We start from the raw sequence: 210,984 nt of genomic DNA, 5'->3' as shown, positions 1-210,984 counted from the left end.
ACAGACAAACCAGAAACTAGCATCGTTGAGCAACTTGCCCAAGGCCACCGAGGTAAGACGGAAGTCCACTTGTTCTGGAGACTAAGACGGGCTCATCCTGGACCAGAGTCGGGAGGCAGTGCTCCATCCCGCGGGATGCTTCTACTTGCCCTTTCTTTTTCTATCAACTTCTGGCAACTCTCCCAGTTTCCCTCCAGGTGTGAACCGAGGCCAGTGGATGATGCTCAAGGTGTGAGCCTTCCCAAGGCTGTCTACCTTTTCTCAGGGAGCCCTCGAAGGCTGAGTGCATTTCAAAGAGCAAAGAAAGGAGCTCTTGGAGTTGCTGGTGGCAAGCGTGTTCCCCCCTTATGGGCCACAAAGTCACAAAGTGTACCCGCCCAGGAGACCCTCCACGCTGGAGACCATCTCCAGACAGAAACCCCTCCTACCATGTCAACCAGTCGACTTTTGCTTGGTCTAAAGGACAGAAGCGAAAACCAAAGAGTCACCTTTGTGCCCAGGACTCGCCGACATCAGGATGCATCTGGTTCTGTCTGAGCCATCTCCCCATTAGGCAGCAGGACCCCTGAAGAGATTTTGTCCCTCTGTTCTTTGCGCCCAAATAGTGTCAGTAAGTGAACGGTTTCTTGACATTTGCTGGAATACAGTCCAAACACTGCCACCAGGTGGGACTTCTTTCACTTAGCAGGGCAGATATTTCCCGCAGCACTTCCAAGATCAAGATTTAAGACCTCTTCCTACCTGAGCGGGGAAAATGGAACAATTTGAAACCACTAGAAAAAGGCCTGGTTGTCCACTGCCTTTTGTTGGAACTCACATCTGATTTACTAAATTGAATTCAAATAGCCTCTTGCACATGATTCAAGGAGAAAGTGGGAAACAGGAGCTCAGGGGCTGAGGTTTGCTGTATGATCACTTGCATATCTTTTATGATATTCATCATTTAAAAATATGGGAAGAGGAGTTCCCTTTGTGGCTCAGCAGTAACAAACCCGACCGGTGTCTGTGGGGACGAGGGTTCCATCCCTGGCCTCGCTCAGTGGTTTGGGATCTGGCGTTGCCGCAAGCTGTAGTGTAGGTCGGCTCGGATTGAGGTTGCTGTGGCTGAGGCATAGACTGGTAGCTGCAGCTCCTACTTGACCCCTAGCCTGGGAATTTCCATCAGCAGCACATGCAGCCCTTAAAAGACAAAAAAAAGGGGCAGGGGAGAAGGTAGTGAAGGTAGCCACTCTTCTGTTATATAAAAGTGCCGAATGCACAGAGAAAAATATTGAATTTTTTTTCTCCTAATCGTTTCATCACTGGAAGAGAAGTATTAGTGCTTTCCTCCAAAAAGGAAAGAATGTCTGGCATCAGTGTCAATTTCTCTGTATTTAATGGGCTGCGGTAATAGACTATCCCAGGTTTAAAAAAGAAAGCCTCACTTCTTTGTATCTCTCCATCATCTTAGGTGACAGAATTAGGGTATCATTATTTGCGTCTCAGTGTTCTTATTTCAGCTGCTTTTCTTGAGGGTATTTACAGAATACCTACAGCAGGCAAAGAGCTCTCCCAGGTGCCACACAAGATTCTTGTCTTCAGGAGGCTGTAGTATAAATTGAGATGCAAATGTACACAAGTGCCCTTTTTTATAATCAGTTCTAACTTCTCCTGTATTTATATATCAGATAATAATGCCTAGAGTCTCCAGAAAAGCTTTATGGAAAACAGCAAAATTTGAAGCGTGTTGATCTGGAGAGGATTCCCATTTTGGTTTGGGTTGGGTGTCTTATCTTGAGGACATTTGCACCAGAGTGTTTTAGAGCAAGCATGACTGCTGCAGGACAGCAGCGGTTTCCTTGAGGGGGTGTCTTGTCATTTCCTTATAATTCAAAAACATATGCTGGACTAACTACAAGGGGAATCGCGAATCGTTTTAATTATTTACACTTCTTTCAAAACATGGATTTTGATAAAAATGTATTATCTACTTTGTATAGGTGTAGGGATGACAAGGGGGGGAGCAGCCTTTGGTCTTGGTGAGTTTAGGCTCTGTCAGTTTCCATTCAATTTCAGTTCCAATGGAGCCAAATCCGAGGCAGCTGGCCCAGCCCTCCTGGACTCTCCTGCTCTGTTTACAGCTCAGCAGTAGTTACCAGGATTGACAACATGGATACCTGAAATATTTATACAGCGTTTATGCAATCACTCCTCATGGCCTAATAAAAGACTGGTTTGCAGGGGCTGGCCCCTTGCCAGAGTTATCTAGCTCTTAATTTTATAAGGCAAGAATTTACCCACAGAGTTCAAAAATTGAAAACCAGGGTGGAGGAGTTGCTGGTGGTGATCATTTGTGGTCAAAGAAAGCTGTTTGCTTTTCTGTGGGCAGATATCCAGGGGCAGTTTGAAATGACTTCCCTCAAGGAAGAAAGGGCAGAAAAACACCTGGAAATCCTGAAGCGAATGTGCAGAATAAAACTTGTTCCCAGTGGTGATATTTATCATTTCTACACACCTTCCCCCCCACACACATCTGTCCGTATTTTTAAAGCATTCGTCACCATACCTAAGCAACCTTAATTGATCCTGTTAAGGTTTTTACATGGGTCGTCTGAGCAGCTACACCTGGAAATTTATTTGCAAGGTGAAAAGGCAGATGCGTGCAGCCATGCCCGTGATTGGACCCCTGGGCTGCTGTGGCGACAAATGAGATCACCTCCCTCCCGATACGGGAGGGTCAGCAACCTCTTCCACCCACAGTCCTCGTGCCAAAATCACCTCGAGGACTGCGCTTAGGGCTGGGGCCGGTGGGAAGGAAGAGCAACAAAAGGAGGTAGAGTCAAGACAGCAGGACAGCAGAAATGGCGCAACATCGTAAATCAACTGTAGTTTTTTTAAAAAATGAAAAAAAAAGAAAGAAAGAAAGACAGTGGGAGAAGGTACAGCGGTGTGAGCCTGAGAGCAGGAGGAGGAGGAAGGCAGCAGCCCCAGGCATTTCCACCTTGCCGGGATGGCCTCGCCTCTTGGGGCTTAGAAGCATGACTGCCTGGGAGAAAGTGCTATGGCACCACAAATGGAAGTGGCTGAACTGTGTACGGAGCGATTGCTAGGACACAAAATAATGGAAGTGTGATGCTTTCAGAAACTCAGTTTAGGAACAATCACCAAGGGGGAGGGAGAACAGAGAGATAAATTCTAAGAAGAAAATATTTTTTTTAAAGTAACAACTTTTCCCCAAAGAATCAAACTCAGTTAGCAGGCATGTCCAGAAATGGCTAAGTCCCAGAGAGAGAAATCTGCTGGTAGAAAGGTCTTTAGGAGCCATAAGATTTTTTTTTTTTTTTTTTTTTTGTCCTTGCACTGGTTTTCTTTCTTTCTTTCTTTTTTAAAGTACAGTTTATTTACAGTGGTGTCCATTTCTGCTGTACAGCATCCTAACCCAGCTGCACATATATATGCATTCTTTTTCTCATACTCCCTTCCACCGTGTTCTATCCCAAGAGATGGGATATAGTATCCATTCTAAATGTAGTCGTTTGCATCTGCCAACCCCAACTCCCTGTCCATCCCTCTCCCTCTCCCCTCCCCCTTGAGGGAGGCCATAAGAATTCAAACACAAATTACAGAGGAAGGATGCCACCTGAACTGCCTGCAGGAAGAAACGGGGTAGGATGGACGGCAGGTAGAGTTCCACACGCAAATCCTGTAAACCACACTCGGAAAACAAGAGGAGGAGAGAAGCCACTTCGACTGTCAAATCACAAGGACTAGATGAATAGGCAAGGAAAGCTTCGGGCAGGCTTGCAAAATTTCTCAGGGTGTGATCCAAGCACGGACACAAAACATTCTACCAAGGGAAAGAACATCAGTTGTTTAAGAAATATCCTTTCCTTTTGGGGGAAGAGGGTTGGGAGTAAGGGAAGGTGGAGTGGAAAATTTTCATAATATTGTTATCAGCTGACATTTTCGGTATAAGGGAAATTGAATAAAGAAGGGAAAATATGACCAGGCATGTCAATGACATAGAAAACCTTAGCACACATGTCGTTCTGGTATGTTGATGATGAAGCAGAATCAACACAGTCAAGCACGATTATTATTATGTTTAATAATAATACATACATAATACATAATAATAACTATATTATTCCCAGCATAATACAATTTATTTCTTTATAAAGCAGAAAAAAAGTCAAAATATTGAAGGATTTTAAAGATAAAACGAGCACGCTCGACGCCCTGGGCGTAGAAAAAGGGAGACTGAAAAGATTTATCCCAAGATGCTAATTTTAGTTTTGTTTGGGTCCTATGACGACGGGTGATATGAAAATATATAAAATACTGTTTCTGCCCTCAAGGATCTGACTAATTCTTTTTCCTTATTATATTTGTTTAGTCATCTTTCATTTTCATATCATTCAAATTTTAAGGAATGTCAATTGAAAAACAGATCAAATGAATTCGGAAAAAAAGGAAACAAGGAAACACTGAAAGTTATTTTGTATTCTAGGAAGATAAACATTTTTCTTCTCTATGTTTATTAGAAAACAAGTGTGCTTGGTGGGGGCTACCTGGTGCAACACCCCTTCGGCTTGTCGCTATTAACTTGGATTCTGTTCACGAATGTTATGTTAGGCGTGTGATGATGTGTAAGGAAATCAGAGGGAGGTGGTGAGGATAAAAGACGGATGACGACCCTGCACACCAGGTCTTTGCATCTGTTAGGAAGTCAGATCCATGTCAGGACACTGTACCTCTCCCCAGCCCCAAGTCTATGCCTTGACTTCTTGTCCAGCTTTCTCATTTAGGGCAGAGAAGAGGGGAAATCCTCTGAATGGCCGGTTATTCTCAGGGCAGATCTTTGAGAAAGTGTGAGATCCTCAGTCACTGCAGAGCCCTCAGTGGACTCTCCTTTCTGATTTTCCCCTAGTGTTCGGACCCTTTTCCTTCCAGGCCTTTTCCAGCATTCAGATCTCAGTTCAAATGTTGGTCAAAGGCTCAAAGAGATGTCTCTTGACTATTTCACCGTCCTGGGACACCCCGCCAACCCCAGCATCCCCTCCAAACATACACACCATTCTGGATCCTCTTACTTTGTTTTAGCAGCTTTCTGATACCTATGTGAAATTCTGAAATGGTTTGGATTTAACGTCCATTTCCCTTGGAATATAAACTCCATGAAGGCAGGACTTCAGTGGTCTTTTGTATGGCTAAATCCCCAACTTCTAGAATGGTGTATGGGCCATAATGTATGCTCAGTGAATACTTATGGGTTAGGGTTAGGGTTAGGGTTATGAAGAAATGAGGAATCACCTGCCTCGGCCTCTCCGGGTCTTACAGTCTTGATCCTAGATTCAAAAAAAACAAAAAACAAAAAACAAAAAAACAAAAAAATAAAAACCATCACTTTGTTCCCACTGCATCTCTAGCACCTACAGGGATTTCTGATTCATCATAGATGTTCGGTAAATAATTGTTACCAACAATGATGGTAGGACAGGAGCCAGGAACAAAAAATCCCAAGAGCAGAAAATCAACATGTGGTGAAAGCCAGATTAGGGAGCTATGTATTGATCTCTGTGTGTTTATTTCCATGAGCCTTTAGTCAATTATTGTTTGCAAGTTCCGGGCTTGCTTCAACTATGGGACAAAAACCCCGAATTACATTAGTTGTCTATTCAAGCTCAACCAGAGTGGGAGCGAAAAGGCATGGCAGAGTCCTTTAGTGCAGTGCAACAGTAAAGACGGGAATCAGCCCGAGAAAGATGGGGCAGGTGGAAAATCTAGGGGCATGAAGAGTCCAACAAGAGGTCCAGCCTTTGTTCCCAGGTGGAAGTTCTCCCACTGCTGCCAACCCCGAGGGAGCTGGGTTTTCTTAGAGAAGCAGCTATGTCTTTATCAAAGTAAACACAGGCAGCGTGCGACAGAATTTCTTAAGTGCTAGGAGAGGTACTAGATGCCGTGAAGCTTTAAAGGATAAGAACTTCCAAGCCGTTGGACGGATACGGGATCCCTGCTCAGGAAGGGAACATTTTCAGGTGGGTCTTGAGGAGCCCAAACCAGGCAAAGGAAGACTGTGAGTGAAAAAAAGAACCGCCTCCTGTGGCTAAAGCACAGAGCATATGTGGGAAATAGAGAGACACCAGAAAATAAGGTCAAGGACAAATTGCGGAGGGCCGTGAATATTGAACTGTGGATTTATTTTGTTTAGCTTAAATTTGGTTGGTAATGAGCAACCACTTACTGGCTTTTGAGAAAACGTACAATGTTTCTGAACTAATTTTTAGGAGGCTAAATCTAGGAGCAGTATTTGGATGGTTACTATGGTGGACAGGATTCTAAATTGACTCCCAGTCATCTGTGTCATCTTCTCTGTCCTCGGTGTAAGAGAAAGCTGCAGATATGATGGGCCATCTCTTTGGTGATGGGCTCATGCTGTTTGGCAAAACTGAGTTTAAGACAGGGAGGTTATGCTTAGTGGGCTTGGCCTCAGGCAAGTTCTTTAAAAGGATGGGGACCCTTTCTGGATAAAAAGAGCTGAAGTACCGTACTTAACATGCAAGGAGTTCTCCGTTGCTGGTTTGAAGATGGAGGGGACCACACGGCAGAAGCCTCGTAGAAGCTGATTATTATTTCAGGCCGGTAACATAGCCAATAAGGAGGTAAGACCGCAGGGATCTGGGACCTACACCACAGCTGCAGCCACACTGGGAGCCTGGGATGGCACCGGTGCCTCCACAGAGACAACCCAGATCAATGCTCTACGGTGGCACCAGGGGAACTCCTTGGAGGTCCTTGTTTTGAATAGCTACAATATATTGATACAATATCAGGGTATCAGGTATACCAGATGCTCGGCCAGAATTCTGGATCCTACCATGAATCCTTTGGAAGGAAAGGCATCTAAAGATGCCAGGATTCTGAGACAACCTCATCCGTCCAGATCTGAGATTCTGTGAACTGTGATGAAAGCAACAGTGTGCCAGGGTCTTAGTATCAGAGGAAGGCGTCTCTAGGCGATGAGGAAACTCCTACTCCCAATTCAGTTTGCTCTCAATTCCTTTCCCCGGGACGTCATTCAGAGGGTCTGGCGTGAGTGCCATTTCTTTGCCGTTGCTGAAAAACGGCGTTGCAGGCTTCATCTGTCTCATTCCTTGCTCCACCTTCTTGGGTGTGGGTTAGCTGCAAACCACTTTCAGTCCAGGATTTGGCTGTTAAAGGGTTTTTCAGTTTCCTGGTTTCCATCCACACTTTTTTTGTTGTCGTTCTTTTTGTCTTTTAGGGCTGCACCCGCGGCATGTGGAGGTTCCCAGGCTAGGGGTCCATTCAGAGCTGTAGCCACCCGCCTGCGCCACAGCCACAGCAACAGGGGATCGGAGCCCTGTCTGCAACATACACCACAGCTCACAGGCAATGCCAGATCCTTAACCCACTGAGTGAGGCCAGGGATCGAACAACCCGCGTCCTCGTGGATGCTCGTCGAGTTCGCTCACCGCTGAGCCACAATGGGGAACTCCATTTACACTTTTTTATCCAGCCTTGCAAACTCGGGTGAGAATCCTGGCTCAGGATTTTTGACCTGATTAACATCTTCTCTGTCACTTTGTTGACTCTGAATGTGATGGCTGGTCCCTAAAATATAAAGATGGGTATGGTCAGACTTCAGCTTTAGACCAAAACATGCAAGTAGTTCTCTTAAAGCTGTTTAAGCACCTGTTACATGCCAGGCAATGTAGTAATGACGGTCTCATGAATTTTTACCACCCTGTGTGACCGACACTTATTTTAAACTTATATTGCAAATAAGAAAACGGAAGCACACAGAAGGGAAAGTGTATGCATCTAGAAAGAAGGGTAGGCACTGAAACCCCAGCAGTCATAGCACTGTTTCTACAAATGAAGAACTATGTGGAGGAGTTCCTGCTGTGGCTCAGCGGGTTAAGAACCTGACTCGTATCCATGAGGATGCGAATTGGATCCCTGACCTCACTCCCTGTGTTAAGGATCCGGTGTTGCTGCAAGCTGTGGCATAAGTCACAGATGCAGCTCAGATCTGGTTTTGCCAGGGCTGTGGCGCAGGCCGGCAGCTGCAGCTGCAACGCCTGGCCCAGGAACTTCCATATGCCACAGGTGCAGCCATAAAAAGAAAAAAAGAAAGAATAACGTTGGCAAACATAGCAATAGAGCCAGTTAGCTATGCACCAGAATTAAAGGGAAGGAAGGTAAAATTTTAGCAGTGCATCCTGGGAGAGACCCAGAACTAGTATATAAATGTCACAGGTCACCACCAAAGCAGAAGATTTTTTTTTTTCTCAATTTGACATCCTTCCAGGGCAGCGTGGAAAGATGTGAGAAACTCTGAAGGCAAGCCTAGAAAGAGGAGGCAGCTTGCAGAACTGAGAGCAGAAAGAAGAGGGGAAGAGCCAAAGACTCACATAGAAAACTCCAGAAGGGGGAGAATTTCCAGGGCCTGCGGAATGTTGCAGTTGGGTCTTCATCACTAATCACAAACGCCGTCATATTCTTTACGCCAAGCGAAGATCACACACTGCGCCTCACAACCACCCTGGAGGTGCGTGTATCTGCAGAACAGTTGCAGCGATGGCCAAGGGCCAAAGCCCAACCACAGTGGGTTGAAAAGCGACTCGGTGCGGCGAATGTAGTCTGCATGGGGATAAACCTGGGATGTGAGGGGATTGAGCCCCCACTAAAGACCGGCCCGTGCGCCAGCCTCTTCAGCACTGTTTTCTGTCGTCATCCAAACAAAACTCTAAAAGGGATGTGGCCTTTTTCATCTTCAAAAAAGAAATGAAGATGTGGAAGCTCAGCGTGATCCCACAGCCTATATGTTCTTCCCCCAAACCCCATTCTGCTCCTGCCGAGGGGACAGATAAGCTGCAGGGAACATCACTGAGGTGTTTACTGCAGAGGCCAGGCTCTGTGCTAAGAACGTTTCCATGGATTGTCTCACTGAAACTCCAGTTCAAATGCTAGTTTCCTTAACAGTGTCCGGGTTAACGGCCTAAGCCCAGGAATCAGACCCCTTGCGTTTGGAGCCCAGCTCTGCCATCTATGAGTGTCCTTTTGTCTCGGTTTTCTCATCTGTAAAATGGGCTTCCTTGTGAAACCCCTTTGAAGATAACACACTTGAAATCCAAGAACAGCGAGTACCTAGGGTGAAATGAGTGTGGGGTAGAGTGTTCGCTGGTAATTTCATCACGATTTTACAGCCAGGAAATAGAGGGCGAAGAAGTATCCCAGAGTTAGCAAGGCTAAGAGCCCCCTCTGGATTCCAGCGACTCCCGGAGGTCCTCCTATTTACACCGCGGCCACAATCCTGCAGAGAATTCTGTTGAGGGGCAATATGAGAACGGGTAGGTGCTTGCGGTGCCCTTGCTTGTTCATTTGTTTGTTTTAAGATGGGGTTGACTGGACTCGCGCATCTTTTTCTCCTGGGGCCCGGGGTGGGGGGATTTGCAAAGTGAAGATGCGATGCAGAAGAGAAGGCTCTAGGACGGATAAGCGCCCAGAGAGGGGAAGGGGTGGCAACCCCGCACAGGTGCAGGGTCCACAGCCTCGACCACAAGAAGCGCAGGAAAGGAAGCGAGGATGATGTGCCGGTCTCCGTTTCGTTAGGAGTCAGAGGAGGAAGAATTCGGGAAAAAGTCTGTTTTCCCTGCCCTCTTGCTGGCCGGGACACAGCCAGTGCTCCTGCGGGGATTAAAAAATGATGCCGTGCCCCTCCTGCCCTTTCTCTCTTCCTCGACCGCCTCCTCCCCTCCCTCTTCTCTCCCCCACCGCCCTCGGCCCTACTTCCTCTTCTCTCCCTCCCCCTGCTGGATGCGGGTCATTTCCCCCTTCCCGGCTCTCCGGGCTCTAGTGGGGTCCCGGCTGCCTGGCAGCGCGGGGAGGGAGCGAGCTTGGCCTCGGACGGCACAGATCGGCCAGAGAGGGAACTTCTCTCTCCCCCGCTCTCTCCCTCTGCCTCTCTCTTTCTCCCCCTCTCTCATACTTACACACACACACACACACACACACACACACACACACACACACACACTCCCTCCCTCCCTCCCTCCCTCACTCACTCCCTCACTCAAAACTCGGACCGGCCGCACCGCGGCAGCTCCGATCCTTGCAAAAGGCGGACGAGCGCCCTCCGGCCCGCGGCGCTCACCCGGCTCCGGCTCTGCGCCCGCCGCAGCGCTGCTCCCCGCGCCCGGCGCGGCAGCCCCGCAGCGTGTTCCCGAAAGCAAAGGCGGCGGGGAGGGTACGGTCAGATCCGAAAACACTCCCGCCACACGCGCCGCGACCTCGCTTCTTGCTCGGCGTCAGAGCGGAGACGGCGCCGGCAGCGCCCTGCGCCGGAGACGCCGCGCCGCCGCCCGCGAAAAGCCCACCTGCCGGGCGCGATCGGCCGGCGCGCAAAGGGGGGCTCGTCGCCGTCCTCCTCCGGCGGCGTCCGGCCTCGGGCGCCCCCGCCCCACCGGCTCGGGAGTTGGGCCCTCGGCGCTGCCGCCGGCGCCCGGAGCCCGGGAGTGTCCCCGCAGGACGCAGCGGCGGGCGCGGCGCGGCGGGACCTCGCTATGGCCGCGGCGCGCGCTCTGCTGCCGCTGTGGCTGGGCTGCCTGTGCGGGAGCCTGGCGCAGGGGCTGAGACGCCAGCAGCCCTTCCCGGAGCTCCGCGACGCTGTGCCCGGCCACCGCGCGGCAGGTGGCGGCCCAGACCCCCCGCTGCAGCCGCTCGACCCGCTGTCCGAGCACATGCTGCGGCTCTACGACAGCTACAGCGGCGGCGCCAGCGCCGAGGCGGCGCGGACCCCCGGGTCCCCGGAGCCCGGCTCGCCGCCCTTGCGCCCCCAGCCCCGGCGCGAGGGCAACACGGTCCGCAGCTTCCGAGCCGGAGCGGCAGGTGAGTACCCGAGGCGCTCCTTTTCCGCGGCCGGCCCCAGGGGTCTCCCTGGACCCGCACAGCTCCCTCGCCTGCCCGGTGCTGCCCAGAGACCTCCCGGCTCCGCCCGGCGGCCCTTCGGGCCCCGCGGTCCGCGACACCCGCCGCCTTCGGCCGGAGAAGCGGCCCGATGATCGAGTCAGTAGACAGCTTGAGGGAAGGGAGAACTGCGAGGCAGAAGTGGAGAGCCGGGCGCCCGGCCCTGGAGGGGGTCGGCTGGAGGAAGCGCGGGCATCGAGGGACGGGTGCCCGCCCTTGCGCAGCCCTGGGCATCGGCGCCCCTGTGGCGGCCTTATGCCAAGACTTCTTTAAGTCGGTCAGCGGACATTCCCTTGGACTGGAGCTTAGGCGTGTTTACCTAGACGCAGCTGTCATTTTATGCCAACCCCGGGCACCAGAGAAAAGAGTCACACTCCCGGTATCCCTTTAGACGGTCGCTTCTCCAGACCCCGCACCCCCTCTTTGCTCGCGTCCTCTGTGTTCCTATAGTTGACACTTGCTACTTGATAGCCCCTTGGTGGCAAACACACCAGCTATACCAGGTGCTCGGATGTTTGGATGATTTCAAACCCATCTGGGCAAATAGGGGCTGTACCGCCCACCCTGGGAAGGGCTGGGAGGGAGGGGAGCAGCCGTGGATGTAAACACCTCTTGGACTCTGGGATGAAAATCTGCTCATCCCATTTCGAAACACACAGATCGCTGCGGACTGAAATTCAGGGCTTAACAGGGCTTCTCCTGGCCCCTGCGGTGAAGCGAATAACTTATGCGAACAGCCTGCCTCCCGCGTGCTAACAGCTTGAGGGAAAGTTTCCTGGACACTAACTTAGTTTCTCAGCTTTGAGGATGCACCCAGGCTTGTTTGTTCAGTCCGTGCACCACCATCAAGGGAAACGCAACTGTACAGCCTGTCTTCAGTGAACCCCTGAAAAATAGCCAAGAACCTTCAAGTAAGGAGGCCATGCTTCATAGGCTCTATCAGTCTGTCAGAATCACTAGAAAGACATACATCTCCCAAAGCTTTGATAGGTAGGACTCCTGGAAAAGAGGAACACGAAAGCATCCATCAAGGAAAGCCCTAGGCTGACGCTGTAAATATACTCCAGAGCTCGGAGGCATGATGACATTTACAATAAATGTGAATTATGCTTTCTAAGGCAGAAGTCTTTAGCTAGCGTCTGAGCTGAACCAGATTGCACTTGCTTCTTAAAACCACGAGCATGGCCTATAAGGAGCTGGCCTCTGCTCAGGGAACCGAAACTGGCTCTGGGTTGTCCACAGTGTGTCAGCCATCTGACAGCCGACCACACCCGTGAATGCCCTGTTTAGTGCAACTCCGAGGGCACAGCTCAGGAGCAGCGTGGGAAGAACAGGAGAAGTTGGGTGGGCAGGGCAGGAGGCAAGGATGGAGATAGGCTGAGTCTTCGTTGATATTCATCTTCCTAGTAATATTCCTAGGGAGTAGCCGAGGCACCCAAGAGAAGAGTAGCATTTTTGGTGTCAGCAGGTTTCATTGCCGTGTGACTCCGAGAGTTTGGAGGTGGTATGTGAATTTGTTTCATTCACACCTATTGTAGAGTGTTTTGTGTGTCTGTTTTAGACAGAGGGAACCATGAGTGGGTGGGAAATGGATAAGGATTTGAATAACTCAGGCCCCCTTTACTTTTTCGGCTTCAACTCCTTCCATGCGTTATAATTTCAGCGTGTCCCCTATCAGCCGCTCTGTGGTCTTACACCATCAACTGATAAACTCTGCCACACAGGCCAGAAGTTCCCTTGAAATGATGAACTGCAGCTTGCAGCAGAGATACAAGGCTGTGCGCCCTGATAAGGAAAGTAATTTCTTGAGCATCCTAGAGGCTGTCTTAGTGACTTATTCATCAAACCATTAGACCCTGGTTTTGTGGAAGCTGAGGTGTCCTGTCACTACATTGGAGAGGCAGTTCGTCTTGGAGCCCTTCCAAGACTGTTTAGTTACTGATACACTAAAAAGACCGCATTATAAGGTGGTTCTGGCTTTAATAAGGCAGGACTCCAAGAGGCTGCTAAGGCTTTCTGGTGCGTCTCTCTCCTTTATCCGTATCAGCATTTCCGGAGCACCCTTCACCTTGTGACGTGTTCTGATGTAGGTGAAAGATGCTGTCTGCGGTGATGCGTTAGATAGACTTTCTAGTCCGTGGTCCTTAGGTGCCACAACATACGGGCTTCTCTGGACCGAGGATGGTACAGATGTTCATGGAATGTCAGGTGTGTGTTGGCATCGTGGAGTAGCTGCTGATCCGGCAGACATTGCCAGTGCTTATTCAGGCTGAGTTACAGCCTTAGAGCTCTAGTTGCTCCTTGGAACATACCTGATTAAAATTATTTATTGTTCTAAACCTAGAATGTCTTTGGTTGAAATTTAGCTGCTGTGGTCTCCCTCTGATTACTTTCTACTTAAGCCATTACTTGATGGTGGGTGGCATCCATCCCAGATGCACTTTCTGCTAACCCCTCTCTCCTCCCTCTGCGCTCTGCAGCTGGTGTGCCAAAACCGTAAGTCGGGAGTGTTCATAAGTCGTTTTGTGATGTGTAAGGGTTTGCATAACGATAGGTTTCAGCCTTCCCTTTGTAAAAGGTAATTTACAAAATTATTGGTGACAGAGAAGCTCAGCTTTAGGAAAGCACATCGTCTTGAAAGAAGACAAGAGGGATGTGAAATCAGCTTTTACTTTAATCTCAGTTTAAGTTGCCCTTGGCATCTGTGTAATCCAAGAAGGGTATTTTGCGTGAGGTTTTCTCCTGGCTGATCCTTTAAGATACATAATTTGTGTTCATTAATCTCTCATCATGTCCATAGTCACTTAATCTTGCTTTTCTCAATCATAAATTTAACCTCTTTAGGAAAAGTGATTAAAGCACAGATGTTCTTATTAGGAGACTATCATTATTTTAGTTTATGACATACAGATACAAAAAGGTTGCGTTTCAGTGGATATATGCCACCTTTTTTTTTTTTTTTAAAGAAAATCACAAGACTTCATAGATAAAAAAGAAAGAGGAAAAGTCAGACCCAAAGGTGAATATTTTCCTTCAGTGAGAAAGGGGAAAGTCTTTCCTACTATAACCAAAAATCTTTAAAAATCAAGAATTATCATTTGACATGTTTTTGGGGTGCAAGGCTGAAATATAAGCCTTTAGGAAAGATATCATTATGGGCTGAACAATCATTCCAGTAGGAGCCGGTGCTGTGAAATGCATAGGCCAGTGGGAAAGCATCCTTTTGGATGGATTTGATAAGGAGGAGATATGATAACTTCATTAAAACATAGTTACCTTGAAATTTCTGGCACCTAAGAACTAGGCTTGAAATTAAAGCGTATGTAGATTATGCGATGTTTTTATTCAAAGAGCAAGAGTACATCTGGAGAGGGGAGCTGGATGTGCAGCTGCTTTGAATTACACACTGCTTCGAATACATGATAGCCCTTAATGAAGTTTTTACTGTCATGGGCAAGACAGCTTTACTGTCTCTGACAGCGAACAATCCACAGTACCATGAAGTCTTGATCATCTACGCTAATGGAAAGGAGAAAGAGAGAATGAGTTACATAAAAACAATTTAAATTTAGCTTTCTGGTAGAGTCAGACATACTCAAAGAGACCAAGAGACCATGAGGTCAGTGAAAAAAGAAAAAATATCCCCCAAGCACACAACTCACTCAGAGGTATTTGTACAGTGAACTATATATACATACTTAAGAATATGTTAAGCGGGTTACAAACATATTATCTAAGCAGTGGAAGTTTATAAGCACTTTATTGACCTAGTTCAGATATTTCTAAAAATTAAATAGGGGCATGTATGTCAAACCTGCTCATGCACATCGTGGAATTTGGAAGAGGCTCCAAAGAAAGCAGTCCGACCCCTGATTTACGTGGAAGAAGAAATAAACATGATGGATTGGCCACACAATTTTTCAAACACACTGAGCTCATCTCAATACCTATTATTTCTAATAATCTCATCTAAGTTTCATAGGAGGAGATTTGATAGAAGAAAGCCTTTAAAAGATGTTAACAGGCGTTACATGACATTGCGTTCCTTGGTTAAGTCCATGTGGAAGAAGTGGTCAGTTTTCTTTGCTTGGGGAACTTCCAGGGCCTTTGACAGCTAGGGAACCCCCTTAAGAGTCGAGCACTGTCTCCCTAAGAGAGCACTTTAGAGAATTGTGGTGCTAAGATATCCATTTGGGGAAACTGGTTCAGAGCCTTCCTCGTGTCTCACGAAAGAAGAGAGGCCAGGTTCAAGTGAATTTCATGACGGAAAACCGTCTCATTTTCTCATTTGTTTACTCAGGATGTTTACTCACGTCGTTAGGTTTCGGACTCGGGGCCCATGGCATTGTACAGCTGGCCGTCCACAGATCCAACCCCAGATTGAAAATATTCAGAGGGGAAAATTCCAGAAACTTCTAAAAAGCAAAACTTGGATATTTCTGAGCTATAAGTAATCTAGAGGTGTTTGTTTGTTTGTTTTTTAGGACCGCTGGTGGGACATGTGGAAGTTCCCAGGTTAGGGGCTGAAAAGGAGCTGCAGCCTCTGGCCTGCGCCACAGCCACAGCCACAGCCACAGTCACAGCAACCTGGGATCCGAGTGGCGTCTGCGACCTACACCACAGCTCATGATGCCGGATCCTTAACCCACTGAGCAAGGCCAGGGATTGAACCCAAGGCCTCATGATACTAACCGGGTTCGTTACTGCCGAGCCACAAAGGGAACTTCCTAGAAGTGATTTAAAGTATACAGGGGGATATGTGCAGGTTATATGCAAGTCCTCTGCCATTTGTGTCAGGGACTTCAGCATCTGTGGTTTTGGTGTCTGTGGGGGCTTCTCCCTGCGGATACCAAGGGCCGACGGTACCATCTTTCTGATTTCCTGTTTTAAACGTCTCTGAATGTACTTTTAGAGTCTCCGTCACTAAGTTTCACTTTGCCTGTTTCCTTATGAATGCTCCTTCATTGTTTTTCTCTCTAGCATTAATATTTATTATTTAGCATTTAATCTGGTATTATTCTTTTCAAGAAAATCTACTTGATTTGTGGAAAAATTCACTGGCGCTCACACACATCACTTTGTTAATGTTTTATCGCCATTAATCCCTTGGTTGTAGAAACCTATCAAATCCCTCACATAATCCCCATTGCTTGCTGTATTTAGTACATACCATAAAACTCACACGTATCGAAAAGCCTAGTGAAAATTATTGAGCAACCTTGTATTTGCTGTGCAGGATTTTTTGCTCCAACGTTGTAACTTTTCTCCTAAACTTTTGATGGGTTTCCCATCTCTTCCGTTTGCATGTCCTAGTAGTCAGCATCTTAATGACTGCCTCTCCGTGGTGTGGTGGAAGGAAGCTGGGCATCACTAATAGTCTCTCTTTGAACGTTCCTATGCCAGTTTTCAGTTCAGAGTGGACTTTTATGATTATGTTATGAACCCAGGAAAATAGAATTTTGTCGTGGACACACTGGCGTAGCCCTAATAAAGTGACACAGGAATACCAGGATAATATCTGCCTTGGAGGGTAGTAAACCATGGCGCGGGGACCAGAAATCCATGAAACCCCTCGTCTATGCACGTGTCAGTAGTGGTGGTTTCCTAGAATCTTGGCACCTACAGCAGTCCTCTAGGCAGTGTCTCTTCAGGGATGATGTTATGAAAGGCAGAGATGTCTTTTTATTTATGTGAAACATCCACATGGAATGAGGAAGCCAATCGACCCTGGGGGTTTATTGACTCCTTCAATGATCTGCCTTCTTTTAAGAGCCACCATTTCTTGGCAGTAGAACCACAGCAAAGGCAGTGCCTTGACTTCATTTGGGCACATTCTGGTAAAAGCGTTTGAACAAAGTAATCCCACTGTGTATGCCAGCTTCGCTGTTCTTCTTTATGCCGCCAGTAAATATTACTATTAAATATTATAGTGCGTATTAAATATTCCCTTCATAAAATAATTGCATCCAGTCGTTTCAGCAATGAAAAGTTCTTTGCCCAGCTCAGATTTTACAATTAAAACTACTGAGGCCCAACATGATCTTATTTGCTTTTCCTTCAAAGAAAATTTTAATTTAAATACTCGAATTAATCTAAAGACTGTTTGAATTGAGTGTAATTGCTGCACTTAAGGCATGAGTTAAGAAGGGAGGAGAGATTCCTAGAGTTGCAATTTCTCTTACCTGAGGCTAAGCATGAAGAGTTAAATGCTAGTCTTGGCTAAATACACACAGGTTAAGTCACACCTACTGTGCTGGTCCCACAGAAAGATGCTGAAATAATGAGAAAAATGAATGTGAACCTGCATGAAAAGTTTAGAAGCCCTAGGTAAATGAGATAGTCTTTTTTTTTTTTTTTTGCTTTTTAGGGCCACGCCCACAGCATATGGAAGTTTCCAGGCTAGGGGTCCAGTCAGAGCTGCGGCTGCCAGCCTACACCACAGCCACAGCAATGTGGGATCTGAGCCACGTCTGCGACCTACACCACAGCTCATGGCAACGCCGGATCCTTAACCCACTGAGCAAGGCCAGGGATTGAACCCACAACCTCATGGTTCCTAGACAGATTCGTTTCCGATGCACCACAACAGGAACTCCCCAAATGAGATATTTTTTAAGGTTTTGAGAGATTGTCTCTCTCCAGCTCCCCACAAAACTTGAACCATACCTAAAATATGGATCATGTACAGTCATTTTAGCACAAAGGCTATATCTGGTGGCGGTCTTTTTGTAACACAATCTAGGATATCCCAAACCTGCATTTCTGTCCTGACCTTGGTGGCTGGGTGGAGCAGAGTCGTTCCTTTTTATTTATTTTTTATTTTTTTGCTTTTTAGGACCTCGCGTTGGCACAGGGAGGTTCCCAGGCTAGGGGTCGAATCAGAGCTGTAGCCGCCGGCCTGCACCACAGCCACAGCCATGCAGGATCCGAGCTGAGTCTGTGACCCACACCGCAGCTCATCGCCACGCTGGATCCCTGACCCACTGAGCGAGGCCAGGGATCGAACCCGCAACCTCATGGTTCCTAGTCGGATTCGCTTCTGCTGCGCCACGACGGGAATCCTAGTTGTACACTTTTATAGTGATTTCTTCAAGTTAGGTTTTCGGCGAAGTATGGTCCCTGGATGAGCAGCCTCAGCCTCAGCTGGGAACTTGTCAGACCCTCTCCAGCCCTCCCAGACCATCTGAATGCGGCTCCAAGGGTGGGGCGCAGAAATCGGTTTTCTCAGAACATCGAGGTAACTCTGATGCGTGTCTGAGACACTCTGCGCTAAGCCCCCGTCCCTGGAGTTTCGGGGATCTTATAACCAGGGCCTGAAATCCAGGATTGATTAACGTTCTGGTCCTGCTCTCATCTGGCCCTTTTAGTGGGCCTTTCCCCAGACAAATGGTTTATTAATTTATATCAGGGTACGCTTCTTTTCACTTTGGAAGGTCTACGAATGTCTTTATGACAGTTTTCCCCTGGGGAGGCGTTCAAAAGTGAGTTAATAAAGACGTCTTGCCCTTCCTTCCCAGCTGCGGGGAGTCTGGGGCCTGGGAGGTTTGCTAGAAAGAGGATGATGAAGCAGAGGCCAGGTCTCCCGAGGGCAAAGAGCAGATCTCATTTCCTGCTTGTATTCTGAGGACCTGGCATAGTTTGCCACAGAGTAGGCTCTCAGCAAATATTTCACTTGAGCTGAGTTAGATGTTCGGGGGTCTAGAGAAGAAAAGGTAGTAGAAAAGCTACCAACCAGGCAAAGAAACCTTCAAAAATAGACTTGCCGTGGGAGTTCCCGCTGTGGCACAGTGGGTTAAGGGCCCAGCATTGCAGCAGCTGGGGCACGGGTCATAGCTGTGGCTCAGATTCGATCCCTGACCCGGGAACTTCTAGGTGCGGTGAGTGTGGGAAAAGTCAATCAATAAATAAACTTCCAGGGCAGCGTTTCCCACAAGGCGTTTACCAGTGTGTGTGGGATGGCACACACTCTCCTTTGCGCACCTCTGCTCTGGCAAGGCTTCTTTTCTGCTGAACCGAAAGGAAGCTCCGGAAGGTACTCATATCCCAAGAGGCCTTTCGCCGACTGTGGGAACTTGAAACTGCTTGGACGTTTGTTCACTTTGGTGGTAGGTAGGAACCACTTTGGAACCGGGTCAGTGTACACAGTGGCTCATTGGACCCACTTAACAAATATTTTTCAGGGTATCGGTGCTCCAGATGGTGCACCGTGCTAAGCGTGCAAAGATTGCCTGGAACGTGGGTCTGCCCTCCAAGGGCGCGCAGTCCAGGAGCGCCCCTGGCTGGAGGCTAAGAGTGGAGACACCCACTGGCCACCATTCTGCTGTCCTAGGGAAACACACGTGGCATCATCTTTGGCCTTGGACACTTTGCCTGGAAACTGAAGGTGGCGGAAAAGCACTGCGGCCTTGACTCCATCATCTGTGGCTGGGGTTCCGCCCATGCCGACGGGCGTCTAGGGCCCTGTTCTAGGCACCCCTGGTATTCCCAGCAGCTGTGCTTTGTTTGGAGAAAGAGGTGGAACAAAGGAGTTGTTCTTAGTTACATATTTTCTGTATGACGAAAATGTTTTCCCTGCTTCCTGGGGATTGAACTCATCCTCAAGATTTCATTGCGTCTATTTGTTTTAAAATCAGACTTTACATAGACAGCTTTCCATTGTACGATCTAGGTCCCTTTGCAGACGTCCTGTGTGGGCCAGCGTGAAGGTGACCTTCCACCTGCCGCGCCCCCGGCACCACCCGGCTCCTCCCTAAGAGGAGCTGAGCTCTCGCAAGAGTACGGCTGGTCCCAAGTCGGGTCCCAGGTCGCAGTCTGCCTGCTGAGTCCTTGGTTCCATGACGTGCAGGTGCTTTCTTTCCAGATGAAAACAGAAATAAGGCCTCTGCCTTTATCTAATAATCAAGCTTCTAAAAAAATCCATGTAGGTGATAGAAGACCTCAGAAATCGAGGCTCCTCTCCAAAATCAAGGCTCCTTCGCTGGCTGACTTTTATGGTTACGTGTTTACATTTCTACAATGAATAGGTTGGACTACATCTGTTTATTCATAAAAATTGCATTTATTGAGCACCATTTAAGAGGTAGGCCCCAGGCGAGGGGCTGGAGAGTCTGACGGGATGCCTACAGGGCCTTGCCTTTAAGGAATGTATTGCCTTAGAAAAAGGAGTAGCAGTATGATGAAAATAGGAATAGAGGCAGCGTCTGAACGGAAGGACCCTGGCTTCTCCTGACAAGCTTGCCTCTTCTTTGCCTTAAAAACCACATCTGGATAAACCAAGAGACAGAGGCTGGGTGAAGGCATTTCAGGGAGAAGTGGCAGCAGCCAGTGTCCTAACAGATGCGTAAAGGAAAGTATGGCTTGTTCCGAAATTCACCTGAGCCCTAACCCCTTTCCAATGCACAGGTACTGTGACTAGAAAATTCGAAACAGAATTTTCATGCCAAGGGCACCTCCTAACTAGGTGTGGTCTCAGCAAGGAAAACCCCGGCCTTTGCGGGCGCCAGCAAACCGTAAGAAAACAGCACCACCTGTTGGTGGTTATATTTTGGCATCAAAAACATTTCCTTGCCAAGAGCTGGAGATACAGCCTCTTGGATTTCCTGGCCAGGGGGTTGAGAGCCCTCGATCGAGTTCGCCTCTCACACCTTCGCTACCGCGAAGGGTCTGGAATGCGGACCGTCTCTCTCTGCCCGCCTGGTCCCACAGGGGGTCTCACCGCCAGGCCAGACACTTAGAAAGTCAGTACGCACAGCGACCTGGACTCTGCCTCCATCCAACCATCGCCTTGAGACCCAGTTCTCATTTTTGACCCTGAAAAGAAAAATCCCCGTCTCTCTGCAGGTATTTGCAAACAGTTCTCATGGCACTCCTGACCCTTTGTTTCCTTCCTCCAGCCCAGGTATATTCTCTGCTACTCGACTCAAATTTGGAAGAGGTAACTTTAAGACCAGCATCTCGGTCACTTTCCCAGCTGCTCTCTTCTGTAGCCGTAGAGTAGTGAAAATGAGAGCAGCTAGAAGTAAGCATGCAGCTCTGGATATCCCTGGATTAGGGTGGTGTGCAGCTAATGTCTTCCTGGTACCCGAAGGCTGCAGACAGCCTAACACTACATAAACTGTTGTTTTTTAAATTGATAACAACCACCATTGTTTTTTAATATTATTATGATGTCAGTTTGTTCTCTTTTTTGTTTGTGTTTGTTTGTTTGTTTGTAGGGCTGTACCTGTGGCATACGAAAATTCCCAGGCTAGCCACAGCACCACAGCCACAACAATGCAGAATCTGAGCCTCATCTGTGACCTACTCCGCAGCTCACGGCAACGCCAGATCCTTAACCCACTGAGCGAGGCCAGGGATGGAATCTGTGTCCTCATGGATGCTCGTCTGGTTCGTTTCTGCTGGGCCATAACAGGACCTCCGAGAATTGCCTTAATCTAATATGTCCTTTCATGAAGGACTTCCAGTGCATAAATTCCGAGACAATAATCTTTTGCACAACTTACCTTTCAGTTTGCATATTTATGTTTAGCAGATTCCTCATTCTTCACTGTTTTTAGAGAAAAACGTGCCTATTTTTTCCTTTTGGATTATGTGCCCACAAAAACAGTGGTCGTCCCACTGCCCAAGAGAAACTGACTTTGAACCACAGATGTGAGCCACATATGTAATTTAAAATTTTAGTGGCCACAGTCAATAAATGAAAAGCGAAAGGTGAAATTAATTTCAATCATATTATAGTTTAAATAATCCTGCACCCGTTTCCTGTGTGGCGTGGGGGACCCCACACAGCAAGCAATCCTCAAACAGCAGCGGGGTGTTTAGAATTCGATCAACTTGGACAGGTTCCACCCAGAGATCGCATCGAGTCCCGTAGGGAAAGGTTCAGGCCCACGAGACTGTCTTCCACTGCCGATCCCAATGCAGGTTGGTTCCTGAGCCTCTAACTACTGGCTGGAGATTGGAGGTTCCCACAAACCCATCCTTGGGTTCGACTAATTTGCTGGAGCGGTTCGCAGAACTCAAACCCGTTTTCTCACTAGATTACCAGTTTACCATAAAAGGATGTAACTTAGGAACTACCAGACCCAAGAGATGCACAGGGCAGGTGGGGGAGGGCTTGGAGCCCACGCCCCTCTCCCCAGCCCTCCCGTGTTCACCAACCCAGAAGCTCTCCAAACCTTGTTTTGTTTTTAATTTTTCTGGAGGCTTCGTTAGGTAGGCAAGGCTGATTAAATCACGGGCCATTGGTGAGTCATTCAGTGCAGCTCCTCCCCCAATCCCAGAGGCTGCGGGCGTGGAGCTGAAAGGACCACCTCTGTAATCACAGGGTTGGTTCCCAGACAACCAGTCCCCATTCGTAGGTGACCTCCAAAAGTCACTTCATTAACTGAACAAAGGACAGCTTTATGACTCTCATCACTGAGACAATTCCAAGGGCTTTAGGGGTTCTGGGCCAGAAACAGAGAAGAAGACCAAATATATATTTCTTATTAAAAAATCACAATATCACACTATTAACCCAGTGTGTCCAAATACTATCATTTCAACGTGTAATCAGTGTAAAATGCTTTCGTGTGCTGCCGTGGGCTCGTCTTGCACTGTCTTCAAAATGCGGTGTGTGTTTTCTTACGCTGCCAGCACATCTCCATTCGGATGGCAGGGACCAGCTGCTGTGCCGTCAGACTTCGCCATGCTAGGCAGTTTCTACTGAGTTTCCTGTGGGCTCCGTGCAGTACCTGCCTTCTTTTCAGGAGTTCTCACAACGCCTCTGGGACGGATGCTGCTGAGCTCATGTCACAGATGAGCAAACAGAGACAACGTGTTCAGGTACCTTGCCTGAGGACAGCTGTTGGATGTGGCGGAGCTGAGACCAGGCCGTGGGGCTCTGGCTTTAAACGAAGGCACTGAATTAAAGTTAGAGCCATCGGAAGGGGCAGTGTGCTGAATTCTGGGACCTTTATGAGATGATATTGAGGATTAGACCCAGGAGGAGCCTAGTTAACAGCAGGGCACAAGGATGCTGGAAACATGTTTGAGAGAAGGAAATATTTTGAAGCAAAATGTAGGCGGAAGGAGCAGGGTTGGTTTCCCCAGTGAGACACCAGCACCACACCCCTCGGCGTTCCCGTCTCTTCCCCGCGGTGCGTTCCTGTGGCAACTATCTGACTGCCATGACTTCGAACAAATGACTTCTCCTGCTTCCACTTTTTTTTTTTTTGTCTTTTTAGAGCTGTACCCGTGACATATGGAGGTTCCCAGGCTAGGGGGCGAATCAGAGCTGTAGCTGCCGGCCTCCACCACAGCCACAGCAACACCAGATTCTTATTAACCCACCGAGCGAGGTCAGGGATCGAACCCGCGTCCTCATGGATGCTCGTCGGATCCATATTCGCTGTGCCACGATGGGAACTCCTCCCTCCTTCCGTTTTAAACTTCCATCTGGGTAAAAGTATAGGTTCTGCTGACTGGTGCGAATGAAAGCTGGAGTCTCTGAGCGAGCCTGATGCCATGGCTTTGTTACAAAGGTCTGTAAAATATTATCCTGGTGTCATGGATTACACAAACGCTCACAAACGCCGTTTCCCCCTTTCCCCTCACACCATGTTAGAAATGAGTAAAACATGTTTCCCACCACAGTCTGCTTGTACTCGGGGCCTCCACGAACTCATTTAAAGTTTCCAGCTCTTTATAAAAATGTTTTGTTTTTAGCGAAATGTGTTTTTGATCAAGAACATAATTCCACCATTGCGTGTATGTTTCTGAATTAAATATATTTAAGAAACAGGTGCATGGAGGAGGGCCCAGGCCCTGGTGACGGATCCCAGGACTGGAGATTCTTGGGTCTAACCTCCGTCTTAGCATTAGCTCATCAGGGGATCTCAAGAGCAGGAACCAACTTCTGCCCTTACTAATTCACCACCCATTCGGTGTTTTCTCTCTCTCATTTCTGCATTTAAAGAATTGGAAATACAACGACCCGGGAGTTCCCACTGTGGCACAGTGTGTTAAGAACCTGACTACAGCACAGTGGGTTAAAGGATGCCGGGTTGCTGCAGATGCAGCGTAGGCTGGATTCAGTCTCTGGTCTGGGCACCTCCTTATAATGTCGATGCAGCCCATTTTTATATATATTTTTTAAAGGGAAATACACTTGCTTGGTTTTTGTACTTTTGTCAAGACCACAGCATTCGACGCTTGAATGTCCTGTCCTAAGCTGCGGACCAGCTCTGCAACAGCATTAACTCTTTATGACGCTGTTGAATGTGTGGCTCATTTTTTCAGATACGTTACCCGAATCCAAAAAAGCATTGCTTCCCTGCCTCCATCCTGCAGCCCTCACTCTGTGTGGCCGGGAGATGAAGCTGCACATGCCCAGGGTTTGCACGAGCACTGATGACATAATAATCAACTTGAGAAACCCTCACTGGACGCTTTGTGGACGGCTTTACACACATCTCCTGTAGTTCCGGGGGCAGCAGTGTTGCTCCAGTGAATGGAATTAAGTATTTTTTTAAAATTAAAAAATTAAAATAAGCAAAAAATAGTTAACTTTTTTTTTAAGCCAGAGCTTTCAGCTTTCTCTCTCTCTTTTTTTTTTTTTTTTTTTTTTTTTTTTTGGCTTTTGTCTTTTTAGGGCCACACCTGCAGCATGTGGAGGTTCCCAGGCTAGGGGTAGTGCTGTAGCTGCCGGCCTACACCACAGCCATAGCAACACCAGATCCGAGCCGCGTCTGTGACCTACACCACAGCTCATGGCAACGCCAGATCCTTAACCCACTGAGCAAGGCCAGGGATCGAACCCGCAACCTCATGGTTCCTAGTCAGATTTGTTTCCGCTGGACCACGACAGGAACTCCCTCAGCTTTCATATCACTAAGTTTATGATTGTGTTTCAGTAGAGGAAAGAGCCAGTTAGTGAAAAAGACTGCTCCTTGCTTTCATCTTTATCCAGTGTATCAAATCAGTCTGTTATCTTTTCTTTGCTTAATTGCGGTGAAGATTACATAATTTAAAAATAGTTATTTTTAAGGGAACAGTGCAGTGGCATTTTGTACCTTCAACTCTGTCGAGGAATCACCAAGCTTTTCTAGTTCCAAGATCTTTCTAGCCTCCCGAAGTACACCCCGCTACCCGTTCAGCGGTTTCCTCCCTCTCCTCAGCCCCTGGTGAACACAGTTGGCTTTTGTGTCTCTGGATTTACCCGTTCTGGATGTTTCACATAAATGGATGCCTACGACGTGGCGCCTTTTGTGTCGGATTCCTTTCATTTGGCGTGATGTTTCAAGGTTCGCCCACGTTGTATCCGTTATCATCCCGTCATTGCTTTTTATGGAGGACCACTATTCTGTTACGTGCTGTATCCATTCATCTGCTGATGCCCATTGAGTTATTTCCATCCTTGGACTATTGTGACAGGGGTGCTGTACTTGTTTGACTACCTGTTTTCCATTCTTTTGGGTTTATGCCTAAGGGGAGAGTCGTGGGGCCATGTGGTATTTCTACATTTAACTTTTTGAGGAACTATCCACCTGATTTCCATAGCAGCTGAACCACTTTACATTCCAGCTCGCAATGCAAAAGGGTTCCAGTTTCTCCACAGCCTCGCTAACACTTATTTTGTTTTTATCATTAGAGCCGTCCTGGTTTGTGTCAAATGGTCCCTCGCTGTGGTTTTGATTTACATTTTTCTTTTTTTGGCTTTTTTTTTTAGGACCGCACCCAGGGCACATGGAGGTTCCCAGGCGAGGGGTTGAATGGAGCCATAGCCACAGAAACGCCGGATCCTTAACCCACTGGGCGAGGCCAGGGATCAAACCTGCATCCTCATGGATACCAGTCAGATTCGCTCCTGCTGAGCCACAGTGGGACCTCCTTGATTTCCATTTTTCCGATGACTAATGACGCTCAGTGTCTTTTCATGCGCTTGTCAACCCTTTGTAGATCTTGGAAGAAGTGTCTGTTTGATTCTTTTGCTCATTTGTAATCAGTTTGTCTTTTTTATTGTTGACTATAAGCATTGTTTTTATGTTCCGGATACTAGATCTTATCATATATATGAATTAGAAAGTATTTTCTCCATTCCTTATGTTGTACAGACTTTATTGATAATGTCTTCTGATTCACACAATTTTTAATTTGATGAAGTCTGATCTATTTATCAATTTATCTATTTTTTTTAATTTATCTGTTATTCTCTTTTGCTATTTTACTTTGGGTGTCTTATCTAAGAATCCGCTTGTCAAATTCAAAGCCATGAAGATTTTTACACCTATATTTTCTTCTAAGAATTTCCTGATTTTTAACTCTTATATTAAGGTCATTAATTCATCGAGTTAATTTTTTTTTTTTTTGTCTTTTTTTCTCTTTTAGGGCTGCGCCTGTGGCACATGGATTTTCCCAGGCTAGGGGTCAAATCGGAGCTGTTGCTGCTGGCCTACACCACAGCCACAGCAACACCAGATCCAAGCTGGGTCTGCGACCTACACCACAGCTCACGGCAACGCCAGACCCTCAACCCACTGAGCGAGGCCAGGGATCGAACCCACAACCTCATGGCTCCTAGTTGGATTCGTTTCTAACGACGGGACCTCCCCACTGAGTTGACTTTTGTGTATGATGTAAGGTAAGGGTCCTGTTTACTCCTCTTTCTTTTTTTTCTCCTTCCTAGGAACCCTTGAAAACAAGGAACTGCATGTTTTTAACCTGACTTCTCTAACCAAGTCTGAAAACGTTTTATCTGCCACACTGTATTTCTATATCGGAGAGCTAATCAATGCCACCCTGAGCTGCCCAGCCTCCCGAGGATGCTCACACCACGCTCAGAGGAGGCACATTCAGATCAGTCTCTCCGCGTGGGTCCTCCAGCTGAGCAGAAACCAAAGTCAACTCCTGGGTCATCTGTCAGTGGATGTAGCCAAACCTCATCGAGACATGGCGTCCTGGCTGTCTAAAGACATCACTCAACTTCTGAGGAAGGCCAAAGAAAACGAGGAGTTTCTCATAGGATTTAACATTACTTCCAGGGGACACCAGCTGCCAAAGAAGGTGATACCCTTTCCCGAGCCTTATATCTTGGTATATGCCAACGATGCTGCCATTTCTGAGCCAGAGAGTGTGGTAGCCAGCTTACAAGGACACAGGAATTTCCCTGCTGGAGCTGTGCCCAAACTGGATCGCCACCTTAGGGCTGCCCTTTCTACGGAAAGGCGGAGGAAGCGTTCTGCTGGGCTGCTGCTGCCTCTGCAGAACAACGAGCTTCCTGGGGCAGAGTATCAGTACAAGGAGGATGGGGTGTGGGAGGAACGAAAACCTTATAAGACCCTGCAGACGCAGCCCCCTGAGAAGAGTAAGAACAAAAAGAAGCAGAGAAAGGGACCTCACCAGAAGAGCCAGACGCTCCAGTTTGATGAACAGACCCTGAAAAAGGCAAGAAGAAGGCAGTGGATCGAGCCTCGGAATTGTGCCAGGCGGTACCTTAAGGTGGACTTTGCGGATATTGGCTGGAGTGAGTGGATCATCTCCCCCAAGTCCTTCGATGCCTATTACTGCTCCGGAGCCTGCCAGTTCCCCATGCCAAAGGTAGCCCCTCTTCTTTGTCCCACTTCCTGTCTCTTTGTAGGAAGATACAAGTTGAGCGTGTGTTTCATTTACAGACTCCGTCCAGACCTTCCTTCCGTGCGTTCTAAAGCCTAACAGGTAACATGGTTGTGCTTGGTTTTTCTTTGATACTTATTGAAGCGAAATGACGTCAATATTGGCGTGAAGAAGAACAGGAGAAAAAAAACGTGTGTGTAAAACGTATTTTCTTTTGCGGTGCGTTTTCAGCTGCATGGCCACCTCTGCATCTGAATCTGTCCACAGCAAGCCCCAACTGCTAGAAGGCTGATCTCTGAAGGGCTTCAGGGAACGAGTGCATATATGTCAGGAGGGAAAGATGAGCGGGTTTGATGCAGAACATTCCTGAGAGTCTCTCGTGAGGTGAACCGTCGCCGCAGGGGTCAGGATCCGGCTTGAGCCAGGTCCACTGGCCTCGTGAAATGTACTTATTTCATTTGCTTCCTGGGTGAATATCAGAAAGGAAGTCAGAACAGGATAAGACTTGTTTCACCCAGCCAGAGCTCACCTGAATCTCTTCTAAAATCAATAGGGACTGAAGGTTATCCAATAAGTACTTGGTACCTTGACAAATACACTCTCAGAAGCCTCCCAAACCCCAGCAATGCGTGTCTATTCTCTTTGAATTTAGGGCTAATAAAACACAGTGGTGACTCCCGGCCTTCAGTTAAGCTATGGCTACACTTTTATTCTTAGCTTGTAACAAATTGAATCTCTGTTATACAAAAAGTGACCCTAAGCAATAGAAACCAGAGGAAGAATAGGAGCAGGGGGTTTTGTGTGTTTGTTGCAAAACTTGAAGGGAATCAGCTTCTGCTATTGTACGTTAATGAAGGGGAGAAAAAAGCTTTGCCACAAAAGGGGACCAGCTTCAGATAATAGATCTTTAAAGTGGCATGTTCATGCTGCAGTCCTGTGGTTTCTGGGAAGCAAAGGGAAACACAGGTAAAGCAAGGCCAGGTCAGCCTCAGGGCCAGGAGCTTGACTAAAATCCCATTTTCCTGTTAGAATGTTTCGGGGGGATGAGCTTTCTACATGTGGAATCTTGTGGAGTCCATCTTTTGTAAACTCAAACCCAAAGTAAGGGTTATATACATTTACAATGGTATAAACAACCTTATCTTGTCTAAATATTTATAAAGGATATTTTACTGATCAAACGAAACTTGCTCAAACGGGGATAGCATTTAAAACAACGCAACCAATAAAATGGGGAGTGACGAAGCTTTCTTTTCCATTGTGACTAGCTCTGGGGCATGGAGAGGCGACGAGGGATTCAAAACATTTCTAAATCTGGGGTGACTGATTTTAAGTGGGTCTCTGAGTCTTCCAAACAATCCCTCTGACTGTCACAGACAGATTTCTCCCAGGTCACGTCTTCCTCTTTCCTCTTAACTCCAGATTTGAGGATCAGGGAGCCAGATAATGTGGAGCTGCTCAGACAGTCAGTCCGTCAGTCAAGATCTGACCTTGCTCCACAATCTCCCGTCCCCTGTTGGCTTTGCTTGCTTTTCCTGTTCAAAAACCTCGCTGTTGATTCCACAGGTCTCTTTCACGGTGCTCAGTCATCTAATGAATCATACTTTAAAACCAAAGAGGAGTAAGTTAAGGAGCGTGGAGATAAGTTTAAGGAAAGAAGCGCGTTTGTGCAAGTTTCGTGCTCAGTCGTAGCTGGGTGTCTTAACCTTGACGCGCCTGCACATTGTCTGGCGAGCTTGTTAATCCATAAATTCCGATCCAGTGGCTCGGGCGGTAGAGCCCAAGCTTCTGCATGTGTAACAAGCTCCTAGATGTTGTCGATGCTGCTGGTCCACACGTCGTCAAACCCCTTTGGCTTAAAACTTGATTCTCCCTCTTATCAGCTATGGTTTGGGGAGAGACGTTACTCAAACCCTCTGTATCTTAGTTTCCTCATCTTTGAAACAGGTGCAATGATGAACAGAAACATTACAGTGCGTACATAAGAAGAATGGTGGAAAATGAGATTCTAGAGCATCTTGTGCTTAGTAGGCAGTCAATACATTTCTTGCTATTGATGGGACCGTGAACAATCATGGTTGAAATGAGCAGAAAATCAAATGTATGGTCTTAAAAAAAAACCATGTAAGAAAAGGGATCGAAAGAATAAAAGACTCAAGACAAGAAAGCGTTTTGTAAGATGTTTCTTGTCCCCTTTGGAACATCACGAATTCTCCATTTCGGGTCCGACAGTCCCCAAGCTCTTTGGAGGGGGAGAGAATCAGGGGTGCGTAGAAGGCAGGACTGGACTCATGACACGATTTGTCGAGACTTGGTGTCAACGCTCGGGGGAGACGTAACAGGAGTGCGTGTGGAGTTTTCTCTCGGAGCTTGAGATGGGTCTGCATGCCGAGTTGAGACTGGAAGCTTGGCGGCGACCTGCAGTTCTGTCTCTCATCACCTTGTGTGATCTGCTTAGCTTTTAAAGCTTCCTGGTGGCTCCCTTTATGCCATCCAGGCTTTGTGTCTTTCAAGGGGGAGCCGTTGCCAGAAGGATGGGGAGCTCGAAGGAGCATGAAGCTGGGACATCGAGGGTTATTCATCAGCATCGCTGTTTTCAGCACAGCGTCCAACGTGGGGCTCGGAGTAAACCACTTCAATGAAACTATTGTCTGAGCAACAGAGAAAATAAGGTCTCTGACCAGATCCGTATAAACACATGTGGACTAAGTGAGGCGCCAAGGAACTTTCAGTCTGTGGATATACACTTTGCCCCAGAGGAAGAGGCTCCCAGGCCGGTCCTCTCTGCCGGCCCGCCTTCCTCTGGCCTCCGGAGCGCGAGCTGCTCCCGAGGGCCGGGCGCTCCGTCTGCAAAAGTCGACAACCTGTCTGTAATTCAGAACAGCTGTGTTCTGCCTTTCCCAAATTCCAGGCTTTGCCCTTTCGCTGATTCCAATTAGATAGTTTCTGGGCTGTCACACCCACGTGGGCCGGACTGGAAAATCGTGGCACGAAGCCCCACGGCCCACGTCGGGAACGAAGGCTCGCCGATGAACCCTCTCCCTGCTATTGCGTCTGTAATCAGACCCCACTCGGGACAGCGCCCGCGGCGTGGCAGGCAGGCGCGGGCCTGACCGCCGCAGGGTTCATTCACAGACACCGCAGCTTGGATTTTTCTGATTTCTAGCCCCTACAGCCAATGTGTTCTCCCAGGGGGAGGCCCCTGGAATTCTGCCATGAGATGAAAAACACCCCTAGAGCTTTAGCCAAGTCGTATGCCTTTGCCTCCCCTCACCGCCATAGCAGAGAAGGAAAACAGAGACTCCAGATGAAAAGGATTGAGCCCTGGCTGCGGACAGAGGTCCAGGGGACCCAACAAGGATTGGAGGAATGAGGTCATTTTTGCATGGATTGGGGCAAAGGCTGGGAAGAGCAAAGACAGAATTCGAGAGCAAAGAAGCTCAACTCTTGAACCAAGCATCTTATGTAAAGAAGAAATTCACATGGAATGAGTGCAAAATGATACACCCTCAATTAGTCTCCTGAGGCCTCCAGTTCCGACCTCTGAGTGTGAAGAGGAACTCGAAGAGCCCCGAATCCTGATGGACTGAGCTACCGAAGCAAGAGAAGGACCGCAGTGGATGCTGACAGGACGTTTCGCCCCCAGCAAAGAGAGAGACGGCGGAAGGAGATTACACGGGTTTGCACGTGTCGTTGCTGGTTTCTTAAGCTACATAAGTAAAGCGGGTTCCGAGCGCTGTGATGGGATCCCCAAAGCAAACGAACACGGCAGCCCGGCAGACGCTCGACACCCGCGGATGAGCGCATGGATCTTTTGCGCATGACGGAATTATCCCTGGTTGTGGCAGCTGGATCAGAGGATTCCACAGGGAGGAAGGAGAGGGGGCAACTCCCTTAGAAAACTGAGCGGTCCCTGATAAGACACACCAGCCGGGGATCATGGGCTTGTGCCTGGATTCCACTGAGCCCACCAGAGACGGCTTGTGGTTCCTGAATCTATCATTTGTGAGTTGGAGATTTTTTTTTTTAAAGGACAGGAATTTTCCTAGGGAACACCCATGAATATTTTCCATAACTACACCGGGTCATTTGCTCAGAACCTTTTATTTTTGTTGATGGGAATTATTTCCACAGAAATAGGTACAGTGAAGGGTATGCTATTATTTCTAAGTATTTCATCCATTTGGCAAGTATTTATTCAGTGCCCAGAGCCTATTCGGCTGCAGGACTGAGGACCAGGAGTGCTCAGCAGGACTTACGGGTTAAGTCCTCATCCACTTAAATAGATCTGCTTCTATGAAAATTAAACAGTATGGGAAGGAGGCGTGAAAACATTCGCAAGAGCAGAATATTGTCAGAAAACCTTTGACTTAAAAAAATCCTTTTGGGCATTATCGTGTGCTGTTTGAATGACTGAATCTTAACATAAATCAATAGAGAAGAATGAAGGGCTGCAAAGGTTTTCTTTAGAAATCACTGATAATGATGAAATAGCCAACGGTGGCCGTTGACCTCTGTTGGATGGTATGGATGGCTGTTTGTGCCAGTTACACAGATGGCATTGATGCCATGGGGCACAGGATAAGCAACACGGAACAACACAGACTTCCCATCTTTTTTTTTTTTTTTTTGGCCACACTCTCAGCATGTGGAAGTTCCTGGGCCAGGGACTGAACCCAAGCTGCTGCAGTGATAAGGCCAGACCCCTAACCAGCTGCACCGCAGGAGAACTCCTGGACTTCCTATGCTCTGGGGGAGAGCAGACCTAGCTTTGCAAAGCTACGTAATTGAAAGTTAACTATTCTTTTTAACACACACTTAAAATCTCCGAAGAAAGAGTCAGGAAAGGAGCTGGCCACATCCTCAAGACTGATTTTTACGTAATTTATGCCTGTTAGCAGTCACATTGAAATCTAATGTAGAGATAATTTTTTTTTTCACTGAAATATTTCACTTGCTTCTCCCTTGGCTTCTATGTTTGCCTAAACTTTTACCTTGTTCCAGTTTCCCACCCGGGGAGCGCTTGGTGTATAAAATTAGAATACCAATTCACCAGGGGCAGAGGTGCCTCTGAAACATTGCTTGAAATCTTGAAATTAAAAAGCCAGAGTTTTGGCCGAAATCCCACTTCTGACCTGACATGTGATTCTGGCAAGTCGCCACATTCCTGTTTCTAAATGCATTTGAATTGAAATGGAAACAAAACTAGTTTTACCTGCTCAGAAGAGACACCGGGGAGCACCCAGGTGGAAGAGGAGGCACCTCGTGAAGAGGCCCTCGCCGCGCTGGCAGTGCCGAGGCAGCCTTGGGCCTGGAGCAGGGACGCTCCTCCAAGCGGAGCAGGCTGGCCGGCGCGCTAAACAGAGCCACCTGTGCCCCAGGTCAGCTCGCGGTCCCATCTGGCATTTCTCAGGAACAGATTTTACCCAGGCGTCTTGGGTCAAACTTCTGACAGCCCTGGGATTGTCTCTGGCCCCCTGGAGTAGTCCCAGAGTATATGCCCCGGTTTCGAAGCCGGTGCAGGCGACAGTGTTCGAATCTGAACCCGTGGAGCAACAGTGCCCCCCAGCGGCCAGCGGTGTGGTCTTCTTAAGCCCAGTTAGGAAGTAATCCCCTCGATTCGTCCTGGTGGAAATGATGAAATGTCAGTGCCTCTTGACATGCTTGGTGTTATTTTTGAAACAAAGTGTGAACACCACTGGAGCAGTGGCAGAAATACTTACGGGAAATAGGTGCTTGTTGAATAGGTTCTTTATGATTAGCAGAGGCTCAAGATCAAGTCTTTTCTGTGGCAGTCCTGTTAGTGAAAACCTGGGATGAGTGTTCCCGTGGTGGCTCTGTGGTTAATGAACCCAGCTAGTATCCATGAGGTTCGACCCCTGGCCTCGCTCAGGGGGTTAAAGATCCGGGTTGCTGTGAGCTGTGGTGTGGGTTGCAGATGCGGGTCCGATCTGGCGCTGCTGTGGCTGTGGCGTAGGCCAGTGGCTACAGCTCCAATTCAACCCCGAGGCTGGGAACCTCCATATGTCGCAGGTGCAGCCCTAAAAAGACAAAAGACAAAAACCAAAAAAAAAAACAAAACAACCTAGGGTTTATGAACCCCTGTGTTTGGAAACTAAGTCATTTTTCATTAAACGATGCTTGCTTAGAAATCTGGATTCAGATCCTCACTGTACCGTCTACACAACTTTGGACAAGTCATTTCTGAGTCTATTTCTCTATCTGTAAAATGCAAGAAAGGGTAGTTTCGTTGTAAGGATTAGAAATGCTACATGTACCATGCCTGGCACATAGCAGACACTTAGTAAATGACAGACACTTAGCATCATTTTGGTGCGGGCAACACTGAAGACTGGGCTAAATGGGCAATGATGCCAGGGCTTTAGTAGGTTGTGGAAAGAAATGTGTACTCTACACATCTTGGTGACGGAGGGTGGAAGAGCGTATGTTCCGTCTAACTTGTGTTCTCTCATTTCTTTTCTAGTCTTTGAAGCCATCAAATCACGCCACCATCCAGAGTATAGTCAGAGCTGTGGGGGTTGTTCCTGGAATTCCTGAGCCTTGCTGTGTGCCAGAGAAGATGTCCTCACTCAGTATCTTATTCTTTGATGAAAATAAGAATGTGGTCCTTAAAGTATATCCAAACATGACGGTGGAGTCTTGTGCTTGCAGATAACCTGGCAAAGAGCTCATTTGGAAGCTTCCTTCAATCATTAGTTTATTTTCATGGACTTTTTTTTTCTTGCACTGCCAATGCATTTCATTTCAAAAGATTTTTTAATAGTCAAAAGAGAATGAGCAAGTAGACGGACGCTTTCTGCTAAGGAGACCTGGACTGTGTTTCTGAATGTAACTAAAAGCAAGATTTTAGTAAATGTGGACGTCTCCTTTTTTTAAAAAAAAAAGTGCACAAGAAAAATGATGGCGCAGACTGTTTTTAGAACTGTTCAAGAACACACACTCATCTATTTTTGTAAAATGGGCTTTGAAATTAGGTTGAAAAAGGAACCAGGAGCTTATCCTTTACCTCTGCTCCTGGAGACTAGAGTCACTTCCTCTTTAAAGTCGGCTTATTGCCTTAGATTCCTGAGCAACTCAGCAAGTGCTTATAATCCAGTCAGCTTCGATGTTTATCTTAAAATGTGTTGAGACTCTTGTTTCCCTGTGTTTTCCACAGGTCATCGTGTGGCTGGTTGCGTGGCGAGTGCGTGTTGAATGCCAGTGTGTGTGTGTGTGTGTGTGTGTGTGTGTGTGTGAGCGCGGGGCCAGGGGCCTGCGCCCTCCGTAGGCAGGTTTGCCTGACATGGTTTTATAATTCAGTCGGCACAGGATTCTGTCGGGGTTTTGGTGTTTGGTTTTTTCCATTTCATGTCCTGGCAAGCACTGTTCAATTCTGAGAACTTCACCAAAAGGGAGAGAGTCACCCAAGAGCACGTGCCCAGAGCCCCTCCGTAGCCCGGCCGTCTGTAGTCGTAAATATCCACGTTTTCGTTTCACGGCTCCAGGAAAGGGCAACAGCAACCCAGGTTTCAGAAACCCAGGTTGTTTCCGCTTTGGTATCCTTTCTCCACAAGTACTTTCTTGTGTTCTTTTAAATTGAACTTAAAAACTCAATTACATGTTTATTTCTCCTCCTGTGCCTTTACTTGCTAGCAAGTAATCAACAGATACCAAGGCTCAGAAATGGATGGAACATGGTTGATTTCTTGAAGTGACCCATCTAAGCACGATCACATGTTCAGTACCATTGTTCAGCCACGAGCAGGTCCAGGCACTCTTCTCACACGGATCAAGCCTTTAGGCTCAGACATGGAATCTACACTTTAGCAAAGCTTTTACTAAAAATTATCCCCCAAGAAAGGGAGTCAAATACAGACGCCTCTTTGTTTTCTCCCTTCCCACGCGTCCTAAATACCTCCTCTGACACTTTTGCTCTGGAAAAATTGTTTCAAAGATCTTTTCCTCACTGTGTTTATGTGTGTGACAGAATGTTTTCGGACTGTGGATTGTTGCTGATGCTCCACCTGCGGTGAATCCCTATCTCAGTTCAGTCTGACCTCATCCGAGACAAACAAGCCAATTCAGAGGTTGGGAAGTATCAGGAGACACAGGGTTTTGTTCTGTCTCTGCCTATAGCTATCCCGGCGGTGGCTCATAATTTAATCAATATTAGTTGAGCATCTACTTTGGAAAAGGCACTTGTTAACTGTGTGTCTTTAGGGTTCTCATTGGTTAAATGAAGAGGATGACGAGCTGAGTTATAAGAGCCTTCTGCCGCTGAAAGTTTGAGCTTATAACACTTGCTGTGTCCTACACAGCTTTCTGGATTAGTCGGTAGTGATGGAGCTAAAAACTGCAAGTGTCACTGTTCCTAAACCCAAGACAAAACCATCTTGCACCTGGGTGTTTGTGAGCGAGGATGGCCTTCCACGTGGCTTAAGCAGTGTTTCTCTTTTACTGGAAACCCATTAGTAGAGTGCCATGAAGCGGAGTTCGTGGCCGCTTTCGGAGTGTGTCCGGATGCCGCGAAGTAGACACACCTGTTCTGAATAACGAGCGACATCCTGCTGCCCGAGGTACTGTGGTTTCTTCCAGCGCATTTTTGGTTCTGGTGGTATAAAGATTCAGAAAGACATTAGGGGTGAAATGATTTCTTCATCATTTTTATCAAAATTTTGAAAGCAAAAGTCTATAACAGAAGTGAGCCAATGTGTGGCTGCCCAATCCTGGTCATAGTGCCTTTCAAAAAGAAAACTTTCATGGGTAGATTGGATGAAATTCTTACTTTTGTTTTTTCTAGAGGTGTTATCAACCAAAACCTCTAGCAATTCGCAGTGGTACTTCTCAGCCTGCTTCTATCCAGATGTCTGTCTGTTACCTTTCTTAGTTTAAATTGATGCCCACTTGATACAGATTAAATCCTTACAATAGCCAAAAAAAAAATCTCTAAATAATAAAAATGTCCAGTGTTTTAACTAAGTTTTAAGGAACACTTGATATGACAAAATTACAACACAGTGAAAAATCGTGGATAGTCTCTTAGCAATCAAACTAGTTTTTGACCAGTAGTTATTTCTCAGTGACCTTATAACCATAATTTTCTACTCTATTGAGGAATATTATGGTACAAATGGGAAAAAGTTTAGTCTCAAAAAACAGAGGAAGATTGCTTTTTAATAGTAGGTGTTGAATTAAATGAGTTATTTTAATTAATAAAAATTTATATGAAGTAGTGGGAAAATTGAGTGACTCTTTCACACTTTGTTAGTTACTAGTGTCTCTGTAATGACTATATAAACTTTTTATAGCTCTTCTGATATTAAAGTGGCATTAATGAGAAAAGAAATCATATTTATAATGCTATTTCCTATCATGCCTTTTTCTCTTCTTCTCTCCTCCGACCACCTTCCCACCCCGATTCCTCCACATGAGACACACACACACACACACACACACACACACAGAGTCACTTAAAAATGAATTTTTTGAATAACTGTTTTGAATTCAAATTCAATTCAGGGGCTGCTGATGTCAATATAGTATTTTCAAAGTATTTTGTTGTAGCCTGTGTAAATACTATACCATTTACAGGGTTTGGGGTTGTAGAATTTAAACTGGAAGATCGGACTCCCCAGATCTCAGGACGGCAACAGTCCAGGCCAGTTTTACACCCATCTGGCTGTACACTAACTGATGATCATTCATTAAGATTGCTTACCGTAATGTTCCTGGAAAAAATCTTTTTGCCCATTTATTATTTTCATAGGCAGTCATCTGTGTATAACATACTACATCAGCCTGGCTTCTAAATTTTTTTTTTTTTTAGGGCCAAACCCACCGGTTATGGAGGTTCCTAGGCTAGGCGTCGAACTGGAGCTGCAGCTGCTGGCCTTTGCCACAGCCACAGCAGCATAGGATCTGAGCTGCGTCTGCAGCTTGCGTCTACAGCTCACAAAACGCCAGATCCTTAACCCACTGAGTGCAAGCAGAGATCGAGCCGGCTTCCTCATGGATACTAGTCGGGCTTGCTACCACTGAGCCACAGAGAGAACGCTAAAATTTTTTCTATAGTTACATTATTCGAGTCTTTCACTTTTCTCTGTGCTAGCAAGTCATGTCTGGATATTGATTTGGTTGAATCAAGGTGGGTTAGAAAATAGCTTTGCACACCTGATGTGTAAGATTTATCGTGAGATTAAATATCTTGGGTGAGTCTGACTTCTCTGTGTATCTTTTTTCCCTTGAGAATATTGTATCTTAATGTAGTTCATAGGTGCTTAAATGATCCCTTTTCCTGAGAAGCAAGCCTTCCCTTCAGCTTTCCACAATAGTTTTTGTAAATGTTTTAGTTGAGAGCTGAATGCTGTACAGTCGAGGGCAATTTTAAAAATATATAGTATATATGTATATGGAAAAACTTTAAAGATGCTTTTAATTTATTTAATGACTGTTGCCTTCCTATAATGGTAATAATTTTCATACTTAGATGGTGAGAAAAAAAGTCATTTTACTAAGGTCATTACTGTGCAAAATGACACTCGGTTCTTTAGGACACTCCCTCAGGGGTGTACTGCAGTGAGACTGTGAAGGACGCCTCCCTGCCGACGTGTAAGCTTTGCTGCCTTTGTATACGGCCCTCCAGGAATGGGGAGCTTGTCGCAATACAGTTTGGAAATAAAATTGCTTCACTGAACTCTTCCCCATTCTCTCCTACGTATCATTGGGAAAGGCTGCACTTTCAAAACGTGGGAAAAGTGGAAAGCGAGGCTGCATCTGAAAAGAGATAATAAAGCTCTTGGGCACAGAGGTGAAAATTTTCGGATGGTGTCATGAATGGAGCATCATGAGCTATAAACAATATGACATGAAATGTAACTAACCCTGTGGACAATGCTGAGATATACCCATAAGGGACATTCTTGTGTCTTCCAAACTCGAGAAACTGAATCTAAATTGTTTCATTCCCCTCACCCACCCCCTGACATCTCTTGTTTAACCACAAACTGCGTGTCTCCCACTTAGAGATTTTTTTTATTCCAGATGCCTGCATTACTCCTTTTAAAAATATTTTTCATTTACTATTATTATTATTGGTGTCTTTGTAGGGCCACACCCACAGCATATGGAGGTTCCCAGGCTAGGGGTCGAAGCAGAGGTATAGCTGCTGGCCTACGCTACAGCCACAACGACGCAGGATTCGAGCCACATCTGTGACCTACACCACAGCTTATGGCAACACCAGATCCTTAACTGACTGAGCAAGGCCAGGAATCGAACCTGTGTCCTCATGGACGCTAGTCAGATTCGTTAACCGCTGAGCCACGAAGGGAACTCCCCTGCATTACTCTCTCAACAGTAGCTTTATTTCATCTGTCATTGTTGCCACGTCCTGTCCATTTTAGCCTGGCAGGCATATAATGTAATGCATCTGATCATTAAGATATACTGCACCGTTTTTGTTTAGGCCGTACCTTACTCTTTAAAAAGAAAAATGACCTGAGACTAAGAGATAAAATATGCTTTCGTATTATTTCCACTCATCTAATTTATCTCTGCTACATTTATTCGGGCTGTGATGTTTGATTAAACACTGGAGCATTTTAGAACCATCAGAGACTTTAAAGATCCTGCGGAGCAAGTGTCTCAGCCTCTCCGTGTCTCACTTCTCTCACCTGTAAAATGGGGCGGGAAACTTCTTGCCCTACAGGGTTGTTAGAAGGTTTAGTGAGAGAATACATGCAAACTACACTGCCATGCACTGGAAGCAGAATGAAGACTTAGTTACTGTCAATTAGTATCATCTGGTCTGGTCTTCCCATTTTCCGCATGAGGAATTGCAGAAAAGATGTGTATACATACTGGGACGACTACTCCTCACACCCACCTCTGAAAACCGGCTCTGTCAACAGAAGCGGGTTCCTTGACACCAACAAAGACAGGCATCTGACAGCTCAGAGAGGGAACAATGACTGTGGCGCAGATAGAACACGGAGCCTGGCAGAGGAAGCGGGGGGCTGCCTTGTTCCTGATAATACTCCCGGTTCTGCCCCTGTCTCTCAGAAGCTGCATTTCCTGAGCACGGAGGACATGAGCTAGCGCTGCAAACTCAACGTGCTCCCTTTGGCTTAAGTAGGTGTGAGCCCTTGTCTGTCAGTTGCATCCAGAAGAATCTTGACTGCTGTATACTGAGTGGCTGCGTATGCCAGTGCCATGTGAGGAGAGGCTGAACAAGCTGGTGTTAGAACCCTTAGTAACACCATGGAGAGGGCAATGTCTTTGAGATCAAAAGGCTCTGAATTAGAATCCTGGCACTGCCAGTTACTGCCAGGGTGATGCGCCCTGGAGGAGTACTAACCGCCTCATCGCACTATCAGGATGGTTAGTTCTGTGACTAATGAAGACTTCCAGAAGGGCTGCTATTGTAATTCACTGGCTCAGTTCTCTTGCCAGAAGAATTGCCTTGAAATACTTCTTAGGATAGGGCTTTGTAGCTCTGAAAAGATACGAGGGAAGTGAATTGAGAACTGGAATGTTGACTCCAAATCCATATCGTCCCATAAATCACACGGTACAGGCACCGCGGAGATGGTGGGAGGTCAGTTCCAGAGCACGGCAGTAAATCGAATGTTACCAAAAACAGGCGAGTCACACACAATTTTTGGTGTTCTACTGTGTACAAAAGTTATGTTTACACTACATTGTAGTCTATTAAGTGTGCATTAGCATTACACCTAAAAAAAATGCAGAGACCTTAGTTTAAAAATACTTTATCGCTAAAAAAATGCTTTACCATCATCTGAGCCTTCAGCAAACTGCCATCTTTTCCCCTTTGTCACATCAAAGATGACTGGTCGTGGCTCTCGCCATAGCAAATACAATAACAGTGAAAAACTGAAATATTGGAGAATTTCCAAAATGTGACAGAGACAGAATGGGCAGATGCTTGTGGAAAAACGGCTTTCTTGGTGCAGGATTGCCACAAAATTGCAATTTGTTACACAGATTCTGTGAGGCACAAAAATGAGGTATGCCTGTGTTACCAAAGATGACTCGCCTTGTACCAAAGCCCCGTCTTAGATAAACGCAGATGTGCTGGATAATTCAGAGCATCGATGTCTAAGCTGTCCATGCTTTCCCAGGTATCTGTGGCTGTTACCAAATGGACATCAACAAGCAAGAGTTGAGTCGTGTTTTAACGCCACCGTGGGGAAAAGCACACGCTCACAGGGTCTACACGTAGCCCCACCACCCACAAAACTAAAGAACCCACGAGTCTTTTCTTCACGCTCTTGTGTGTACACACACACACGGAAAAGATGTTCTCATGGAACGAGTTTCTATATTTAATTTGGGTTATGGTATTCTTTTCTTTTCTTTTTTTTTTTTTTTTTTTAGTTGTATCTGAGGTAATCCCAGATCCTGGTGCTGGCATTGCTAAGCTTTGGGCTTGTAGGCTTCGTTACGTTCCATCCCTTCCTGGGGGCCTGAATTTTCTCTTCGATGGTCTTTAAAGTCTCTTTCTTCTCAAGTGTACCAGATTCTATGACCCAAACATTCTTCATAAATCACAAGTTACAAGTATTTTTGTCCCAATCACGTCTTAGCAAAGAGCAACAATGACAAAAGTACTGAGGCAAGGGACAGTGGGACGCACGAGGGGAAGGACCAGGAAAGTGGTCAACCTTCCCTCGGTCAGGTGATCAGAAAGTCTCATTTTATCATGTGATGGTGTTTTCGAGACTTGCCTATCTTCCATACTTGTATTCAGACCATATAATCTCTCATTTTAGTAGGAAAATGATTTTTTAAAGCTAGAGTCCTCCGTCATTAACTCGAGAGGCTAGCACAGGGGTTACCAGCTCAGGCTTGATGCCAGACTATTTGTGTTAGAATCTCAACTCTGTATCCTGTTAGCTGTGTGACGTTGGGTAAGTTCTTCACCCTCTCTGTGCTTCCACGTCCTCCTTGTAAAAGAAGATCAAAACACAGACCCTGCCTCACAGAGGTCTGAGGATTACTTGAGGTACCACCTATGAAATACTTAGGAATGTTTGTAGCACAAAGCAAATGCTCCAGAATATTTGCTTTTTGATGTATGGCCTGCCTGGTGTGCCTTTCCATGAATGCGTCTTCACCTGGTCCTGAGAGGTAGGATCTCAGACGTTATCCTCATTTGACCAATGGAGAGCATCGCTGGTTTCCCCGAGGGCAGAGCCCTGCTGCCGTCAGAGCTGGGGTTCAGGCGGTGGGGGCTCCTCCCAAGGGACCTTCTCTTGTCCGCTTTGCTTCCGACGCTGCGTTCCGAGAAATGCAGGGAACGAAGGCGTCAGGGAGCAGAAAGTACGTTTTCACGATGGCAACGCTTGATTCGGGTTTGGACCCGAGGCCCTTCTCCCAGGGCTGCCCTTCCCTGCCCACCCCCGGGGCGCGCGCAGGGCCTCCCTGGAGCCGAGGTCCCAGAGGGGCGGGAAAGGCGGGTCGGAACAGGTACTTCTGACGGCGGAAGGTCGGGGAGGGACGGAGCCTGTCCTGTCTTCCCATCATCGGTCCGCTCAGCGGGTCCCTTTGAAAAGAAAGACGGAAACAGGATCGAAAAATGTCGCCCCAACACTGGTCCTTGGCAGAGGGGACAACGGAGGCGAGAGGTGGGGGCGGCCCGCGGAGCCTCCTTCTCCGGTCCCCGCGACGCCGTCACGTGGGCAGTTGGCCACCTCCCTGTGCCCCGTTCAGCTCCGAGAGCCCCCGAAACAAGGGCACAGGGGACTGTGATCAGTGATCTTCCGTCTTCACCTGCCCCCCCCCCCCCCGAGAAACAGGGGCCGGTTGGGGAATGGCCAGTTCTGACTCTGTCACCCCCGGGGTCACCGAGGGCAGCCCCTCCTCCACCCGGACGCTTCTTCCATGCGGTTCCCCCTTGACAAGGGGGGCGGAAGTCGAGTCCCGCTGGAAGGGGGAGAAATGGGATGAATTGTGATCAGAACTATGTCACTTCTTAAAATCAGAGGGAACACTTATCATGAACCTAAACGGAGCCCACCAGCATATACAGCAGTAATTCCAGGCAGCTGTTCGGATTTCCTTTTAAAGAATCACCCCACCCTGCTTATTATGCCTTTTTTCTCCAGCCCCATCACAGATGGGGATGAACACCCATCTGTGCTTTGTCTCAAGGCCAAGGTTGTCTGGGTCCTGGAGCCCTAACCTGAAAGGGAGAGAGACGTCTATCCTGTGACACCATCCAATAGTCTGATACTTACAACGTCAGAATATGAAGCATATTCGCCCCCCCCCCCCATCCGTAGTGGTGTCAATTTTAGTTTGGGACAACTTGGTTTTCCACCTGGGGCACTGAAACCCTGCTGTGAGGGCAATAAGAAATCCAGTCCTGGAAAAAGCTAAATTGCAAGGTAGCAGGTGTTTTTCCTCTGCCACATTCCTTTCATCCCAACCCCACACCCAATCTTTCCCTCCCTCCCTCCTTCCCTCCCTCCCTCTCTCTCTCTCTCTCTCTCTCTCTCTCCCTCTCTCTCTCTCTCTCTCTCTCTCACACACACACACACACACACACACACAGAGCTAATTCCAGTGCAGTGTATGTCTCTAAAGCAGGGAAAGAGGTGTGGTTTATTCTGACCCCTTGACTCAAAACATCAGCCAACTACATTTTCAGACTCAAAACACACAGGCAAACTGCCATCAGGTTCCTGTCAAAACCAGCCCCCACCTCATGACCAGATGTGAACACAGCAGTTCAGAGGTGAGGCAATTATGTGCAAGGACCATGTGACAGCACTTTTCCCAAAATGGACTTATTTAAGAGAAACGTTTTGGTGTTGATAGGACTTCAGCCCTGCTTTCTGGTGATTTTCCTATGTCTCTATAAACACTGGCGTGCATACATAGGAACATGCGTGGACTTTAAAACTTGAGGCCAGTATATGTAATTTCATTAAGTCATCTTATTTGTTAGAAATGGCAGAAATGAATGACACAATGTCACAATGTTGGCAGTGGAAACAGGCTACGCGCGGACTGGAGCCCGGACTCCGGTGTCAGTGACCTGAGCTGGGAAACCGGGAGCTGACAGTAGTGCTTGGCTGAGTTTCTAGCGCAGAGGTAGACGGCCTGCCTCTGTCGCGGGAGGCAACTGAGCCCTTTGGAGCTGGGCTTTCATTTCCTTTGACCTGAAGCTCACTTTGTAACACTTGCAAGGCACAATGGTGCCTCGAGACGTTTCTACAATCTTTTCTTAGGCTCTTTGCTTCTGTTTTCTATGCTGAAAACTCTATCTTGCTTTGCTTTACCCTATCTTCCTGCTTGAAAAACAGTCACAGTGCTGGTGAATGACGTGAGCTTAAGCACAAAGACCTAGAGGCATATATTATTCATGGGGTCAGCTGAATGAGGACCTAATGCGTGGGTCTAGGCACGCTGGACCTGTGCAGATAGGCGCACCGTTTGCACAGCCTGCTATGTCCTCCAAAGAATAAGAGGAAGATGAGCCTCAGGACCCCAAGGGGTTCATGAGGGGTCCTTAGCAGGATATGCATCAGCCAGGAGAACCGAGGCGCCAACCTAGGCTGATTCTCTAGATGCTCTGCATAGATAGCTGACACCGAGCTTCCTCAATGCTAATGATTGGTAAATGCCTAAAGGTCAGAACAAAAGCTTAATCACCAACCGGCTATGAGACTTCTAAGATATCTTTAAAAAGCCTCTATCCTGCAGCTACAACCCCCTCCTCACTTGGCCTCATCCTCAAGAGCACAATAAAAGCAGTGGGGTTTCTTGAGGCAGGGCTCTTGGTCCCTGAGACCTCGAGTACCCCGGTTCCCACCTTTACTTAAGATAAATGCCTCTGTGTCTTGCTTTATGTTAACTTTTCTCCTTAACTTTCACAGCACCCTTTCTTCAGCCCTCAGCCGCTGAGCTGGTCTCGGCACAATGGCATATTCCAAAGAGAAGGTTAAGGCTGGATAGGCTGGTCTGAGAGCACGTTGAAGTTACCTGCTGCCTCTAATGTCATCTGCAGATTCCATTTCCTCTAACAGAGTGGCATAGGACTTGCTTCTACAGTCTATCCCACTTCAGCTAGCTGCAGAATGAAGACCTAGAACGCATGATCAAGTTGAGACGTTTCTGTCTTGTGGAAGGCAGCCTCCTTGGCTGCATTCTGCTTTCAGTGCCTGAGAAAACCCATAAGAAAATTACCCTGTGGTTTTGGAGAACAAGGAAGAACTCACCTAAGCACAAGGATATTCCTTGAAATTTAAATATTTCATTTTATTTATATTTAAAAATCTTAAAGTATCTTGAGCTTTTGTTATCATTCTTTCTCAGATCTCTTGCAACTCTCTGGAATAAAATCTGAATTTGTGGAGTTCCTGTTGTGGAGCAGTGGAAATTAATCCGACTAGTATCTCTGAGGATGCAGGTTTGATCCCTGGCCTCAGTCGGTTAAGGATCTGGTGTTGTCATGAGCTGTGGTGTAGGTTGCAGACGCAGCTCAGATCCCACATTGCTGTGGCTGTGGTGTAGGCTGTCAGCTGTACCTCTGATTCAGCCCCTAGCCCGGGAACTTCCATATGCCCTGGGTGTGGTCCAAAATAAAATAAAATCTGAATTTGTGAGAAGCCTCCATAGCCCCCAAGAATGGTTATTAGGCACACATAGAAAGAGGGTGGTCTACAAACCCGAATTATGATACCAAGAAAAATAAGTGGAAAATGAAATGATTGAATCCGCACATTCAATATTAACTTATTGAAAGGATTTTCTTTTTAAGTTTATTGAATTTGTGGGAAAATGACAGACAAGACCTGAGCATTTATGATTGATGAAAAATAATTATTTTGATTATAAAGCCTCTTACTCAAAAAAGAAAATAAAAGTAAAGGAGAGCTCCCACTGTGGCACGATGGGATCAGCAGCTTTTCTGCAGGACCAGGAGGAAGGTTTGATCCCCAGCTTGGCACAGTGGGTTTAAGGATCCGGCATTGCCACAGCTGTGGCTAGGATCCAATCCCTGGCCTGGGAATTCCGTATGCCACAGGGCTGCCAAAAAAGAAAGAAAAAAGAGGAGAGGAGAAGAGAGACAAGAGAAGAGAGAACTGTCTGTTTTGAACCACTGGGAATTTGAAGAGTGTCACATGACCAAAGGTAGAGTCAAGAGGTCCTGAGTAGTCATTTATTCATCAATCTATATAAACAGTAGTGGTCGGAAGTGGAGGGACCCCAGACAAGATATGCTTCCGTGGTCTGAATGGCAGGCAGCTTGAGTTTGCATTTTGGTGCAGGTTTTTAAGATCGAGCATCTCATACTAAATCATTCAGAAAAATTCCCTCTGTGGACAAAGAGTTAGAAGCATTTGACTCCAGGGCTGCACGAGTACCCGCGTACCGGCATTCCTGGACATACATGGCTGCTTAACTTCAAGTAAATTAAAATTGGATGCAATCACAGATTCCGCTCCTTCGTCTGACAAAGCACATGTCAAGTGCCCAGTAGCCACTTGTGATGAGTGGCTGCCTGATGGGACATCACAGATGAAGGATATTTTCCATCATCCCAGAAAATGCTCTTGGACAGTGCTGAGCTAAGGGTAAACAGGAAGCAGTTTGACTTTTCAGGGAAAAAAGTGTCTGTTTTACGTCCCTCATCTGGAAAGGTGCCCTATCAGGGACGGAGATCTCGGCCAGGACGCAGACTCGGAACGGGATAAAAGATGCAGTGCCCGCCTGGCTGACTACAACTTAAACAACTCTTACAATGCGTAGTTTCTAACCCACATTTATTTGAGATTATATGTTGCTCACCCTCGAACCCAGAATCTGCCTCGGGTCATTTCTCCCGGCACAGCGTCCAGGTCTACTCACCTGCTGCTTATAATACAGATGCTAATCACCAGACCCAGCTGTGCCCCTCTTTCCTGCAGCGCATCACACGCCACAGAGAGCTCCCAGTGCCTTTCCCTCGATGCGAAACGGCTTCATAGGATAACGTTAAATCTGTCCCCAGCTATTCCTGATCCATTCAGTCCACGTTTGCAGGAAATTGGTTGTTAGCCCTTTCTGGACATTTGGAAGGTGCATAGATGAGAGATGGGTGGAGAGAAGTGAAATCCTGTTAAACCATTTCACCCTGTTGTTCATCAACAGTTATCTCAGTTCCTCTTTGTTAATAACCTGTTCATTAATTTTTCCACAAGCAAGTGATTTGACAAATGAAAGGCATTAACTACAGCATGTAAAACGTTACAGGAAAAATATCACAGCGATGCTAAAATTAAATGGTTCTAAAAAAACAAGGGAAATGATTTATTCTCCACATTTCTCGTCAGCCCTCTTGGCTTTGAAATGGATTGCTCTCAAAATAAGTAATAAACATTTAAAGATAATTGTCAGAAAGGTGCCATCTTCAAGCTAAAATAGGAAGTTGTGGGTCTAAACGAGAAAAAAGCAGGCAGTTTCACACTTGCCAGTTGCTGCTCCTTCCCAGAGAAGCCAAGGGGACACCTTCAGTCTCTCTAACCCAGAGAGGAAACGCGCGCTTTCTGTTTTCTGAAGGACTTGTGTCCCTCTAAAACCCTTTTTCAAAAAACTTGTTTTTAACTTTCCAGGGTCCACAAGGCTGTGTCAACCCACGGGAAGTGCTCTCGCTTCTGGACTGAAAATGGAATGATGTGCGCGAGAACTGCATCTTAGTTATGTTTTCAAAATATGTAGAGGTGGCTGTACACTTTTTTTCCTCCATATGGCGTCTACAGAGATGGATGGATAAATGAAAATGAGTGCTGAGTTTTTCATTCTTGCTTACAAGTCAGTTTTGAGAAAAAGCCAATAATAAAGTAAGATTTTCGAGGTGGAAACTGTAAGCCATGATAAATAATTAGATGATAATGACGTGGATACACCAAGTGTGAAAGTTGAGAAGACGTCTACATTCGGATTGAGAAATCTACAAGTAAACAGGCTTATTTACGTAGGAAGCTCAGTGGACCTAAACGAGAATCCTCTAAAGACTGAGGAGTAAGTTGTTTCAAGCCCTAGCTTTGCGATGCTTCCAAGGCTCGCAACAAGTCCTTACAATTCTCTGTAACGCAGTCTTTCTCTCCTCAGATGCAGGAACATCTTGCCCTGTAGCATCGATCTTTCTCACGTGTGGTGTGTAGACAGAAATGCTTCCGTGTTCGTGCACACATACACACCCACGCACACACAGTCCTAAGAAAGTATTTTTCCAAATATTCTTCCCCACCCAACAAATCTACGTTAAACTCCCTCCTGTCTCTGATGCACCTGCATTCTGAGGTTCTGGCTGGGAAAGAGAGAGTGGAAACTTTTGGAAACGATCAAACTCCTCTTAAATCAGCCAGGTAAATGAGTTACACATGGCTTTTAGTGTTCACGGGAACTCCCAAATAATATGGTGAGGAAAAAATGCAGGCCTCGGTAATGCATGGAAACCTACCAACAGCCCATAGTTTATCCCAGCGTTGTGAATCTTGTTATTGGAGAAATCCAATGTGCATCATAAAATATTATACAACTTTTAGTTATTACGGGTTTCTATGCATTGCACCTATCAATTCTCAATTCCCAATAATCCAAACCTAATAAATCTTGTGATTTTCTAATTGTGAGCGAGCATGTTCACGATACTTTTTTATTTTCCAGGTGTTTCGTGGATAATAGAAACAAGAGTCATAAAATTCTACCATCTTCAATAGGACTCATAATATTGATAATCTCTCTCATGTGTTAAGCAGTGGACACTGTTAATTTCTTTCCACAACATCCAGCTTCATCTCGACAACAGCAGAACCAGAGTCTTGGGGGAACAAAGTAAATGTGCAAGATCTGGTCGTTACTAAAAGGAGAGAGACTCCACCTGAATTCTGACTCAAATCTGAATCCAGCGCGGACGGCGTCGCCCTTACGACCCACAGCCACTCTAACGATGGTGTTTGCCCGGAGATGCGCTTCTGTGAGGTGTCGTTATTCCAATGCTACGGACACTGACAGTGCGACCTAAAGATAAGTGTATTTTCTGAATTTATGACACATGACAATGTTCTTGCCACCTTTTATATTTTTTGGATTTTTTTTCTTTTACCATTTTTATTTTTTCGTTCCACAAATATTTATTGAACTTTGTGCCAGGCCCTCTGTAAAACCTGGGAATACAAGCTTGAACAAGATTATCTTGGCACTGGCTCCTGGTCTAGTGGACAGGGGTTCGGCTGGCAAAGCAGAGAGGCAACCAGGCTGCCGAGAAGACCAGGGGTGTCCTCCTCCCTCGAGGACTCCCGGCACATGGTGCGGAGAGCAGGGGGCAGCGACCTCCGTTCTTGACCCAACAGGCTGTAGAGATGGGCACTGCTGCCCCAGACTGACCCTCCCAGTGTGGTTATCCCACTGCTAAAAAGCTGGGCTTCCTGCCAGGAACCCCCCGGAAAATGCAGGAGCCATTTGCCGGCACCTGAGACGAATTGTTCCAGGGCAGCTGGTCATAAACATTTATTGAGCATGTGCAAGATGCCAGGCACCAGGGATGGAAAGTCAGAGAGCAGGGGGACACTGACGAGCAAGCAAATGATGGGAATGCAGCATCAGTTCACCACAGAGAAGTGCTTGGGTCTTCATGCGACGCTCCCAACCCACATCCCACAGGGAACCATCCAGCTTCAGTGTATACTTCGAGGGAATCAAATTAAGAAACTTAAAACCAGAGTGACCATCCGTCTTAATTTGCCCAGGTCAGTTCCTAAATCACGCTTTGTGGTGGCTTGATTAAAGCACTCCCCTGTTACTCTCAAAAGCAGTCTCGTCTGTTTGATAAATTATATCGTTTCCCAACTTGTGTCTCATGGGGGTGAATACCTGCTCTGCTTTTACATACAGAGACTGGCTTAATTTTCATTCCTGGAGCACTAAGGACATGAAGCACAGTGCTCCCTTCACGAGGGCTAGAGGCAATGGCGGTATCCTTGCTCTTCAGGTGAGGAAACTGACAGTGCAGAGTTCAGTTACTTGCCCAAGTATCACGTCGTTACTGAACGATGATGCTAGGATTCCAACACAAGTGGATTAGGGCCCGTGGAGCAGCAGATGGAGTAAGCTGGACCACGACGTTAAGAGCTAAAGAAGAAAACTGTCCTCTGAGAAGCTGAGGTGGGAGCCAGTCAGTCCCTGGCCCGTAGGTGTGGAGACAGGACGGTCACTGCCGTGGTCACCACTGTGCCCATAAAAGGCCTGTGACCTCAGTGGCCCCCACTAGCCCTTTGTCTGTTCTCAGCTCTCACTGGTCATTTCTTCAGCTCTCACCCCCTCATTCTGACCACAGAACATGCACCACCATGGGGGGGGATGACAGCAGGTGGAGGGGACACATCCTGACCGTGCAAACTCTTTGCTGACCGGTCTCCTTCGAGACCGTCTTTGTGTCTCTGCAAGTTTCCTTTTCACCTCCTTCCATATGGGTCTTAATATAACGCCTAAGGGATATGACAAGAGAGGTTTTTTTAAACCAGTGAAATGGAACTTTTATGGCCTGTGAAAGATACATCTCTTGCTATTTCCTTTACTTAGCTCTGTAGTGCAATAAACTGAAGCAGGAGATTATAGGCTCCAATTAGGAAACCCAGCGGAAGGCATCGTTCGAGAGTTTGGGGGAAATATGCCTCAGTGGCTGAGGCGTCCTTCCCATCCTCAGTAAAAGTTGCTTAATTGCTTTATCTGATAATAAAAAGAATTTATCATAATTGTGGGAAATACAGACAACAGAGGAGGCTGTTAAAGAAAAGTGAAAATTGTTTGTAATTTCGCCATCAAGAGACAACTGCTAGTAGTGTTTTCATTTATACCTTTCTGGATATTTTTCCATGCTAATTACACCTACACACTTACTATTTTAATAAAACTGGGGTCTACTGTAGATATTCATTCGTAAGCTGTTTCTCCTTAACATGTTATAAATATTTTTCTTATAAATGTAGATCCATAAAGCTTCATTATAGTATAATAGTCTAATATGGGGCTTTATCCCAATTACTTAACCATGCCCAAACTGCAAAATACTTAGGGTTGTTTGTTGTTGCCTTTTTGATATTTTTTTCACTGTTATGCAAAAATGCTACAACAGAGGTTGCTACAAGTACATTTCTGTGTAGTTGTCCTTCCAAGTGCTTCTTTTCGGTCTACTAAAAACAGAACCTTTTCCGTCTTGATTCAGAGCGTCAGGCTTCATCCGGATGGATCAGTGCCACACACTGTCGCCAGCACTGCAGGAAGAGCCCACTCTCTCCATGCCCCACTTAGTACTAGTGATTAGCAAGCCTTTTAAACTTTGCTGCTCTAATAAGAATTTTAAATTTTACTGTTATTAACTATTAAATTAACTGCATTATTAACTGGCAAGTAAAATGAATTTAATTACTTAAAGTTGACTTAATTTATTTGCTGGTAAGTTTATTTATTTATTTATTTATCTTTTTTGTCTTTTGTCTTTGGAGGGCCTCACCCATGGCATATGGAGATTCCCAGGCTAGGGGTCTAATCGGAGCTGTAGCCACTGGCCTACGCCACAGCCACAGCCACTTGGGATCTGAGCCGCGTCTTTGACCTACACCACAGCTCACAGCAACGCCGGATCCTTAACTCACTGAGCAAGACCAAGGATCGAACTCGCAACCTCATGGTTCCTAGTCGGATTCATTTCCACTGCGCCATGACAAGAACTCCTATTTGCTGGTAAGTTTAAATATATTTTTGAACAGATTTTTGACTATCTGTAGTTCTTTTCTGAGTTACCTGTTTATGTCCTTTGCTCATTCGATCTCCAAGCAGCTTACTTTTTATTATTAATTTGTGAGAATTCTTCATATAAAACTAATGAGATAAAATTGTTATCTGCTGTTCATGTTCCAGATATTTTCCCCTGGTGGCCACCTGTCTTTTGTTGACTGTGAATGTTTTAGATTGACTGTGAAGTTACGTGTGTGTGTTTACACATGTATAACACAGGGAATAGCTACGGACGAGGTTACAGCCATGGACAGTCACAGACACAGATGCAGGTTAACGTTCTGTCGCCCCCTCACTCCTGCACCTCTGAGTAATTATCTAACCCTCAGACTCTGCATGGCGTGCTCCCGTCCAGGAGGTAGTCTAGGTATTTACTTTAAACCTTCATCTCTCGCTTGGACTTGGAAATCCCTGACCCCAAGGCAGCACTGAGCGGAGCGCCAGCAGAAAAAAGCTTTGCATCCCACCTTCCCAACTGGGACATGACGACTCTGTCCCCCAGAGGTTTAGCCCATGACCTACCTGCTCAAAGTCACATGGCAGAGATGGTGCCCCAGTCGCCGCCCCGGGCCCCTGTCCGCCATCCTCTCTGGGTCCCCATAACAGGAAAAGGCATCTCACAAACCACCAGAATGAGCAAAAGCACTGCACAGCCAACAGGGCCTCGGCCACCCAGGCTGCAAACGGAGGCCATCGGAGGAGCTGATACGGAGGAAGCCTCAGGTTTTGTCCTCGCTGTTTTATTTGGTTCCTCCAGCTCCTCGGTCAACAGCAGCAGGTCAGACCTCAAGAACAGTACTGGTCTGTTGGCGTTGGCGTTAAGCCTCTTTCTGGAAGCAGCTAAATCCTGGTTGTTGTTTTGGCCACTAGGTGGAGTCCAGTTATTAGTCTGAAGAGACAGCCCTGCCTGTTGACGTCCACAACCAGTACTGTGCTTGAGGTCTGACCTGCTGCCGTTGACCGAGGAGCTGGGGTTCCCAGAAGGTGACCGCCACATGCAGAAGGTTCTTTGACAGCCCTTGCTTCCAAAGGGGACAATTCTAGATAAGCCAGGAGATCAGAGTTTGTCTTTCTCTGTGTCATGAACTCATTGTCCTTTTGGGATAGAAAAATGCTCTTCAGTAGAATTTCGAGATTGAATTTAAATGTTCCTAGAATCCCACCCCCACCCCCTCCTTCTCTTTTATTTTTTGTTATTTTTAAAGAGAAAGAGGAGTTCCCGATTGGCTTAGCAGGTGATGAACTGGACTAGTATCTAGGAGGATGCGGGTTTGATCTGGCCTCGCTCAGTGAGTTAAGGATCCAGCACTGCCATGAGCTGTGATGTAGGCTGGCAGTTGCAGCTCTGATTTGACCCCTAGCCTGGGAACCTCCACATGCTGCGGGTGTGGCCCTAAAAAAAGCCAGCAATAAATAAATATAAATAAATAAAGAGAAAGTATCCCTCAGTCAGGTGTCTGGCCCCAGTCAGATATTTCTGCCCCAAAGCATTCTGAGCTATCGGATTTGCCTGGTGAGGGTCTATTGCTGCACTGAAATAAGAAAAAAAAAAAAATCAGGGATAGATTCACCTCTTAATTTTTTTTAAATTAAAGTATAGTTGATTTGCAATGCTGTGCCAATTTCTGCTGTACAGCAAAGTGATTTCACCTCTCAATTTAATCTACAGGATTACATTCCAAACAGGGAAGTTCCTGTTGTGGCGCAGAGGAAACGAATCCAACTAGTATCCATGAGGATGTGGGTTCAATCCCTGGCCTCGATCCGTGGGTGGGGGACCTGGCGTTGCTGTGAGCTGTGGGGTAGGTCGCAGATGTGGCTCAGATCCCTATGGGGCTGTGGTTGTGGTGTAGGCCAGCAGCTGCAGTTCCAGTTTGGCCCTAGCCTGCACACTTCCATGTGCTGGGGGGGCGGCCCGAAAAAGCCAAAAAAAAAAAAAAAAAAAAGCCCAGTGGATCTAGAATGGAATTCCTATTGATCACCTGTTCAATTAAAATTTTTTCAGGAAATGGCATTCAGGAGTGCATTTTGTCACACTAGTGTTCAGTCAGGGAGGACCGGGCAAATTTTGCAGTTGCCATCCTTTTCTATGCGCTGACTCCTTCTTACATTAGCCCCGTTTTTAACAGTTGCTTGCACGTCCCTGACCTCTCAGATATGAACACAAATCAGAAGTGGCTGAACGTAATGCAAACAGAAGCCAAATGGCAGGTCTAACCCTGAGCACTCATGCTTTTTAAAATCAAGATCATTCTGCTTTCACTTGTACAAAAACGAGTTGCTCCAGCTTCTCCAGGAAGCTTATCATCAGTCAGCTCAATCCTCATTTAGAAATAGAGAAGTGAGAATTCCTACCGTGGCACAGCGGAATCGAATCTGATGAGGAACCGTGAGGTGGCTGGTTCGATCCCTGGCCTCGCTCAGTGGGTTAAAGGTCCGGTGTTGCCATGAGCTGTGGTGTAGGCTATAGATGCAGCTTGGATCTGGAGTGGCTGTGGCTGTGGTGGAGGCCAGCAGCTATAGCTCCAATTGGACCCCTAGCCTGGGAACCTCCATATGCCGTGGGTACGGCCCTAAAAAGAAAAAAAAAAAAAAAAAGAAAAGAAAAAGAGAGAAGTAGTATAGGTTTATACGAACATGTCTAATTTTCGTCCAATTTTTTTTTTTTTTTTGGCCATGCCTGTGGCACGGGAAAATTCCCAAGCCAGGGATCAAAACTGTACCAGCCACCCAAGCTGCTGCAGTGACTCAGCTGGAGCCTTAACCCAATGTGCCACAAGAAACCCCTTGGCTTCCTCTGAACAGGTCAAGTTTGTAGCCCCTGTGACAGAGCCTCCATATACTGTGGGTGCGGCCCTAAAACGACAAAAAAAAAAGGTCCCTGATATATTTTTGATTTTATATATTTTATATATATGTGTGTGTGTGCATGTGTATATGTATATACATATGCAATTGTCTATCCCTATAGGTTTTCTTTTAACGGATACAGTTCATGCAGAAAAATAATCTAATGTTCCTAGTTCTCTGTGGTGTGGGTCGCAGACGCAGCTCGGATCCCGTGTGTCTGTGGCTGTGGTGCAGGCCGGCAGCTGGAGCCCTGATTCGACCCCTAGCCTGGGAACCTCCATACGCTGCAGGTGCGGCCCTAAAAAAAAAAAAAAAAAAAAAAAAGAAAGAAAGAAAGAAAGAAAGAACAAACGCACTGGAAGGTAAGGTAAGATCTGAGTCACAACTAAAGACAAGAAATGTGGGGGTGGGAGCGGGGACAAGGGCTAGAGGGCAGAGGGAGGAGCCAGGCAAAGGCCGCGGGGGGCGGGGTGGGGTGGGTGGGAGTCCAGCTGCCAGGCTGGAGGAAGGGCAAGAGGCGGAGGGGCTGGAGCAGAGACCGTGGAGGAGGAAGCGGGGCAGGACGTCGGGGGTTATGGAGATGGGGGTGAGTTAGACTCCAGGGGATGAGTGATTCGGGCTCTTCCTCGGAATGAGAGGAGAAGACATTCATAGGGTTTTGCAGAGGGAAGTGATACTGTGACATTTAAACTCTTCCTGGGCAAAGAAAGAAAAGTACTTCCAAATGCATCCCCTTAGCTGGTAAAATCATGATATCAAATTCTGCTGTATAGCCAAAAAAAAAAAAAGTACACCAATCCTATTTATGAAAAGAGAGGCAAAAGGTGTGAGAAGGGCAGTAATGATCCAGTATTTAGCAAGCATATATATATATATTTTCTGTTTATGGCTTCACCTGCAGCATATGGAAGTTCCCCAGAGCAGGGACTGTATCTGAGCCATGGCTTCGGCAACGCCAGATCCTTTAACCCACTGTGCCAGCTGCGGATCGAACCCACACTTCTGCAGGGACCCCAGCTGCTGCAGTGGGATTCCTAACTCACCACGCGTGCTGGGACCCCCTGGGCAAGCCTGTTACACCCTCCTCTTCCGCCAGGTGCTGTCCTCTATCCGGAAAGACATTTCCTTAGAGGGCTGCACGCGCCCCAAATTTTGGCACCCCCTAGATTACAAGAAAGCACGTTCCTTCTCCTGATGGCGACACATTATTTTGAACCCAAAAGGTATTGCTTATCATTCCTATTAGTCTATCTTTTCACACTTGACTTGTATGGGTTTCTGATGTGTTTCCATATATCCTGAGGCTGCCCTTTCCATCGAGAGAGAAATTGGAATAAAGGATAAACTGGTTCCTTACATGATTCTGTAGGTGACCCCCTGAGAAGCCAACAAGTTGTTTAATATATACTTCGAACCACCCAAAACACTTGTTCTTTTGTTTTCATATTTGCTACCATGAATTCAAGCCATAGAAGAAAAAAAAGGAAGAAGAAGGAAAGAAAATCAGTACATCTTATGTGGAAACTAGAAGATAAATTCAATGGTACAACCCTGCTAGGAATAACCAGAATTGACCTTGAGTTGAGAAAAAAGTGCAGAGAACTAACCAAGGGGGGCTGTGAAGCTGCATTAAGTCTGTGCCTTGGGTCTGTTCTACAGAAGAGAGGCATGCGGACTTTTACAAAAGAAAGATGTGGTGCATCTAGAAAGTGGAGTCCATTCGAGCAAAAAAGCACGGGGGCAGCTCTGCTTCATCCCAATAAAAGCTAAAAAGGTAGCAGAAAGCGAACCGAACATGAAGAGATAAAAAGCTCAAACGCTCCACCACCTAAAACCACTACAGCTTTACTTGTATATAATACACATGTTTAGACTGCCTTTGTAGAGCGTATATGCTTGAGAATATTTTTGACCACAGCAGTTATGGCCGGTTTAAGTTAGTCCACGAAAGGCAAGCCTTTCTTTTTAACTAGTTTTGCACCCTGAAAATATACCACACCACAAGTAGGATTTAAAACCTTTAAAGCGCTGACTGAATACATTTGTGAGTGTGTTAGTTTCTCTCCTCTCCAGGGTCAAGTTTTCTATTAAATGTAGAAACAGGGAGTTCCCGTCGTGGTGCAGTATATATTTTATGTTTTTATAATTGATATTATAAATCTTATTACTATAAATAATATTTTATAATTATTTTAGTGTTTATTATATAAATATTTTATATATATTCATATAATTACTTTATATATAATTATATATGTTTAAAATATTTATATATTTTATAAAATTTTATAACTATTATATATATACTTATTTTATAAATAATTATATATATATATATATATTTAAGCTTGAGTGACTTCGTACTGTTGTCAGTTTAGCTAAGCCAGAAGTATGTTTCCTGGATCTCCCTTCTCTGTGTAATTCTGAGTTTGGCTTTGCCACAGGAGAAATTTACGTAGGACCTGAAATGCCAAAGTGAGTGGCAGCCATATTTATACTCTAGAGGCAGGCATGAGACCAAGCCGTATTGCAGCTCATGCCCAGGTTTGTTGCCCTGCTGGCTCACCTTTGTTTGTGAAGGGCAGCCGCGAGGCCTGTGGTTGCTCTGGCTCCAACCAGATGGCTCTTTGGCATCTGCGAATCCCGAGCCAGGTATAAGTGACGGGTGTCAGCTTATCCTACAAGCCACCCACCTGGCCAAGGTTGGCCACCATGAAAGACAGACATAGATTCTAGTTTGTCTTCATGAGTTCTGGTTTGTCACCACAAATTCCAGTTTTGCCTCAAGGATTCCTGCCTGTCCTCTTGTGTCCACTTTGTTCTCATTCCCCCCACCTCGTGTGCATCTTTCATTCCCAACCTGGCTCGTAAACTCAACACATTTGGTATCTCTCGGTTTCTGTGGTGAGGAATCTGGGAGCTGATATCTGACTCTTCTGGCTTATGACCAGGTATGAGGCTTGCGGGGCTTTGAGCAGATGTTGGCGGAGATTACAGTCTCCTCTGGAAGTTCAGCCGAAGAAGGATCCAAGCTTACTCCTGTGGTTGTCGGCAGGATTCAGCTCATCACAGGTTGTGGGACCAGGGGCCTCATTTTCTCACTGGCCATTGGCCAGAGGCACCCGTGGTTATTTGTCACATGAGCTTCTCCCTAGAGAAGTTCACCTCAGAGCAGCTGACGTCCGTCAGAGCAAGCAAAGGAGGTGCCAAGGAAGGTGAGCCGGGCGGAAGCAGAGTCGCTTTGGAACGGAATCTCCGAAGTGACATCCCACCACTTACGTTCTCTTTGTTAGAAGGAAGTTACTAAAGTCAGCCAACGCGCAAGGGGAGGGGATTATAAAAGGGCATGGGCACCACAAGCAAGGATCACTGGCGGCGTCTTTGAAGCCGACCACCATAGCCTTTCAAAGCGATAAAAGGCCCTGGATGCATCTTCAGCATGTGCTGTAAACACCCTCTCTTTGAAGAAACTAGAACGTCTAATCATCTTTTTCCCCCCATAGCATCTTCACAGAGAAGATGTGTGAGCGTGGCTTTTGCCTGATGCAGTGTGCCCAACCTAGTGGATCATGAATTCCTACATAGGAAACTCACAAAGTGTTTCAAGGAAATGTGTCCGCTTGGAATAAAGACACAGAGGTAAACAAACTGAAAAAAGGCATCTCTACTCCCAAACATTTACAGGCAGGAAACAGGCTAAGAAATCTACTCAGTTGCAAATACCAGCCGTCTGTTGCAGAAAAATAAAAAGGAAAGCCAAGCTTCTACATGGTGGAGCCAAGAGCCATGGCCAGGACTCTGGGGAGTAGGACTGTTTCAGAACTCTACGGACCAGTCCTGCTTCGCGCCCGGTCTGCTCCCTCTCGGAACGCAAGGGTCCCCGTGGGTAGCCTCTGGCCAGCCCATCACTCCGAATCGTGGGTTCGGGATGGATGACTAGTTCACAGTTCACAAGCTTTCTGACCGGAAAGAAAGTGTCCCGGAAATTACACCTGAGGCGTCTTCACCTGCTCCTGGACTGAATTTAAATGACAAGACCCCGGACTGAGCCTGAGTCTGATGTCATGAGATGGTATTTTTAGGGGGGCCTTGAGAGGGAATACATTTATTTTGCATGTGGCAGTAAAGGAAGTTGTCTCTGGCCAGAAAGTGAGTTGTGGTCGTTTTAAAACTTCCTCGCCAACTCTTTGAAACTCTTCATTAAGAAATGGAGCCTAGGCAGCTCCCTTTGTGGCCGACAAACCCGACTAGGATCCATGAGGCTGTGGGTTCGATCCCTGGCCTCGCTCAGTGGGTTAAGGATCCGGCATTGCCGCGAGCTGTGGTGTAGGTGGCAGACGCGGCTTGGATCCTGTGTGGCTGTGGCTGTGGGGTAGGCCGGCGACTGCAGCTCCGATCTGACCCTCTCGCCTGGAAACCTCCATATGCTGCAGGTGCGGCCCTAGAAACGACAAAAGGAAACAGAAAGAAAGAAATGGCGCCTCCGTTCCCTTCCCACGAATCTGGGTGGTGGGCTTGGGCTTCCGCCCAGAAAGTGCGGCCCGAGTGACGCCATGTGACTTCAACGCCAGTTCATAAAATTGAGCGCAGCTTTGGGGCTGGAATACCCGTCCTTGAAGCGCCGAGTCACCTCAAGAAGGGCGTCTGATTACTCAAAGGACACGGCGACGTGAGAAATCCAAACTGTGTCGAGGACGTGTGTAGACGCGCTGGACAGCAGTCCTGGTCTGTGTGTGGCCCCAGCCTGGGCTCCCGGAACAGGAGTGAACGAGGCTTCAGGCGATCCGAGCTCCTGGCCCGTGAGTCAGCCCTGTCTTTGAATCTTCCCCCCAGGTCCCCAGATGCTGTGAGGCAGAGGCAAGCCGTCTTTGCTAGGTGCTGTCCAAACTCCCGACCCCCAGAATCTAGAAGAACAGTCAAACGGCGTCCAAAGAACTCAACTGTGGGTTAATTTGTTGCATTGTTACAGCAACTGGAACTAATCCATGCAAAACCATCACAGCTAAATTGGGAATGAAAGGCATGTCTGAGGCCAGTATTTAGCTGGGAAAGCAGTCAATGATCAGTGTGTTCATAGTTATTTTGTTTGTTTGTTTTCTTTTTTGAAGGCCACCTCTCCAGCCTGTGGAGCTGCAGCTGTGGCCTGTGCTCGGGCTTGCGGCAATGCCAAAGCAATGTGATGAGGCCAAGGACCCTTAACCCACTGAGTGAGGCCAAGGATCAAACCTGCATCCTCACAGAGACCATGTCAGGTTCTTAACGTGCTGAGCCACAGTGGGAACTCCCATAGTTATTTTGAAATCCTGTGTGTGGAGTTTCCATTGTCACTCAGCAGGTTAAAACCCAAAGAGTGTCCACGAGGATACGGGTTCAATCCCTGGTCCTGCTCAGTGGGTTAAGGCTCTGGCGCTGCCGCAGGTCGCAGTGTAGGCCAACTGGGATCCTGCGTTGGGGTGGCTTAGGTGCAGGCCAGCAGCTGCAGCTCTGACGCAACCCCTGGCCCAGGAACTGCCATACGCTGCAGGTGCGGCCCTAAAGGGAAAAAAAAATCTTGTGTGAATGAGATAATGGATGTAAATACTCCTAGTACAATACCTGGCAATAGAAAACAAAGATTTATTATTATACCAAATAAACGTGTGTGTGTGTGTATCAAATGATTATTATCAATTACCTATAAGTAAAAAGAGTCTGGCCCCAATGTTCCAAAGCTTTGCACTCACCATCTCTAAGTTATGGGTGAATAAAGATGTGTTTTTTTATTCAAGGTCACACAAATCTGGGCAGAACAAGAATTCAAGCCCACATATATTTACCTTTTACTCCAAATCTCTTACTTTTCACCACTACATTCTCCTTGCTCCAGATATTTTAATATTTAGAAAGAAGCTTAGGAATCGACCCTTGTGAAAAGCTGGCCCCCACAAGAGGCGGAAGAATGACAAATAAACAGTGCACCAGAAAAGAGAGATTAGGAATGATTTAGTGATCAGGAATAAGATGGGTCTGTATATAGGAGGACAATTTTCTGTATTTTCTAAGAATATATATATTCTTAATTTATAAAAAAATCACAACTTAGAAACTTGAGTAAGCAATGAGCTCTTGATAAAGCACTTTGTTTCAGGGAGGCGTAACTCTTAGTTACACGCACTAAAGTCTGATTAACCATCTTAATGACTTAAAAGAAAAAGATGGAGACTGGCTTTAATTGGTGTAATTGTGCATACAGATACAAATGATACTCAGATTCAGACTAAATGGTTCTCAAGGCCCTTTTAATTCTAATAGCGATAGCAACAGTAGCTACCCTCTATGCAGCATTGATTATTTCATTGATATTGGCAAAGGACTCTCTGGATATCAATTTATTCCCCCAAACAAGCCCTTAAAGTAGGTATTACTTTATTGTGCCTTTTTCTACGGGTGAGAAAGCTGGGACTCAAAACGCAGAGTCATTTTCCCACAGTCGCCCAGCTGAGAAGCAGGATGGGACTGTCTTACAGTCCAGTCTGGCATTTCTTCATCTTTATGAAGTCCTCTGAAGGAAACACAATCCAATCGCATGTGCAGATTAGACAGTGACATGGCCAATCATGGCCAAAACAAACCTGTAGTACTCTAGGTGATCTTATTTGTACGTGTGTAAGTCTCCTTTGAAGTACAGCTATTGAGAATATCATTGCTAGTTTAACTGCACAGTTCTACTCTCCACCCAGCACATACACTGCCTACACTTATTAGGTGAGTAATTTAAAAATATATACATGGAAAAACATACAGTGCTTACAAACCAAATGCAAATAAAAATCTTTTAAAAATCTTAGAAATTCATTAAGCAGGTTACGGTGATTCTATTAAAAATGCTTCCTCTATGTACAACACACAAACTTTAAAAATACTACTCTGGGAAACAAAAATTCTTTGGTTCAGCAAAGGGATTCTAAATGCGGAAATTCAACTCGTTAAGGATGCGCCTTCTTGGGTTGGGCCTCACGCATCTGGTTGAACACTGCAGGAAGCCCAGAGCGGAGGCTCTGAATCCTGAAAGCCTGGGTGGAATGTGGGTGGAGGTTGCTCCTCCTACAGAACATTAGCAGAGGGAAAGAGAACCAGAAGGTTGACGAATGCAGGAACTCAGATGTTATTTTTACTCTGGCAGATGAAAAAAGATAAAGTCTGCTTCCCATCCATTCGGGCAGGAGGGTGGGGGAGAGCTCATGGCGGATGCAGAAAAACATTCTACTAGTGACGTTCTTGGGTACCGGAGCCCAAAGCTATTGAGACAAATCCGTTCATTACGTAGAAGACTGCGGGGAGGGCACAGGAGGGGGAGGAAGCTGCATGGGCCCTGTCACTGTCCCATCACCTCTCTACCAGCTTGTCTGCCTTAACGATCTAAAAGTATAAACGCACCCATGACTCAAATGTCTTTTTAAAAAGTTACTAATGCAGCAGGGATTAGGCGTGCGTCGATATGTGCCAGCGGGAGTTCCATTAAAAAGCAACTGTGGTTGTTCTGTACTCTTGGTTTACTGATATAGCAACAATCGCAGAACTGGCCAAAATATCTCAGTTCCAAAGAGTGAACATTTTTACTTTTTGGAATTTTTTCTCCTCCATATGTAATGGGAAGAAAAAGCCTTCACATTTCAGTTTCTGCCTGTTTTCTAATTTGACTGTGAAAATATTGAGTATGTAAGACAAAACCTTTCCAAAGGTCCATCGCTTCGCCACACATGACAACAACCCTTAACAAGACTTCTGAAAAGTCTCGGAGGTGCCACAGCTGGTCCCAGAACAACAAAGGGGCTTCTGCTTTGCTCATTTTTTCTAAGTTCTCCAGTGAAATACAAGTAAATGGCTGGATCAATCAACTCGTTTATGTTAGGAAGTGGTACCCATAACGAAGACCCCAATAGGCATTCCCCCAGACCAGTTTCAGAAAAAGTGGGAATGTATTTCTGGGTTGAAAGCAGGTGAAAAATCAGGCACTTCGACTGACTACCCAGTCCCTGCAAACCATGACTTGGAGGTGCCTGAATGCCTGCGTGGGGATGCTGAGAAGAGGGGACGTCTCCCAGACTGTGCGCTCGTTCTTACTTCCATTTGACTGATTTAGCTGCTCAAGGGCGAGACACCTTTAGACCTACTGGGACTCAAAGCAGACAGGTCTGGTCAGAAGGGAGCAAGAGAAGGTAGAGAAAGCGGTGTCCCTTCAACAGAGACGGCAGTGACTTTGGTGAGGGGACTAGGCTAGCCTTCACCCCTGAAGGAAAGCAAAGAACAGAATACATGACTAAGTCCCAGCGTCTAAAGGGGACATTCTCCTTCAGAACCGCCTCCGCCCCCACTATTTCCCACCCCCAGCTCAGTGGGCAGTGTCTTCTCTAATGGTCTTCCAGATGGAACAGTCTACACTGCAGAGAGAGCGGATCCGTGCTGGATGGCTGGTCCTCATCGTCCTCTCGCGTAGCACAGGGGCAACCGTCTTCCTTCTGTCAGAAGTCCTTGTCCCAGCCCGAGAGCTCATCTGGAGGCACTCCCTTCTCAGGAGGATACTTGTCGAAGTAGCTGTGATCTGTGGGGCCACTGAGCTAGTAGAGAAAGGTGAGGACAGTGTGGACGAAGCGTGTTAGAATGTCCAGGGTTTGCTTTCTAGACCTGAGCACTAACTATTCATTCATTCATTCATTTACGTCGTGTTTTCGGGGCCACACTGGCGGCATATGGAGGCTCCCAGGCTAGGAGTCACATCAGAGCTGCAGCCACCGGCCAACACCACAGCCACAGCAACATGGGATCCGAGCCGCATCTGCGACCTACAACACAGCTCACGGCAACACCAGATCCTTAAATCACTGAGCAGGCCAGGGATCGAACCTGCGTCCTCATGGATGCTGGTCAGATTCATTTCCGCTGAGCCACAAAGGCAACGCCAAGCCATGACAGGAACTCCCTTTTCTTTTTCTTTTTTTGTGTGGTTTACTTTAAAATGTCCATGTTTAGGACATAAGAGAGGTTACACTTTCCACAATGATTTAAACTCGTGAGGAAAAAATTCAGATGTCAATCTAGAGATGTACAAAGGAAGAGGCAGATGCTCAAAATCCCTCCCCTGAGAACACGGCATAAACTTTGTAGGGTGCTGACTACATCCGCCCTCAGCCCCCTCCCCTGATTTAGCACATGTTCTGCTCCCTCCCGGGCTGTGCGGCCCAGCCAGCAACGTGCGGGGACTGAACCCTAGAAACGTGGCAAGTCCGGACTGAGACAGGCTGAGAGTGGAAAATCCACCGGAGATTTTGAAAATTTAGTATGAAAAAAAAAACACAGCCTCTCATTAACATTTTGCATTGGTTACATATTGAACAATATTTTAATATAATAATTAAAATGAATTTCATCCCCTTCTGTTTACCTTTTTGATGTGACTACTAGAAAGGTTACAATTACATATAGGTTTATATTATGTTCTAGAAGCATCTGTCAGCCTGACGACCCACACTTACGACCTTGGAACTTGGATTTATGTGTCATCTCTTTCTGAAAGCCGAGTTGAGGCCCAGCAAATAAATCCTACTATTTAGAGCCTACAGTCACAATTGCTCCGAAATTTTCTTTTGAATTTAAAACTATTTTTAAACATTTAATCTAACACACATTACCCCCCCCCCCAAATGTTTACAAAAACAAAAGCCTCGAAAAAAATCAAGCAGGTGACGTAGCGGATGCCGTACCTCTCTCTGCAAAGGTGACGGAAGGTTCCGCGCTTTCAGCCCCTCCCAGTTAAAGCCATGTAACCACCTGAAAAGGAGAAAAGTAGAGAAGAACGTGATTTGTCTGATAAACTATGCGCACGTCAAGTTATCCGCCGGGGAGGAGAACGCTCAGCCCACACATGCGTGTGTCTGACTTGAAACGCAGGCCCGCTAACCGCAGAGGGGCGTTCACTGCTGCCCAGCTCTCCGTCTGGATCCCCTGTTGTTCCACTCACCGTCACACCCTCTTAGACGCGAAAGCCAAGCTCTGTCCTCCCTCCGCAAACGTCCAGAACCCCATCTCCATCGTCCCTCCTGAATGATGGCCTGGCTTTCTATTTCACCAGGAAAACTGAAGCAGAAAAGAGAGTGCCTAGGGAGCTCCCCTTGCGGCTCAGCGTTAACAAACCCGACGGGCATCCCCGAGGACTCAGGTTAAGCATCCGCGTTGCCATGAGCTTCGGTGTAGGTTGCAGACGCAGCTTGGGTCTGGCGTGGCTGTGGCTGTGGTGCAGGCCGGCAGCTGCAGCTCCGACTGGACCCCTAGCCTGGGAACCTCCATATGCCATGGAGCGGCCCTAAAAAGATACAAAAAAAAAGGGATTTTACAGTTATTTGAAAAGGGAATAAGCTGAGGGCAAGATGAAATTCTTCCATTTTTTTGTTTCCAAACCATTCATCTGAAAGGACTCATCCGGTCTTTAGAACACATGTCAGGCTTGGTGGGCTGGACACGCAGCACCCGAAGTGAGGAGGCCGTGCTTCTCTCAGACAGAAACAGTGTCCTCCGTCTCTCGGAATCTTACAAAGAACACAGAGTCACAGTGTCCTGTCTCCTCTGATCCTTCTTCTACGGGGGCAGTGAGGTCAGGTCAGCCACCAAATAAAATTTATGGAAAGTCAATTTGGTTCCAGGCATCAAAAACAACAAAGACCCTGCTTTTAAGATATCTGTACTTTGGTGAGAGCTGGCAAATGCTCAAACAAAAAATAAGCAATACACATACTTAAATTAATTTCGTACAGTACTAGGAAGATGAACGAGGATAAAATGGCCCGTGGCGACTGGGCTGGGGCTGGGCTGGGAGGTGCTGCTTTCACCCACAGGGCAGTATCCGAAGAAGTGGCCTTTGAGCTCAGGCTAGACCGCGGAGAAACCAGGCGAAGATGTGCGGCAATGACCTTCTAAATGAAACAAGCGTGACAGGAGTGAGCTCAAGTGTGGAGAACAGAGGGGAAGCTGGAAAAACATGATGTCTGAGAACCAGCCGGACCCCTGGAATCCAGAACCCAAGGAATCCAGATTTTATGCTTACGGACTTTCCATCAGGGCTCAGCAGTAACGAACCCGACGGTATCCATGAGGACTTGGGTTCGATCCCTGGCCCCACTCAGTGGGTTAAGGATTCTGCACTGCTGTGCACTCGGGTGTAGGTTACAGACATGGCTTGGATTCCAGGTTGCTGGGGTGTAGGCCGGCAGCTGCAGCTCCCATTTGACCCTAGCCTGGAAACTTCCATATGGCAGGGGCGGGGCCTTAAAAATACCAAAAGAAAAAAGGTAAAAAAAGATTCTATGCTTACTGGGAGGCCATTAGAAAGTTCTAAGGAAGTGAGGCAATCGAAAATGTTTTCTAGTCGATTCTGACTGCTATGTTAAGAACAGCCCAGGGGCGCGCTGGGCAGGGTGGTGGTGGCAGGGAGAGGATGGAGGTGGCGGTTTGAGGCCTTCCATTCCTCTGTCTGCCGCAGGGAAGACGTTCGGCTTCTCTGCCTTTTCCGGGCTCTTCCCACGGGTGGGGTTGGTTTGGAGCTACTCCTTGACCGGATTTCCACGTCGAAGCTTCTAGCAGGAAACAAGGTACTAAAAAGAGGGCGGGCTGGCTCTGGCACAGTCCATCTCAGATGCCCTCCTTAACCCGGAGTGCCCTTTGGGTCTACACTGCAGAGACTCTCAAAGGGTGAGAGTCAGCAGTCCTGGCCGTCTGGCCTTTTCCCTGTCCTGGTGCAAAACCACCGACGCCTCTCCTGCTGCCGCCGCCAGCGTCTGCACGGACCAGGGCTCCATCCGGAAGGACCTCTGAGCACACCGGCCTCCGGATTCTTTCCTTTTGCCACCAACGCTGCCGCGATGCCTGCCCACGTGTTCCGCAGAGCTCTCCACCCCGAAGCGACTCCGTCAACACCGAACCACAGAGCCTGTGCGTGTCTGGCTGCGTGCACCTGCGCCGAGGTGCCTTATGGTAACGCGTCCTTCACACGACTGGCCGCTCACCTAACACCTGGCCTTTTCTGACCCATAACCACATTTGAAGCTATCCACGTGCCCGCGTGCGCTCGCGTGTGAAAAATATTCACTAAAGAAGTATTAGCAGCAACTACACATAAACTGCTTCTTCATTTTTAGACTTGCAGCTTTTCTTGAGAGGAATTCTAGAGACTCGAAATATTAAAGGGAACATTAAGAGACTTGAAACAAACTACTCCATTACCTAGTGGGAAAGATTTAACTGTCCCCTACAAATACATTATCCCGCTTTTTTTCCTTTACGTTTTTAAAATGAAGGTATAGTTGATTGACAGCAGGTCAATTTCTGCTGTGCAATACAGTGACCCAGGCATACACGTGCATACAATTTCTTCCTCATGGTGTCGCCCTCGTGTTCCACCACAACAGATGGGTGTCACTCTCTTTTCAGGGAGGTGTTGGGAGACATGACCGGTACCTGGCTGATAAGTTACCTTATAAGTAGAAGAGGGAGAAACTCTTATTTTTAGGAAAGATGGTTTAACACAGGCTGGACAAACATATCACAATATGCCACACTTAACTGCACTGCTTTTAAATGAAAGCAAATAGCTCTCTAAGGAAAGTACAAATTGACTTTAGGGAGGAATGGGAAAATCTGACGGCAAAGCTTAGAAAGCATTTTTTTTCTTAATTCTAAGAATATACCGGGTAGAGAAGGTATACGCCTTGGAGACGTATGGAAGGTTTTAGAACATTCCTCTTTGAAAGCAGAGAGAGATCTTGTTTTCAGACTCCCAGGTCCCAGCTTTGTATCTTAAAAAGCACCATAACAATAAGATGAAATAATGTTTTGGAGCTCCCTGGGCTCCCTGGAAGGCACTGTGTAAATCTGGTACATCTTATTAGTGGACTCTGCCCTACACACTGCGCCCGGGTGCTCCAGCTCCTTGGCAAAGAACACCCTGTCTGTTAGAAAGAGTGGGCAAATTAATCCCTATGGGGAAGGAACTTCAGCATTCTTCATGACCACACTGGAGCGAGAAAGCCCTGTAGCACCCGTTTGCATGGGCATCCAATCCCACTTTGACAGCTGCGTTTAAATGAGCCTCAGGTGAAGAAGAAGTAAAGATAAAACTGGACCCTGTCAACACTGATATCACGTCTATGCCCCCACTACCCCAGCGAGCCGAAGATACGGCTCTAACGAGACAAAAGAGGACCCCCTGGAAGAAGGGCTTTAACGGATGGGACATCGCCTGTTCAGTACCAGTGGGGTGTGTCTGTGTCATTTTATAACAGAAGAAACTGTGATAACAGCAGGTAGGAAGAGAGGGAAAAGGGAATCTAAGACAAATAAAATGAGCTTTGCACCGAAGACCATCCAAAGGATGACAAAGAACAATAAAATCCTCGAAGCATTCTGCTGTCTATAAAACCCACAGCTGTGTCTGGCTGGCTCCCGCTCCCGCTCCCGCGCAGCCTCCCCGCCCCCAGCCCTTCCTGCTATACCCTTAAGGCAGAGCCCCTATGAATTGACAATGCTGAATACATGGCTTTCTTTCAAGAAGGTTCATGAATAGATAGAGCAGGGTTGGCAGCTTGGAGGTTTTTCTTTTCCTTTTTTTTGGTTTTGTTTCGAAGCTGCATCACTCCTGCTCGGAAAACCGAACAGCGTTCCTATTCAGCAGCCTCCCCTCCTTTGTGTTCACTGTGCGGATGGGCTCTTAAGGCTTCAGCAGAAATATCTGGACATGAATACAATTTGGAAAGTGAACACAGTGGTGTGCTCGGTTTTTCAACTGTGAAACTCTCAAATTGATGTTTTGGTATTATCAATTCGTGATGGTTTACATACGGAAAGCATAAGCAAAATCAAAACAGCTTATGGATTGCATAATGTAAATCCATAGGATTGCAGGATGTAGTGAGGCATAAATTAAAAAAGAAATCTCCAAGGCTTGAACTTCCACACATGTCACCAAATCAGAGCATTTACACTATGGATGATTTTAAAGGCAGCTCTCGAAAAACACAGACCGGAAAAGGTGCCTGTTAGATTAACTACATGGGGATAAAACAGTGTCTGCAGTTTTGTGGAAGTCAATGAATGCACTTTACCCAAAAAGTAAAACACAACACGAGGCTTCAAAAGATGGAGAGGCAGTCAATGGAAAATTATATTTAAAATAAATATGTAATAGTAATTAAAACTGAAATGCGGAGTTCCCGTCATGGCGCAGCAGAAACGAATCCGGCCAGGAACCACGAAGTTGTGGGTTCGACCCCTGGCCTCGCTCAGTGGGTTAAGGATCCCGCGTTGCCTTGAGCTGTGGTGTAGGTCACAGATGTGGCTCGGATCCAGTGTTGCTGTGGCTCTGATGTAGGCCGGTGGCTACAGCTCTGATTCCACCCCTAGCCTGGGAACCTCCATATGCCGCAGGTGCAGTGCTTAAAAAAAAGACAAAAAAGGATTAAAAAAAAACAAACCTGGAATAGAATGCTAACAATTGGTATAGCTGACCCACTCTCTTGAATTTTAGCAAAATTGACTGAATCCTACCTTAATTGCAAATCCAAGGTCCAAATCAGAACTTGATTCCTTTGTACAATCCAAGTTAATATTAAAAATAATATTGAAAAATAATAAAGATAGCGGCAGATAAAAAGTTAAATTGCTATGATTTGAATATGTGATTTTTGTAATTTGTTTTATAGCTTCATCCATACTTGATATGAATTTCTAACACTCATGAAATCACTCTGAGGTTATTATAACTGTAGCTAGTAAAGCACAAATTAAAAATAAAGCACCGAGAAGGAAAAATTGAACATCTGTGGAGGGATCTTTGCAGTGTACTGTGAGACGCTTCAAGATTTTCACATTTTAAAAATAAATTTCTCCACTTTTCTGGGCAGAGAAGTAACTCGGTACCTGTGTTTCTTAATGTCATTGATTCCGTTCTTCAGGTTTCCCAGTCTTTCTGTCGGATTTTGCCTAAAATAAAAATTTTAAGTCCGTTTAGAATAACTGTGCTTGAGTGAATTTTACATTAAAATTTAACAATTCTTCTTTCTGTATTTTATTTTATTTTTTTGTCTTTTGCAGGGCCACGCCCACAGCATATGGAGGTTCCCAGGCTAGGGGTCGAATCGGAGCTGTAGCCGCCGGCCTCCACCACAGCCACAGTCACACCAGATCCGAGCCGCGTCTGCGACCTACACCACCGCTCACGGCAACACCAGATCCTTAACCCACTGAGTGAGGCCAGGGATCGAACCCACAACCTCATGGTTCCTAGTCGGATTCGCTAACCACTGTGCCACGATGGGAACTCCAGCAATTCTTCTTTCTTTACTCAATTTGTCAACAATAATCCCAGACCAGGCGCCCTTGCGTCAAAGGAGATGGAGAACACTTGCCTGCTCTGTGGGGCCGCAGTCAGCGACAGTCAGGACGTGCCCATCAGACCAGGGACACAGACAGAGGCACCGCCCCTGCTGTCAATGGGCTACGCATAAATGCTTGAAAGAAGGGGAGGATGCTACCTCACCGTTCTGCTAAGGAAACCAAGGAAAGCTTTAGAGCATCACTGACACCTGAGCTGAAATTTTAGAGGCACGCAGAAGGTTCTGCAGGCCACCCACAGCTAGGTTTTACGTTCTAAATTTACTAAATTTCAATGCTTTCTTAAAAGTTCAAATGTGCACAAAAATAGAAAAAAAAAGTCTAAACAAAATTCTAGAGGTCTTCTGGAGGTCTTCCGTTGTAGCGCAGTGGAAACGAATCTGACTAGCATCCACGAGGACGAAGGGTTGATCCCTGGCCTTGCTCAGTGGGTTAAGGATCTGGCATTGCCGTGAGCTGTAGTGCTGGTTGCAGACGCGGCTTGGATCCTGCGATGCTGCGGCTGTGGTGTAGGCCGGCAGCTGTAGCTCTGATTCGACCCCTAGCCTGGGAACCTCCATATGCTTCGGGAGCGGCCCCAAAAAGCCAAAAAAAAAAAAAAAAAGTCTTCTGTTCTCTGATAAATTCTTTTTTTAAATATACACGATTTTTTTCCCATTATAGCTGGTTTATAGCATTCTTTCAATTTTCTACTGTACCGCATGGTGACCCAGTCACACATACATGTACACATTCTTTTTTCTCACATTATGAGTCTCCATCATAAGTGACTAGACATAGTGCTACACAGCAGGATCTCATTGCTAATCCATTCCAAAGGCAGTAGTCCGCATCTATTAGCCCCAAGCTCCCCATCCACCCCACTCCCTTCCCCCCGCCTTGGCAACCACAAGTTTACTCTCCAAGTCCATGAGTTTCTTTTCTGTGGAAAGGTTCATTTGTGTCCTATGTTGAATTCCAGATACAAGTGATATCATATGGTACTTGTCTTTCTCTTCCTGACTTACTTCACTCAGGATGAGAGTCTCTAGTTCCATCAGTTCATTCTTTTTTTCTGGCTGAGTAGTATTCCATTGTGTATATCTACCACATCTTCCTAACCCAATCATCTGTCGATGGACATCTGGGTTGTTTCCATGTCTTGGCTATTGTGAATAGTACTGTAATGAACATGCGGGTGCATATGTGATGTGTCTTTTTCAAGGAAAGTTTTGTCCGGATATATGCCCAGGAGTGGGATTGCTGGGTCATATGGTAGTTCTATGTATAGTTTTCTAAGGCACCTCTATACTGTTCTCCATAGTGGTTGTACCAGCTTACATTCCCACCAACAGTGCAGGAGGGTTCCCTTTTCTCCACACCCCCTCCAGCCCTTGTTATTTGTGGACTTATAATGATGGCCATTCTGACGGGTGTGAGTTTGATAAATTACATTTAATGGTAAGTAGAAATTTGGGGAATTTAAAATAAGGTCAGAGGAGTACATTTTAAATTTATTTGTTTATTTTCTTTTTCAGCCGTACTCCACCCCCGTGGCATATATCGGGAAGTTCCTGGGCGGGGGATTGCATTCAAGCCACAGGTGCAACCTAAGCCAGAGCTGCAGCAACGCCACATCCTTAGCCCACTATGCCACAGTGGGATCTCTGAGGAGTACTTTTTTTAAGATGAAGATTGAAAGAGGGCATATAGCAGTACCTTCTCATCACCACAGATTTTGTCTCAAAATAACAAGGCTGTAAATTATTCCTTTACTAAGTTTTGTTGTTCTTTCTTCCTCTATAACAAGATGATTCTCAAAGACAATCTAACCAGCTGGATCTTTTTTAAGGTACAAGTAGGTAGTGTGCCTCTATAATATGAAGGAAACTCAAACTCCTAGCAAAGACTGCAAAATAGGAACTAATTTTCCTTAAATATAATTTGGCTACACAGAAAAGCACCCAAAGGAAAGACATACCGACTTGTAAAATAGGCAGGAGCAGAAATGAGAGGCTGTCACACTCTCCCCAAGAACAGGGGTTTTAATAGTCTTTCTCACCTGCAGAGTCTCCGAATCAAATCCTCGGGTCGTCTTGTTATCTTCCTGGGAAAATCCATTTTTTCAATTCCTTTGAGAATCAAGTTGTAGGTCATCATTTGGTCAATTCCAGAAAAGGGCGGGCTAGAAAAAAGCCAGAACAGAACCCTAGGACCAGCACCTGAGCCACCTTTACAGCTGGATTTCTTGTCTCCTCCCCACCCCTCTTCCTCTTCCCCTCTCTCCCCAAGGTTGTTTGAGAGCAAATCTGGATATACACTAGAAAACAATTTCATATCCCTTCACAAATGACACATACACATAAAAGTAGTTATTTCATATCCCTTCACAAATGACACATACACATAAAAGTAGGTGATCTGACAAGTGAGGACAAGAGTGTTGTTGTTACTGATTTTTTCTTTTTACTTTTCTTTTTTTTTCTTTAGACACAGTGGATAGGAAAAGCCTCTCTCAGATACTGACAGTCAAGCAGAGGTGAGAATGAACAGCAGTGTGCATGAGCCCACCGTTTTCCTGTAGGCAAAGGATTCCACGTGCAAAAGCCATGAGTCAGGAGTGAACAAGCCGGAGAGGACTGTACGCGTCTAAGACATAAGGGCAACAAGATCCTATAGGCCTGGCGGCTGTGGGAGGACCAGGAAGTACGCTCTCAGTCAGATGATCTAATTCACAGAAGCCCGAGTAAGTGCTCTGGAAATGTGTTGAAAATAAACGGGACGGAAGCAGAGGGGGAGTACGGAAGGCCTGGCAGCCTCGACTAGAACAGGGATGGCACGAGTGGCGCGATGTGGCTGGATTCCGGATGAGTTTCGGTGGGAAAGCCAACCGCATGTGCTAAGAGGGTGACGCAGCGTGGAAGAGAAAGAGAGGTTCCAGACGATGTTAAGGGCTCCGACCTCGGGAATGGAGCTTGTGTTACTAAGAGAAGAAGGACTGAGGCGGGGTGCGGAGCGAGGAGTGCGGGGGGCAGAGCAAGTGGCGAAGGAGAATCAAGAGGAGGGTCTGGAAGATCCAAACACAGACGCCAAGCAGACAGCTGGGCTTGTGAGGCTGACATTCAAGGGAGAGGTTGGGGCTGGAGGGCCGACTCTCAGGCGTTATCAGACAGTATGTGCAGTCATGGGACTTGATGTTATCACTCGAGGAGTGGGGAGACAGAAAAGAGGTCCAGGGCGAAGGGGCCCAGTGACCACTGAAGAGGTCAAGACGCCGAGAAGGAAGCAGCAACGGACACCGGGAGAGCGCGTCTGGCAGGGGGAGAGAAACGAGAGAAAGGCAGGCACAGGACACCTGTGAGCAGAGTACCTGCTAGGATGAGTCAGAAAGTGCTGGAAATAAACCCCTGAATTGGGTAACATGTTAACACACACCCTCTGCCTTTACAAACACTCTCACAGCCAATTAATTGCGCCATTTAAGTTTTAAACATTAAAGGTGATTTCCATGAACGATTCTGCCGCGTCTTGGTCATCCTCAAAGCCTTTGGCTGCCAAGAGGTCCCTCGCTCAGTAATAAACTCTAAACAAGGTGGGTGTACCACCCTTCCACTAATCTCTGTTCCACTTGAGAAGACGACGAGGTAGGAAACAAAAACCATTGCTCCCGTATCTTCAGCATGTGGATATATTTACAGCTATGTTGTGTTTTGGTCTGCTTTTGGTTTTTAGTTCTTTCCTTATTTTCATTTACCTCCTGACTTAAGGGCATTTAAAATGAACTTCTCTCATGCCCTACCCTGAAAGCCTTTACAAAAACAGTTTCTCAACTTCTTTATGACAGCTCAAAGTTACTGAGCTTTAGCAATTCCAAGTTATTGAGAATTTTTTTCCTCTTCCTTATTCCCTCACTTTATTTCCGACCTCTTGCACTGATTTATTCTAGCCTGTAAAGACTGAAATGGCTCCTCTCCAGTTACTGATAAGAGCCATTAGGAACCTTCTACGAAACACTACAACAAATGTTCCAGAGGAGGAAACAAATTCTTGACGTAGAAATCTTTGTGTCCTGAGACCTTAAGCAACTTTCTCTCTGGTGACTGCCTGCAAAAGTTTCTCTTCTTTCCTTCAAAATCTTCAGCAACGAATATGTGAAAACCTTTACAGAAGTTCCCACAGTGGCTCAGGGGGAACGAGCCCAACGAGTATCCGTGAGGATGCGGTGTGAGCCTGGCCTCGCTCAGTGGTTAAGGATCCTTTGCCATGAGCTGTGGAGTAGGTCACAGAAAGCAATTACAGACAATATAAAATAAGCTGTTATATCTATTTGCTCAGTGCACGTGGACAAGGATGAAGAATGGAGCCACAGGTAATCAGACACTGAAATCTGCCGTGTAAAACCTTCAAGAAGATTCTATGAAACTCTCCTTTTGTGAGGTATGTACTGAGAGCGGACTCCGCAGCACTGGGCTCATTCCAGCATTTGTTAGCCGTTCCGGATGCAAATCCTCCCTGAAATCAAGACTGAGACTCTGAGGGTACAGGCTTAAAGGAATGACCAGAGGAGTTCATGGGACATGGAGGTAGAACACGGGAGAGAAAACTCATCTAAATCCTGTGTGTGCATCCACGCGCTATAGTAAAAACCTGTACGTGTAAAAAGGCACAGTGTTTGCTGGAAATGGGTGTCACATTTGGAGTCAGAAGACCTGAGATCGAAGCCCTGATCTTAGGCAGACAGCACTCTGACCCAGTGTTCTAATCTATAGGATTTAAATCATAAAGTAATCATAATACCATTTTAAATCATAAAATAATAAAAACGTTCCTGCTTTAACCTCCACACACGTTTGTGAAGACTAAACTAGATAACACACATGAGTGCTCTGTTAACAGGAAAGGGCTTTACAAAGGTGATGCAATGCACGCATGCGCGCGCGCACGCATATTTAATATTTGGGATCCTGGATTCATTAGCATCTCCCTTCAATCGCATCAGGAATGACAATACGACTTTAACTTGGCTATGTCCTGCTGGTCTTGTCTCTGTTCATTAGCCCCTCTAGAAAGCAGCTGACAAGGGGATTCAAATTGAAATCCAGCAACGTCGCCTTCTCTTAGCATTTCTGGTTAATGATTTATTGGGAAGGTGGCAGAACATGGCTGCATTTAATTGAGCAATGGATTTAACTGAACTGTGATTGCTGTTTTCTCAATTATAAAAAAAAATGAGGAAATACTAACAGCCCCCAACTTCAATTCCTTTTCATATTTTTATGACGGATTCCCAAAACCTTCGCACGCCTGCGATGTGATCTCTAGCGAAAGGCCTTGCATTTTAGGGAAGCCCCAGCAACTCTTCTCCTTTCCTGCACCTTCCTCAACCTTCTTACCATGTCATAGGCCAGAGAGCATACTAGCACCATGGGAAGAGGAAACGGCATCAAGCTTAGTCACAAACATGTCCAAAATGGTAAATTCTTAAATCACACATTTTTATCGCTCGTTATTTTCGCACTTGTCTGAAGAAGAGGCTGCACCCACTCGAAGGAACTTACTTGCCCGTCAGCAGTTCATACACCAGAATTCCCAGGGACCAGAAATCCACGCTGAAGTCATGTCCTTTGTTGAGAATGACCTCAGGGGCTACGTATTCTGGAGTTCCGCAGAACGTCCATGTCTTCTGTCCAGATCCGATCTTTTTAGCAAATCCAAAGTCCACCTGGAAAGGAACATGAAAGAAATTTTCAGAGACCATCAAACCCAGGCTCTTAAGTCTCCCTCTAACTTCTCCAATCTCCGTTCCACCCCTCCTCCTCCCCTTCCCACCACACACACACACACACACACACACACACACACACACTCCGCCGACCCTCTCATTCACTCCTTTGCAGGGCCGGGTGCAAACATCAGCAGCCTGGAGCAAGGTCTCGCACACACCTCTTCGCCCCCGGCCCCAGGGGATGAGCGGAAGGGCTCAGCAAGGGGCGCACGGCAGCGAAGGGGGAGCGCAGGGCAAGCAGGCAAGTAATTCTCAAGTCAGCAGTGGGTTCACTCGGAAGAGAAGAGAAGGGCACGTGCGAGACCCTTGTGCCCTTCAGGACTTCACCAGGAAAAGGAGAAAACACCAGCAGAATTGAGAGGCTGGGAAGGGGCCTCTGTTGAGAAGAATGGGGCTTAAAACTCTGGGCAGTCTTTTAAGAAAACACTCTGCCCAATGCCTGCGCCCTCTGAATGGGGCACTCCAAAGAGAGAGCCAGGCTTATCCCACCTCAACTGGCTGGACTCGGTCCATCTTCGGCCCCTCGTACGGTGCTGGATGGTAGGTAGCACTTACACGAACTGATTTATTCTGAGAAAATATACTCAGCCCTCACGACAGGCCAGGCTCTGCACTAAGTTAAAGAGACAGAGCCGACCCGGAGAAGCTCCGAGCGCGGGGACGGCTCACCCACACATGGCTAATAACATGCCCTGTGGGACGTGACAGAGTGGACTGTGCCAAGGGTGAAGGCACAGGGCCCGCAGACAGGGGCTCCGGGACCACTGGTGAGAGGACGGTTGGGCAGAGGCTTCAGGGACCACAGCTGCGCTGAACCCTGAATGGGGACGGGGAACCCTCCCTGGGGATACGTGGGCGCCACCTCATCCGTCTTTTCAGAATAAGCCACTTGCCCGGGAGGCTAGTCAGTGACCTCCAGGCCCAGAATACAGACAGGAAGGGGCCGGGGCGGCGGAAGGCGGCCCTTGGGGCCAAGGTGTGTACAGGGCGGAAATCCTGCTGGCAGGACACACGGCTGGTTCCCTTGCACAAGAGGGATGGACACGTCCTTCCCTCTCCAACACGCCCAGACAGGATTTTAGTAAAACCACCCTCCATGTCCCCCGGGTAAACAGGCCCGAATGCCACCTGAACTTCGACGCGCACATTTCAACACCTGCTTTACACACGCACTGTGTCAATGCCACGGCAGTCATCCGGGCTAAAGAATGAATCAGGGGAGCGTAGCCAAAGGGGCCTTCGCTTAAAAAAATGAGAGTCGGTGAACCGTAACACCCAAGACTCATTTATTTATTCAAATACGAATATTTAAAATATTTGCTTTGCTTTTCAAAATGTCGTAGAAATTTGCCTTTTTAGTCATACGTTTGGGTATTTATCATACACCAGCAAGGATACTCTTAGTAGAAAGAGGGAATTTAAACAATCTAAGTTGAAGCGGGCTTTCACAGCGTTTTCATCTACGCAGAGTGACTCACAAAGATGACATTTAAGAGATGGCTGGGAATATGATGAAATTAAAATGTGTAACTAGCTGAGATTACTTATCTACTTATTCCTCAGAGAAAGAACCAATATGAAAATCCTAGCTAATTTTATAAAGACTGAAATTTAAAAACTAAGAAAGCAATCTTATAATTGTATTTGCAAGCAGGCATACATATGAATATTACATATATTTTGTTTTTATAACACCCTTTCAGCTCATTTTTAATTTTCCTATTTAAAATTTTTTAATTTTATTTTATTGGTGTATGAGCTGATTTATAAAATCTCTCCACTCTTTCTTCCCATCCAGGTTATTACAAACTACTGAGTAGATTTCCTGTGCGCTTCAGCATGTTCTTGTTCATCATTTATTTCACACGGTGTGTGGAGGTGTTACTCCCACCTCCCAATCCTTAGATTTTCCTTTTAAGGCTGACTGGTAGTTCATTACATATTTAGGAGCGTCTGTCTAGCTCTGAAAGTGATAAATTTTAATTTGATGACCTGGTTTTGCTTTTGAACTTACATACTGACCCAAAGAGATGACAGTAATTACATTAAGATTTTAAGATTTATGAAACTTACCACTTTTCTAATCTCTTCTGACGTTGTCAACTTTTGTCTAACTCATTTGGTTGGAGGAAATTGACCATCAGATCTGTCCAAAGTCATGTGCCAGATAGAGAAGGTCCCAGACCTTCTGATGTGAAGTTCTGTGTATTCTCTATAAAACTCCCACCACCTCTGTCTTGTACCCGCACAGATGCGACCAGGGAAGTCTCGGTCCCTTCTTTAACCCTGACTCTTCCAGGCCACAGAAATCTAGGATCTTTTCCTTTATTCGTTCAGTGAGTATTTCTTGAAAACCACCACGCACACCAGGTGGCAAAGACCCCGCTCCTCTCAGAGCTTACATTTAAGAGGAAGGGGAGAGCAAGCAGAAAAATGTGATAGCAGAGGAGTTCCCATTGTGGCTCAGCAGGTTAAGAACCTGACTAATATCTACAAGGGCTCAGGTTCGATCCCTGGCCTTGCTCAGTGGGTTGAGGATTCAGCGTTGCTATGAGCTGTGGCCTAAGTCACAGACATGGCTCAGATCCTGCGTTGCTGTGGCTGTGGCTGGCGGCTGCAGCTCCAATTCCACCCCAGCCCAGGAATTTCTATATGGTGCAGGTGCGGCCCTAAAAAAGAAAAAAATATACATATATAAGGTCATACATAATACTGCTGAAGAGTGGCATGTGCTGTGGAGAAACACAGCCCCGAGGTACCGAGATCAATACGAATTTGACTTCCAACTGGATGACTGGAAAAGCCTCTCTGGGGAAGCAGCACTGAGCAGAAATCTCCGCGAAATATGAATGAGTGCTCTGTACATCTGAGCAACGGTGACGGACAGATAGATGGCTGGCACAGAGGCCCTAGCCTTCGGGGACACGCAAGTGAAGCTCGAGGGCTGCCAGGAAGGCCTCGGTGGCTGGGCTGGAGCACAGGAGGCCGGGGCAGGAAGCCAGGGCGGATCATGCCTTGGTCTGGTAGCCGCAGAAGGAACCTGCGATTTGTGTTTCCTGAGAGGCCGCTGAAGGATCCGGAGGAGGCTGCGTGTGGCCTGAGGAATGTGTTAATCACGCTGGAAGATGAACAAATGGACTCGGCCCACTTTGAAAATGTTTTTTTCCTATAGCAGGACGGAGCCTTCAAGAAGAATCGCTGCAGGACGTGCACACAGACTTTTCCCCTCGTCTCTACCAACGTCCCCCTAGGAAGGCAGCTTACACGACGCTGGAAGCTTAAAGACACCATCTCCGAAGGTTTTAATAAAGCAGAAAGTTCCAAGATGTTCCTAAGTCTGCAGCAAGGACGGGTTCCTTCAGAAAGAGACAAAATGAGCCCTGTGGTTTGCCGGAGCTGATGTCCAGAATGAGCTTCTTCCCAGAAGTGTCTCCCTGGGTCAGTAGATGGGTCAGCTGTTGGTTCTCTTGGTCACATCAAAAAAGGATACCAAGTGACCAGGCTAATGAAGCCAGCTGATTCACGGAGATGTAACATTCCAAAACAAACATGCAAGTGGCAATTTTAGGGCACTTCTTTTGCCCACGTCTAGACAAGGGTAAAACGGAATCTGTTCTTCCCGTCCACCCACGACCAAAGAGGGTTTCACCCTCCTTTCAGCCCTTGTGATCCTGCGGTCCCGCCAGGAAAATGGACCACGGCGGACGGCGGCCGCTGGGCGGAGGAGGAGGGAGGGAGGGAAAGCTGGGCCCGGGCCAGCCTTTCCCAGGCACAGCCCACTCTGCGGGGGCTGTGAGGCCTGTCGCGCGGGGAGGGGGCAGAAGGAAGCGGGGCTGAGCCTGCACGAGAGCAAACCAAAGAATGGAATTGTCGGGGGCTCATCTGCTACGCCGCCGCCGCCTGGAAGCCCCCCTCGACCGTCCGGAGCCGGTCCCTCCTGACGCGGTCTTCCCACGGTGTACAGTCCACAGTCACCGCGCGACGGCGGCGTCCCCTCGCCGTGGGTGCGCCAGTCCAGCTCCCGGAGGGCCGGACAACGTCCCGCTCGCTGTGCACCCGACGGCACCTGCAGCGCGAAGGGCGTCACCACGTGCTTGGCGAACACCAGCCGCGCTTGGCGCTGAAACCGCCAACATCGGTCTCAGTCCGGGGGACACTTGTACGCGTCACAGCAGCGCTAGGCGGTCCGGGCTGCGTCGCCACGGTAACGACGCGACATGAAAGTCCAGGAAGACCAGGGACGCTTGAGGCGAGGCTAAAACCAGGTTCCAAAGGAACCTTCCCATCCTAGGTAAACGGAGGGGTAAACAGACTTTTGAGGGAAAAGGAGCACCTTGGCGGGAAGCCCTGAACTGTCCTTCAATAAGGACACGGCTCGGAACCATCTGGCAAAAAGAATACAGAGTCCAGGGTCACTGTGACTTTTCAAGTCAGGAAGTACCTGACACATGTCAAACAGTACGATGTATACGCAGATTACAAAGCACGGGAATAAGAACATCCCGTACCCACCACCACTTTAATAATTACAACAGAACCGATGCAGGAGCCCCGTGTGCTCCCGCCACTGTCCTCCCCCCGCTGCCAAGAGGTCACCTTATCATGACTTTGTGTGTCTGTCATTCTCTGGTCTCCATTTCTCATTTCCCCACATATGTAAGATCCTTAAATGAAATACAGTTCTCATTTGTAGCAATTTCCAATAAATCATATCCATTCTTGGGCAACTGCCTTTCAGTTTGAATGTAATCCATTTTCACTGCCGTAACACACACCATTGGAAGAACACGGTATATATTTGTTGTCCCTTGTGTTGCTGTTGTCTTATAGCTAATAGTGTCTTGTCACACACAACAAGCTTCTACTAGTATTATGCTCCGCGTCGCCTCCTGAACTTGTGTGAGAAGGCATCGCATCTGGACTAAAGACAGGGTTCGCCCATCCTCACTACACATCACCCCGTCATTCTTCCCTGGGAACCACACTACCAGCCCTTCGCCAGCAGCAGGTCTGAGCTCCTGATGCCCTACAGCCTCAGCCTCGCCAGCCTTGAGAGACGTCAACGTGGGTTTCGCCATCCGTAAGCATGAAATCACTGTGGCTGTAATTTGCATTCCCCGTTAGGAATTGGTTTGGGCGAGAGCAGTATAATTAGTTCTGATATCTGAGGAGTTCCCTTCTACCCCATTCTTGTCTGCTGCCTCAGAAGTGTCTTGGCGATCCTTGGCCCTTGGCTAGTCTGTATGAAAGCTTTAGAATCAGCTTGCCAAGCGAGCTTCATGGAAAGCGCTGCTAGAATTCCACTGGAAGTGCAGCAAATCTGCGGGTCCTTTCGGAAACTATTGATACCTTTAGGATGTTGAGTCTTCCTAGTTTTAAACCCAGTACCTCTTTCTGAGTGAGTCGGGATAATGCTAGCTACTGCAACAAACATATCCAGGAAAGCATGAAAGCTTCAACTCCATGTTAATTAAATTCTTCCTCACACTGAGTTTTCCCGAGCAGCAGAGACACCTCCAAGCCTGGTCCAGGGATGCGGGCTCCTTCCGTCTCAGGGCTCTGCCACCTTCATACTGGCTCTGTTCATGGCCCACAAACCAGAAGGACCGCACAGAAATCAGCTGCCCAGGTCACCATCAGCCCCGGTCGACAGCGGTGCCCAGCAGGTCAGCTCACATTTCAGGAGCCAGAACTGTGCCATGCAGTCACAACCAGCCACAAGGAAGGCTGGGGTATGTCTTCGGGCACTGTGCCCAAAAGAAAGGAGAATGAACCTATTTATCTAGGTCTTTTTTACTGTCTTTCCATAAATTTCTAGAAGTTTCTCCATAAAACTTGTACACGTTTTTGTCAGGTTTATTCCTAGACACATTATATTTTATTTATATTGTATAAACTTCTACAATACTTTTTATGTTTTTTGTAAATGGCGTTTGTATCCTTAAGTATCAACTATGTTTCTGGTCTTTAAAAATACACTGAGTTCTTGCGTTATTAACCTTACATCTGGCAATTCTGGATTTCTACAGCATTAATCATATCACATGGGAAAAGAGGTTTTGTTGTTTATGTTCCAACCTTTCTTTTAATTTTATCTACAACTGCCTGCGTCGGACAGGACCTCCTGTGCAATGCTGAGTACGAGTGTCTCCGCCACTGACCTATTTTAAGAGCATATACTTCAATTGTTCCATCATTATGTACACCGTTTACTCCAACTTTTGGTTAGGCATCTTTCCTGGGGTTAATAAAATTTCTTTCCAGTCCTGGTTTACTAAGAGAATTTATTAAAACTGAATGTAGAAACATATCAAAATTTTCTCAGCATCTATTGAGGTAATTACATAATTATTTTTCTTTTATTAATCTATTAAGGTCATGACTTAGCTTGATAAAATATTTCATGCTAAACTATGCTTGTATTTCTGAGATATATCTAATCTTGTTATGATGTACTGTTATAATTTTATTATAGTATTTGGCTTGCTAATATTTTATGATTTTTACATTAAATTCATGGCTGAAAATGAACATTGAATTGCATTCCTTGGGTGTTTCCTTTGCAGAATCAAGTTCACAAGAGCTTCATATAATTAGATGGAAACTACCTTTTAACAGTTTTCTGAGTGACTCTGCATAAAATTAATATTCCAAGTCCCTGAAATAAATTCTCTGGATCTGGTGTGTGATGGTGAAAGTTTGTGTCTCTCCAAAATTCCTGTGTGGAAGCTCTACTCTTCAATGTGGTGGCACCTGGAGGCGGAGCCCAGGGGAGGCAGTTGGGTCCCCAGGGGGAAGGCCTCCTGAATGGGATGCGTGCCCTTCTGAAAACAGACACAAGAAAGGTGATCCTGCAAACTCTTGCCTTTGGAGTAGATAAGCCATGAGACCCTGCTGCAGAGCACAGGGAACTAGTCACTTGTGATGGAGCATGACGGAGGATAATGTGAGGAAAAGAAAGTGTGTGTGTGTGTATTTCTGTACAGCAGAAACAGACAGAACATGGTAAATTAACTATAACAGAAAAAATAAAAGTCTTAAAAAGTGAAAAAAAGAAAGATGATCCTTCTTCTTCTGCACCGTGTGGAGACACAGTGAGATGACCAGTCCCCTGCAAAGCGGGAGTAGCCTCTCGCCAGAGCCCAGCCACACACACACACGGATGTGTGTGTGTGTGTGTGTGTGTGTGTGTGTGTGTGTGTGTGTGTATACACACCACGATCTATAAAACGTCCATGCTTATGTACTTATGTATGTTATACAGAGTGGGAGAGCTGCCCAAATCCTTCCTAATTCACACAAATCTCTACTGTAATGGAGTTGACACTCACTCCTGCAGCATTTATCTGCACCTCTTCTCTTTTTCTTTCGATCAGAATTTTCTGATCAAAAGTTAGTTGGTTTTATTCACCTTTTCAAAATATCCTGCCTCTGAATCCTTTTTTTTTTCTTTTTATGGCCACAGCTGCATATGGAAGTCCCTAGGCTAGGGGTCAGAGGTGCAGCTGATGCCTAAGCCACAGCCGCTGGGACTCCGATCTAAGCCACATCTGTGATCTACACCACGGCCTGTGGCACCACCAGATCCTTAACCCACTGAGCGAGGCCAGGATTGAACCCACGTCCTCAGAGACAACATCAAGTCCTTAACCTGCTGAGCCACAACAGGAACTCCCTTATTTTATGTTTTATTCACTCATGCTATTAACTTTTTTCTTTCTCTTCTTTTCATTTTCCCTTTTCCATCTCCTTAAGTTGAACACTTAGCTCAATTTTTAGCCTTCCTGTTTCCCAGCTGAAACATCAAAGGCTCTAAACATTAATCTCGCTGTCATTGTAGCTGCACCCCGCATGTGTTGCTATGTAGTTTTCATTACGCAACCCTGTTTTATAACACTCATTAAAACTTCTTCACTCAGCTGAGTTATTCTGAAATATCCTTAAAATTCCAGAGAGACAAAGTTGAAGTTTTCAGTGGTCTCTCCCCGTTTTAAAGATGCCGTTACTCACTTCGACCTTCCACACGCTGATGTCAGGGGACAAAAGCTTTGGGCTCCTACTTGTGAGTGAGGCGGAAGCTGCCTCATTGACCTCCACCCAGTCGTCTATGCCAAGCGGGGTGCTGAGTCCAGGAGTAAACACCACAGCACAGTTTCTGCCATCACAGGGCCATCAGGGTGGAGGGCGGAGCGATCATAAAGGGGCAACAACATCCACTTCAATATGTTTTACACCGTGTTTTCTTAAGCGATATTCAATATACGTAAGACCGAGGAGCTCTTTTACCACGTGAGGCGTATCACTCACGGGGAACAGCGCAGAGTCATATAGACCATTTGTCGATGCGACAGCTGAAATTTATTGGATTACAACCCAGTTTTCGCCTGTGCAACCTCACCAAGGCTATAGCTAGTACATAAGTTCTGCCTGGGTGGAGAACAAGGTGGGCTTTTCTTTCACCGCTTTAAACTGTCCTACATCTTAATATCACCCCGATGCAGTCATGATAACCGGAAGACTGGCTCTTAACCACGACTGCCTTCATCAGCTCTCCTCGGCCTTGAAAGTGGAGAAAGAGTAGGAAATTATTGGTTGGGCAGGTGAGAGTTAGTAATGTGCTTTAGCAGTTTCTGCTAACCCTTAATCCCTACCCAGGGTGCTTCCTGATGGAAACAGCTTGGACCAGGTGGGATCCGTGTGGGACGGAACCAGGCTGGTGCTCGCAGTCATGAATCGGGGCAAAGAAGAGAATGAAGTCTTCAGCCCCAACTGTGCATATGCACCGTCTGCAACGACCACAGCACGGCATGCTCGGCAGCTTCCAGACATTTTCATGATCCAGACCTTTCTTCTGCCTACGTCTTTTTCTCCAGGCTTTCCCTGCTTATTCTTTGCTAGGGAAAATCGACAACGACAAAAACCTAGAAAGCTTTCCCTGTTGTTATCCTTAGATATCTGTGCCCTCACTGATAACGCCCAGAAATGATAAAAGGAAGATGAAACGCCACCTATCAAAATTTGTAGAATGAGGTCAAGGTCACCCTTACAAAGAGTTTTCCATGTCCAGGTCTGGACTGCTCAGTGGCCATCGCCCAGAGGTGCACTGCTGACGTGCTGGCCCAGGCACCTGCACTGCCCTCACCTCTACAAGGCCCCCAGGAGCCTTTAGCAGAAGCAGCGCTGCCAGGCTGCCAGCGGATGGTCCAATTCCTATTTTTCAAATGTTATGAAGCTTGCTTAATGGCCTCGTTTTGCTCCTGTGGATTCTCTACTGAGGGCACAATATTCCACAAGCCCGTTACATCGAGTTTATCAACTGTACTGTACACATTGAGAGTTTCAGTGATTTTCAGGCTGAATGTTCTACCCACTTCTTTGAGAGGTGTATTAAAATCTCCTAGTTGTTCACTTCCCCTTTTACTAGTTCTGTCAACTTCTGCTTCTTATTTTTGCAGCATTTTAGTAGGTAAATTTAAGATCAGGATTTTTACATCATCTTGGGAAAATGAACTTCTCATAATCATATGGTAACCCTATTTCTGGTAATACCTCTCCCCGGGAACCAACGTAATGCAGCCTGCCTCGCAATCTGTTGACTATTTCCCAGACATAACCTTTTCTGTCTTTTAATGTGAGGGAACCTTTCTGCATCTTCATGTATTAGGTCTCTTGTAAACATCCTACCATAGCTGATTTTTTAAAAATTATTTTTAAAATCTCTTTGACAGTGCTTGGTTTTTACCTAAAGAGTTAATGTCCATTAGATTTCTTTTACTTTCTTTTTTTATTTTATTATTTTTTTTAGGGCCACACCCACAGCAAATGGAAGCTCCCAGGCTCCTAGGCTAGGAGTGGAATTGGAGCTGCAGCTGCTGGCCTGTGCCACAGCCACAGCAGTGCCAGATCTGAACCATGTCTGTAGCCTACACCACAGCTCGCGGCAACACCGGATCCTTAACCCACTGAGCAAGGCTGGGGATCGAACCCGCGTCCTCATAGTTACCAGTGGGTTACACGCTGAGCCATGGCAGGGCCTCCTCTTTCACTTTCCATTTGTGGTTTCTCTTTGGGTTTTTTTTTCTAGGCTTCCCGTTTCCCCTTTGCTGCCTTCTTTTAAAATGACTGACGTCTTTTCCCGCTGTAATCCCAACCACCCCTCCTCTCAGTCTACATGCTGCTGTTGTGTAGTCAGCATCTTCTCACTTTTAGTGCTATATAGAGGCGTGATAATTATCACTTTATACCATCATTTTCAAAGACCTAACAAATGTTTCCCATTTTTCTCCACTCCCCGCTGCGTCCCCGACGCCTCAGAGAGGCCTTATCAGGCACATCCTGTCTGTAGGTGGCTAGCACTCTTCATCACTGCTGAAAATGCCTTTCTTGGGCCCCTCTTGAAAGACAATTTCTCTGGATTTATAATTCAGGTTTGTCGGTAATTTTCCCTCAGAATTTTAAGGATGCTATTCCACGGCATTCTGGTTTCCATGGTTGCTGTTGAGCTGTCAACCGAAAGCCTCATTTTTACTCCTTCATGTGTAAACTGTCACTTCTCTTTGGTGATTTTTAAGATTTTTCTCCTGGCTTTTGCTCTGTACTTTTGCTACTACACTAGCCAGCACCCAAGCCGCCTCCGTGACCCCATGCTCTTGGCATCTAGCGATGCCTCCTCACGGTAGACCAGGGCTGGCCCCAGACCCTGGAAGCGCTGGGCTGTGACTCTGAGCCTGGGTCTGAGGGGGCCTGGTGGCACGTCTTAATGACTCCTTCTGAGGGAAGCCAGACGCCAGGCCCTGAGGACATCTGAACCAGAAAGAGACTCGTAGAGAAAAGCATTAAGAGCCCCCACTAACAGGCAGCGTCAGTTTTCCAGCCAGATGAATGAGTCACCTTGGATTTGAGTCCCCACCCCTAGTCGACGAGCCTCGAGGTGACTGTACTCCCCCAGCCAGCTCCCAACAGAAACTGCCTGAAACCTTGAATCGGAACCACCCAGCCAAACCACTCCCAGACTCGTGATCCACAGAGACTGAGAGACCACCCGGATGCTCCGTGTTTGAAGCCATTAAATTCTGGAGTGATTGCTTAAGCAAAAACAGAAGCTACGATCAAGACACTTTGCCTCTGTGGGATTTGCTGGACTTCCTTTACCTGCTGATGGGTACTTTTAATGATTTCTGGAAAATTCTCAGCCATTATTTCTTTAAATACTGCTTTTCTCTCTCTCATTCTCTATATTTTTATCTTGAACTTCAACAGTTCCAGAACTTCTCACTCGATTCTCCAAGTCTCCTCCTTTCTCTTATTTTTCATCTTTTGGTGCCTCTATGCTACACGCGGTGTAAATTACTTACCTCTGCCTTTCGATTCACTGATTTTTCTCGTGTGAGTCCCCTGCTGTTCAACCTTTCCACTACGTTCTTCAAATTGATGATCAATTTACATAAAATGCACAGACTTCTGGAGGACCGCTCACTGGACTTCGACGCAGACTGTGCTCGCGTACCCACAGCCAGCACGTGGTCAAGCCCCCGATACTCGCCTATCTCAGGAAGCCCCTCAGGGCCCTTTCCAGCCAAATGCCTTCCCAGAGACAGCCGCTGCGGTCACTTCTACCGTCTAGTCCACAACTTCAGCAAATGCAACCGCAAAGACAACTGTCCCCTCTGTGTCGTCCCCTGCACGCTCTGTGCCAGGAGGGGCGTTCCACTGATGACGGTGCGACTGTGTGTTCATACATCAGTCGGAGATGCGTAGTTGGGCTGTTTCTTTTCTTTTTCTTTTTAGGGCCACACTAGCAGCATATGGGAGGATCCCAGGCTAGAGGTCGAATCGGAGCTGTAGCCGCCGGCCTGCACCACAGCCACAGCCACGCAGGATCGGAGCCGCGTCTGTGACCTACACCACAGCTCACGGTAACGCCGGATCCTTAACCCACTGAGCGAGACCAGGGATTGAACCCACAACCTCACGGACACTATGTCCAGTTCTTAACACCATGGGAACGCCTGACACAACGGGGACTCTTAACATACTGGGAACTGAGCCACGCTGGGAACTCTTACTACAATTTGATATTATAAATGGCATTTCATTTCATTTATAAAAATTAACTGCTAGTATATAAAAATTAAATTTGTATTTGTATATTTATTTGTACTATAATCATGCTTAATTGTTTGCAAACAAAGACAAATAGCTTCTTCCTTTCTAATCTTTGGCCTTTCATTTCTTTTGCTAAGTTCTCTGTTATAATGTTAAAAAAAATGTAGTGAAAGAAAAAAATTTTTTTTCACAGTCTAATGGAAAATTTCAATATTTCACTGCTAGGTGTGAGGTTAATTAACTAAAAGTTTACCCTCTGTGCCTTATACAACAAGAAGAGCTTTTGAAATGAGCAGCTGTACAAATACGGATTTCACCCAGTGTGGTTCCCTTTTTTCAAGGGTTGAATGTCTATTTCTTGTTGCTCTCCAATGCTTTCATGCATTTTTATACATGTATTATAGTAATCTCAGAAAGGAGTTTAGTCCAATGCAAGCTATTCCACCATTAATGAAAACTTCCATTGGATATTTCATTTCATTTATTATATTCTTAATTTCCTAATAACAATTTTTTTTTCTTAAATATGCTATATCTTGGAGTTCCCCTCGTGGCACAGTGGTTAACGAATCTGACTAGGAACCATGAGGTTGCGGGTTTGATCCCTGGCCTCGCTCAGTGGGTTAAGGATCTGGCGTTGCCGTGAGCTGTGTGTAGGTCACAGAGGCAGCTCGGATCCCGCGTTGCTATGGCTGTGGTGTAGGCAGGCGGCTACAACTCCAATTAGACCCCTAGCCTGGGAACCTCCATGTGCCACAGGAGTGGCCCTAGAGAAGGCAAAAAGACAAGAAAAAAAAAAAAAAAAAAAAAGCTAGATCTTTTTGGAGAGTCTTTGATCCTGACTCATTTGTAAGTCCCTCTCCTACTTTTAAAGGACACCAGATGTAATTATTTCACTTTTTTTTTAACGGCCGCACCCACAGCACATGGAAGTTCCCAAGCCAGGAACTGAATCTGAGCCCCAGCAGCGGATCCTTCAACGCCCTGTGCCGGGCCAAGACTGAACCCTCACTTCCACAGTAACCCGAGCCTCTGCAGGCAGAGTCTTAACCCACTGCGCCACAGCAGGAACTCCTATTTTACATTTTGTATCAGATTATTCCAACATAGGAGACTCTCACATGCCTGCCAAATCATGCTCTTGGCACCTTTTCCCTCATACATATTTTTATTTTTATTTTGTAAAATGTGAGCTTCTATTCCCCGAAAGTTTATCTCTGGGAGTTCTTTGCATCCTGAGTTGAGTGCATGTTCTCCCAGGGAGAAGATACACTGATTCCTGGAAACCTGGGCGTGCTACCAACACGGACCCACTGTCGTGTAAGTTTTTGCTGGGAGTTTCCATCCTTGAAGGCTGAGCCCCCAAGACTCCCTGAAGGCCACACGTGGCCAAGTGTTCTTACAGGAGACCCTTTTGTTCCTCTGTTAAGAGCCCAATAATGAGAAAAGCACATTTTCCTGCATGTTCTCTGCCTTTACAAACTAGATTTTTTTTTTTCCTCCTGTTTTCTATTTCTCTGAGAATTCAGTCTGTACGATCCCTGGCTCTGGGCAATGTTCTCTGGTTCAACATCCCACACTTCCCAGATCCCAAACTTCGTCTCCTGTTCCCAGGGGGCACAGCCACCAAAATAAAACCTCCAGGCCACCGAGGACTGGCGGGTGCCCACAAAACAGCCAGCAGCTCCGAGGTTGGAGTTCCACCTACACTACCACCCAGGTCGGGTTCCCAGCCTCAGGGGAAGCCAGGGCTGCCTTGTCGACTCTGCCAGCCGTGTCGCCCGGCTTTTCACGCTTCATCCAGTACTTCAGACCTTGTGCGTGAGGGAATGTCAGTCCACCTGGTTCGAGACCCAGTTCGGAATGGAAATATGCGACATCTGCCTCTTAACGTCCGAAGGCTTTAGTCGTTCCTCTCATTTTAGCTGGTGGCCGATCAGCGAGCTGGACGGATAACAACGGCCAACAAAAGAGATGGTCCCTGACCGCTATGCCTAAAAATACTGAATATGCCACCTGATTTCTTAAAAACAGCTATCCACAAAAAGAACGAATCTAAGGGGTAACCTGCATCCCTCAGGATGGTTTTACTTCTAGAATATTCCAGAAGGTTTCTTCTCTAAAGAGCTCCTAGAGGCACAGCCAAAGCTGGAACTGTGAAGACAAGCAATTAAGGCCTGGTGTTAGCACCGCACCAGTTCTCAGCGCTGTCTTTCATGGGTAAAACAAAGCTTGAAGGGTCAAGATGTGTTTTGGCAGCCAGCTCTGTTTCACACGAAAGTACTTTACTCCTTTATGACAGACAGAAATCGCTTAGCGATTACACACAATAAATTAAATTTCTAAGGCTACATGACACACTCTAACATGCGGATGATAAAATCTACCTCATCAACCATTAAATATCTTCACTGCACAATGTTTAGCGTAGCGGCCTTACACCTTAAATAACAGCTCTTGTTATTTCTACATTTAAAAACGAGGTCGGAAGTGAGAAACGTTTACCATCCTGGCAAAGGTTAAGTGCAGAGATGGCTAAACGTCCTTGCACTGCTGACAAAACGGCCTGAGGAAGACTCAGCCTGGGTTCTTCATCCTGACGGGGTGGGGTTCCCTCCCGAGATCCAACGTGCCTCGGTTTCTCCTCAATTAGGATGCCCAGGTCTCCTACAGCTCGGCACCAAAAGCAGTTACATGACGGGCAGCATTTTTTTCTGTAGTGTGACATGCAAGGGATTCGCGTTAGGCATGCGACCCACGACAGAGATGAGTGGCACGGAAAGTTTCTGTCCTCAAGGAACCTACAGTCTAGTGCGGCGATTCTCAGCCGCACTGGTACCTTAGAATCACTTCAGAACAGTTTTTCAAAACTACCCACATTCACATGTGTATCTTTTCTCCTTATCCAGACAGAGTCTATCTTGGGAAAGCAGCCAAGCTGTCTTTTTTCCTTATTCCTCATAACTAATCCCTATACATAGCACAAATTTATTGAAACCTACTTAAAATGATGATACAAAAAAGCCAACGAAATCCAATGTTGGGAGTTCCTGTTACGGTGCAGTGGGCTAAGAATCCTGCATTGTTACTGCAGTGAGTAGGGTTGCTGCTGCAGCATGGGTTCAGTCTCTGGCCCAGGAACTTCCACAGGCCAGGGGCACATTAAAAAAAAAAAAAAAAAAAAAAAAAAAAAGACATCCTATCATGTGACTCCTTAGTAGGAGTCACAAATATGGTCGAAACATTAAATTCCTGGCCAGAAAGAACATACCTGTGAGATCGCTCCCTTTGTTAAGTGTGCTGATTGCAAAGGCCACAGCTCCCCCGGTGAAATAACCGATGTCCCCAAATTAAAGGAACATTGCAACGAAAACACAGCTTTGTCTTTAGAAATACCTCATACGACACTGCACGGTACAGAATTTGTCTTACCAACTTAAGATAGCCCTCAGCATCGAGAATTAGGTTTTCTGGTTTCAGGTCCCTGTAGATAATCCCCAGCCGATGCAGGTAATCAAACGCTTCTGTCACGCAGGCCACGCAGAACTTGGAGGTGGGCTCATCAAAGCTGCCTCTGCAACGAGACCATGTTCCCGCTTAACACTCACACTCAAGACACACCCCTCACCGTGTCTTCCAGGTGTTAACTGCCAGAGTGTAGATTTATGCAACGTAAACGTTTTGGGGGCACCAGCCCTAAAAAGCTCATGCTGCCCGTGAATTAGCTGGAGCATAAAGAAATTTAGGGGGGACTTGAGGCAGGTAAGAACCACTGCACTAAAATTAAAACGTCTACAGCTAAACAATTCCTCTTTATCTTTATTGGAGCACAGGGGACTAGCAATGTTGTCTCAGTCCTAACAACCATTTCCGACAGTCATAGGCGACCACACCAAATGGAAACAGGAAAACAAGACTCTTTTTCAGACCTCTCTGGCAAACGCTGGAGAAAATGCAGCTACTTCGATGGAGCGCCTGAACCAGACGTCTGTAACTGACCACCTGACGACAAAGGCCTCCGGGATGCTGCTCATTTCCTGACCGCGCAGCATCGGACGATACTCCACGTGGCAACGGGGATCAGAGCTCCTTCCCACTTGGTGCACCGTGATGATGGGCGCTGCCCTGCGAGAGCTCTGTGCGTGGGGCTACACACTGAATTATTACAATGGGGCAGTGATGTGCTGCTTGGCGTAACAGAAGGATGTGGCTTTGGAATGAGAGGAACGGGCTCTGAGGCCTGCTTCGTCCTCTCACGGCGTCCTTGGGCATGCTGTTCAGCTCCTCTGAGCCTCAGATCCCTCTCTGTAAAATGGGTTCACTACCGACTTACCTAGGCTGTTTTAAGGGCCAGGCAAAGTGTCTAAGAGGTAGCAGGAATTTCTACCTCTAAATAGATTCAGAGTTTCTACAAAGATCCGCCTGTGGACACAAAGACGGAAGACGTGAATGCTTCTGCAGGTGTCCTGCGGGTGTCCTCAGCCGCTCCGGGTTCCCCTGTTTGGAGCCATCCGATATGTTCCCGCACAACACACGCATCTCCACCGAGATGCTCGAAGGTCTCTTTTCACATAGGTCTGTGATTACCAACCGTGCGTGCACATTAGAATTGCCTGAAAGGCAGTTAAAAATCATTTCCTGGACCCCACTGTAGGTGAACCAAACCAAAGCCTTCGGCATTAGGCTCAGCAGTTTTACTCTATAAAAGCTCCCCCTGCAACTGTAATGTGAAGCCAGGGTTGAGAACCACGGGCCCAGAGGTCACTGTCTCAATGTTTGGCCTGGCATTCACCTCTTCCACCTCACACTAAGCCGCCTTCCCGTCTCCTCTTCTGCCGCCCTGGTCTTGCATTCAAATGCTGCTCTTATGACAAACCCACAGCAAACGGAATACTCAATGGAGAAAGGCTGAAAGCCTTCCCACTAAAATCTGGAGCAAGACAAGGATGCCCACTCTCTCCACTGCTGTTCGACAACTATTGGAAGTCCTAGCCACAGCAATCAGACAAACAAAAGAAATAAAAGGCATCCAAATAGGAAGAGAAGAGATAAAACTGCCACTGTATGCAGATGACATGACACTATATATAGAAAACCCTAAGGACTCAACCCCAAAAACTACTTGAGCTGATCAACAAATTCAGCAAAGCAGCAGGATATAAGATGAACATTCAGAAATCAATCACATTTCTGTATACTAACAATGAAATATTAGAAAAGAAATACAAAAATACAATACCTTTTAAAATTGCACCCCCCAAAATCAAATACCTTGGAATACACCTGACCAAGGAGGTAAAGGACTTATATGCTGAGAACTATAAAACATTAATCAAGGAAATTAAAGATGTAAAGAAATGGAAAGATATTCCATGCTCCTGGGTTGGAAAAATTAATATTGTAAAAATGGCCATACTACCCAAAGCAGTCTACAGATTCAGTGCAATCCCTATCAAATTACCCATGTCACTTTTCACAGAACTACAACAAACAATCCAAAACTTTACATGGAACCACAAAAGACCCAGAATAGCCAAAGTAATTCTGAGGAACAAAAACCAAGCAGGAGGCATAACTCTCCCAGACTTCAGGCAATATTACAAAGCCACAGTCATCAAAACAGTGTGGTACTGGTACCAAAACAGATATACAGACTAATGGAACAGAAGAGAGAACACAGAAATAAACCCAGACACTTTCTGTCAATTAATCTTTGACAAAGGAGGCAAGAGTATAAAATGGGAAAAAGACAGTCTATTCAGCAGGCATTGCTGGAAAACCTGGACAGCGGCATGCAAAGCAATGAAACTAGAACACACCCTCACACCATGCACACAAATAAACTCAAAATGGCTGAAAGACTTAAACATAAGACAAGACACCATCCAACTCCTGGAAGAAAACATAGGCAAAACACTCTCTGACACCAACCTCATGAGTATTTGCTCAGGTCAGTCTCCCAAAGCAACAGAAATAAGAACAAAAATAAACCAATGGGACCTAATCAAACTGACAAGCTTTTACACAGCAAAGAAAACCAAAAATAAAACAAAAAGATAACTTACGGAATGGGAGAAAATCGTTTCAAACAATGCAACGGACAAGGGCTTAATCTCTAGAATATATAAGCAACTTACACAACTCAACAGCAAAAAAAGCCAATCATCCAATGGAAAAATGGGCAAAAGACCTGAATAGACATTTCTCCAAGGAAGATGTACAGATGGCCAACAAGCACATGAAAAAATGTTCAACATCCCAGATTATTAGAGAAATGCAAATCAAAACTACCATGAGATACCACCTCACACCAGTCAGAATAGCCATCATTAATAAGTCCACAAATAACAAATGCTGGAGGGGGTGTGGAGAAAAGGGACCTTCCTGCACTGTTGGTGGGAATGTAAGCTGGTACAACCACTATGGAGAACAGTTTGGAGATGCCTTAGAAATCTATACATAGAACTTCCATATGACCCCGCAATCCCACTCTTGGGCATATATCCGGACAAAACTTTCCTTGAAAAAGACACATGCACCCGCATGTTCATTACAGTACTATTCACAATAGCCAGGACATGGAAACAACCCAGATGTCCATCGACAGATGATTGGGTTAGGAAGATGTGGTAGATATACACAATGGAATACTACTCAGCCAGAAAAAAAGAATGAAATAATGCCATTTGCAGCAACTGGATGGAACTAGAGACTCTCATCCTGAGTGAAGTAAGTCAGGAAGAGAAAGACAAGTACCATATGATATCACTTGTATCTGGAATTCAACATAGGACACAAATGAACCTTTCCGCAGAAAAGAAAATCACGGACTTGGAGAATAGACTTACGGCTGCCAAGGGGGAGGGGGAGGGAGTGGGGTGGTTTGGGAGCTTGGGGTTAATAGATGCAAACTACTGCTTTTGGAATGGATTAGCAATGGGATCCTGCTCTGTAGCCCTGGGAACTCTGTCTAGTCACTTAAGTTGGAGCCTGGTAATGTGAGAAAAAAAGAATGTGTACATGTATGTGTAACAGGGTCACTGTGCTGTACAGTTAAAAGAATACTGTGTTGGGGAAATAAGAATTTAAAAAAAAATAAAAGAGAAAGAAAAAAAAAATGCTGCTCTTACTCAGCAAGTAAGAGATCTCATCCTGTCTCAGCTTTCCTGCTCTGTCTTCTGCCCCTTCCTCTCCAGCCTCCCGAATTCTGTCTTTAGAGTTTAGCTCATGCCCCTCCTAGGCCATCACGTTTTTCCACCTCTCACCTCCCGAGCTCACTGTCCACAACACTCACCGGACCTTTCCTTACAAACTGCCAACTTTGCTGTATTTATGTTTCCACGTGAAATAATGGAATGTTTTAAAATTGCCCACTACGTTAGCTTCCGAAATAAAACTGACACTCTTTGGAGGAGGACGGCCTGTGTTCTAGACTTCGGGTTAGGAAAGCCCATCAGGAACGGGCTCCGCCGTCCACTCGGGAGCCTGGTGTGTGGGCGGAGCTCGGTACACACCTGCGGTTTAGACCGTGTGGAAACCCCCCTTGGGGCGATCGGGATCTTTGCAGACCCCTCCCTCTGCTTTTCGGTCCAGGTTTCACTGCGCCCCACCCCTTCCATCACCTCCCTTCTCAAGAGGTAGAATCCGGAACGTCTGGGTTTCTACTGACTCCGCCTCACACGCGCCGCGTGACACGGGCGGTCCACACTCTAGGCCTGCGAGTGACAGGGACACAGCACATGACCACAGCGTTGGCTAAGAAAACCTCACGACGGTTACTTTCCGATCAAGGGTACTATTGCCGTCGACTCGTCTCTGCCCAGCGTCCTCCCATCGCTTTAAAATGAGCATGAATAGAGCGCGCATCCTTGCGGCCAGACAGGGACAGGCAGAAGGTGCTGTTTCTACTCGTTTTGCATTACCTGTCCCTTAATATGCTCCACAGCTCCCCGCCTAAGCAGGCCTCCAGCAGCATGTAGACGTACTTGCTGTCCTTGAACGTGCGGTATAACCTGTGGAGACAAAGACGGGCGCGGTGACGGCGACGAAGGCAGGTTAAGACGTCTTGGAGGCGGCCCAAGAGCATCACTGGCGGCATCTTGAGCAACGGTCCCTGACCCCCTCCCAACCTCCGGCAGCCACTCTGGGCTGCTGGCTGACCACTCTGATCGCCCCCCCTGCCCTGCTTGTGCTCCTGGAGTCCCTTTGCTTGGACTCCCCCCCACCCCCGCCTACGTACAGATTGAACTTCTTGTTTTTTAATATTTATTTATTGTCTTTTTAGGGCCGCACTCACGGCATATGGAGGATCTTAGGCTTGGGGTGGAACTGGAGCTGCAGTCACTGGCCTCTACCACAGCTCACGGCAATGCTGCATCCTTAACCCACTGAGCGAGGCCAGGGATGGAACCTGCATCCTCATGGATGCTTGTCAGGTTCGTTTCCACTGCGCCACGACGGGTACTCCGAAAATGAACTTCATCTCAGTTCCACTGCACAAGTGGTATCTGCTTCTCAAAGCCAAGTTCACCTTCCCGATAAAAGAGCTCACTAACGCGCCGACTGAATGCAGCCTTTCCTTCCGCCCCAAGCCCAGAGACCTCTGTACAGTCTTAAGGCCTCAGTTATTCCTGCCCACGTCTTATTTCCGAACTTGGGAAATGGACTCTGAGACAGAAATTCTCAAGCAGAAATTCTCTGACGTTGGGAGGCGCGTGCTCTTGGGACCCATGGCCATGGAGGAGGAACAGGTGAACTCGGTCAGAGGGAGAGTCAGGCTGTAACCCGGTTTTACAAGAGCCTTAGCTTCGAGCATCACTGCATGTGGGACTATACCTGGAAAAGAAGTGTGGTCTTGGGCAAGATGCTTCTCTTCACCTGAGAGCAATGGCCAGAGGGACTGAACCAGACAGAGTCCCCCACCGGCAAGACTCCCCGAACCTGGTGGAATGCCAGCCTCACCCCTGACATGGGACCTGGGCTGAAAACAGCTTCGGATCTTACTCAAGAGACACCCCTTTCACCCTCATGCCAACGCAGACCGCGGAGCAGCCGCATCACGTACAGACAGCACAGGTCAGCATGCACTCCGGATCCAAGCTGCCCAGGCTTGAATCCCTGACTGGCTGTTTATTAGAGAAGCCACCTCGGTTTTCTCATTGTTCTTGTTCAGTGAGGACAACCATAATATTTACTCGTTTCATTATGAGAATCGTAACAAATATACATATTCGTTTGATTGTATATTAATCTGATTAATTTGATTAATATTAATCAAACCCAATATTTGATTATGTATTAATTATACATTATTGATTCTATGTATTAATTTAATATCTCTCTATATACAATATATAAAAATATAAATATAAAATATTTAAATAAATACATCTTCTATATATATCAGTATATATTTTATTTTTGTTTAGAAAAATACCTGGCACATGTTTCTTTCTCAACAATAAATGCTGATTAATATTTATTCTTAATATTATTACTGTCCTACTCTACCCAGGTACTTTGCAAAGAGCTAGAAGTGAGAAAATGAATAAAACTTAATCTAGGCCCTGAAGCTATTCATGATAGTTTTTAATGAATTATTGATTAAAAAGGCGGGAGAGGGCACACGGTTCATATAAAGATAATTGGATGACTCTGTCGCTAGCATGGCCTGGGTTCAGAATCTTTTTTAATCTTGAGAAAAAAATGGGACTGAGAATACAGATAGGCAGAAAAATTCTCTCAAGGCATCTGATCAAAAAGCATAAATTCTATTACAGAGGAACTTTGCATCACCCAGGCATCTCTAAAGCTACACTCTGGGGCATTAAGACATGTATGAAAACCTAAGCCTTTACTGGCCTACACCACTAACCCGTCAATTGACAAGCGAGCTGTGGCCTATAACAACACATTTCTCTTCCAAACCCTGGTGACAGCTATACAGTTACTGTTCCAGGCCATGGCTCTCCTGTGATGCGTGGGTTACGACCTTAAGGTTCCCAACGGGGCAAGGTGGAAAGGAGGGGTCCACTAGGAGGCTGGCATTAACGCGCACACACTAGAGCGCCCGAGAGATGATCAACCAGGACCTGCGGTCCAGCACAGGGAACTCCAGTCAACACTCTGCAATTCCCACGTGGGCGAAGAGTCTGAAAAGGAACTGAATCACTTTGCTGTACACCCAAATCTGACAACACTGCAAACCAACCACAGTCCAATATAAAATAAAAATTAAATTAAAAAATGTTAAAAAGCGAACAAAAAAAATTATTAACTCTGGCCCTCGACTGAAACAAGACAAAAAAATACATGTAGCAGTTAAAACCTTTACCCTGGGTTTTCCTGACAGGTTCTTCCTTCATCCGCTGTCAACCATTTATGACCCTTAATTAAAATTTGTGACGTTAAAACAAAAAAGAAAGAAAGGAAGAAAAGGAGGTGGATCTTTCGGCATCCAGGCACTGCTAGGATCAGCTCCTTGGCAGCTACATGACCTTGAATCAACAGCAGCGCCTCCCCGAGGGGTTCCGAATGCCTTCTCGTCTCCCCAATTCTGCATTAGATCTGAATTAAATAATTAAAAATTTTCCCACATGATTTTATACGCACACACACCACGTTCCTGAGATTTCTCCAAGAATAAAAAAAATCTGGACTCTTGGCTTCAGATCTCAGATTTCTAACATTCCATGGACGGTCGCTGTGACCGGGGTGCCCAGGGCAGAGCGGGGCCTCCTCTTCCTCCTCCCACCTGCTGCAGGTAACACGCCAAAGAAGAGCCTAAGAGGCTACGTTCCGGGGGCCAAGAGCTCACGTACTTGACGATGAAGGGCGAGCACAGCTCCTCCAGGATCCTCTTCTCTGAGTAGACGTGCTCCTGCTGCTTCGTGTCCACTATGTGTTTCTTCCTTATACACTTCATAGCAAAAGCAACGTTCTCATTTTTTACTTTAACCTGCAGACGAAGAGAAGGAGCCCTCAACATGAACTTACTGGGAAAATGTTTACGACATCGCTGCAACATGTGTCAACTCGTTTCAAATGCGTTGAAGGAAAATATTCAAATTCGTTCATATTTAAATAGCACGTACGCTTTTAACCACTTATCCCTCTGGGAACGGAATTTTATTCAGGTGTACACACTTCCCTTTCCCTGTATTTCCCAAAAGAATGCACATATCTGGGACATGGTTCTAAAATATTTGTACTAAAGTGAGAAAAATACTCTGGTTAGAAGCTTGAAACGTTTAGAAATCGCTTCGGTTTTGAGTATGTGGCGTGAAAAACTTGGGCCAGAATTGCCAAAAACTGTTCTTTCTAAATAGTCACTTTTTGGACTTTCAAAATAAAACACACTGAGTCAAGATTCACATCTGCACAATCTAGCAGGACAGCCACTAGTCACATGAGGCTATTTAATTTTAAATTGACTAAAATCAAAAACCCAGCTCCTCGGTTGCATTAGCCATATTTCAGGAGCTCACCAGCCCCGTCCGGCCAGTGGCCACCCTGCTGGACGCGCAGATTCAGAACATTTTCACCAGCGCAGCAAGTTCCCCTGGACGCCGTGCTGGAGATGGACAAACGGGGTTTTCCCTTAAAAGGACATTTTTAAAACTGGATGGGTATTTATCAGATAGGCTCAAACCGCCTTCAGCAGACGATATTGGACAAGTCATGCCCCCAGAAGTGGGGGCATCCCCTCTTTTGCTGCTATTTGCCATTACGGCTGCCTTCAATTTTTAACTGGATGGTATATTGTTCCACTTATTATTATCTAACCGTATAAAAAAAAAAAAAAACCTCAGCATTGTTAATTCAGTCCTTTTGCCAGGATTTTGGTGAAAAAATAGAGCAGATGGATCCCTCTCTCATCTCTCCATATGGCACAAGACGCAGTGCAAATACTCACTGGCCTATTAAGAAATCCTTCCCTTCTCTTCCCACCCCAAAAAGATGAAGTATTGACTGGGTGTGAAGTGTACTCTCCAGAGTCTTTCTGCAGCACCGCAGATCTGCTCACACCAGGCCTCCCAGCAGACGGAGGCGTCAGCACAGCTCCCAAGGTTAAGGGGCCGTGAGCGGTTACAAATCTGCTGGGCAAAAAGGGCTTGGTGATTGCAAAGGGTTCGGGGCCCCTTGTACCCAGAAAGGTCGCGGCTTGTCCTTTGCAGTTTCCTTGGAGCACTCGGTCCACTCTGCTACTCCGAGGAAGCTGGTTATTAAGCTCAGGGAGGTGGCGATGTGGACGACGCAGCCCAAATCGGGCCACCGGTTCCCAGCCGTCCTGATCAGCACTACAGACGGCGGCTCTGTCAACAGCCCCTTCCATTCAGCTTTCCTGCCTTCCTTTCTGATAGATAATTTTGAGCAGCCCCAAAATAGGATAAGGAGAGCCAAATACAGACGTGGCAGGGGAGTTAAGAAATGGAACCAGGATCTTAAAGATGTCATTTCACTGGACCCATTCTTTTTCGCCTGAGTATATCGTTAATGCATGGGGAGTGAACACAAACACACATTTTGCTGTTAGGAAATACGCTGTACGTTTCACAGCCCTTGGTACATTCTCCAGTAACTGCCATCAAGACAAAATCACAAAAGGATGTGATGTGAGAAGCTTGAAATGGCAGCTGCGTTATTCCCAATTACTTACTAGTGCAGACCTGCTATTACACAACAAACAGAAGGAAAAGGGCACTTTCTCAATTTCGGCTCAAAGCAACGTTTAGACACAGCAATACCAACACACATATTCCTCCAACATACACTGGAATATAAAACAACAACAACAAAAAAGTCAAAGGCTTCTCTCGGATGCTTGAAACGTAAACCCCTTACAAGCTCAACTCTTCCGAACCCACCAACGCCCAGTGTTGCGATAATCTCAAGGTTCTGGAAAGGGGACGAGGAGGAAAATCTGGCCACCTTCTCCTTCAGCTGAATCATCTCCAGAGAGAGTGCTTTGGACAGCTTCCAGCTAGACATGGACCTCCTGCCCAAGAGAAGAGACACCTGTCACACGCTGCCCTTGACAAGCAGGGGTCACGCCACACATAAATCCCGCCCTTGCCACAGTCGGATGTCTGCCAGGAATGACTGCCCACAGGCGCCACCGAGGTTATCTCGACTTTCATAGGATCAGATTTAGGTACATGTGGGGAGAAAAATAACAGAACACACACGTTTAAACATGGATACACTCCTATATGATAAAAAATAGACACGTGTCAGACTGAATCAACGAGCGGCAGGAGCAGGTGAATTGCGTGGTATTTAAAATACATCTCAGAATTCCCTGGTGGCTCAGGGGGTTAAGGATCCGGCGTTGTCCCTGCTGTGGCCTGAGAACCTCCGCCTGCCGTGGCCAAAAACTCAAGTCAAATAAAATACATCTCAGTAAAGCTGCTTTGAAAACAAAGAGGCAATGAGAAGGATTAAAACCAGAAAACCAGGGAGCTGTTTCCTTGGCTGCACACACAGGAGAATGCCACCAGAGAATCTTTGCCTTGTTTGGCTATTTTTGTCAGCTCTTGAAGGTTCCCCGGCTGAGCTAGAAGAACTGCTTTGTGAAACATGAAAAACATTTTTTATTTTATGTCTAAGTATTGTTCTTGGAAATACTCATTTTTTTTTCTCTTTTCATTAAGTTTACTGGTCCGGATTATATATTCATAAATTGTTCTTACTACAAAAGGCCTTTGGCATACAAATGGCAAATATATTCCTTGAGGGAAAAAAAAAAAGCCTTATGCAGCCCTGACTGAATGGTTTAATTTAACTCAAATGGCAGTTTTCTAGAACTTTGGACTCTTCAGGTTTAAGGGTACTATCTGTTGAATATACGCTTAAGTGTACAAAATCTTTTAGCAAAGGATTTTCAAATAATTTTGTTTTTCCGAAGCAGGCTTTTTTCCCTATTAACAAAAAAAATTTTTTCCCGTCACTGTAATTACATTTAGAACCCAACACTCACAACCCCCCTGAGCCATAACGCCTTTCTGTTGTGAAATAACCCTGCCTCTAGCTCCAGCTCTTTATGTAGAATCAGAATGAATGGGCTGTGCGGGTTCCTTGATATGTTCCTGTTTGACTTCCTCGGGGAAGGGGGCCCTCCTTTCCACGGAGCTCAGTCACCAACCAACGTAAAGAATCCCTTTCCCACAATCTCCCGTCGGGAAATTTCTGCCGCCCATTACCACTCGTCACGGAAAATAAAAAACTTGTAGACCAAAATGATACCCATACTGGGGCTGAGTGGCATCCTCTTTGTGGAAAAACAGTTTAAAAGAACTTCCCCCAATTTTTGAGTCACCCCACAGCCAATCGTCCCCTTCGTCACCTGCCAGAAACTGCCGTCGGGGGGCTTAGGAAAACATTCGGCCACTTACTTGGCATGTCTTTTTTCATCATCCCGGTTCAGGTTTGCCACGTACCCTTCAAGGTATTTCTGGAGTTCTTCAAAAGTCCCCACTGTTTGGTTGAATGTTCTAAACGAATAAAATAAAATAAAAAGCTTGTGGTGGCTCACAGTTAGCAGTGCAAACTTGCCGTTCTTCTTAAGCTCATAAAAGATGATCTGTACGGTAATTCACAGTTTTGTAGATTGTTTTTCAATAATTTATGACACTTCAGAGTTGCCATCAGGCGTTCCTGTTGTGGCTCAGTCAGTTAAGAACCCAACTAGTTTCCATGGGGATGCGGGTTCGATCCCTGGCCCTGCTCAGTGGGTAAAGGATCTGGCGTTGCCATAAGCTGCGGCATAGGTCTCTTTGATGCGGCTCGGCTCCGGCGTTGCTGTGGCTGTGGTGTAGGCTGGCGGCTGCAGCTCCGATTCGACCCCCGTAACCGGGGAACCTCCATATGCCGCAGATGCAGCCCTGAAAAGAAAAAAAAAAGTTGCCTTCACGTGCAGAATAGTTATCTAATCGATTCTTTGCGTTTCTGAAGGCAAAGAGGCTATGGGTGAGGAGAGACCACATTTCTGAAAGTGTCTGCCTTCTTTTTTTCTTTTTTCTTTTTCTTGCTGTTTTTTTGAAGAGGACCCTGCACAGGAAAAGCGTCTCCAAGATGTGTTTCCTGAATCAACAGCTCACCGGGGTGACAGACTTCTGCAGCTCTGCTTAATCAAATCAAGCTGTTCATTTCTAAAATCAAGGGTGAATGTTCTCCCTCTCTGTCCGCAGGAAACCCTCCCCTTTCCACATCCCTCCGTAAGTCAGGCCGGATTCCGCGCCTCACCTGAGCAGGCCTCGGCCGAGGCCCAGCCAGCGCCCTCCCTCCCTCGCCCTCAGGGAGCACAGCTTGGCGACTGGTCTCAGCCAGGCGCCCGGGCCCGGCCCGGCTCTGGGAATTCTCACACGGCAACTGCCCATGAGGAAAACGGTCCCCTCCTCAACAGCGAAATCTACTTTCTGGATTGTTCCTCCCTCGCTTCTGGCACCCACACCTGCCAATCTACTTTCACTTGTGATTTTGAGGGTTTTCGCTTCCCTCCAAAAAATTAGTATTCTTCTAGAACCATGCTTTAATCACCTCCTCAGTAAATTGTAAGCTCCTGGACGTAACAAAAGGAAAGGAATGAAAACTTACCTCCAAACACCTCAAACTAAGAAACCAGAGCCACCTCAGCACGAGCTATGGCCACTCACTGCCGCCTGGCCCCGAAAAGCCGTACCCCCGTGGCGCTTCCACTCCCCCTGCAGGTGTGCTGGGCCCCTCTCCTACCCTGCTCTGCGGACTGTCCTTTGCTGACTGCGGCCTAGTCGGAAAGAAACACTCTTGCCACGCAACTCCAGCTTCCAAAGGCTGACGTTGTCAAGTGAAAGGAAATGCTGCTTGTACTTTGATTTTACCTCTTTGGCTTGCGCTGAAGCTCAATGAGGAATTGTTGTCAACAAATTTTTTTTTTTGGTCGCACCCACCCCCCCAATTTTTTTTTCCACGTCAACAGCTATAACCAGAGCCACCGCAGTGACAACGCTGGATCCTTAACCGGCTGAGCCACGAGGGAACTCCAGCCAAGTTTATTTTTTAGATGTATGTGACACTGGTGTCACAGGTCTCTAGACATGTTCTGCAAGCCAATGTCAAGCTTAAACAGCTCCAACATTCTAGCTGGAACATTCAAGGACACGATTTTCTGAAAAATAATGAAGTCGGAAAGAAGAAATAAAGAGACCCAGGCTTTCAGCCACTATTCTTCATTGCAAGCCCACCACCTGGATCACTTCCCATGTGCCAAAGACGATGTCAGACGCTGGCACGGCAGCAGCAAAGAACAGGGGACGTTTCTGTGCTCGTGAAGAGACAGAAGAGTGGGAAGACGGACGCCAAACAGAGCAAACCAGTGAGTGTGAACGACACACAGGCGGGCGCTGTGGGAGAACCAGCAGGGGTCTTAATACGACGTAAGTCATGGCTACGATTAGCATTCAAAGCGGGTGCCTATCAGAGTGAAGGGACGTGCCAATGACAAATGCGCTGGGATAACCAGAACTGTGCCAGGAGCTCTGGGAGGTAGGTTGACCTGTCATAACTGATATCCAGCCTCTCTTCCCCACAGAATAAATTCATGAAACTTTTCATGCCTCATTGTGCCTAACACGACAGTACTTTGAGAAAGAATCTCAACTATGCACGTGTAAATTAAACACTAAAATTATAAACTTCCAAGTAATTTATAGACTCCATAAAAAGCACTGCATCCTTGTGATGGATTATGAATACATGGGCTCGTGGATAAGTATCTGGTCACGTGATTACAATGAAGAGAAAGGGGAGGATTTCCTCCTTTCTGTATTTTCAGTCCTAGCATGTTGGAGCAATCGGTCAGGTTTTACTACACAGCTACTGTCGTTCAGTGCCTGTGCATATTTTTAAGGAACTCTGTAGAGACAAGGCCTTATCAGGAGAATACCATTCCAAACAGGTTCCCTTCGAGAGCCGTCACCAAAGGTTACCTTTACCCGAACTCACTTTCTAGACCTATAGCCTCTGTGTTCAAGTTCTGCTTCCCCTGGACAGACTCCCACATTAACTCTTTGCTTAGAAAACGCCTGTTCACGTGAAGTTCCATTTCCACACCTGAAAACACCAAGGAAAACCTGTCCCACTTCACTGCATCATGCTTGCTTCTCTTCCTGAACACAGGCTCCGGGAAGCAATGGAAAGGCTGCGAAAGGACCTGGCAGACCTGGGCAGGAGCCCCTGCCCATCACAGACCACACTGCTGGGGCAACTCTTGAACGGACTTGGCTTCCAAGGAAAAGACGAAGGTAATTCAAAGCGATACGGAGAGTTCCCGTCCCGTGTGTGACGGTGGATGCCAACGTCCTGCGGGGATCCTTTTGCCACATATGCTGGACCCATAACTGTACACTTGAAATGAACAGAATGTCATGTGCTATTCTATCTCAATTAAAAAGATACCAAACAAGGATTGTTAACTTTTTAGGTATGTGATATTATTGTGGTCACGTTTTACGAAGAAGACTTAGCTTTTAGAGATGCTACTAAAATACACAGAAATTTAATTTTACATTTGGAATTTGCTTTAAAATGCTACGGAGAAGCCAAAGAGGGCTGGTGAAGCGGTAGAGAGGAGGCTTCAGCTGGTAACTGTTGAGCTTGCATTCTGGGGTTCATCACACGCTATTTTTCAAATTTGAAACTTTCCATAATAAAAAGACTTTTAAAAAATATTCCAAAGTTCTCTCCAGCTCTAAATCTCTATGATTCTATGTTCAATAAATGTTAGATTCAATTAACAATCAATTATAGACTCTCTTGTGCTACTTGTTGCCATTTTACTATTTTCTGTTAATATTTCATATGACTATGCCTTATTTCTTTGTCTACATATGGCTTTCCTCAGACAACAGCCTAGCTTTGGTATATCTGACTTTCCCTTATTATAGCTAGGTAGTCAATAAATAGTCAACTGATGAATGAGCGATCCAAGGAGGCAGATTCGAGTAGGATGTGAAGTGAGTTAAGGATACAAAATGACCCATCCTAAAAAGCGACCTAAGGCATTTACAGATTATTTTTGACACACCTCTTGCAAATTAATACAGATGTTAAGTGGCTCAGCGGGTTGAGGACCCAAGGTTATCTCTGTGAGGATGCGGGTCCAGCCCCTGGCCTTGCTCAGTGGGTTAGGGATCCGGCCACAAACTGCAGCGGGTAGGTCACAGATGCGGCTCAGATCCGGTGTTGCTGCAGCTGTTGCGTAGGCCTGCCATTGCAGCTCCGATTCGATTCTAGCCTGGGAGACTCCATATGGCCCAGGTGCAGCCTTAAAAAAATAACAACAAAAAATTTCTCTGGAAATACATCTAACAAATGAGCATTTTATATTTTGAGAGAGGATGGCTTTGTTCATAAAAATGTTTGACTGCTGAGAGCTTTTTAGAAATAAATTATGAAAGGATTCACTCTATCGCATGGGGAAAAATTTTCATAAAAGTACTAATAAGCTTATTTCTCTGGAAGATGCAGAACTGAAATCAGTCTATTGCTGGTATTTATGTACAAACTTTGCACACAAAATATTTAGCCTGCCAGCATCTGCCGCTGCCACAGACAGATTCAGATCAGAAGGCCCAGTTCCTTCCCATGAATTTTAATCGGATGTGCTTGCAGCTGAGGATTGGCCAGCACTTCCGAGTGGTGATGAATGGGAAGACAGACGGGCCCTCGGAGGAGCAGAAGGCCAAGTCTTCAGAGGTGGCAGTGGTCTGTGTCCCCAGCACCCTCGCTATACTTACTCCCGATCTATGACCAGGCAGGCGACGTCATCTTCCTCAGCAATGATGTTAGCCGATCTGACATCCTCACTGCGGACAAACAGAAAAGTCAAGTTTCTAGGGAGAAGTCAAACATCTACTTTTACTGGGGAATCTGCCACTGGTGGGAAGTGCCATCCCTTAAACCTTCCAAAGACTATGCCTGTTTGAACATCGCAGTTTGTACTCCACTCCTTCTCAAGACACGAATGTGAAATGGGTCCGAACAGAGGTTATGTACACAAGGCCCCCAGAGGAGGAGCAACGTGCACTGGGAATATGAAGGGGTCGGTGAGTGAAGCCGGGTAGGAACTTCATTCTGTGCTGTGTGTCTGCCCAAGAGAAACGTGCACTGGGAATATGAAGGGGTCGGTGAGTGAAGCCGGGTAGGAACTTCATTCTGTGCTCTGTGTCCGCCCAAACACAACAGCTCTCCTCTGATCAAACAGGAACTGCTGATTGATGAGCAGCCAAAATTGAAATTAACCGATCAAAGAACTTTCTGAGAAAAACACTGAAGTAATTAACATATCATAAACCAACCAAGAATACAAACTAAAGAACATGTTTTTAGTGCCATATCATCCAGAGAATTAAAAAAACACTAAAATCTGTCATTTCATAGTCTAAGATGTCCATTTTCCATTAAAATCTCTGAAATCAGAGCATGTTGTACAATTGACAATGACTCACGGTATAATTAACAGCACTGTCTTTCTTTCTCGGGAATGCATGAAATAATAGCGCATCTTACACCTGATAGAATGAATTATGATATATGATCTAACGATGGTGAATTGAATTACCTAATAAATACCGACAGTCACGCAATGGGTCAAGAATTTCTAGAGACCTTTATTTACCTTAGTTTCCTCCCTCTATTAGCTACAAACTAAGGACCCTGAAAAAAGGTGTATCCTTAGGGTACCCAGTGCTTTAAGATTTACTTAAGGTAACCTGGAGCAGCAAGCACAGTAAGACTGCTCTAGGAGTTCCTGTTATGGCTCAATGGGTTAAGAACCTGACACAGTGTCCGTGAGGATGTGGGTTCAATTCCTGGGTTAAGGATCCCACATTGCTACAAGCTGCAGTGTAGGTCGCAGATGCAGCTTGGATCCCTAGTTGGTGTGGCTGGGCTTAGGCCTCCAGAGGCAACTCCGATTAGACCCCAACCCTGGGAACTTCTATATGCTGCAGGTGCCGCTGTGAAAAGAAAAAAGAAAAGAGAAAAAAGGAAGAAAGATGGCTGCTCTAAGCAACTTCATCAAAAATGGCATCACACAAAGTATAGTTCCTTCCTCTTCCCATAATGATGAGACAGGGAAAACCCTGGCAGCCCAGCTCTCATCCCAGAGGAGCCCTCTGTCCACACAGCCGGCATCCGGAGACCTTTCACGAGGTCCTTGCTGGACGTCATTGGTGCCAACATTTCACGTTGATGTGCTCAGAGTTGGGAGCTGGGCAGTGTTCAGCTTGCAGGCATGTAGATTATAGATTTAGATGTGACCTTTGATATGGGTCAACTGTTTGATTTGTGAGTTCAAAAAATGAGGTATGGCATCCTTTTCACTTGGCAGTGTCATGACCTTGACCAGAAATACTCTCTGCAAACAGTTTATAAGGATTATATGTTTACAAAGACATGCATGTTTCTTTAATAGTAACTGTGTTAAGCACCATGGATTGATTTTTGCACATGAATGCTGAAAGAACTCCTAGGACTATTTAATGTCAAGTCATGGAAATATACAGAATATCAGGACTGTGGAGTCAGTCACAGTCAGTGGCCCTAGAAAGTGAGAGCGCCAAAACGCCCAAAAATGTAAAAATATTTGTATCCAACTACCCTCCTCGCTGATTTTAGCCTTCTGCTGGTTAATGCTTTGGGGAGTCAAGGGTCTTTATTAAATGGAAATTCCTACGTTTCTCATGGGAAAGCACTGTGATCAGCTACATGGAGCATAAATTATGTCGTCGCCAGCATAACGAGACAGCGTATTTCCTTCCAAGAGCTATTCTGAGTCTGCAGTGCACTTACAAAGTTCTCTGTACTTTCAAACGTCTGTTGTTCTGCTTGGAAGTTTGAGAAAAATCGTGTTATTGTTAAAAACAAATACACCGAAGTGTTGAATAATGATATCCCATGATTATATTCCACGAATGTATTTATATTTCATCATAAATAAACAAAAAAGGACACCTTGACTGCTACAAGTTCATTACCAGCTAGACAAATGGGACACAGAAACTGGTGTCTTTAAATTCAGTGTTTAAACTGTTTACAAACTAGCCATAGCTTAACTTACTGAGTTTACATGATTTAATTTTCTTTAAAAAACGAGATCTTTATGATTTTTTAAAGCATCAAATTTGTCTTCAGGTAACTTAGGCCACGTTTTCTTTGCTCTGTACTGAATGAAAGCCTGACGCGTAAATCAGCAGAGCTAGGGCTTCACGGACAAAGATTAAAGAGGAAGACAAATGAACAGAAATACTACTCATTTTATAAGAATAAATAGGAAATGAAAAGAGCTTAGTAATAGTATAAATTTTGAATGCTTTCTTAACTAATTTCAAGTATTCATTTAAAAATGTATTTAACTCCAAAAAAGTTGTTGCTCAAAATTCTAACTCGATCTTTATTATAAACTTATTTATATTTAAGAAACATTATTTTCAGAGGTGAGGTTGTTTTCCGAGTTCCAGTAAGCTCATTGTATCTCCTGAGTCATTTGATTAATCTTTATAAATGCTTCTTCCATAAGTTAGATCCACTGCAAATAATCTCAAATCTTGGCCTAAGATTCAGGCAGAAATGTCAAATACACTATTTTGAATAGTCTCTAAAACTTACAAAACCAGCTGATAAAAATTCTTAAGAAAATGTTACCTGTGGCATAATGATTTAAAAGCACAAAAAAATATGTAAAGTCGTTATTTGATAGCATTTTAAATGGTCAACAAGGGCGGTATTTCAAACCTTGAAAATATAAAAACTCATTCTTACAGGAAAACTAAAATTTTCATGTCTTTAATTTATTTCTCTTTTAAACTAAAAATCCTAACAGAACCCCCATTTTATTTTCACTAGTGAACTTAAGATTTCCTAGGCAAAATTAATACCGTTATGTCCTACTTAACAACGAATTTTTCAGACGTCAGTTTAAAATTTTTGTTTATTCCCTGGATAACGGCTGCCATTAATTTGGTGGATCAAGTGACTGGCTGCACAACCAAAGAATTATTTAAGTGTGGTACAGAAATTATTCACCTGATGAGCGCTTTTTCTCCAAAATACTCTCCTTTCTGCAGTGTTTTGATCAGTTGCGGCTGATCGTGGCCTTCCGTACTCTGGGTGACTTTTACCTAAATGATGTCAGATAATTTTTGAAAAGAGAAAAGATTTAAAAAGGAGAACCTGAACACGCATCCGTCAACAAGCCCCTCAGATCTATAGGAACTGGACGGAACAAGGGAAAGGGTAAAAGCCTTTGCTTTGTTTCTGCCGTAGTCACGACAATCTGAATACAGTCAATTCATCTGCATGGACTAAAACCCTGTGATTTAACACGATCAAACGACTCCATCCTTTCTAAGAGGAAGCTTCTCCATGCAACCCTCACCACCCCAATATTTTTTTTTACATAAATCCAGTTATCTCTTTCTAGGGATGCTCAAAGAAAATGATAATGGTCCCTGTGGGACCTTTTTTATTTTTCCCCCAAAAAGCCAAAAAGCCTTGACAAATCAATTGGGCATAAGACTGAGTATCGGGAGTTCTGCAGCAGGCGTCTACCACTGACTCGCTGACTCCTGTACACCTTCTAACGCTGAACGCAAAAGGTGGCTACGGGTCCACGGCTTCCATGAGAGTCTCGTGGACATCTTCCCCAGCCCAGCACGGTTTGAGAGCCCCCATGGCAGAGCCAAACAAAAACTTCAATAGTCCTTGTTCGTAGCTAGACTTGTTCCAATTCCACATGGCAAGAGGGCTGCTTCATGCTGGTTAGAAATTCTGATTAGCACTCATGGAAGTCATACTACATGGAAAATATTTTTAAATGATAAATGCAATTTGTTTATTAACCAGAATTCTTTCAAAGCATGAGATCCAGATCGGGGGGGAATGATAAAAAGTGGTTCTGAGGGTTGAAGACTTCCGGAAACTATTTTCACTTTTTTTTCCATCGTGGGGGCCCAGTCCAAAGTTCAACCACAAACCCGTGTCAGGGCAGTGCCTGACTCTCTGACACAGACTCTTTCCACGGAAGAAAGAGCATTTGTAAAAATATGACGGTTTATAGACCCGGGCGCTCAAAGGTTTTCTCCTTTCTTTCGATATTGCCCAAGTGCCTGCTGTCTCTGAGGAGCCCTGGGAAGAGTCATCACTGCAACGACTGGCAACATGCTGGCCACTCCCCAGGCAGGCAGAGAAAGAGATCAGCCTGTACATTCGCCATCAGCACCTGAATCGCCCTGAGCCTTCTTGTGAAGGAGGTGCCGTTCCGAGCCATACCGTCTACAGCTTGCTGCCTGACCAGCCCACCCGCAGCGGCCTCGTTCACTGTCCTCCCATGGGATGGGAGGACGTTCAGCCCTGACCTTGGACCTCCGCCCGAGCATCACACACGCGTATCTAGAAGGGACCTTAGAAACGACCCAGTCATTTTACACGCAATGACATGAGGCCCAAAGGAAGTCAAGTGACCTCAGGTCACTAGGAAGTTCCTGTCTCAGCTGGAACCCACCCAAGTCTCCCTGGGCCCCAAACCCAGTGCTCAGACGGACCCCAGCCCATTCCAGGACTCCTCTGAGCAGAAGCTCCTTTACCCACTCAGTGCGGGGAACAGGCTGCACTGCCGAACGCTGGCTGCCGTGGTTAGGAAACCAGACACGAAATGATGGTTTGGCTTTACTCTAATGACGCTTTAATTGATATTTACCTTTCCTTTTGCTAAGATGAAAAAGGTACTTCCTTCCTCGCCCTCTCTAATAATGTAATCTCCTTTGTCGTAGTATTCCTATTGGGATGAGAGAAAAAGAAGTTAGAGGCAGTGGAGACGTGCTGATGAAGACATCATGAGACAGAACTCCGGGTGTCTCTGAAAGGAGCATTCCACACCTGTTTCTGTTGTTTCTGGCTTATTAAGCTGTGATCTTCTGAAACATTGTTGTCATAAACTGTGGAAAAGTAAGGAGACTTTTGCTTTATTACCTGCACTTATGTCTGTACCTTTCACAGGGAAAAAACCCACCTGGAATACTGAATTTCAGGCGGGGACACAGGAGACAGGAAGGGGCATCAGAGCAAGACAATTATCACTGATCCTCAGGCGGGCCTCGCCCAAAATCTCCATGTAAACTGTTTAGTGACCTGCAACCATCTGCCACTAGAGCTGGAGTTTAGAACGAGGACAAACGGTACCTGCTAAATTGAAAATATGATCCCCAGCAGATACGAGGAATAGCAGCCGCAATCCCTAACTCCTCGAAGAGCAAAGGCAGGGAAGATTCTATATACACAGTAAGAAGCTCTTTCATAGGAGTGAATTCTCTCCCAAGATTTACCATCCTGAAAGACGGATATCAGCATTTTTCACATGTAAATTCTGTTCTTCCATGTAGGGTTATCCTCACGAAATCCCAAATTGTGACCTATTTCTTCATTTCCCTCATATCTGTGTGTGTGTGTGTGTGTGTGTGTGTGTGTTTGTGTGTGTGTGTGTGTGTGTGTGTGACATCAGGATTCTTGGGCAGGGAAAAGTAATTCATCCACCTGTCAGACCAAAAGAGCAATTTAGTCTCTTGGAAAACAAAAGATGGATGAAACTGTCCATCCCCTACTTTGCCTTAATTTGATACTGTCTCAAAGTCATAGAACTAAAATGAGTCTCCATTATTTATACAAATAAAAAAATGGGCTTGTTTAATTTTCTGAAAAAGGCACAAATAACAAGATAATTGCTCTCTCTTGTTTTTCTTTCAGACTTGAAAGTAAAATCCAAACCACTACTTTTGTGTCTACTCTATTTCAGTATCTTTTTCGGTCCCTAACTCATAAAACATAGTTATACTTACGGATTAAGCATTACTCCTAATACTAATAAACATACCTTTTATTTACATAGCTCTACATTTTATAAGACATTTCAACATATCATGGAAGGAAGCATAATATCTTGCAGGAAAAAGCACTTTGAAGCTGTAGAAATCTGGATTCAACTTTCAGTTCCGCTTTGAATTTCACTTTCACCAGTTCACAAAATTCAAATGACATTTACTTTCAAAGATTTAGAAAAGATACGTGCATTACTTTTCCGCTGCTGCTGCAACAAACGACCACATACACTTAGTGGCTTAAAACAACACTCATTTGTTGTCTACACTTCCGTGGGTCAGAAAGTCCAGGCACGGTGTGGATCAATTGCATTTCTCTGCTTGAGGTCTCTGGAGACCGAATTCAAGGCGTGCGTACGACTGCGTTCCTTTCTGGAGGCTCCCAGGAAAAATCCACTTTCGAGCATAGTCCGGTTGTTGGCAGAAGTCAGTTGTTTGTGGTTGTAAGAGAAGTTCCCATTTCCTGCCGGCTGGCAGCCTGGACCTGCCCCTCAGCTCCCAGAGACGGCTCTCCCTGGCCTCACCCCCCCACCCCCCCCCCCCGGTCAAAACCAGCCGCTGGCACATCAAACTCTTCAGACACTTGTGACCTCACTGACCTCCGCTTCTGCGGCCTCTCTCCAACTGCAGCCAGCGAAAATCCTTGGCTTTTAGGGGCTTTTGTAAGAATATTTGAGCCATCTAGACAGTCCAAGATAATCTCCCAGTTTTAGGGCCTCAAACCTTAACTTTTGCCACGTAACCTGACACATTCATGTGTTTAGGGTCCGGGCGCTTTGCAGGGGGTCCATTCTGCCTCCCACAGTAGAGCCCATTCAAGACGGTGGTGGTTCTGGACGCATCAAAAGCACCTAAAATGCAGGGAACACCCTCTCCATGACAGCCGTGCCCAGGAGGAGGTGAGAACGCTCTGCTCAGCTGTTGCTTCAATCTCCGGGGGCTCGGTTTCCTTTTCTGCAAAATTCAGACGGTGCGACCTGCCACCTCTAACGTGCGAGGACACGAAGGGACGGTTAGTTCCTGAGAAAGAGGCTGAGAGAGGCTCGTCCTCCACCGCGATGCGCCGCTGCCCGGGGACCCGCACTCCAGCCTCCCCGCCGAGAGCAGACGCGGGGCGGCCGCGGCCACACCAGGCCCGCGCATCGTCCCGGGCACCTGCCTGCACACTCGCGCCCCGAGGTTAACGGCTCGGCCCAGAGAGCGTGGGGAGAGGAGCCAGGCCGGAGGGAGCAGAGACGCCACGGGCTTGAAGGCGGCCGCCCGGTTCCGGAGCGATCCGGGGAAGCCAACCGAGCGTCCTCCCCGCGCTGCTGCTGAGCAGGAGTCAAGCTGCTCCTCTACTGGGAAAACACTCCTCTGCGTTTTTTACACCAGAGCCTGCTTCTGCCAGCTCTCTCTTCTTTCTCACACCAGCTCTGCCCCAAACCTTCTCAACCATCACGCCCAGCGTGGCCACTGAGTAGCCTGGGCCTCCAAGAGGGTACGCGGCCATGCAGTCTGGGCTCTTGCTGATGGAGCTCATCTTCAGCTCTCTTTCCCACACCTCTGGCGTCACAGCAGCGCCCAGTTCAGGCCGTCTGCTCTCAGCCGCTCACGTTCCCACCTCCAGCTCAGTCGCCAGTCCCCCCACGGGGCAGAAGGAGGCTGGAGGGTTTTAAAGGGCTAGCAGGCTGTTCTTCACCTATTAGGAAACTCTGCTCTGCAGAGATGAGCAGCTTCAGTTCCTGACAGTCAGAGAAGTTACGAGGGAGAAGCTGGAAAGGGAGCACTGAGACAGGCTTTGTTGTTTCTCAAGGCGCAAGGTTCCTAGTGGTATTTTTCCCCAGAGGTGAGTCTTTGTCACCCAAAACCAAGGGAGGAAGATAAATAATACCTCCCAGGGTGTTGACAGTAACTTCATAGATCAGAAAAGCCCGTGGATGTAGGTCAGACCAAAAATACATACTGGTAAGTACTGGCTATGACACTAGACTGGCCAATGTTTGTCAACCGGGGAGAGCGGCCAGTCTAGCCAGGGGGTCACCAAGAGAGAGACGCAAACTGTGTGCTTTATTCCATTGCAAGGGGGTCCCTTAGAGGACAAGACGCCACAGACCTACCCTGTGGAGCAATGGTTTTCAAGCATTTTTCACGCCGCCCCGCAGTAAGAAATTCATTTTACGAGTACACCCAAATACACACATGTGAGCAGGCACACATTTGTATGAACCTGAAGCACGTTGGAACAATATTTATGCTTACGACGCTGATTTTTTTTTAAGTGTTGATTTCATGACCCACCAATGAGTTGTGCCCCACAAGTCTGAAAAAGATGTTTTAAAAGAAGAAATCTAGAAATGATGAGAGTAGTTACTTAGCGTACGGCAAAAAGGAAAAATGAGGGAGTCAATTTTTCCCTACAGCAGAAGAAAACTATACAAACAGCAACAGTGAAAGATGGAAAGAGTTTTGCACGTAGGGAAACGCTCATCCTGCAACAGCCAGCAAAATGCTAGAGAACCCGAGTGCCTGTAAATGGAATATATAAAATCAGAATTGAAATCCAAGGTGATGGAGGGCAAAGACTCAAGCCTAGGACGTCCTTAGCGTCTTTGGCAAGTGGCTAGAAAGCTTCATTACAAAGCAGTATTGATGATACGCAGTCATCATGTGTGTCATCTTGCTCTCTCTCTGCTCATGAGACCATGTGCCTATGTTGACTGTTTAAAAAACTGCACAGAGTTATCTGGGTTTGTTACCTGTTGTTTTGTGTTTGTCCAAGTACGAGAGACATGTTATAGCCAAAACACCTCTATCAACCATTCAGACATAACTTGGTACCTGATTTCTTATCTCCAAGGAAACAGTCTACAAAATGAAAACCAACAGAAATTCTTCCTTTTGAGGGAACCAAATGTATAGAATTCTGTAACCAAAACTCTGAGAGAGCCCATATCGATGGTGCCTGGCACCCCTTTATCTATAGATGAGGAGACCCTGTGCCCACCAGGATTAACTGACAGCTGCGAGGGGCAAAAGCAAGACAAAAAGCCCTCATTGCCAGACTTTGGACGAGCTAACTTTCTAGGACACTTGGGTACCTCACCTGTAACTAAACTGGCCCATAAACTGACAAAATCCATAATTATCTCAAGTTTCTTATGGGTCTGGATATAACCATTCGAATGAGAAAAGGCTTCCGGCTTATGCAAGTTTAGCTGGAACTGTAAGACAGGAAGATTAGACTTGCAAAAAATGATAAAGAATGGAAAGTTCACGAAGAAAGTGAAGAGCAGACTGGAAAACCCTAGATATATGTATTTCATTCATAACTTGAACTGAATAAGCCTAAGAACTGCGGTTAAAATGTGGGTTTCTGGGTCCCTAGCCCCGTTTCTGATTCAGCCCGTGTGAGGTCGCACCCGGGAATCTGCCTTTTGAGCAGGACCACGGCTGAGCTGATGAAGGGCAAGCACATCCACACTCCTTACCCTCATCCCACTCTCACAACACCTCCCGTTTCCTGAAAGAGGCCACATCAGAGTCTCAGGGCAGAGGGTCACCAGGTCAAACACCAAAGCTCGGTAACAAGGAGTTCGGTGACTTTCCGATCAACCGCACTGTCCAAGGCCTGCTTCCTGGGAAAGAGAAACTTCTTCCACGCTGGTCCTCCATCCTGCACAGCGGCCAGGTGCCCAGTCACACTGTCCTCTTCCTTAGCATCAAGAGTGACCCTGCCTCCGGAGTCTGCATCATGCTTCGCAGTGTTCACTGGTGAACTCAGAGCACCCTGGTGAATACGGTGCTCCTGTCCCCACCCTCCTCTTCCCGTGAGAACCCGAGAAGAGGTTTGAAGGCCACGTCTGCCTCTAGGAGGGAGTGGTGCTCTGGGTGTTTTCAGCTCAAGTAAGAAACGCGGGGAGAACACTGCACATTCGGGCCATTTGACCTCGGAGTTCAACGAAGTCTTAACCGAACACATAGGATCAACCGCCTGGTGACGGGGAATTCTGACCACCCCTCCCCACGCCCTGCACAGAAATCGAAAACCACCCACACCAACTCCCAAACAGCACACCAGATTCAGCCTGTTTTTCTCAAAGATTCTGGAGCCAGTTTGTGGGACAGCTGGCCCTGCAACTCAGCGGGGGCCCCCTGTCATAGCCCCAATGCATAAGTGATTGGCTGCTGTCAGGACCCTGCTGATGGGTCATTCGTCCAAGCTCTGCTGCTAAATTATGTGCTTTTCTTAGTGCTAAATAGATCCCACTACTCCCTTGTCAATCACTTCCGAATCTGAGAATTTTCACACATTACAGAGACCTATTTGTTTGCCAGGTACAAATAAAGAGCCCTTTATAAACTGCACGGCTGTCTGCAAACACCAATATATAATAAAGCCTTTCTAGGGTGTTTTAAAAGATGAGACTTTCGAACCCGAATTGTGTGTTAATTAATACTAGGCTGGAGCCCCCATCTATACATTCTGTAGCGAGTGCCTGGGGCTGCTATAAATATGTCTAATTTACCATTTATTTTTAATGATACTAAATTTTAATATTTGCTGTCAGCATGGAATTCCCCTCTGGTGAATCTACTCTATTAATATTATATTAAAAACAGATTTCCTCCGTTAACAGAAAAATATAGTCCTCTCCAGCTTTAAAAAAAAAAAAAAAAAAACAGCTCCCAGAAATTAGGATGAATTATTAATTTGTAACATCTGTGACTGGGTTATGTTACACTGAGAACATCCCAAGAGATGCGGGGCACGGAGTCCTCTTGAAAATGACTTCATGTCTGAATGCTCTGGGGACACAAGCCAGGCACTGTGTCATCATGGCCTGTCCTGATCAACTGCTGGATGGGTTCCATGACGTGTAAGTGGAGACACTGCTGGTGTCACTTACACTTAAGGATAAAATGGGCAGTGCTCCCTTCTCACCAGATAGTAGTTTACATTCTGTTCTGTGATTGACAGAGGCATGAATCTGTCAACAGTCCGTCTTGAGGAGTTTGGTTTTTTTTTGTCTCCCACTGGGAAGAGCTTTATAAAAGCCTAAGGTCTACATGTGACTCCTTTATATGTGTTATATATATTATAAATATATCCTTATATTCCCTACCTCCTCTAAATGCCCTAAAAGCCATTTGGCTTCAATGACATGGACCCCCGCCCCAAACTAGAGAGAGGCTATTTACTTCGAATGTTAATCTCTGAAGGGGTTTTCATACAATGCACATTATTGGAATCTAAGATACATGTCAGGTTATAAAAGCAACGCTCATGAAAAGACTTGACAAGTCCTGGACCAGAACCAACCATCTGCGTGATGCTGTTTTTGAACATGTTCCAATTGGCCGTTTTCCCCTAGATGTTAAAATAGGTGGAGATCTCCTGAAGTGCAGGGTGTTTTGTTTTGTTTGCTTTTTTTTTCTTAATGTCTTTTCATAGCCCAGAGCTTGCAGGTATGGCGTTTTCACAGCCTGATTCGGAAGCCTGTCTCAAACGCACTCAGCCCGGCTTTACTCTGCGACCTGGTCATGCGTCTCTGCCTCCTTCAGACTATGAAAACTCTGGAAGGGACTGTGATGCTGACTGTGGAAAATCAAATGCCTCTTGAGGGAGGCAGATGAGTTTGCTAAAATATACTAAAAAGATTATGCAACGTTACACGTGAAAATCCAATTTTCTTTCATACATTTCCAAAGAGCCCTGACCCTGTCCCAGCCCTTCATTCAGTGTGAATGGGCCTCGGGTTTTTCACAATAGACAAAGGCTCCTGGTCTCTGTGGACTGGTGATCAGCATCCTGTTTGTTCACTGGCAGTGCACAGTAATGACACGACTAGAAGATCTTCTAATGAAATGCAGTTTTTGCTTGAAAATTTCTTACCACTTCCAAGCAGTCAATGATCTTCGTTAATTTATCTTCGGGTAAATTCTTCAGCAAGGATACACTTCAAAATGAAAAAGAAACCTATATTTAATTATCTTCCTGAATTAAAACGATGAATACACACCTCGACATAGATTCAATATCTTTGCATGCATTCTCAAAAATATCACGCACTTCAGTTTTTCCAAAGTAAACCTCCAAATCTATCACATATAAATAACTGGCTTTCAAATACACTGAAATTATATAATCACATATAATCACAGATATATACCACAGGCAAATAAATAAACATAGTAAGGTAACGTGAACAGGAAAAAAATCAAGAAAAGCGTTTTTTATAGGCTCCTTTTATAGGCATGGGTCCGGAAGCTCTGCTTCCAGGGGAGGATCAGATTGTCACCGAAATCTTTGTAATTAAGTAAAGACCGAGTCCAAGGGGAATGTAGGAATTAGCATGGAAATCTCTCAGATTCTTAGGCACGCTGTACTGTCTTCTAACGCGAATGCTGGCCAGAGGCGTGACAGGAACATTCTTACAGATACTAACAGTACACAGAGACTGCAATAGAATACTGCTACCTTTTATATATTAAAAATCATGTATTTCAAGTAAGGTATTTGAAAAAAATCAGAAATTCCACTCAGTCCAGTTCACTAGTCAATGTGATTACTCTGTTCTTGGAGAGAAGTTTCTCTTCCACTTGACCCATTTTCACACAGGGCTGTTGATACAATTTCTGTAAGATAGACCCTTCTCTCGTACCATCTAAAATCCGACATCCCTAAGGAAAGAGGATGCTCCTCTATAAATAGCTGGTTGGATCTGATTTTTGGAAAAGAGAGTCTAGACTGATCCTCGCACCTCTGCGCCGGGAGGCATGGAGCCGGGAGCCACGTGTAAGACTGTCTGCATCTGAGCCACCTGCAGTTGCAAAGCATTGGAACACCCCCAAAGGGAGAGCAGGTGCACGCCCTGTGGTTGAGTCAGGGAGCAGAGCTCTCCAACAGCAGAGACGACTGGACGGACAAAGTAGAGGAACCTTACAGAAACGTATTGAGTGAAAAAAAAAAAAAAAACGGAGTTGCAAAAATGACATTCATTTTGTAAAGTTCCAAAATAAGCTAAATCATGCTACAGGCAAAATAATACAGAAAACCACGGTGATGATGACTCGTGTCTCTGAGTAGAGATGACTCCGAGGAGAGGAGGGGCCCAAAGAAGGCTCGGAAGCGACGCGGGGCGCACGTGCTAACTTCCTACTCGGGCGGGGCTGGCACTTGATGGCACTCGTGTGTTACTGTGTTTTATAACTTGCATGTGCACCACGGGTCTTTTAACACCTCGCAGACTTCGTCATAAAAAAGATGCAGTGGAACAAGAAAGAGCTTACCGTGCCTTATGAAACAAAGAGAAATGTGTTTCTCTGTGAGGTCTCCTCATCAGTGAAAAGGTAAAAAGGCTACCAGACCTTTCGGGTAGTCAGTGACATGTACGGCGAGGGACTACTTTCTACCCCTTTGCTTTAAGTGACTATCACGTGCCCGCGATGAAAATTCTACTCTGGTCCAGACTGGGGTCTATCGTGGTAGGGAAAATTCTCTCCCGTAAGCCGCTCACCTCTGGGGCTCGGGAGGAACCTGATCTGCGGAAACAGCTTCTTGTCCGTCTCCCTCCCCGAACGCAGAGACGGGCTCTATCCTGCTCACCGCTGAGTCCCTACTGTCCACCGCCTGGCCCTCAGTGTGTGTTGAATGAATGCGAGAACGAGTCACAAAAGGAAGGAAGGAAGGACCGGGTCCCAGCAAGTTCTCTGAGCTCTTTCCGCAAAGGCGGAACCCAGCAGACTCCGAGGGAAGGAACCGCTGTGCCCACCGCTTCAGATGGTGTCCCTACCCGACGCGACCCACGGGCACGCGTTTCTTCACCCACGGCCACTCCTGGCCTCGGAGAAGAACGGCTCGTTCGCCTAAATGCTGACCTACGATTCTCAGGCGCTGGATTCTGAGACCACCTGTACGCAGGGGGACCCCGCAAGAGGATGGCTGCAGCGCCGACGGCCTACAGAAGTGACCTGCTTGTCCCTAGTGCCGCTCTCCGCCGGAGTCGCTAAGCGCCCGGGAGAGCAAAGCATATGCCCCCGACGCGCCTTCCTTCAGCATCCACCGAGTCCCCACGACACGCCGGGCGCTGCGCAGCCCAGAGTCACGGACCTTGCAGGCCAGTCATGCAAGACACAATCGCTATACTTCAAAAAGAGCTTAGACTTCATTTTTGGAGACGATAGGATATTTTACTGTTATTAGCATGCTGTCTTTCTTTACAGGATGTATTGCAGCTTCAGACACTGTCAAACCTCTGACAAAAGACACAGAAATCATTAAATGAGGACCTTATACTTCCCATAAAAATTGTGACTGTGTAGCTGACTTTTTGGTTACACAGGTAGTTGTTTTTCTATAAGGTGATGCATCCGAGCTGTTGGGGGTTCAGAAGAGCTGACAAAATGTGTATGTTTCAAGGATCCATGCCACCATGGCCAGCGTAATAATGCTTTTGGCAAGTTAATTTGCTACAAATAATAGCAACCTGGAAGGTGGTGTGGCTATGCTAATGAAAAAATATTTCTGGTAAAGCAAAGAAAGGTAGTAAAATAAATTGAATTTAACGTTGTCCTTAATAAAAGCATCCATAGATTATTTTCTGCTACTCACTTTGAAATTACAGGACCTCTTTCAAACTCAATTGAGCAACCAAGTGAATATTTTAGGATTTTTTGCACACCTTTATTATACATGACTCCATCTATAAAAGGGAAAAATTAGCAAAAGAAACAAACCAGTGAACAAGTCCAACTGGGAATAAAAAAAGATTTTTCATCATCAAAAAACCTACAAACCATAAATGCTGGAGAGGGTGTGGAGAAAAGTTCTGGCACTGTCAGTGGAACGTAAATTTGGTGCAACCACCATTAAAAAACTAAATATAGACCGAACATATGATCCAGCAATCCCACTCCTGGGTATGTATCCAGAGAAAATCATAATTTGAAAAGATACACGCACCCAGTGTTCACTTCAGTATCATTTACAATAGCCAAGACACAGAAGCAACCTTATGTCCATCCACAGAGAAACGGATAAAGAAGATGTGGTACATGTACATAGGATCACTCAGTCATGAAAGAATGAAATAATGCCATTTGCAGCATCATGGATGACCTAGAGATTATCCCACTCCGTGAAGTAAGTCAGGCAGAGAAAGACAAATACCATCTGATACCACTTATACGTGGAATACAATAAAAATGACACGAAAGAACTTGTTTATAAAACAGAAACAAACTCACAGATTTTGGAATCAAACTTACAGTTACCAAAGGGGAACCTTGCAGGGAGGAATAAATTAGGGGAACGGGATTGGCATATATGCACCCTACGTATAACAACTGGCAAGGACGTGCAGTATAGAGCGGTGAAAGCTACTGAGTATTTTGTAACAACCTGTATGGGAAAAACGAGAATGACTAGGGGTTGGGCATATATGGATATTATATATGCACATACATATATGAAGCTGATTCACTTTTCTGTACACCTGAAGCTAATACATTGTAAGTCAACTATACTCCAATAAAATTTTTAAAAAAACACATGATTTTTTATATACAGTGGCATTTACTACAAGAGAATACTTTTGTTTCTTTGGTTTAATCATATGAGAAATGCTTGAATAGGAAAAGCTATAGGAAAATAATTCCTCTGATAAAAACCGTCACATCCACAATATGGCTCTACCACCTTCGGCTCTCACGTTTCTCTTACCTTCTGAGGAAATTTCTGTACTGTTCATCTCTAGCTTGAGCTGTTCTTCTCATTATGTTCTGGAATACTTCCCGATCTAGTGCCCATGTTTTAACATTGGTAATAGCTTCCGAAAAATCAAGAAAATAATAAAATACTGTTTAGTTCTTAACATTAAGGAGACATTCCAAATGTTAATCAATAAAATTTTCACGTACTCTCATAAAATGATACTTCTCGGAAAATGCGTTATTTAAGCATGCAAATGGAAGGAAGCAGAGATATAAAGAGGTAATTTGATAACGTCATTTTTGGCTTTGAAATGAACCATGATTTGGAAGCGAGCAGCAAGATTTCCTTTCTAATTTGTTTTGCTTAGGATAATATTAAAATTATTTGAAATTCTTAATTACACACTACAGCATCAGGATATATTTCAGATTTGTGCTGTTACACAATGGAAAGCCAGCCAGCCTGTAACTAATCCAGAGAATGAAGAATTCACAAGCAGATAATTGAAAGTGAACGCTCTGTGAGGGGGTGTGTGTGCGTGTGTGTGTGCGTGTGCGTGTGTGTGTGTGTTTTCATGACTTTTTATGTTGTTTAGACACTGCTGCCAATGAGAGCCAATATATTTTAAAAATCTCTATGGTTACGTTTATGTAAAATATATAAAATAATTTTCAAAGATATTATGCAAGACGGTTTTTGAGACAATTTATCATAGGGAAGTTATTAAAAATAAGAATGAAATCTAAAAAGGAAGAGAAGTAGCAGCTCTTAAAAAATCTATACGAAATCACAGTAGTGAGATTTTTTTTAAAGGAGTGATAAAAGCCTATAAAAGAGATCAAAATCCAAATCTCTGGTTTATTAAACTTTAGGGAGAATTAGAATTATCTTGACATTCTTATTAGAAAGAGACCCCTGAGCCCTGACACCAGAGATTATTCAAGGTGGGGGTCTCAGAATCTGCATTTTTATCAAATACTGTAAAAATAGTGATGCATGTAACCCAGTCCCAAACCCTGAGAAACACCGATCAAGTAATTCAGAAGAAAACCCAATATTACCGTGAATAAAGTCAATAAAAGCAAGAACCTAAAGGAGAGGCAACTGAACTAATCCCAAAAGTCACTCATGAAAATGCTCATTAATTCATACCTTTTGGTATTTTTACATTCTATTGGTTTAATTAATTTGATTTATAATATAGTCAGAACCTCATGGAGGAATAAAAAGCCAACATTCTGAATGAACCAAAGACATATTTCTATGTAGTAAAAAAATGAAGTAGCCACTAAAGCAAATACGGAAATCAATTCTGTTTAAAGCCATATTCATATTTTATCTACAGGTATCTGATGGAAAGGGTTTTTAAACCCGAATCATTTAAACAAGAGCCTCAATATAAATCTTTTTATAAGCGTAGCATTTCTATTAATAAGGGCATTTGGGACATGATGAGAGACAAAAAGACTCAGGATGGAATAACAACTTAGCTTCTCTTTAACACTGCGTAACAAGTGAAAATACACCATGCCATTGCTGTCACCTTTCACAGAGGCTGTCCTTGTGCAGTTGTATAAAATGGCAAGTTCCCCAAACGTTGTCCACATAGGAATGGATGAGAGCAATTTCTCCCCTTGGAACACCTCCAGCCGACCCTCTATCAAGTAAAATGCAAAACAAAACAAAAATAATCAAAATCCACCTGGATTCCATAAAGTAAAAAAACCAAACACTCAGAAGGTACACAAAGCACGCAGTTATCTTGAGGTTCCCATCACCATAAAGCGGTTAAGAGTTCAGACTGAAGCCCACGCTTTTTAGCTGCTTTGCCTTGAGAGTCACCCGCTCTGCCTGGGCTCCTTATCAATAACAGGGGCCGTGCTGACAGCATTTACTTCACACAATCCTAAGACGTAAATATGCTACAGTAGGTGGGGCTCACAGAACAACCCAGCACACAGAGTAAGCATTAGAGTTGTTAATATTAGAATTGCTACAAAGCTCTTTCCCTGAAGCAGTGGATGGCAAGTATGTTATTGAAAATTCATTTTATCCCGTGAAAAATGTAACACATGAAGCTATTTCTCTTAAACAAAGAATGTAACAACCACGGCATGTCCTGAAAACACGGCTCAGCTGTTCACACTGGCAGAAGGTCTAACGTGTCAGAATTGAGAGGTGGACTGTAGGGCTGCACGACCCTGCCTGCCTCCGACTGTAGGGCTGCACGACCCTGCCTGCCTCCGACTGTAGGGCTGCACGTCCCTGCCTGCCTCCGGCTGTAGGGCTGTATGACCCTGCCTGCCTCCAGCTGTAGGGCTGCACAACCCTGTCTGGTCGGACTGTAGGGACCCTGCCTGCCTCTGACTGTAGGGCTGCATGACCCTGCCTGCCTCCGACTGTAGGGCTGTATGACCCTGCCTGCCTCCAGCTGTAGGGCTGCACAACCCTGTCTGGTCGGACTGTAGGGACCCTGCCTGCCTCTGACTGTAGGGCTGCACGACCCTGCCTGCCTCTGGCTGTAGGGCTGTACACCCTGGATAAGCTACTTCACCATATGTCTTGTTGTTGCCTAACCCCTCATTTATTGCAATGAATTAATAAATAAAGTCCATAAGAAGAGTGCTTGAGAAAAATACTGTAGGAGAATTAAAAGACAAGCCACAGACTTAGAGAAAATATTTTTGCAAAAGATACATCGGATGAAGGACCGTTTTACAAAAAATACAAGGAACACTTGAAACTCAGCAATAAGAAAACAATCCAATTAAAAAACAGGCCAAAGACGTTAACAGACACTCACCAGAGAAGATACACAGATGGCAAATGAGCGTATGAAAGGACCTTCCACGTCACATTTACCAGGGAAATGCAAATTAAAACAAGAGTGAGCGTGGACCGCACACCTATTCCAACGGCCGGACACCACGCGGTGGGGAGGATGCGGAGCAACCGGAAGGCGCGTTCGCTGCTGGTGAGGACGCAACACGGTACAGCCAACACTGGGTGGCTTCTTACAAAATTAGAAACACTTGTACCGTGCCATCCAGCCATTGTGCTCCTTAGTATTTACCCAACGGAGCTGAAAACTCAGGTCTGCCGAGAAACCTGCACACAGGTGCTTACAGCGCCCTTATCCACAATGGCCAACCCTGGACCTGACCAACACGCCCTTCGGTGGGTAAACGGATCAACTCTGAGACACCCAGACAGCGAAACCTTATTCGGGGCTACGAAGAAATGAGATGAGAAGCCCTGAAAAGATATGGAGGGATGCTAAATGCATATCACCACGTGAAAGAAGCCAATCTGATGGGGCTACACGCTCTGTGGTTCCAACTGCAGGACACTCTGGGAAAAGAGAAAACAACGAGAACTTGGAAGGATCAGTGGCTCCCGAGGGAGGTGGGCGATGAACAGGCAGAGCAAGGGGGAATTTTCTGGGCAGAGAAAACACTCTGTGTGATATTACAATGATGGATACATGTCACTACACAGTTGCCCCAACTATAGAATGGACAACCCCACGCATGGACTTTGAGTGATTATGACGTATCAACGTGGGTTCATCCTCAGTTGAAAAAAAAAAGAAAGTAACCTGCTGGTGAATGACACTGATAAAGGGGGGGCTATGGATGTGTGGGGGCAGAGGGTGCACGGGAAAGCTCTGTTCCTCCCTGTTAATTGTAGGTAAACCTAAAACTGCTCTAAAAGCTAAGGTCATAAAGAAGAAAAAGCAGAATGCTTGTGCTAATCTTTGTCAAGGCAAAGTTTGGAGGAGGAAAGACGGAACTTCGGGCAACTTCCTCACACTTCTTCTGCCCTGGTAGTTCCCTTCACCTTTCCCTGCGAACAAACGCGAACAAAACCGAACCTAACCAAAATCATATGAAAAAAAGACTTATATTCATAGAGGAAGAAAACCGTGCGGCCAGCTCTCTTTCGCTTGAAAACCTAATCGCTCCTTCTCCCGGGTCACCACTACGACGCTCCGTGCCCACCCGTGCACCCAACCCATCTGATCTGAATACTTCTGCTGTGCCAGGAAACGGCACAGGTGCCAGAGAGGCAGGGAAGACAGGAGAGAAAAGATATTTTCTCTGTTAGAACTTACATTCTAGGAAGAATGAATTCTCTCTGAATCTTATATATTAGATACGGAATTTATTCATTTCTCAGTACAACTAAATTCTATCCCACTGAAACCACTTAATTGTCCTGTTGCGTTGGTATCATAGACTTTCTGCATTTCAAGTTTTTTGGTTTTAGTTGTTTTTTTTTTTTCCTAACTGGTTATGGCTCATGGGACTTGAGCGATACTGAATAATTACATGGAATACCAAAAGTTTAAGCCAAATATGTTTTTAGTGTTGACTCTTCCTGCTGCGTTTTATAAAGGGGAGAGTTTAAATCAACAAACTAATTTGCTCAATCCGTTAAGTCACCCAATTCCATTCTTAGATAACACTGTAATGAATTCAAACGAGACTGTCCAATTTTCATTTCCTCGTGGGCCACAGCCGACTGCAGTAACCGCCTTGATGCTGACTTCTGTGCAAACCCTTCTCTCCCCAAGCCCTTCATCAGAGTTGCTGACAAGGAGCGAGATGAGCTGACATGAGTTTCTCATCCTTTCTCAGCAGGTTTCACAAATATCGGTTGACTTGAGGACCTACCTTCTCCGCCGGAGCGTTCTAGTGTTGCTAAAGCAGAAGCGAAATGGCCAAGAGACAAACTGAAAGAGGGGGGGGTGTGCTCTGGGCTACTGTCCCTAAAACTTGAAGCCTGGCTTAATTAGGACTAGAATTCACTTCTTGGGTAGAATAATTATTGGGGAATGACTTTAATTTTAAGGGCATCCACAAAGATGTATATGGCAAATAATACACCAGTAATTAGGAAACTGGCATGTTTAAAGAATCAAAATATAGAAAATAATCTTTTATACACTGTGAGTGGAATCATACACACGTATGACTTGGGATATGCAACTTCTGCTCCGCACCTAAGGCCTCAAGGCAACAGGAGTCAGAAAAGCATCGCGTAACGTGGTTTCTTGGTTCCTGTGATTCTTTTCACCCTCCTCGCTGTACAAGGATCTGTCTCAACCTGTGTGCCCCTTACCAGAATGTAACCTCCCACAGAATCACGTCTCATTCACCGTGTGTCTCTCTCGGAACTCAACACTGGGCTTTGACCATAGTTGGCCGTCAATAAAAATCATGTAAAAAAGCAATCATTGCTCAGATTGCCAGGATCGGTAATGCCAAACAGAAGGCCCCAGCAAATCTCAGGGTACCGCTTCCTCTGGGCAAGCCAGTTCGCTTTTTCCTCTAAAACTTAAAAAATTCAGAATGTGACAGGACATGCAATAACCATAAGCCCCATTCAGATAAGTTCTTGCTTCTATAGCTAAAAACAAGTATTGAAACCGTCTCTAAGACCGATGCATTTGATCTACATTTGAGAAATCAGTCCCTTGCCTATCTAACCATTAGGATCTCCCCAGCACAGAAGTAGGTTCAAGCCATCATATGTGGAGGAAGTCATTTAAACGGCTCTAAACACACCCAGTTTTACTCGTAAGGTATTCCATTTCATCTGCCTGTTGGCTACATGTACTTAAATTACCTTTTGAAATCAGCAGTATATAACTAATATACTTTACAGAGCCACAAAAAGAATTGTTTTCTTTTCCATTGGGCAACATGGGAAAAGGTCAACAAAAGCAACAGTATTTTGAATATTTGGAAACACCTTTTTGTAGCTGTTGAGTGAGAAGCACTGTGACTGAAAGTACAGACTCTCAAATCAGACTGTTTCAATTTGCCTTCTACCTGCACCTCTAATGCTGTGTGGCCTTGGCTAAGTTACTTAACCTTTCTGTGACATTCTACATTAGAAACGTGAAGATAGTAGTGCTCGCCTAACAGAACTGGTGAAGGGAGATCTATTAAGTTCTCATAGGATGCTTGACATACAGAAACCATCCTGTAAAGATGAACTATTCCCACCATGATGACGACAGCAACGAGGTTTCTCAATGAGCTCAAACTGCTTTGTTTTCCACACACAGAACAACAAATTTTCCATTTTTATAAATGCTTGCAAAAAAATCATTAAGCAATGGGCAAATATGTTATACGATAACGGGAAGAATCTGGCACACCTACCTGCCAGCACGAAGATGTGGTTTCCGGGTTCTCCTTGCTTAATAATGTAACTGCCCTGCTGGAAGTTTCTCCCATACATGCATTCCACCATGTCCTTGATCTGCTGAGGATCCAGTCTCTTCAGAAACTGATTTTTGTTAAGAGCATCTGTAATGAGCTTCTTCTCACTGGTGTAATGGAAAGGAGATGTTTGTTACCATTAGTGAAAACCATGTTTTGTTCTTTAGATTTATTTCATTTTTATTCTTGGTAGTACTACCCATGCAGTTACAACTTTTCCCGCAAGGACAAATTTTTTTTTTCCTAGCATCACCAACACTTGATCCTTATAAATACCATACGTTACTTGTAAATCCTCCGAAAATGTTTTTGAATATTTTTCTGGTACTCTTTATTAAATCAGTTTTGTCATCACTCTTAATTGTCATCATCACAAATGCAGCATCCTTCGAGACCCCTTGACACAGTACTCATGGCCATGTGACTTCAGATGGAAGCGAATCTGATTGGCAGGCAGGTGTATCTAAGGGGCCGTAACATTCATTCATTGGTGTATGCACATGGGCCTGATTGCTGTGGTGCTGGTTATTTCACACCTTATTTAATCCTCACCACTCTCCTGTGAGATGCCTATTCCTACTTTATAGATAAGTAGACTAACCGCTGAGAAGCAACTTACTCCTCCCCAGGACTGAAATCTAAGTCTATGAGTCTAAAGTCTGCCTGGCTACTATTCCATCCATCCATTGCCTCTTCCGAGCTGGAGAAGTTGGGCCCCCGGGAATTCTAAGGTTGGATGAGACACAGAGGGTGATGCTGATAGTTGGGGTTTGCCTATGTTTTGACTCTCAGCATGTCTGGACTAGACAGAACCTACATTTCCAATCTCACAGCCCATTCATTCCCCAAATCAGAAGCCCCGTCGCCGACAATCCTAGAATACTCTACTTTCTTTTCAAAAAGAAGCGGCTCAAAATAATGACCTAATCTTCATCACCATGCATTGCAAGTGTTCTAACTGGCATACTTTATATGTAAATATCATAGAATCCTGAGCTGGATTTTAGAAAAGTTGCCTTGCAGGTTAATCAGAACTTGGCACAACACTTATGGTCTCCCTCGAATTCAGCGTGTGCGCGCGCGCGTGTTTAAGTAGGGCTGTTTTCCTGTGTTTTTCCTTCAAACTCGCTCCCATCCCTAGCTTTACTGTTTAAAAACTTGTGATCTTTTCTGTACAGAGAGTTCTCAAACACAAGGCAAAATGTTACGGAATGAGGTCCTGCTTTCATGAGCCCATAGCAATCACTAGGCTGCAGGAAGAAAACCGAACAAGGTCTTATACAGAAACTCCTTCTTCCGACAAAGACTCCGTCGTCCTCGGCGCCATTCAAACTCCGAGCACCCTGAGTAGCTCCTTCCTCCTTCATCTAATCTGTCATCAAACCTTATCAATCCTCTTCACAAGATATCACTGTTCTCCCATTTTAGTTTCCATTTCCAAGGATGTCACCACATCCAAGGAAAAAACCCTCAGTTCTGGGTAATTTTAACAGTGGTTTTTTTGTTTGTTTGTTTGTTTTTTTGGTTTTTCAGGTCCTAGGTTCTTCCCCCTACAGTCCATCCTATAGCATCCTACCAGATTCATCTTGGTAAAAAACGGACTTTGTCCTGATTGCATTCTTCCTTCATCCAGTAAAACCGACGCTTCATTCAAACTGAGAAAAACTTCTGCGAGGCAGCCCTGTGAACAATGCTGCAAACGCTCCCGCTTTCCCGGGTCTTTCATGCTAGTGCAACATCCAGCAAGTGTTTCTCAATGCCCACATATCCCAATTTCCCAAAATATGTTTCCAGAAACGTTGTTCCGGCGTTCCCACTGGGACACAATGGGATCGGCTGCCTCTTGGAAGTGCTGGGACACAGGATCAATCCCTGGCCCAGCACAGCGGGTTGAGGATCCAGCACTGCTGCAACTTCAGTGTAGGTCACAGCTGTGGTTTGAATTTGATCCCTGGCCCAGAAACTCCATATGCCTCGAGGTGGCCAAAAAAAAACAAGAAGCAGCAGCAGCAATGGTTCCTTTATAAACAAAATTGTGCTGAGTTTAGACAATTTTGGAAATTCACCATGCACGCTTCAAAAGTTCAAAGAAATCTTGCAGTAAACAAATCTGTTAAATCAATGTTTCCCAAACCTCAATGTCCTCCTTCTTTCTTTCTTTGGCTTAACTTCTATGAACATTCCATGGAAGTCATGTGAAAACGCTTCTGCCCATAGAAGAAAAGCAACATCCCACAATCTGATATTCCCTATTCCCACCACAGGCCTCCACTCTCTGTAACTAGGACCTCCTTTCTAAAACTTTGGGTACAGAAGAAATGGTATCCTCCCTAAATCCTTTGGTACAGAAGGAATGGCATCCTCATTGCCTCCTGTGCCTCCCGCTCTTCCTTCCGGCTTTGCAAATCTTTTCTCCTTGGATTTGAACTTAGCCTCTTGTCCCCTCAACCTCCGCAAACATTATAAATTTACCAAGAAACCCCTTATGACCTAGTCAGCCCTGCTGAGATAGTGGCTCACACACAATCTTTTTACTCTACCCTAAACTCCCACAGTACTTGTTTTCACGTCCATTCATTCATATTTACCAAACACTTACTTAAGACATAAAAATTAATTAAGCATGGCCCACGGCCTCAAGAGTTTCAAGATCCGCTTAATGCATAAACACACTGGTATTTCTACCATTAGAAAAGGGTTGTCTCTATGCATTTTTCCTCCAAACTAGACCATAAATTCCTGGAGGAGCAGCCCTTGTCTTGAATTTTTCTTTTATTTTTTTGTCTTTTCAGGGCCACATCTGCAGCGTATGGAAGTTCCCCGGCTAGGGGTCAAATCAGAGCTGTAGCTGCGAGCCTACACCACAGCTCGTGGCAATGCCGGATCCTTAACCCACTGACCGAGGCCAGGGATCAAACCCGTGTCTTCATGGACACTAGTCAAATTCATTACCGTTGAGCCACAACGGCAACTCCCCTCGTCTTAAGGTTTCTCTGCACGAAGCCACATACAGCCGTGGTCAAGACGATGGACTTTGCAACACCTCCTGTGACTGTGATGGGCTAGAGCCATTGTAAGCACAATGCTCCCTGCTTGCACAAAACAGCCACAAAAGCTCATCGAAATATATATTTACGAAGCTGTCTGAAAGCACCGGAGACTTATCAACATAGCAACGGCCTGAAGAATGATGATCAGCTGGAGAACATGAACTTGACATCCACCTTTGCTTTTCTCTTTAAGACATTTACTGATTTGTAGGCACCACGAAGCAGAGTTTTGGCAGTCTCAAAGGCTTGGGAAGACCGAAGTCAGTGTTTTCAAGACACATCATGACGAAGGAATCCCGCTTAGCACCCCAGGATTTCAGATGGGACATCCAGAAGAAAAGACTGGCCAAAAGCAGGCAAAAAGACTGAAACCCAACTTTAAAACCATACATTCCTATTTTGGCTAAAATGATTTGCCCCTGCTCAATTGCCTGCCAAAAGCAAAAGTAAGTTTTTCTGTAGGATGTTTACAAAATCTCAGACTCAAATTTTCTCTACAATTTTTCCAAAAGGACTCACTGGCATGATATCAAAACTTACCACACATACCAGGAGAAAAGATCGACTGAATGAAAGCAGATCCACAGTAGATAAAAAAATTATATGTATCCAACACAAACTGTGATGTAACTCTAATATATTTAGAAAATCAAGGATAAAATGAAAAATGTCATCAGAGAAAATGAATCTTTTTAAAAAATCAAATAGAGATTCCAGAACTGAAACATACAATATCTGCAGCTTAGAACTCAACAGATGGGTTTAAAATCTAAGACACAGGATTAGAAACTAAATATAAGCAGGTAGAATATATGCATATAGCAGACTGGAAAGAATCTAGGATAGAAAATAGAACAATAAAAACAACACAAAACAGAACCCAGGAGACCCGTAAAGCATGGTTGAGAAGTGGAGCATATGTGTGGTCCGGACCCCAGAGAAAGGGAAAGAAGTGGCCCCAAACGACGCACAAACGTATCATCGTCATGAATTTTCTTAAATCAGTGAAAATGCATGAGGCTACAGAAACAACAGAGTCACACATATGCATATATATAAAACCGTATTTAGTCCCATCACAGTCAAATTACAGAAAACCAAATACAAAGAGAAAAATCGATAAAGCAGCTGGAGAAAACAGGCACATTACCTTTCAATCGCTAGCAAGAGTATGGACTTACTCTTCAAGAGAAATAATGGAAACCACAAGACAGTGGATGATCTTGAAAGTCCTTGGATTTCCTGTCGTGGTTCAGCAGAAACGAACCTGACTAGTATCCACGAGGATGTGGGTTCAATCCCTGGTCTCGCTCTGTGGGTGAAGGATCTGGTGTTGCCAAGAGCTGTGGTGTATGTAGGTCGCAGACACAGCTCAGATCAGGTGTTGCTGCGGCTGTGGTGGAGGCCGGCGGCAACTCTGATTCGACCCCTAGCCTGGGACCTCCATGTGCCACGGGTGTAGCCCTAAAAAAAAAAAAAAAAAAAGCAGAGTGCTTCAGAATTCCTATGTCAATATCTTTACCCAGCGAAAAGAGCCTTCAAAAAATGAAAGCAAGATGAATATATTTTTAAAATGTTATTCCCTTGGCAACAGACTTAATAGAGAAGGAAGGGAACTAGGAGACGTTGGAGGAAAGAAAGAAAAGGAAGTGTCCCATCACCTGTGAAATACTGGAAGCGCTCCTCCAGGTATGAGAAATGGGACTTTCAATTCCAACCTGAATAAGAAGTCTGAGCAAATGCAATAAAATGAGGAAAAACAAAAGGAAAAAATATATACCAAAGACATAAACAAAAGAAAAGAATAAAATTGCCATTATTTCCAAAAGATATAGGTATATAAATGGAAAAGTCATAGAATGTACAGGTGAAACTACCAAAATTAATAAGTGATTTCAAAAAGCTTACTGGATTCAAGGTCATTATGCAAATTCAATCATATTTCTGCATCAAAGTAAATGTAAGAATTTTTTAAAAATCAAAAAATCAACTATACATGATTGTGTCTAACAAAAATGTGTAAGACTGCTACACGGGAAGCACAGACTATTGAGACGAATTGAAAGACCATCTAAATAAGTGGAAGCACGAAGCACAGTCACAACTGAGACAGTGACATGTTTTTAATGATGTTGATTCTACTCAAATTGATTGGGTTCCATGAAATCCTAATCGACATTCTGAAAAAAAATTGTAAGGAAAACAGACAAACTAATTCTAAAATTCTTATAGTCATAAGAAGGCTCAAGAAGAGCCATCACAAAACTGAAGAATAATAAAAAAAAATTGGAAGATTTAAAGTAATGGAAATCAATAATTATTCATTTAAATAATTGAGAAACTATAGTACTGGCACAAGGATGGGCAAAAAGACCTTTGAAACTGAACATAAAATCCCAAAACCCATTTAAACATACATAGATACTTGATTCATGAGGACTGTTGTGCTGGAGAGCTACAGGGGGAAGCAGACATGGATGGAAAATAACATGCATTAAAAAGTACTCACCCTTGCTCATAATCGAGGAAATGGCAAACCGAAGCCACAATGAGACCCAGCAACACACCCATCAGAGTGGCTAAAACGAGCAAGACTGGCAATGCTAAATGCTGGGGAGGTGGAGAGGGGCAGCACTCGCACGCCCATGGCGGGGGTGTGTGGTCCACCACGGTGGGAAACCATCTGGCAAAATGAGCTTAGATGAAATGTACAACCCGTGAATTCCACTTCCAGGTACACACCCATCATATAAACCAAAACACGTGCAAAAATGTTCATGGCAGCAGGGTTCAAAACCGCTACACACCAGAATCAACCAAATGTCCATCGTGAGGAGAACTGATAAACTGTGGCCCAGCCAGACAGCGAACACTATATAGCAGTGACAATTAATGAGCCATTGTTCCATACGATGCCATAAATGACTCTCGCTACATAAACTAAAGAAGCAGACTGTGGCGAGCCCATACGCTACAATTCCATAAAGTTCAAAAATAGGCAAATCCTAATCCATTAGGATCATGAGCAGCTTCCTCGGAAGTAGGTAACGGACAGGAATCAGAGGGAGAAAAAGGTGCTGGTGAGGTTCCATTTCCTGGGCTGTTTGCTCGTTACATGGGCATGGTCACCTTATGACTGAGGCACTCCAATAAAAAGCTCATTTAACACATAAAATGCTTGTCTGGCTTTGGAGGCAGAAGATCCTAGGTTCAAATCCCAGCTCTGCCACGTCCTAGCCATGCGACCTCGGGCAAGTCACTTAGCCTTTCCAAAGCTCAGATGTCTCCTCAGCAAAGAGCTTAGTAATCATTCCTACGTCATAAGAATACTATGCACAGTAACCAAGATAAGGCGCCGATACGTGGCTAATAAGTGGCAGTACCAGTAGGCGCTGGCAATAGCAGTAATTAGAGGATGCTTTTTGTGGGGAAAAGCAGGATGGGAAGAGTTCTAGACACCACGAGGAAACAAAGAGGCACTGCCAAGGACCTCTGCTCCATTCAAAGGGCCTCAACAGGGCTGGATCTCGAATCATGGCCAACCACGGCAGTATCCGCCACGAGCCTTTCGCAATCCTTTTATACCCCAAACCGACATAATCAACATTCTTTGAAGCAATAAATTCTTGTCCTCTGAATTGCTTCAGGAAGTTTAATTTGTCAAAGTCCACGGACAGTTCTCGTTAAGCTGGGTCCTCCACCTTCGTGTTCTGGTCCTGTTTACTTGAGGCCTGTGTTCTCACTCCGTTTCTTTCCGGGCATACGGCACGAGTCTTCCAAGCTCTTTTGCACAAGGCTCAGTGCCCAGCAGGGACCAGGGACCTCCCCCTACTGTCCAGGATGTCTTGTGAGCACAGAGCCCAAGGCAGCTTTACCTGTGCGGCATTTCATAGCCTTACACACAAATAGAGCGCACAGTGGAGGGCCTATGCGTCGAGGGCCCAAGATCCAAAGCTGGAGTACCAGGGTTTGGCTCCTGATTCTGCCGCTATGAACAGTGAAACCCTGTGCAAGTCACTTCATCTCGAGTTTTCTCAGCTATAAAATGACAATAAACACAATCCACAGGTCGTGGGATTTCTATGAGAATTAAGTTAGTTGGCAACATAGAGCGCCAAGAACATGGCCTGGCACACACAATGCAGTACTCTAGGGACAGCTGTACACTTACGGGTCAGCAAGTCACCAGCAACTGAAAAACACTCACGTTAAAACAGCTCTTAGGGCGTTCCCATCGTGGCTCAGTGGTTAATGAATCCGACTAGGAACCATGAGGCTGCAGGTTCGATCCCTGGCCTTGCTCAGTGGGTTAAGCATCTGGCATTGCCTTGAGCTGTGGTATGAGGCTTGGATCCCTTGTTGCCGTGGCTGCAGCATAGGCTGGCGGCTACAGCTCCAATTAGACCCCTAGCCTGGGAACCTCCATATGCCACGAGTGCGGCCCTAGAAAAAGACAAAAAAAAAAAAAAAAAAAAAAAAAACAGCTCTTAAAACTCTATACTTATGTCCATCGACAGATGATTGGATTAGGAAGATGTGTTATTTATACACAATGGAATACTACTCAGCCATAAAAAAGAACAAAATAATGCTATTTGCAGCAACATGGATGGAACTAGAGACTCATCCTGAGTGAAGTAAGTCAGAAAGAGAAAGACAAATGCCACGTGATATCACTTATATCTGGAATCTAATATATGGCACAAATGAACCTTTCCACAGAAAAGAAAATCATGGACTTGGAGAATAGACTTGTGGTTGCCAAGGGGGAGGGGAAGGAAGTGGGATGGATGGGGAGCTTGGGGTTAACAAATTCGGACTATTGCCTTTAGAATGGATTAGCAATGAGATCCTGCTGTGTAGCACTGGGAACTACGCCTGGTCACTTATAATGGAACATGATAATGTGAGAAAAATGAATGTAAACATGTATGTGTGACTGGGTCACCTTGCTGTGCACTAGAAAATTGACAGAACACTGTAAACCAGCTAAAATAAAAATAAAAATCATTATCAAAAATAATAAAAATAGAAAAATTAAAATCATTGTTAAAAAACCCCTCCATACTTGAGAGCCACCTCCGTCACTACAGTGACGGTGACGCCTTCACAGTGTGGGTAAGACTCCTGACAATCCAGGCCCCTGCCTGTCCAGCCTCCCATGCTCAGGGTGGCCCAGGCCCACCGAACGGCCTGCGGGTCCCCATTGCGCCAGGCCCGCTCTGTCGCCCGGCCGCCCATCCTCCTCCAGACCCGGCTCAACAGCGTCTCTTCCACGGAGAGTCCCCTCATCTCCCCAAGCAAGGCACCCTCCCCTCGTCGCGTGCACCCATCTCTTAGACCATCAAGCACACAGGACTGCGATACCTGTTAATTTCCGTTTTAAAGTCTCCTTGCAGAGACTGTGGTCGGCCCCCTTCTCCATCCTCTTAACTAAAATCCAAAACTGCACCTGGCCCATGGGAGGAACCCAACAACACTGATGCTAGAGGGCATCCGAATCCCTCCCCTCGCGGAAAAGGCTCGGCGCAGGGACAAGCGTGCAGGTGGGAACCTCAGTCACCCAGGAACCTGGCGCAGAGAACAAGCAGGAGAAGCATCTCTTGATTCCCTTCTCCCCCCAGTTTTTTGAGCAGTAAAAACAAGAAGAAACAAAAACCCAGCTAATAAGTGCTCATGTTTCTAATCGGAGACCCCCGCATGAGAAAGATGAGGTCACTCCATGGTTAACTGGCAAATGAGCAGGACTTTCTCCTGTCAACTCTCTCAGCCTGCGTCACGCATGTAACTAGGTACAGTTGTAACTGCATCACGCTTACTGTTACTTCATGCCTACAACTAGCATTTCTCGCTCCCTTTCTTGAATGTGGGCCGATGATCCAATTCCCAGGAGCACCAGAGAACAGAGTTTAATAATGAGATGTTGAAAACCACCAAGACGTGCAAGGAAGTTCATCTGACACACGCGATGACACGCCACATCGTCGCGGGGCTGCGGGGCAAGGAGGCCGGAATGACAGTCAGCAGCTCCCTTAGAGGCCTGTGACCAGCGCTGCTCTTAGAGCGTCAAGCTCAGTATTTCTGGAGTCAGCTGCAGGGAAGCCTGTCCTAAAACGAAATGGATCTCAATTGCCACAGCACCTTAGAATTGGCCAAGGACCTTCTGGAAACCCCAACACCCAGGGCCTGGCCTCACACCAAGTTAATCAGACTCCCTCGTGGCTGCACCAGGATGCTGTATCTTTTAAATACGCCCTTGGGGACCACAACGTGCACTTCAGGTTAAGAATTACAGCTGTAAACAAGAAGACGCAAGGGAGTCTGGGGTTGTCCTTTCTCTCTAGCTCCCACAGCACTGGGGGCCAGGCTCCGTAGAAGGCTCAACAAGCCATGGATTGCGATTAGGGAATTAATGACTCATTAATTAACAATACGCCGTGAATGTTGGTCTCAAGACTCTGCTGTGTCTCATCCTCCGTTACAAGATAACAAGTAAATACAGGAAAGCACAGCCTGCTCTCCTCTCCCTCCTCCCCGCATCCTACACGGAACCGGAACCGGCGTGGCTCTTAGGACCACGCGGTCACAGCAGGCTCAGGACTCAGGACTCTTTTGTTTTGTTTTGTTTTGTGTTCAATTATGGTAAAATACAGAACACAAACTGTCCCATCTTAGCTAGTTTTCAGGGCAGAATTCACTGGCATCAAGCAGATGTGCACTGCTGTGCAGCCATCAGCACCATCCACCTGCAGAACTTTCTAACCTTCCCAGGCTGAAGCTCTGCCCCCATTAAACAATGACTCCCCGTTCCCCGCTCCTCCCAGCCCCCCGAAATTTCCACCCTGCTTTATGCATCTAGGATGTTGACTGTTCTAGGGACCGAACATAAAGTGGAGCCACACATCATTCGTCCTTTTGAGCCTGACTTATTTCACACAGTGTCTTCAAGGCTCATTCACGTCGTCGCACGAAAGAGGAAGGGATTTCCCTCCTTTTTAAAGACTGAATAATATCTCCTTGTCCGTATACATGGCCTCCATCCGCGGGCATGTGGGTTGCTGTCAGGAATACGCATGTTCAAGGCTCTGGCCTTTTTACAGACGGCTTTACGGCTCTAGCATGGCCAACCCTCTCAGCCGGAAAATCCCACAGCAGAGACGTAAGAGGGCTTTTGAGCACGGTGTCAGGATTCTAAGATGGCCCTGGGATCGCTACCCCTTTGGTGTCACCATCTTATACAAACCCCTCCCCCGAGCACCTGAACTTTGCTCCTGTGCCAACAGAACATGCCACGGAGAACACGGCAACTGTGAAGGGTGGGTCGCCGGTCCCTGTCAGCTAAGACCTCACCTTCATCACCAGTAACAAGAGCCTCCAGCTGGCCCTGAAGAAGTAGCTGCCCGCAGGGAGGGGACCCCAAGGGGCCCACGTAGCAGGGAACTCTGGGCAGATCTCTAAGAGCAAAGAGCGGCCGCGACCGACGGCCAGCAGGCACACGCGGGCCTCGCTTCGGCCACCACGCGGAACCGAATACTGCCAACCCTCACTTGAGCCTAGCGGAGGCCCTCTTCCACTAGAAAGCTCGAGAAAAGACTACCGCTGTTGACACGTTGACTGCAGCCTTGTGAAACCCCAAGCAGATGAGCTGCACGGCTGTGCCCAGACTCCTGACTCACAGAAATGCCAAGACACCAGATAGAGGTCGTTTTCAACTGCCAAGTTTGTGGTAACTCGTTATTGCATCACTGCATTATTGCATTACGCGACAACAGAAAACCAATACTCCTGGGTTTCCCTGAGTTTCTAGTTCCAAGAAAGACTGAGGAGTATGACCTGCTCACGTCTTCACCCGCTTTTCTCACCTCATCTGTGGCCAGAAGAGACCGGAAGCTACAGATCTTTCTTTCCTTCAAACTTCCCAGAGCTTGATCTACAAACTTAAAAAAGACCACCAAAGCTGATGCTTGGGGTTTTCTAATTAAAATTAATTTGTCATGACGGAGTTCCCATCGTGGCGCAGTGGTTAACGAATCCGACTAGGAACCATGAGGTTGCAGGTTCGGTCCCTGCCCTTGCTCAGTGGGTTAACGATCCGGCGTTGCCGTGAGCTGTGGTGTAGGTTGCAGACGCGGCTCGGATCCCGAGCTGCTGTGGCTCTGGCGTAGGCCGGTGGCTGCAGCTCCGATTGGACCCCTAGCCTGGGAACCTCCATATGCCGCAGGAGTGGCCCAAAGAAATAGCAAAAAGACAAAAAAAAAAAATTAATTTGTCATGACAAAGAGATACCCCTGGAAGGATTAAAAGGAAACAGGGTTACCTGATCTCGCATACTTGAATATGAATTTTATGTATAAGATACCCTCTGGTTGTTCCTGGTTATGGATCTCAAAAACCAAACAAACAAACAAAAAAACAACACCTGTAAAACAAGTCTGCAAGGAAACAAATCTACAACTCACCAATGCGTCTAAGAAAAGAGAGCATGACTGGGAGCAGACACATTATCTTAAAATGAGACTTTAAAGAGAGAAAACAGGTTTAGTTAAAGGGTAATTACAACAAATGTATCTTTTCATACAGAAAGCGCTTTCGGAGCCTAAAAACTGAAAAGAGTTTTTCCTTGGCTTCAGACTTTATTTTGTCTTCTTGGGAATTCAATTGCAGTCTAAACCCTGGAGAAAGTCAGGTGACAGGAGCTGAGCTGCTCAGGCTTTGCAAGGAAAAGGGAGGCTCCCTAGGAAGTGACTGCTGGCAAAGGGCAGTGGTGATGCTTCCAAGCAAGAAGCAAAAGCCACTGTCCTCGCCCCATGCTAATTCCACCACAGTCTTTCCTGGGAATCCAGCAGAAAAACATGCAATGTCCAGAAAGGCATGAAATGCACGTGAGTAAAGGAAAAAAACGAGTCAGGAAAGAGCAGCCCGTTTCAGAGGACACTTAGAAGCTGTGAGTGAGGAGAGCTGGAGGCTCTGGCCAGGGCCCAGGAGAGTGGTTCAAAGCAGGGCTGCTAGAGTTCCCTCTGTGGCTCAGTGGGTTAAGAAGCTGATGTGGTCTCTGTGAGGATGCGGGTTGGACCCCTGGCCTCGCTCAGTGGATTGAGTATCCAGAATCGCTCCAAGCTGCAGTGTAGGTTGCAGGTGTGGCTCACATCTGGCATTGCTGTGGCTGTAGCACAGGCTGCAGCTCCAGCTCCGATTTGACCCCTAGCCTGGGAACATCCATACGTCGCAGGTGCAGCAGTAAAAAGGAAAAGGGTGAAAAAAAAAAAAAAAAAAAAAAAGCAGGACTGCTACCTGCTACAGTCACCTGGAGTAACTTATTTGGAGGCAAGCAGATTCACCAATGGCTATAACTATCTTACAAATTAGTAAGACAGCAGGCAAAGTCTAATGAGTGTAGGATTCTGAGTCGCTCCAGTTGAGTGGCGGCTGTCTCGGTATCGAGGTGAAGATACACGGCATTGGTTACTGTGGGCTAGTTGCTTCTGCTTGGTAAACCTCAGAAAACCACAGTCACCTGTCAGGTTTGTTGTGAAGATAAATGAGATAACACCGTGTGCCAGGCCCATCATAGGTACTTTACAAACTGGTACTGAAGGCCAGGGGCTAGTCTGATGCTGGGAGTGGAGGAGGACGAGGGGCAAACACAATAAAACCCTAGGTGAAATGGGGGAGAGGAGACGGAAAGAACTACAGAAAATAAAGGGAAGAAAACAAAATTAATGGAATTCAATATTCAATAAATGTTTGCGGAACTGAATGCGTTCATTTGAAGGTGTAAAGGGAATCTTTCTAGCCAAGGCCATTGGGTCAAAAACTGCTGCGGTTTTGCGCAGTATGAACAGATCAGAGAACACGCTGTGACCCAGGAACCCAGGAACGGGGCCACCAGGCGAGGGGACGGCGGCTCCAGGCGGCTGGCGCTTAGAAGCAGCACTTCGATTTTTTATTCTTCACAGCAGTGAGTCCCGGGGTCCTGAGGGTTTCCTGAAGCTTAATTGCACATTTTCCCAAACACCTAGCAACGACAGACTGGCAGACGTGACGATGACGCGAGAGGGAGCAGAGGGCGGCTATGAGGTGAGCAGAAGGTGATGGGGGAGGGCAGGGACCAGGCTCTTCGGCTTCTGGAGCCAAGAAGAAAAGGCGGGAAGGGACGGGGGCTCCGCGCGCCTCCCCGCCGCCTTCCTGAAGCCGAGCCGCACTGCCCGTCTCCCCCCGCGGCCTGTGCCAGCTCTCGGGTGTGTGCGCACGCGCGTGGCGGAGACCACACTGGCAACCCTGGCCAGCCTTCTGAGCTTCCACGTCCGCTTGGGTCCAAGGTTAAAGCCGCATCCCCCTCATCTCATTAGGCAAGTCTCCAGCTTCCAGGAGGCGATGCACGGAAAACAAGAGCCATCTAGCCACTGAGCGCGGCGGTCCCGTGGCTCCCCTCCCCGTCCCGTCCATCCCGAGTAGCCAGCTCTGAGCTGGACATTTCCCGCACACTCTGGCTGCAAACTCAACCTTCCGGTTTCAAACCTCCTGAGGACTTCCACCAGACCCGCGCCCGGCTCCCTTCCCGCGCAGCATGCGAGCCCCCGGGACACCAGGTCACAGCAGACTGGCCCCTTCTCTTCTTCCGTCCCTTTTGTTTCCCAGGCGCCTGTGTCACTTTTTCGCTCTTCTGAAGACTCGGGTTAAGGCAACACTATCTGCAAACGCAGATGATTTGTTCGCTGCCCAGCTGACAATTAAGAGTCTATAATACTCTTCCAGGCTTTCATCATCTCCGTAACAGCTACATACAGAACCTCTCATACGGCAGCATCTAAGTCACTGTTTCCTGGAAGAAAAAAAGGGGTGCTTCCCCTCCTGCCCCCAGCAAAGTTCTCCTCCAATGCAGACTGCTACCAGGGCAGCACTTTCTGGAAGCACCATTTTCAAGGGGAAATAACAAGACCAGGGAGCTATTTGTAATCACACGAAAAGAAATGAGAGTGTCCGGCTGTGTAGCACTGGGAACTATATCTAGTCACTTAGGATGGAGCAGGATAATGGGAGAAAAATGTATATACGTATGTGTGACTGGGTCGCCTTGCTGTACTGCAGAAAATTGATAGAACACTGCAAACCAGCTATAAGGGAAAAAATAAAAATCATATATTTAATTTTTTATAAGACTATCCAACTAAAATATAGAGTCCTCTAAGTTTCATCTTGGTATATTGGAATTGTTAGGACAGACTTTTTTTTTACTGAAGTATAGTTGATTTCCAATGTCATGTTAGTTTCAGGTGTACAGCAAAGTGATTCAGTTATATATGTATTCTTTTTATACATATATATAATTTTTCTATATATATAAAATTTCTTTATATATATATATTCTTTTTCAGATTCTTTTCCATTAGAGGTGCTCACAAGATATTGAATATAGCTCCTTGTGCTATGCAGTCACTCATTTAGAATAGACTTTAGGTAGACAGCAGATTTTCCGGATTTGAATCCTGGTTCTGACACTCAAAGCTATGTAACCTTAGGCCAGTTATTTAACTCTGCATGTCTCAGTTTCCTCATATACAAAATGATACAGAGTCATCCCACCTGCAACGACTGCGACACCAGAAACATCTCTCCTACAGGTTTGTCGTGAGGATGAAGTCATCCACTATTTGTGAAGCGCTCAGAGTGGCGCCGGCACGTCAGCAGTGGCACGGAAGTGCTGGCATCATGACCGTGGTCATTACGATTCCACAGAAGCACTTCCGCTCCATGAAAGAGCCGTGTTCCCATCATGCGCAGTCACGTGCTCAGCGCTGCTTTCGAGCGGAAGCACAGACAACCGCACACACACTCTTCCTTGATGTTTTTCCAGCTCTTGTTCACAGGGGTGACTCGCCAGCATTTTCCGCCTTGACCTATTCTGCTCCTGGGCCGGGAACGACAAGAGAGGCTCACGGTCCTTCCCAAAACGAGAGTCAACCTCTGCGGTCGGATGGCACGTCTTTGCTAGAACAGTGGTTTCGGAGGACAGTGTGAGCCTTCCCAGTGAGAGGCCGTCACACCAGCAACTTGCCAGATGTCGCTGATCAGTCTGCCAGTGGAGCCCCAGACATTCCGCATTCCGCTCGCGCTTCTGATTTTGCCTCTGCCGGTGCTGAAGTTGGCTAAACAACGTCTCCATCAACAGAAAATTTAATTTCAGTAAAAGATCTGACCTCCGGATGCCTGGTTGCCTTGGCGTTCCGGGCAGGTCAGACATGGACAGAAATGCAATCTGAGCGCTCACTCGCCCGCCCGGCCACTGACTGTCAGGTCTCGGCCTTGAGAAGCCCTGTCCTCACTCCAGAACCCATTCGCGCCCGTCCGCATGTGTCACCGCCTACGCCATCAGTCGGATCAACCCGTTCTCCGTGTCCGTTTCGCACAGGCCTGAGCTCTGAGGATCCGGCACGTGGTGGTGACTGAAGGGTCGGCTCAGCTCTGCTCTGCTTGGAAGCAGCCAGGAAGCACCCCTGCTCTTCCTACCAATCAACACGGCGACTGGTAGGAATAACAAATAAAGCAGACTGGAGTTCCGCTGTGGCTCAGCGGTAACGAACCCAACTGCAATCCATGAGGACATGGGTTTGCTCCCTGGCCTCACTCAGTGAGTTAAGGATCTGGCGTGGCTGCGGCTGTGGTGCGAGCTGGCAGCTGTAGCTCCAGTTCGACTCCTAGCCTGGGAACCTCCATATGCTGCAGGTAAAAAATTAAAAAATAAATAAACGGAGCAGACTGGTGCCCAAAGTAACCTGCTGCGAGGCCTCTGACCTGTGTGGGTTAAGAACACTAGTGTAGACAAATAGGATAGGTGACCCCCAAAGGAAGAAAGCCAGATATAACTTCCTTGACCTAAGAGAAGCCACTTTAAGTCCAAGCCGTTTTGTGATCTACGCCTGGCCACAATGCTTGTTCTTGACCAGGCCAGGAAATAACCATTTCAGAGACAGTAAATCAGCTGTCAAGATTCCCAGTGCAGTTTCGGAGGCAAAGATTAGTCTGAAGCACATTCTTGAGCTATTTTGCAGGAAATAAAACTCCCTTGAGCATCAACCTCCAGACCAGCTGGAACCTAAGGGATGATGGAGCTGCTCTTTGCTGACCCTGGAGATTTCCATCCACTAAAGCCAGGACCCTGCCCGTCTTTGCCCCAACGCTCTGCTGAACTCTCCCCCGTCCACCCCCTCCACGAACATGCACGCGCAGCCCAAGCCCCTCCATAAATGCGCGGGCACCCTTAGCTTAAGACTTCCCCAAGGTGGCTGTTGAGGGAGAGGCCGCTTTGGGAAGTACCTCTGGTGTTCTCCTTCCTTGCTGCAAATAATAAATCCTTCCTTCTCCCAGTCTTTGGCTTGGCAGTGTCTTTGGCTTGAGGCGACTCCAGCCTGGGGGCAACGCTAGGCTTATAGAGGGAAAGAACCGATTTCAAAGTCAAGAATCTTGGATTCTAATCTTGCTCTGCCTCTTACCTGGGCCTATTCTGCAACAACCCTGCACCTGTTTCCTCACTTCTCCAGTAAGAGGGGACGTGTGAAACGGCCTCGAAGATTCTTCCAGCTCTCAAGTGTTCTGAGAGGCACCAAGACACGTTTAAGTCAGAGATCAGAGTGTCTGATCTACTGTAATGCTCTGACTCATCATGATGTCTGATACTTGAGTAAGGCCAAGTACCTATAATAAAACGGGAGAGTGCCCACGCAGCTGTATGCTGCTGAAGATCTAAAACGGTCAGTGGGCACACAGCCAAATCCAGCAATAGCCTAAGACAGACAGCAGGTTGTGTGCAGCGAAAGGTCCTTCCACGTGGCACACACCGCAATCCGACAAGCTCATTCTCATTTTCTGGGGCTTTGTCTTAAGACCGAACACAGGTGTTATTCTGGCCTACGAAGTTTTCTCAACCTTTACGAGGTCTTAATTCCCATCTCGGGAGATAGAGGTTATAGTCAAAACCACATAATCTAGAATTGCAATATTCAATACAGTGGCCCTCAGACACATGTGGCTATTTAATTTTAAAATAAATTGCAATTAAAAACTCAATTCCTCAGCAGCATCAGCCACACATCCTGTGCTCAGCAGCCACGTTTTGCTATTGGCTCTGCCACGGTGGACAAGACAGCGCAGAGAACATTTCCATCGCTAGACGTGCTCCCTCAGACAGCAAAGACTTATTCTAGTACTCCATCTTAAAAGGAGACCCCTGAAAGTTCTCTGGTGGCTCAGCAGGTTAAGGACTGGGCATTGTCACTGCTGTGGCTCAGGTTACTGCTGTGGTTCAAGTTTGATTCTGGGACTCAGAACGTCCGATTGCTGTGGACAATGTAGAAGAGAAAGAAAGAAAGAAAGAGAGAGCGAGAGAGAGAGAGAGAGAGAGAGAGAGAGAGAGAGAGAGAGAGAGAGAAAGAAAGAAAGAAAGAAAGAAAGAAAGAAAGAAAGAAAGAAAGAAAGAAAGAAAGAAAGAAAGAAAGAAAGAAAGAAAAGAAAGAAGGGAGGGAGGGAGGGAGGGGGAGGGAAAGAAGGAAAGGAAGGAAGGAAAGGAGACCCTTGAATTTTGCAAGAGACAAATTTCCAGAGCTCTCCACTGCCATTAGAGCATATAAGTTCCTCCATTTAAAGCAGGGAGGTGCAACCACACCATTTAAGCTACCCCTTCAGACCCTACAAGTACACTTGCTGGGGTGGGTACAAGACAACAAAGAAGGCACGTGCGGACTGCAGGGCCGTCGCTGAGTTCACTCGCCATTTATAACACACCTGAGCCCAGGAGCCTGGCAGCTCGGAGACTGCTGCAGCATGGGGTTTAGAGGCTCTCATGAATCCCCAACTCTGAGTCCTCAAATTCCAAGTCTACCATTTCCCCAAATGTTCCCTCACTTTCTTGCTCACTGTTAAGCAGTGAGCTGGAACTATTGGAAAAAGGAACATGGATTGTAAAATTGAGCACTGTCAAAAAACTGGAAAACTTTAAATCTCTCAATTGACGATGTTAGCTACCAGTGTCTACCCAGTTATTCGAGACTTGTGGGGAAAGACACTTTGTAAGAGAAATTGCTGGGAAAATTGAGGCACAAACATCTGCAAGGAAAAAGAAGACACAAACCAGTCCATGAAAAGAGTGGCTGCCATATTCTAGTTAATGTTTCAATTTAGAACTAAAGGCTATAAGAAGGCATAAAGGAAATACGAAGGCATACATGATCTAATTTGGTCTCTTTAGGATTTAATCATTAAAGAATCAATCATCCTGTCTCTTCATCATGTCCCAACAGGAACTGGGCCCATTTGGCCTGCCTTTAGGATGGATGAGGGGAATCCCTGCTAATTCTTATTCGGGGACTATCATGTCTTTCCTCTCCTGCGCCCCAGGTGGTCTGGTCCCAAAACTAACTGTGCCGAGCTACTGACCTCTTCGCCTGGTTGTGACAGAGCTAAAAAAAAGAAAAAATACAGATGGATGTGTACTCAGACTGTTCTGCTACCAGGAGGACGGTGTTTTGCTCAAGATGGGTCTAAGTCGCTGGAGCAAAATAGTTGAAAATAATCTTCATTTATGAGGAGAGAGCTAGTGGAATATGTAGGAAGAGGGTCAAAGGAGATGAATGGCTATGAAATTCCCTCACGCTCTCCTCCACAGAAAAGCACGCTGCTGTCTGAGACAATTTTTCCAGCTAAACAATACATTGTGCTTATTTACACATATATAAAGTATACACACATAATATATATGGTATATATGTGTGCACACGCATAATATATAATTACATATAATACATGTAATTATTATGTGTGCATGTATTTCTTAAACATCAAAAGAGAACCCTACAATGTTCAAGGTTTTTTTACAAAAAGCATCAGTTTGCAAGCAACATTTATAATATCTGAATTCATATTATTAAAAAAATAAACAATTTTTTTTTTTTTGTCTTTTCTAGGGCCGCACGTTCCCAGGCTAGGGGTCTAATCGGAGCTGCAGCTGCTGACCTACGCCACAGCCACAGCAACACCAGATCCAAGCCACATCTTCGACCTCACGGCAACGCCGGATCCTTAACCCACTGAGCAAGGCCAGGGGTCGAACCCGAAACATCATGGTTCCTAGTCAGATTTGTTTCCAGTGACCCCCAATGGGAACTCTGGATAAGACCTTTCTAAGCCAACTAACAAATAATCTTCTGGCTTTAAACAACTCCTTTGAACTTAATACTAATCAGATTCCTTCAACCACAGAGTATTATGACTAATAACCCAGCATGACTTGTTTCCTTAATAAATATTTATTGATCACTCACTATGTGCCAAGCGCTGTCAACAAACTGATGAATGAAACCTCCCTTTATAATCCTATTGTCAAAACTAATCATTTATTTGTTTAAGTCAGACCCTTTATTTCTTTATTTATATTACTTATGTGTGTCAATAAATTAAAAACTGTTTCAATTTCACAAACATTGCATGTTGCAAGAGGGATTCAGGTTCAGCCAAGATATTATCAATGCAAAAGACTGAATTTCAACGAATACATTTTTTTACTCGTTTAAAAATAGTGCAGAAAGGAGACCCTAACGCATGATGTCTCTAAGCCATCTTTCCCAGGTAGGGAATTCAGACTCCAGCCAGAAAAGAAATGTGCACACACACGCATACGAATACTGTGGGAAATACTGTAAATACGTAGTGAATCCTCATTTTTAAAGTTAATTCTGGCTTTTAACCGTTCCTTCTGCCTGAAGGGCCTTCCCACCGAGTCTGTGCTCCTTGTCCTCCCTCGGGTCTCAGTTACAGGTCACCTTCTCAGGGGACCCTCCCAATTCTGCTGCCTGCTTGTCCTTTTCTCCCCGAATCCCAGACCCCACCCGCTCTACTGCTGGTGCCATCACAGCATGCATCTTAACTAATAATTACTCAAGTTTCTGCCTGTACTACCTCCTCACAAGAAAGGCTCTGCGTCTATGCATCCGCTGATACAAACTCAGCATCTAACACAGGGGCTGGCGGAGGGCAGTGTGCAACTAAAGCTGGGGGGTGAAGGAATGAAACGATCCCCCCGGGAGGCTCCCACGGACCCCTTTTTCGTGACATCTGCAGACTAAATGCTGAGAAGTGGTTCTGCCGTACATATTCACAGGGCAGTGTGATCTGTGAACACCAGCAGGTCCGCTTCCACGGGAAGAGAGAAGGGGCCGATTTCCGCAAACTACTTTTTCCCTCCCCTGGTGTTTTCAAGATAGTGGAAAAAGGACTTTCATACATGCAGCTCCTTGGTTTTACAGATCATAAATGAAAGCCCAGGTAAAACACAAGTCCGGCTTCAAGGAGAAGTTCCCCTCAAGGGAGCTCCTGTTGCAAAACGATCCATTTTCGGAGGCCCTCTAACGCCCAGTCTGCAAGGGGCGTGTGCGCTCCCCACGGAGGAAGCGTGATAAGTATCCCCTAGTGCTTCATAACATGAAGCCCACGCGAGTCCACAGGGCACGGGAACCTCTTACCTGGAGTCCTTTCTGACTCTGGCTTTCTCAAAAGAAAATTCGGGGGGTTTGTTGAGGTCATAGGTGCGGGAGGTCGGCTCAGCAGACACTCCAGCCTTTGCTCCCCGCCTGCTGTGCAGGGAGACCAAGCCGGAGGTCTTGCGGTGGACCTCGAGAGGCACTTTATCCGGGGAGGCCTGCTGCGGGCTTCCTCCCTGCATGTGCACCACATCCTGAAGCTTGTTCAGCTGGATGCACTTGTTCTGGAGCTCCTCCGTCAGCTCGGCAATGGCCACAGTCTGCTTGGACAGCTGCTCTCGCAGCTCCTTCAAATGGTACTCCCGCTCCTGGATCTCAGCAGCCTTCCTCCTCAGCTCCCTCTCCAGCTCTGTCACCTTGCTCCGGAGGGCGCTGGCAGTGAGGTTCCCAGCGTGGCCATCTGGATTCTTGGAATGTTTGGGTTTCACGGAACCATTTCCCATTTTGCTTGAGGACCTGCAAGAGGGCACAGAATTGGCAATTACCTGGTGGAGCTTCACCACCCAAGAGCCCCCCGCCGTTCTGTTTCAGCAACAGAAACAGGAGCGCTCGTCGCTGTTTGACAGGCAGTAAATACCTGACACTTCCAGAAGAAACGCTATGGATGGATTGCCTTGGTCCCTCTGGGAGCAGGAGCTGGCACCTGGCTTCCTGCCCCCATCGTGTCCTCATCAGGCATAAGCATCACACCTAAGCCCTTTGCACAGAAGGCCTGCCTTACCTGCTGCTCTCTCTGGGGGTTCTCTCGGGACGGCTGTCAAAAGCATCGCCACAAAACTGCGGCTTGGACATCAGCCTGGCCGAGACAAAACCCCAACGAGCCGCTAGGGCAGCAGAGGCTTGCTGATGTCCCCACCCTCCCAGCTCCCTGCGCGGCTACGCTAGGGAGCCTTCTCCGGATTTAGAAAAGAACACACCTGCATCCCCCGGAGGAGGAGGCCTGGTGCTGCTGTATTAGCGCTTTTCTCCTGCCGTCTGTGCCTATGAAGTTTGACTTCTCTGACAACGCTCGCTGTTAAAGAAAACTTCTGGGTGGCAGTTACTAGAAGGTAAAACAGAGGCATGGGGGGCTCTTCTTCCTCCTCTACTTTATGTCCTAAGGCTGAGAAGACGACAACCTATGGGGCAAGCCTGTTCCTGTCCTGGAAAGAACATTCTCAGTGGAGGTGCCAAAGTGGTCGCTCATCCAGTGAGTCCTGGGATGCGATACACAGCCTGCCGGTTACGAGGCACCATCTTAGTTGACTCAGAAATGTTTTTAGTTCGGTAGTTATGCATTTATTTTAACACTCATCACAAATATAAATAATTGGCACCCCAAAACGTTGACACGCAGTTGGGTATTTTGATTTACTGAGTCAGTCCAATGAAAATAGAGACGATACTGTCTGCAGTTAATAAGCTCTTATAGGCAAAGTCAAAAATGAGACCTCGAAAAGCTGAAGCCTGGGAAATACTGCTTTGATTAATCGTCATGAGGTAGAAGTCTTTTCGCCTAAACAGGCTAAGCTACTTCTTTCTTTCCTTTCCTTTCCTTTGTTTCCCCTGCCAACCAGCAGCACGTGGAGTTCCAGATCAGATTCGAGCCACAGTTGCGACCTACACTGTGGCAACGCCAGATCCTTTAACCCACGGTGCCGGGCCAGGGATGGAACCTGTGTCCTGGTGCTGCACAGACGCTGCAGATTCCCTTGCACCACAGTGGGAACTATATGCCTAAGCTATTTAAACTCCATGCTTTCGGAGTTCCACCGTGGCCCAGTGGCTTAAGACTCCAACTGCAGCAGCTCGGGTTTAATCCCTGGAGGACGCAGTGGGTTAGAGGATCCCATGTGGCCGCTGCTGTGGCATGGGTTGCAGCTCAGACTCAATCCTGGCCCAGGAACTTCCATGTGCTGTGGATGTGGCCTAAATAAATAAATTCCACACTTCTGCATGTGCAATTTTTGACTGCCACAATAACCCAAGACACTTGAAAACTAAGTTTGACTTACTGCTCATTATCTGATATTTGAAGAGCTAGATAGATCTTCAAAGTTACAAATTCTGCAGGGTTGCCCCTCTTTCTCTCTCTCCAAATTCCCAACTCAAAGAGAAATGAAACACTTAGACTAATTTCATGAGCTCTAGAGGACTCATCATGACCTCTACAACAAAGACAAAGATACAAAACAGCCTCTAAGTTTCAAATAGATGCAACCCAACAGCCCATGCGGGTGGCCCAAGACAAATGGTCCAAACAGAAAATAAATGCTCTTATAAAAGTAATTTTGCAAAACCCAGACATTCCTCAGAGAATTCAGGTTCAAAGTCGTCATTATGAAACATTACCTCCAGCGAGTTGCCTTAATACGATGCAGAGATGTGGCAGGTTTAACCTTTAAGTTTCTGTTGACTTGGCAGCATTTCCTATTTTTATGTATTAAGAATGTATAAAAAGGTTAAGGAGACTAGAATTCAGAGACGTAGCCCTGGACACCCTGGCTACCTGAATAAGAAAGTCAGAGGATGTCAGCGTGGGACCTGAAAATAAACTTGACGGGGAATGGGAACAACAGGCATGAGAAGGGTGCCCCCCAAAGGGGCCTTAAATGACTGTGCGCGCGAGCTGTTCCCATGCAGCAGAGAAACATCTAGCTTTGCTTTCTGGTTCATGGACAAGCGCTCCTGGTCCAAGGCAAGAGAGAGGGAGGGAGCAGGCACAGGAAGAGGAACTGCTTTATAAAAAACAAGACCTGATTAAGTGTCACGTACTCTATCAGGGGCAGAGCGCCACGGATTTACGGTCAAGTGTGACACAGAGACCAGTTCCAGCAGGCTAAACACGAACAGGCTCAGAATCATTCGTGCTCCATGTGCGGGAGTCCAAGCACTCCGTACCAATCCAATAATTTGACAACGCGGAAACCCCGTTAGGTAGAGGTGGTTAAATTCTCCCCAAACACCAACTCTTCTCCAGTTTTAATGGAGCCAGTGGGAAGCTGCGTAAGTCTTTTGAGCTATTCAGAATTCCAGAGAGCGGTGAAAACTGGAGTAACTAACCCAACTTTCAAGTCTCTAATTTAAGACAGGTAAGGTACTGAATGACTCAGTATAAAGTCTGATGTCTTCGAGTTCACGCATTTCAATTCTGGCATCCCTCAAGCCCAGGCTTTGAGTGTCTGGCTTCATAAAACCTAATTAGCCTCACTGCTTCCTGTGTATCAGTCCCTAAGACAGACAAGCTATTTCCAAATAGGTACTGCTGGTCACGATGGAACCACAGGATGATGCTCCATCCAACTAGCAACTATAGGTTATTAGAAACATTCTTACAGCCAGAGAACAGCGTACAGAGTAATAAGAAACGAGCTTGGAGATAAAGACGAGGATTTTTTTCCCTTCCAGTTGTACTGAAATATAATTAGCACACAGCACCATATGAGTTTAAACTGGACGGTATAATGACTTGTCTTACATGTATTATGAAATGATTACTACAATAAGTTCAGTGACCATCCATCATCTCATACAGACACAAAATGAAAGAAATAGAAAAATTTTTTCCTTGTGACGAAAACTCAGGATTTTCTTGCTTAAGCGCTTTCACATAGAACATACGGCAGTGTTAGTTATATTTTTCTTGTTGGACATCACATCTCCCATACTTATTCATCTTAAAATTGGACATTTGTATCTTTAGGCTACCGGCATCCAACTCTCTGCACCCCCACCTCCAGTAACCACAGGTCTGATCTATTTTTCTATGAGTCTGTTTGTTAGTTTTCGAAGGGTAATGAAGTAATGAGCATGGATACAAAGAATGGGGTTTAATAGAAGCGGTGGAGGCAAGCCAGCCAGGAAAGGAAAAAAATCTGCCTTTTTTGAGCTGTGTAACTTTCTATAAATTATTCAGACTCCTTGGTTTTCTAATCTAGACTGTGGATCTAATTATACCACGGATAATTACGTCCATGCAGGTATTATGAAGATCGTGTTTGTAAGCCATCCTGAGCATCGTCTGGCAGGCAGGAGGCAGCCGGCAGCTCTTACACTATGTGACTGGCAAGGCACTTAGTGGCTTGGGATGAAGAAATGTCCAGAGAACATCATGACTGGGTGGGAAGACGTCTAGTAGACTGGATGTCTTCCAGACCAAAGGTCTTTAAAGACAAAAATTATTGCGGGCAGGGGAGGGAGCATCCTTGCTCAGTCTGGATGAAGGGGGAAAAAAGTTACTCTGGAACAAACACCCTGGGAAACCCTCCCAGCTAAGGGGAGCCCCACCAAATGGTCGCAACTAGAAAGCTTCCTGAATGACTCGGCCCAGGTTCCAGCACTGTGAGAACCCCTCCTCTGTAATTCCCTCACGTAACCTCTCCGTGTTTCCCCACCGCACTGAAATCCTTAAACCAAAAGGGCCACCTCATTATCTTCGAAAGCAAAAAAGTGGTACCCTGTGGAGGGGGTTATCTTCTGCATCAGGGACAGAGCAAGGAATATAACGAGTAGTGGCATTTAGCAAGAGAGGGGAACGCTACAGAAAATCGTAAAAGATTGTTCGTTTAATCTCGATTTAGGAAATGTCATTTACAAGAGGTAACCAGAAAAGATACAGGAAAAGCAAGACCAACTGTGCAAGCTCTTGCAGGCAGATTCACACCTGACAGCCCAAGTGGGGGAAATTAGCCTTTGCTGTCCATTTTTCCTCCAGCCCTGAGGTCGTTCGAAACGAAAATCTTGGCTCTGATCCAGACGGTATCTATTTTTCTCTCTACCCATCTGGATTCTGATATATGTATATATATATATATTTATATGTATTCTGATATATATATTTATATATATTTATACCATAAAATGGTATAGTGGTGGCTCATATTATAGACCCAGAGGCCCAATCCATGCACTTTCACTTAACCTTTAAATGCCCCTGGCCATGACATTGGGCATGAGTGTGAACAACAGAAGAGAGAGACAGACACAGAGAGAGACTGACAGGTACAATTATGCCACATGTCCTTCGGAGCTGTTAGACGGTTAAAGGAGATAAACCCTAAGAATGTAGCACGATGCCTGACACAGAGTGTGCTTAATAAATACTAAATACTAGTCTTATGACTGTTAACATTATTTACCCAATGAAATAACTCAGTTTAGTAACTTGGGGGGGGCGCACACCGAGGGCATGCAGAAGTTCCCAGGCCCAGCCCAGGGATCAAACCCACAGCACAGCAGTGACGAGGGCAGATGCTTAACTGCTAGGCCACCAGGGAACTCCAAAATAATTCATTTCAGTAGCAAAATTTATTGATCAAAAAATACGTACTAAAGCAACAAGATATTTTAGGAGAAAGAAGTCAGAGTGCTGCTACTACCAGACTTTGAGACTTACTCTAAAGCTGCGATGCTCAAAACTGTGCAGTGTTCTGTTGAAAGGAGAGACAAACAGATCGATGGCATGAACAGAGAGCCCAAAACAGACCCACAAAAATGGAGTCAACTTATCTTTGACAAGGGAGCAAAGATAACTCACTGGGGAAAGGCTAGTTTTCCAATAAATTGTGTGGGAAAAATTGGAACTCCACACGCAGAAAAAAAATGAATACAGACACAGACCTCACATCTTTCATAAAAATTATCTCAAAATGGATCAAAGTTCTAAAGTAAAACACAAACTATAAAACTGCTAGGAGACAGCATAGGAAAAAAATCTAAGGGATCTTGGCTTTAGTGATGACTTTTTAGATAAAACAACGATAGCACAATCCCTGGAGGAGAAAACTGATAAGCTGGACTTCATTAAAATGAAAAAGCTCTGCTCTGCGAAGAACCCTGTTAAGAAAAAGACACAGCAAGCCACAGACGAAGAAAAAGAATTTACAAGATACCTGTCTAATAAAGGATGACTCTCCAAAATATACAAAACACTCTTCACAGTCAACAATGAGAAAACAAACAACCCCGCTGAAAAACGGGCCGAAGGTCTAAACAGACACCTCCTCAAAGGAGACACACGCCCACGGCACAAAAGGATAAGAAAAAGATGCTCAACATAGATCACTGAGGAATCTCAAGTTAAAAGGAGATCCCATGATCCCTGGTATTTAACCAGGTGCTATGAACACCTAAGTCCACACGGAAACCTGCACATGGATGTGTACAGCACGCGCAATTGCCCAAACTCGAAAGTGACTAAGAGGTCCTTCCGTGGACGGATGAATAAACACACTGTAGCACATACAGACAATGCCAACCCACAACTATGGAGCCCTGAAAAGACATGAGGGAACCTGAAATGCATGCTGCTGAGCGAAAGAGGCCAAGCTGTAAAACCAACATTCTGCATGATTCTGGCTCCGTGACATTCTGGAAAAGACCGAACTTGGAGACAGTAAAAAGATCCGTGGTTTCCAAGAGACTGGGGAGAGGGAGAAAGGAAAGAATGGGTGGCACAGAGGGAACTTTAGGGTAGGGAAGCGTCTCTGTGCGATACTGTTATGGGGGAAACACGTCATTGCATACATGCTTGTCCAAACCCACAGAAGGGGACAACAAAGAGAGTAATTGCTAAGGAAATATGGACTTTAGTTAATAATTTTTCAATACTGGCTCATGCATGGGTCATAACAAATGCACCTCATTGATGCAAGAGGTTAAGAACAGGGAAAGGGAGGGAGACCATGGAAACGCCTCCATACTTTTCACCCAATTTTTCTACAAATCTAAAACGGCTCTAAAAAAGCAAGTCTATTAATTAAAAAACAAAACAAAACACGTACTGGAAGGGAATGCAAGAAAGCTGATGGCGTATTCAGGAATCAAGCTGAAATGAATGATGGGCAAAGGGGACTGATGAGAAGTGAAGCTGAAAAAGTAAGATACTGGAGCAAAACACTGAAAAACCTCCTCTGCCATTTATAGCATCTGGGTTTTGGTGTAGGTCAAGTTTGTTTGTTTTCCCCCAAGTTACAGCGTCAGATTTGTCCTTTAGAAAAATAATTAACTTTTTTGGCAATAAATATGGACTGGAGCGAAAAGAGCTTAGAGAAGGACAGACAAAAGTAAGAGTCTACTGCATCAATCTAAGTAAGAGGGGTGAAGACGGGGTTAAGGTCAGAAAGAATCCCAACCCCATTCTAATACCTTGAACTCAAGTAAAAAATGGAATAAGCTCCATGGTAGCCAGAAGAGAGACACATTATCGTAGGGGATTTGGTAAAAGCTATGGGTACAGGCAACTCTGCACTTTATTTCCCTTCAATAAATCATGAAAAGTAGAATAGATTCTTTTGCATGATATGGGCAGGTTAGCCTGAAGTCAAATGAATCATACTGGCTTCTAGGAGTGGTTTTCCACTTCTGGCAGATCTGAAGCTGCTGCATCTGGTGTTAGTCAACTTTGTCTCACCAAATTTCTTCTAGAAAATCATTAGCCATCACTGAGTACACAAAGCCCTGCTGCTCCTCCCTGAAGCAACCACAAGAGTTGTCCTTCTTAGAAACAACTCAATTTCATGTGGATTCCACCGTGAAAAGCGCCTGTCCATCTGACTTGCGACTGTTGACATGGGACTCGGTTTTGAATCCACTGCTTGTTTTCTCTGTCCACAGCATCTTATTTTGGGGAGTAATTTTCTCTTGTCAGGCATTCATATGAGCTTCTTCTCATACCAAAGTTTCAGCTCCTCCTGAGGCATCGCCTTGAAGTGCCCCCCCCCCAACACATACACTCTGCAGAATGTTTATAGTTTTATAAATGCCACATCCCGTATGTTCACTGCCAAATGTAGTACCATTCCATTCAGCTATTCTGGGGGTGCCACAGCAGCAGATAAGCAGGCAAGCACACAGAAATATGATTTTATAGGTGTAGGTCCAGAGAGGGTAGCTGATGGAATTTGAGTGATGATAAGAAGGATAAAGAACTGGAAGTTTCCACTGTGGTAACTGGGTAAGAGACGAGTTATTAACCCAAGTGAAGAGCAGATTCGAGGAATACGATGGTGAGTTTGGTGAGTTAGTTTTAGCAGTTTGAGGAACCTGTGGAAACTTTAAGATCAAGAAGTTCAGTAGGCAGGAAGAAGCAAGGGACTAGAAAATCAAAACGGGGAGCTAAAAGTACTTGGCAATCCGAAGGAGAGGCTGAAGCTGAAGAAGCAGATGAAAGTGCCCAGGAGACTGGCCAACGAGGAGAGCAGCAGTGTTTAGGGCTGTAGGGCGTCTGAGAGAAAAAACGGGAGATGCTAAGAAGCCATTGTATTGGTCGGGAGAGGATGAACTGCAAGGGCAGAACCTCTGACTGTGGTGATTAAACGCCAGCACCCCCGGAGGAAGTCAAAAAAGATGCCAGTGTTTTGATTTTGGCCGGCTGGGCGGAAGGCAGTACTATGAACTCATTCATTCATTAAAAATGAATAGAGCACCATCTACGGGCTAGGCCCTGTGACACCGACCACAGTCAAGAGAATAAGCACGCTTTGTGGAGAAGGGGTTGAGTCTGGATTTATATTTGTTGAGGCTGAGGTGCCTGTGGGTCTTTAAGGTGGAAATGTCTAGCAGACGGTAGCAAAAGAGACAAGGGCAAGACAAGAGCACATTTCATAGAGGGAGGAACTGAAGTCCCACTTGAAGAGGAGACCACCAAGGGCGGGGGGGGGGGGGGGGGTGTGTGGACAAGGCAGGCCTCTATTGTTATGTATGTACATTTCATTTCGATGGTACCTGCGGATATTCCCTATAGGAAAAGAGGAGGAGGAGATGCACAGAGCACACGTGGCATGGGAACAGTCGCATCGTCAGAGATCTAGAAGCATCGTCAAAGCAATGAGATGTTCTAGAGGTGAGCAGGCTGCAGCTCATATCCCACAGGCACCCAGAGCAAACGCCATCAGAGGGGGAAACACTGACTCGAGCCTTTCACAGATGAGCTGGGATGAAACCACCTCACAAAGGACCCCGGGAAGAGCTGGCACGAAGAGCAGGGACTTCAAGATGGTACCACGGTTCATGCGATGGGCTTTTGGAAGTAAAAACTTGAGAGTATTTGTAAGCCCAGAATAAGGAACCAGTGAATATAGAGAAAATGAAAACAGAAGGGAAGAGGGAATAATTGATAGGACGATAGCCTGGAGGAAGCAAGACAAGATGGGAGCAAAAGACGTGGGCAGCATCCAGGCACCATATGCCTTCTCTGAGAGGCGAACGAGCCTCGCTGGTAAGGGCAGCAGCGCACTGGAACGGAGCGTTTCAGGTACAAGAGACAGATCTCTGTGCACCATCTTTTCCTGCCCTTTATTCTCCGTCACACAACGCTCCAGTGAAGGAGAGGGCCTCTGCGTCTGCAAAGAGCCGTCTCCACCGTATTAGCCCAACCCTCCCGGGTAAAACTACACAGTAGTATGGGCAACGGCTACTGTGGGGGGACGACCGCCTTCTCTACGAGTTACATAGAAAACTGAAAAAGAGACAACATCTAAGGAACTGTTGGCGGACGGGGGCTGGCAGGTGTCTGCTGCTCTCTTCCTTTACAACGAAGCCCCTGGGGAGCTCGGCAGGGAGGCGAAGATCAAAGCGTCGTCCTTTCTACCTGCTCCTTCGGCCTGCGTACTTGCTCTGCCTTCTCGGCCAGGGGCGCGGCGGCTGTGCCTCCGCACCCGAGTGTTTCTCAAACTTGAACCCCTCGTGTTTTCTCTCAGCCCCACATCGACGGGTTCGTTTCTGCCTGTGCGTCGTGTCTTCACCATCAGGAGAAACAGCAAGACACGTGAAAGCGCCTCAGGGTGCGGAGAGGGACACAGGACACCCACACAAGTTCACAAGTCCTCGCCGAGTCCCGCTCTCCTAGCAGCTCCCCGGCGCCCGGCGAAGCGGCGCCGGCGCGCACGCCCCGACCGCGCCGCCAAGCCCCCGCCGGGAGCCGCAGCCCCCCGGCCGCCCCGGGGCCGAGGTCGCCCCTCCCGCCCCGAGCCGAGCTGCTGGAAACAGCCGGGAGGCTGCGCTGCCTCCCGAGGCTCCCGGGTCGCGGCCGCCCCAGCGAACGCACCGCGTGCGCACGTCCCCAGGCCCGCAGCCCGGGCGGCTGGAAGCGAGGCGCCGCGCGCCCCCGCGCCCCCCGCGCCCCCCGCGCCGGGCCCCGGCCCGCGAGCCTCACCAGACAGCCGGGCGCGTTCCAGGTGCGCAGCTGGTCCCCTGGGCGCCGCCGCCGCCGCCGCCGCCCCTGCGTCTCGGCGGCCGCTCCCTCGCCGCCCCGCCGCCGGGCGGGCGCGGGTCAGCGCAGCGAGCCCGGGCGCGGGGCTGTCGGCGCCGGCGCTTGGGCGACGTGGGAGCCGGGGGCACCGGCGAGCGCGCTGCGGGCGGGAGCTGCGGCGGCTCGGGCGCTACCGCCTGGCTCCTCCGCGGGGGCCGGTGCAGAGGAGACGCGCCAGCGGGGCGGGCGGGAGGAGGGAGGAGGGAGGGAGGCGGGAGGCGGGAGGCGGGAGGGGAGGGGAGGAGGGGCGGGGGTCCGCCGGGCGGGGCCGCGGCCGGCGGGGAGCCCGCGTCCCCGGAGCCCGGCTGACCGCGCGCCCGCGCCGGCCCCAACCTTTGCTCCCTCCCGAGACGCGCCCGCGGCGACAGCCGCAGTCTGCACGTTCTACCCCGTCCCCGCCGGAGCCAGCCACTCAAGCAGGGAGATAACAGCGGGGTTGTAAGCAGGTTTCTTTTCAATGTTAGTGTTATTATTTCTATCTCGAGCGTGTGGGACCAGGCCAGAGGAAAGTTCAGGAAGACGGCCCCCCGTTTCCTTCCTCCCCCCCGCCCCGCCTCCCCCAGTCCCCCAGGGCTGTGGTCACTGCACGCTCGCGCCCACCTGGAGGGCGCAGACGGGCGCACGTACCCTGGACGTGCTCGCCTCTGTCACACCAGTGCCCTTCTAGAAGACAGGTGACCGCCGTAACTTGCTTCGAGGTGGCCGGTTCTCATGACGCTGGGGGGCAGAGATGTGACCTGAGTTTCAAGGGACCCTCGGCAGGCCTCCGTGGGTCTGAGGCAGGGCGCTTTCTAGATCAGCCAGGCGGGTCCCGCGCTTCCCGTCGCCTTGTGATCACTGTGGTTTCTCCGGAGGCTCGCAGAGGGTTTTCTAAACACACACATAGCCCCCCGCGTTATTTGCTGTGCCCTGGGGCGGCGAGATCTCCGTGTGTCTTTTCCCCTTTTCTCCTGCCTCCAGCGGGATTTCCCTGGTAAATCCGAGGAGGACAAGAGCGGTGTCTGCGAGGAGGAACGGGCGGTACAGTGAGGGTCTACGCCCTGGGCCCCTAGAGAAGCTGGGGACCCGGCTGCCTTGGGTTTTAAACCGCTTGGGGGCAGTGGGACTCACGAGCCTCCGGTCTGCGCTAGAGCATATACAGACCTATAGAGAAATGAGGCCCATGTGAAGTATGTTGAATAGGGCCATTAAGTTTCAAGGAAGGAAAAATATAGTCCTGGTTTGTGTGTGTGTGTGTGTGTGTGTGTGTGTGTACGTGTGTACGCGCGCTAACTGGAAAAAATAGGCGAAGTACAAAGTATTTTTCGTGAACACATGCCAGAGTCTCCATTTTTTGCAGGCTTTGGAAGTAGCCTCACTAGAGCTGATGAGGAGAATTGCACAGAAAAGGGAAAATAACAAAGTCATTGTTAAGTCCCTGTCATCATGGACGTTGAAGTCAATGACCTGGATTTTTAGGAGCAGTTAAACAGCGGGAAAAAAAAATCAGAGATTTCAAAGTACTTACATTAAATTTAGTATGTTTGTTGGGGGGGGTGCTAATTAATGGATCCAAAAATTGATATATTGAGCTTGCCTTTTTTCAATGACATAGAATAGGACAAAACTATGAGACATTACACTTAGCACGAGTAAATACGCTGTATAAACCTTTTGCTTCAGTTAAATATGTAGATGTGTGTGCACTGGTCAACCATGTAATGTGTATTTTCATGCTGTCCCTTGAGGTAAAAGCTTGAAAGGCACTGATGTAGTGCAGCCTGCCGCCCAGGGTCAGCGTTTGAAGGAGAACATAGGTTCCTTCCCAGTGGTTCTGGGCTCCTGGTCAGCTCCACTGAATTACAGAGACCAAGGAAGAGGGTGAAGAAGAGAGAAGAATGACCAGTGTCTGAGTTCTGTATTCATTCTTTCCGCAAATGTGCTTGAGCAGTTTCTGCGCTTGGGCCGGTGCTGAAATCTGGGAGTTCAGTGGTGACAAAGTCAACATGCCGTCTTGGCACTTTCGAATCCAGTGGGGACAGCAGACATCAAACCAATAAACATAAAAGTAGCTGGCTATGCGATAAATGCTGTGAAGGAAAATATGAGACCCAAAATGATGGCATCATCATTTAGAGGTGGGAGGCCACGATGAATAATTAACCCAGTTTAAAGTGTCTTCAATGATAAGGAGATGTGCTGTTTCATACACAGAAGTCCCAAGGTCAAGAAGCTCTCTCTGGTGAGTTCAGCAACTCGGGGCTGTCGCTCGGGGCTGTTGGGGAAGGCCCCGGCCATCCTGGCCATCCCGTTATTCCCTCTGCCCTCTCTAGCAGCCGGAGTTGTACCAGGTCCGACGCTCCCAGCATCCCAGGAGGGCGGAGTAGCTCCCGCTAAGACAGACAATAATGCCCCTCGGTAGAAGAGGGTCTTTCATCAAGAGTGGTACAGTCTTTCTCAGAAGCTTCCAATAGACTTCTTCTCCCGGTCCCTAGTTCCGACGGAGGCACATGCTTATGCCTCAGCGCTGGGAAGTGGGGGGGGGTGCATCACTGTGATTGGTCCAGGCGCTTCAGGATTTGCCCTTGAACTTTCCAGGACTGCATTCTTTGTGGAGTGGAGACCGGCTCCCTAAACAGAAAGGAGGAGTTAATGGATGTTGGGTGCCAATGGAGAGCCTGCTGCAGAAGCTCTGGGATGACGCCTCTGAAAAAAAATGGCATTTAAACTTAAGATGAGTGAGGGTCAGCAAGGAGCAAGGAGGATGTACCTTCAGGCAGAGAGAGCCACGTGTGTGGCCTGTCTGTGCCCCGGGTTACAAGATGTTCGTGCCATTTCTCATTTACTGCATTGACCCCAAAAGGTAGGTGTCCCTGAGGAAGCAGGCTCATGGGGTTAAATATCATGATCCGGTTTACAGAGCCAGGAAGCCACAGCCCATCCATCCCATTCCAGAGCCAAAAATCTTGACTTCTGCCTCCAGGAAGACAGAGGGAAGCCAAGTCCCCTGGCCTTTCCCGGCTGTTGACCGAGAAGTGGAGCCCCTCCAGGCCCCTCTGCAAGGTTCCTCTGGGCGCACGGATAGCCCAGGACGTGGGTTCATGAGTAAATCCTCCGTACTTGGTGTACCTCTGCTCCCCTGGGTGTCATGGTCCCTGCCAGGCACTGTCACCAGAGGGCTAGGATTCTCCTGGTGTCAGAGCTTGGAAGCGACCTGTGCAAATGTGCGGGATGATGGGCCCGTCCTGGGTTACCTTCAGAGAAGCCCTTAAGCAGTGTCGGTGCTTTACAGCCATCCGGTTTCTCCTGCTTCCCTTTTCTCGCATGGATGGGCATCCGAGGGGCCGAGCTGCGAGCAGGTGTTACTTCCACGCCGAGCTCAGACTCCCAAGGCCCTGCCCGACTGGGTGCTGGTTCAAGCTTGTCGAGCCCGCATCCTGTTCTCTTGGGGTAGGCACTACAGATGGGGGGGAGGGTAGATGCGGGGAGGGAGGGAGGAGGGGACTAAGGACAAAATCTTGGGAAAATGCAGACTGAGTGGGAAGGGCTTTTAAGAGCGCGGGTGGGTGACTGGTCGGTTCAAAATGCGGGCCGCAAGGAGGCTCTCCCGCTGCTCCGAGGGGTAGGGCGGGCGAGAAGGACCAGTGACAGACTTCTTGTGAGATAACGTGCCCGGGCTCACTCTCCTCCCAGGGATCAGCGGAGAGGGATGTGGCACGCGAGAAGCCACTGTCCCCTGGGAAAGAAGGGAGAATGGTGCTCTCAACGCTGGGCCTGAAGGATTGTGTGAGGTGAGCAATGAGCTTCCCACCACCTGTCCCTCTCAGGTCTCCTGTGTCTTGGTAAATGGTTTTTGTTTGTTTTTTAAATAGAGACAGGAGATTAAGAGTGGAGTGGGGGGGGGCGGTGTTTTTGCATTATGGAAAGACTTGGGCTATGCACGTTCTGAAGATATAAGAATGACTACAACAGAGTCCCTGATCTGAAGGCCAAGCAGGGAGAGGGACAAGCTGACAAGCCTTTGTGACTTGGGGCAGCACCCACTGAAGGGCCAAATCCTTGTTACCTAGAAGAACTGTGCTTAAGTTTCCGAAATTCTATAGAAAGCATTTGAAAAGTGCTCTGGATTTTCCTCCTGGAATAAGGACAATTGTTTGGAATAATGACACAATTTAGAAAATTAATAATCTGCCTAATTAAGAAGCAGGTAAGTGTAAATTGTTTTACAAAAGACCAACGTATATATACATTTATGTTCTGTGTTTACCTACATAGACCGTGTTTCAGTCCATAATGCACTGACTTTCCTAAATAGTGATTTTTTCTTAGTTATGGGTGTAGCCAGTGTACACTGACTATGCCCTGGGCTCCCAGTGCCTGACATCTCACCATCCTGCGCTGTTTCAGAATCAGCACAGACCTCCACCCAATACGTCGGCATCGCAAATCCTCAGACCTTGTACCCAGTAGTCTTCATGCCCATCCACTCAGCTTCAGGCACTCGCTGCCAGTTACACGTGGAATCTCCCCTAAAATCATGGAGGCAGTTAGGTCATGAGCGCCCCAGATCAGCCTGGCCCTGCCTGACCCCAAGTCTTTAGCTCTCGGCCTTTCTTTGCAGACACAGCGGTCTCAGCAGTCCCGCCTGCCGTCCCCATGGTTGTAAAGCCCAGGTGAACTCTGTCAGCAACCTCAGCCTCCTCTGGAGGGAGGACCAGCGCACACGGCCTCCGTGACACCCACTGTAGAGGGAGCTTCAGTGGTTGCAGCTCCCAGGTCCGACCTGACTGGACCCACAGAGCTCTGGCTTCCCTCGCTGCTTCCTGGGGGGCCTGAAACACATCCTAGAGAGACAGTGGCGCTAATGTCCTGTGGAAGTGCCTCTGACCATTGAGAGCCAGGAGCCAGGAGCCAGGAAGAAGCCAGCAGATGATTGCTCTCCCTTCCTGCCCACCCAGGAGCTGTTCCGAGATCCAAGGTTTCTCTGCTTCTGGCTACTCAAGCATGACTCAGCGACCAGCTTTGTTTTTCTAAAGAAGCTGTGGGCAGATTGGTCATGCATCACCTTGAATCGGCTTTTTTCTCCTTCTCGCCCTCATTTCTCTTTTTCCTTACCTTTGCCTCCTTAGGATAACAGGCCTTAATTAAGAAGTAGCGCGTGAGCTTGGCCTCAGGCTGCTTTCTGGAGAACCCAGGCGACGGTGAGACCTTCTGACCCTTTACCTTCCATCCTTCAGTCTGCTGCGCGCTGTTACTTCGCTTCAGGTGTGTTTGACCTTAAAGTGACCTCTAGTTCCTTGACCCTCTGTTTCCTCCTTCCCTGGCTTTACCCTGCTTCGTACTCAGTTTAGTGGTTCTCCTCTTGGTCCCTCTCCCCAGTGGGGTATCCTGCAACAGCCAGATGAAGCCCCCCGGGAGGAAGCCCACCTCTTAGCTTTTCTGTCTTGTATTTGGAGACGCGTGTTCATGGAGCAAGGTAGGAGTAGGCCCTCTTCTCGTGGAACTTGTATTTTGGATCCGCGGTAGACGATTAAACCGATAAAACCATCCTGGAGAGCGTCTTGCAGCGTTTACTCCAATGAAGATCATGTCCAGCCCACTGGCAAGTCTGCTTCTAAGTAGACTGTGTGTCCCAGAGAAAGTCTGACACAGCCCCGAAAGGGACATGTACAGGGATGTTTACTGACGCTTAGGAGAGACGCTTGGGTGTCCGTTTCCAGGAGGGTGGACGTGTAAATTATTGGTGGCCATATGCTGTGGAATATCATACAACTTTAGAACTGTAGATTCGGTGTTCACAAAGCAGAAGGATATGCCCTAAATATACCATATCAAATAGAAAAATGAAAGATGAGATGCATATATATAACAAAATACCTTTTGCACAAATTAAAAATGTGCGTTCAGCACAGTGCACATTTTGCAAAAACATATGCAAGTAAAAAGATCCAAAATTAGCCCATTGGAATGTTTGTCTCTACAGAGAAGGGGAAGGGAGAAGAGGATTTGAACAAAGGAAGCAGTAAGGCAAAAAGGGAAAACTCTGGGGAGGGAGAGAGGGAATCGAAACAAATAATGAAGAGAGATTTTCCAATATTGACAAGTGTTATAAAGAGTATAAAACAGTGACGTAGGTTGGATTTGGAAGACGGCTTCTGAGAGGTGGGCAGAGAACTCTCAGAGGAGGGAGCATATGAGTGACGCCTAAGAGATAACACCCGCCGTGGAATGCTCTAGGGGAAGAGCATGTAGAGCAGAGGGAATAGAAGCTGCAAAGGCTGGGAGGCTGGAAGGAGCTCGATGAGGTGCAGGGCAGGAAGGAGGGGGAGGCCCTTGTGGCTGGAACATGTGAGCTCGAAGCGTGTGATGCAGGATGAGTCAGTGCGGGGAACGCTTGGACCGGATTGCTCAGGCCCCTGGAGGCACTCGTACAAAGTCAGGGTTTTTTAGGCCATTATAAATTCTTGATACCAACCATGTCTGGCTACTGAAGCCTCCCTAGCCATCCTGCTGAGTTTACTTAGTCAGCTCTTTCTCTCTATTCTAATGAAAATGGCCGACTTTTTCCTATTTCTTTAAACTACCGTTACTCCTGGTGGTTGGCCTCTCTGACTCTTCACGGAGAAAAGAATGATAATAATTGTTAGGAAATGAACTGCGTTCCCCTCTCTCCACATTCATATATTGAAATCCCAGCTCCCAGTATCTCAGAACAAGACCTCATTTGGAAATAGGGTCGGGGCAGAAGCGATTACAAGGAGGTCTACTGGGGAGCCCCTCTTGGGGAACTTGGCCGTAACGAACCCAACCAGTACCAGAGGAAAAAGTGCAAAATGTTGATTCGGATAGCTGCAAAACATGATGAAAAAATTATGCTAACTAGCAAGTCAAGTGTACGTGTGAGTTTATGTGTGTGTTTATATGTATGCATACACATATATAATCGCTTTTAAATCAGAAAACAAAAAGAATAATTTAGCTGTATAAAAACTCAACTTTAAACATTGTTTACATTTTTCATTTCCTTACCAAAAAAGTCTGCACTTGGAATAGGATGCCAACATATTTGCTTAATATGCTGTGAAAGTGGAACCTCCAAAATTCAGAGTGCGTAGGGCCTATAAAAATCCTCCAAAATGTCTGTCTTCAAAGCCTTCCCACTGCTCTTACTGTAAAGTCCCAGATCTTTCCAGCATGGCAGGCTGCGTTTGTAGCTTGCCTTGGGAGGTGTCCAGACCAGGGCATCACATCGTCCGAGGAGCTTGTTAAAAGGGCAGGTTCTGACTGACTAGGTCTGGGATGGGGCTGAGATGCTGCATCGCTTTTTTCATAAGCTCCTGGGTGGTACCCCTGCTGCCGGTCCACGAATCACACTTGAGCGCAGGACCTCACAGGGCAGCCCTGCCTCTTTCTGCTGGGCCCTCCAGTAATGCCGAGAGCCCCAGAGGCTCTGCATTGGTTTGGAGGTTCAAGGGCTAGGACGTGCTATCAGCCTGATGGAAAATTTTTGAGGAAGATGATTTTGAGGATTAGAAGATGAGCAACCACAGCGATTTTCCCATATGCAATTTTGGAGCCGAGGGCAAGGGAAAGAAGGCAGGAGAAGCAGATACACTTACCTTTGTGTGTGTGTGTCCTCTGAACACTCACATAGCCCTGGACCTGCCCCCAAGCCGATGCGCTAATGTGAGAATCTGGCCGAGGCTTTGCCGACAGCACAGCTCTGTTAGCCTAGCTGCCGCCACTTTTATCAAGGCATTTTATTTATTTATTTATTTATTTATTTATTTATTTATTTATTTATTTTTTAGGGCCACATCTGCTGCATAGGGAGGTTCCCAGGCTAGGGGTTAAATCGGAGCTGCAGCTGCCGGCCTGCACCACAGCTCGAGGCAGCGCCAAATCCCTAACCCACTGAGCGACACCAGGGGTCAAACCCACATCCTCATGGAGACTCATTTGCTTCATGACTGCTGAGCCACAACAGGACCTCCTCAGGGCATTTTATACTTTGATGGGCATATACCTGTTTCAGGATTGAACTGTACACTCCTGTGCAGTCCACATGAGCCCTTCTTTGCAGTAATCATTCAGTGGCTGCCCACTAATTTTAAAACGACGTTAAATACCTACTCAGCTGTAACTTCCAGCCAGAAGGCGTGATGCTGGGAAATAATTCCTTTCCACAGGACAACTTCGTGTCCAGTAATGAGAGATGGGTTAGCTGTTTGGACAATCAGATGCCGTGGCCCCAGCAAATGGAAATACCACATAGCGACAGGTCTATAAAAGGCAGCCCTCGCTATAAATTTACAGAGAATATCGGTGCCTACCTAGTAATAGCTAGGCTAACACAGGCTGTTTCTTAACAGCGGCTGAGTTTTCTTGCTGGTGTTCTTGGTTTGTTGTTACATACTAATTTGTATTACAAGTAGTGACAACTTTACCTCCAAAGTAATGAAAGATAAATGAAGTTAACGTGAATGTTTGTTATTATTGGTTTTCACTCAGCTCTCTGAGAATGTTGCATCATGTAGATATGGGCTGTTATTTGCTCATTGTGTCATTTAAACAGAAAAAAACTGGGCTTCAGCTCTAGTACATTCATCTTTCCACGTGACCATTCAAGAGGCACTAAATCCATTAGGATCTCGCTGGAGATAGACCGTTGTCCCGTTTCCCAAACCCAGACTTGTCTGTTACCGATTCCTCCTCTCAGAAAATCCTCCAGACACGAAAAGTTTCATTTGATCCGTCATCAACAATCTTTCCCTGAAATAAGGGTAATTGAGAACTCTGTTTAGTTTCAGGACTTCAGTGGGTCAAATTATTTTTCAGATGTTGCTCAGTCTGTGTAAACAGTAGACCACAGAGTGAGCTCATTTGATGCCATGATGCCAGGCAGAAGCATCTGCTCGAAGACAGCAAATCGTAAATCATCTCCTAGGCCTTTATCAAGCCAGCGTGTTGCAAGAAGAAGCCACTAAAATGAGACGACCGAGTCCTCTGTCTTAGCACGCTCTCAGATGCCTTGTTCAGTTCCATGACCTGACCTGGCCAGCGGGGACCACTGGTTAGCCCAAGCTACCTGGCCCTCTCCTTTTCTCTGCCCACGTTATGTGTTACTGAGCTGGTGGCATGTCTTGCTTCCTTCAGACACCCGAATTGGGAGTAAACCACCAATGTAATGGTTGGTGCCATCCCTTTAAAACAGGTCTCTGTATTTGTTCTGATGGCTATTTCATTTTATAAAGGCCCAGGTTCTGGGACTGTTGATCAGGGGCCGGCCGCGGGATACACACTATCTTCCGGGCTGGATATGAGATATTTGCAAACATTCCCAGCGTGTCCCTCACACAGAATAGGGCGTCAGTCATTATTTCTTGCTTTGCATACGTACACGTTGCCAGGCTGCTTAACTCCAAGACCGGAGGGGACGCCACTTTGCTTTTGGCAATTGAATGAACGGGAAAATTCTTGAAGGCCAATTTTCTTAAAATATAGATTTTTATTAGAAATGCTGCAACTGTGACGAAGAGTGATTTTATTTTTCTCCGTCCCTGAATGCGAGAGAACATCTCAGAAAATACATAATTAGCACTCTCTCCAGGAGCTGATTGTAATGACTTGTCCTTGGACAGGTTTTGTGTGGGCGTGGAGCCTCCCTGGTGCCGGGGGTGGGTTTTGAGGGATTTGCGGGAGGAGGAGTGGACGTCAGAGGTTGGCCTTGGGCCGAGAGTGACTCTCCGGTTCCCGTCGCAGGTTCCTGGGGAAGCAGTGCGGCCTCAGCGAGGGAGGAGTTTCAGGAGGGTGAGGTAAGTGCTGGGAGCACTTGTCCTGCACGAGTAAGGGATCCACCTGCTGCCTCCAAACCAACCTACACACCAGCCAGAAGGAAGCCCTCCTGAGGCCATACTGGCGGAGAGGGCCCTGGGCTTTCAACCTTCTTGTGAGTCCGTGTGGGTCTGAGTCACTGGGTCTCACATTTTTGGTCTCAGAAGATTTTTACTGTCTTAAAATGATCGAGGACGCCCATACTTTTGTTGATGTGGGTTATATCTATCGATATCCATCGTTGTCAAAATTAAAACTGAGAGATGTTCCCATCGTGGTTCAGTGGAACTCAACTCGCACACGAGGATGTGGGTTCAATCCCTGGCCTCTCAGTGGGTTAAGGATCTGGTGTTGCTGGGGCTGTGGCACAGCCTGTCACCTGCAGCCCTGATTAGACCCTGAGCCCAGGAACTTCTGTATGCTGCAATGTGGCCCTAAAAAGGCAAACAAAGAAAAAAAATTAAAACTGTGAAATTTGTACAAGTATTTATTTATCTTAACTACCACACCACCATTAAATACTAACATAAATGACATCGTTTTGGGAGAAATAACCATTTCCCACCCACCCCCAAAAAAATAGTGAAGAGAGAAGCATCATGTTATGGTTTTGCCAGTCTTTTTTACTGTTTGGCTTGGTAGAAGACAGCTAAATTTGCACAGTGACTCCTTCGTTCAATCTGTGTTGTACCACATACCGTGCAGTGCCTGGGAAGTGCCAGTGAACGAGAATTAGAAAGGCCACTAGGGTCTCTGTACTGTTCTAATTATCCTTCCGGTCTGTGAATCCCCGAAAAGCTCTAGGGACACCCATGGGTCCCCAGGCCACACTTTGAGAACTGCTGTTCTAAGTTATAAGCGTCATACTCCCCAAAGGTACCTCCCACAGTGGCTGTCATTGAGACTTAGCCCAATGGCCCAGCTGGCTTCCCAAGCTCAGGCTTCCAACAGTGGGGACAAAAAGAGATGGCTGAGGATTCCTCAGCTCGGGGAGCTTTCTTGATTCCCAGGTATAAGTGAGCAAGTGAATGAGTGCGTGAAATAATGAAACTGTTTCTCGGCGTTAGTGCTTTACCTTTTCTTGATCTCGAAATTAGAGTATTATCCCCATCATGAAGCTGGGTTAGTTGCACTCAGGCTGAGATAAACAGAAATTAAGCAAACATTTTGTCTTTTTGTATGACCTTTTATCAGTTGCTCTCAAGTCTTGTAAAATACGGAGGGAAAACTCCCACGTGCTGGGCTTCTAGTCAGATTATAGTCATTCATTCTTCATTCACTGACCAAATTATTCCTTCAGCCAATAGGCTTTTTTTCACTTCTGGGGAGTCAAAAATTTAAAAAGCAAGACCTCTGTCTTCTAGAAATTCACAGTCAAATAGCAAGTTCTGTAACTTTACAAGCTACGCATGAATTTATTCAGGATACGTAATCCGTTCCACAAATATTTATTGGGCACCTATTATTAAGGCAGGTGGAGAAAGAGTCATTTCTTGCCTTGCGGAATTCCGCCAACTGGGGTACAATCCCAAATACATCCTTAAAATGTAAAATGTTGTGACTTGCCTCTCTGGGAAGTCGGAGGAGAAAGTGAGCATTTGGCCAGGGACGTTAAGGAGGATTTCTTGGCGAGAGGTCAGGAAGGGACATGGGTTCCCTGGAAGGGCCAGGTTCCAAAGCCACCTCCCCGTCGTTCTAACCATTCGAAGCTGAAATCACAGGATTGTGAGCACAAACGGCGCACGTCTGTGTCACTCCCAGGACGGTGCTATCGTATTTAGTGAATTTAGAGAAGTGACGGCATATTCCCTAGGTGGAAGTGAATCAGACACACATTCTGGATGAGGAGAAGCACAGACGCAGAAGCTTGGGAGATGTGAAAAAGCATCGCGTGTCCTGGACACAAATGAAATAGCACGAAGTTGATAGAGTTGATGGGGTAAAATGCCTCAGGGTCCTGACTGCAGTGAGATCCGTATTTCACTGCTTTCGTCCTGACGCCGCTACCGGGGAACTCCTAAGATCAAAAGCCTGTGATGAAGTAAATCAGAATCCTGACAGAAGACAAACAGGAGTAGCTCTCTGAGTATAAGCCTAGGTAGCATTTTACAGTTTTTGTCAGAAAGTAGGTCTGCATGGAAATGGGCTTTCCAGTGAGCCGGAGGCAAAGGTATGACTCAGAGACTCCCGTTACTCATTGTCGCTTCTCCCCTTGGGTGAGGCCTCGGCTTCTTCGATGTGGAGGTTGGACTGCAAGCCAGAAGAACACCACGTCTGTAAACATTCTCCTGCACGGACGGCCAGAGACTGTGCATTCTTTGGGGATGGTGCTATAAGTTTACACATAAAACTGCAGTGGTGGCACTTTTTCCAGATCCAAGGCACCGCTGCCCCACAGGGACAGTGCTGCCAGAACAGCTGTCCCCGCTGGAAATGCCAGAGGCTGGGAGAAGCTAGACTGTGTGACTACTTGGCATCCCACGAAATACGGTATCTGTATGAGCGTCCCAGGGCAGCCTTCAAAAACTACCACAAACCAGATGCTCCACACAATAAAAATATCTTGTTTTGGTGGCTAGACGTCTGAAAGCCAGGTGTCAGCAGTTCCATGCTCCCCGAAACCTGATGGGGACAATGCGTGGCCTCTTTGGTGACCAGGAGTACGTGGCCTCCTCATCACGTAGCTGTGGCAGGTCCATCGCTGCCTCCATCACCTGCAGCAGTCTCCCCTTGCTGCGGCGGTCCACACGTCCCCTCTCCGGAAGGACACCAGTGGTACTGGATTTAGAACCCACCATAGTGGCCTCATCTTAACCTTATCCCATCTTCGAAGACCAGCTTCCTCACAGGGTCACATTGCCAGGTGCCAGGGATTAGGGCATTTTTAGTGGAAGAGGGTTCAACCCGTAACAGTATCCTGGGTGAAGTAATTTCGGAACGGAATCCGACTCTGTGTGTGTGTGTTTGTGGTGGTGCTGGTGGGAGTGAGACAGGGTCCCTCTTTGACCTGCCCAAAACCTACCGGAGATAATGCAGCGTCAGACTACCCGTGTATCAGAGTGGCTTCTTTAAAGTCAACTGAGGTAGCATTTGTGAAGGGAGGCGTAATTTGCTGGGTCTCGAAAATAAGTTTGGGCCAAATTATGAGACATCACAGTATTGATCGCTGGCCATTGAGGAATCGAGGCGCTGTGGATGTTTCTAAGTAACATCTTAGGAACATGATTAGGCTTGAGTTATAGGAGAGGGGCGCTGGCGACGTGTGAGCGAGGCGCCGTCCAGCAAAACCTTAGGGGCAGAAATAGCGGTTAGAGAATCCCTGCAGGAGTCGGGAGAAAGAAGCTGACTGGGGAGGGCCGGGGGCACGTGCGTATGTGGCAGGGGACAGGTTCGCTGAACCAAAGAGGGACCGAAAGAGAAGCGGGAGCGATTGGGAACATTCTCAGTGACCTGTTGGATGGGACTAGTGAGAAAAGCCGAGGAATTGAAATCAACTCTGAGATGACGAGCTTGGCTGAGTGGGGGGGGATTCACCACCAACGCAGACGGAAACACAGGAGAAAACGCGGGCGTTTAAGGGGTAAAGTGAATAAAGGCATGCAGGTTATTAAAAATATTCACCAGAGGTCCCGTTGTGGCTCAGCGGGTTACAAACCCGACGCGTATCCACGAGGATGCAGGTTCGATCCCTGGCCCTGCTCGGGGGGTTAAGGATGCGGCGTTCCTGTGAGCTGTTGTGTAGGTCACAGACGCAGATGCAGCTCAGATCCTGCATTGCCGTGGCTGTGTGTAGGCCGGCCATGGAGCTAATTGCAGCTCCAATTAGATCCCTAGCCTGGGAACTTCCATATGCCACAGCTACGGCCCTAAAAGAAAGCAACAGCATTAATTCATTCATTTATTGTTTATGAAAAACTGCCTTTGCAAAGTTACACAAGGACACTGAGTGGAGAATCCTCTACTCTAAAGGTCCGCCCTTGTCCCACACCTAAAACATCCCCAAGGATTGATTGGTCTCTTTACCGTCAACCTGCCCCCTCCCTACAGCCAGTCCTGCACTCCTTTCTTGGTGGGTAGCACAGTCATCCCCCTGCCTCTTAGGCCGTGAATCTTCCTTCCTCCGTGCCTCCCTGGCCCCCACATCCTTGTGTCTCGTCATCAAGTCTTGCCCATTCCAGCTCAGACCTCTCTCGAGCGGACCTGGCCTCTTCGTCTCCATGGCCTCTGCCTCACTCAAGATTCCGGTCTTCTCACATCTGCTTTACTGTCGAGCACCTCACCAAGTCAGTCCTCCAGGGCACTTCACCCCAGTGAACTCACACCAGTGACACAGCCGAAGGGCTCCTTGTGGGGAGTGCAAGTCCGACGTCCTGCTGTGAGGCGTAGCACTCGCAGGTTCCTGACTCACCCACGCGAAGACCTTTCCCTGCCCCGGCCTCACAGCTGCCAAACAACGTCCAGACTCTGTAAGATGACCTAAGAAGCTTGGATGGTGTTGTTTCTGCTCATCCCTAGACTTTATCTCCTTCGGTAGTGCCACCGTCTAACCCTTTAGGAATTTCGGATCTTTGTAACCTCTGAATACTTCTTGCTGCTGCTTTGCAGGGGGTTTCCTCCACCTGCGTGTCCTTCCAGCCCCTGCTCCTCTGGAGTCCCCTCCCCTTTCATACTTTCCCTGAAGCGTCTATGCATAAATCACCTTCCTCTCGCCCTCTCCCCTACTTCTGTGTGAGGACATACTTCCCCTGTCCCGCTTACAACAATACCGTGCGTCACTTTTAATGCCGCTGGCTCCTCGAGTCACCCACGGTCTCCCTGCAGGCAGAACAGTCCAAATCCCACTCCACAAGCAGACTGGGCGGCTGTTTTGTTTCCGGCACCGTGATTTTGCTCAAGATACAGAGACGAGTAAGTTCCTCATGTCAAGTTTCTGAAACTTGTGGACCAAAGGATTGGATCATTCCAACACTGAAAAGGAGCTCAAAGCCTAATAGGAGAGTCAAGGAAAATAAAATGTAAAAAGAAAAAAATGACTTGGTACAGTCAAGAAAATGACTTATTACAGGTTAGAATTTTTTTTTTTTTTTTTTTTTTTTTTTTGTCTTTTGTCTTTTGTTGTTGTTGTTGTTGCTATTTCTTGGGCCGCTCCCGCAGCATATGGAGGTTCCCAGGCTAGGGGTTGAATCGGAGCTGTAGCCACCGGCCTTCGCCAGAGCCACAGCAACGCGGGATCCGAGCCGCGTCTGCGACCTACACCACAGCTCACGGCAACGCCGGATCCTTAACCCACTGAGCAAGGGCAGGGACCGAACCCGCAACCTCATGGTTCCTAGTCGGATTCGTTAACCACTGCGCCATGACGGGAACTCCGAGGTTAGAATTTTAATGGGTTTGGTTAAAAGCCGCTGCAAGACATACAGACCAAGGTAGCCACAGTATTATCTTTAAAGCAACCCATAGAGATGAAAACAGAACAAAGTGAGAGTGAATTTCCAAATATAAAAATGACGGCATTTTTCTGTTCTTCGGAAGAAGTCACTAGACCGATGCATTGCCACTGACTTTGTATTCCCACCAACTGCAGTAAGTCTCAGCTCAGCTTTTGTCCGGTCAAAATGGAGACATGGTATAAAAATAAATGTATTTTATGAAACAGTAGAGCAGGTAAGGTATGCCTTTTCTCATCAGCGCTACCTCCAGAATCACCTAACCTGGCTTCTGACTGGTGGAAATTTTGCTCCACGGCCGGCGTCAGCACAGGTAACCCAGCCACACACATCCCCCCCGGGGTCTGTGCCGTCCTGTCCAGTTGCAATTGCCGTCCGCTCCTTCTGTTTCCTAATATCTTCCTTAGTTCTTTTTTCCCTCCTCCAGTCAGATTTGTTAAACATAACAAAATTCTCTATACAAAGTGGCCTAAACCTTAAGACATACTTTCTCTTTTTTTATACTTCTTTTTAAAAAATAATAATTCTTACTTCATTTCTTTTTCTTAGTCACACCCATGGCACAAAGTTCCCAGGCCAGGGACTGAACCTGCGCCACGGCAGCAACCCAAGCTGCTGCAGCGAAAGGGCTGGATCTTTAACCTGCTGCTTCATGACAGAATTCCAAAACGAGATACTTAACCACTATTGCGATAAGTTGATCCACAGAGCATCAAAAAGCGGCTTACTCTAAAATCAAGAGACAAGCTCCCAGTGCACAGCACATGAAGAGCCTAACTTCCAGGACTCTAATAGTTCTATACGATAAATAACAGGCTGCTGGGGAAATGGGTACCAGACTTTAAGAGGCCATTCCTGCGCCGCCACTGGGATGCCATCATGTGTCTGGATCCTGATGTTCCCATTATCTGATTCGAGGCTCTCCACAGGAATATTGTGGGAGCAGAGGTTAGCCTGGCTGCTTGCTGAGCTGGAATTGCTCTCCCGGCACGTTCCTCTGACGGGGTCCCGAGGCAGCCCCGCTCCAGTCCTCGTGAGTCTGTGCGCAGGACTTCAACAGTGGGTGGAGTCTTCACTGTGTCCTCGAGGTGCTGCTCCAGGGTCACCTCCCTACCCCCATCCTCCCAGGGCAGGATCCTCACAGGCTCATCCCCCTTTGTTCTTAAGTTCGAGTCCCCAGTTTATCTTGCAGGTCACTGCACCATCTGCCCCAGGCTATTACCCTACCTCAATAGGAGGCAGCGTCTTTCCAGTCTAAAACACTCCAAACACTTTCCCTGCCCAGGGCCTTTGTTAAAGGCAAGATTAAACAAAAAGAGAGCATATCTAGATCAGCAAAACTGTCTGGAAATTATTTGCTATTTGAAATTTCAAAAGCAAAAAGCACTAACATAGTCATGATGGGAAAAGCTTGAGTCTGGTGGAATTTGCATCCACCTATTTTGTGGTTTAGTCTTATTTTGCTTCTTAATTATGTGAGTATTACATGTGTCTTGGTGAAGGAGAGAGCAATGGCCTTCTCAGAACTGCAGTCTTCTGTAGGTCTTCATTCAATTCTGCCTTCATTGTCTGAGTGAAGGCACCTCTTGACCTTCCACCTATGGGTCCTGCTTCTCCTTAGTCTTGCTAGAAGCCTTCTCGACCCCCTCTGCATCACTCCTTCCTGTTAGAATCCCACTTGCGTCTCCATTCCTCAGTCCTGTGGCCCCAGCTGGAGGCTGCCATCCCCCTTAACCTAGGCGACAACGGCAACTTCATAATTGCTCTCACCATTCCTCCTTCTAATCCTTTCAATCCAGTGTCCACATGACAGCAAACCATTTTTAGAATGGGTCCTATCACTATCTGCTTAAGACCTTTCGGTAGCTTCTCATTTCATTAGAATAAAATCCACACTTCTCCTGCTGCCCCGTGAAAGCCCCATCATCTGGCTCCTGCCTCTCCAACAGCACTGTTCACTGGATTTCCATTAAGATTTTTTTTTTCTTTTTAGGGCCACGCCTGTGGCATATGGAAGTTCCCAGGCTAGGGATCAAGTCTGAGTTGTAGCTGCTGGCCTCTGCCACACCCACAGCAATGAGGGATCTGAGCTGTATGTGCGTCTGACCCACACCACAGCTCATGGCAACACTGGATCCTTAACTCACTGAGCAGGGGCAGGGATGGAACCTGCATCCTCATGGTACTGGTCAGGTTTGTAATCCACTGAACCACAGCAGGAACTCTCATAAATATTTTTAACAAGTGTCGTGTGTTTATGCCTGTATAGCATTCTCTATATTGCATTGTTACGCACTTTACCCCTTAGAAAGTCTGCTTCTTCTCCTGTGCCTCCCACCTCAACGAACGGCGACATCCTCCCCACTTAGCCGAGCTCATCGCCGCAGAGCTGATCTCAGTTCTTCTGTCTTTCCTACTGGCCACATCCTCCATTAAGGGTCTCGCTCCATCCCGTCACAATCTCTTACCCTCAGGGTTTTGCACTTCCTGTTTCCTCTGCCTGGAAATTTTCTGCCTCTTCCTAAAATGGCAGCTTCTTTCGTCTTTAGAGCTCAGCTTAAATATCACTCTTTGGCCCAAAGTGCATCCGTCTGGGCGAGGAAAGAAGGGAATGGGGCACCACTGTCCAGTTTTCCCAGCACCACTTGTTGAAAGACTGTCTTGAGAGAGACAAAAGATGGCGGTGTGGAAGGACTCAAGCTCACCTCCTCTCATGAGAAAACCAATGTTACAACTAACTGCTGAACAGCCTTCAACAAAACAGACCGGAAGCTTCCAAAAAAGGTCTTCTATACCCAAAGACAAAGAGGAAGTCACATCAAGACGGTAGGAGGGTGCTGTCATGATGTGAGCAATCCCGCAACTGCCGGGTGGGTGACCCACAGCCTGGAAAACAACTGTAAGCAGAGGTTCTTCCACAAGAGTGAGAGTTAGGACCTCAACAGCAGCTTCCCATGCCTGGGGGTCTGGCATTGACAGGAGGAGCCCCCAAGCATTTGTCATTGAAGGCCAGCAAGGCTTGAGCACATGAGCTCCACAGGACTGGAGGAAACAGACTCTGCTGTTGGAGGGTACACACAGGGTTTCTGGTGCACTGGGTCCCAGGGCAAAGCAGAGACTCCGTAAGAATCTGGATCAGGCCCATCTATGGGCTTTGGAGGGTCTCCTGTGTGAGCTCCTCCAGAGGCTGCCATTTTGGAAAAATCTGGCCCCACTAATCAGGGCAAGCAGCAAACAGGGTGGGTACGCAGCTCCACACATCAGCAAACAGGCTGCCTAAAGTCCTCCCAGGTATACAGCTGCCTCAAATCGTACTCAGAGACAAAGCCCCCCCCCACCAGAGGGTCTCAGCTCCACATCCAGTGGGTAGGCACCAATCCCTTCCATCAGGAAGCCTGCCGCAAGCCCCTGTAGCAACTTCATCCACAAGGGGGCAGACACCGGAAGATACAACCCTGGTAGCCTGCAAAAAGGAGACCACACACAAAGCTCTACAAAATGAAAAGTCAGAGAAATATGAGCCAGGTGAAGGAAAAAGACAAAGCCCCAGAAGAACAGCTAAGTGAAGTGGAGATAAGAAACCTACCTGAAAAAGACTAGAGTAATGCCAGTCAGGAATGACCCGTGATCTCAAAGATAAACCAGAAGCAAATAGCAATAAGTTAAAAGAAACATTTAAAAAAGGCTTAGACGATTTAAAAATTGAACAAACAGAGATGATCAACACAATAACCGAGATAAATTCACTGGCAGGAAGCGGTAGCACAATACAGGAGGCAGAGAGCCAAACGGTGAAGTAGAAGACGGACTGGTGGAGATCACTGATGTGGAACAGAAAAAGAACAAAGAATGAAAAGAATTGAGGACAGTTTAAGAGAACTCTGGGACAACTTTAAACACACCAACATTCACATTATAGGGATGCCAGAAGGAGAAGAGAGAAGGGGCTGGAGAAAACATTTGAAGAAATAATGACTGCAAATTTCCCTAACATGGGGAAGGAATCACTCACTTAAATTCACGAAGCACAACAAGTATCATATAAAATAAACCCAAGGAGGAACACCCCAAGACACATATCAATCAAAATTAAAGACAGGGAGTTCCCATTGTGGCACAGCAGAAACAAATCCGACTAGGACCATGAGGTTGCAGGTTCAATCCCTGGCCTCACTCAGTGGGTTAAGGATCCGGCATTGCCATGAGCTGTGGTGTAGGTTGGATCTGGCGTTGTTGTGGTTGTGGCATAGGCCAGCAGCTGCAGCTCCAATTAGACTCCTAGTCTGGGAACCTCCATATGCCACGGGTACAGCCCTAAATGGACAAAAGACAAAATAAATAAATAAATAAATAAAATAAAAAATAAATAAAAGCGAAAATATTGAAAGCAGCTAGGAAAAAGCAACAAATAACATACAAGGGAACCCCAATAAGGTTATCAGCTGATTTTTCAGTAGAAACTCTGCAGGCCAGATATACTTAAAGTGATGAAAGGAAAAAAATCTGCAACCAATAATACTTCACCCAGCAAGGCTCTCCTTCAAACCTTGCTGGGTAAGTAGAAATAGAATGGTAGAAATAGAAATTATACTATTATACTAATGTATTATATTAGAATAGTAGAATTTCTATTTTCTACTAATAGGAAATAGTCTCTTTCAGGTTGAAGGAGAAATCAAAAGCTTTACAGACAAACAAAAGCTAAGAGAATTCAGCGCCACCAAACCAGCTTTACAACAAATGCTAAAGGAATTCCTCTAGGCAGAAAAGAAAAGGCCACAGCTAGAAACAGGAAAATTACAAATGAGAAGGTGCATCAGTAAAGGCAAACATATGGTAAAGGTAGGAGATCATCCCCACACAAACATGCTACCAAAAGTAGCAATCATGAGAGGAGGGTACAAATGCAGGATCCCGGAAATGCATTTGCATTTAAGAGACCAGCAACTTAAACCGATCTTGTATACACAGACTCCTATACCAAAATCTCATAGTAATAGTAACCGCAAACCAAAAATCTGCAATAGATACACGCACAAATAAGAAAAAGCAGTCCAAAAACAACACTAAAGATAGTCATCAAACCACAAGAGAAGAAATAAAAGAAGGGAAGAAAAAAGACCAACAAAAACAAATCCAGAACAGTTAACAAAATGGCAGTAAGAACATAGATATCAATAATTACCTTAAATGTGTATGGACTAAATATTCCAAACAAAAGACAGACTGGCTGAATGGTTACAAAAACAAGACACATAGATATGCTATATAAAGAAGATGTAGTACCTATATACAATGGAATATTACTCAGCCATAAACAGGAATAAAATAATGCCATGTGCAGCAACATGAATGGACCTAGCAATTATCACACTAAGTAAAGTTAAGCAGTGAAAAACAAATGTCATATGATATCACTTATATATGAAATCTAAAAAAAAGATACAAATGAACTTATTGCAGAACAGAAACAGACCCACAGACTTTGAAAACAAACCTATGGTTACCAGAGGGAATAGGTGGGGTGGGGGTGAGGGGACTGGGGGTTTGAGATTGCCATAAGCCTCCTGAAGTACATGGGATGACTGGCCAACAGCTACCTGCCCTATAGCACAGGAAACTCTACCAATATTCTGTGATAATGTATATGAGAAAAAAATATGAAAAAGAATGGATATGTGCACATGTGTAACTGAATCCCTTTGTTGTACAGCGGAAGTTATTGCAACATTGTAAATAGCCTATACTTCAATAAAACTTTTAAAAACAAGGGGAAAAAAAGAAAAAAAAATCCCCTTCTCAGGAGTTCCCATTGTGGCATAGCAGTAATGAACCCAACTAGTATCCATGAGGATGAGAGTTTCATCCCTGGCCCTGCTCAGTGGGTTAAGGATCTGGTGTTGCCACGAGCTGTGGTGTAGCTCACAGATGCGGCTCAAATCTGGAGTGGCTGTGGCGTAGGCTGGGAGCTACAGTTCTGATCTGACCTCTAGCCTGGGAACTTCCATGAGCCACACTTGCAGCCCTAAAAAAGAAAAGAAAAAAAAAAATCACCTTCTCTTGGAAATCTTATCAGATCATAGCCTCTAAAAATGGCCCCACTTTTGTCCCTTTCTTTGTTCATTGGTTTACAGATAGCATTTATCACAAGCTACTTTTAATTAATTAATTGATTAGTCTTTGGATCTATCTCTCATTCTAGAAAGTGAGCTCCATTAAAAAAAGAGGCATGTCTGACTCATTCACTTCAGTATTCCCAGTGCCTTGCACATTAACTGGCTCACAATAAGCCACTCAGTACAAGTTTATTGAATGAGTAATCCTTTATTACACACTCTATGTGATATTCATACACATTTTTACAATTTTAATTATATTTGTATGTGTTCTTTTATTGACTTAATGTCTTCTTTTTAAAAATTTTTATTAAAGTATAGTTGATTTACAATGTTGTGCCAATTTCTGCTATTCAGCAATGTGACTCAGTCTTACATATATACACATTCTTTTTTTTAACATTATTTTTCATCATGGTCTCTCCCGGGAGATTGGATATAGTTCCCTGTGCTATATAGTAGGACCTTATTGTCTACCCATTCTAAATGTCATAGTTTGCATCTACTAACCCCAATCTCCCAGTCCCATCCCGCGCCCTCCCCTTCCCCTTGGCAAACCACAAGTCTGCTCTGCTGTCCATGTCCATGAATCTGTTTCTGTTTTGTAGATAGGTTCATTTGTGCCATATATATGTATTTTTTAATTTTTAATTTTATTTTATTTTGCTCTTTTAGGGCCACACCCATGGCATATGGAGGTTCCCAGGCTAGGGTCCCATTGGAGCTACAGCTGCCAGCCTACACCACAGCCTCAGCAACGCCGGATCTGAGCCATGTCTGTCACCCACACCACAGGTCACAGCGATGTCAGATCCTTAACCCACTGAGAGAGGCCAGGGATGGAACCTGTATCCTCATGGATCCTAGTCAGGTTCGTTAACCACTGAGCCGTAAAGGAAACACCTGTGCCATATTTTAGATTCCACATAGAAGTAATAACATCTTTACTGAAGTTCTGCAAGAGCAAAAATAAAGTCCATTTTTTTCACCGAGGTTACTAGCTGCTTGCAAGTAATAAGGCCCTTACCAGTATGCATTCAGTAAGTAAATGCATTAAATAATTATCAATCAATGGAAGACACTGAACAAGGTAATATTATAAAGGATCCAGACAATCCACTGTGTTAAAACAAAGCAGATGAACTCTGCTTTCAATAATCTGAGCTTGGGAAAGACAAGTTCCAACAAGTGATGACTTACTATGATCCCTTTAATTGCTTAAGATTATCCGTAAGAATTAATATCTACAACCAGGCTGTTGGATAGAGATTTTATTTTATTATTATGTTTTTAAGTCAGGGATCCAGTCTTGTACATTAGCATCTACTTGAAACGAACTTTGTCTGTGGAGCTAGAACGTACTTATAATCAGCTATGGTGTTTAACAACCCAATCCTTATGTTTGGAATATTGACCTTCGAATAATTTCGATGGAAAGTTCTATTCGAGCAGTTTCCAGAATTGATATTGGAGCATAATGTTGACCCACACTTCTGATCTGTGGAAAAGCTTTAAGGCCATAATGTCAAATGTCTCTTGTGGCAGATGACAAAAATGACCACAAGACCCTGTATCTCCTTCTACCAAGATGGGGAGTCTGCTTTCCTAATTGTTGAATCTGTGCTGATCCTGGAACTCGTTTTGATCAATAGAATGTGACAAGAGGGATATTGTGCTGGTTCTAAGTCTCAGCTTCACAAGACCTTAGAGCTTCTGTTCTTGCTTTCTGCAAAAAACATGTGAAGGAGCTTGGCTAGCCTGCTGGATCTTTGATCTCAGACTTCTAGACAACCAAATAAACAGCTGTTGTTTTAAGTTATTAAGTTTTATAGCAGTTTGTTATACAGCACAGGTTAACTGACACAGCCATATTTAATTGAATTTCAGCGTGCTCACTACTTGGTTTTAAGACAAAACACCATAGAGAAGTGGCTTAAACAACGAACATTTATTTCTTGGAATTCCTGCTGTGGTGTGGTGGATTAATGATCTGGCTGGTCTTTGGGGAGGTGCCAGGTCAATCCCTGGCCCAGGGCAGTGGGTTAAGGATACCATGTTGCTGTGGCTGTGGCATAGGTCACAGCTCTGGCTTGAATTTGATCCCTGGCCCGGGAACTTCCATATGCCACGAGTGCAGCTGAAAAAGAAACAAGCAAACAAACATTGTTTCTCAAATTTTGGAAGCTAGAAAGTCCAAGCCCTGGAGTTTTGGTGTCCGATGAACGCTCTCTTCCTAGTTCATGAGATGGTTGTCTTCTGGTTGTGTCCTCCCATGGAAAAGGACGATGGAGCTCTCTAGGGTCTCTTGTTCTTTTTTTAATACTTTTTTTTTTTTTGGTCTTTTGTCTTTTTAGGGCTGCACCTGCAGCATATGGAGGTTCCCAGGCTAGGGATCCAAACGGAGCTGTAGCCACCAGCCTACATCACAGCCACAGCAACGAGGCATCCGAGACGTGTCTGCGACCTCCACCACGGCTCACGGCAACGCCAGATCCCCAGCATTGAGGAAGGCCAGGGATCGAACCAGCATCCCCATGGATACTAGTCGGCTTCGTTAAACACTGAGCCATGATGGGAGCTCCCTAACTGAAGTATAGTTACAGTTTTCTAATTGAAGTATAGATGGTTTACAATGTTGTGTTAGTTTCAGGTGTATAGCAAAGCAATTCAGTCATATATTTTTTTTTCTGATTCTTTTCCCTTATAGGTTATTGCAAAATATTGAATATAGTTCCCTGTGCTACACAGTAGGTCATTGTTGGTTATCTGTTTTACCAACAGTAGTGTGTATATATGAATCCAACCTTCTAATTTATCCAGCTCCACTTTCCCCCTTTGGTAACCATAAGTTTGTTTTCTTTGTCCGTGGATCTATTTCTCTTTTTTAATTAGTTCATTTGTATTTCTCTCTCTCTCTCTCTTTTTTTAAGATTCCACATATAAGTGATATTGTGTTATATTTGTCTTTCTCTGTCTGGCTTACTTCACTTAGTATGATAATCTCTAGGTCCATCCCTGTTGCTGCAAATGGCATTATTTCTTTCTTTTTATGGCTGAGTCATATACAGTAATATGTACCACATCTTCTTTATCCATTCATCTGCCAGCGGACATCTAAATTGCTTCCATATCTTGGATATTGTAAACAGTGCTGCTATGAACATTGGGGTGTGGGGTCTCTTTTGTGAGAGAACTAACCCGTTTCACGAGGGCTCTACCCTCTGACCCAATCACCTTCCAAAGATGCCTCCCGATATCATCACTTGGGGATTAGGTTTCAACATGCGGATTTGGGGGATACAAACATTCAGTCTATAGAAATCGACTTTCTAGATGTTGTAGGTGAGTTACAAGGGCTGTGCTAGCTACACGGAAAGCTTGCTGAGAGAAACCCCACTGAACACACACTTAGTCTCTAGCTTTCCAAGGACGAGCTGGATGTAATTTACTGCAACTATTTAATCTCTTCTTTCAGGTTATCTTTCGGGAACTCCAATGGCAGGGATCACGCGATCACCTCAAACTCAGGTGTCGTGCTTTCCGGTCGATGCCTGTGCCAAAAGTTCGTTCTTCAAGACGAGTTCTTGTCCAAGTTACATGGCCTATTTTCTAAAAAATCAAATCAAGCACACTTCACAGCACCCTCACGGGTAGAACGCGTGGCTTATTTATTTTTATGTGGTATGTTCATCTCTCAATACCTGTGTTTTCACCAGAGTAAACTCAGTCTTGTGAAGTTAAATTTCATGCATGTCATAAATGTTTCCCCATCTGAGCAAATATTGAAATGAGCAATTCTGCTCTTTGACAGAGAGTGTTAAATGTGTTTGGTCATCAAATTCGACTTAGTATTCCCCAAGGTATCCTAATGTTTCTGGCAGTATCTCAAAGCTCTCACGAATCTCCCAGCCAACTATTGCTTTGAAGGGCAGTTTCTTCACTTAGCAGGAAGTTTTTCTAGTTAATTCACCTTACTTAGAGTTCCATAGTTCCCTCTTTTAATATTTCCTACATGTTTAAGCACAGCTAAAAAAGTGACTAAGAAACGTTTTAAAAGTTGTACTTGGTTAAGAAGCCTTGCAACTCTCATGCTGGGGAACTGATAATTTGTGATTCTAATTTTAACTGGATTAATCTCATTCAGAGTCTTTCTATGCATATTACACATCTTAGTGCCCAACTTCATGAGGGATTTAGCAACTGCTATATGTGGAAAATGCTGAGAATTGAGATGCTTTTGCTGTTGAAGAAACATTGCTCATGTTCCAAAATGCAGTTGAAACCCAAGTCAATGTTATATGCAATTTCATTTTTATTTTGAAAATATTGTTGCAGAAACATAGTTTCTTTGGGATTCTTTACCCCAAATCACGGACACTGCTACTCTCAAAAGCAGTACGGTTTCTCGCTCTGCTGAGGGCCAGTCACGGTTCAGCTTCGGAGTGTCACCACGTTCCCCTTGGGGCTGTCTGGGGACACGGCTGGTTTGCCTCCCCTTGCTGGTTACACCACTTTCCTTTCTGCATTGGTTTTCACTGGGCGCCTGCCATTTCTGATGTTCCAGGAAGTCTGCTGCTTCTACCTGACTCTAATTCAATTTGTTAATATACAACATTGATCTGGTTTATGGACACAGAGAGCATCCTGTGTAATTTCATCTATGTTTGCCAAAAAGTGACTGTACCAGATAAGAGCCTTACCATCAACCTCAGGCTGCCCAGAAATCCTTTTGTGCTCTGCCCTTTCATTTTAATAGTCTGTAGCTGGGGAATGTTGGTTGGGCATATAATCATCACTTCTGTGGCGGGGGCCCTGTTTCTGTCTTTCATCTCTGGTAGTGTAATAGCCACTCTACTTCTTTTTTTTTTTTTTAGGGCCGCACTGCAGCATATGGAAGTTCCCAGGCTAGGAATTGAATCAAAACTGTGGCCACCAGTCTATGCCACAGCCACAGCTACAGCCACGTGGGATCCAAGCCCCGCCTGCGACCTACACCACAGCTCATGGCAATGCCAGATCCTTCACCCCCTGAGCGAGGCCGGGGATCAAAGCCACATCCTCATGGATGCTGGTTGGGTTTGTTACCGCTACGCCGAAATAGGAACTCCACTCTGCCATTTTTTATCTTTTTAAAATTTGCTTTCCATCTTTGCATATTTGAAGACATTTTGCTTTGCTTTCTTCTTTCCTCTGGAAGTGCTCCAGCTCCTTCAGGGGTCTCTTCCATAATCTAATTTCCTTGGCTTTGCCAGAACCAACAGGGAATATTTCCTGGTGTCCGCCCTGAGCAGAAGGTCTATGTGCCAGACTGTATTGAACAAGTTTTTTCCCCCAGAACTCTTTAGGTTGAGGAGACATTGGTGTCCATAATTTTGCAAAAATTGCCACAGGAATCCCCCTTTTCAAGACATCTCGCCTCCTCTCCTGTTCAGAAACTGCTTCTTTCCCACTCAACACATTTTCCAGAGATTGGAGAGAACCGTTTCTCTGTCCATATCAGCTTTTGTCTAAAGATGAACAAACAAAACATGTACCAGTAACAGAGCCAGAACTGGACCTTTGCCTTCGTCTGATTTGCTGTTTGAAACATGGCTTTATGACTCCGCCATCACCAGGACTTTAGCGGCCAGAATTAGAAATGAAGCCAAACAAATTACTTTGACAGTTTTAATGATAAGTGCAACTCATGTCAGCTAAGCTAGTCAGTGTTTGTGATGGTCGGAATAATCTTTTTTTTCATTGAAGTATAGTTGATTTACAATGTCGTGTTGATTTCAGGTGTACAGAACAGTGATTCAGTTATACATACTTTTTCAGATTCTTTTTCCTTATAGGTCATTACACAATATTGAGTATAGTGTCCTGTGTTATACGGTAGATCCTGTTGGTTATCTATTTTATGTATAATAATGTGTATATGTTAACTCTGACCTCCTAATTATCTTCCTCCCCACCTTTGGGGACCATAAATTTGTTATCTATGTCTGTGGATCTGTTTCCATTTAGTAAATAAGTTCATTTGTATCTTTTTTTTTTAAGATTCCACATATAAGTGATATCATATGATATTTGTCTTTGTTTGGCTTACTTCACCTAGTATGATAATCTCTAGGTCCATCCATGTTGCTGCAAATAGCATTATCTTGTTCTTTTTTATGGCTGAGTAGTATGCCATTGTGTATATGTACCACATCTCCTTAATCCATTCATCTGTCAAGGGACATTTGGGTTGTTTCCTTATTCTTAAAAGTCAGACTCAAGATCACAAAGTTGCCAAGTAAGTGAACCAGAACTGGAATCCAGATCGTCTGAGTAAAGGCATCTATGACAGTTTGTCATGTCCCTCTACTTTCTTCTGAATGTTCTCAGGAGAAATTTTTAAAGTTATGTAGACCAGGAGTTATATATGCCTCTACCATACATGTTTCATGGGTCAAAGTGAAGCAAAGAAAGAATGTCTTTCCTGAAAGCAAGTAGATGGCTTCACAGTAGAGCAACGGAGAGAGAAACACCATGACATGCTTCATTTTTTGCAAGTATCTTTCTTTTGCTGTTCTCAAGTAGGTAAGAATCAGGTGACAAATTCGTTTAAACAGTTCCCACTGAGATTTGTGAACCAAAAAAGGCAGACAGGAAAATAAACTGGACAGACAATCGAACTTTCTATAGTTAATGTCTTCAATTATTTTTTAAAATATATTCTGTTTTCATACACACACAAATCGAACATTGAGAACCCATTTTAAAACTCAGTAGAAATATTATGAAATTGCAAAACAGGCGTGGGTGATAGGGATATGGAGATAATTACTGTGATTTTTTTCCCCCTCACCCACTGTCAATAACTTATTCCAGTGGTATAAGCTGACATTTACTTTCTTACCTTTTTTAAACTCCTGGGTTTTAGCTAAAGTTCAGTTTCCAGGAAATCGCTCCCCTTTTGGGGTCACTGTGTACCACAGCCTCAAATTCCTCCCAAGGCCCTTGCCCATGTACACAGTCATACAACTCACTGTCTGTTTGGGCTGGTCTGGTGGACAGGACCCATGGGACAAAATTATACCCCTCGGAAGGGAACTGGAATGAAAGAGAACAGATCTTACCCACTCAGGGATGGGCTTTGGTAGGAAACCGTGGATGCTGGTTGGTCGTGATCACAAGCTTTGCCAGCAGGCTCTGATTTTTGCACTTTAGTCCCTTGTATCTGTCATGCACTTTTTTTTTTCTTTTCTTTTCTTTTTTAGAGAACACTGAGAGAGAAAATATAAAACCAAGTCTTTTTTATCTAGGAAGGCAGCCTTGCTGAATTTCACACTAAGAGGTTGAAGCAGAGAGGTAGAAAATCAGGATACTCAAATAACCTCTTACTCCTTGATGGAGAAAAAATACAGGTAGAATAGAAATACCTCGACAAGCCAAAAAGGACTGAAGAAATAAGACTGCGAATCAGGCTACACTGGGATTCACTTTGGGTTAATGAAATGAACAGATTTTTTCTTTTTTTTCCTTGCCCGAGTCATGCATTTATATGCTTGGACGTTTGCTATGTCTTTCAGTATCTCACTTTCCTTCTCCCACCCTGAAGAGAAGACAGTCCCTGAGAAAACTGGGGCTTCTGTTGGTCCCTGTGACCATTCTGTGAGCTTGTTTATCAGCTACACAGATGCGCTGCAAGGCCTTTCGTTGGCCTGGGACCACAAGAGAGTGTTGGTGCAAAAAAGACCTCACCGTGCAATTTAACAGGTTCCCAAAAAAGGAACAAAAATCCTGAGAGAAGGCATTCATAACAGTAAAAATTATGGTTGGTGAAACTTGGCTGAATTGCCTGAGGAATTCTTCATCTTTCTAAAAAGATTTGCCTCATGTATTGGGGTTAAGTTCAGTCCTGAAAGGACCTATTTGAAATTGTGTTGTTCTTGCATGTGGCTGAGGACAGGCCACCCCAAACTCACCACACACAACTGCCGTTTTTAGTCTTTCACCATTTGATTAAAGTAAAGGGTTCACATCTTTGAGGCACGATTCTTTATAGTTCAACATAGCCGGTCAGTATCGGAGTACTCACTGCGTTCTGATGAAGCGGATAGGCTGGTTATAGAGACGATGTTTCTCAGAGTCCGTTTTTATTTCGATGTTTGTTTCTTGACATGCGTTAGACTCGTGTGCTCTGCTTTGGAACTCCCGGTATGCTGAAAATCATTTAATTATTTCTGAAATCATCATAACCTGAAAACGGAGTAAGATATTAACTCTCTTCAGAAGGACCCTTTTGAATTTGTGATCCTGTGACTGTGACACCTAGGAAATAGAACGTCAGGAAGGAAGTATCTGGATAAGGAACCTTGTCTCCGGAAAAGGTTTTTTGATAGTTTCTAATGTCTTGTTATTCTTTTGGGTTACCGTTGTGATTATTTGCTTACATATACATGGAGACAGAGGGCGGGAATGCTGCTGAAGAAGCCGATGGCTGGTACCAAGCTAAGGCTGTATCCTAAAAGGTCAGTTTGTAAACATTTCACGATTTACGAATATAGCAGCATAATGCATAACAGCTGGCAGATGAAAGCAACCCAAGTGTCTGTCAACTGACGATGGGATAAACGATGTGACCTCTACCTACAACGGGGTAGTACCAGCGTATTCATGCGACGGGACGTTATCCATCTTAAAAAGGAAGGACATCCTGTCACGTGCTACATCGCAGGTGAAGTATGAGGACCTTAAGCTAAGTGAAACCAGCCGATCTCCAAAAGGCAAATACTCTGTGATTCTTTGATGACGATGAGGGTTCATGCAGCCATTGGTGTGGGATCTCTGTTCCCAGACCAGGGATTGAACCCGGGCCGCAGCATTGAAAGCACCACGTCCTAACCACTAGGCTACCAGGGAACTCCCAGTATGATTCGGCTTACACGAGATACCTGGAGTGCATAGCTAAATTTATAGAATGAGACAGAACGATGGTTGCCAAGAGTGGGGGCAGGAATTGGTGAGGAACTGCTGTTTAACTGGTACAGCGCTTCGGTTTTGCCAGAGGAAAAGCTATGGGGATGAGTTGCACAACCCTGAAAACCCACTTAACACCATCGAACGTATGTACACCTGAAAATGGTCAAGACCGTTTTACCACCGTTCATTTTTAAAAGACGTAATATTCCGTGACTTGAGCTTGCAGCTTGTCATTTTCTTCTCTTATAAATCCGTACGTAGAAAGCACAGGTAGGTTGATGAAAGGGTGGGGGTGAGACTTTACTCTGCAGGAAGCGTGCAGAGCCACACGGAAGAGGGACAGTAGCCTTGACCTCCCTTTTGTCAGATGGTGACGACAGGAAACACATTTTTTCGCTGGAAATGAAGGAAGAGGTCGTTTTCTTGTCCCTGACATTTCTCACTCTGTGTGCTTTCTTTCTCTTGTCTCTTGTCTTCTCTGGCTCTTGCCACACATTCTGCCCGACTTGCTTGGGACGCCTGGGTCCATTGAGCGGGTTTGCCTCCGGTCTTTCCCGGGTCTTCGTATCTCCCGAGGGGGCTTTATATACACATCGGGGCTATAGCCGTGCAGGTGTGGCTAAGAGAGGGAAGGAAGGCTTTTTAAATGCTGGATAGGAAGTCTCAGCTCTGGTTCATCAGGATTCGGGATTCCAGCCGAGACCTGAGAGAGGAGGCAGGGCCATGAGTGAGGGAGAAATGGCTGGAGAAGGAGCCAGAGGAAACGAGAGACCAAACGAGGCCTTCAGCGAGGGCACGGGGAGACTTGGCACAGGATGTGGAGGCGGTGTGGGATGTGTATGACTCTCCACGGTTTGGTCACAGCCTGTATGCCAGACACCTGTCTTCGGTCTGGTCCACGAAACGGTTCACTCTGTCGCGTTCCTGTGATTTTGTTCACCCTGTTTTCAGTGTGGACACAGTTCAGCGCAACAGAACCTTTTCTGTTCTGCTGCCACACACGACTGAAGGCTGAGACAGTGAACGGCGCGTGCCCGTAAGGCTCCTTCTGTTTCCAAGTGTGTTGAAGCTCGGCATGGTGCCTTGGGACGCTGTGAGCCATCCGCCCAGAGCCTCCCAGCTCTTGCTTCCAAGGGCCTCTTCCCGGGACTCTTCAGAGGCCTGTCCTGAAAGCGCGGGGGCTGTTGTGCAGGCGCTGGGCGATGGATGCCCTGCCCCACCTCCCTGCCCGGCTCCCAGGGCACGGCTCTGGCTCCAACTAACCAGTCCAGGAGCATGAATACCCAGCTCTCTGACTCAAGCCAACTCCGAGGTGAAACACACGCCTGGGTTCCCACCGTATCAGGCTGAAGCCGCCTTCTGCTGGACTTTGCCTGAACTCCAGCCCTAGGGCTTGTCTTCTTTCTCTTCCTTGTCCTGCTTCCCTCGTTTCCTTACTGGTTTCCCCTGGGAGCCCTTGCTTCGTAAATCACTTGCACATAAATCCTCAGGCCAAGGTATCAAGGGCTTATCTAGGCAATTCTAAGACAAACTAAAACGCTAATTCCTCCCCCCGTCCCCCGATCAGAATTAATCTCTCACTCCTCTGAGTTACCCTCGCACTTTAAAGCTGAGAGGAAAGAATATTCCCTCCAGCACCTCAGGACCCTTCTGAGTATCCTGCCCTCCTGAGAACCTTTCCAGTGTGCTTGGCAGGAGTGCCGGACGGGGCACCGCAGCACTGTGCCTACCACCGCCGTGCACCACCCACTGTCTGGGTGGTCCTTAGGGGAAGCCCTCAGAGGAGGACTGATTAGGAGCAGAAGTGCCGTGCCACCCACAGGGCTCCTGGGGTCAGAACCCAGCCAGCTAAAGCATGTTCGCTCTCCTAAAATCATAAAACCAAACGAATGGAATTGCCCCGAGGGAAATCAAATTCCACTCATAGGCCTCGTGGCAGAACAGCTGTTAAAATGCATTAGATTGGAAGTTCCTGTAGTAGCTTCTTGAGGGTGTTTTTCAAAGTCTTTGGGCCACTGCTACTAAAAAGAAGAAGAAGAAGAAAACCTAGTTAAACGCGATTCATTAGAGAGCATTTTTGCAAAGAGGACATGGAACATATTTGGAACTCTTCAGACGATGTAAGACCGTGGCTGGACCATTTGCAAAGTTCATATTTCAGAAGGTTTTGACAGATGGCCTTGTTGTGATTTTAAAATTTAAGAAGGGGAGATCAATGGTTGCATTAAAAACCCCAAAACTCTTCCTGCTGAGGATTAAAAACCGTAAAAACTTTCCTCTGAGCGTGGTTTTCCTTATCAAAGAACATTCTACACCATCTTTATAGATTTTTCGCAGGTCTGGCTACAAATCCTTTAATACAATCCTTAACTCATAATAAAAGCGACCCAAAGCCTAGTGTTTTCTTTTTTTTTTTTTTTTTAAGAGTTGTTTATCTACCTTTTTCTTCCAAGGATATTTCCATGCTGTTAATTTTTTTTTTTTTTTTTTTTTTTTAGGACGGTGTTGTTACATAGATGAAATGTTTCAGGAAGAAGTCCTATGAGGCTAAGAATTAAGGAATGTGTCTGATAAGAAAAGAAATGACTTCGTTGCTCTCTGTGCCTCAAATGCTTCTTTTTTTTTTTTTTTTTTTTTTTAAGAGTTTGAAGAAGCTGATCTCTGAGGATTTTTTTTTTTTTTTTTTTTTTTTGGCTTTTGAGCTCTAAGAAACTAAAATTCCAAGGTCTGGTTCTAAATCCAGTGTTTAACGCAGGCATTCCGCAGGAGTTGGAGGACTGCTGACACTGCAAAGGAGTGTTCATACATGTTATCAGTCAAGGGCTGATTATAAATAACAGAACTCTAGTCTGGCCAACTGCAGGTAAAGGGGAAACCATGCTGGGCTTACAAGGGGAAACCGGAGGAAGCAGAAGCCTAGAAGGACAAGAACCAGGGTTTGGGGCGACTCTAAGTGGCGGATCTTCAGGAGACAGCCCTGGGACGAATTGCCCCCAGCCATTTTTCTTCTGCCCTTTAGTCACTAGGCTCAGGGGTCAAAGTGCAGAGGAGCGTCCCTTGCTCACTTGATGGATTGATGGTGACTATTCATTCTGCCCTCGTCCAGAGTCCCTTCACCCGCGGTAGAGTCTAGAAAACCAAAAGCGATATTGCCTAGTTGCCCTTGCAGCCAGTGTTCCAGAAGATAATTATTATTCAGCTAGTCACGTGCATTTGTGCAGCACTGGAAAGGCAGAAGTGAGGCGGAGACCACGCTTGTGCTGCTTCCGCACTTTCTGCTCCAGAGCATGGCTGTAACAGGGCGTTTGGTTTTTCTGCAATAGCTCTAGCCAATATCCAAGCACTAGCTTACTAAGTGTTAAGAGGCACAGCAGGGCTCATCCCAGCAGAGGTCATGGCTCTGCACCAACAATTCTGGCAATGGCTTCTAATCCTAAGGTGGCATGTTCCTAGAGGCAACAGTTGCAGTGGGCAACAGAAGTTGGCATGGTGGCTTCCTAAATTCTCTGCTTCCCAATGGGAGTCATTCTTTTTGCACACCAGTCTTGTACTGCCAGTGATTCCTAGAAGCCCAGTTCTCTGTAATAAATCCCCTATGCTTATCTAGCTAGAGAGATTTCCGTTAGCACCTGCTTGGCCATCATGGTTCATACAGGAAGGCCATGTGGCTTGGCATCCCCAAAGGATCAAATACACAATGGCAGAGACATAATTCTCCCCAAAGAACATGAGGTACCCTTATCAAAATAAAAGAGGAGATGCTGAATTGTGAGTGGCAAAAACCAACCAAAAATCACCCTGCAAAATCACCACAAAGATAATTAAATCAACACTATTTCAAAATATGGATGTTTTGAGAAAATGAGTATTAACGGGTATTGCAGGCCCATGACACACACCAAAGTTTTCTGAAGTGTTAACTGTAACAGCGCGTCATGAACGCTTAACCATCCCAAAGGAAGGCATGCTTCATAAAGCGATATCTGATCTACTTAGTAAAACTCAAGTAGGTATGAAGGGCTTTCAAGGCAGTGGGAAATTAATAACCTAATCTGTGTGTGTGTGTGTGTGTGATATATCTAAATGCAGAGTGACAAGTTGATTAAATAGTAAAGAGGAAAGTTTCGTTTTGAGTTTTGTCTCCAATTGGTATCAATTTCATAATTGGAAGGAAATCCTAAAAAAGCAATGTAAACAATTGGGACACTGTAGGTCCCTGTGAGCAAGCAGAAGATTCCAAAAGCCCAACCTCGGTACTGCCAAGCCCTACCCAGGGGACACACAGAAGCAGGCAGCTGCCTCCTCTGCCTCTTCAATTGCTCTGTGCATCTTAACCACTTTAGATAGAAATTAGATTTAATTCCTGCAGGAGTTCCAAATGCTAACATTTGTTATCTAGGGAGGCCATACCACCAGATTTTTATGACTTTCCAACAGTCTTCCCCAGGCTTCGTTTGTCTCTCAGGGTCATGGTCGCAAGCTCGTGGACTGGCCCCTGGGAATGTCAGATAGTCCTGCTCCCCTCCAGGCAACCTAGACCCTATTCTTTCTTTCTTTTTTCCCTATTATTTCTTTCTCAACTCCAGCTAAGGCTGCAGTTTTATTTCTCTCTTCATCCGCGATGGCCGTTTCTCTCACTCAGCCGTTTCACACGTTGAGTTCACCTTTTACCTGCACGGGAAGTGCTACTGAGACAGTACTGACACAACGATGCGTTGACCCAAACCCACTCAACCTGTTTTATGTGCCACAGGAAGGGAAGGAAAATTATACTCTTTGAATTTCCATTACGCATCAGATACGTGTCTAAGACCTTCCCCATGCGTTATTTGTTTGATATAATTGACACAGTGGTTTGCCCATCATCCTCCGTCTGTGCCAGCACTTCCCAGGGGCTACGGTGGAATTCCGTTTAATTAAATATCTTCCTCCCAGCAGCACATCCCGCCTCTTAATCCAGATGAACCTCAAGTCCAGCTCACTTGCCCCTGCTTTCTCCACTGCTGTCTTCCCAAGGTCCCCTCTGCCTTTCCTATTCTTTCCTGATTCCAATCTTTCTACATGAAGCTCTGATCTCATCTCCCAATTCAAGCAAGTTCTAAATGAAATGCATCCGTCCCTCAGATGCTGAGAGTGACCCCACCGAGAGGGAGAAATTGTGGTAAAACTGACTTTCTAACGTCCCTACCATTTTTCTAAATTCATCTGTTTTGAATCAAAGGCTCACATTAAGTGAATGTGATTCTCCCAACAGGATAAAAATGAATGTATAGCACTTACCACACAGTTTCTCCAAGCTTTTCTTCCACGTTTTCTTTCCAAGTGGCGAAGGACTCTGCTAAAAGAGAAGTTGCTAAAATACGCCAGTGTTCCTCGAAAGATTAGGGAGTAAAGATAAGAATCATAGATCAAAAAAATGAATGAACAGTCACATAAGCAGCCCTGAGGAGATTTCTGGGAGCTGCTGAAAAGCGGGGAATCCTGATCCCTCTATGTGGAAACTCGAATGCACACACACACACACACACAAACACACACACCCCCACCCGTCACCATTTACCCTCTGTTGTAGCATTTAAAAATCTAATGTGCTTCATTGCCTCCATTTTTGCACATGTTGAATTTCCAAGCATAAAAGCTGTAAAACACACACGTACACACACACACACACACACACAAGCACACACACATCAATTTTTGCAATAGGATTCTTGATATTAGGTGCTGGATGAGACTGGTTTTTTTAAAACAGTTATGGCCCTGGAAAAAAAGGTGCTAAGTTCCTAAAAGAACTGTGAGAGACTGGTCCAGTCACCTCCCTGAGGCTTGATGCCCTAAGGCATTTCCATTCCGTCTTCTCATCCCTCAGCAACATAACCCCTTAAAGAGGAAGCATCCTGTGTTAAGAAACTAGCCCCTCCCTTTAGCTCCCCCTACTGGTAAGAGAGGACGTCTACTTCCTGACTCCAAAGGAGGGCAGCCCCGCAGGAATCCTGATGAGATTTCAGGTGACCGCAGGGAGTGGAGATGGATGATTCATTTCTCGGTTACATACCTGATGAGGAATGGAGCTGGCTCATCGTCCTAAGCCACTCAAGCAAGGAAGATGGAACCCCGGGCAGCACAGGGGCAGGGAACTTGGTGCAGGAATGCTGGATGATGTCACCAGTGCAAGGCAGAATGTGGTAAGGATTGTGGTATTTTAGCATTTTTCCACCTTATGTCTTGGAGTAGGAAGTAATAGAACGTGTGCGTGCTTCATAAATATTTCTCTGGAACTTGTTTCAAGATAGAAGAAGCAAGTTTCTTGTCTCCATCATCGCAACCTAATTTTAAAAAAGAGGCTTCCAAACTCATTTGAGCAACGACAACGACGCAGAACAAATGCGTCATTTTTGATGGCAGTCATTATGAAAGGAAAAACATTTCCTTACACCTGTTTCGCTGTGTTTGTTCAAAAGAACTGCTCAGTCCTTATCGCTTCAGGTTGCATAGGTTGTTGCACAACGAAAGTAGCTGCAATATTCCCGCTACCGTGAAGACTTCCAGTGGCGCATTTCGTGATTCACGTTTACTCTCTGCTTTCATTTGTGGACCACAGGCTGAGATGTGCTGAGCAATGTTTAACAGCTGGAGCTCCTGTGGTGGGAAAAGCAGGGAAACACACCTGATGGGTCAAGGTGTCATCACATCTGATTAGCCATCGTGGCTAATTTCAGGTTACCGATATGACAGCACTAAATGTGAGGTTGGGAAGAGAGGAGCCCATGGATTAGCTCAGAAGCTTGTGTCCGCCACCGCCAGGACACCACCGAGCAGGGAAGGAGGCTAGCAAGAGCCCCGCAGCCCGAACCCTGGTTGTTTCTTTCTGTTTTATGCTAAATGCCCTTCCTCAAACATTTCCAAACGGCATAGAAAGAATACATATGGTGCTCACTACAAGCATGCACAGAAATAAAAGTGAAATACAGACAATGAAAAATTCACTTTTTGAGAGAAGTCTTCCTAGATGATGGAGAAGGAGCTAATTGTGTGTGTGGCGTGGTAGGTAACAAGCCCATTTTTAAGAAGACGAAATAGGAGTTCCCGTTGTAGCTCAGCGGTTAAAGACCTGAAGTTGTCTCCTGTAAGGAGACGGGTTCCATCCCTGGCCTTGCTCAGTGGATTAAGGATCCAGCATTGCCACAAGTTGCAGCGTAGGTCACAGGTTCGGCTTGGATCCACTGTGACTGTGGCTGTGGCGTAGGCTGAAGCTGCAGCTCTAATTTTGACCCCTGGCCCAGGAACTTCCCTATGCTGCAGCTGCAGCTGTAAAAAGAAGAAGAAGAAAAAAGAAGACAAAATAGTAGTCCCCCTGATTTTAGATTCTTGCCATACGGCCCCACGGCAGCCTACCCTCAAGCACAGGTCTTTGGGGTAGATTTGCTGCTGCGGCCTATCAAGTGTCTTGACCCTCTGGGGTAAGAGGGCATCATCACGCTTGGGGGCGCAGCCCTTGGACCAACGTCGACAAGTTAGTCGAGTTCACGTTCTGAAACGGGGTTGTGTCGCCTAAGCCAGGGGAGGGATGTATGAGCAACAAGCCGCAGAAGCCCGGGGATCGGTTGCAGCCGGCAGTTTCCACAACAACAGTCTGCCAGGACCTCTGAGGCTACACCCTGCATCCCTTCAGATGATGGTCTGTAGCCCAAGTGGAGATGAAAATGACCACAGTCCAATTAAGCTGCTCGCTCAGAAAATGAAATAACAAGATTATGGCGAGCGCTGCTCTTCCTTAGAAGAAAACAGCAAGAAGTCATATCATTTTCCATCAAAAGCAAAAACAAAAAGAGAATAAACAGCATGACCTCAATTTCACTTCTGCATTAACAATCCAAGAAGAACAATTTTGCCATCATCGGTGGGTAAAGGATTCTATCACTGGCCTGATTCAATAACATGGGGAACCAAAGCCAAGTCAATTACAAAAAAAAAAAAAAAAAAGCACCGCAAAGAATTTCTGAAATTTCACACGGCGCTGTTATGGAAGACTCGCTTTGGTTCTGAGGTACTGCATTTGCACATTCCGATTATGCCCTTACCAAGGTCAGCGAGCAGCGGGAGGTCCGCCCGATAAACGGCACCGTGGAGTCCTTCTCTCACTCCTTGGTCCATTGCTGCCCAACTCCAACCATCCCATTTTATAAGAACTGGAAGCTTAGTGTAGAGGCGAAGGCTAAAGGCCTTACTATTCCCCTGCCATTTAAATAGAAGAGGTTGTTATAACGGTTTCATTTAAAACGCATTCTATGTATGTATCATATAATATAGTTCCTTGTCACCAAAGGAATGGGTTAGAGCTGCAGGACCAAATTTACTTGTATTTTGTCACTTGTCACAATTAATTCTCCTCTTTGTTGAAAGGGAGAGAGAGAGGAGTTCCTGCCATGGCTTAGTGGTTGATTAACCCAACTAGTATCTATGAGGGTGCAGGTTTGATCCCTGGTCTCGCTCAGTGGGCTAAAGATCCAGCATTGCATTGAGCCACAGACATGGCTTGGACCCCAGATTGCTGTGGCTGTGGTGTAGGCTGGCAGCAGCAGCTCCGATTCAACCCCTAGCCTGGGAACCTCCATATGCTGTGGGTGTGGCCCTAAAAAAATAGAAAGAGAAAGGAAGAAAGAAAGAAAGGAAGGAAGGGAAAGAAAAAGGAAGAAAGAAAAAGAGAGAATCAAGATAAACTCAGAGGAACATATTCACATTTAGAGTTTCTCCAGTCATGCGGAGATGGAAGCAACCCCCAAAGTGTGGTAGCAAGTTGTCAGTCTACTGTTGCACAGAGAGACGAAGAAGAAACCTGAACAAAGAAAGCTGAGCTCTTTGAGATGCCAGCAGGCAGAATGTGACTTCAAAGCTTAAAGCCCAACTCTGATCATGTTGCAAGTTGTTCCTACCTTGGAAGTCACTCCTTGTTGGAGCGTTTCCAGCAGAATTCCCTGTAAAGCTGTTGAACAGGACATGGCCTGCGGGGGACTCCAAAAGTAGAGTGACATTCATCCTGGCACAGCTCTATGGAACTGACCCCATTTGGGAAACAGATGACCACCAGACACTCAAGGAACTTTCATAATTTGAGCTAAAGTAGGACAGCCACGACCAGGATGGGGCAGGAGGACTATTTTAAGGACTCCCTGAAGCACAGCTTCAAATGATGAGGCCCAGCTTTGTCACACTGGTCTGATGGCAAAGTAATTTTAAAGACCTTAGGCCAACGCACCAAACTCAGAGTGAGCAAAAAGTTTCGATTCTGCAAATAGCAGCTGCAGGCGCCCTCGCAAGAACAGAATGTGTCCTTTCAGCCATCCTGATTCAAACGCTCAGTCTCTGTCACTGTCATCTTGGAATTGAAAAGTCACTGCCTGCAAGTGATCTGGCCTGCGTGGAGAAATTAATTTGGAGCCGAACTGGGTAAAGAAGACAAAAGAATATTTTTTTTTTTTTCTTTTTAGGGTCGCACCTGCGGCACGTGGAAGTCCCTGGGCTAGGAATCAGCCAAAGCCATAGCCATTGCCGCGCTGGATCCAAGCTGCATCTGCAGCCTACTCCATAGCTTGGAGCAACGCCGGATCCTTAACCCACTGAATGAAGCCAGGGATCAAACCCAATTCCTCATGGATACTAGTTGGGTTCTTAACCCACTGAGCCACAACAGAAACTCCCAAAAGAACAGTTTTTAAAAGTAGAGCTACAGTCATCAGTAAACAATTTTTTTTTTTTTTTTTGACTTTTTGCTATTTCTTGGGCCGCTCCCGCGGCATATGGAGGTTCCCAGGCTAGGGGTCGAATCAGAGCTGTAGCCATCAGCCTACGCCAGAGCCACAGCAACGCGGGATCCGAGCCGCGTCTGCGACCTACACCACAGCTCACTGCAACGCCGGATCCTTAACCCACTTAGCAAGGGCAGGGACTGAACCGCAACCTCATGGTTCCTAGTCGGATTCGTTAACCACTGCGCCATAACGGGAACTCCATATTTTTTCAAAAAATAAAAGATCAACCTAAATAGTGATCAAAGTCATAAAAGTCACCATTAGCAAGAAACAATTTTCACCTATCTGAATATTTTTTCTTTTTTTTTTATTTTTTCTTAATAATAGTTACAGGCAGATGGTAGAAAAACAGACTCGTATGCATTAATTTATGAATCAAAAACTTATTGAACATGTAACACAGGCCAAGCACTATTACAGATGCTAAAAAATAATGTTAGAACAAATAAAATCTTTTTCCTCCCGGAGCTACCTTTTTTTTTTTTTTTTTTTTAGGGCCACACCTGCGGCATATGGAAGTTCCCTAGGCTAGGGGCTGAATCAGAGCTGCAGCTGCTGACCTATGCCACAGCCACAGCAACAGCACTATGGGATCTGAGCCATGTCTGCAACCTACCCCACAGCTTATGGCAACACTGGATCACTGACCCACTGAGCGAAGCCAGGGATGAAACCCACATCCTCATGGATGCTAGTTGGATTTGTACCTGCTGCACCACAATGGGAACTCCTTACATTCTATAAGAAGAAATAAACTTGGGAGTTCCCTGGTGGCATAGTGGGTTAAGGATCTGGCATTGTCACTGCTGTGGCTTGGGTTCCATCCCTGGCCCAGGAAATTCCACATGCCATGGGCAAGGCCAAAAAGAAAAAAAAGAAGGGAGAAATTCATAAATTATTAAAATGATTTTAGACAGTAATAATCCTATAGAAAGTAAAACAGAATAATTGGCTAAACAGTGATAGGAGAGAGGTTTATCTTAGAGCAGTTGGGGAGGGCTCCCCAAAGGAGATGACATTTGAGTCATGATGGCAGTATGAGCACAATTCTACCTCCAAAAATTTATGTTAAAGAAACCACATGCATATCTGAAATATTTAGTTGTAAGGTCTATTTTATAATTGCAGAAACTGTAAGCATAAAAACCGCAGCAGCCTCTGCTCTTACTTTGTCTCCCTTGGATCACTGGTTGTGGGGGAAGCCAGATGCCGTGCTGTGAGCCATCCGATGGAAAGGCCGTCATGGAGGAACTGAGGCCCTTGGCCAACAGCCACATGCCTCGGCTTAGAAGGATCCTTCGCCCAGTCAAGCCGTCCAATGACAGCAACCTTGGGTCTGCAATCTCATGAGAGACCCTGAGCCAGAACCACTGCGTTCAGCTCTTCCCAGGTTCCTGAACCACCGAAACGGGGAGCTAATATGATTTTAATTCCCTTAGGGAGCTAATGCCATTTTAATTCCCTGGGGACCATTTGTTACACAGCAACGGCCAACTGATATACCTGGCCAGAAGAATGCTTTTAGAAATTTGAATGTAAATGTTTTCGTATTGGGAAAATATCCCCCAATTTGCCACAGACGCTACCTCTACCCGCCTTAGGCTTTCATCCAGTTCAAAGGGACCTCTGAGCTGAAAATACCCTAACAGGTTCACCAGATAGTCAGTGGAATCTGTGTATGTTAAAGAGTTGACCCAGGCTCTACGTTTTCCTAACTCAAGCCAAAAAAAAAAAAAAAAAAAAAGAGAGAGAGAGAGATTTGCTATAAACAGTGTGTTTGGGAAAGGCAGACATCAGCTAACTCCTGACTGAAGACTCCCAATGCCCTCTGGCATCTTAAAGCCTGTAGGTTATGCTTCTGGAAAGAACTCTTAACTTTTTTGGGTCTAATTTTAGTCTAATTTTTTCCCCAAATCTAGTCATTTACCTTTTCTCTTTTTGCTTCTTTCACCCTTTAATGGCATAATAGCTCTCATCATACCATGAAAACCTTCAGTCAATCTGCATATCTGAGCTCCTAAAACTGTGAGGTTCACAGCATCACCCATGATGGACTCACAGAGACATGGATTAGAATCATGGCATTGTTGTGCATTCGCGTGAATAGCTAGAGCCCTGCCTGGCCTGGTGTCCTAGGAATTTGCCTTGCCGGCTTTTTTTAATTGTAATCCATTGCCAAACACAGGTCCATGTGGGAGTCATTCTTGAAGCATTAAATTGCTACCGTATTTTCAAATCTGGCCCAACTTCCCTCCACTATCTAGCTGATACCTAAAACAAGAATGCATGGTTATTTAGATGTTAGCTTTAAGAACACAAAGCAAAAGTTCAAATCAAAACAAGAGTGGATATAAACCTAGGCATTATGCCAAACATAATTACACTTTCCTAAAAGCATTTATCTGATGGAGATTTCTGAGGGTTAACAGAAGGCCTAAAAACTCTCATCAGCATGAACCACTCTATTTATTTTAAATACAGCCCTACCTCCAAGGCCAAGAGAATATCTTGGCCACTGTGCAGAGCCATACGCCACACGGGAAATTTGGGGGGGCCCCGCCTATGGCATGCAGAGGTTCCCAAACCAGGGGTTGAACCCATGCCCCAGCAGCGACCCTCACGGCAGCAGTGACAATGTTGGATCTCCAACCCACTGAGCCACCAGGGGACTCCTGGAAGGTCCTTTTTTTACCTTGACCTGGCGTAAGGATTGAAAGCAACAGAACAGACAGACCTGGAAGGAGCAAGGCCTGGAAAGCCCACGGGGGCAGGCTCAGCGCCCGGTGGTTGGGAGGTTCTGGTCCAGCTTTGCATCCTGTAGTGGGATCCAGTGAGGCCTCCAGAATCCATGATCCCTAGAGTACTCTCAGCACAACCTACCGGGAGAAATCTAGGCCAGCAGCTGGGGCGAGAAACAGCACAGTTTAATACCAGCTTGCTGCTCCAAGTGTGGTGCCTGGCCCACCAGCATCAGTATCTCCTGGAAGCTTGTCAGGGACTTTGGGAAAGCAAATGCACGGCCTGTTCAACACATAATAGTGGTAATTCATGACGATGCCCTAAACCGGGGAATAGCTACACACACACACACACACACACACACACACACACACACACACACACACACACATGGGTTTGTTCTCGTGACAGCATCAACCCTGTATGTTCCCTTTAGTGTCCTGCTGTCACTCAAGGCAGCAGTAACTGACACCTGGAGTAGGTCACCCAGCGGGGAGCAGGAACAGAGGCAGCGAAGTATGGGTTTCCTGGTTGGCGGCAGGGCAGGCCCCCTGAAGCATATGCCTCAGCCAACTAGCCCCGGAAGAAGCTGAATGACACGCGTGACCACCCTTTTGTTCTAAAGGGAGAGATTTGGAAGAACTGCTGTGACTTAGAAGCGTATGAATTTGCTCCTGTCTGTATCCACAGGAGGCTTTCGTGGCGCTAGAGCGAAAGAAGGAAATGTATGAATATTGCCGTTTTCTGCCTTTCTTTTTTTTTTAATTTTAAAGATTCTGATTTGCATATGCTGTTTACTTTAAGGCATTCTTAAATTCCGAAGGGAAATAAACTTGAGCAGACATATTCTCAAAGTCATTGTGAATATCTAATGAATGAAGACATTTTTCTAAAAAAGCACAGTCACAGCGTAAGCTAGGCATTCACGAACCATGGAATCCAAGCACCACGGTGTGGCCAGAAGTCCTGTAACTCACTAGAGCCTCGAGGAGACCCCGAATTAACACTGCAGTTTATTAACTGCTTGTCCCTCACGTCTGTGGCCTGCCATGTCCCTCTGACCCTGGCTTCTAGGCATCCATGACTTCAGACAGGCTTGTTGTCACCTTGGGCTAAACTTCATCAAAGCCTTGCTTCTTGCGTGTCCCAGCTTCCCCGTGAGGCTGCTTACGGAGGCAGATTCGTGTGACTGGCCCTTTTCCACTTATTTTGACCAACCACGTCCTTCATTTATCTTTTGTACCTCTTGATGGACATCGGCCTTTTCTATTTTCTGACAAAAAGCGCCTTCCTCTTCCCCAAGTACTTTGCTGGGTTGAGTTGTCTTCGTTTGGGTTCCTCTTGAAGCCGACCCCGAGACAAGACGCCAGTGTAAATAGTGCCGGGAAGCCCTGCCGAGAAGAGAAGACGGGAGAGGGGGACGCCAGGGAAAAGGAAGGCTCCACCCCGTTCCAGGACAAGCCAGAGGCGCTCCCCCCCCCACCCCCCGCTGGGAGCTCCAGGGCTCAGTGCAGGACCCCCCCCTCCAGAGTCACCCCCACCGGAAGCTGGGCTTTTGGTCCACCAGCTCCCATCAGCGATGGGTCGAAATAACTCCCATTTCTTAGGGACAGTAGTTTCCCTTTCCTTCCAGCCTCCGCGGGCGTCAGGGAGCCTGCGGGCAAAGAGTCGGTGGTGCCAACAGTTAGAAGTAAGACCCGAGAGCATGGAAATGGTTGTCTGTTTACTATAAAAGTCAATTTCCGTCTTTCCTGCCGGCTTCCTCGCCCCTTCGTTTACCCGTAGGCGCTTCCCACCCCCTGCTGTCCTCCCCATCCCTGAGCCTGCCTCTTCCTCCAAGAGCCTAGGCTCGCCTGTCTGCCCCACCTTTCGGGCGGACTTACCTGCACGGCTGCGTAGGTCGGGTCAGTCCCCTCTGCATCCTTCCCCGCCCCTGAACGCCGTCCGGAGTCTGGGAGGCAGTTACACCACATGCAGGATTGTTCTTGGACATCCAGGTTCTCCACTCGGTGCACCTTCTAACGACTCTCGGCGGCAACCAGGTCACCACCTGGGAAACTTGATCGTCGCTGTTTCCCTAAAGCCGTTTGATTCCATTCGCTTGGTTGCAGGAACCATTCGCTAGTTCATCAGAGAGGAAAATACCTGGACCACTTCCGTGTGTACAAATGTTTCCTTTTCGTATTGAATTTCATCACAAATGGCTCGCTTGCGAGTCAGCATCAGATAAGCAGAATTTCTAAGTCTGATATTAAAACTTCCAAATTCCCATATCTTCAGACGTGGCTAAAAGTTGAGACTGTTGCTTCAAATCTTGCTTTTTTCTTTTTTTTTTTTGGTTGATGAGATGATACATTATTTTATGTGTCCTGTGACTTTAGAAAGATAGCACTGCTTATTCACATTAACTGATTAACTGTTACATTTTGGTCAATATTTAAAGTATAGGAAGTTCACCTTGCGGCTCAGTGGTTAACGAACCTGACTAGCGTCCATGAGGATGCGGGTTCCATCCCTGGCCTCGCTCAGCGGGTTAAGGATCAGGCCTTGCCATGAGCTGTGGTGTAGGTCACAGATGTGGCTCGGATCCCATGTTGCTGTGGCTGTGGTGCAATTTGGCAGCTGCAGCTCCAATTTGACCCCCTAGCGTGGGAACTTCCATATGCCACAGGCGCAGCCCTAAGAAGCAAAAATCGAGAAAGAAAGAATAAATGTCCACTCAACCTTACCTCCCTCCAAGATTTTGTTAGGGCTCAGGGCTGGCCATGCCCAAAGGTGCCTCAAAGCCACATTGACTATTTTGAATGAAAGTAACTTAAGAAATGGCCAATGCAGGAGGAGCCTGTTGTCACTCTTTTCTGTCTCCCGGAAACAGGGGAACAAATCTCTCCCGTGAAAGATGTGCTTCCTGCATCCGGAAGCAGAAGGACACGCCTGCTGCCGGAGACGGGGAGTTGGAGCAGAGAAGCTTACGTATATAAACAAACCTTGTCACTTTAATTTGCTACCCCAAGCCAAATTCTGTTTCTGTTTCCATTCTTCAAAATCTCCTTGTCCTATCTACTCCTCACAAATTTGTTGTTTCTCTGTCTAAAAAGTATAAGATCTGCCTGCTTTGGCCGCTTCTTCGGTTCCATTGCCGAGCTACCTCCATGTGCGTGCATGAACACTGTTCTCTTTCTTCTGTTAATCTATTGATGTCGATTTTAGTATGAGTCAAGCCACAAGAACTCAAGCCAGTTTAATGGCATAGCCTCAAAGGCCTGAGCACAGACATTATTGGAGGCACTTATGTGGAAATTACGGAGAGGGTTTGTGAGTTGTTTTTGTTGTATCTTTCAAAGTACTCTATAGAAAAATCTTGAAATGGAAACAGTCCAAGATGTTTAATTTACATCTTAAAAAGAAAGTAATTTTTTAACAGTTACTTATAAGGCACATCGGTTTAAAAAAAAAAAAACCTCATTGTGTTTTGCTATAATAACCTAAATGCTGTTTCTAAAAGTATCCAACTGTCCAGGGAGCAGTTTGCACATCTTGAGATCCGTCCTGACTGGAGAAGGATATTACAGTTCTCAGATAAAGGGGAGAAAATAACTTAGAAGGTGAAGGCTGGCTGTTTTTTCTTTTCTGACCCAAATGTCAGGAAGTGAAAAGTCCACAAAACAACGTTAACTCATCTGTTCCTCTGCAATTTGATTTGGAAAATGATTGAATTTTCCTCTTCCATAAAGCAAGCTTGGAGCCTCTGTGACATGACATGACAGTGTGCCTTGAGCTCACATGTCTTAGGGCCTTTTCGTTCTGAAATTGCTAGCTCGATGTTTCACCAACACAGTATATAACATACCCCTGTGTTTTTTTTTCATAGACTTTAAAGCTGGAATACACCCTGTCCTTGGGAACAGCAAGAGAAAGTGCGTTTCTTCTCCCTTCCTTGTCTCAAATTCTCTGCGACCCCTGTATTTAGGAGCGGCCCGCCCGCTGATGTTTCGGAGTATTGACACATATTTACCCACTTAATCCTCAGGACAATCCATGAGCCTCGCGCTACCATCATCTCCGTTTGACAGACGACAAAATAAAGGCACAGGGAAGGTAGGTGACTTCCAGATAACACAGTTACTAAGAGACGGAGCAGAGACTTGAACCCAGGCCACCTGATCCATGACTCCCAGGAGGTGTCCTTCCCCAGCCTCCTCCAGGGTCGGAGAAACAACTGCGAAGGAGGTGAAGCGAGTTTGTTTTTCTTTCGCTTTGTTTGCCTTGACTGGCGGCGTCGCTTGTTGTTTTGGAATCATTGAGCTTGGGGTCTGCTTTACCCAAAGTCTAACATCCCCTGGTTCTTTGTGGGGGGTCCTGATCCTTCTCTAAGGGACGTTGCCGTGGTGTTTCCATGCACCGCCCCCCTCCCAGCACACTCGCTCATTCGTCTTTGTAGCTCTCACAACATCTAGCACCCCGAGGGGTACCTAGGTAGTCTGATGTATACACTGACAGGTGGCTGTATATTACGCTCATAGCACAGTTGCATAACGCATGTACGTGCAGGCAAGTGTCTTTGTGTATCTGGTACACATGTGTATCATCTCTACCACATCTTAGTTCAACAATGCAATGGTCTGGGAAGCTTCTTCTGTGGCTCAGTGGGTCACACACCCAGCTAATATCCGTGAGGATGCAAGTTCGATCCCTGGCTTCACTCAGTGGGTTAGGGATCTGGTGATGCAGTGAGCTGCGTTGTAGGTCACAGATGTGGCTCAGATCCAGTGTTGCTGGGGTTGTGGTGTAGGCGAGCGGCGGCAGCCCTGATTTAACCTCTAGCTCGGAACGTCTATACACCATGGGTGCGGCCCTAAAAAGCACACAGACAGACCACACGATGATCTGACTCTGCTCCCTCTGCATGAGAAAACCCAGCTATTTCTCATGCTTGAGCTTGTCCATACAGCCACATAAATATGACAGCACTCTCAGTATGTCACGCATGGGGAGGTATTCAGGCTCTCGGAAGGTCTCGCGCTATTTACCAAACCCAATACCAAATTTAAGTCTTTCACCTACATGTGTTTTCTAATACACCGGCTCCATTTTTGAAACCTTTCAGCTGTTTCATATCACATGCCACTTAGAAATAGGAAATGATTGCAATATGCTTGTAAAAACATGATCTGCAGATATATTCTCGTGTTTCTAGAGCCTTCAAAAACAAATGGTGACAACTCAGTCGTTCCTTGCTGAGGACGCATGCGTAGGCACACAGGCTTCTCTCACCCACACTCAGCACCAAAGCCAGTTGGTGAGAGAAGACTCTTCCAGGTGAGGGAGGGAGGGGGGCGACATTGGGTGACGTCAGGGAAGGAATGTAAAGCCAGAGTTGTGATGGAGGAATGGAATTAGTAAAGACTAGCTTGAGACACTCAGGAATATTCCTTAAACCGCCGCCGATGTTATAATTTTTAAACTGTACGTTTATAAGAAAAAAATGTAATGTGGCCATTTATAGACGTTGTGCCCACACCGTTCCTAGGAACTCAAGGAAAGGCAACTTAGACTCTTTTAAGAATACTTACGGATTTCAAACCCTTTCGTCAGGAAATGTTTCAGGTATCACTGGTGGAGGGATGTGTGATTGCGTAGAGAGAGAGCATGAAGGTATCTTCCAGAAACAATCTAAACCTGGAATGGGGTGATATTGATGAGACGCCTGAAACAACTGGATAAAATCTAGCCCTCATTCCAGTCCAGGTTCTGCTGGGCGTGGGCCCTTCCTTACCTGCTTCCTTTCCCTCTGCAGCAGTGGTTTCAGCCACCACAAATAGGTTGAGCTGGGAGATCTCGAGCACCTTTCTTTTCTTCCAGGGTTGGTTCAAAAGACTCTGAGCTTGGCAGCCTATATTCCAAAAGTGCCTTTATAAATCATGATTGATACGTTTGACACAAGTGGGATACTAAGTATACAGTATGACTATATGTATTTGATCCAAAACACTCATTTGACTGCTCGGATTTTTCTCTCCGATGATGTTGGCCCTAAACTGTTGCTGTTTAGAAACCTGTCTCTTTGTTTAGAAAGCCGTGTAGACGCAGATGAAGCGAAGTCATCTTGGAGGTAAAGACGGCTTTTGTAAGTTAAGGCCTAATGAGAAGCAGGAGTATTCTTTTTCCTCCTGACCTTGCTGGTTTACTGACATGGTTTTGTTATGACTAAATTATAAGGGCAACGAGATGGTGGTTTTTAATAATATGGATATTAAACGTTAGCTTAGAATATTATTATTTTATGATCTGTTCTCAATGAAGGAAATTAGTATACCTGAAAAGGACCTGTTATTCTGGAGCTAATGGTAGAACAGATTTGCGTCATCATTTTAGAGACCTTCTAAATTGTTAATGACACAAGAATAACTGTCGCACACAGCGTCCCAAGGCAGGTTTTAAAACATCTGCTTTCACTGTTAAAGTGATTCTTCATCTCATCTTAAAATAGGAATAATAGAGCCTCAGCTATTCCAGATATAGATCTATCCCTCCTAAGCACTCCCTGGCGAGGGCACTAGTCTACGGACAAAGAAAATTCATACTTACCTATTCAATAAACAGACTCAGTCTTAAGATAAATCACAAAGATAGATCCTACTGTGGGCTGAGTTCAGGCTCCTCCAAATTCATTTGTTGAAGCTCTCACCTCAGTGATACTACATTTGGAGATAAGACCTTTACTGAAATAATGAGGATTAAATGAGGTCAGATGCGTAGGCCCTGATTGCATAGAACAAGCGTCCTTACAGCAAAGAGGAAGCAAAAGCCAATCTCTTTCTCTTGGCCACGTGGAGACATGAGAAAGCAGCTATCTGTGAGCCAGGAAGAGTCTTCGCCAAGAATCGAATCAGCCAGCAACTTGATCTTGGACTTTCCATCTCCAGGACTATGAGCAATACACTTCTACTGTGAAAGCCACCCCGTCTGTGGCAGGTCGCTGTGGCAGCCCGAGCTGACTAGCGGGGACCTACCACGGGTGAAGAAAAATCAAGGTTTTAGGTTAGGATGAGAAGAACACCTCACTAAGGAACAGGTGAATGCTCTTTGTCGCGTCTTTGTGCCACTACCGTTTGCTTGTTTATTTGTTTCTTCAGAGGAGGAGCCCCCGATATGGTCCGAGAAGAGATTACTCAGTGAAGGCCAAGCAGCTAGTGTGTGACTGGCCCATATTCCTTTGCAAGATTTCCCATGTTCTGTGGAGTTTCGGGGTTTCTGACCCTTAATTAGCAGGCACGTATGCCTCTTCTTTACGTCATCCAGTGACACCTGTCCTTGCCTCCTCGGCCTGGCTGCAATGACTGCCTGCCTCTTTCCGATTCCCCTGCCGGACCTGTTGAAGGAGCTGAGGGTACGATGAATTTACAGATCTTGTGATATTGGTAACGGCTGGAAAAGTCAGTGCCTGTGAACACCGCTGTTGCTTGAGCTGTGATGTCAGATTCATTTTTATCTGCCAAGTGGGAGTACAGTAAAATGTTCTAGGGAAAAAAAACAGTGTTTGTTTCTTCTCATAAGAGTCACCGCAGACAAAATAGCTGGGTGACAGCTGAAAGAGTCACAGCAGACTCACAAAGCTAGAAGCAGGTGACGTAACAGGCGTACGCTGTGAATCAGATTGTCTGGAGCCCACATGACGCAGCGTGTGCGCTCGGGGGCATAAAAGGTAGAACCTGACCCTGCCTGTGGTGTAAGATGACGTCATGAAATAACACAGCACCAAACCAGTCGGCTTATGTTTACTCAACCGGAACTCTGCTCAGGGCGTCGTGCTCGATGCTGTGGTATATACTCAATTTTTCTGCAGGCAAGGAGGTAATAAGCCAGTTGGAGAGCGTCTACCCACATACATACATTGTACTAGCCATAGAAAATTACAGGAAATTGGAGTTCCTGTTGTGGCTCAGCCAGTTGAAAACCCCGCTAGGATCCATGAGGATGAAGGTTTAATCCCTGACCTCGCTCGGTGGGTTAAGGATCTGGCGAGGCGGTGAGCTGTGGTGTAGGTCACAGACAGTGGCTTGGATCCAGCGTTGCTGTGGCTGTGGTGTAGGCTGGCAGCTGTGGCTCCGATTCAACCCCTCGCCTGAGAACCTCCATATGCCTCGGGTAAGGCCCTAAACACACACAGACAGAGAGACAGACAGACAGAAACACATACACATACACACACACACACACACACACCAGGCAAGATGGCCAGCTGGACAGTGGGACACCAGGCTACAGACAGAACTAGTGAGAAGGAGGAGGCGGGAGGGTTAAATGGAACGGTGCTTCTTTAGATCCGGAGAATGGCTGAGGCACTGCCTCTCAGCCTGTCTATGAAATGACCATCAGCCACTGGGTGGCTTGGCCAAATCACACAGGAAAAACAGAAGGTGGCAGGTGGGGTCATGGTCCCCCGCCTCCTGCCCCCTGCAGTGCATAACCACGGGACTCCCGCTGGCAGGGTGTTTGGGGCGCCCTGGTTTTCTCCTTGAGCCCTGAGGGGCAGATACGTAGAGGAATGAACTCTCAGCAGCATAAAGAGAGGTGGTCCCTTGCCCAAAGGCACACCCAGTGGCAGTCTTCTAAGCCCCCAGTGTTCGAACCACAGAATCTTGAATTTATTCAGATCCTATATAATGCCTTATAGAGTTTCTTAAAATTTCTAACAAGGAAATGGAGCTGATAATAGAATTTTTTTTAATCAACTCTAGAGTTGAAGAAAATGACACATTTCTTTCCCATTTGGTCTGAGGAAACTTTTTGAATACAGGATGAAGTTAGGGAGGCTTGCATTTTACGTTGCGCGTGATTTGGGCTGATGGGTTTACTTTCAAAGGACCCCGTTGGAGCGCGGCTTGGCCTAGTTCGCGCCCTCCTGCCCTGTGTGGTTTTACCTGCCTTTAGCCCCACGTGGGAGGAAACCAGCTCTGTGGTTTCA

The 210,984-nt window shown here is 46.2% G+C and overlaps 2 protein-coding genes and 2 long non-coding RNA genes across 12 annotated transcripts; 2 read left to right on the top strand and 2 right to left on the bottom strand.

Moving 5' to 3' along the window:
• Positions 1–4,067: 4,067 nt before the first annotated feature.
• On the bottom strand, positions 4,068–11,481 carry LOC146401108 (uncharacterized). The gene is made up of 4 exons (XR_014813540.1): positions 11,288–11,481; positions 9,151–9,328; positions 8,415–8,643; positions 4,068–7,611 (listed from the first exon to the last, which is right to left on the bottom strand). It is a non-coding gene; the product is annotated as an uncharacterized LOC146401108 (long non-coding RNA).
• Positions 8,312–38,259, top strand: BMP3 (bone morphogenetic protein 3). Of its 3 annotated transcripts, none has more exons than XM_084970736.1 (4): positions 8,312–9,353; positions 22,606–22,794; positions 26,636–27,546; positions 34,046–38,259. In XM_084970736.1, the coding sequence occupies exons 3-4, from the start codon at positions 26,899–26,901 to the stop codon at positions 34,235–34,237; spliced, it is 840 nt and encodes a 279-aa protein (XP_084826862.1). In that variant the 5' UTR covers positions 8,312–9,353; positions 22,606–22,794; positions 26,636–26,898; the 3' UTR covers positions 34,238–38,259. The 3 variants fall into 3 exon arrangements, with proteins under 3 accessions (XP_084826862.1, XP_084826861.1, NP_001193317.1); XM_084970735.1 differs by lacking the exons at positions 8,312–9,353; positions 22,606–22,794 and adding an exon at positions 10,078–10,890 and having other exon boundaries at positions 34,046–34,524; positions 37,020–38,259; NM_001206388.1 differs by lacking the exons at positions 8,312–9,353; positions 22,606–22,794 and adding an exon at positions 10,358–10,890 and having other exon boundaries at positions 34,046–34,641.
• Positions 38,260–60,477: 22,218 nt separating this feature from the next.
• On the bottom strand, positions 60,478–160,233 carry PRKG2 (protein kinase cGMP-dependent 2). 7 transcript variants are annotated; one of them, XM_084973721.1, is made up of 20 exons: positions 160,047–160,192; positions 159,744–159,860; positions 148,898–149,371; positions 128,278–128,444; positions 123,648–123,761; positions 122,114–122,219; positions 118,286–118,349; positions 111,237–111,314; positions 109,565–109,659; positions 106,276–106,344; positions 101,896–101,994; positions 100,346–100,499; positions 98,323–98,459; positions 95,425–95,514; positions 90,935–91,076; positions 75,171–75,334; positions 71,675–71,797; positions 69,160–69,222; positions 63,957–64,023; positions 60,478–62,813 (listed from the first exon to the last, which is right to left on the bottom strand). In XM_084973721.1, exons 3-20 carry the CDS (start codon positions 149,356–149,358, stop codon positions 62,718–62,720), a joined length of 2,289 nt encoding a protein of 762 aa, XP_084829847.1. In that variant the 5' UTR covers positions 149,359–149,371; positions 159,744–159,860; positions 160,047–160,192; the 3' UTR covers positions 60,478–62,717. The 7 variants fall into 7 exon arrangements, 5 of the variants coding, with proteins under 5 accessions (XP_084829847.1, XP_020957551.1, XP_084829848.1 ...); XR_014813506.1 differs by having other exon boundaries at positions 100,369–100,499; positions 159,771–160,196; XR_014813507.1 differs by lacking the exons at positions 159,744–159,860; positions 160,047–160,192 and adding an exon at positions 159,048–159,114 and having other exon boundaries at positions 100,369–100,499.
• LOC106510562 (uncharacterized) lies at positions 159,404–187,178 on the top strand. The gene is made up of 9 exons (XR_014813512.1): positions 159,404–159,602; positions 160,871–161,364; positions 161,456–161,567; positions 161,721–161,985; positions 162,816–162,913; positions 163,744–164,100; positions 164,252–164,387; positions 168,885–168,937; positions 183,995–187,178. It is a non-coding gene; the product is annotated as an uncharacterized LOC106510562 (long non-coding RNA).
• The last annotated feature ends 23,806 nt before the right edge of the window (positions 187,179–210,984 follow it).

The sequence above is a fragment of the Sus scrofa genome, chromosome 8 (assembly GCF_054392235.1).
Source record: "Sus scrofa isolate SSC_HxYL_T2T_F1_AM1 chromosome 8, Sscrofa_HxYL_maternal_Yorkshire_Landrace_v2.0, whole genome shotgun sequence".
In the NCBI taxonomy this organism is placed as follows: domain Eukaryota; kingdom Metazoa; phylum Chordata; class Mammalia; order Artiodactyla; family Suidae; genus Sus; species Sus scrofa.
This window is presented reverse-complemented; position numbering and strand designations above follow the sequence as displayed.

Excerpts from the sequence above, each read along its gene's own strand:
- BMP3 (XM_084970735.1), top strand. The coding sequence starts at position 10,566 with ATGGCCGCGGCGCGCGCTCTGCTGCCGCTGTGGCTGGGCTGCCTGTGC. Across the intron at positions 10,891-26,635 it reads CTTCCGAGCCGGAGCGGCAG|GAACCCTTGAAAACAAGGAA; the intron begins GTGAGTACCCGA and ends TCTCCTTCCTAG. Across the intron at positions 27,547-34,045 it reads GCCAGTTCCCCATGCCAAAG|TCTTTGAAGCCATCAAATCA; the intron begins GTAGCCCCTCTT and ends TTTCTTTTCTAG.
- PRKG2 (XM_021101892.2), bottom strand. The coding sequence starts at position 149,358 with ATGGGAAATGGTTCCGTGAAACCCAAACATTCCAAGAATCCAGATGGC. Across the intron at positions 100,500-101,895 it reads GATGAAAAAAGACATGCCAA|GAGGTCCATGTCTAGCTGGA; the intron begins GTAAGTGGCCGA and ends TCTCTTGGGCAG. Across the intron at positions 71,798-75,170 it reads TATGAACTGCTGACGGGCAA|CCCGCCCTTTTCTGGAATTG; the intron begins GTAAGTTCCTTC and ends GCTTTTTTCTAG.